A 288,358-nucleotide genomic window follows, 5' to 3' on the forward strand; every position below is an offset into this window, starting at 1 on the left:
CCCAAAGTGCTGGGATTACAGGCATGAGCCACCACACCCGGCCATGTGCATTTATTTTATAAAATCTATTTAAAATTCTTACAATTTATAAAATCTGTTTATATTCTTATAATTTATAAAATCCATTCATAAAATAAGTTTATTTTTATTAAAATGGTGATTAACATGAAACCTGAAAAATTAAAGCTGTTTAATTACTTTAAATGGTAAACATAAAAACTGATATTATCCAAAAGATTGTTGGTTTCCAGTCTTGGTGGGGATAAGAGGGTATCTGTGCTTAGTTAAAGTCTCTCTAGGAGATTCTTAGGCCAGATTTGGAAACCGCTAGCCTGATGTGTTGTTGGTTCCAAGTGGTTAAATGGGATAAGTTTAATGGTACCCTTCAGAATGTATCATAAAATCCATATATACCAATGGAAGAATCTTATTCAGCTTGGGCTCAGTCTGAAAGTTGTACTTCTACTCTTCTTGCCTCTAGCAGGCCTTAGAACTCATCTAATCATCCAGCACAAACAGGACAGCAAGGCAGTAGCAGAGTCCTTGAGCATCAAGAGCTGTAGGGTTGAGCAAATATAGATACAACTCCAAGGTAAACAGCTCCCTGGTAGCAGACATTTTGCAGAAATTTCCTGGTAAAAACCAAAGTTTCCTTAGAAATCAATTGGTGGGGACTTTGTCTGAATTTGCTCAAAATTTACATTCAAAAATAAAAAACAACCAAAACCAGTAATTGAATAGTTTCTACAATTGACATTGGCCACTACAATTCAAGAAAGTAATCATTCCTGCAGAGATGAAATGAATCAGCAGAAACTATCCATTAATAAAGGAAAAGATAACTAGACAAGAACAGACACCATTCCCTAGCCAATATCTGCCAAAAGGATTTGTTAAATCCTTAGGATAAAAAATTGAAAGTTAACATGAGAATCCTAATAGTTATTTTTTTGTTAAAATTGACTATATTATAAACTGTATGTGGGTCTTATTTCTTAGTGTGGGCTAAATTCTCAAATAGTCCTATAGCTATTTTTAATAAAATTTCAAGTTAATTCTTGTAGATATGATCATAGGGAGCAGGATCACATATAATCTGAACTGACAACTGTGAGTATGATTTTGGTGCTCAGAGTGAACATTCTAGATCAACCATACACCTTCCAGACAGGTGTCTTTATAAGACATGCTCCTGTCTGAGGGCATTGCGTTTTCCATATGCTGCTACCTCTGGGGAGGTCTGATGGCAGTGTTAACTTCCAGCAATAGGCAGGTTGAAATTCGGTACCATGAAATTAATTTATTAGTGGTAGGTTCTGGGATATCCAGAAAGAGCTGCATTGTAGAGGAAAAAGCCAAGATATTATGATAATTGCAGAACAATCAGAAAGGCTTTTTTGACATTAAGCAACTGACCTGGTGTTCCTTAGTCTCCTGGGCTAACAACAGCACTGAAATTAGAGGCTGTGGAAGAAGGTCATTAGACAGCCCTAGTTGTAAATATTAGGGGACTGTAGGGACAGGAGTCCTATTGCAGTATGCCTAGTGTCTTATTTATTTTTGTATCATTTTATTCATTCATTTATTCAACAAACATTTACTGAATACCTCCTATGTGCCGTTTATGATGATATGGAGAATACAATGGGGAGCAAGGTGAACCTGGTCCTTGTTCTCATGAAACCTTCCTGCATACTGCTGTGTGCTTCATGAAGTCAGTCACGGCAGTTCCATTTCCGTTGCTACTGTTTGGTTCATGAATGGATATATGATTCAGTTCTGGCCACTGAGACTTGAGAACGCACAAACCAGGAGGCGTCTGAGATAGGTTTCCTTCTTTTTTTTTTTTTTTTTTTTTTTTTTTTTTGAGACGGAGTCTCGCTCTGTCGCCCAGGCTGGAGTGCAGTGGCGCGATCTCGCTCACTGCAAGCTCCGCCTCCCGGGTTCACGCCATTCTCCTGCCTCAGCCTCCCGAGTAGCTGGGACTACAGGCGCCCGCCACCACGCCCGGCTAATTTTTTTTTTTTTTTTTGTATTTTCAGTACAGACGGGGTTTCACTGTGTTAGCCAGGATGGTCTTAATCTCCTGACCTCGTGATCTGCCCGCCTCGGCCTCCCAAAGTGCTGGGATTACAGGCATGAGCCACCGCGCCTGGCCGGTTTCCTTCTTTTTAAAAAGAGACATGGAAAGACCAGCTGTAACTGTTTATAAATGGCAGCCATTTTGTGACCATGAGGGAGCTAGCCTGAAGATGAAATCTGCATGTGGAGGACGGCAGAGCAGAAAGCTGGGAAGCACCTGCATCCGTGGTCAACTGCAGAGTCACTGACCACAGCAGCCCTGGAGCTGCCTGTCTGTGAACTTATTTTGTGAGATAAGAAATGTCTATTGTTTAAGGCAGTCTAGCCAAGATGTTACTTGCAGTTAAAGGCCAACTATCTGATATGTTCTCCAGAAGATTCACTGCAATTCACCTGATAGTGACTTGATAGTAAATATGTGGTTCTAAGAAGGAGGTAAAGTTTTAAAGCCTGTCTCACAATGCTAAACAGTAGTGAAAAGGACACCCAGTGTTTGCTAGGGAAAACTTTAAGAGGTTTCTGTAACTTGGGAATTCTGAAGACAATTGTGTGTGTGCACGTGTGCGTGCACATGTGTGTTTGTGACATATTTGCGATTTTAAACTGAGTGGAGAATTCTTTGCACCTTTGCTTTACAAGGAAATGTGTGTTTTAAAGCCACTGTAGTTATGACTTCTTAGAAAAGGGCACTAGATGAAAGAAGGAAGATTGCTAACTCTTTTTTTTTTTTTTTGGAGACAGAGTCTCACTCTGTCACCCAGGCTGCAGTGCAGTGGTGCGATCTTGGCTCACTGCAGCCTCTGCCTCCTGGGTTCAAGCAATTCTCTTCCTCAGCCTCCTGAGTAGCTGGGATTACAGGTGCCCACCACCACATCCACCTAATTTTTTGTGTTTTTAGTAGAGATGGGGTTTCACCATCTTGGCCAGGCTGGTCTTGAACTCCCGACATTGTGATCCACCTGCCTTGGCCTCCCAAAGTGTTAGGATTACAGGCATGAGCCACGGCACCAGGCTGAAGATTGCTAACTCTTAATGAGTGCTTCCCAGGAGGCCTGGGCACATGCTAATGCTTTGCATACATTGTCTTAATTCTTCTTCAAAACAATAAATACTATTTCTCATTATACCAAAAAAGGCAATATGGCTGAGAAATAACTTGCCCAAAGTCACAGATAAATGGTAAAAACTGAAGCCTGGATCCAGGTCTGTGTGATTCCAAACCCCATGCACTTAAGCCTTATGGAGACAAGCCGTACCGGCCGCTTTCCAAAGTCTGCCTTTCGTAGTTTTCCCTCATGAACCGAGCAGCAATGTCTGGAGGTTCCCTTGTTAGTTATGCAAATAGCAAAGCTGGTTACACAATGGAGAGAAGGCCAATTCTGGCACTAATTTTAGGGCAAACCACAGATGTCTTTGATGTTTTCATTGTACATGAGAACAGAGCCAGTGATCCGACAGCTGCTGGCAGCCCTAATAAAATATGCAGAATATTAAGGCAGTTTTATCTCAGTGCCTAATTACAGCTGGCAAGGGGAAATTTATTTTGCAAAGGAGGAGATGTCAAATGGTATAAATGCAACGTATAACCAAATATGATTGCTTCATTCTATTTTCTCAGGGCTCTGCAATTATAGAGCACTTTTTGGAAAAGTGTTATTAATTGACAGTCCTCTCAAGCTATGTAACCAAAACTTTGTTTTAGATATTATTGGAACAGCTCAACTGCTTTATTGCCTTATACTTAAATTTATTTTCTTCTTTTGCCTTAGTTATAAAATATATCCAGCACTTAATTCCAAAAGTAAATGTAATTACAACATTCTTGTCTAGTCCAGGTTTTTACACCCACATAACCAATGTGATGGGACCATAATTCAATGTTTTCTTGCCTTGGAAAATTGTTTCATATATGTAATGACAGAGAAATAGCTTTATAATGCTGATACAGGAGCAAAGAACTAATAGTTGGCTACTTCAACAAGCAGTAATCATAGCTGGATGAGGCTCTGACATTTCAGCTTCATGTGGCTTACACCATATGTGGCCATGGCTGCAAGCTGCATGATGTTGAAATAGGATACACAGGCCAGATCTCCTTCAAAGGAGGACTTGCTGCCCAGCTGTGGGTGGGCACTCCAGCTGTTTGTTCTTTCAGGGTCTGTCTCAGCTATAGAGTCACCTCCTGATGTCATGCCCTTCCATAGTCATATAGTCCACATCCAGTGACTATGTGAGATGAAGTACAAAGGCCCAGACATTGAAGCATGGTATGGCACATTCTCATTCTACAGCCCTCCCTGTTTCCCCTTCCCTCCAGTGTTGATCTCTCATAAATATCTTACACCCCAGATTCTACCTAGGCATGTCTCGTCATCTGCTTCTAGAAAAACCAACTGGTGACACCATAAAAACAGAACCATTTATCAAACGGTTCTACCTTTTTCAGGGAATGATCTTTCAGCCATCATTTGAGAACATAATATATGTTGAATTAAAGCCCCATGATGACTTTCAGTACTAAATGACCACATTAAAAATTATCAGTTAGTTATATTCCAGAAACTTAATTTTTTTCAACATACGAAAATGCACTGCTAAAATAATAAGTTTTTATTTTTCCTAAATCTTTCTTGGCTTCAGTGCAGCATCTGACACTCACTGTAAACTCCTCTTTCTTGAAAATCTTTTCTCTGTTCGATTTCAAAGAAAAATTAAGTTCTATTTTTATTTCTATTTTTCTGGTTGCTCCTTTATAATCTGTGTCTGGTGCCTGCCTTATGATGGTGTATCCCAAGATTCTGTCCTTGACTTTGCTCATCTACCTTTACTCATTTTTCACAGATACACTCATCTTCAACCTCTGCTAATGTGTTGGTTATGCCTAGTTTTTGAGTTTTCAGTTCAGACCTTGCTGTGGAGCTTCAGAGCCATATAGTTTCTCAAAACAAGAACACCCCCAAATAGAATGTTTTATCTTCACATCCTTTCATCCAAAACACTCCAAAATGAAAACAACCAACAATGGCAACCTGTTCATCCTCCAATGGTCCTGTGGCCTTCAATGGCACCACTACTCATCCTGTGGTCTTAGCCTGAAATCAGGGAGGCATCCTAGATTTCTTCCTCTCACTAATGCTTCATATCCAAGCAGTCCCAAGAGCTTAGATGATTCTCTCTCTTTTTAAAAATTTTATTTTCGAAACAAGGTCTTGCTGTGTTGTCTAGACTGGAGTGCAGCGATGCAATCACAACTCACTGCAGCCTCAAACTCCTGGGCTCAAGGGATCCTCCCACCTCAGCCTCCAAAGTAACTGGGACTACAGGTGCATGCCACCATGCCCAGCTAATTTTGTTGTTGTTGTTGTTGAGGTGGGATCTCATTGTGTTTTCCAGGCTGAGATTCTCCCTTTTAAACAGCTTGAGTCATTCCACCTCTTTCTTTCCACTGTCTCTTATCCCTTCTTCCATTAGTGGCTTGAAGTTTTTGATATCATCATATTACCTTCCTCCTTAAACACATCCTTTTCTACCATCTGATCATGCTATGTCACTGCTTAAAATCTTTCCGTGGTTTCCAACTTGGCATGCAAAGTCCCTAATGATATGAGGCCTTGTCTATCTAGTCTCATTGTCAATGGTTCTTCAGTGTCTACTTTACCAGTGCCTTGGACATAAACACATTAGGCAGAGCTATGTTTCTGTGCCTGAGAAAGATGCAGTTCCCTCTGCCCTTAGCATGAAGCTCCTTCCCCTTCCTACTCATCCTCCCTTCATCTAGCTCGTATTCATCCTTCAAAACTCAGCTCCTGCTGAGACCATCTTTGGAAAAGTCCTCCTAGATGCCTCCACTACCCTGTCACCTAAGAACATATCTATCAAGATATTATCCTATTGTGAAGGGACTTGTCTCAAACTGATCTACAAAGTTCCTTGAAAACTCCTGGTTGGAGTTTACACTGGGATATGCCTACTAAATAGTAGGCTTCATAATGTATTTGTGCAATTAATGAAAATGAAGTTGTATAAACATATAATTACCTGTCAGTGAACCATTGTAATAGTAGATTACCAAAATGCACACAAACATTGACATATTACCAGGTAGAACCTTTGCAAAACCTTTTAGAAAAGGCTTTTGGCTGGGCACAGAGGCCCATGCCTGTAATCCCAGCACCCTGGGAGGCTGAGGCAGGAGGATTGCTTGAGCCCAGGAGTTCGAGACCAGCCTGGGCAACATAGTGAGACTGTCTGTATAAAAAGTAAATTTTAAAAAATTAACTGGGCACAGAGGCGTCCACTTATAGTCCCAGCTATTCCGGAGGCTGGGATGGGAGGATCACCTGAACCCAGGAGATCGAGGCTGCAGTGAGCCATGTTTGTGCCACTATACTCTGGCCTGGGTGACAGAGTGAGACCCTGTCTCAAAAAAAAAAAAAAGGAAAAGGGTTTTTTTAAATCAATACTATATATTACACACACACACACACACTCACACACACACATTAATAACATCTATATTGGCTTTTACTTTAAAAAGTTAATATACATAACAAAATTATTTATAAATAAATTATATATAATATAAAATTAATTTCACATTTTATAATATTATTATATAAAATTTTATATTTAGACAAGAAAAGTATATATACTTCAATTTTTTATATAATTTAATAATACTTATGTATTTTAATATAAATCCATGCTATGTAAATGATAGGTATTATAAATTCTCTATATAAATTATAGATATAACACTTTACATGTAACATAAGTTATTTTAATATAATTTTTGAAAGGAAATGCCATTGTAGATGTTGCCAATGAGGACTTTTGAGTAGGTGTAGTATTTTTCATGAAGTAGCTCACAGACAGTTTTTGCCTCTTTAAACTGATTGTCAACATATGGGTAAATAACAATCTGCTGACTTTGAAAAATTAGTTATAATCCATTTCACATAATGCATGCAAAACACAGCAGGCAATGGCCCATAATTGAAGGATTAGTTTGGGGCCTTAGGGTGGTTTTTAAAATTCACAGGCTGGTAGAATGTTACACCCCATATGGACCCAGAATATTCTCATCAGGGAGTCTCCAGTACTCTCTTTCCTCCTACAGAATACCACGTGTTCCATGTTCAGGAGAGCACTTCCTCCATCCATCAGTACAGCAGCTGGAGATCTTCCCTGGTGATAAAGTAGGCAGGAGGCTGAAAGCACCTTATAGGAATCTGAATCCTGCCTGAATAGATTTGTTAAACCACTTAGGTCATTTCTAATTTTTTCTGCTGTCCAAGGCACACTGCAGCTTTTCCTTGTCTTGTGCCTGAACCTTACATCCTGCTACAATTGCTCTATGTGCACCATTCCTTTTGGATTTTAGTGGCTTACCAGTGTAGAATTAGAGGCTGCTCTGTTATCTTTTACTTTTCCTCACTGTGGTTTTTACTCTCGCTTTACTCCCACCTATCTGCGTTGATTTGTGCTATTTCCTGTGTATGATTTGCATGTCTGCAGTTGCTTTTTGTCTCTAGTTACTGCTTTCTTTTCCTGTTTGTCATGTTCTTGTAGGACCCTTTCTGACTCTCTCAAGAGAGACCTTTTCAACCCCAACTCCTTCTGGTCTAATCCTAACCAGCACCAGCTGGTTGGGAAGTAGAGCAGGAACTCTGGCTGCCCTAATCTACACGGTGCTCTCTGCTCCTGGGCAGAGGTGTGGGTGTTTTTATATACTATTCTCTTGAGTATGAAATGCCTGAACAAAGCAGTGATTTGGCAAGCCTGAAGCCACACACTGGGGCTCATAGTAACTTGCTTTTACTAGCAACGTGAGCATTAGAAACATTTCCTGGCCAAGTAGGCTTGAATTCGCTAGGAGTAGGGGTGCAATGAGTCTGGGTTCACTTTGCTCAGGGTGACAAGGCTTTAGAGTATTGGTTAATTGTCAAACTCTTTTGTTTAAGAGACAAGGTAAACATACATACATACATAGAGAAGCTTTCTAGGGTTACTTAGGCTTTATGTGATTACTAGCAGAAATGTTTTATTTGCAAGCAAAGCTTATAAACCACCTCTTAGATATCTTTGCAAAATGAAGCTAAAACATGGTTTAAAGAATCAAAAATATAAGATATTTACAATGATTTATAATTGAATCAGGAATGCATTTGGTATTTTTTAAAAGGAATAATTGGCTAAGATTTAAATTAATTTGCTTTCCTTAAAAACCCAGAGCCTAAACAATGGAAAGAAATAGAAACAGTTACACTGGGTGTGTGAGGGGTGGAGGCGGGGGACCCAACTGGGACTGAAATTTCTTGAAGAAAATCTACAACATCGGCCAAGCACACATGGATTGTGTGACTTCATTTAGTTGGAGGAGAACTGAGCAACCCACTGATCTCAAATGTCTTTCCCCAGGAGAAATAATCTCTCTTGTCTTGGAATGGCTGTAGCACTGAAAGTCTATTCCACCCTTGGCACTTACCTTAATCTATGCTGTAATATTATCTCTTTTAGAAATGTTTTTATCTCTTCATTATAACAATTATCTTTTTATGTGCCTGACTTACCTAGGATGCTCATTCATTCCGGTGGCCTGGAACAGTTCTGATTTGCGCCCGTTGCCATGGTTTAATTAATAGTGCCCCCTTTCACTCTCAGAAGTGTCTTGGTTTGGATGATAAATTATAAGGTTCCTATAGTCTTATCCCAACTAAACGGAAAGTTCCTGTGTTAGTCAAGATCCCAGCAAGAAACAGAATATTCTGTGGGGATTTTTGAAGAGATAAAAGTCCCTTTAATAAAGGGACTATTTATAGACGTGTGGGCAGAGTTAAGAGCATCAAAAAAGGATGTTGAGGCACCAGGCCTGAAAAGGTAAAGGGAAGAAATGATGCTATTGGAGCTTACCTGGGGGGCAGAGCCTTTGAAGAGGGGCCACCCTAGAGAAGCCATAGTCCTGGAAGGACTCAAACACTACAGAATGGGCCAAGCAAGGGAAGACATTCCCTACCACTCTGTCCTCCCACCCATCTATTACCTATCTGTGCCTTCTATTGGTTGAACCCAAATGCAAGCCAGAAGGCAAAGGAGCCCTGGTGATAAAGTTGGAAGGTGTTCGTTTCCTTGGGAAGAAGAGCAGGGAAAGGCAGAGAATGAATTGAGGGGGATCAGGGTATCTTGGGTCCTAGGGAAGTGGCAAACAGGAAATAAAGCTTCCTAAGGGGAGTCTCTTTGTCTTCAAGTCAATTAAAAACACATGTGTGCACACACATGCAAAACACTACAGGAAAGGCCATGATTGGCAAGACTTGGCAGCTATTTAAGGGAGATATTCTCTACAATGGGGAACAAGAAATAAACTTAAGGAAGTTAAATTTCAGACTGAAGGTAAATAGCAGACTACAACAATATTAAGCAGTATGTGGTGATTGTCAGATTAATGGTGAAGGCCCTAGATGTTAAAGGAGTTTGAAGGATGAAAGATCACAATGGGCTGGAGCAATCTCAAAAAATAATTTATGGAAGAGGAGAGGTTTTCAGCAACATTGAAATTAGAGCCAACTTATATGGGCAAGAAGGAGAGGTTGATCTTCTTTGGGGCAATGGCATCGACAAGATCACAGGTGTTAGCCTGAAACACATCTTCCCATGGGTGGAGGGCTGGTGTTGTTTCTGAGATTTTCAAAAATCTTACAAACATTCCAGGCAAATACCTATGGAAGGGGCTAAAGGGCGTAAGAGGTAATGGGCTGTAAGAGGTATAGGTTGTGGGTGGCCATTGATTCATTTCTTCAATAAACATTTATTGAATGCTTGGTATTGGTCAAGCCACTGTTCTGAGAGCAGCTGATGCCAAGTAAGATAAGACATGGTTCTTTCCCTTGAAGAAAGGGAATGGAAAAGGTAACCAAAGGAGAAAATAATTATTTTTGCCTTGTGTCCAGATGAGGTTTTTCACATTCTCGGCTGGTCTTTTCACTCACTGCTTAAACTCTTTGGAGAGCCTTTTACTCCCTTCAGGGGAAAGGATTGAGGCTCTTCCGATGTGGCCTTTTCTTGAGTCTCCAGGCCCATCTCTTACCACTCCTCTCGACACAGAGGTATGCACAGAAGATATGCAAGCACACAGGAGATCATCTAAATGAGACTTGAGCAGAGAGTGATTAAGGAAGACTTCCCGGAGGAGGTAATGCAATCTGAATTCTGAAGTGTGAGCAGGGGCTTTGTAACGGTGTTTCCATTTATTTGTGTCTATCCCGATGCATTCTAAAAAGGAAGTAGGATGGTTTGGCTTAAGAAATACACAGAGCAGGATAAAAAGAAAATTAGGTAAAACATAGGGTGAGCTTATTTGCCTTTTATGTACATTGCTGCATTTGATTTCAGAAAAGCTTTATAAAGTTGCAGTTTTATTTGCATTTTCCAGATGAGGAAGCCAAGACCCAGTGGTTGAAGTACCTTGCCCAGAGCACACAGTCTTGACAGGCAGTGGAAGCAGAACAGAACCAAGCTGGTTTGGTACCAGTCTGTGAGTTTTCAGCTGTGTGCACTAGTATAAAAGATGTGCTTGTGACTTCTGTGGCTTACCTCCCTGCATAGAGCTCAAGGCCTGAAGGTGCTGCACAGGGCAGTAAAGGATGGCTGTGCACTTTGAAGACTGAAACGTGAGTGAAGGGGGTGTATTAGTCCATTCTCACGCTGCTAATAAAGACATACCTGAGACTGGGTAATTTATAAAGGAAAGAAGTTAATTGACTCACAGTTCAGCATGGCTGAGGTGGCCTCAGGAAACTTACAATCATGGTGGAAGGGGAAGAAAATGTGTCCTTCACATGGCGGCAGCAAGGAGAAGTGCTGAGCAAAAGGGAGAGAAGCCCCTTATAAACCATAAGATCTTGTGAGAACTCACATTCACTACCATGAGAATGGCAGCATGAGGGTAATCACCCCCATGACTCAATTACCTCCTACCAGGTCCCTCCCACAACATGTGGGGATTATGGGAACTACAATTCAAGATGAGATTTGGGTGGGGACACAGCCAAACCATATCAGAAGGGAACTGGGAAAGGCATTTCAGGCAGAAGAGTCAGCGTGTTCAAAGCAAGAGGGGTGTGAAGGAGCATGGCGTGTTGGAAAGATAGTAATTAGCTCATGATGGTTGGGAGTGTTAAGAGCACTGCTGAGAGATGGGGCTGGAGACGCAAGCAAGAGCCACATCTGAAGGGCTTCATATAGCCCTTGGCCTGAAGGGAGTAAAAACTCTTGAAGGAGTTTAAGCAGTGAGTGACAAGACTGAGAATGTTAAAAACCTCACTTGTACAGCAATGTAAGCAAGTCTAGGTCAGGAGAAGTCTGGAGGCAGAGAGGCCAGTTACAGGGCTTGCTGCAGTCATAGAGCAACAAGATGGTAGAAATGATAAGGAGGGTGTTAGAGTTTGGGAGGTATTATGGAGAAACATTAGACAGAGGTGGGCCCCTGGATTGGGGATGGGTAAAGGTAACAAATTCTCACTTGGGCAGCCAGTGAGGTGATGCCATTCATAAGGCAGGGATGGTGGGGAAGAACCAGCTTGGTGCCTAAAGGTGATGAGTAGAGATGATGATGGTCATAAACAACTAATGAAGAAAATGAGCTTCACTTTTTTACCCTTCTGTTCTGTCTAGTTGTTTAGTTTATTGAGGCCTTAGAAAAAAATATGACAGCCCCAGAGAAAATATTGTCAATAAAAGTTAAATGTATTTATTTTGATAAGACATTGTTTTTACTGCAAAAGTAATATATACACAGACAATTTAGAAATTACAGACAAGCCAAAGAAAATGTCATTACACAAATGCAATGTTACGATGACTTGTAACACTTTGGTGTGTATCCTTTTTTTCTAAGCACATATGTGTAAATATATGCATTTTTAAAGGATTTCAGTAATGTTCTCATGATTAAATATATCATGCACATCCTTCTTTCTTTTCTTTCTTGCTTATTTTATTTTATTTTTTTTTTTGAGACATGGTCTAGCTCTGTCACCCAGGCTTGAATGTAGTGCAATTCTGGCTCACTTCAACCCCCATCTCTTGAGTTCAAGTGATCCTCCTGCCTCAGCCTCCCAAGTAGCTGGCACTGCAGGTGTGCGCCACCATGCCCAGCTAATTTTTGTATTTTTTGTTGGGACAGGGTTTTGCCATGTTGCCTAGGCTTGTCTCAAACTCCTAGGCTCAAGTGATCCACCCACCTTGGCCTCCCAAACTGTTGGGATTACAGGCATGAGCCACCATGCCTGGCACATACACATCTTTCAATAATATTGGTAATTCTGTAAGATCATTTTGGAGATTGCATGGTATTCCATTTATGAATGCACAGTCTTCTACTCAACTATGTTTCTGCTGAGACATTTAGGTTGTTTCCATTTTTGTTTTTACTATTACAAACAACTCTGCAATAAAGTAATGAAAATTTAAATTTTCCAATTAACCTTTGGTTTTTAGTAGTGCAATTTAGTTTATGAAATTAAGTTTGGGCATGGTTTGTTTTTTCAAGTGGTTGTAGAAAGAAACAGATTTTTTTTTTTTTTTGAGACGGAGTCTCACTCTGTCGCCCAGGCTGGAGTGCAGTGGTGTAATCTCGGCTCACTGCAACTTCTGCTTCCTGGGTTCAAGCAATTCTCTGCCTCAGTCTCCCGAGTAGCTGAGATTACAGGCACCTGCCACCACACCCAGTTAATTTTTGTATTTTTAGTAGAGACGGGGTTTCACCATCTTGGCCACACTGGTCTTGAACTCCTGACCTCGTTATCCAGCTGCCTCAGCCTCCAAAAGTGCTGGGATTACAGGCATGAGCCACTGCGCTCGGCGAAACAGTTGTTTTTAAATTGCTCTGAAAAAATATGTGGTCTCTAATTCTCATGTATGAGAGCAAACTGATATAAGGTATGGCTATTAAAAAGGAAGTATGGAAACTATCTGTGAGTTGAGTCATTCTTTAACTTTCAGTGAGGACAGAGACCACATTTGCTAATGAGATTCCTTTGCTTTAATGACTTTTTCAGTGTCTCCCCAAGGAGCATATAAAATGTTGTCAATTCTTCAAAATGATCTACAAATTGATAAACCTCATGAATAATTGCAATTGTAGTTAAATTCAACTTCCTTTTGATTGTGTACAATAAATTTTTTGCATACATCTTTAAAATTTTTTCCCTTAATTTAGAAGCAGGCTTTGAGGATAGGAAACATATTATAGCTGACCTTTTTTGACTGATCATTGCCCTTTTCCTCAGAGTTCCTACTGACTACACTCTGTGCTAAGTGTCTGCTCTCTCTGCCCTTGTCAAGCCTCTAATAGTCAAACATCTGAAATTCCTCTTTTCCAGTGAAGATGCTGCAGAGTACTTGGAAGAGAAAATGAGATGTTTCTGGCTTGTGTGGACAAGGTTAGACCCCCGATAGCAGCAGAAAAGGGATACAGGATGTTAGTGATAAATGGGTGGTCTCTGTTCAAACAATAGAATGCATGCATTCTCCCAAAGTGCTTGGAAAATCCCCAGTAGCTGTGTACTCCAAGCCATCCTCGTTGGATGTAGATACATTTCACCAGTCTCAATACCCTTTTTCTTTCATAAATATCTTCTATTCTAAAAGAAAGTGAATAGAAAGTGCAAGCAAATCTCACACATAACCTAAGCATAACATAAAGGAGAAATTTTAAAAATTTAATTTATAGTAAACATACATTATAGCCAGATGCTTATACTTATACCTAGACTCGTGAATGTGACACCTACAAATGCAGACTGATACTGCAGTGATACATTGATGACTCAAATACCACAGGGGGCATCACCACTGGTATTGTAATTTTCCAAAATGATGAACTACAATGGGTTAAGTTATGCGTGAAGCAACATCCAGTTTTCCTTGCCTTTATAAGGTGCATTCCTGAAAAATTCAGTGAGGCAACGTCCAATTTTCTTTGCATTTATAAATTGTATTCCTAGAAAATTCAGTGCATTTAAAACTACTCAAAAGTATTTTGTGTTTTATGTGTAAATTAAAGTTAGGTTTTAGGCTCACATCATTGTAAATAGGTTTTTCATCTACTTGAAAGACATTCAAAGCTCATGTCTGACATGAGACAGCTTTTTGTTTGCATGACTGACCCACATATTATTGGGCATCTCTAATCCCAGGACCCCAGCCAGTTGTACCCCATTCATTGTTAGAGCCAAAATACAAACTAGGCTGGGCGTGGTGACTTATGCCTGTAATCCCAGCACTTTGGGAAGCTGAGGCGGGCAGACCTGAGGTCGGGAATTTGAGACCAGCCTGGCCAACATAGTGAAACCCTGTCTCTACTAAAAATACAAAAATCAGCTGGGCGTGGTGGCATGTGCCTGTAATCCTAGCTACTTGGGAGGCTGAGGCATGAGAACTGCTTGAACTTGGGAGGCAGAGGGTGCAGTGAGCCGAGATAACGCCACTGCACTCGAGCCTGGGTGACAGAGTGAGACTCTGTCTCAAAAAAGAAAAAAAAAGTAAAACCCCAAAATACTGACAAACTTACAAATTGTCCCTTTAGGTGGGTATAATTCCCCTGCCTTCACCTCAATCACTGGTTAAGCAGCTCCTGACTGTTTTTCTTTTTTGGACCTGGGAGGATTTGCCTCTGAGGTACAGAGAATTAGGTCAACTTGAGTCTGATTTAAAAAAATTATTTACGTTAAAAATTGTGCATGTATACACAATTATATATAACACAATATATATTATGTTAAAAATATACATATAATAAAAGTTACCATTTAAACCATTTTAAATGTATAGTTCAGTGACATTAAACATTCACATTATTGTACAACCAATACCACTATCCATCTCCAGAACAGTTTTATCTTCTCCTCCTGGTTTTTTAAAGAAATTACGGACAGTAGTCTGTTTTGTCTCTCGTTTTCTTTTTTCTTTTTTTTTTTTGAGACGGAGTCTCGCTCTGTCTCCAGGCTAGAGTGCAGTGGTATGATCTCAGCTCACTGCAACCTCCACCTCCTGGGTTCAAGAGATTCTTGTGCCTCAGCCTCCCGAGTAGCTGAGATTAGAGGCGCCCGCCGCCACACCCAGCTAATTTTTGTATTTTTAGTAGAGACGGGGTTTCACCATGTTGGCCAGGATGGCCTCAGTCTCCCGACCTTATGATCCACCCGCCTCGGCCTCCCAAAGTGTTGGGTTTATAGGCGTGAGCCACTGCACCTGGCCTGTCTCTTGTTTTCTTAGGTCTTCTCATTGGCATTCATTCTGAGAATTGGTCTGTTTCTTTTTTCTTTTCTTTTTTTTTTTTTTTGAGATGGAGTCTAGCTCTCTCGCCCAGGCTGGAGTTCAGTGGCACGATCTCGGCTCACAGCAACCTCTGTCTCCCTAGTTCAAGTGATTCTCCTGCCTCAGCCTCCCAAGTAGCTGGGATTACAGGCACCCGCCACCACGCCCAGCTAATTTTTGTATTTTTAGTAGAGACAGGGTTTCATTGTGTTGCCAGGCTGGTCTCGAACTCCTGAGCTTGTGATCCACCCACCTCAGCCTCCCAAAGTACTGGGATTACAAGCATGAGCTACCGCTCCCCGCCTGGTCTGTTTCTTGATTCTGATTAGGCCAGGTTTGTGACTCAACTTTTTGTCTCTGGTGAGGCTGTCATGCTCTGAGCTCTGCCTGTGCTGCCAACCACACCTCTGCCCCCAGCCATATGGTAACCACACATGGCACCACCTCTCCGGCAGGTCTGGGCCTCCACAGCTCTGTGGCTGTGTCTAGGACTGAGTCGCCCTATGACTCCTCTTCACTCTCCCTTCTGGAAAATTCATCTTTTCCTTGGCAGGTTATATCATAATTTCATATTCATTTGATCACTTTAGACATCCTATATTCCACCGTACAGTCCTGGTTTGTCTACACTTGTCTATCTGAAATCCTATGTTATTAGGCTGTGTGTCTGTTAGAAGAGGCAACTTGGCAGTGTGGAAAGAGCATTAGAACTGGAATCAGAGGACAGTGAGTAAAAAGTGAGAGGGCTGATCACTAGATAATCTGCAGCTTCAAAGAAAAAGTTAATACATTAATTTCTATAAAATATCATATCTACCTACCTCATAGAACCTTCATAAGCATTGAATGCAAGTGAAAAATCGTAAAAGCATAAGGCATTATTATATAGCCTTTACTGTAATAAAAGATGCATAATACATGCTTTTTAAATGACAAAAGATATAATGACATACACTACTAATCGGTATTTTAAAGAACATAAGGCTGGATAATAGAATCTGCAAACCCAGATATAGGCTGTTTTATTTAGTAGGGATGTAGTCTTCAATAAATGTTAAATGAACATATGTGCTCCAGAAAAGTTATTCAAAACCTTCATTTGGGGGTATTTAAAAGACAGTAACTCTCAGATATTTAGTGCTTGGAAGTCCACATAGATGTTCTGGAGCATCAGCAGATGTGTGAGGTTGATTTCTGCCTGTTGTCATGAGAACACAGCTTGTCTTTATTGGCCTTTAGGAACATGACCTTAAAAGTCAGCCTGACAGTGATATTTTTCTATGAAAAGAGAGGCTACTACCCAAAGGAGCTGTGACAGGAGACCTGAGGAGTCAGATATGATCAGATGTTCTGTTTCCATTTACAGAGTCCTGAAAATCTTTGAGGCTGGTAGCCGCAAGTCATAGTTCCAGCCAGTGCTGTGCTGAGCCATGTTGCAAAAGGAAGGATGTGTACTACATACTATATAACTGGATACGTGATTTTACGTATTTTTAAAACCAGTTATTGGCAGCCAGGCACGGTGGCTCATATCTGTAATCCCAGCACTTTGGGAGGCCGAGGCAGGTGGATCACCTGAGGTCAGGAGTTCGTGACCAGCCTGGCTAACATGATGAAACCCCATCTCTACTAAAAATACAAAAAAATTAGCTGGGCGTGGTGGCAGGCACCTGTAATCCCAGCTACCCGGGAGGCTGAGGCTGGAGAATTGCTTGAACCCAGGAGGTGGAGGTTGCAGTGAGCCGAGATGGCGCCATCGCACTCCAGCCTGGGCAATAAGACTGAAACTCTGTCTCGGAAAAAAAAAGGTTATTGACTTAGATAAAAATACCACCTATGAGTTTGCTTCCATTAAAACCAGCAAAATAAATTTATAATAAATTCTGATTTTGGTATAAATCAAATACTTAATGTGAGTTTTAATATAGCTACTTTTCATTTTTTTCAATATTTTAAAACTAGTGTTCTGAAAAAAATTCATATCTGCTTAAGGTATTATTTTTATTTTATTTTATTTTTTTGAGACGGAGTCTTGCTCTGTCGCCCAGGCTGGAGTGCAGTGGCGCAAACTTGGCTCACTGCAAGCTCCGCCTCCCTGCAAGCTCCGCCTCCCGGGTTCACGCCATTTTCCTGCCTCAGCCTCTTGAGTAGCTGGGACTACGGGGGCCCGCCATTGCGCCCGGCTAATTTTTTTTGTATTTTTAGTAGAGACGGGGTTTCACCATGTTAGCCAGGATGTTCTCGGTCTCCTGACCTCATGATCCACCTGCCTCGGCCTCCCAAAGTGCTGGGATTACAGGAGTGAGCCACCGCGCCCGGCCAAGGTATTAATACATAGCATTTATCATAATTAAACATCAAAAATACATAAAAAACATGTGAATAGGGTTGTATGTTTTTCTGTTGTAGGCTCCAATATGGCTTAACACGGCACTATCAGTTCTTGTTTTCATTTAAAATGTTATTTTGTTCTTCATGGATTTTTGCATTAATTTAGATTTAAAAAATATTATATTAAAATATTATTTATCTTGACGACTGAGTTTTTGTGCCCCACCCCCGCCCCCCCGGCCCTTAAATTTTCTGCCTGAGGTTAGTGTTTCGCTTGCCTTAACCTATTTCTGGCCCTGGTCCTAACCCTCTATCCCAACAAACTATAATACAAAAACTGCTACAGGAATGAAAACTGTGCTCACTACGTTAGAGGAGACGTTCAAATCCAACTAATTTCTCCACAATCCAAGTGAGTCCAGGAAGCAACATGTCAAGTGGGGCAGGGAATGTGAGCTTTAGGGCTAGACAGATCTGGAATTAAATCCTGCCTTGCCTCCTTAGCAGTCTGAGTAATTACTTACCCAGTCCGAGCCTGTTTTCTTATTTTTAAAAGGATCAGTCATTTTTTAGTGAGAGTTAAACGAGATCGCTTGTGTAAAGCCTCTGTATTCAATGAATGTTCACCTGTCTCCTTCCCTATTTTAGAAATAGTAGTTTGACTCACAAACACTGAGTTACCCAAAGACTTGCTCCCAGAAGTGCTGGCATTGAAATTTGAACCCAGATATAGAGAAAGTCCTATGCTCTTCTCACTAAATTGCACTAATTCTAGCTGCTGCAGGGTTGCGTCTTTCTAGGGACATAATTCCTAGTTATACCAGCTATATCCCAGAGAACTTGGATAAGCAGCTCTGGAGCAGAGGTGGAATATGTAGCCCTTTGACACGACCATATACCACCAAAATATAAACATCAATGCAGAAATTAATGCCATCTCCTCTTTCTGACTCTACAAATATTTATTAGCAAGGGATAAGTTTTCCAAAAGATCTGAAGAGAGTTCAAGAAACTTTTTTCCCCCTCTTTTCTTTAGAGGCAGGATCTCACCACCTTTTCTGGGCTAGTCTCGAACTTCTGGCCCTGTTACCAGCGGCAAATCCCACAGGTCTGCAGCAACCTCAATTCTCGTTTCCTCAGAAGAAAGAATTCAACTGATGGGCAGAAGGCAGAAGGAGATACTGAGGCAAGTTTTAGAGCAGAAGTGAAAGTTTATTAAAAAGCTTTAGAGCAGGAATGAAAGGGAGGAAAATATACTTGGAAGAGGGCCAAGTGGGCGACCTGAAAGACAAGTGTGTGGTTTGACCTTTTGATTTGGGGTTTTATACATCGGCATACTTCCAGGATCTTGGGTTACTTCTCCCCACTCCTGAAAGCTTATCCAGAAGTTGATCAGTTTCAGGTGTTTTCTATTTATTGGGAGCCTGCCTTTCCCTAGCACCGGCTGGGACCAATTATTACTTTAGAGAGACAGTTAACAACCCCCTCGCCCGCCCAAGACTCCTGGGTTGGGGATGGGGGAACCCTCTCCTGCCCATTCCTTCTTTCTCCTGCCCACTCCTCCCCTCTCCTGCCCTGCCCTTCTCCGCCCATGTCTGACTAGCTACTTACTGTAACAGCCTCAAGCGATCCTCCCACGTTGGTCTCCCACAGTTCTGGCATTCTAGGTGTGAGCCACTGTGCCTGCCCTCAAGGAACTTGAACACTGTGCTTTTCTATATATGAGACAATTTGTAATTAGGAATTAGATATGTTTGTCAATTGTATGTATGCATTTTGGTATATTTCTTGTGATGATTGATATTTTATCTCATTTTAGAGGCAGATTGTATAGAATAAATTGAAATTTGCTTAGTGATGGCCGAAAGCTTTGCATCTCTTTTAGGGGTGATTAGCTATGCTTACAATAAAACTGTGCATATATATATTTGGAACATCCTTATAATAAAAAAATAAGCAACCTACATGTCCAACATAAAATAGTGTTTATATGAATTATGGCATACCATAGAATATTATGCTGTGATTAAACATGGTATTTCCAAAATATAAAATGAAAAAATGAGGACATAAGACTGTTTAATATGTATCTGGCTGGGTGCAGCGGCTCATGCCTGTAATCCCAGAAATTTGGGAGGCTAGGCAGGAGGATTGCTTGAGCCCAAAAGTTGGAGACCAGCCTGGGCAACATGGCAGAACCTTACCAAAATGATACAAAAATTAGCCGGGTGTGATGGCTCATGCCTGTGGTCCCAGTTACTGGAGAGGCTGAGGTGGAAGGATCCCTTGAGCCCAGGAGGCAGAGGTGCAGTGAGAGCCATGTTCATGCCACTGCACTCCAGCCTGGGTGACAGAGTGGGACCCTGTCTCAAACAAAAAACAAAAACCGTATAATATAAATCTAACTCTGTAAAGTTTTTAAAAATGTACTTATGTAAATAGAGAAAACAACTAAGATATTGAAATGTTAACGGTAATTAGTGATGGGATTATAGGTGACTTTTATTTTTTAAACAGTCTTTCATAGATTTTTCCAAAATGTCTATAAATTAACAAATTTTTTTTCTATAATTAAAAAATACTTTAAAACACAGTTTCTCTAATGGTGGAGTTTAAATGGTATCCAAAATAGACCTGCCCAGTTTTATTTTGGAGCAAATAAATTTGACAATTAGAACAATTGCAATGTATGTTTTTATTTTTATTTTATTTTTACTTTTATTTTTTCTAAAGACAAGGTCTTGCTCTGTCACTCAGGCTGCATAATCATAGCTCACTGCAGCCTCAAACTCCTGGGCTCAAGCGATCCTGCTGCCTTAACCTCCCAAGCAGCTAGGACTACAGGCGCATGCCACCAGGCCCAGCTAATTTTAAAAATTTTTGTAGAGACAGGATTTTGCTATGTTGCCCAGGCTGGTCATGAACTTTTGGCCTCAAGCAATCCTCCCTGCCCCACCTCCCAAAATGCTGGGATTACAGATGTGAGCCACCACACTTGGCTTCAATATATGTCTAAATAGTCATGCAAACCTTTAAGTAAAGGAAATTTTTTTAACTTTTTTTTTTTTTTTTTAAAGACAGGGCCTTGCTTTGTTGCCTAGGAGTGCAGTGGCTCTTCACAGGTGTGATCACAGTGCACTCTGGCCTAGAACTCCTGGCTTCAAGCCATCCTCTCCTCTTGCCTCAGCCTCCTGAGTAGCTGAGAATACAGGCAGGTGCTACCATACCCAGCTTAAGTTAAGGAAATTTTGAGTCACCTTTGTCCTGGTTTAGCCATAGTTCATAATGTTAAAAAAGAACTTTATTTCTGGTGCCAAAATGTCGCCACAGTTTTTACTGATTTGTTCTTATATGCTTTCACCTCCGGAATATAAAATAAGTTAGGAGCAAAATATATGTAATGGAATGCTGTACGTAGGGAGAAAATTGGGTTGACCATAACCCCTGAAAAAGAAAAATAATGCATCTCTCATTTGTAGCAGCAGTAAACTGAACAAATGCTTTGCTTTGTTTCCCACTTACAATATTAAAGAAGACATTTGATATGTCATGGCACACACTCCTTTCCTGATCTTTTTCCTAACACTCCTCTCCTTGTGAATGTTTACCTGTCACTCTGCTGAGTGTCTGTATCTTTTTTTTACCCTCTAACATTAACCCATCTTGTCACTAGAAGGGAAGCAGATGTGAGCATAGCTGTTCCATAGTACCACTTTCCCCATCTATATGACTACCACAGAAACAATCGTGTTCTTATAGAACTCTGCTGCCCCCATCTCTGTTGTTTGGCCCAGGGGTTGGGGACACCACACAAACCAGATCAAGGACTTCTAGACTTTTCCTCTGGTAGGGGAGACTTTAGATGCAAATATTGGAAACTGTTGTTATTCGTTGTTGTAGTTGAATTATGTCTCCTGCAAAAAGGTATGTTGAAGTCCTAGCCCCCAGTACCTCAGAATGTGACCTTATTTGGAAATAGGGTGTTTATACATGTAATCAAGTTACAATGAGGTCATTAGAGTAGGCCCTAATCAATAGGACTGATGTCCTTATATAATAAAAAAGGGAAATTTAGACTCAGAGACAGGCACACACAGAAGGAAGACCATGCGAAGAGATACAGGGAGGAGATGGTGATGTGACTGGAGTGACGCATCTAAAAGCCACTGGCTGTCAAGGATTGCCCGCAAACATGGGAAGCTGGGAGAGGCCAGAAAGGATTCTCCCGGAGAGTCCTCTGAGTGGGCGTGCCCTGCCAACTCCTTGAGCTTGGACTTCTAACCTCCAGAATTGTAAGACAATAGATTTCTGTTGTTTTAAGACAACTTGTTTTTAGTGTGTTGTTATAGCAGCCCTAGAAAATAATACTGTGTTGCATTTTTTTTTTCTCATCATATGGAGTGGAGAGAACTAGTGAGAGTATGCAGGTTTTTTTTTTTTTTTTTTTTTTTTTGAGAGAAGAGTCACAGTGAGTCTGATAGCTTTTGAATCTTGGTTTTGAGTCCTTTCTGAGACCTAAATGCATGACTGTCCTTTCTGTGTATTGGTTTTTCAATCTTTTCTTGGATTACATGAACCGATTATCATTTTTGTGAGGGTGGAGTGTCTAAGTTAATTGAGTTGGATTTCTGGCACTTGCAATGAGAAATAGCTAATGAATCCTGAGTATCTAAGCAGCCTAGGAATGCGACATTTTCTAATACAAATGACATAAAACTTTTTTAGGTGTTGTATTACCTGAAGGGCAAAGTTCTCCTTTTCTAACACTATGACACATTGATATATTTAATTCCTCACGTAAAACAGGAAAAAATTACTTGAAGAAAATACAACTTTTATTATAAGGATGCAGGCAGATCTCACGCATCTGAGCTTTTTATTTATTTGTTAATGTTCATTCATGTTGTCTTTTTTTCAATTGGAACCACCAAAACTTAAGAAAAAATTATGAGAGAAATAAATTTTAGTTTAATGATTGAACATCTGCTATGTGCAGGCACTGAGCTAGGTGTTATGTTACAACTGTGAGCAGGACTAAATCCTTGCCTTGGAGGAGTTTATAACCTAGTAGGGGAAAAAGAGAAGTAAACAGAGGGCCAGGTGTTGTGGTGTGAGCCTGTAGTCCTTGGAGCTGACGTGGGAGGATGGCTTTAGCCCAGGAATTTGAGGCCATGGTGCACTATGATCATAATTGAGAATAGCCACTGCACTTCAGCCTGGGTAACATAGCAAGACAGTGTCTCTGAAAAACAAACAAACAAACAAAAACCAAAATTAAAACAAAACAGGTAATCAAAATACAGTGACCAGGTTGTAGCATGATTAGATTATAGAGTGCAAGGGATGAGATTTTCGAGATAAAAGAGATAGATCAAGAAATGCCTTTCATGCCACATAAAGGAGTTTTGTTTAGACCAATGGCAGTGGGAGTAGGTTTTGAGCAGGAGGGTGAGAAAGGTAGGATTGAGCCTTTGAAAGTTCTAGTGCTTTAGAAGATGCTCAGCATTTCAGTTAGGAAGACTGTGTGTAACACAGGTTTGAGATGGTAGTGGTCTCCTCCCCCAGGATGATGGTGATAGAGATGGAGGGGAGTGGACTGGTTCAGGGGAAATTATTAATAGGAGGTGAAATTGACAGGCTTGGTCATGGGTGGTTGTGAGGGAGAGAAAGTCAGGTGTCTGGCTGAGGAGCTTTGCTGAATGGAAGTGCTATTTGCTGAGGCAGCAGACAGGAAGGGGAGTGGTTTGGGAAAAGGGGGGATAATGCGAGCATTGCTGAATGTGATGGGCTGTAGGACCAGCAGTGGGGATGTCCACAAGAGTTGGCTATATAGCGTTGGTGCTCATTGGAGGGGCCAGAGGATTTGAATATAGTTAATAATTAAAAATGCGGATGTGATTACCAAGGGAGTACATATTATGTAAGAAAATCAAACAATGAGGACGTATCTCTGAGAAACTCCAACCATTCTGAAAAACTCCAAAAGACCATTCTTGGTAACTGTGCCAAGTGAATGGCCTGGTCTCTGAAACTCTACGCTCAGACACAGGTCGTCCTGGAGAGTGGTGTCCTTCTGGATTGTCACATAACCTGTGAATGAAGCATGTGTTACAACAATAATGGAAAATATGCAAATGAGAAAAAAAGTTTCTCAGTGCCCCACCACCCTAAATTCTGGCTCCACCCCTATTTGTTTTCTCATATTTGTCTGAATTTCTCCAAGAAGCCCATAATCAATGCTGGGTCATTCCTGGAGTGTTGACAGTCACCAGGATTCACCTTTGGCTTTTGTTTCAGTCCAAAAGTAACAGTTAGTGTCACGTGTGAGGCAAACACATGCTGAGACTTGTTTGAGGGACCACTGAGATTTCAAGTTGAGGAAAAGCCTTCTGGTACATGAGGTCGATTGTAGAATGAATATGAATATTGAACATTCCTGCCAGCAGTCTGCAGACTTCTGATTTCAGGCCCCTGAAAACTGTTATTTCCTGGGCTTGTTTTTAAAAGCAGAGCCCAAACTTATTTCTGAGAAAGGACAGAATTAAAATTCAGCAGATAGTTGTTCATGCTGTATAAATAAATTCCTCTTCAGAGAGTGAAGGAATCCTTTTTCTCAGGGACCACAGGACTGCTTATAATGACTGTTTTCCTCACATCAAGAGCTCAGTCTTTGTGGCACCTTGACTTTTTTTGGAGGGGGCAACCAGTAGCTGTTGTCTAAATGTACGTCATATACATTAATTTTTACCATGAAATCTGAATGTTTTGGGATATACAAGTAAGTGTTTCTTGACATATGATTTCCCTAAAGTGAATGTAAAAATGCCCTGATCTTGAATTGGAAAACAGAACATGTGGTTAAACTAGCAAAGACAGGAAACACTATAGTAAATATTGTCATTCAATGATCAGCTAAACTAAAGCTGATTATTGAAGGTTTCTCCTTATTTTGTGCTTACTTCCTATCTCTCCCCATTTCTTATAGTTTTAGAATTCCAGATTCTCTTATGTGTTATCATGTTAGGGGTCTACTTTGATCAAGAATAGCATTTTTTAATATACTATTCCTCTGAACAATATAGGCAGCCACTATTTTGTATTGATCTATTACTCTGACACTACTTTAAACAGACAAATAAGCAAACATTCTGATTCCTTTATGGGCCTTTTATCAGATTTTGGTGGGACTCTTTCAATAAATAGCTGATGTAACTCAGTTAGTTTGGACCCTGCTAAACTTGTGGAAATATCTCTGAGGCTAGCAGGCTTCTGGCCACCATGTACTTTTAGAAACTCAGTTGTAACACTCAGTGACAGTGTTTATTCCCATGGAAATAATGTAATAATTAAAGATTGAATTCCTTGGACAGGGATATTTGGCCAGATACTTAATGATATCATTAAAGAAAAAACACAACAGCACAAGTTTCTAAACCAATAAAAAAATAGTAAAACTGTTTTCTAGCTTCTTTAAAATGGGCCTACTATATTGTTACTTTGATTTTAGCAGGGACCCTAATGATTGACAAAATATACTCATAGTACATGAAAATACAACTCCACTGTGGTGTAAATTTGCTCTGAAACTAATATGCTGGTGATAATAAACATTACGCATTTAACTAACAACAATTTTGCTTCGTTTGCAGAATTTAGAAAAGCTTTTTGGTAGCATTTTGGAAGGCTCAGATTTCTTTAAGACATCTGTCTAGGGAAATTTGAACTAATTTCTCTTTTATTTCCCTCTTGTAAAAATTCCCGTTAGAAAGCAAATGCATTCAAAACCATTCCATTGATCTTATAACTGTGCTTTATAACAATAGCCATGAGCTTTTCCTTTCTATCCTGTGGGCTGAAAGCACTGCAGTGGGGTGTCTGAATGGCACACAGGAACCAGGGGAACTGGGAAGTGAGGGGCAGCCAGCTTTGAGAGGGACCCCGGTCTGTTTTCTAGCACAGCAAATGTCAGGGGAAAGGGATTTGGCTTCACCCTTTTCGTTTTCTGACCCTGTTTCCAGGAAGACTTTGTAAAAGTTGAAGACTGCCAGGAGCTTATTTAAAACTATAATGGAAGTTTAAAAATGATCATAAAATGCCAGTTTCATGACAGCTTCATGACAAAATCACAGTTTGGCCCTCTTCTCCAAAAACCAAAGAATTCCTACGAAGCAAATCACCCACCCCAAATTCAGTCACATCCCATCTTTACATTTCTCCCAGTACCTTCTGGTCCTATGAGTTCAATGTCATGCTGAGGATATAAAGGCCAAGGGACAAATGTGGCAGGGGATGGGTTCAATTTATCTGATGCAACCCTGCTGAAATTGTCTTTTTCTACAGACATTTTATCAAGTCATAGGAGAGTTTAACTTTCTCTCTTTCCTAATTAGTTCTATGAACTTATCTATTTTCCTCATATTTTCTAACCCAGTCCTGGAGAGAAATTTGACCTTTATAATGACTACAATATATCAAGTACTTATGATATGCCAGGTAAAATGCTAAATATTACATGTATTATTATAATTATTTGAGACAGGGTCTCACTCCTGTCTCCCAGACGGGAGTGTAGTGGTACCATCTTGGCTCACAGCAGCCTCAAATTTCAAAGTTCAGGTGATCCTCCCACCTCAGGCCCCCGAGTAGCTGGGACTACAGGCAAGTGCCACCATGCCTGCCTGGTGTGTGTGTGTGTGTGTGTGTGTGTGTGTGTGTGTGTGTGTGTATTTTTGGTAGAGATGGGGTTTCACCATGTTGCTAGGGTGGTCAAACTCCTGGGCTCAAGCAATCCACTCACCTCAGCCTCCCAAAGTGCTGGGATTACAGGCGTGAGCCACTGTGCCTGGCCTGTGATACATATTATTGCATTGAATCCCCAAGTAAGTTAGAGATTCTTAGTCTCTCTACAGTTAAGGAAACCAAGGCTCAGCAGGATCATACAGCAAGATTTCCGCTGACTGCATGGCTAGTAAGTGTTGAGGCTGAGATTCTAACTGAGGGTCTATCTCATGGAAAACCCATGCTCACAGCCACTGTGCTGTGTGCTCTTCCTGTCTGGATATGGTCCTTGTCAGGGTACCTCAGTGTTCTCATGAGGCACCTCTGGCTTCTGAGATGTAGACAGAAACATCTAGGTATTAGGTTGGTGCAAAAGTAATTGCAGTTTTTGCCATTAAAAGTATGTTTAAGAATTAACATCCCGAATGAAAGGTACTTGAAGTTTAAGCCACTCTGATTACTAATAAGATACATAGTGTAGTAGTAACGTATGCCTGAGACCCAGCCTAATATTCTTCTTTGAATTCACACTTAACACTCACTCACACAACCAATTTTATTGAAGCTCTCTTTGTGCAAGAAAGTCCACTTTGAAACTAGAGTTCTCCAGGGAAACAAAAGCCTCCTTAGAAACAATGTTGGAATCTGGATTGCTGTGGAAGAAACTTAAAAAGCTTGAGTCCCTTCCACTTCTATTCTTGGATGGGTTTTGGCCCCTAGCTGGTTCAGAAATTCTTTATCCTCATTTAGATTCTCTAAGGGAGTGGCTCATTCCAGCCCAGCGCAGCCTCATTCTGCCCATAGCAGGTTTCCACCCTGGCTCTGCTCCCCCGCAGGGCGAGCACCAGGAGGGGACAGCTGCTGGGCCCACTTTGCATAGGGGCATGTATGACCCAGGCAGGGCTGACTCTCTGCGGAAAAACCTCAGGGCTGCTTTCTGGCTTTAGTCATATTCGTTAGATGAAACTTGTGGGTGTTACTAAGACATTCTGCGCCCTGAAATTGGGAGTGGTTTTGAAAACTGGTCTCAACTATTAGATTCCGAACCACTAAGCTTCCACATTTACTGACAGTTATATGCAGCAAAGAAGTTTTTCTCGTTGCCTGTTTTTCTATCCTTCTATGTGCAAACACTATGTATCTTATTAGTATTTAGAGTGGCTTAAACTTCAAGTACCTTTCATTAGGGATGTTAATTCTTAAATATACTTTTAATGGCAAAAACCGCAATTACTTTTGCACCAACCTAAAACCTAGATGTTTCTGTCTACATAGTCAGATAGTGAGTGGAGGCAGTGCAAGAGATGTCAGTTTTGCAGCTTGCTTTTCTTCAGTTCCTCACATCAGATTCTGTTCTCTGTTCTGATTCTCTTTTCAGACACCTGTTTCTCCTCGTTTTCTAGTTTCTGGTAGTATTACCTCGGAATCTAGAGCTAACCCCCGAGTGCTCCTTGGCTGAGAGCACTTCAATACCTAATGGATGATAACAGGATCTAACATGGAGTTGTGGGGAAATCATGGACACAGGATTTATTCATTTAATAAATATATTTATTGTCACTACATGGAGAGTACACCATACTCACCTCTGGATGAGTGGGGAAACTGCTGATATGAGGTCATTTCCCCAAAATGACTCTTTTGTTATCATGTCAGGGTGGCTTTACTTCCACCATTAGTTGCTTCTTTTTTTTGAGATGGAATCTCGCTCTGTTGCTCAGACTGGAGTGCAGTTGCGTGATCTTGGCTCACTGCAACCTCCGCCTCCTGGGTTCAAGTGATTCTTGCGCCTTAGCCTCCCAAATAGCTGGGACTACAGGCATGCACCACCACGCCTGGCTAATTTTTGTATTTTTAGTAGAGACAGGGTTTCACCATGTTGGCCAGGCTGGCTGGTACTCGTGACCTTAAGGGATCTGCCTATCCTGGCTTCCCAAAGTGCTGGGATTACAGGCGTGAGCCACCGTGTTCAGCCTGCTTCCTTTTTTAAAACCAATTTTTTCCTATGCTGGTATTCAAGGAAATGTTACTAAGCATTCAGTAAAAGGTGCTCAAAGTGCACATAAACCTGGGACATGTTGGAGTTAAACGAAACTAAATAGTTTTCTTAGCTGCAGGCTGCCCAGAGCCTGCAACGTGTGAATGTCACAATTGTTCACAAAGGGCTCCATCATGTTAAGCATTTCCTAGTTATTTGACCATAGAACTTCTTTTTTCATAGTTAAGTCTATTAATAGCTCCTAGAACAGAGTTCCAACGATCATTGTGTGATGAACACTGAAGGTCTTTTTCAAAAGCTTTGAAGGTTCTTGTCAAAAGTACATGCATTATCCAGGAGAGGAAATGCAATTGACCACCACTATCCCAGAATAAGTTGGCTGAAATTAGCTAGCTAATCTCACTTGGCAAGGCCTGAGCAACAGCTTCCTCTGTCTTGAGTTTGAATCCCTGTCTGTCATTTCTGTATGATCTATGCTAATTTTTGACCCCACTGGTCCTCTTTCTTGCCCTACAATTTATCCTCCCTAACTGACACGGATATGGTGGGCATCAGAGATAATGCTTTCCAGGCTCCAGCAAGAGCCACCCTTTCAGCCCCCAGTCCCAACAACGAAACACTGTAAGAAGCTTTGTCTATGTCAGGCATTCTCTGGCTTACAAGGAGAAAAGATTTTCCTTCCTAACCTAACTGAACTTAATCCTGAACTTAATCCTGAAATCTTCTCATCGCTTTTTCACCTCTGAAAAATGTGACCTTAATCAAACATGACTGCTAAATATTGGACAGGGTGAGAGCCACAGGGAATCAAAAGGAAACATGCTGAAAGGTAGTGTGTATGTGTATTAAACTTTCCTGAGCAATTTCAAAGAGGTAGTAGTTGTGTGAAGGGTAGAATATTTGTACCATGATTTGGATTTGGTAGAAATCTTTTCAGTCAGCAGTGAAGGCAAACTGGTCATAGAAGTCCTACCCACCCTTCTATCTCAACCAACTTTGAAGGCATGGAAACAGGTAATTAAGACATCACCTGGGGCTCTACTTGTCAGATCCCCAAACGAACTTTCACAATTAAGTTCTTTAAGATCATTTGGGTATTATGCCTTATGTTTATTTAGCTCTTTAGAGTTTGTCAAATACTTTCACATATCTTATCCAAACTGATTTAAAAAATTATTTGTATTTTACTTTTTAAATTAAATTAATTAATTCATTTTGGCCTGGTAATGTCACAAAAAATTATTTGTAGGATGGTTTTAGGTTTACATAAAAATTGGCCTGAAAGTGAAGAGGATTCCCACTTACCTATACTTTCTTCTCCCTGCAGTTTCTTTTACTATTAATATCTGGCATTACTGAGGTATATTTGTTACAATTGACCAATCAGTATGGATACATTATTATTAAATGAAGTCCACAGTTTACATCAGGGCTCATCTTTGTGTTGTGCAGTCTGTGGGCCTTGACAGATGTAAAATGTCATGTATCCACCATTAGAATATCATAGAGAATAGTTTCACTGCCCTAAAAATATGATGTGTTCCACCTGTTCATCCTCAAGTCCCTGGCAATCATTGGTCTATTTCCTGTCTGTATAGTTTGCCTTTTCCAAAATGTCATGTAGTTGGCCAAATTGACTTTAATCTTCATGACAACTCTGTAGCTAGGCAAGTTTTATTATCTCATCATAGATGAAAGAAGTTCAGTGAGATAAAGTGACTGAGGACTCACAGTTGAGGGTGCCCAAGCCAGGACTAGGACCAGCTAAAAGCATGAACACCAGCCAATCTCAGAAAGGGGTTAATTGCTGAAGACATAGACTATTAGCTTACAGGAGCCCTCTCAGCCCAAGCACTTTAATTTCTTAGTAGCTACAAGGAGGAAGATTGCACAGCTTCAAAGGAAACTAGATGCATGATATTGGTGAGATGAGACTTGGAGGTGACTTCACAGATGACGGGTTTAATGCCCCATAATTATGAAGGAAGGTCAGTCTCTGCCAGTCTGACTCAGAGGGCTTACTGAGTCATCCATTTTGTCCTCTCTGCTGCTATTTATGGGCTTCCCAGTTGCTGATATTTGTTGGTTAAATGCTCACACAACCAGTCTTGCCTAAAGCAGTATCATTTATAGGGTGTTGAGAATAAACAGGGTGACAGGTGTGGGATAGTCATTTTAAAGAATATTTAGTAGCTGATTCTTTTTTAAAGCTCTCCATGCTTAAAATATAAATATTCTGAAAGAAAACAAAAGCCAAGACCCTTTTTGTAGAGAGTTGGAGAATACTAGGACTTTCTGGGAGTGCTGGCTTTTGCACAGGCATGGGTAAACATTAGTAAAGTTGTTGCTGAGAACAGCTTGGGACGGGAGGGGAATGAGAAGAGAAGACAGTGTGGAGACAATGAGAGAAAAGGACTGAAATGTAGTCACCTGAGCAACTTAAGATCCGTTTGTCATTAGAAAGAGACTAGAACAGCAACATCACCCTCATAAAGTGTAGTCATCTGGGCTGGGCACTGTGGCTCATGTCTGTAATCCCAGCACTTTGTGGGGCCAAGGTGGGCAGATCATTAGGTCCGGAGTTCGAGACCAGCCTGGCCAACATGGTGAAACCCCGTCTCTACTAAAAATACAAAAATTAGCTGGGTGTGGTAGCACTCGCCTATAATTCCAGCTACTTGGGAGGCTAAGGCAGGAGAAGCACTTGAACCCAGGAGTCAGAGGCTGCAGTGAGCCGAGATCATGCCACTGCACTCCAGCCTGGGTGACAGAGCAAGACTCTGTCTCAAAAAATAAAAATAAAAATAGTGTAGTCATCTGAGTCCATGTAGTAGACTAATTGCTTACTCCAAAGGAGTGATTGAAGAAAGATTAATGAAGCGGCTATTTACAAAGGTGCAAGCAGGATTAGGGGGGCATTCTGGAGCCAGTAGCTGCAGAGCCATGACCATCCTCAGGCCTAACTAAGGAGGCAAGGGAAGGGAGCACTTACCGGAACCTAGAGAGACTTGTAGTTTAGCAGAGGCTGTCTGACTTAACTGGGCCCTTTGGTAGAGGAAAGCAGCCACTGCCAATCTACAGGGGGTGAGCTGGAGAATAAATAACACACTCTTTTCTTTCATCCTCTTAATTTCTGCTGATACTTTCCATTGGCCAAACCCTAAAATGAAACAGAGACCAAGGGAACCCATATGATGCAATAATCCACGAAGGTCAGCCTCCCAGGCCACTGGGTCAGCAGAGCAGAGGAGGGTGGAGAGGGCTCTGGAGGGCCACACAGCAAAAACCTTCAGCTCCAAGGAAGAGGATCATGTTAATGCCCTAGGGATAGACAGTACCAGAAGACTGTGTTGAAATCTGCTTTCCTAAGTCTTTATTCATATTAAAGGCACTATTAATTAATTAAAATATTATAATGACATATATTGAGTGTGCAGCTTCAACTTTATATATCCCTTGGTGCCTGAAAATTCTGAAATGCCTGTTTTGGAAGTGTCCATCTCCCTCAAGTCCCTATGGAAAATCACTCCTAAGAGGCAAGACAAGGGTAGCTGTGTTAAAGTTGAATGTGTGTGGAAGGCTTAGTTAAAAAGCCATTGCATAGTTATAATAATAAAGAGGGGGTCACAGTTTGCACCTACACATATTAATATTTTCCCACTTTGTACTTAGATTTAGCTTAAGTTTATCCATTTATTCATTCAACAAACACATACTATGCTCCTGCTTTGTGATTATAAAAGGATCTACAAAATCTGTCTCTGATAACCCTCCCTGACTCCTGGCCCCTGGCCCCAAGCCACCACTGGCAGGACTGATGGTAGGTGGTGAGGCAAAGGAAAAGCCTCTCTGAGGCGGTGACATTTGAGCAGAGGAGGAAGGAGTCAGCCCTGCAGATCTTGGGGACGGGCTGAGGAAATAGCCTGCTCAAGGATCTGAGCTTTGCGTGAAGGCGGAAGGTGCTAGGGGAGGCAATGATATGGCGGTCCGAGGCCTATTCATGGAGGGTCTTCCAGGCCACAGTAAGACATTTGGATTTTATTCCGAGGGTGATGTAAATAGAAGGTTCTGAGCAGGAAAGTGAGATGACAGAATTTATCTTTCTAAAAGATCACTCCAGCTACTATGTGGAGATTGATTCCAGGGAAATGGAAGCAAGGGAACTGATTAGGAAGCGATTTCAGTGGCTGTGACAAGGGATGATGGTGGTCAGTAGAGGTGCTGAAAAGTGGTTGGGCGTGGATACACTCTATGTAGATATTCTTATTGTCCTTTTAGTTAAAGATGACAATTTTCTAAAGGAAGATTTTCTTTTGTGGATGGGGTTGAGGGAACTCACACCAGTTAAAATGAATTGAATTGCTGTTGTCTAACTTAGCCTGCCTCAAATTCACTCAGGAGACTTATTTAAAAAGGAAGATTTCCCAGAGAGCTTTATTTAAGGGAAAGCAGAATTGGCATTCTTCTTTGGACCTAGAGAACCTTGACAAGCTGTTGCCAGGACACGCAAGTGGGATGGTGTCTCTTGTGCAACTGATAAGAGGAAGTGACCCTTGGATTGAAGGAAGTAGAAAGATTAAATCAGAAAGAATCAAGGTTCAGAGTCTGCAAAGCCACAAGCCCTCTGTATGGGCCAGCAAGCCCCTGGGCCTGAGAGGCATCAGTAATTGTCACCCGAGTTGGATTGAACTGAAATAAAGAAGTAAAGATCCTATATCATCTATTGAAATCTTTAAAATGGTTGCAAGATATGCATTACTAATCTATATATTATCTTAAAAACAAACAAGACTTGACTCTGAAGAGAGCAGCAGATCTCCCAGCACAATGTTTGAGCTCTGCCAATGGTCAGACTGCCTCCTCAAGTGTGTCCCTGACCTCCATGTCTCCAGACTGGGAGACACTTCCCAGCAGGCGCCAACAGACACCTCATACAGGAAAGCTCTGGCTGGCCTCTGGTGGGTGCCCCTCTGGGATGAAGCTTCCAGAGGAAGGAACAGGCAGCAATCTTTGCTGCTCTGTAGCCTCCACTGGTGATACCCAGGCAAACAGGGTCTGGAGTGGAACTCCAGCAAACTCCAGCAGACCTGCAGCACAGGGGCCTGACTGTTAGAAGGAAAACTAACAAACAGGAAGGAATAGTATCAACATCAACAAAAAGGATGTCAACTCAGAAACTCCATCTGAAGGTCACCAACATCAAACACCAAAGGGAGATAAATCCATGAGGACGGGGAGAAACCAGCGTAAAAAGGCTGAAAATTCCAAAAACTAGAATGCCTCTTCTCCTCCAAAGGATCACAACTCCTCACCAGCAAGGGAACAAAACTGTACAGAGAATGAGTTTGACAAATTGACAGAAGTAGGCTTCAGAAGGTGGGTAATAACAAACTCCTCTGAGCTAAAGGAGCATGTTCTAACCCAAGGCAAGGAAGCTAAGAACCTTGAAAAAATGTTAGATGAATTGCTAACTAGAATAACCACTTTAGAGAAGAACATAAATGACCTGTTGGAGCTGAAAAACACAGCACGAGAACTTTGTGAAGCATATACAAGTATCAATAGCCAAATCAATCAAGCGGAAAAAAGGATATCAGAGATTGAAGATCAAATTAATGAAATAAAGTGTAAAGACAAGATTAGAGAAAAAGAATGAAAAGGAATGAACGAAGACTCCAAGAAGTATGGGACTATGTGTAAAGACCAAACCTGTGTTTGATTGGTGTATCTGAAAGTGATGGGGAGAATGGAACCAAGTTGGAAAACACTCTGCAGGATATGATCCAGGAGAACTTCCCCAGCCTAGCAAGGCAGGCCAACATTCAAATTCAGGAAATACAGAGAACATCACAAAGATATTCATTGAGAAGAGTAACCCCAAGACACATAATCGTCAGATTCACCAAGGTTGAAATGAAGGAAAAAGTGTTAAGGGCAGCCAGAGAGAAAGGTCAAGTTACCCACAAAGGGAAGCCCATCAGACTAACAGCAGATCTCTCTGCAGAAACCCTATGAGCCAGAAGAGAATGGGGGCCAATATTCAACATTCTTAAAGAAAAGAATTTTGAACTCAGAATTTCATATCCAGCCAAACTAAGCTTCATAAGTGAAGGAGAAATAAAATCCTTTACAGACAAGCAAATGCTGAGAGGTTTTGTCACCACCAGGCCTGCCTTACAAGAGCTCCTGAAGGAAGCACTAAACATGGAAAGGAACAACCAGTATCAGCCACTGCAAAAACATGCCAAATTATGAAGACCATCGACGCTATGAAGAAACTGCATCAACTAACAGGCAAAATAACCAGTTAGCATCATAATGACAGGATCAAATTCACATATAACAATATTAACCTTAAATGTAAATGGGCTAAATGCCCCAATTGAAAGACACAGACTGGCAAATGGATAAAGAGTCAAGACCCATTGGTGTGCTGTATTCAGGAGACCCACCTCACTTGCAAAGATACACATAGGCTCAAAATAAAGGGATGGAGGAATATTCACCCAGCAAATGGAAAGCAAAAAAAGCAGAGGTTGCAATCCTAGTCTCTGATAAAACAGACTTTAAACCAGTAAAGATAAAAAGAGACACAGAAGGGCATTACATAATGGTAAAGAGATCAATGCAACAAGAAGAGCTGCCTATCCTAAATATATATGCACCCAATACAGGAGCACACAGACTCATAAAGCAAGTTCTTGGAGACCTACAAAGAGACTTAGACTCCCACACAATAATAGTGGGAGACTTTAACACCTCACTGTCAACATTAGACAGATCAATGAGACAGAAAATTAACAAGGATATTCAGGACTTGAACTCAGCTCTGGACCAAGCAGACCTAATAGACATCTACAGAACTCTCCACCCCAAATTGATAGAATATACATTCTTCTCAGCACCTCATCACACTTATTCTAAAATTGACCACATAATTGGAAGTAAAACACTCCTCAGCAAATGGAAAATAATGGAAATCATAACAAACAGTCTCTCAGACCACAGTGCAATCAAATTAGAACTCAGGATTACGAAACTCACTCAAAACTGCACAACTACATGGAAACTGAACAACCTGCTACTGAATGACTACTGGGTAAATAACGAAATGAAGGCAGAAATAAATAAGTTCTTTGAAACCAATGAGAACAAAGACACAGTGCACCAGAATCTCTGGGACACAGCTGAAACCATGTTTAGAGGGAAATTTATAGCACTAAATGCCCGCAAGAGAAAGGAGGAAAGATCTAAAATTGACACCTTAACATCACAATGGAGAGAACTAGCAGAACTGAAGGAGATAGAGACACAAAAAACCCTTCAAAAAATCAATGAATCCAGGAGCTGGTTTTTTTGAAAAGATCAACAAAATTGATGGACCGCTAGCCAGACTAATAAAGAAGAAAAGAGAGAAGAATCAAATAGATGCAATAAAAAATGATAAAGGGGATATCACCACTGATCCCACAGAAATACAAACTACCATCAGAGAATACTCTAAATACCTCTATGCAAAGAAACTAGAAAATCTAGAAGAAATGGATAAATTCCTGGATACGTACACCCTCCCAAGTCTAACCCAGGAAGAAGTCAAATCCCTGAATAGACCAATAACAAGTTCTGAAATTGAGGCAGTAATTAATAGTCTACCAACCAAAAAAAGTCCAGGACCAGACGGATTCACAGCTGAATTCTACCAGAGGTACAGGGAGGAGCTGGTACCATTCCTTCTGAAATTATCCCAAACAACAGAAAAAGAGGAAATCCTCCTTAACTCATCTATGAGGCCAGCATCATCCTGATACCAACACCTGGCAGAGACAAAACAACAGCAAAAAAATTTCAAACCAATATCCCTGATGAACATTGATATAAAAATCCTCAGTAAAATACTGGCAAACCAAATCCAACAGCACGTCAAAAAGCTTATCCACCACGATCAAGTTGGCTTCATCCCTGGGATGCAAGGCTAGTTCAACATATACAAATCAATAAACGTAATCCATCACATAAACAGAACCAATGAAAAAAACCACATGATTATCTCAATAGATGCAGAAAAGTCCTTCGATAAAATTCACCACCCCTTAAAAATCTCTTTAGGTATTGATGGAACGTATCTCAAAATAATAAGAGCTATTTATGACAAACTCATAGCCAATATCATACTGAATGGGCAAAAACTGGAAGCATTCCCTTTGAAAACTGGCACAAGAAAAGGATGCCCTCTCTCACCACTCCTATTCAACATAGTATTGGAAGTTCTGGCCAGGGCAATCAGGCAAGAGAAAGAAATAAAGGGTATTCAAATAGGAAGAAAGGAAGTCAAATTGTCTCTGTTTGCAGATGACATGATTGTATATTTAGAAAAGCCCATCGTCTCAGCCCAAAATCTCCTTAAGCTGATAAGCAACTTCAGCAAAGTCTCAGGATACAAAATCAATGTGCAAAAGTCACAAGCTTTCCTATACACCAATAATAGACAAACAGAGAGCCAAATCATGAGTAAACTCCCGTTCACAACTGCCACAAAGAGAATAAAATACCTAGAAATCCAACTCACAAGGGATGTGAAGGACTTCTTCAAGTAAAACTACAAATCACTGCTCAAGGAAATAAGAGAGGACACAAACAAATGGAAAAACATTCCATGCTCATGGATAGGAAGAATCAATATCATGAAAATGGCCATAGTGCCCAAAGTAATGTATAGATTCAATGCTATCTCCATCAAGCTACCATTGACTTTCTTCACAGAATTGGAAAAAAACTACTTTAAATTTCCTATGGAACCAAAAAAGAGTCCGCATAGCCAAGACAATCCTAAGCAAAAAGAACAAAGCTGGAGGCAGCATGCTACATGACTTCAAACTATACTACAAGGCTACGGTAACCAAAACAGCATGATACTGGTACCAAAACAGAGATATAGACCAATGGAACAGAACAGAGGCCTCAGAAATAACACCACACATCTACAACCATCGGATCTTTGACAAACCTGACAGAAACAAGAAACGGGGAAAGGATTCCCTATTTAATAAATGGTGTTGGGAAAACTGGCTAGCCATATGCAGAAAACTGAAACTGGACCCCTTCCTTACGTCTTATACAAAAATTAACTCAAGATGGATTAAAGACTTAAATGTAAGACCTAAAACCATAAAAACCCTGGAAGAAAACCTAGGCAATACCATTCAGGACATAGGCATGGGCAAAGACTTCATGACTAAAACACCAAAAGCAATGGCAACAAAAGCCAAAATTGACAAATGGGATCTAATTAAACTAAAGAGCTCCTGCACAGCCAAAGAAACTATCATCAGACTGATCAGGCAACCTACAGAGTGGGAGAAAACTTTTGTAATCTATCCATGTGACAAAGGGCTAAGATCCAGAATCTACAAAGAACTTAAACAAATTTACATGAAAAAAAAAACCCCATCAAAAAGTGGGCCAAGGATATGAACAGACACTTCTCAAAAGAAGACATTTATGCAGCCAACAAACATATGAAAAAAAACTCATCATCACTCGTCATTAGAGAAATATAAATCAAAACCACAATGAGATACCATCTCATGCCAGTTAGAATGGAAATCATTAAAAAGTCGGGAAACAACAGATGCTGGAGAGGTTGTGGAGAAATAGGAATGCTTTTACACTGTTGGTGGGAGTGTAAATTAGTTCAATCATTGTGGAAGACAGTGTGGTGATTCCTCAAGGATCTAGAACCAGAAATACCATTTGACCCAGCAATCCAATTCTGGGTATATACCCAAAGGATTATAAATCATTCTACTATAAAGACACATGCACACATATGTTAATTACAGCACTGTTCACAATAGCAAAGACTTGGAACCAACCCAAATGCCCATCAGTGATAGACTGGATAAAGAAAATGTGGCACATATACACCACGGAATACCATACAGCTATAAAAAAGGATGAGTTCATGTCCTTTGCAGGGACATGGATGAAGCTGGCAAACATCATTCTCAGCAAACTAACACAAGAACAGAAAATCAAACACCACATGTTCTCACTCATAAGTGGGAGTTGAACAATGAGAACACATGGACATAGGGAGGGGAACATCACACACTGGGGCCTGTTGGGGGGTGGGTGGCTAGGGGAGGGATAGCATTAGGAGAAACACCTAATGTAGATGACGGGTTGATGGGTGCAGCAAACCACCAAGGCATGTGTATACCTATGTAACAAGCCTGCACGTTCTGCACATGTACCCCAGAACTTAAAGTATAATAATAAAAAAGGGGAAGATTTCCTTATCTCTTACTCAGAAGATCCTGATTCTCCAAGACCTAGACATCTGCATTTTTGAACTCAGACTGAGAATTACCATTTAAGTATTTAGCACCACCCCCTAGTGGTGGTTACTTGAAATTGCAGATGTAACAAATTTAAAATACAATTCTTCGAATTCTTCCTGTGTATTTGTTGCACACAAAGTAACAATCGTTCGCATCTATTTTAGAGCTAGTTAAATATAGCTAGTTTTAGAGGAATAGCCACATGGGGGTAAAAACTCCTTATTCTCCAGTGATTATCTGGAAAGAACTCTCAGAAGTATTAAGATAAAAAAATAGAAAGTTCATAAGTAGCAATTAATTAGCTACTGCTTATTGTCAGAGAGCAGTTAAAGCTTCCAACTCATAGCCAGGCTGATTATTAAAGAGCTATACGATTAAAGTAATTGAAACTGTGCAGGTGAAATGGAAAGTTAGTGGCCTCCAAAAGTCATGAAAAACCAACACTGAACTTACACTAACTATGGAAGAATAGCAGTACGATCCCCAGGGGTGTGTATTTCTTTGAACCATTGTTTTAACTGGCTAGAGGAAGTTTGTGTTTATAATTTTATTAGCTTATCATTTTGGGTTGGAAATTTTTGTTCTATAGCCGCAATGCAGACTAGCCTGCAATGCCACCACCGTCTCTATCTTTGCTTGTCTGGTTTGGTACCTTTTTCCCTCGGACTTTCCAGAGGGTAGAACAGAGGGCAGCCCGGTGTTAGAGCCCTGATAATGGGAGGGAAAATGTTCCAAATATTCTAAATGGGGCAACTGTTTCTACACTTGGGTCAGCTGGAAGACTCTTCCAGCTTCATGGTGTATTTGTTGGCTTGCTTGCTTTCTGTTTGTCATTCTCAGATTCTCCACAAATATTCATCCTGCGTTTCTAACCCCCATGTTTTCTCTCACTCAGCACAGGCTCATATTTGAACCAGAAGATCATCTAGTACAAATTTCTCACATGCTTGATGAGGAGCCTGAGGTGTGAGTAGGGTAGCTGCTCTCAGGTTACAGAAAGGGGTGGCTGTCCAGTGGAGCTGTGTCCCAGCACTGCTCATGGTGGCCCAGTAATACTTGCAGGCCAGTGTTCTTTCTGTGGCCATCCAACTCCTCAACATCTGCTTTTCATTTCCTTCCTCCATCCCTATAAACATCCCCTACACCCAGAAACGCGCCCCGCTATGCGCTCTCTCTCTCTCTCTCTCTCTCTCTCTCTGTTTTCTTCTTTCTGCAAATCCCCTTCCCTTCCCATCTTGGCAAGCTAACCAAAGTGTGAAAAATTAGGCAAGTTGAACCTTTAAAAAATCCTTTATTTTAGAATAAACCCAAAGGAAACCTCAGCTGTCCAACTTTCACTAACTAAATTATGCAGTTTTTCCTTCTGTTTCTTCATCTTGATTTATTTTTGTGGGTTAAGCCTTTGACGGGGGGGAAAAAGGTTTATTTGTTACACTCCAGAGGAGAAAGAACTTGAAGGAGGAAATAGAAAACAAAAGGAAAGGTGAGCCGAAGGATTAAATAACGAATCAAGGGAACACGAAATACAAATCTGGACATGCCCACATGTACTTTTCCATTTAGAAACAGACCCAAGAAACAAGTGGTGCGTTTACCCATTTTTTCGAGACTAAAGCCCTTGCTTAGTAGTCCCCGAAGTTAGCGTTAGCCTGCCCTCTAGTGGTGCCTGAAAACGTGCTAGACTGTGGTGCCCAATGCAGAGCTTTGCTTGTCCCAGAGATAGACGCTTGAAAACCTCAAGATTAGAAGGAACGCTTCAGCAGCTTTCCAGTAAATACAGTAGGTGGAGACACACACTGGAAAACTGCAACCTAGGCAACATTGCTTTCGTTTGACTCTTAGAAGATTGCTAGGCACCCAGAGTTATTGAAACTCGGGTTGACCGTAATTTGTCATGCTTAATATTTCCTGCTTTTAAAAAATTGTTAAAAATGTTAATATATGGAGATTTTAAGCGCATACAGTTTATAAATCCGTTGGCGCTTCATGCCATTAATTATCTTAAATACCCACCAAAAGCAGAAATTTGGGGGGTGGTATGGAGGTGCAAAGGTTAATAAGACACAGACCCTGTCCTTAAAACTTACTCTCTGTTTAAGAGAAGATCTATTTGAATGTAATTACAATACATGGCAGTGGTATAACAAAGAGACAGTTTAAATATATATATGTTGAAATATATATATGTTTAAATATATATATGTTGAAATATATATATGTTTAAATATATATATGTATACACACGCACACATACACACACACACACAAAACTGTGCTAGGTATGTCCACATCTTACTTAATATTTACCACAACTATGTCTTTTTACTTAAGAAGAAAGGGAGGTTCAGAAAGGTTAAGTAACTTATCTTAGTTCAGATAGCAAAGAAATGGCAAAATTAGAACTAGAATTCAGGTATTTTGATTTTACTTTCATTTTAATTAACTTCAACAGAGCTTTATTGAGAATCTACCATGTACCAGGCACTATGCTACATGCTGAACATGCAAATATAGGAAATACCACTGGCCTCACGGTTATAGTCTTGTAGGGGACTGGGCTATGCAGAAACAAGCTGTATTGTGATATGTGCAATAATGCAAGTTTGTACATATTACCTTCTGAGCAAAGCAGCAAAGACTGTTCTTTTTCCATAAGTTGTTGACTTTCTGTCGTGTGACCCTGGTAAGTAACCATGATCGAACTGATCAAGAATCTGTAACTTGGCCAAAGGTAACCACAAAATTGTGCAAAGCTACAGGATACATAGAGTAAACATTTTTGGGGTTTCATTATTACAGATGATGTTGAGGAGAGAAAAGTTTTACATTTTTACAATCTTAGGTTTACCAATGGGCTCTGGGAGGCCTAATAGCAGAATTCTGCCCAATAGTGGAGGCAACTCACTGACCCAACCAGTGAGAGCACAGGTAGTTTCCACTGTGAGAAACTCAACTACAGAACCAGAGTAGAATTAGAAAGAAACAAAAGTGGAGGTTAACAGCTGAACTGGTGAGAAGCGGAAGCACAGAGAGGTGAAGGAGAGAAGTGGAATTGTGAGTATGGCACCGTCAGGAGTCAGGGGCCAAAGGTCCCTCTTCTCAAGGGGGCGCTACCATTACTGACTCAAAGGGGAGCCCTTACTGACATCCCAGGGCTCTGGGAGGCTGGACTGCAACCTGCCTAGTGTCATACCTGTGCTTCCTTATTGCCTTAAGTATCTTTCCAATCACCCACATCACCAGAGGTCACCTGAGACTACTTGATCTTTGCAACAGTAAGTGTAACTCCTGCAGCACCAAAGTGGTGCAGAGGAGAGTGAGGAGGTGTGGCTGGAAGGGTGGACGCAGCAGGGGCTTTACCAGGAGGCGATGCCAAAGCAGAGTTCTGAACTACAATGAGGGGTTCGCAAGGAAGACAGAGGGGTTTGCAAGGCAGGAGCTGCAACGAGGAGTTTGCAAAGAAGACAGAGGAAGATACCTCAATAATTCTGTGTTTATTCCAGTACTGGACATAACCCATGGCAAACCTTAATTTCCAGGATCTCCTTTGTGTAATAACACCAGAAATCCTTTCTTCAGGAACCCTGGCTTTGAGAGAGTGGCATGAGAAAGGAGAATTTTCTCTTTTATGGAGGCTGTAAGTCCTGAAGCTTGATGTGCTGACCCTATTGTGTGGCCTTAAATATTGGCATATTCTTCTCAACTGGGATATGGGGATGCAGCACTGGGGCCAGGGGATTGTGCAAAACTAAGGATACATAGAGAAAAATCTTTATGGGGTGTCATCATTACAGGTGATGTGAAGAGAGAAAAGTTTTAACTTTTTACAATCTTGAAAGGTGTTGTCCTGTATGATCAGTATAAACCTACTTTTTCGTATTGGGTTAATTTTTTTCCCACTCATTTGCATAAAATCCAGGGTTCTCTATGATCCCAGCATAAAATCACATTTAAAGAAACACACTCTTTTGTTTATGCATTCATCTGTTAATGAGCATTTGGGTTGGTTTCAGCTCTTAGCTATTGTGAATAGTGCTGCTATGAACACGCATGTACAAATATCTCTTCAAGATACTGCTTTCAATTCTTTTTTGGATATATGCCCAGAAGTGGGATTGCTGGATGTATTAGTCCATTCTCACATTCCTATAAAGAACTACCTGAGACTGGGTAATTTATGAAGAAAAGTGGTTTCATTGACTCACAGTTTCTGCAGGCTGTACAGGAAACACGACTGGGAGACCTCAGGAAACTTACAATCACAGCAGAAGGTGAAGGGGAAGCAGGCACATCTTCACATGGTGGCAGGAGAGAGAGACAGAGCGAAGGAGGACGTGCTACACACTTTTAAAAAGCAGATCTCATGAGAACTCTGTCATGAGACAATACTAGAGGGATGATGCGAAACCATTAGAAACCACCCCCGTGATCCAATCACCTCCTGCCAGGCCCCACCTTCAACATGTGGGGATTACAATTCCACATGAGATTTGGGTGGGGACACAGAGCCAAACCATATCACTAGATTATATGGTAATCCTAGCTTTAATTTTTTGAGGAACCTCCGTATTGTTTTCCATAATGGCAGGATCATTTTATATTCCACCAACAGTGCACAAGGGCTCTAATTTCTCCACATTGGTGCTAACGCTTGCTATTTTCTGTTTTCTTTTTAAATAGTGGCCATCATAATGGGTGTGAGGTGACATGTAGATTGATTTTAAAGTACAAACCCCCTTTGAAATGGTAAGGGGATCTCTGAACTTTCATGCCTTCTGGTAAACTTTGATTTTATCAACCAGCTGAAATCATTCACTGAAGTACATGTTATTTTGATCTAGGCAAGTTGTTAGGATCCTGGAAAGAGATCTTAGATTTCTTTAAACTTGGTAAGTGTAAAACTGGAAGGCCCAAGAGTGGGGGCTACCTGAGAAGTCCCACATCAGGTACTTCTCTCTCAGTTGTTTTGACCCTGAGGACATTTTTTATTGAATGAAAACAAACGTTTTCATCAGAATTATTCCAACATTTCTGGAAATATTATCAAGAAATTATTTTCTAGAAGCAACTGTCTTGAATTAATGTAATTCTTTGATCAAATTTCTTCCTGTGCCATTAAATAATTTTCAGTATTTTTATTTTACTGAAATAATTTAGACTTTATTCAGTGATCCCATTTTGTGTCCTATTAAATCTTTCCAACTTTTCCAATCAGCAATTTTGAGGTTTCTTTTGTAGTTATTTTCTACCAAACCTAATTTTCCTGGGCTAGATTTTGCAGGTATAATTTTTGACAAGAAGATTTGATTCTTTTGTCAATTTTTAAAGTCAATTACAAATTTTTCTGTGTAAAGCTTTCGCCTTTGTCAGTTTTATTTTGTGTTATTTCTATAAAGTGCAATTTTAAAAGGGTTCACTTTTGTAGTTTTGAGACTTACCAACACAATGAGATTCTTCAGTCGGTTTTTTGTCAATATCAAAGTTAACATATATAATTTTAGCTATTATCAGTTTGATCCTGTGTAGATTCTTTTTACTACATCTATTTTTTTTTCTAGTGACCAGTTGAAAATATACTTGATATAAAAATATCAAGGTCATAACATCATGTTTTCATCCAAAGCTATTCTGGTTTAAAAATATTAAAAAAGTAGAATCCACCTGTCTTTTTAGAGGCATGGGTTTCACAGGTAAATCCTTAATCTAGAAGTGAGAAGTTCTGGGTGTTTGTCTTTGTTCTGCACTCATCACCCCTGTGTCTACAGTCTGGTAGTCCTCATCTAAAAGTGAAATGATTGAAGTGTGTGATTTCTAAATCCCCTTGCAACTCTGACTTAAATTCCTATCTGTAGGAATCTATTTCTATCTGCAGACTGAGCTAATTGATTATTGCTTTGCTTCATATTTGATTCACTCCTCTCCCCTGTCAATCAGTGCCTCCTGACAACCAGCCTGTCTGTCTGCACTTGCTCAGACCTGGGCAGGAGCCTCTGATGTTCCCTACACAGATTTGCATGTTGTTCTTAGAGTCTTGGCTTCTGATCTGCTCCAGAGTGCCACTGCTCTCAGGCTTTCTGAGCTCAATCCATATCCTTTCTGATTGAGCACCGACCAGCTGGGCTCAGAGCAGCCTGCCTCCACCCTGTGCTTCATCTGCCTGGAAGCTACGAGGTTATCAGGGACCATGCTGAGCCTTGTCTTTCCCTATCCCCACTCCTCAGCCTAACTCCTATCACCTCTCTTTGTGGGTTAGGCATGAAGGGACAATCTTGGGGTTATGTGGATGTAGTTTAGGGTAGACCAATCTTAAAGGCAGCAGAGTTAGGACGGAGCCCAAGGCCATTGTAGGCAGGAAGGGGAGATAGGATAGACCACATCATTTAAGGAATCATTTCAGGATCCCAGGAGGAATGTGTTGGGCCATTTGCATTAGAACAATTGGAGGGAGGTTTAGTGAAGGGACTGTTTACAAAGGATGAGCAGTGTTTATGGAGTCCATAAAGGACAGTGTAGCACCACTGAGTTCAGTTACGACTCCTCACCAGAAATGATATGAGGAGTGATCAGTTACTGGAACCTGGGTGGAGAGAATCACATAGAGATGACTGCAAGACAGTACTTCAGGGATCAAGCCAGAGGCATAAATACCCCAGCCTCCACTCCTTCTCCCTCCCTCTTATCTCCTATTAAGGATCTCTAATTGGCAGAACCCAACTGGAGGTCAAAGGGCAAGGGAGTCCATTGATGAAACTCATACAGTTCAGTGTCCCCAGCAAGAGAGTAGGATGAGAAGGGTGGAGAGTGACTTCAGCAGTGGGGAGGAGAGGATAACAGGCACAGGCTGCTCCTCTAGCTTGTTCATGTACATCCCAGTAAAATCAAGTGGAGAAGATCATCCAGAGAAGACTGGGAGGAAAAGGGTTAGCATGCTTGCATCACCTTGGGTGAGGAATGAGTTAAATGCAATGACCTTTGTGAATTTCAGCTGATGTCATTGTATAAGTCATGTATTTCCCTGGCAGCTGCTGTCTAAGGCATGGCCTTCATCTTGAACTGGTTCTGGGTCAACAGAAGCCTAGGCTGGGTTGATTAGCTCACTTTGCTCTTCCCTGAGAGGCCTCTGAGGAGCTAGCTACAGTGGGAGCTTTGGGAGGGTAGGATCAACGCCTTTGGATATCTGGGTGGGGTAGAGGGAGTTTTAAGTATAGAGAAAAGGGGAGGGGAGAGAGTGTTGAAAGGGTGCTGATGGCACATCTGGGCAAGGGGCAGACCTGGGCCTACTTAAGATGGCATTGCATTGGGCTCAGGGTTTATAGAGCATAGAATATGCTTTACATGGAATGATGCCACCCCCACTGCCTAAGTTGCACTGTATAGACTGAGATGCTGCTGGAACTGTGGTGGGGGTGGGCAAGAGGGGTGGGTGGGGAGGCAGTGGGCACACTCTCCCTTCAGAGTCCTGTAGCACAGAGTTCTGCCACAGAACACCACTGTTCTGCTTTAAACACCATTGCAAATGGTTAGCATTCACCTTAGCTGAATTTGTAGAGAGGGAGAGGAAAGAGGGAAAAGAGGAGAAAAAGAAAGAATGTGTTTGTCCAACTCAATGCATATGGATGAGTTGGTTCTGGTGCTCACCTCCGATTTAATCAAACGATTCATATTTGTGGGTGGGTGGGTGGGATGCCCCTTGGGCAGCAGGAGCAGAGTAGGCTGTGGGCTGAGCAAATACTTAGAAGCATGTCTGTTACAATCATGCTTTGCTTCTGGTCAGTGGCACAATATATATTTAACACATTCTCTTGGGAATATTAAAATCCAATATAATATAAGCCAGTGGCAAGTAGTCTTTCTTTTATTATATCCATTGGGCAACGAGTTGGTCAGTAGAGGGAAGAGAGATCAGAAAGCAGAAAGCTGGATGGAGGAATGACCTCATCTCACTAGCTCCAAAGTGTTGCATCTACCTTGGCCAGAATCCATGGCTTCTAAAAGAATTCATTGGAAGAAAGAAACAGGGAGGTGAAGAGAAAGGAGAGAATGGAGATGAGAGAAATATAACCAAGAAAAGTGAGTTTTTCTAGAAGAATTTTATTGTCAAATAATTCTGCAAGGGAACAAAGTCTTCTGAGAAGCATGAAGCATAATCTTTCTCCTTTCTGTTTTTTTCTATTCCCTATGAAAAAAAAACCTGTTAATTTTGTATTAAAAACAAAATACATTTCTGTTTCTTGAGTGCTCTGTAATTGTATAGGAATGTGTATCACTTCTTCTCCATAATTTTGAGAATATTTCTGAAGACAGTGACATATTCTGACTCTTTAAGAACAAAACAATTCAATTTTAAAATCACTGAGTGACAGCAATCAAAGTTCTGAAGTGATGCAGTTCGCCTCAGCACTTGTTCGAAATGTCATTAGAAAACCAACATATAGCGGGTTGTTATGGCAACTGGAATACCAGAGTTTATAACATCACTGTAATTAATGTTATCCAAACGTTATTAATCTTTCAACATCACTCACATTCTCTGAAGGAACGGCAGTTCTGGTTCTCTTAGGATTTTTCAATAGTGTAATCCATTGCAGCTTTTCTTCACATTTTATTTTTAAATGGATCTTACTCTGACTTTGCTTTAGTGAAATTAGTTATTGTTTCTCCATCTTTACTTGTTCTATTTTGGCTGCTATTTTTTTTTGATAAAACTTGAAGTAAAATGGAAAAAAGGGATTACAGCTAAAAAACAGAATAAAGTCTAGAGATGGAAAGATTTATATAAGTATGGAGAACCTCAGAAAAATATTAAAATATTTTGCATACAGCTTTGTAGTATTAACTCACATTTGCATAGCACTTTATAATTTAAGAAGCAGTTTTACATATGTTATTAACATAACATTATTTAACATAACAACCCTAAGAAGACAAGTAATAATTTTTGAGTGCCTACTACGTGACAGGTAATATGATCTGCTTACATAAATCTTTTAGTTCTCACCACAATCTGCAAGATAGGTGTTGTGGTTTAAAAATATGTCTCCATGGTTCAACAACAAATCAACAAATTACCTGATTTAAAAACAGGTAAATGACTTGAATAGACATTTTCCCAAAGATGATGTACTGGTGGCCAACGAGCATATGAAAAGATGCTAAATATCACTAATTATTAGATAAATGCAAATCAAAAACCACAATGAGATATCACCTGAAATCAATTTAGTGGCTGCTATGAAGAAACAGAAAATAATAGTGACAAGGATGTAGAGAAATTAGAAACTTTGTGTAGTGTTGGTGAGAATGTAAAATGGTATAGCCACTGTGGACAACAGTGGTGGTTGCTCAAAAAATTAAAAATAGAACTACTGTATGATCCAGCAATCCTATGAATGGGTGTATACCCAAGAAAGAATCAAAAGCAGTATCTTGAGGAGATATTTGTACACCCATGTTCATAGTAGCGCTATTCACAGTAGCCAAGAGGTGGAAGCAACCCAAATGTCTATTGACAGATGAACGGATAGACAAAATGTGGTATATAAGTACAATGGAATATAAATCAGCCTTAAAAAGGAAGGAAATCCTGTCACATTGCTACAATATGTCCTATAGGACATTATGCTAAGTGAAATAAGCCAGTCACAAAAAGACAAATACCACATGATTCCACTTACATGAGGCAGGTAAAGTAGGCAAATTCGCAGAAACAGAAAGTATAATGATGGTTACCAGGGACTGGATGGAGGAGGAAATGGAGACTTTTAAAATGGGTATAGAATTTCAGTTTTGCAAGATGAAAATGTTCTGGAGATCTGTTGTACAACAGTGTGAATATACTTAGCATGACTGAACTGTACACTTGAAAATGGTAAGGTGGTGAATTTTATGTTAAGTGTTTTTATGCCACAATTTAAATAAGTGCCTCCAAATTGACACTCTTTGCTTTAAAAGGTAGAGCTAGTTCACCTCCCCTTGAAGGTGGGTTGGACTTAGTAATTTGCTTTTAATGAGTACTGTGGCAGAAGTGACAAAGTATGACTTCCAAGACTGGATCATAAAAGACATTGCTGCTTCTGCTTTATTCTCCTTTGGCTTTTTTTTTTTTTTTTTTTGGAGTGAGGGAGAAGTGGATCCAGCCCCAGTCAAGCCTTCAGATGGCTGTAGCCCTGGATGATATCTTGACTACAACCTCATGAGACACCCTGGACCAGAAACTACCCTGCTAAGATGACTCACAGACACTGAGTAAAATAAACATTTATTGTTGTTTTAAGCCACTAAGTTTTGGTATAATTCATCACACAACAATGAATCACTAATGCAATAAATATTTTCCCTTCATCTGAAGCAATGATGGTCTCTGGTGTGTTAGAAGGGCTCCTCCTACCTTTTTGTTGATTTGTGGTTTTGTTGATGTGTCTGTTGCCTCTTCTGAACACCGACTCCAGGTCAGAATTAGACAAGTACCTTCTGTGAATTATCTTCAGCCCCAGCCTTATGAACGACATCTGGGAACTGCTGTCCTGTAACCAGAGGGCTACTGGATTTCTTTGAGCTCCTTTATCCTCTCTCTTCTTGTGGCATCAAGAAGTATGAACGAATGTCCATGGGGTATTCTCATTCAAAGTTCAATCACATATGAACCAGTGAGTTTAGATACAGGAGGTCACATCCTAATATTATGCTATATTCAAAGAAAGTTTTCATTCACCTTTGTGAAAAACATGAAAGGGCATCACAGTAATACATTGGGGAAACATCCGAAAGGCCAAAAAGAAAGAAAAACTCAACATTTTCTCCTTTGGAAGGTGTGGGGATTCATCCAGGAATGTCATTTGAGAATAGTTTTTCCCCTGTTCTACATAAACTTTATCCTTCCCTCTTACGTTTAGAAATTAAGCTATACATTTTGGAGGGTGAGGCAACTTCACTAGCTCTCTGGCTGCCTGAAGATTGTATCACTCCTTTGAAATTGGAAAATGCCTATGGATATAATCTTTTACTGTTTTAAAATGTTCTCTTTAAATAAATGGACTTGCATCATTGCTTATAGTGGTGAATTCTTTAGGTGGAAAAAGGAGCTTCTCCAGACTTGTAATGAAGGCATTTAAAAAAAGTAAATTTTGTATCTCTTCAAAAAAAAAAAGGTAAATCGAAGCTCTCAGAATTTTAGTTTATTTGCTAAGATCACATATCAAGAATGAGGAAACCTAAGGCTTCAAACCTGTGTTTTTCTGCCCCTAAAACCCATGCTTACTTTCTTTTTTTTTTTTGAGATGGAGTCTTGCTCTGTTGCCCAGGCTGGAGTGCAGTGACACCATCTTGGCTCACTGCAACCTCTGCCTCCTGGGAGATGGGGTTTCACCATGTTGGTCAGACTGGTCTCGAACTCCAGACCTCAAATGATCTGCCGGCCTTGGCCTCCCAAAGTGCTGGGATTACAGGTGTGAGCCATCACGCCTGGCCCCCATGTTTACTTTCTACAACCCTGGGGAATTATTCCTTTCATTCTAGAGATGAAGAAGCTGAATCTGGGCGAGGGTAACTAACTCGTCCATGGCTCTAACTGCTGGTTAGTGCCAGAATCCAGGTTATAAGTCTCAGCCCAATACTCTTTTACATGACACTATGTTGCTTTCCTGTTTAGATAATGTATTTTGTGAAGCTCTAGAGATATAAATTTGAATAAGGTAATCATGTGGAAGACATCCCAGCTTTAAGCAAATGTGTCAGGAACATAAAATTAGATTCAGATTCTTGGGTTTTTAGTTGAGGATCTCACATTTTATTTTATTTTATTTTATTTTAAGATGGGGTCTTGCTCTGTTGCCCAGGCCGGAGTGCAGTGGTGCCATCTCAGTTCACCACAACCTCCACCTCCCAGGTTCAGGCAGTTCTCCCTCCTCAGCTTCCCAAGTAGCTGGGATTACAGGCACGTGCCACCACGCCTGGCTAATTTTTGTGTCTTTAGTAGAGATGAGGGTTCATTATGTTGGCCAGGCTGGTCTCGAACTCCTGACCTCAGGCAATCCACCCGCCTCGGCCTCCCAGAGTGCTGGGATTATAGGCATGAGCCACCATGCCTGGCCAAGGATCTCAAATTTTAAATGAGATGGTGATTCAAAAACCTTTTTTTCATTAAATTATTAAACTACTGAGGAAATAACTTTGTAAGAGCAAAAATATACAGTAATGCCTCATTTTTGTTTACTGTGCTACATTTTCTGAGCACTTTCACACAGAGCAGTCCATGTAGCCTCTTTTGTCCTGTAGCCACTCAGTATTTCTGTATTGGTTGTAAATGAAGCATGTTCACTTATCTGAAATCAGCATCAGCATTCTGCAGCCCACATGCCAAAGGTGACTGGAAAGATAACTGAGTGGCAAATGGAGGGGAGGAGGGGTTTCTACTCCAAGCCCTTGGCAGGTGATTGCAAAACAGATGGCTTATCCCAGTTTCCCTCCAACCTCCAGCATCCCTCTCTCATGGGTCTCCCCGGAACCCAGGCTGTCCTGTCATCCTAGGACATGCCTACCACTCCTAAGCTCTTGCAACAAAATGATTCCCCTTCTTCTCTAATCAAAACTTTCTTTTCTTTATTGTGAAAATAACTAATAATGCATTTTTCTTCTCTTTTTTGGGAAAAAGTTTAGTTTATTTACAGTTGATGAAGGAAAGCTTCTTTTTACAGAAGAATGCCAGCTAAAAAATATAAAATAAAAGATTGAATTAAAAAATGTCCATTTTGCACTTCCTAATGACAAATTAAATGCTAAAACCATTAACCGAAAGATGGTTGGGGAACAGTATATTCTCAAAGCGTCAAAATAACACCCCACAGATTGCTTGCTAATTGCAAAAGGAAGACCACGCCATTACAGTGGAGGTATCTGGCCATCACTACTTTAACTGAGATCAAGTTCCTTGACTTAATAATGGGAGCCAACACTCCCTCTGTCCCTGATGTGATACAATGTGAGGTGCACAGTGTAACTTACGAAGTATTCTTCTTAAACACATTTCACCTGGCTGTAGTCAAACCTTTGATTTGACTTCCAGTTTACAAGAAATTCAGGGGACAGAAAATTAACACCAGGAACAAACAGACAAATCTAGAATGAAACTCAATCAGTCAATTAATTTCTTCTAAAGATCAATGTCATGAAAACAGAAACGTTGGGAGGGACTGCTCTAAATCAAATGAGACTAAAAGGACTTGATTGGATCTTGGTTAAAAAACCCCATAAAACTATACAAGATGTGTTTGGCACAATTGGAGAAATTTGAATCTGGACTGAGAATAGCCATTGTCAGGGAATTATTAATTTTATTACGTGTGTGTGTCAACTATCAATTGCCTCAGCTCCAATTCACACTTCAGTACTGCTCTACAATAATGGACTGGACTCTCCAAGTATTTCTTCTTTATTAACATGATGTTAACTTTGTCAATAGAGGGCACAGGAGGGATACTGCGGGAGGAAGGGGGCTTTGTTTCTCCTTTTGGAGTGCTATGTTTTGCCTTTTTTGCTCCAGCTGTCCAATTGGTCAGTGGTGCATGTGTGTCTGGGTACATCTGGTGGTACACTGCCGCAGCTGCATGCCAGATCCTGACCTTGCAGCCTCAGTCCAGACCAGGTGAACTCCTTTGATGTGACTCACAACAACACTGTGTGCTCCAACCTTGTGCGTGTGGAGCCGTTCTGACTTTGTCTGCAAACCTGCCCTCCAGCCTTGGCTCTGGGTGTGTGTGTGTGTGTTTGTATGGGAGAGGGAGACGGGTTATTTTCTGCTTTCCTGGCGACTGTGGACTAGATCTGGCCCAGGAAACCCAGCAGACTTCTCCACTATCTATTGGCTGCAACCATGCCTTCTCCAATGAGGTCTGAACCCAGGCGTGTTTGCATCTGTCTTCCAAGCTGGTCCTTCCCTGGGTACTCTCACTCAGCTCTAGTGGATTCAGTAGAGTTATCTTGACATCTTTTTTTTTTTAAATTGAGATGGAGTTTCGCTCTATCACCCAGGCTGGAGTGCAATGGCATGATCTCAGCTCACTGCAACCTCCACCCCCAGGGTTCAAGCGATTCTCCTGCCTCAGCCTCCTGAGTAGCTAGGACTACAGGCCCCCACCACCATGCCCAGCTAATTTTTGTATTTTTTTTTTTTTAGCAGAGACGGGGTTTCACCATGTTGGTCAGGTTGGTCTCGAACTCCTGACCTTATGATCCACCCGCCTCGGGCTCCCAAAGTGCTGGGATTACAGGCGTGAGCCACCGTGCCTGGCCCGACATCTTTATAATTACTTTTCAATTATATCTATCTATGTCTGTCTGTCTGTCTATCTATCTATCTATCTATCTATCTATCTATCTATCTATCTATGTTTAAATGACAAGGTATCACTCTGTTGGCCAGGAGGCTGGAGTGCAGTGCACGATTGTAGCTCACTTCGGCCTCACGATCCTCCTGCCTCAACCTCCCAAGGTGCTGGGATTACAGCCTTGAATCATCATGCCTGGCCCCTTAATAATTCTTTTGTTTGTTTTGAGGCAGGCTCTTCAGCCCAGGATGGAGAGTGCAGTGGGTGATCATGGCTCATTGCAGCCTCAACCTCCGAGGCTCAAGCAATCCTCCTGTCCCAGCCTCCCGAATAGCTGGGACTACAGGCATGTGCCACCATGCCCAGCTAATTAAAAAAAATGTTTTGTAGAGATGGGGCCTCACAGTGTTCCCTAGGCTGGTCTCAAACTCCTGGGCTCAAGTAATTCTCCTGCCTTGGCCTCCCAAAGTGCTAGGACTACAGATGTGAGCCACCATGCCTAGCCTAATAATTATTTTAAACTTCCTCTTTCAAATAACTGTGTGTTTTCTGTCTCCTGATTGAACTCAGACAGATATACTATGATGCTGATATTGTGGTTATCAAGGAGAATGTTCTAGTTTTCAGAATACTCACTGAAAATATTCAGTGATAAAGGATCATGCTGTCTGCAACTTATTTCAAATGGCTCAGCAATATGTGTGTGCACATATTGATTTATCCATATGCATGCATGCATGAGCATGTGTATGTATGTATATGAATAAGGTAAATAAGTGACACACAAAATATTAGCAATTACTGAATCTAGCGGAAGGGCATATGTGTGTTTATAATACCCATTCTTCCAACATTTTTGTATAAATAAAAATTTTCATGACCAGGTGTGGTGGCTCATGTCTGTAATCCCAGCACTTTGGGAGACCAAGGCAGGAGGACCACTTGAGGCCAGGAGTTTGAAACTAGCTTGGGCAACATGGTGACACCTCATCTCTCTCCTGCCACGCACACACACAAAATTAGCTGGGTGTGGTGGCATTTGCTTATAGTCCCAGCTTCTTGGGAGGCTGAGGCGGGAGGATTGCTCAAGCCCAGGAGATCAAGGCTGCGGTGGCTATGATCACACCACTGCACTCCAGCCTGGGTGACAGAGTGAGACCCTGTCTCAAAAATTTTTTTTTCATAATTAAAAATTGAGGAGGAAATTCTTGCCTTCCTTCAGTATCTTTGCTTATGTGAAGGTAGAGAGATTCGGATTGTCTTACTGAAATAATGTGTTCCTAGTAGGAGTGATTGGAAGACTAAGCCCAACTTCTTAACCCTGGCTATGTACTCAGAAGAGTCTGGGCAGCTTTTAACATGACACACACAAAGTTTTTGAATCACACTGTCTAGGATCTGGTTATTTCACACGCATACTCAGGACTCACACAACAGTTTTTGAATCAGAGTCTCTAGGATCTGGTTATTTCAAGAAGAATTAAAATTCTAAAGGAGAAGCTTATTGATCATTAGGGTAAGGGTAGGGTGCCTAGCTAACTTCTGGGGGGACATTTCACAAATTACATTTGTTTGTTCCCCAATATTCTGATGTTTCTTAAGGGGCAAGGCAGAATTTGAGGAAAAGGTTGTAGTTAGCTCCTTCCCATTCAACTGACTTGTCCTTTTAGTTGAAATCCGCAGATCCAAATGGATCTTTAATTGATAATGTATGTGGCTGAGAATTTGAGCAGAGCCTTCTGGCATGCTCTGCTAGTTGTCCCATCATATGCTGTCCCCAGCAGAAATATCCAGTGGCCTAGTGTTAGTCCAACCTTGTTTTGAAGCAAAGATGCAGGGGGAAGCTTAGCCCAGTGTGGTCCCGCTGCTCAGGAAAGTACACACTGGCACTTGGGATCAAATTCATGCTTCTTACACCTGCCTTTCATTAGTCCAGCTGTCTCCACTATCAAACTTACAAATATTTAAACATATTCCTTCTTCATTCATTCATTTACACATTCACACATTCATTCAGTATTGTAGTGGACACCTTGAATCCCTTTCTCCAGCTTTCATAGTTTTGCTGCTACTGGCTGGTATTTGTTTCCTTCTTTAGAGGCTTTCTCTTGAGCTATTGGAGCTGAGAGGCAAGCTGAGAGTTTATACCTGCCAGGTGGCCAGTGACTGACTGCTGAGCGGGTATAATGCTCGGCTCCCTTGCCTCTGGGTGACAGGCTACAGCTCCACGTGGGATTGGGCTGAGGCTGGGCCTTCACTGCTTCCTCACTCCCTTCCCAGTTCCACGGTAAATCATTTGCACACTTACCCTTGCCTTGGGGTCTGTTTTAAAGAACTCAAACTACGACAAATATTTACTTTCATTCATTACAAATATTTACTGAGCGTCTGCTAAGTGCTAAGCCCCATGCTAGGTCCTGAGGGTGCATCCCTTGTCTTTGAAGAGCTTCCATTCTAGGAAGGACAGGAGGGACAGATCAACAAACACATGACAAGTGCATGGCTGTGGTGATAATAAATGCTACGGTGAAATGCAAAGCAGGGAGTAGGGGACCGAGTGATGGCAGAGACAGTGAGGCGCTGTTTGAAATAGGATACTCAGGGAAGGTCTTTGAGGAAGGGTGTTTGAGCAGAGATCCTAAATAGAGTGAGGGAGTGAGGCATTTGGATATTTGGGGCAGGAAAACGTTATGAAATATCCCAAGGCAGGAATGGGTTTGAGGGTTTGAGCAGAGGAGTAGGGTAATTTGATTTTTATTTTAAAGGGTCAAATTTATCTCCCTGTTTCCAGGGAGAAAACAGGGAGATAAATTAGAAAGCTGCAGTGAGAAATAAGCGAGCTTAGCACCTGGGTGGTAGTGCCTGGGTGGGGAAGTGGTCAGATTCTGCATATATGTCTTAAAGGCAGATCTGAAGGCTGGAGGTGTGTGGTGAAGGAAACAGATACCACTTTTGACTCTAGGGTTTTTTTTTCCGAGCAACTGCAAGAATGGACCATTTCCTGAAAAATGTAAAATGTGCAAAGTTGAGGGACAAGCTGATTTGTTTCCCTTTTCCCTGTGATTTAAGCCCCTAATTTTGTTTAAAAAATGTTAGCCTGCAAAAGATAATGCAAAAATCTAAAGGTAGACAACGTAAATAAAAATATTTGATTACATAAACATCTTAAACTTCTGTATGTGAGAAAAAACCAGCAAGATAAATGAAAGCTTAAAAAAAATTTTAAACCTACTTGACAAAGGATTTATATTCTTACTATACCAAGAAATCTTATAAATCAATAAAAAAGAAATGTATTCGCTTTTTTTTTTCTTTTTAGAAACAGTGTTGCTCTGTCACCCAGGCTGGAGTGTTGTGGTGCTATCATAGCTCACTGCAGCCTTGAACCCCTGGGCTCAAGAGATCCTCCTGCTTCAGCCTCCCAAATAGCTAGGACTACAGGTGCACATCGCTGTGCCTGGGTAATTTTTTAATTTGTAGAGATGGGGTCTCACCATGTCACCCAGGCCGGTCTCAAGTGATCTTCCTGCCTTGGCCTCCCAAAGTGCTAGGATTACAAATGTGAGCCATTGCACCCAGCCAGAAATGTATTTTCGAAAGGAGAAAGAGGAAAAGACATGACAATTTATATATGTATGTGGTAAAAGTCATAAAGCCTTACTTACGATCAAATAAATACAAAATAAAAATGGGATAATTTTTTACCTATGAAGAGTCAAAAAGTGATTATACATAGTATTAGTGAAATTTTAGAGAAATGAAATGTTCAAAAATATATCGTGAGAAATGCATACTATTTTTGCAGTAAGGAGACAATATGTGTCAATATTTAGACTCCTTTTAACCTACTTATTTTACTTCTAAAAATTTAAGGAAAAATATGTGATATGACAAAAATGATGGTGCAGCCAGATAATGGAATTTTAAGTAGTCATAAAAATCATAATTTGTGAAAAAACACAAGGAAAATATTATGTAGATTATGACCTGTATAGTCACAGAAAAATATGTAGAAAATAGTTAAAATGGTAACGCAATAAGATGAGGTTGGCGGATTATGGATCACTTTCATTTGCTTTTTTGAACTTTTTAGCACTTTTATTTATAAATGAACATTTATTTTCTTTAATCAGAAAACGCTTTTTAAATAAAGGTTAGAAAAAATTATTCCCTTCTTATCTCTCTCTCTCCACATTCAGCTCACCTCCTTACCTATCCTAGGGCTCAGGATCTGACTTTACTGTACCTTTTCACTCAATCTTACGGGACTCCTCTGCCAATGTCAACCAACTCTGATACTTTCAACCCGTCCACACATTCTTTTTGACCTCTGGTGTGGATGTTTTTTACCTTTGGCCCACTGTCTACTGTAGAAGCTAAAAACGCTGGATGGTATCTTCCCAGTGTCCCTTGGATCTAGGGTATGGGCTCATGTTGCAAGTTCCCCCAGCTAGATGCATCTGCACCAGACTTTGCATCGGAAGCTAGAGCTGCACGGAAGCAGAGCCACCAGGAACCCATTAGGTGGAGCTAGTGCTGACAGCAGCAAATGTAGTTTCCAGAGGCAGCAGCAGTGGGTTGAGGGGCCGGAAGTGTCCTTGGAGATTGGCCCTCATGGCATCCAGGATGGTTCAGCAGTGGTGTCTGGTGTGTTTGGTGTTGGCAGGGAGAGCCAGGTAAAATATACGGCACTGGGGCACTGGAGTCTTCCCAGAACCAATTGTATGCAGTGAGATTGAGAACATTGTTTCTGGAAGTGTGGCTTCACGTCAGATTCTCCAACTTTGTGGGAGATTATGTGAATTACCAATTATCTTTTAATAAATTCCTTTTCTATGCAAATTACCCCAGAGTTGATTAATGTATATTGAAACTAAAAACTTTGATGAATATACTTTGTTTTTACTTTTTGATATCACCTCCTCAAAACTGTATCATTTGAGGTCATTTCCTTTCCTCACCCAGTGATGGAGGAGGCGTTGTTTCTCTGCCACATTAAGACCAGTGTCTCTTTATCGCAATTTCTTAGCAACATCTCTTTTGACCTTAAGCTCATCACTGCTGTCAGCTGACTTCCAGAATCACTTTTGTATTCAGCCTCTTGCTTCTATTCTCTAAAACCTCTACATTCACGTTGGTGACCAACTGTACTTTTCTTACCTTCAATGACGTTTCTTAGGAAATGACTTTGAATTAAGAAGACAGTGAGATGGGAGGGACAGGTCTGAAGCTTGCTCTGAAACTTAATGAGTCTGTATATAAGCCAATTCTCCCCATTGGTGTTAATGTTGTAACTCAAACCAGAAGGGCTGAGGCTAGAGAAAAGATGGCTTGAAGGGGAAGTTAGAAACTGGACCAGCAATAGAAAGATGGATAGGTTGGCTTTTAGCAGCTGACTTCATAATCAAAGTCTAAGAGAGATGTGTTAATATGAGCAAAAACACTACCAAAAAGGTGAGGCAGGCTTATTCTACTGACAAACAACAGATCAGTAGCATATATTATCTTGTTATCCTCTGAAATCTTTAGCAAAAGTCTCTTAGAAACCCTCAAATGAAGCTATATGTTGTTTGGGGGCAGAGGTCAGAGGACAAATTTCAAGAACATACGGTCTTGCCACAAAGGAGAAACTCAGGTAGAAAAGCAGATAGAAATAGAATGGACTCTGGTGGGGTAAATGGGGAACTAGCCTCATGTTAAAAACAGGCTGTGGTGCACATCTGAGGGAGGATTTTGACACTGTTACTCTGTTCGCTCCATGAACCACAAGCGTGTTCCCTCTTCGGACTTTTTCATTGTTCACATTTGTTCCAGTTCCAGGGAATTAGGCTCAGAACTTCCTTTCTTCTCTTCCAATACGATTTCCTTGTCTTCCTTGGCTGCAGGATCCCCCAGCCTGACACATCTGCACCAGACTTGGCATCGGAAGTTAGAAATGCAAGGAAGCAGAGGCCACCGGGAACCCACTGGTGGAGCTGGCACTGGCCACAGGGAATGAAGCTTCCAGAGGCAGCAGCAGTGGGTTCAGGGGCCATAAATTCAGATTACATTTTCTGAACCTGTTTTTATCTTGATAATGACTTTAAGTCTTAATTCGTCTCTTTCCTTCCTCTTTATAATACTTTGGCATTCACTTGCTTCCCCTACCAAAACTTTGGAAGCTCGATTGTTTTGGAGCTACTTTAAATCTGCAATTTTATATCCCCTGGTCACCAGTGATGAACCTCAGCCTTGAGTTATTCCTATTGTTTGCTTTTGGTTAATATTGTCACATCAATAATAGTTGTTAGAAAAAGCAAGTTAGAAAACATACTGTGTCCATTTCATCTGTTTGGCTTCTCTCTTTCAGACTTTTTATGTGCATATATATACCAACAACCATATGTAGCATTTAATTTTTTTGAAATGGAGTCTTTCTCTGTTGCCAAGACTGGAGTGCAGTGGTGCTATCTCGGCTCACTGCAGCCTCTGCCTACTGGGCTCAAGTGATTCTCCTGCCTCAGCCTCCTGAGTAGCAGGGACTACAGGCACCCGCCACCACGGCTGGCTAATTTTTTTTTTGTAGTTTTAGTAGAGACAGGGTTTCACCATGTTGGTCAGGCTGGTCTTGAACTCCAGACCTCAAATGATCTGCCCACCTTGGCCTCCCAAAGTGCTGAGATTACAGGCCACCAAGTCTGGCCAGCATTTTTAAGTTTAAGAAAAATTGCTCTTTTTTTCCCCCCTAAGAGTATCTCTGGACATCTTTCCGTGTCATTACATGCATACTATATTATTCTTTCTTGAACAGCTGCATAGTATTTCCTTTTATGAATATACATACTTTAATTTATTTTTCTAATTTTATCTTTAGGTTGCTTCTAATTTTTTACTACTTCAAACAATGCTGCAATAAATAACCCCTGTGTGTATCTTTTTGCACCTGTGTTTTTCTGTAGGATAATTTCCCAGTAATGGGTTTGCTAGTTTAAAGGATCTGTCCTTTGTACTATAATCCCAGTACTTTGGGAGGCTGAGGCAGGTGGATCACTTGAGCTTAGGGGTTTGAGACCAGCCTGGGCAACAGAGCAAGAACTTGTCTCTACAAAAAATACAAATATTAGCTGAGTGTGGTTTTGCATGCCTGTAGTCCCAGCTACTCGGTAAGCTGAGATGGGAAGATTGCCTGGGCCCAGGAGTTGGAGGCCAAGATCACATCACTGCACTCCAGCCTGGGCAACAGAGAGAGACCCTGTCTCAAAAAAAAAAAGAAAAAAAAAAAAGATCTGTGCTTTTAAAATGCTGATAGACAATGCTAAATTTCTCTCCAAAAAATTATGGCAACTTATACCATTACCATATTTGTATGAGAGCGTGGTTCTGCTCTAAATAAGTATTAGCCTCATCTAGGGTCTCAAAACACTTGGGGATTCCTAGTATTCATTTTTTATCAGTTCTCTATTTCACTGCCTACAGAACACTGACAGGCCCTTCATACTCCTGAGACTTACTAATTTAATCCTGCGCTTCTGAGCTCAGAAACGGATCTCACCTTCCCTTCTGCCATCTTCAATGTGATGGCCTTTCATTCTCTTGCTTGTGGCTTCATTATCTCCAGATTTCTGCTGCAGCTTCACACATTACATCTGCATTAAGGAAGAGAGAGGGAAGGATGGTGCTAGCTGCATCTGTCCTTTTTATTAGGAAAGTAAAGCCTTCTTAGAAGTTCCCCAGTAAACTTCCCCTTACATCTTCTTGGCCATAACTGGGTCCTTGGCCATTTCTAGCTGCAAATGGAGATTGGGATATTTAGTGTCTAGCAAAGTGGAACAAGATGGTCACGAATATGTGTAACAATATTGACTTATTGGTTGAGCCGAGGCATGTTGCCACCCAGAATAAAATAAAGGTTCTGCTAGTATGGAAGAAGGGAAGAATGGATATTGAGTAGGAACTCACAGTATCTACCAACAATATATATTTGCTTAATACATATTATTGAATGCATAATGTAAGAGTGGGATCAGCAACCTGCCACCACACCGTCCAATTAATGTAACTCCGGATTAATGAATTATTCAAAGTCATAATTGGTTTCTAAGTTACAAAAGCTGGATATCTGAATCCAGAATTGTATTGTGTCCTGATGGGGGCCACAGAATACATATACCATGGTTGAGTGAAAGTTTGTTCTCATTTGGATTCAAATTGATTTTGTCATCTCTGAGGGGCAGATGTTATGCATCAAGCAAGTGACAGATTGCAGCTTTAATTTAAACAGTAAGTAAGATTTAGTTATAATACGCTTATAGTTATTGTAGAAAAAAATCCAGCGATGTCACCCAAGTCCTTTCTGGATTTGAAGAAATTTTTTTTTAATTGATAAGGAAAGCAGAGGACAGTAAGATACTAACAGGCCGCCTGTACAAATGGTGAAGACAGTAGTGAGGAGTGTCTACGGATTGAGATTTGGAATGAACGGCACCAGTGACAGTGACAGGATTAAGGTAGTGGAAGCCGCGGAGGATAAAGTTGAAAGAAGAAAATAGTCATGATGAGTAGGAGGACAAGGACAAAGGGAGGTGTGTGGTGGTGCAGCTGGGAGCACCCCTCTTGTCTCCCGGTTGGTTTGTCTCTGCAATCTGGTTAAGTCCTATGTCAGATGAACAGGTATGTGTGTTTGCATTTGAGAGAGTTATGTCATGAAGCAGGAAAATTTAAGCAGCCATGTCCTTTGATTTCTTCTTTTCCTTCTTTTTGAGGTTAAGTCTCATCTAGTAAAGTGCATGAAGTACTTTAATCCTAAATGCACATTTGGTGAGTTTTTACTTATGTGTACAGTTTTGAGAACTACTTCCTGGATTGAGATATAGAACACTCCTTCAAGTCCTGGAGTCATGAAGAAGTTCAGCAGGACTAAGGTCTGCTAACCAGTGGGTTTAAAAACAACACGTATATCACCTTTATCACTATCATAGGACTCACAAACTTGAAGGCCTATAGGGGTGGGCAGTTGAAGTAAACGAGTGAAATGGATGAAGTACAAACTGCCATGATTAACTGGAAGTGATGTTTAGCTTGTGATTTTTTGCTATTATAAATACTTTTAATGAACAGCTTTGTAACTCAAGTTATTTTTCCCATTTTAGGGTATTTCCTTAGGATAGATTTCAAGAGGTAGACTTCTAGATTAAATAAAGTGGGCCAGGTGCAGTGGCTCATGCCTGTAATCTCAGCACTTTGGGAGGCCGAGGCGGGCGGATCACGTGGTCAGGAGATCGAGACCATCCTGGCTAACATGGTGAAACCCCGTCTCTACTAAAAATACAAAAAAAAATTAGCCGGGCGTGGTGGCGGGCACCTGTAGTCTCAGCTACTCGTGAGGCTGAGGCAGGAGAATGGCGTGAACCCAGGAGGCGGAGCATGCAGTGAGCCGAGATCACACCACTGCACTCCAGCCTGGGTGACAGAGTGAGAGTCCGCCTCAAAAAAAAAAAAAAAAAGTAAAATTATTTTTAAACCTTTTAATATACCTTGCTAAATTTGTTTACCAAAAAGTCACTGTGGTGGCCATGGGAATGAACCTCGAAGTCCTCCAAACACAAGAGTGTAATTGACTAAGGGCCTATCCAAGGCCACTCTTCCCACAGGCTGCTGTCAGCCAGTGCCCTAGCATGGAAGGGATACTAAGGCAGACCTGTACCTGGGACTCTGCTGGTGGCTGCCATTGGCTGAAGGGCTTCCCCATTGCCCTGCTGAGCCTTCCTGAGATTGCAGGCAATCGAAGACGCTTACATTCAACCTTCCTCCCTTCCCTTGAAGTCAGACTACATTGTGGTCTGATGGTTCTCTCAGCCTTCCTTGGCTCCCTCTCCATTTTTTCTCACATGGGCATTTCCTCTGATAAAATTCTTGTGTGAAGCTTAATCTAGTCTTAGCATCTGCTTCTCTAAAAGCCCAGACAAATAATTATATTTGCTTCACCCTATTCCTGCAAGTAATCCATGAGAGTCAGTGTTCTGCTTCATCTCTGCTAGCACTTAATAGTTTTGAAGTCTTTGCTACTTTGAAAAACAAAGAGAAGTGTCTCCTTTAATTTGCATTTTTTAATAGCAAGGTTTTACATTTTTGTCTCATACTTTTTACCCATTTGGATATCCCTATCTGTAAACTGTCCTTGTGGAGTCCATGGAAACACAGACTTACCTGGAAAAAGGTGCTTTTTGGGAGATGTGGTCTCCATTGTCTTTTCTCCGTTGTAGTTGCCAACACTCAGCAGTTGACAGGTTTCAACTGGGAGATGCAGCCAGCTGCTACACTCCAGAGGAGGGATGTATGGCTGCAGTGTGAGCTCTATGCTGAGTGTCACTAACATGAACTAGTTAGTTCCTCTTTGTTAAGTATAAAGAGCCAACCATGTGTTCCAGCACGTGGTCCCATGGTATGTAGAGGAGACCAACATTTATACAGCATCTACTATGTGCTAGGCACATTCTTCTCTCTTTTAATCTTAAGTAATTTTCAATATTTTATTGATGAGGAAATTATGTTCAGAGAATTACCCAGTGGCACTTAAAGATGAAAATCAGACTTAAGTTTGAAGTTGGAAGTCTTTTGTTAAGTCAGACTTCTGAGGCACCTCTGACCTCAAGCCTTCTTCATCACTCCTGTGGTTTTTCTCCATTCTGCATTGTGTTGCATAGCTATTTGCTTACCTAGGTTATAAATTCGTTTCCTCTCAATACATAGTCAGTAGTAAGTGATGCTGATGATGACTTAGCCTGATTTCCTGGAATTTGTGTCAGCCTGACGAATTGACTGTAGCTTCCTCAGATACTCACGCACTTCTTTAAAGTGGGGATATGCAGCATTCATTTACCAACCCCATCCAAGGACATCTCTTGAAGTGAGATTTAAAAACAACCCCCTGCCTCCCGAAAACAATAACCAGTGAGCAAGAAAGCAAAAACGAAGCTTTGAAAATCCTTACACAAAAGATGATCATTTTTAAAAAGTAAAATATTACACTATTCAACTATAAAACCAAAGGATTTTGAGTGTAAGGGAATCAAGTTTTTCTTTGTAGAACCTGAATTATGTTCAGGGTCATATAAAGACCTAGTTACTTGGCTTTGTGTCTTTCCAATTTGGATATCTAAGTGTTCTAAATCTCCATTCCCCACTTTGCTATTGCGTGATGAGTTAATAAGGAGAAAATATGACTGCATTCTCAGTTTTCACATCTCTAATAAAGCCCATATTTTAAAGCAGTTATGAAACTTTGCACGGAATCCAGGTTTAAAGGCAAATTAAATACATGAAAAACTAAGCCAGACAGCAAAGTTTAGTTACCTGAGAAACAACTACTAAATTTATCTCTTCAGTCAGGAACATAAGATAAATACTTCAACAAACTCACTATGCTTTTGCTTTCAATTTAACTTTAGTCCTTATTAAATAACATACTCGGCAAGAAATGTACACGTATAGATTTAAAGCTATCCTGATCAGAATGTGCTGTAATAACTCGGCTATGTAAAAAATTTGTCTTTTTGCTACTGTAATGAAGCTTATCTTTCTGTCAGTTTCAGTAGAGTGATTTAGGTTGCAGGGCATTGCTGTTTTACTCTATCTTGAGTACAGGTAATCAAAGTTAAGCATGGTAGACACTACAAGCTACAAGCAGCCTTGACTTGTACAACCTATGTAGGTCCCTCCTGTACACAGCGGTTTTCCCTCACCAGCAGCTGCCTGAAGCTAAGTGACAGGTGGCCGGGGGATTGCTTTGCTTGGCCATCACCTTTTTTTGAGATTTGTCTCACTTCTTCTTCCTTTTCCCCTCCCTAATGCATCATTGCTGGGATAGGTCTAATCTCCTTCATGCTATCTTCAACTTCTATCTCTTCTTTGAAGTTCCAAACCTCATTGGTTCTCACTGTTTCATTACAGAAGCTGTAATGAAACACTGAGGATAAGGATAACAGAAATCTGGTGTCCTTTTGGAACTAGATGGATCTTACTTTCTCTTCCATGTAAAAAGTCATGTATCATTTATGACATTAGTGTGACACTGTGATGGTTTAAGTTAGCAAAGACTGAAAGGAGGTATAAAAAGCTGTGAGTCCTAGAGGTTCCTACCTCTGCTAGTAGACCAGGTCCTGTTGTTAGTATTTGACCAAGTTTCTTCTCTCCAAAACACATGGGTGGCATTTTCCTCTTTGGGGATTTTTCCAAAAGCAAAAGCAATCATCTCAATCACTTGTCATTCAAACAGGATGAGATCTAAGGACGGTTGTTACAAGAGTTACACCAGCTGGGCCAAGCAAATGTAGCTGGCATGCTGCACAAGCGTGATGTGTGATTGTGATCATAACACAACTTATTTTTTTTCCCTCCTACTGCTTCTTTAAACTTTGTTCAGTGGGGAATTATCTTTCCATAATCTTGGTTGAAGCTACCCACCCCATGATTTTTCTATTCACTCTTAAGTAGTAGATAATCTTGGAACTTCTTTAAGTCATAACTAGAGATTTACTTTACAGTGGGAATGTCCAGGTTAGTGTTATCAAAACTCTAAGCCTGCCTGATGCTTTTCCCTCCCCCCTTTTTTCATCAGATAAGCTTGTTTCTTCCTAGAAGTCCTCAGTGGGAAAGGGGTGTGGTTGTTCAGCTTTCTACCTTCTCCCTGGTCCCCACTTTGTACTTCAGGCAATGGAAACTCAGGAAAGGTGGGAAGACGCAGGCATAGCAAAGTTCTTATCTGGCTGGGTGGCTCTTGGCTCTGGGCCCAGTGGGTATCTGAAGCTGGCATCCCCATTTAGGCCTGATAGATGATCACTGCTGATTCTTTTCTCTCCTTTGTGGGCTTCTCAGAGGTGTGCTACTGGGCGTCTCTCTCCTCCAGTTCTCTTTACCTAGGAAGAAGCATTTTTCTTTCAAATGATTTCTAGTGACCCTTTCCCTTGGTGTCTGGACATGAGGTGCTAAGTCTCCAGCCTTTTCCTGAGGTCTCTTCACCCCTACAGGTGGCTCTGTTGGACAAGAAACAGGTCTATAGTCCATTTTAGCTGTACAAAGTTAGGCACTGGGCCAACTCAGAGAACACATTTCAGAGCCTCTGAGAGGTTCCCTTGATACCTTTCTCACTTTACCTGGGATGCAGGGTAGTACTTCTCACCCCTCCCCTAAAGGGGGAGCTGGGACTCACAACCAGGTAACTTCTCTCTTTAAAGAAATCTCTTTTTTTTCTCTTCTTGAGACAGAGTCTCACTCTGTCACCCAGGCTGGAGTGCAGTGGCACAGTCTCGGCTCACTGCAACCTCTGCCTGCCGGGTTCAAGCAATTCTCCTTTCTCAGACTCCCAGAGTAGCTGGGACTACAGGCGTGCACCACCGTACCTGGCTAATTTTTGTATTTTTAATAGAGATGGGGTTTCACCATGTTGGCCAAGCTGGTCTTGAACTCCTGACCTCAAGTGATCCTCCCGCCTTGGCTTCCCAAGGTGCTGGGATTATAGGCATAAGCCACTGCACCTGGCCTCAAACAAGTCCTTTTGTGAAACTCTCTTCTCTTCCCCTCTGTATCTGTGATTTCATTGATGAGTCTTTTCTCTTCCCCTCTGTATCTGTGATTTTATTGATGAGTCTTGTATTAGCAAGGGTTTTCCAGAGAAACAGAACACACACACACACACACACACACACACACACACACACACACACACACAGAAAGAGAGAGAGAGAGAATTTAAAGAATTGGCTCACATATTTGTGGAGACTTGGTGAGTTCAAAATCTGATCGGATAGGAATAGGCTGGTAGGCTAGAGGCTGATGGAAAAATTGCAGTTCAAGTCCAAAGGTGGTCTGCTGGCAGAATTCTTCTTGCTCAGGGAAGGTCAATCTTTTTTATTTTTATTTTTTTTAATTAAAGCCTTCAACTGATTGGATGAGGCCAACCCACATAATTAAGGGTGTGGAAGGAAAATAAATCCCGGGACCCCAAAATCACTAAGCCAAAGGGAAAAACCAAGCTGGGAACTGCTTAGGGCAAACGTGCCTCCCATTCTATTCCAAAAAAAGAAGCTACTAAGATAAAAAAGCTACATATCTCCCTCACAAGGAATTTCCTTGTGGACAAAGGACAGACAGAACTCAAAGTCATTCCTTTGCTCACTGAGATAAATGCATATCTCAGTGCCTCCTTTGGAAAGGCTAATCAGAAACGAAAAAGAATGCAACTGTTTGTCTCTTAGCTACCTATGACCTGGAGGCCCTGTTCATGCTTCGAGTTCTCCTGCCTTTTAGGACAGAACCAATGTACTTCTTACGTATGTTGATTGATGTCTCATGTCTCCCTAAAATGCATAAAACAAAGCTGGGCCCCGATCACCTTGGGCACATGTTGCCAGGACCACCTTGGGCACATGTTGCCAGGACCTCCTGAGGCTGTGTCACAGGTGCATGTCCTTAACTTTGGCAAAATAACTTCCTCAATTGACTGAGAACTGTCTCAGATATTTGGGGTTCACAAGGGTAATCTGTTGTCCTCAAAGTCTAGTGATTTAAATGTCAATCTCAGCTGGGTGCGGTGACACACACCTTTAATCCCAGCACTTTGGGAGGCTGAGGTGGGAGGATCATTTGAGCCCAGGAGTTTGAGACCAGCCTGAGCAACATGGTAAGACCCCATCTCTACAAAAAATACAAAAATTAGCTGGGTGTGGTGGCACATACCTGTAGTCCCAGCTACTCTGGGGGGCTGAGGTAGGAGGATCACTTGAGCCCAAGAGGTCGAGGCTCCAGTGAGCAGTGATTGTGCCGCTGCACTCCAGCCTATACAACAGAGCGAGACTCTGCCTCCAAAAAAAAAAAAAAAAAAAAAGTTAATCTCATCTAAAAAATAATTTCACTGAAACATCTAGAGTACTGTTTGACCAACTATCTGGGTACTGTAGCCTATCCAAGCTGACAAAAAATTAACTGTTGCACATTTAATAAGGTCCTCCTTCATTCTGCATTTGGGGATGAGGGAACTTGACCACATTTGATATCCTGATATCTGTCATACTGGTGCTTAAGTAGACTCAGAGGCAAGGATAGCCTCATTCTAACATCCTGTTATGCAAGAGTAACATTCCAGTCACTGTTGGCTATGCAGACTCAGAGGTTGTCACCAAGTTCCAGGCTCTTCTTGGCTCTAGTGCAGTTATTGAGGGTTTGGGCTTTGGAATCTGGACTTGGTCTAGAGTGATGCCTGGAAGGGGAAATCAAATTGCCCCCCCCCGAATTACCATCTGAACCTGGTTAGTTGGGTCAGTTTCTTCAGAGTTGAAGGGTTGTCATTCAGAATGGCCTGATACCATTTCTTTGTCAGTCAGTCCAAAAGTGTGATATAATTGCTTCTTGAGTCACCAACAAGCAAGAAGAAGGGTGAGGAATCAGCTTTATATGGACTTTTTCTGACCTAATGAGGAACCTGAATTTAGCTACTACCAGTGAAATACAGGTGGTGGCCTCAAGTGAAGTTCGGAGAGAAGGAATTAAGATTAAAGTATTAGTCAAAGTACAGAAGGGGCCCAGGGCACTACTGTATCTCTGCTCTCTCTCTCTCTCTCTCTCTTTCTCTGTCTCTCTCTGGCTCTCTCTCTCCCTCTCTCTCAGACATTTTCCCAGAATCTCTGAGTCCAGAGAACTAGGAACCGAGTAAAGGGCAAGTGGATTTTAAGTGGCAAAAGCCAAGTTTGTGTGTCTGCCAGTGGGTTTATTAATCATCCAAAAGGACCCTGTGGCCTAGTACAGTGTGTGAGGACATAAATACTCTGCCCACTTCCTTCTCATTACTGCCTGTTATGGGCTGAATTGTGTCCCTCACCACATTTCTATGCTAAAGCCCTCACCCCCAGTACCTCAGAATGTGACTGTTTTGGGGGATAAGGCTATTCAAGATGTGGTTAAGTTAAAATGAGGCTTCCAGGTGGGTCCTAAGCCAATCTGACTGATGTTCTTATAGGAAGAGAACATCTGGATGCATGAGAGACACAAGGGGTGTGCATGCACAGAAGAAAGACCACATGAAGAAGCCACAAGAGGAAGGCCATCTGCCAGTCAAGGAGAGAGGCCTCAGAGGAAACTAAAGCTGCAGGCACCTTGATCTTGGACTTCCAGCCTCCATTTCTATTGTTTAACCCATCCATCTGTGGCATTTTGTTATGGCAGCCATAGCCAACTAGTATACTAGTAGTCAAAACCCTCAGAAGGGGAAGTGGGTAGGCCCATTTCTGGGGCTGATAGGAAAAAAGAAAAGGAGTTAATTCCATCGTGGGTTAAACTAGAAGAAGGCAAACACATGCATATATGTTCAACTAATCTTTGACAAAGGTGCCAAGAATCCATAATGGGAAAAGATAATCTTTTTATGAATGGATACATGAATTATTGATAAATGTGTATTAGGCTATTCTTGCATTGTTACAAAGAAATAACTGAGACTAGGTCGTTTATAAGAAAAGAGGTTTAACTGGCTCACAGTTCTGCAGACTGTAAAGGAAGCATAGTGCCAGCATCTGCTCCTGGGGAGCCCTCAGGAAGCTTACAATCATGGCAGAAGGCAAAGGGTGAACAGGCATATCACATGGCAAAAGCAGGAGCAAGAGAGAGAGAGAGTGGGTGGGTGGGAGGTGCCACACACTTTTAAATGGCCAGATCTCTGTGAACTTGGAGCAAGAACTCACTTATTACCAAGGGGATGGCCAAAGCCATTCATGAGGGATCCACCAACCCCATGATCCAGTTACCTTCGACCAGGTCCCACCTCCAACATTGAGGATTACATTTCAACATGAGATTTACAGGGGACACGTATTCAAACTATATCATTCTGACCTTGGTTCCTCAAATCTCATGTTCTCCTCACATTTCAAAATACAATTATTCCTTCTCAATAGACCCCCAAAAGTCTCAACTTGTTTTAGCATCACTCAAAAGTTCAAAGTCCAATGTCCCAAGTCTTGTCTAGGAAATGAGTTCCTTCCACCTATAAGCCTGTAAAATCAAACTAAGTTAGTTACTTCCAAGATACAATGAGGGGTATAGGCATTGGGTAAACATGTCCATTTCAAAAAGAGAAATTGGGCAGTCCTTAAATCTTAAGGCTCCAAAATAATCTCCTTTGACTCCATGGTGTGCATCCAGGGCACACTGGTGTGAAGGATGGGCTCCCAAGGCCTTAGGCAGCTCTGCTTCTGTGGCTTTGCAGGGTTCAGCCCCCATGTCTTCTTCTACAGGTTGCTGAGCACTGTGGCTTTTCCAGGCACAGGGTGAAAGCTTCCTGTGGCTCTACAGTTCTGGGGTCTAAAGGCTGGTAGTTCCCTTCTCAGAGTTCCACTAGGCAGTGCCCCAGTGAGGACTCTGTGTGGAAGTTCCAACCCCACATTTCTCTTCTGCACTTCTCTAGTTTAGGTTCCTCTGTGGGGGCTCTGTAGCAGGCTTCTGCCTGAACACCCAGGTTTTCTCGTATAGCCTCTGAAACTAGCAGGAGGCTGACAAGCATTATTCACTCTTGTACTCTGTGTGACTACAGGCTTACCTATGCATGGAAGTCAGCAAGGCTTCCATTCTCCCCAGGGACAGCCTGAGCTGTACCTGGGCTCCTTTGAGACACAGATGGTGCTGTAACAGCTTGGATTCAGGGAGTAATGTCCTGAGGCTATGCAGAGTAGTAGGGCCCAGGGCCTGACCATGAAAACATTCTTTCCCCCTAGGCCTCTGGGCCTGTGATGGAAGGGACTGCCACAAATGTCTCTGAAATGTCTTTGAGACCTTTTCTCTATTGTCTTGGCTATGAGCACTCGGTCCCTTTTTAATTATGCAAATATCTCTAGCAAGTAGTTGCTCCACAGCCTGCTTGAATTCCTTTCCCCAAAAAACGTTTTCTTTCTCTGCCACGTGGCCAGGCTGCAGACTTTCCAAACCTTTACCCTCTGCTTCCCTTTTAAATATAAATTCCAACTTACAGTCATTTCTTTGCTCCTGCATCTGAGCAGAGGTTGTTAAAAGAATCTAGGCCACATCTTGAAGCTTTGCTGTTTAGAAATTTCTTCCCTAAGTCATCACTCTTTAGTTCAAACTTCCACAGATCCCTAGGGCATGGACACAATACAGCCAAGTTTTTTGCTAAGGAATAACAGAGGTGATCTTTGCTTTGCTGCAGTTTCCAATAAGTTTCTCATTTCCATCTGAGACCTCATCAGCCTGGACTTCACTGTTCATATCACTACCAGCATTTTGGCCACAACCATGTAACCAGTCTCTAAGAAGTTGCAAAACTTCCTTCATCTTCCTGTCTTCTTCTGAGCCCTTCAAACTCTTTCAACCTCTAGCTGTTACCCAGTTCCAAAGTTGCTTCCACATTTTTAGGTGTCTTTGTAGCAATACCTCACTCCTGGTACCTATTTTCTGTATTAGACCATTCTTCCTTGCTATAAAGAAATACCTGAGACTGGGTCATTTGTGAGAAAAGAGGTTTAATTGGTTCACAGTTCTGCAGGCTGTACAGAAAGCATAGTGTTGGCATCTGCTTTTGGGGAGGCCTCAGGAAGCTTACAATCATAGTGGAAGGCCAAGGGGGAACAAGTATGTCACATGGCAAAAGCAGGTGCAAGAAAGAGAATGGGTTGGGGGAGGTGCCACATACTTTTAAACGACCATATCTCATGTAAACTCAGAGCGAGAGCTCACTTATCACCATGATCGAATCACCTCCCAGAAGGTTCTACTTTCAATGTAATCAAGGGATTACATTTCAACATGAGATTTAGAGGAGACACATATCCAAACTATACTATAAATGGTATTCGGAAAACTGGATATCCACATGCAAAAGAATGAAATTGGACACTTATCTTATACCATACACAAAAATCAACTCAAAATACACTAAAGACTTAAATGTAAGACCTGAAACCATAAAGATTCTAGAAGACAATATATGGAACAAGGCTCCTTGATCTTGGTTTTGGCAATGATTTTTTTTTTGTATGACACCAAAACCACATGCAACAAAAGCAAAATTAAACAAGTGGGACCATTTAAAACTAAAAAGCATCTGTACAGCAAAAAAACCCCATAATAATAAAATGAGAAAGCAACCTATGGAATGGGAAAAATATTTGTAAACTATGTATATTAGTCAGGATTCTCCAGAGGGGCAGAACCAATAGGATACAGATAGATAGATAGAGGAGAGGGGAATTATTAGAGGAATTAGCTCCCGTGATTATGGAGGCTAAGTTCTGTGATAAGCTGTCTGCAAGCTGAGGAATCAGGGAGGCTGGTTGTTCAACTCAGTCCAAGTCTGAAGGCCTCAGAACCATGGAAGCTGATGGTGTAACTCTCAGATCAAGGCTGAAGGCCTGAGTGGGGGACCACTGGTGCAAGTAGTGAAGCTCAAAGGCTGAAAAGCCTGAAGTTCTGATGTCCAAGGACAGGAGAAGATGGGTGTCTCAGCTCCAGGAGAGAGAGGGCAAATTAACATTTCCTCTGTTTTTTTTTTTTTTTTTGGTTCTATCCAGGTCTTCAGCTAATTGGGTGGTGTCTGCCCACACTGAGGGTGGATCTTACCCACTGAGTCCACTGGATCACATGTCAATCTCTTCTGGAAACACCCTCACAGACACACCCATAAATAATGCTTTATCAGCAATCTAGGTATCATTTAATTTAGTCAAGTTGACAACTAAAATTAATCATCACATCATATTTTTGAGAAAGGATAATATCCAAAATATAAGGAACCCATACAACTCAAGAGCAAAAAACCACTAACCCAAATAGAAAATAGTCAAAAGACCTCAATATACACTTTTTCTAAAGAAGACATACAAATGAACAACAGTTACATGGAAGGGTGCTCAACAGCAGGGAAATACAAATTAAAACCACAATAAAATATCACCTCATACCTGTTAGGTTAGCTATTATCAAAAGGCCAAGAGATAACAAGCGTTGGTGAGGATGTGGGGAAAAGGGAATCTTTGCACACTGTTGGTCGGAATGTAAATTGGTACAGCCATTATGGAAAACAGTATAGAGGTTCTTCAAAAAATTAAAAGCAGAATTGCCATATATCCAGATAATCCCACTTCTGGGTATATATACGAGGGAAATGAAATCAGTATCTTGAAGAGATATCTGTCCTTCCACATTCATTGCAGCATTATTATAGTACCCAAGATATGGAAACAACGTAAGTGTCTGTATTAGTCCATTTTCACACTGCTATAAAGAACTACCTGAGACTGGGTAATTGATGAAGACAAGAGGTTTAATTGACTCAAAATTCCACAGGCTTAACAGGAAGCATGACTGGGAGGCCTCAGGAAACTTACAGTCCTGGTAGAAGGCAAAGGGGAAGCAAGCACTTCTTATCATGGCAGAGCAGGAGAGAGGGAATGAGAAAACGGAGAAGTGCCACACACTTTTAAACCATCAGATCTTGTGAGAACTTACTCACCATCATGAGAACAGCAAGGGGGAAATCCACCACCATGATCCAATCACCCCCTGCCCAGGCTTCTCCTCCAACATGTGGGGATTAGAATTCACTATGAGATTTGGGTGGGGACACTGAGCCAAACCATGTCAGTGTCCATTGAAGGATGAATGGATGAAGAAATTGTGATCTCTTTCTGTCTAGTCCCCTATAAGAATGGCATATTATTCAGCTTTAAAAAAGAAGAAAACCCTGCCCTTTGGGATAATGTGGATGAACTTGAAAGACATCATGCTAAGTGAAATAAGTCAGACACAATAGATACAGATATTGCATAATATCACTTATATGTGGAATCTAAAAAAGTTAGAGTAACAGAAAGCGGAATGGTGGTTGCCAGGGGCTAGCAGAATGGTGGGGGAAAGGGTGAGATGTTGGTCAAAGGGTGCAAACTTTCAAGTATAAGACGAATATTTTCTAGAGATCTCATGTACAGCATGTTAACTATAGTTAATAATAATCTATTATATATTCGAGATTTGCTAAGAGAGCAGATCTTAAGTGTTCTTACCACACACACACACAAATTGTTAACTATGTCAAATGATGGATATGTCAATTAGCTTAATTATAGAAATCATTACATAAGCATACAGCTATGTTAAAACCCCACATTGTACATCTTAAACATATACAATTTTTTATTTGTCAACATACCTCAATAAAACTGGAAAAAAACCAAGAGAAGCAAACCGCCCTAAAAAAAATCCCAAATAAAAAACCCATCAAGGGCCAGATACAGTGGCTCATGCCTGTAATCTTAGCACTTTGGGAGGCTGAGGTGGGCAAATCACTTGAGCCCAAGAGTTCAAGACCAGCCTGAGCAACAGCAAAACCCCATCTCTAACAAAAAACCAAAAATAAAAGATAAAAATTAGCCAGGCTTGGTAGAGTGTGCCTGTGGTCCCAGCTACTCAGGAGGCTGAGGTGGGATGATCACCTGAGCTCAGGGAGATCAAGGCTGCAATGAGCAGTGATTGTGCCACTGCCCTCCAGCCTGGGCAACAAAGTAAGATGCTGTCTCAAAAAAGAAAAAGAAAACTCTTTTTCAACCTTCCCTCATTTATCTTCATTGGGCCCAGCCCTGCCCCTCCACAGAGAATAGAAAATGTTAACCTCATTTTTCTAAAGTGAACACCAGCAGTAGCTCATAAATGGCAAAGACACTCTCTTTCCTTCCCTGGAATGTAGTTATGGTGTGAGGAAGGGGAGTCTCAGATCTTACTGTAAGGAGATAAGATGTATTTCCTGCATTTCAGATGGGAACAGGAATACATTTTTCTGTTGAAATTTTGTTATAAGTGGTGCCTAGTTTCTAATTTAGTTATTGTTAGCATAGAATCTTATTTCAGGTACATTATAGTTAAGCGGGATTGTGTAGGCTGGTCTGAGGTTCTAACTACCTTGATATTATTTTGGGAAAAAGTATTTGAAATTCCAAACATAGCTACATATGTGCACCCACTCTAAGCTGGAGTGGGCTGTATTTATATGTAGTCTATAAATGTGGTAGAGTAACTTGACATCATAAGAAACTGTAGGAAAAAATGAGCTGCAGTCATTGAGACAATTCTTAGTAGCAACTTCACGTGCCAGAAGCAGAGATGGAGGCTGGAGCCCCATGTACGCAGTCCACTCCATCTGCAGAGCAGACACTGGGGAAAGCTCCATGGAAGCTCTGGGTCTATGGGACACAGTTTGAAACCACCATGATACATCATTCTCTGCCTTGGACTGCTAAGAAACCCAGCAATCATGCTCAGACTTCTCCTGGATGTTATGGGAGCACAGTGGACACTACCCAGAAATAGTAATGTTGTCAATGTATCAAAATTAATCTGTGAATTCTCCCTAAATCACATGCTGTAGTTGTGGTCCTTGGTCTCTCTGCTTTCAGATCTATTTATTGCCCCTTCCTGCTCTGTGCTCAGGAGGTGGATCCCTGCAGGCTCTGGTTTCCCAGGTTCCTGCTGAGTTCGACCAATGGGAGGCCAAGGCAGGAGATGGCAGGCAGAGTGGGAGGGAGAAGGCAGGGTATTTCTCCTCCCTCTACCTGCACCCCTAGTCCTCCCATAACCTTCACACACATCCCCCCTCCCACTCACTCCCTCTCCACCCAGAATGGAGTGACATTTCTGACAGGGACCATGTCTCCTCTGTGGCTCCAACTCCCGTAGAACAGTCTGCCATGGATCTAGCCTTCATTGACAAGAGTTACCAAAAATCTGAGAAACACTGAGGAGGAAAAAAAGTCTTAAAACTGGGAAAATTCGGTCCATTCACTTAATGACTTTTATTCCCCTGTGAATTGGGAAGGGGAGAAACACCCTTTTTCTATTTTCTTTCTTTCTTTCTTTTTCTTTCTTTCTTTTTCTCTTTCTTTCTTTCTTTCTTTCCTTCCTTCCTTCCTTCCTTCCTCCCTCCCTCCCTCCCTCCCTTCCTTTCTTTTTTTCTTCCTTTCTTTTTTTCTTTTTGAGATGGAGTCTCGCTGTGTCACCCAGACTGGAGTGCAATGGCGTGATCTTGGCTCACCGCAACCTCTGCCTCCCGGGATCAAGCAATTCTCCTGCCTCAGCCTCCCGAGTAGCTGAGATTACAGGTGCATGCCACCATGCATGGCTAATTTTTGTATTTTTAGGAGAGGCAGGGTTTCACTATGTTGGCCAAGCTGGTCTCGAACTCCTGACCTCAAGTGATTCACCCGCCTTGGCCTCCCAAAGTGCTGGGATTATAGGCGTGAGCCACTGTGCCTGGCCCCATTTTACTTTTCCAAAGTCACTGCTTGAAATGCCTATCTTGAAAATCAGGGCGTCACTGAAACAAATGTAATATTTGGAAATTAAGAACCTTTAAATGAAACAAGGCTGCATTGATAATAATTTTCACTGGAATTGGGTCTATTTTGAACTCCTGCCTTTAGCAGCAATGCTCTGGAGAGGAGTCCCAAAATGAGTGACCCTTCAGCACTGCTAAGGCTATCCCTGCAGCATCCAGCATTTCCCTACCCAGGAAATACAGTTTCATACAGACTCTTTGAAGTGCTTCTAGTCTTAGAATATTCTACCTTTCCTTTTTCCCTGGTTTATGTATGGGATCTATATTTTTGATCTAATTCAAAACATTTTTTAGTTTATTTGACAAATAGTAATTGTACATACTCATGGCATAAATAGTGATGCTTTGATACATACCATGTATAGTGAACAGATTAGGATAATTAGCATATACATCACTGCAAATTTTTATCATTTCTTTGTGTTGGGAACATTCAATATCCTCTTTCTAGCTATTTGAATCTATGTATTTCTGTTAACTCTAGTCATCCTACAGTGCTGTAGAACACTAGAACGTATTCCTCCTAGCTAGCTGGAATTTTGTATCCTTTAACAAATCTCTTTGATCTCTTGATTCTGGAAAGGATAGAGACTAAAATGCCAGTCCATTTAGCTTGATGTCTGAAGACACTGAAAATTTTTAGGGGAAAGGTAGGAAGGAGCTGGACATCCTGAGCAACCACTAGATCACAGCCACTAGATGAGGACGGATCGTTTTTCTCTTTCTTTTCTCTTTTCTTTTCTTTTTTTTTTTTGAGACAGAGTCTTGCTTTGCCACCCAGGCTGGAGTGCAGTGTCACAAATATGGCTCATTGCAGCCTCAAGCTTCTGGGCTCAATTGATCCTCCTGCCTTAACCTCTCGAGTAGCTGGGATCACAGGCATGCACCATCATGTCCAACTAATTTTTGTATTTTTTTTAGAGATGGAGTCTTGCCATGTTGCCTAGGCTGGTCTCAAACTCCTGGCCTCAAGCAATCCTCCTGCCTTGGCCTCCCAAGGTGCTGGGATTCCAGGTGTAAGCCACTGCACCCGGACAGTTTCCCTCTTTCATATAGAGTCCTTATTCTGAATGTTTTTTGTGAAGCTGATTGGAAAGTTCATATGCCAGTTGCTTTGATTTCCAGATGGATATCAGGGTATCAATAAAATCTTCTAAGATTTAGTAAACCAGACTTCTTTTTGTCTTCTTTTATGTTAACTCAGGACCTCAAAGGCTCACAGCTACTGAACAGGCAATCCAGGCTTCGGTACTCAGATATTATGTAAGTTTTCAGAAAACCTACTTTTGGGACTAGACTTATCTATATTTTAACTGGTGAGTATTAGAGGAAACATTATCTTAATTTTGTGAGAAACGTTATCTTAACTGCTGGTACTGATTGTGCCTGGTCAGTGGTACCCTAATTTAGATACTAAAAACTTTTAGCTTATAGCTCAGCCCCTGAACCACTGAGAGTCATGCTGGGGGCTAAAAAAGGCACCCATTTTCTAACTAGTAACAGAACATAGAATTTGGAATGATCCTGTGGGCCTTGGAGTAAGGCGTGCCTACCTAACTGCAGCCTCTTTGTTTCTCCCTGCACCACCTATCACTATGCCTGGCTAGGATTCTGCTCTGGTTCCTGGTTGTTACTCCAATTCTCTGTTGACATCAGAGACCTGCCCTGAGATCGGCTTTTTGTCCAAGGGTGGTCATGCTGCCAACCCTTGCCTTCCTTCTCTCCCCAGGTGGCTGAGGTCCTATTTCACCCAGATGAACACCTCTCCTTTTCATTCCCACAACAAGATGCTCCTATACATCTAGAAACCAGTGTACGCTATTGTCCCAAGACTGCGACTGCCAAATTCTAGGCCACAAATAAGATCCTGTGGGTATTGGTTCTCCCTTATCATTATAATGTGGACTGCTGGTCACCCTCTGGAGACACATCCTATAACCAGATTAGTTTTCTTTTAGCCCCAGTCTTAGTTGATTGCTTCTACTTTCCTGAATGAGATTAGGTTCCCAACATAGATTCCCGGGCTAATGTCAGTTCATTCTTGACAACAATCACTATATCCTGCCAGTCAGAAGGAGATGGAAAATTCAGCTTGATTTGCACTGGTATAAATTTATGTATCTATGTATAGTCTAGATGTATGTATATATTTGCTAAATGGAAATACCTTTTTCTGATAAGACAAGATTATTGCAAAAATACAGAGAAATGAAAGTTCCCCCTACCACAAGTCATCTCTCTGATTAATAATGTTAACGGTTTATATTGATATAATTCTCCCAGTATAATGGAAATATAAATGTAAACACACACACACACACACCCTCAAGCAGAAATTGAATTATACTTTTCAGTAACCTGCTTTTCATTTTAGCTTTATGATTTATTGTTGGACATCATCCTGCCATCATTTTATTTTTTTCTTTTTATTTATTTTTATTTTTTGAGACGGAGTTTCGCTCTTGTTGCCCAGGCTGGAGTACTGGGATAACAAGCGTGAGCCACTGCGCCCGGCGCCTGCCCTCATTTTAAACCTGGGCTCCCTTTGGCTCAACTTCAGAGTGGTCTATGATTTAAGTACAAAATAATTCTTTTTGTAGTGCTTTTTTTTGGTGGGGGGTATGTTTGTTAAATTATTTATAGTGATAGGTTCTACAGAAATAGATGTTTTTTATTGAGACCATCAAAACCCTCAGTGCTTTAATGATTCTGCTGATTAAGTGGAAAACACATGAAGGCGTGTCAACCTGTCAACCCAAAGAAAATGCTATCTCTCCCTAATGTAAATGGATTACATAAAGGCCTGCTCTCCCACTGCATCAAGTTATGGGGTTTCATGCTCTAAAGACCAGGTAGGTATTACTTCACACAGTTCTTGCGGAATGTTGAACTTTTAAGATGAAGAACCAAATTTTAAAACTGTCATAAATCTGAGTCTGGCTTTCAGAAGGCAAGAATGCTATTTTTAGTGTGTCTGGATTGCAGTCTTTCCCTTTGGTAGTTGATGATGACTGCACAGTAAGAATGAAAAATGAAACTTCTGGAGATTGGATAGCTAAGGAGATTGAAAATAACACCCAGACAGTGAAGCTTTTGGGTCACTAATTTGAATTCAGCTCAGATCAGTGATGACTACAAATTGTTCTGTCTGATGGCAGTGAGGCTTGTAGAAAATGCATTCTTCATCCTTATCTATGTTAATTATGTCTATATGCTTGTTGGAGCCAGGTTTGACGATTTAGATTGTAATCCCTTGGAGGGCAGGGACGATATCTGCATAATGCACTGTTTACACCCTCACTTAGATGAGTGTTGATTAGATGATTTTGATCAGGGAGATGAAGAAGTGCTCTTTCTGAGGTATGAAACTGTGACTATCAAACATTCCTGTGAAATATGAGAGTCACATCCCTTTCAGTTTGTTTTGAGTGGCTTTGGAAATAGTTTGGTCCCACACAATGACAAAGAGTCTCTTTTCAGTCCTGTCAGCACACACTGCCACTCCTCCCTGACATGTAAAGATGGATTTCTTATTTCTTTTCTTTTTTTTCTGATCTGCCTACATCTATTGGGTTTTAGCTCAATACCCACATCTTCCATTGTTTTCCTTAATCGCTTCAGCCCACCTTAACCATAGCATGTTATAAATTCCATCTATTTTGCCTGTGTTCAATGTTATCCTCTGCTGATATCTGTCTTTTTATGAATGTGTCCTGTCTCTCTTTGTAGAGACAACCTTTTTGAGGTTCAAGACCATGTCTTATACATCTTCTTGTCACCACCCCACCTACTGATACGTTTGTAAACTTTGGTGCTAATGTTCGTGGATTTTATTAATAGCATTGTTGAACAACTAAATAAAAGTCTTACTTAATAGTTTGGATAGTCCTTTATGCTAACTGCTATTATGTGAGTTTTGCTTTTCTGGCTCTTTTGATATCATGTTACGAGTGCCATGGAGGTGGTGCCTATAGGATGCAGGTTGTACATTACACAAGTCTAGAGGCTGATGCACATAGATAGACGATGGCTATGGCGAGTGCCTCTGATGGTGCTGGAAAATGGAGGTCAAAGAATAATAGCACTGATGCTCAAAAGTAAAACCTGTATTAGTAGCTGCAATGGCTAGGCAGGGAAGAATAAGTCACTAAAGCGTGAATCCTGACACACTTGTTTTTGGGACAAAACCAAATATGTTGGGGACAGCATTTTTCAGCAAATGAGTGTTTCCATTTCTTTCACCCTGCTTTGCCTGTCCCAAAGGGATGTTTTTCCCTCTTGAAAGCTCAGTTTATTCTTATCCTCAGCCCACTAAACAGTTTGACTTTTGTCAACCCAGCTCTTGGGCTTTTGTGATGTAGAATCAGGAGACAGACTGGATTAGAGAGCAGGGACTGGATTAGAGAGCAGGGAGGCAAGAGGCGAAAATAGTCGAGTCCTGACTGCTGGGCTTGGTGGGAAGGCTGAAAGAGGGAGAGGCTCTGAAGCAGGTAGGCTGGGAGAATATTTAGAGGGGGGCAAATAGAGGGTTCTGGAAGTGCTGCAGAGAGTAAGAATTGCATTTCTTCTAATGCTTGCAAGTCAAGATAGGGTAGGTTCTGCCCCTTGCAAGTAGCGAACCACTCCTAAATCTCTGAGACTTAGCACAACCCAATTTCATTTCTTGCTCAGAGTCTGGAGTGACTTTCCAGTGCAGGTGTCCTCCATGTAGTGACTTGGTGGCCCCAGCTGCTTTGATCTCATGATTCTACTGTCATAAGAATGGCAGGGGAGGAGAGGGCATGGAGACCTCACAACCATTGCTCCAGGCTTCTGCCAGGAAGAGACTTTTACTTGCAGCCCATTGCCTGCACTGGGGCTCATGATGGGCCTGCCCATGGGGGCCTGGGAGGCATAGGCTTCCATGAGCTTGGAAGGTGAGAGCTGTGGTTGGGTGAGCTCTGCTAATACTGGACACAGGCTCTTCAGAGGCATGCAGAGGCTGGAGTGCCTTTTGCTTTCGGTGGTTGGGCAGTGTCTCTTTTAGGTGACACCTCTCTGAGATCAGGCCACAGAGGGCTCTGACATTTACTTGGCTTATGCAGAGAAAGAGGAAAAGGCAACTGTATGTAGTGAAGCTTCATTAAGAGTTTCTGAAAAACACAATAATGTAGCTGTTATTTTGTTAAATATTGTAAATATTAAATATTATCTTGTTAAATATTATAAGAGTTTTTCCAGTTTTTTGCCTCCTTGTGTTCTCTCTCTCTCTTTTTCTCTTCAGTGAGAAAATATTCACAAATGCTATTATTCCCATGACTCATTCAGAGGAAGTTTTAAATTTGGTTTTATTTCCTTTGCTTCCTTGATAGTCACTTTATTAGGCATCTTAAGATGGAGAAAAGGTTACACATTCCCTTTAGTATCATTAAAAAGAAGCCTGTCTAGGATGACATAAATGTGACGGTCATTCATGATTCCTTTGAGCTTTATGACTTTTCCAAGAAAATAAAGTCTGTATTGCAAATCTATAGGAGAAACGAAGCTGGCAGGATATGCCTAATGTGATTTCTTAGCAAGTGTATTTCAGTAGAGGACAAAAGAAAAGAGAAGTGCATACATTTTTTTTTTGAAAAATAAGTTAGGAGACAATTTTAGATCTTTCTGCAGTTTTCTCAAGAGAAACAACTACATTATAGGAGAAATCACATGATTATTTCCATCTTGACAACATTTCAACAATTTCAATAAGTGACACATACCATTAACAACAACAACAACAACAACAACAACAACAAGAAACCACAACCCTTGCCTGGTGCAAATAAGAGTGAGAGAAGGCACGATTGAATACTTCAGCATGCAATTACATTTTCTGCATAATTAGTCATAAATTGAGCATCCAAACATAGATGCATGCGTAATTAATTATGACTTATTTAAAAGCACTCAGGTTGTGACACTTTGTTCTTCATTTCCTGCAAATCAAATTACTAAAGTTTTCATTTCATTTCAAAATAATTTTCTCTGCATTATTTAAAAATTTTCTACTGAGATATGAGGTTGATTATAACATACATAACTGATGCAGTGAGATAGATACCAGTTAGAGAAGGTTAGGTAGGGGTGGCGTATGAAAGGATAAGATTGCAGAACTCATTCTGAAACTGGAAGGAGAAGGTGGGGCTAGGGCTCGCTGGGCTAAGGAATGGATAATCTTTCCATGATGTTTTTTGACTGGGTTGTCTCAGGCAGGGAAAGATACCACATCAAGAGAAATAACACAGATAAGGAAAACATAATGACTAAGTGATTAAGGATCTAGAGATGAGGCTAATATTGCCATCTTCTAAAACATGTTCAGTTGGCCGGGCGCGGTGGCTCACAATTGTAATCCCAGCATTTTGGGAGTCCTAGGTGGGTGGGTCATTTGAGGTTAGGAGTTCAAGACTAGCCTGGCCAACATGGTAAAACCTCATCTTTCCTAAAAATAGAAAAATTGACTGGGTGATAGTGATACGTGCCTGTAATCCCAGCGATTTGGGAAGCTGAGGCAGGAGAACTGTTTGAACCCGGGAGGCGGAGGTTGCAGTGAGCCGAGATTGAGCCACTGCACTCCAGTCCAGGTGACAGAGTGAGACCTTGTCTCAAAAAAAAAAAAAAAAAAAAGAAGAAAGAAAAAAACAACTGTGAACCATGTTCAGTTAAAATATCCTCTTGACTAATTATTTTGTTTTTAGCAGATTTAGATAGCATGAATTCCAGACTACATTTTTTTTTTTTCTAACAGGGTCCATTCGTTGTTTGACAAAAGTTGAGATATATTGCATGGACATGTGTGTTGTCCACATTACTGTCTTTTCTAAAATGCTATGTGATGCCGCTTCAGTAACTATGTCTATTGCAAGGGCTTCTAATTGTTGCATTGCTTTTGCCGCCATGAACAGTTATGAAAACTGAGTGTTTTATACCTACTAGGCTTCTCCGTATGTGGACTCCAGGCTAGTGCATCTTCTTCTTCTTCTTTTTTTTTTTAATTTTAGATTCAGGGGGTACATATGCAGGTTTGTTACAGGATCTATTGTGTAATGGTGAGGATTGGGCTTCCAGTGAACCCAAAACCCAAATAGTGAACATTGTGCTCAATAGGTAATTTTTCAATCCTCACCCCTCCTCTCACCCTCCCCCCTTTTGGAGTCCCAGGTGTCTACTATTTCTATCTTTGTGTCCACGTGTACCCATTGTTTAGTTCCCACTTGTGAGAACATGCAGTATTTGTTTTTCTGTTGCTGAGTTATTTCACTTATGATAAGGAGGTGCTTCTCAATTTTCCCCGTTAAGTGTCCCTAGTAGTGTAGACATTGAATTGATATCTCTGGAAGTATGGGGCCATATTCCAGCCTCATCCCCAGAGAAAATTGGAACAGTTCTTATATTTTTATGTCAGAAATTCATGTGAATTTAAAATTCTATAATAAATCTGTCTGTTTTAACATAAAAATTTTAAATTATAAACTGTGGAGAAAAATAAAAATGATTTCTACCTGATTCTTGGCTAATGAGTGAGTCTTTCACAATCAGTCTCTCAACTGTGGAGGATCAAGGTGAGTGGTAGGAACGTAGCATGGTATATCAGTTTTGGTGTCCAAGCAATTTCTCTTAATATTTCAAAAACTCAAGCTCATAAATATCTGGATATATATATCTGCAGACTTTTCAGTTGTATGAGCTATGTCAGTGCTGCCCAAGAGGATGTTCAGGGCATTTTCATGCAACTCTTGGTGAAATATCAATAATTATATATTCTCAGTGAGAGCTGCTTAAGTCACTCCTGGGATATTGGTTGGTTGAAAGTATCTGCTTCATTTTTACCGGCTCATTGCACATAGCAAGAATATCAAGAGCCAGATGCTTTGTCAAGGCATTCTTGGTGAACACAATGTCTACTACTCTAGTCAGATTGTGCAATGGTTTTGATGCATTTTGCTGCTCCCACAGTATTGTTTGTCACAGATTTGCTGCTCTTCTCACATGCCCATGCATTGCTCTTCAGTCAATAGCAGGTTCTATTAAGAAACATATCTCATTTCATTGGAAGTTTATTCATCAGATAGAATATGAATATCATTAAGCATGTTGAAAGTCAGCATAGGATTTCATTGTAAGTATAGGAAATAAACAGTAATTACAGAGAAAATTTCTTCATCTGCGTGTGTTCTTTGAACTGTAAGGTTAAAAAGAATTGGGTTAATTCCTCAATCAGTTATCTAAATGTGTGTTTTTACCTCTGGCTCATTCTGCCATTTCTTTAGTGCAGCACAGGGATCTCCAATGCATTCTTCTAAGGTGGGCTTAGCTGGAAGGGGGGCGACATGTACACCTCTACTTTGGCTCAGAGGAGACTTTACAAACGCTTCTGTTCTATTCTGTTGCCACCTTGGTCGGGGGCAAGTTTTCCCTTCTAATTTTCAATCACACCTTTGTGATTGAGACTTGGTAGAACACGTGATGTCCAAGCACTCCTCCTTCAATTCTGGAAGATGATTGTCCTCAATTACTGGAGCAACTTGCCTTGAGGTGCCTCCACTCCTCTCTCCAGTCTTCAGACAGACAGTCCTTTTTTCTCTTTCTCACTTTGAGGACTTCTGGGAGTCCTCCTCCTTCTTTCTTTTGAGGTTTTGAGGCAGGGTCTCACTCTTGTCTCCCACGCTGGAGTGCAGTGGCATGATCACAGCTCACTGCAGCTGTGACTTCTTGGGCTCAGGTGATCCTCCCACCTCAGCCTCCTGTGTAGCTGGGACTACAAGCAGGTGCCACCATGCCCAGCTAATTTTGTTTTCAGTAGAGACGGGGTTTCGCCATATTTCCCAGGCTTGTCTCAAACTCTTTGGCTCAAGTGATCTGCTTGCCTCAGCCTCCCAAAGAGCTGGGATCACAGGCATGAGTCACCGTGCCGCGCCTGGCTCCTCCTTCTTTTTTAACTTAAATGTATCCACTGCACACTGCTCTCCCTTCCACCCTTCCCCTTATTCCATCCAGTCTTTACATGGTAAAGGTTTATGCATAGGGTTTTTAAAGTACCATTCTCAGGCTAGCACTGTTTTGGCTAGAAGAGAGAACAGTGGCCTTGAGTATTGTTGAGAAAGCAGGAAGGAATACAGAACCTACACACAGATTAAGATTCCAAGATATAATCCTGCTACACTACAGAGTTTTGTCAGATTTTCTTCTGTTAATTTTAAGGTGTCATTGAAGAAAGCCTCAAGTAATTCTTTGTTTAAAAAGGCTTTCCATTGTCTCTCCATGAAGCCACCCTTTTCTTCATTTGTAGCCTCTCTCAGTACTTTGACACTTGGCTGAACAAAGTTTGGAAACCACTGGAGAAGATCTTTAGGGCCCCTTGGGGCTCTGGAAAGATGGTTTTTGGTTCCTTCTTTGGGGTAGGAAGAACACTGCTCTCTCTTGCCCCTGGGTAGTTTTCTGGAAAGAATGGCTGTATAGCTATTCCATATGACAATGTTCCAGTTTCACTGGATTTAGTCTGTAAATATAGGCCACCTCTCTTCTTGAAATCAGATGCGCTATATTGCAAAGGACTTTTAACATTGCTAATGGGGAGGAAAATTTTTCAGGAGAAGAATGACAAGAGGAAGGCTATTGAGCATTAGTCAGCCAAAAAGTGCTGGCCCGAAAACTGCTTTCAAGACTCCTGATGGGTTATAGCTTAGCCCTGGGTTTTGGCACTTCGAGAGCTAGGACCATGGATGTCTGGATCTGGACAAGGGTGAGCTGGCACCAAGGTTTTTCTTTAATAATAAGAGTCCTTCACACCCTGTTGATTCAAATCAAAGGGATCCACATCAGTTTTCACATCTCACTGATTATTTTGTATATGACACTGCATGTTCATTTGGACTCAAAATTGCATCCACATATTCCTGGCTTTCCATGATCTCTTTTGCTTCATTTGCTTTTCTGAAATATTTCCAATTATTTGGGTGCCCAATTGTTCATGAAGTGGTCGCTCAGTTTGTGCCAAAAAGGCATTTTTTGAAAAAAAGATTTATCATTGTCATGATGTTAGATGTTGATTTCAAAAAGACCTGACCATTGAAGCCCATTGAGATATTAAATGATTTCTCCCGTTACAAATTTTGAAATAATCCTTCTTTAAAATCTTTTAGTCATTTTTATTTTGTGGCTGACTAGGTCTTAGTCAATGAGTTGTAACAAGAGAGCTTTGTGTGAGATCAGCCTGTACCTGGGGAGCTTGAATGGAGCACTTACACTCAAGGATAACTAAACCTTTAGTTCATAGACCAAGTGATTTGATTCAACTCGTACAGTAAGTACTGTTTGTTGATGGTATCAGTCAGAATGGAGGATGCCATTCTGGGCTTAGGGTCTGGAAACAAATCTTTTTCAGCCTCCTATTGCAGTCTTCTGACATCCTGCATTTCCTTCAGCAAACAGAGCTGCCTGAAAATAACTTTCATTTCCTCATCGTCTTAGGGAAAACTGGTCAGATACACCCTAGTTGGTATATAGGATTCCTGTTATTCCATTATTTGTCAGATCAGTTGATGGTGGACAAGAGGGGAGGACCCAGTGGAAAGCACTGGCCTAAAAATGTCTAGCTTAGATTTGGCAGTGCTCAAGGCTACTGCTGGTATATAGGTGCCTTTATGCAAACTGCAAAAGAAATGACTTCTCTTGGCAGATGAATTACAATAGATACCCCTTCTTCATGATTGCAGCCCCTCCCAGGGGCTGGGTTGGATTTTAGCCCCCTCAAATTCCTTCCACCAGGTATCTTTGAATAGTGTTCTAATGCACCCTTGATGGAGGCCCTGTCAATGCTCCTGGCAAGAGTGTTGCAAGAATCCCAAGATACCACAAACGGATTGGAGGCCAGAAGCCAGATAGGTGCAAAACGAAGGGAGAAGAGAGTAATGGCTTACTCCTCCTGGTAATACTACTGAGTGTTGACAGGTGGGAGGAGGTTGAAATTGGCAGAGTGTTGTGAACCATGACAGTAGGCAAAGGTTTTTTTCTTCCTCCTATAACACTTGTTTGGCATGCCAGTTTTGGAGCCTGAAAGGAGACATCCATTCCTCGTTCCCTGTGTTGTTCATGTCTGTCCTCTTAACTAACCCCAGGCCTAAAGGATCATGGCTACTGGACACAATTACATTTTTTTATATTGGACACTATTTAGGCTTAAAATAATAGATTCATGCAAGTAGAAATCTACGTGAGATTTGAGAAATGTTTTCTTTCTCTGTGTTCTTTATCTTGTACGTAGTACTCTATCCCTTTATTTTCTTCTAAATTCTCCCTACCCTTCATACTCAACTCAGGTATTACCACCTCCTAAATCTTCCTCTGATTACTCTAGTTCCATGTAGACTTCTTACTTCTCTGAACATCAGTTACACTTTGATTCGTACCTTGTATTTATTGTTCTAAATTTGTTTTATGTATTTAAATCTTTTCCTTTCACATATTGTCAGTTTTCTGAGAGCAAGGACTGTATATCTTCACAGTTACATCTCCAATGTGTCTTGCAAATATAAAGTGCTCACTAAAGCTTTAAGCTCCAGGTTTGACCAGTGCTGGAATTAAAAACCTGAATATAGAATTTCTAATTACCCATAATAATTGCAAATGTAATACATTTTGGAAAACAAAACCAACATGTAACACTAAAAATCTTTTGGGCAATTATTTCCACTTTGCAACCCTTTGAAGCCTTCCATCAGAGCTTTGGCTATGCAGCAAACTCAACCTGTTTGTGTATCACGGTATCCTCCTTTGCCAGCAGTCTGAGTGGAATGATAATGAATATTGAAAGAGTGAAAAGAAAAGTAGCATGAAGGTAAAGGAGGAAACATTAGAGGCCTGGATAATTCACCCAGGAGGAAGCTGCCAAATGACAAGACTGGTGTGCCTATGAGCATTTCAGAATTTGTATGGTAAAACTGTGGTTGTGTAGAAGTTTAAGAAATTCTTTATTCTGGACAGCTAAGCTTTCTATATGGCCAGGGGATTTGCTTTTAAAGTATAAAACTTTTTTTTTTAGTGATTTGGGGTAGAGATATTTGAAAATGTGTTACAGACTTTTAGTAGACATACTTTAGAGTGTCCACCTAGCTCACTAATAACTCACCTTTCTTTGGAGAAACTTACTTTGCATAACAAATTATTTTAAATCTTCAAAGCTTAAAATAACAAACATTTATTATCTCTTAGTTTTTGTGAATCAGGATCTAGGGATGGCTTAGCTGGTTGTCTCTGGCTCAAGGACTCTCATAAAGTTGCAGTCAAGTTTTTGGCTGGGGCTGTGGTCTCATCTAAAGGTTCAACTGGGGTAAGGTGGAGTGAAGAGCCACTGCCAAGCTTGCTCACGTGGTTGTTGGCAGCCCTTGATCCCTTGTCACATGGGCCTTTGCACAGGGCTGTGTCATGATAAGGTGCGGAGTGCCCCCAGAGCAAGTGATTCAACAGAGTGCATGTGCCTCAGAGGAAAGCCATAGGCTTTTAATAATCTAATCTTAGAAGTAACATCTTATCATTTCTCTCTATTTTATTAATTACAAGGGAGTCAGTAAGTCCAGCCCACACTCATGGTGGGGGTTGTCACAAAAGGGTGTGAAAACCAGGAGGCAGGAGCCATCTTAGAGTCTGTCTACCACAGGCTCTTGGTAGCTATGTTTTTTTGCTTGCCTGTTGGTTCATTTATTGGAACAGGGGTGGAGAAAATTCTCTCTGCTGGGAATTGGAGGGAAACCTGGAGAGAGTTAGCTAGTCTCTGCATATGTCATGTCCCAAAATATAAAGTTACTGGAGATGTGAGGTTTATGTCTTGCACCCTCCCTGTTGCTTGGGCTAAGAATCAGGTAGATGTGAATAGTGAGGCAGAGGCACGACGTGGGCAGAGCATCCTCTGGCTCCCCACCCGCTCTTCTGCCTTTGGGTTTCAGAAAACATCTCTGTAGCCTTTCTATAAATACTCCCGGCTGGGCGCGGTGGCTCAGGCCTGTAATCCCAACACTTTGGGAGGCCAAGGTGGGTGGATCACTTGAGGTCAGGAGTTCGAGACCAGCCTGACCAACATGTGAAACTCCGTCTCTACTAAAAATACAAAAATTAGCTGGGCGTGGTGGCATGTGCCTGTCATCCCAGCTGCTCTGGAGGCTGAGGCAGGAGGATCTCTTGAACCTGGGAGGCGGAGGCTGCAGTGGGCGGAGATTGTGCCACTGCATTCCAACCTGGGCAACAGAGTGAGACTCTGTCTCAAAAATACAAAAAACAAAAATCAAACAATAAATACTTCCCTGACTTCCTCATTCTCAGCTTAGCTCATGTTGATTCACATACTCGCACACAGAGTCCTTTTCTGCCATCTGAAATAGAATTTAATAAACAATAAAAATTTCAACTTTTTAAATGTTAATTCTACATATATTTAGTAAATGCATACTCTGTGCAAAGCACTGTCCCAGACAATGGGAAAACAGTGGCGAACAAGGTGGGCAAGATTCCCTGACCCCATGCATTCCACTCTTTAGCTCAATTATTCTTAGATTGTGATGTAATTAGTGAGAACCTTAAGATGTATTGAGCTATGTGGAACTGATTATTTATCCCTATAGCAAATAATAATTGCATTCTTTTGTGTGTGTGTTTTAAGCAAAGATTAAGTCTCTATAATATATGTTTTCCTTGTTGGTATCTGTTAGGGGTGTGTGTGTGTGTTTGTGTGTGTATGTGTTTGTATGTGTGTGTATGTGTGATTTTATTGTGAACTTAGAGATGAAGCAGTCAACATTGTTGGAATTGCGTGTAAAATAAGAGTAAATAGTTTATAGATGTAGGTCAGCTCTAAAGAGTTCTTTTATGAGTTATCTACATACCTTAGTTTAGCTACTTAGATGATGCTCAGTAACCTTTCTTGCCTACTTCCTGGTTTTTATCTATGTCCTAGATAAGTGAGAATTCTGGAGACATTCCAATGTATGTTGCCTTTAAAAAGTCACAATGAGAGGTTTTGCACTTATTTCAGTGACCTATCAAAGGGCGAAACATTTGGAAGGTATATAATCAGTGAGAAGCTCCAAGCTGGCTACTATTACACCTAAGGAATAGGAAATTGAATTCCTCTTCAGCAAATATTCACCCTCTTACCTCTCTCCCTTGCGGTGAAGTCTACTTCCCTACTTCACTGACTTTTGGTTTGGCCATGTGATTTGACCAGTGGAATTTGAGTAAATGGAATGCAAGCAGAGGCTTTAAATGTGCACACGAGACTTGGCTTGTCCTCTTGCATGCTTAACATTGTGCAGAAAAAATCATGCCCCTGATATTCTCTGCTGCCTCATTCTGGACCCCCAGTTGAAATATGTGGAACATACATAAATCCAATCTTAACCCTACAGCCCAGCCATCCCACTCTCAGCCTGAAGCAGAGCCATCCCAGCTAACCTGTGACCCACAAGTGAGAAAAATATATGCTTGCTGCCATAAGCCACTGAGTTTTGGAGTAGTTTGTTACACGACATTATTGCAGCAATAGCTGTCTAATGCACTGAATTCAGAAGGGAAAAATAAGAGTATTGTGGTAGACAAAACAGTGGCCTTCCCAAAGATGTCAATATATTAATTTCTGTGAATATGTTATCTTACATGGCAAAAGGAACTTTGCAGAGGTGATTAAGCTAAGGATCTTAAGATAGGGACCCTGGTTAATCACAAAGGTCCTTATCTGAGGGATGTAGGAGACCAGAGTAATAGAAGAGATGACAATGGAAGCAGAGATCAGAGTGATGTTGCCATGAGCCAAGGTATATGGACAGTGTCTAGATGCTGTGGAAAGAGAGCTTCTGTAAGGAAAGCAGCATCACGGACACCTTGGTTTTAGCCTTGTAAAATCCATTTCAGAGTTCTGACTACTAGAAGCGTAAGACAAGAAGTTTCTATTGTTTTAAACCACTAAGTTGTCATAGCAGCAACAGGAAACTAATACAAGTATATTAAGATTAAGTGGATAATTATCATTTATCTCCCTGCTCCAGGAAAATATATTTAGAGCAATATATTATGAAGTCATCCTACTAATGTATCCAGAAAGTATCCTTTCCTGAAGTCAATCATCTCTGTGTATTTCTATTAACTTTTCATTTGATATGATAGAAAAATCAACATGGCATTATTTTTTAAGTAGACTGTGAAATATCATCCCAAGGAAGAATAAACATGTAATACACAATAAATCCTTTTAAATTAGTATCAACAGGGTATGAATGAAAGTGGGGTAAAACTTGTCCAAGTTAATTAAATATTAAAATTATAAAATCTTTTTACAAGAAACATAGATGTATTGCATTTAAATAGTATCAGTAACTAAAATTACACTAACAAAGATCTAGTAGAGGTGCCTAGCTCTTGATGCTTTAAAAATATACCTGCCTATACCTGTAGAGATTTGGGTCTAGAAAGGTCAAGAAGGGTTAAGGGTTGGGGAATTTGTATCTTCTTTATTTTTAAAACATTAGAGAAATGCAAATCAAAACCACAATGAGATATCATTTCACACCAGTTAGAATGGCAATCATAAAGTCAGGAAACAACAGATGCTGGCGAGGATGTGGAGAAATAGGAATGCTTTTACACTGTTGGTGGGAATGAAAATTAGTTCAACCATTGTGGAAGACAGTGTGGTGATTCCTCAGGGATCTAGAACCAGAAATACCATTTGACTCAGCAATCCCATTGTTGGGTATATACCCAAAGGAATATAAATCATTCTACTATAAAGACACATGCACATGTATGTTTATTGCAGCACTATTTACAATAGCAAAGACTTGGAACCTACCCAAATGTCCATCAGTGATAGACTGGATAAAGAAAATGTGGCACATATACACCATGGAATACTATGCAGCCATAAAAAAGAATGAGTTCATGTCCTTTGCAGGGACATGGATGAAGCCGGAAACCATCATTCTCAGCAAACTAACACAGGAACAGAAAACCAAATACCACATGTTCTCACTCATAAGTGGGAGTTGAACAATGAGAACACATGGACACAGGGAAGGGAACATCACATACGGGGTCCTGTCGGGGGCTGGGGGGCAAGGGGAGGGACAAACAACTAATGCATGTGGGGCTTAAAACCTAGATGACGGGTCAATAGGTGCAGCAAGCCACCATGGCACAAGTATGTCTATTTAACAAACATACACATTCTTCACATGTATACCAGAACTTAAAGTAAAATTTTTAAAAAAGCAAAAAAAAATTATCTATAATTTTCAAACATACATTAAAGTATGGAATAGTTTCTTAACTTTGGGAGATTACAAAATCTCACCTAGATTTAATAATTATTAATACTTTGCTATATTTACTTCATGTATTATAAATACTTTTTACCATGAAAAATTTCAAAGCTAACTAAAGAATATAGTACAATGAACCACTATGTTTCATTGCCCAGTTTTAAAAATCACCAACTCATCTAAGCTTGTTTCACCAGTACTGTCTCTCACTCTATTCACCCCCAGGGATTATTTAAAAGCAAACTGCAGATATAGTTTTTAAAAGAAATGTTTCAACCTCCATTGTGAAATGATAAAGGAGTCTTTTAAAAAACATAAGTATGCTGATAGCATCACACCTAATAAAACTAACAATAATTTTTAATATGTTCACAGAACCAGTTAACCAGTTCAGATTTTGTATCATTTCTATTTTTAATAAACTCCACAGAGATTTTCTGCTCTCCCATGGTTGTGAATCACTACATTAAGAACCATTTTATAATGTGATATTATAGAGGAACAAGAGAAGTACATGAAGGCTTGAAGATGCTCAAACTCAGCTTTTCCACTGAATGGTTTCATATATGCATATTGAATGTTTATTAACATTTAATGGATCAATTACTTATTTAATTCTTACTATGTCTTATGAGAGGTTAGAAAAAAGGTGAAAGGTATGGTTTCTGACCTGCAGGAGAGGTGAAACAAAGCAAAGAGAATTGAACCTCCAGGAGAGGTGAAATAAAGCAAAGAGAATTAGATAGAAAGAGGGCACAGTTTTTTAAAAAATTAAATTCAATTTTATTCTAAGTTCTGGGATACATGTGCAGGACGTGCAGGTTTGTTACATAGGTAAACATGTGCCATGGTAGTTTGCTGCACCTATTGACCAATCACCTATGTATTAAATCACCTAGGTATTAAGCCCGCAAGCATTACCTATTTATCCTGATGCTCTCACTTGCTGCCCCTATGACCCCACCAGGCCCCAGTGTGTGTTGTTCCCCTCCCTGTATCCATGTGTTCTTATTGTTCAGCTCCTACTTATAAGTGAGAACATGCAGTGTTTGGTTTTTCTGTTCCTATGTTAGTTTGTTGAGGATAATGGCTTCCAGCTCCATCCATGTCCCTGCAAAAAAGATGATCTCATTCCTTTTTATGGCTTCCTAGTATTCCATGGTGCTTATATACCACATCTTCTTTATCCAGTTTATCATTGATGGGTATTTCAGTTGATTTCATGTCTTTGCTATTGTGAATAGTGCTGCAGTGAACATACGCATATATGTATCTTTATAATAGAGTGATTTATATTCCTTTGGGTATATACCCAGCAATGGGATTGCTGGGTCAAATGGTATTTCTGGTTCTATGTCTTTGAGGAATTAGAAGGCACAGTTTAAGATGGGCAGGTGACTATGAGAGTTCCTGGGGTGGGGGTCAGGAGTCAGAACATACATAACTGCCAGAGGTGGGCAGCCGCTCTGCATCCTACATAGGTAAGTTCTGCTAGTAGGATCTGGAAGCCAGGTCAAGGCCAGGTAGTAGGTGAGGAATTCAGCCTGTAAGGAAGCAGGGTTGTGAAATTCCTATGGAGAAACTTGAAACCGGCAGAGACTGGCTCAGAGCTGTGGCTCTGGTGTCATGCCCTACCAAAGGCGGTCTGAGCTCTCGGCATTGTGTGGACATTCATACTAAATGCAGGTATAGTATATGTATGCATTACCTATACCAGATGTACAAATCCTGCCATGGCAGGAAGTGATCTCAGAGTGGCCAGAAGTGGGATCCCTGCAGGGTCTCTGACCGGAGGTGGCACTGTGTGGCTGAGGAAAAGTTCCTTCATCTAGTCATGATCAGAACAGCTTGCAGGAACACCTCCTGCTCACGAGGCACTTCTGACCTGCTATCTGGATGATTCTGCTGTTTGTGGGAGTGGGGGGCACAGAAGGCAGCTACAGTGGAGAGCACCTGCTTCGTCTTTCCTCCTTCAGTCCCCACCCCTTATATGGGAGAAGTGCACCCTGGGAAAGGAAGGGGTGGGGCAGGGACACCGCTGAGGGGCTTCTTTACTGAGCCTCAGTTTCTGGTCAAGCTCCTGGCTACAGAATTCAGGTCACCAGGCAACAACAGGGACAGGCAGGATAGGAACCCAGAGCCTCCAAATCCAAGACCTCATGGGACCCTGGTCCATTCCTTTCTAAATATAAAATTGAAGTAATTACTGATCAAACGTGCCACTGAGATGAATAATGAAAAGCTAATAATTGTTTTCCTTCCCTTTTAAAGAAACACACCACACTCAGACGCCCATTTACAGATATTTTCAGTTAAAATGTCACATAATATTTGTTATATCAGCAGGAGAATGGAAATTGAGTTGGCAGTGAAGCATTGCAGTGACAACTGTTACCTTGGAAACTGTAGTAAGCAATCATAATTACAATTAGCAAGACTCCCACAAAGTATACATAAATATTCTCGTGCCAGAGACAAGTGCCACAGACACCAGACAGCAAACTGTGGGACCCTCTTTTCTTTCTCTTTGACACGTCCTTGTGGATACTAAAGTTCTATTAAGAGATATTGCAGCTTCTTTGAATTTAGGTGAATATATTTTCTGATGTGCTGGCTTGGGGGCTTCTAACATAATGACATTTGACATATAGCAGATTACATGGAAGCTTCAACTGACCCTTACTTGCAGTACAACCAGCCTTGAATGGACTTTTAAACAAAGCCTGACCTCAGAAGAAAATAAGACAATTGTAAATAATAAATGGTGCTGTAGCACAATTATAAGGGTGCTCTAGGGAAAAGTGTTGTGGCACAGGAGGAATGGTTAAAACGTGTGATTTAATCATTCACTGCTACTTGACTCTTGGTTTTTTCTTTATTGCCATGGAAGTGTTCCCTTTGATTCAGACTTTACTGTCAAATTGAAAGAAGTCAGGGGAAGAGTGAGTGATAGATTTGTTCTCATTCGGGCGCACTAGGAGTGTCCCGTCCTTTGAGAATTCTGTCATGAACAAGGGAGAAAAGGCAGTTAAGTCAGGAGTGTGAGCAAATCTGTATTTCTGTACACTTGAGGGACAAAGCTTTCAAGGTAAATATATCTTCATAGCAGGACCATTGTTATTTTCAGGGCCACAGGGCATGCCCCAAACTCCATTCTCCTGAACACAGTAGAGTGTTCTGTTCAGCTTGTCTGAGCATGTTGGTTGCCTGGGCTTTTCAGATAAACGCATGTTGTGAGTGGTTGCCACGATGTGAAGGGTAACAAGGGGAAGAAATGTTGACATGCTTCCTTTGAGAGCAGAGATCTTGACCTAAGCTTTAAAGAAGTTTGCTAAAATGAGTAATAGAAAGTGACCTTGGCATAGATACTAAAATAATTGGAAGAACTCATATTTCAGGCAGCGGCATCTGTCTAGAGAGTATGGGGGAAGAATGGTCGAAGCATGGACAGTGGGGGATGGCAAACTGTCCTCCTCTGTCTAGGGAATGTTCAGTCAAGTCCTGTATGTGTACTTCCCACAGGATCCCTGTTCTTTTAGCGACAGAGGCTATGTTGTGTAGACTGCCCGCCTCTGACCTGTGCATTATGAATTTGCACCTGCCATCTGGATGCATCTGCTCTTCAGGAGGGGTAGTATCTGCTGGAACAAGAGGCAGCCAGGACACTGCTTTTTCTCCCTCAGACCTCCAACCCTCATCACTCCAGACTGCCTGCCTCTGAGAATAAAGGGTGACTGGCATTGTGTGGGGTTCCATCAGTCACTACTGTGTTACAAACCAGACAAATGAAGTGTGCTAGGTTCCTCGCATCACAATTTGCTCCAAGGTAGGGAAGCTTGTTTCAGCTAAAATGAGAACTTCATGCCTTACTTTGTGCTACAACTGGAAGTGTAATTGCTTATTTGAAGTCCAACACCATGCTCAGTTCTCTAGGAGACACAAAAGTCAGATGTCAGAGCATCTTCCTTTAAAAAAAGTTCATGATCTAGTTGGGGAGAAGGGATTAGGACCCTCAGACATCTAGTAAAGCACATGGTACCAACTGGGGTCAAGTGTGGAAATGTTGAGCCCGATGAAGTACAGCAAAGGGGTGATGGGTAAGGACTGGGATTGCTAAAAAGGCTTCAAGCAGCTGGGACTTGGGAAGGCCTTGCACATTGGTAGGGCTTTTAGAGACAGGTGATATCTGTGTGTGTGGAGGGGGGTGGGCAGGGCTACAGAGCACCAGGAGGAAGTGTCTTTGGGGAAAGAGTCAAAGGGGACTAGAGCAGAGCTTGTGGCTGCCATCACTTTAAGAGTTTCCTGTCTATGTGAATGAGGCCCCAAACCATTACCTCTGGGCTTTGACTGCCCAAATCTCTACCACCTGTTGGAATCTCCACCTAGACAACTCACCAGCTCCACTCTAACTCTGACCTCAGCAACTTGATTCTCTCAATACCTTTTCTATCTTGACTCCCCTGTCATTTTTTCCCATCCACCTCCTCTTTCTTTCCTATGCCTTCTTTATTAACTGTGATTAACTACAGAGTCTATGCATATAATAGCCTATTACTATGATCAGTCCTTAAATAATGATCCTAAAGTTATGTAAGACACAGAATCATCTGGAGTATAACTCTAGACTGCCAATAATGAAAGATCTATGTGCTTAATACTTTATCATTTTGAAAACTTATGTTTATTAGAGAAATATATGCATTTGGTAAAAAAGAAAATCACAGAGAACAGAAGAATTTATAATGAAAAGAAACAATCTTTCAATCCTTCTTTCTCCATTGCAGTCCCATTCTCCAGAAGCAACCTCTTTTATGTTCAATCCTTCTAATGATTATGTCCAAACTTCTCAATAATGACTTCCATTTCTTGATTTTTAAAAAACTTTTGACAATATATGTTGACTCTCGGTCATGAAAGATGAGGACTTAACTCATTTATATTACACCCCACCTTTCCATCTTTGCAGTATTTGACCTTTACATTGTTATTTTTGAGTGATTTTATTGGATAACATTGCATTATTAGGCACCACATTTATATTTCTATTTTTTCCTCTTTACTGAATACCTCTATGCCACGCCTCCCCTGCAGATTCCCACCTCATCTCAGCCTTGTCTAACTTTTACATTGTCAAGATGGTTAACATTTACATTTGTCCTGAAACCATAATTAACTCTCATGAGTTTTTGCTATGGATTGAAAACCAAAAATCAGCATTTACATTATCATACCTACGTGAATATTGTTCACTGCAGAGCCAAGTTGTATGTTAGGATTGTGTTTTCTTCTGTAATAGCCTAATGAAATGTCCTCTGGGTTACTCAAGATAGAATTGTTGTAGCATCAAGGTCAAAAGGTTTCTCTTGCCTTACTTTGCAACAGTTGATTAAAGTCATAGAATGTTTCACGACTGAACCGCACATTTCTCAAACATCTTTTGATTATTGTTTCTGTTGCCTTCCTCCCTCGGTTTTAATGGACTTATATTGCTCATTTATATTTAAAAGTAAAAGATTAAGAAGCTAATATGGATTTCCTCTGCCCTCTGGAGAAAGATCTTGCGCCTGATGGCCATGCATAGATATACTGGGGTACATCACTGTCAGGCTTAGTTCTGGGATGAACAGGCTGGGAGCCCCTCCTCAGGTCACAGTGAGAGAGACGCTTCTGAGCAAAACATCCAACACAGAACCATTGCTTCTTCCAGTCAATAGTTTGTTCAATTTCCTTAAATAGGAGCTTTCCTGAATTTTTTTGGAGATAAAAGCTGGGCTGCCTGTAGCAAGATGGGAAAGGAAAGGGATATGGCATTCCCTAATACAAATGTTTTGTGTATAGACATTCTAAGAAGCCTTCTGATAGCCTCTGACTTCCAACATTCCCCCTGTCTTACATGACTGCTCTAAGCTTGGAGCCCTAACAAAGGCTACTTGAGCAGATCAGGTTCCACCTTCTCTGCAACCCCCTCAATCAGATGTTTTGGGCTGTTGGTTTCATGTTTCTGTTTCATCTATCAGCAGGCTCCCATACTTTCTATTTTCCAGAAATTTGTTGAAATCTCTCATCTGTCAATGCAATAGATTGAATGTTTGTGTCCCCCTCCAAATTTCATATGTTGAAATCCTAACCCTCAAAGTGATAGTATTAGAAAATGAAGCCTTTGGGAGGGACATAGGCCATGAGGGTGGAGCCCTCATCTATGGGATTGGTGCTCTTATAAAAGAGACTTCAGAGAGCTTTCTTCTTCTCTTTCTGCCATGTAAGGATACAATGAGAAACAGGTGATCTGCAACCCAGAAGAGAGCCTTTATCAGAACCCAGTCTTGATGGTACTCTGATCTCAGACTTCCATCCTCCAGAGCTGTGACATTCTCCAGAACAGGAAATAAATTTGTGTTGTTTATAAGTCACTCAGTCTATGGCACTTTGTTGTAGCATCCTTAAGTGACTAAGACAATTACCCACTTTCCTGTTCTTTTCCAGGGTTTGGAAAATGAATGGAACAAAACTTACCCTCATGAATAAGAAAAGTCACACTTCTCTTCAGTTTTGAACCCCACTTTTTCCTCTTCATCTCTAAAACATTTAAGTCTGTATTAGTTTTCTATTGCTGTGGCAACAAATTACTGTACACTTAGTGACTTTAAACAACACAAATTTATTTTCTGCTCTAGAGGCCAAAAGTCAGAAATGAGTTTTACAGGACTACAATTAAGGTGTAAAGTCAAGGGCTAGTTTCTTCTAAAGCCTCCAAGAGAGAATCTGTGTCTGGCTTCTTCCAGTTTCTGGCAGGTGCCAGTATTCTTTGGCTCATGGTTGCATCATTCCAGCCTCTTGCACATCTCCTACTTCCTCTTCTGTGGTCAGAATTTCCCTCTGCCTTCCTTTTATAAGGACACTACCTGGATAATCAGGGATAATCTCCCCATCTCAAGGATCCTTAACTATCGCAGCTGCGAAGTCCCTTTAGTCGTGGAGTAGCATTCACAGGCTCCAGGGAGAAGGACCTGGATATCTTTGAGGGCCATTTTCTAGCCTTCCACAGTCTTCCTTGGTGTCTTCCTTTCTGGGCCACACACATTCAATCAGTAACTAAGTCCCATCGACTGACTAGTCCAGTGGCTCTCAACTTGTTGCATATTACAATCACCTGTAGAGCTTTAAAAAATACCATAGATCTTGGCTCCATTTTGAGGCTGAGAATTAGAATTTCCGGGAAGTTAGATCTGGGCTTTTTTTTTTTTTTTTTTTAAACCTTTTTGTTTTGATAAAAATTCAAACTTACTGAAAAGTTGCAAGCAAGGTACAAATAACTCACACAGACCCTTGATTCACCAATTGTTTACATTTTGCATCATTTACTGTATCATTCTCAATAACTCTCAATTTTTTCTAAACACCTTGAGAATCTATCACTACTAAATATTCTTCAGTTTGTACTTCCTAAGAATAAGAACATCCTCTTTCATAACTACAATACCATGGCAAAAATCAGGAATTTAACATAGATACAATACAGTTTGCTTTCCCACCAGGGATATATGGGATGGTGTCAGGATTGCAATCCATGCTTTTTTATTGCTTCCATTTGTCTGGAAAAATCTTTGCCTATTCCTTTGCTTTTAGTCTTTCTAAATTACTTTGTATTAATTGTGTTTCTGGTTTAAAGCATATAGTTGAGTCTTGTTTGTGAGCCAAATAGAAAATCTTTTAGCAAGTGAGTTAAGTCTATGCATATTTATTGACAAAGATGATGTGTCAGTTTTAACTCTGTCACATTATTTTATGTTATTATTGATGGCAGTGGCAGCCCATCTGGAATGGCTGCTGCGAAGACGCCAGCTGCAGCAGAGGAGGCATGGCCAGGACTGTTTGCTCTATGGAGCCAGTGGGGGCTAGGAACAGGTGGGATCCCTGTCCCCTACCAAGTTGGCAGGGCGGAAACCCTGTGCTCCTGGGTGCAGCAGAGCTGCCCAGCTGTGGCTCTGAACTCGGGCATCCCTGTGCTTTCAGGGGTGTGGGAAGCACCCTCTGCCCCTGCAGGCTCAGAAGTGCATGCTCCTGCTCCCTGGCCTCTCCCCACTCCCAGTGCCAACTCTAATTTTGGAGCAAAGCTGTGGCTGAGGCTGGGTGCTGTCACAACCTGGCCGGGTGTGCGCATGCTCAGGGCAGCACTGACACACAATCCAGCCCCCACCGCCTTGGCCCCCTCCAGACTTTGGACACCAACAAGCATGGGGTCAGGGGTGCTGAGGGCAGCTCAGTGTGGGCCTGCAGCCACCCCTTGGTGCAAATAGCCTTGGTGCTGTGGATGGCATGTTGATGGTGGGTGCAGACAGGTTCCTGGGTGGAAAGGGGTGGGTACCCGGTGAAACCCCACCTTCAAGCCAGGGCTGACCTGAAGCCTCGGGGCTGGGCTGCCAGTTCCTGGTAGAGTCTGTACCTGGAATGAGAACTTATGGTGCTTTTTCTGGGCCCGCATATGGCCACTGATGGACCAATAAGCATGCACTTTCTCCCTTCTGAGCCCATAAAAACCCCAAAACCCCAGACTCAGCCAGACTCACACAAACATTGGACTACCAGCTGTGGGAAGGAGATACCCACTTCTCATCTCCTCGACTCTTCAGGATGACCTGCCTGCAGAAAGTAGCTATCCACTGCGGGTCTCCTCTCTGCTGAGAGCTGGACACTTGTCAGGGTGATCTGCCTGTGGAAAGGAGCTATCCTCTTTGGGTCTCCTGAGAGCTGTTCTGTCACTCAGTGAAGCTTCTCTCTGCTTTGCTCACCCTCCAATTGTACCTCATTCTTCCTGGATGTGGGATAAGAACTTGTGACCTGCTGAATGGCGGGACTGAAAGCTGTAATGGAAACAGGGCTGAAACATGCCCCCTGCTCACCATGTTGTGGATGACAAGAAGAGAAGAGCTATGGCCCTTTGGGAAGCCCGGACCTAGGGCATCCCTGAGCCAGAGCTGGGACACCCTCTTTGGGGCTCTGTGGTTCCTGGCATCTCCAGGCTTCCAGGCGCCACTGAGTTCCCCTTTTCCAGACGTGGGTGCCCACAGCAGAAGCCATGTGTGGTACATCTGGTCCAGCTGCAGCCTCGCACAGAGCCAGCACCTGTGCTGGTGCCTGAAGCTGTCCACCCCATCACAGCAACCAGCATGCCTGGCTGTGCGCAGTGGTCAGATCCCGTGCTTGCTCACTCGCTCCCACACCCTTTGCTGCTTCTCAACTGGCTCACCCTTGGCAGATGTGGCATCTGGGTTGGTAGTAGGAGCCAAGCACAGCCTGCCAGGTTGAGTTGGGGGAATGAGCCCAGTGGGCACAAGCAAAACCCAAGTAGAGGCACCACCAGCCACAGAGGTTTCTGGCTGGCAAAGTGATACCCTAAGGAGCTTGTGACATTATTCTTATGTTTGTTATGTTATGTTAGCTGTGTTTCCCTACACAATTTGTTTTCATTCATTTTAGATTTTTAAATTACTTTAATATTCAGGATGATGTATATTTTTGTTTTAGAGATTATCTTTGTACTTAGATCTTTAAAAAATGTCCTTAGTCACACTCATTAGAGTGGCTACATAAAAAAAAAAAAAAAAACAAGTGGTGAGAATGTGGAGAAGTTGCAACCCTTGTGCATTGTTGATCAGATTGTAAAATGATGCAACTGCTATGGAAAACAGTATGGTAGTTCCTCAAAAAATTGAAAATAGAACTACTAGCAATCCTAACTCTGGGTGTATACCCAGAAGGATTGAAAGCAGGGTCTTAAAGACATATTTGTACATTCATGTTCATAGAAGCACTTTTGAAAATAGCCAAGAGGTGGAAACAACCCAAATATCCATCAGTGTATGAATCAATAAACAAAATGTGGTATATATATATATATATATATATATATATATATATATACACACACAATGGAATTCTCTGCAGCCTTAAAAAAAGCTACAACATGATGAACTTTGAGGACACTATGTGAAGTGAAATAAACCAGCTATAAATAGACAAATACTATATAATTCCACTTATATGAGGTATCTAAAGTAGTCAAATTCATAGATATAAAAAGTAAAATGGGTTGGGCACAATGGTTCACACCTGTAATCCCAGCACTTTGGGATGCCAAGGTGGGAGGACCACTTGATCCCAAAGGCTTTGAGACCAGTCTGGGCAACATAGTAAGATCCCATCTCTACAAAAAATAAAAAGTTTACCAGGCTTGGTGATGCATGCCTGTAATCCCAGCCACTTCAGTGGCTGAAGTGAGAGAATCACTTGAGTCCAGAAGATCAAGGCTGCAGTGAACTATGATTGTCTCATTGCACTCCAGCCTGAGCAACAGAGTGAGACCTAGTTTCTAAAAAAAAAAAGTTGTTAGTCCCCCTTTTTTTATTATTATACTTTAAGTTCTGGTATACATGTGCAGAAAGTCCCCTGGTTTTCATTTGACTTTTTCTATTTAGTTTTTTTTTTTTAGTTAAGTTTTAAATCGTACTTTACCTCCCACCTCTGGTATATACAATAGTCAATGAGCTTAAGCATTAGTGGTTTTTCAAATATCTCCAGGTGATTCTATTATACAGCTAGAGCTGAGAATCACTGAGCAGCCCCCCCACCCATTCTTTCCCTTCCTGTCTTATATCGTGATTCTATTATAGCTTTCATCTCTCTTACATACTGTAAACTGCCTTATCTGCCTTTTCCCAGACTGTTTATTCAATTCTGTCTAAATACTATGCCCAGAGTAATCTTCCAAAAGTTCCACTTTGTGTCACTTTCTCCCCTCATAAAAAATTGTCAATGTTGCTGGGTGTGGTGGCTCATGCCTGTAATCCCAGCACTTCGAGAGGCTGAGGTGGGTGGATTGCCTGAGTTCAGGAATCCGAGGATAACCTGGGCAACATGGCGAAACCCTGTCTCTACTAAAATACAAAAAACTTAGCTGGGCATGGTGGTGTGTGCCTGTAGTCCCAGCTACTTGGGAGGCTGAGGCAGGAAAATTGCTTGAACCCGGGAAGCAGAGGTTGCAATGAGCTGAGATCGTGCCACTGCACTCCACGCTGGGCGACAGAGCGAGACTCCGTCTCCAAAAAAAAAAAAAAAAAGTCAGTGTTTTTTTCTGTGGCCTCAAAGATTGAATAGGTGAATCGATTTGAGTCCTAGCTGAGCCACTGGATTAGTCCATTTTCATGTTGCTGATAAAGACATACCCAAGACTAGGCAATTTACAAAAGGAAGAGCTTTAATAGACTCACAGTTCCACGTGGCTGGGGAGGCCTCAAAATCATGGTGGAAGGTGAAAGGCACATCTCACATGGCAGCAGACAAGAGAAGAGAACTTGTGTGGGGAAGCTCCCCTTTATAAAACCATCAGATCCTGTGAGACTTACTATCATGAGATTAGCATGGGAAAGACCCACCCCCATGATTCAATTATCTCCCACCGGTTTGCTCCCACAACACTTGGAAATTGTGGGAGCTACAATTCAAGATGAGATTTGGGTGGGGACACAGCCAAACCATATCATTCCACCCCTAGCCCCTCCCACATCCCATGTCCTCACATTTCAAAACAAATCATGACTTCCCAACAGTCCCCCAAAGTCTTAACTGATTTCAGCATTAACTCAAAAGTCCACAGTCCAAAGTCTCATTTGAGACAAGGCACGTCCCTTCCACCTACGAGCCAGTAAAATAAAAAACAAGTTAGCTACTTCCTAGATAAAATGAGGATACAGGCATTGGATGAATACACCCATTCCAAGTGGGAGAAACTGGCCAAAACAAAGGGGCTAAAGGCCCCATGCAAGTCCAAAATCCAGTGGGGCAGTCAAATCTTAAAGCTCCAAAATGATCTCCTTTGACTCCAGGTCTCACATCCAGGTCACACTGATGCAAGAGATGGGTTTCCATGGTCTTGGGCAGCTCTGCCCCTGTGGCTTTGCAGGGTACAGCCTCCCTCCCGGCTGCTTTCACAGGCTGGCATTGAGTGTCTGCAGCTTTTCCAGGCGTCTGGTGAAAGCTGTTGGTGCATCTACCATTCTGGGGTCTGGAGGATGGTGGCCCTCTTCTCACAGCTCCACTAGGTGGTGCCCCAGCAGGGACTCTGTCTGGATGCTTCCAACCCCACATTTCCCTTCTGCATTGCCCTGGCAGAGGTTCTCTATGAGGGCCCTGCTCCTACAGCAAACTTCTGCCTGGGCATCCAGGTGTTTCCATACATCCTCTGAAATCTAGGCAGAGGTTCCCAAACTTCAATTCTTGACTTCTGTGTACCCACAGGCTCAACACCAGATGGAAGTTGCCAAGGCTTGGGACTTGCACCTTCTGAAGCAATGGCCTGAGCTGTACCTTGGCCCCTTTTAGCCATGGCAAGAGTGGCTGGGATGCAGGGCACCAAGTCCCTAGGCTGCACACAGCAGGGGGACCCTGGACCTGGCCCACGAAACCATTTTTTCCTCCTAGGCTTCTGGGCCTGTGATGGGAGGGGCTGCCACAAAGGTCTCTGTCATGCCCTGGAGACATTTTCCCTATTGTCTTGGTGATTAACATTTGGCTCCACATTACTTAAGCAAATTTTCTGCAGCTGGCTTTAATTTCTCCTCAGAAAAATGGGATTTTCTTTTCTATAGCATTGTCAGGCTGCAAATTTTCTGAACTTTTATGCTCTGTTTCCCTTTTAAAATGGAATGACTTTAACAGCACCCAAGTCACCTCTTGAATACTTTGCTGCTTAGAAATTTCTCCCACCAGATCCCCTAAATCATCTCTCTCAAGTTCAAAGTTCCACAAATCTTTAGGGTGGGGGCAAAATGCCGCCAGTTCTTTGCTAAAACATAACAAGAGTCACCTTTGCTCCAGTTCTTAACAGGTTTCTCATCTCCATCTGAGACAACCTTAGCCTGGATTTCATTGTTTATATATCATTATGAGCATTTTGGTCAAAGCCATTCAACAGTCTCTAGGGAATTCCAAACTTTCCCACATTTTCCTGTCTCCTTCTGAGCCCTCCAAACTGTTTCAATCTCTGCCTTTTACCCAGTTCCAAAGTCGCTTCCACATTTTCGGGTATCTTTTCAGCAGTGCCCCACTCTACTGGTACCCATTTACTGTAATAGTCTGTTTTCACATTGCTGATAAAGACATACCCAAGATTGGGCAATTTACAAGAGCAAAAGGTTTAATGGACTCACAGTTCCATGTGGTTGGGGAGGCCTCACAATCATGGCAGAAGGTGAAAGCCACATCTCATGTGGCGGCAGACAAGAGAAGATAATTTGTGTGGGGATACTTCCCTTTATAAAACCATCAGATTTTGTGAAATTTATTCATTATTATGAGAATAACATGGGAAAGACCCACCCACATGATTCAATTACCTCCCACTGGTTCCCTCCCACAACATGTGGGAATTGAGGGAGCTACAATTCAAGATGAATTGGGTTGGGACACAGCCAAACCATATCAGCCACTTACCAGTTATGTGACCTTTGTTAGGTAATTTAAGGGGCTAACATGTTGCTGGATCATAGTAGCTGTTCAATAAACATCTTTCCATTCTTCCTTCTTCAAACTCTGGTATCCCATCATTTCTGTCCACCCATCCACTCCCTACACTCACCCTCTCACAGCTGTCTTGGGGTTTTAAAATCAGACTTATCTTTTAAGATGAAATTCAAGCACCATCTCTTGCCTAAACACTTCATCCAGAAATTACTGCTTCCCTCTGAGCACCTGTGATACTCTCTAGCAGGTGGAATCTTTTAGTGACTATTATGTTCTTTCTCTTTACAAAAATGTAAATAAAATTGATTAAATGGAAACAGAAACCAAGGGACAGGTGAAGGCAGGAGCACACTAAATTCACACTATCAGAGAATCGAGGAGTCACATAATCTGCCTTGGAAACTTGTGGTCTTGTTTTAACACTCACAGTCCCATGTCACTCATCCCCCTTATATGCTGTAGCAAGTTATACATTTCACAAACCTATTGTACTGAAAGCTCTTTGAGGACAGGGATTATGTCTTAAGCATCTCTGTACTTGATACATTGTTGGAAAGCAATCAGTATTTCTCTACCTATCTAATAATAGCTGACACTTATTGCATGCTTATTATCTACTTGGCTGTGCTCTAAGTGCTTTACATTAAATCTTCCCATAGCATATAAGGATGATCCTGTTATTAGCTTCATTTTACCATTATTAGGATCTGAAACAGGTTCAGAGAAGTGAAATAACTTGCCCAAGTTTGCACAGCAAGTATGTGGCAGAGGCTGGCTGGGATATGAATATGAAGTATGTCTTCAGAATTCATGCTACCCTGCCTACTACTGCCTCTCACCAGTGGACTTAACTATACGGCTACAAATTATAATTGTTCATATTTTTTTCCCAGATGTAGACCATATTAATATTTTCTGTTTGAATGAATTTCTAAGCAAATGAATGTCAATGATCCCCTCTGTGTTGACCAGGTGGACTTGAGTGACCTTTGGGGTCAGCACTTCTGCATTTTAAAGTCAACCCTGCCACCTACTTGATGTGTGGCCTTGAACAAGTCACTTAACCTTTCCTGTTTCTCATCTCCACCTTCTATCATTAGGCATTTACATAGGATTTGTTGCCATAGAAATAGAAAATAATACTGACCTATCTTGCAGGAGTGAGTGTCATGGGGATTAACTAATTTACAGCTGTGAAGAGCTTTCAACATATGAACTGCTAAACAAGTGTGAGATCGTAAAGAGAATGTAAAACACCATCAGCTTGTGGAGCGTGCCCATTTGATGCCTATCATTATACGTTTAACTGTTAGTATTACTACTCATAATAAACTTTTATGAGGTACTTTAGGTGGTTGAAGTGTTTTTATGAGAGCTAATTAGTTGTTCCAACCAGCTCTATGAGGTAGGTCAGTATTTTTGTCATCCTTGTTTTGGAAATTACATTAAATCGGTACATGCATCATTAAAAAAAATCTTAAACTTCTTGATATTTGGAAGCATTTTGTGATTGAAGACAATTCTCACACGGTGATCACACCTAACACAAAGCTCCAGTGGTAGGGCAATGGGAGAGTGAATTATAGTTTTGGTTCTCAATACAACATGGCAAAACCTTTTATTTGGAATTATTTAGATGTTTACACACTAACTCTGTGGCAGTTCTTGTTTTAGCTTCTTCTGTGTATTTGTCAGGGTGCATCTAGAAAAACTGAGCTGACTCTAGATATTTCACACTGAAGAAGTTTAATGCAAGAAATTGGTTACACATGTTTTGGATGGGCTATAAGAGCAAGTGGAAGGATTAGGTGCTGGGAGAGCAATTAAAAAGAAGAGGTCACACCCAGAAAATTAGTTACTTCAGGAATCAGTCTCACTTCCAGGGTTGGGGAAGAGAAGGGAGGAGGTAAATTTACTAGAATCCAGGGACATTACTTGCTGCTGGGCTGGATCCATGGAGAGGAGCCCACTGCAGTAGTCAGAATCACAGAAGGGAGGCAGTCACCTCCAGACCTGCAGCCAGGGCAAGAAAGATGGAAATCTTCTCCCCTGCTCCCTCCCTCTAATATTGCAGACTAATAGAAAGTAAGAGGCCAGGGAGCCTGGGAAATAAGGGATGTAGGTTTCTAGCTCCAGGCCCATACAGCAACAGAATAGATAAGGGTGGATGCAGGGCTGAGAGACAGCAGGTACGCAACTGGCCCCATTTGTAAGTCCACTAATTTTTCCTTGGAGGCTCAGAGAGAATCAGAAATTTCCTCCAAGACCTTTACACCAGCAAGCGGTGGGCCTGCTAGTTGCCCACCCAGGTTTGCCAACCAAAAGAGTAATGTGTGTTCCAAGTGCCATACTTATCTCCCTTAGCCTTAGTGTGCTCACTTTTCCAATAGGGCTCTAGTGGCAGGTAGTAAGAATGTTCATCTCTAACTATCTTCAAGGTAGGATAAGGATCAAGTTAAATCATGTACATTAAAGCAAATTTACAAGAAAAAAACAAACAACTCCATTAAAAAATGGGCAAAAGACATGAACAGGCACTTTTCAAAAGAAGACATACATGTGGCCAACAAGCATGTGATAAAAAGCTCGGTATCACTGATCAATAGAGAAATACAAATCAAAACTACAATGAGATGCCATCTCACACCAGTCAGAATGGCTATTAATACAAAGTCAAAAAATAACAGATGCTGGTGAGATTTCAGAGAAAATGGAATGCTTATACACTGTTGGTGGGAGTGTAAATGAGTTCAGCTATTGTGGAAAGCAGTGTGGCAATTCCTCAAAGAGCTAAAAACATTCCACCCAGCAATTCCATTACTGGATATATACCCAAAAGAATATAAACTGTTCTGTCATAAAGACACATGCATGCACATGTTCATTGCAGCACTATTCACAATAGCCAAGATATGGAATCAACCTAAATGCCCATCAATGGTAGACTGAATAGAGATAATGTGTGATATGGTTTGGCTCTGTGTCCCCACCCGAATTTCATCTTGTAGCTCCCATAATTCCCATGTGTTGCGGGAGGGACCTGGTGGGAGATGATTGAATTATGGGGTGGGTCTTTTGCATGCTGTTCTCGTGATAGTGAATACGTTGCATGAGATCTGATGGTATTATAAAAGGAGTTTCCCTGCACAAGCTCTCTTTGCCTGCTGCCCTCCATGTAAGATATGACTTGCTCCTCCTTGCCTTCTGCCATGATTGTGAGGTCTCCCCAGCCACATGGAACTGTGAGTCCAATTAAACCTCTTTCTTTTGTAAATTGCCCAGTCTCGGGTAAGTCTTTATCAGCAGCATGGAAACAGACTAATACAATGTGGTACATATACATCATGGAATACTATGCATCCATAAGAAGAATGAGATCATGTTCTTTGCAGGAACACAGATGGAGCTGGAGGCCATTATCTTTAGCAAACTAACACAGGAACAGAAAACAAAATATCGCATGTTCTCATTTATAAGTGGGAGCTAAATGATGAGAACACATGGACACAAAAGGTGGAACAACAGACACTGAGACCTACCTGTGGGTGGAGAGTGGGAAGAGGGAGAGGATCAGAAAAATTAACTATTGGGTACTAGGCTTAGTACTTGGGTGATGAAATTATCTGTACAATAAACCCCCATGATATGAGTTTACCCGTACGACAAACCTGCACATTTGCCCCTCAACCTGAAATAAAAGTTTTAAAAAATAAAAAATAAAAGCACATGATTAATGCTAATGCAATCCACAAATGTAAGTTAGTATTGCTATTTGGAAATAATTTTTACCAAGGTTTACAAAAATGTTTACAAAGATAAATCCAGGATTATTAAGATGAGACTTCTCTTCCCTTAAAATGAAGTTGAAGCTCTTCAAATTAAGACTGTGGCTGAAAATTGAGTGTCTATGTGTGTGTGTGTGTGTGGGGGGGGGGTCAATTTTCAGTTGGTGATTGCTGTTCTTGTTGGATTCATGTGAGTCTTTACAAAACAGGCTAAAGCATTACCTACAGCTTCTAATGTATCCTGACAGGCTTTACAAAATGTTGCCAGGTTTCAGTCATGCAACCCTTACTTTTAAACAATAACTTGTTGTTGCATTATTATTAATAATCCCATTGTATAGAAAAGGAAACTAAGGTATAACGTGCTCATTAAATAGTCAGTTAAAAATAAATAAATGGACATTCGTCCTGCCTTCCATTCTATGAGTGGGCATGGTGTGTATTGGAAGTAACATTCCTGGCTGGGTAAACTGGGGCAAGTCCTTTACTTTTCTATACTTCTTATTATCATTAGTAAAATAGAAGTACTTGCCCTCCTATCTAGTGTGTAAGTTTGGGGCACACTTGTGATAATGTGTGTTGAAGTGTTTGGTAACATTTAAAATACTCTGTCAATGTCAGGGACTACTGCTAAGTTGCTTTGATGCCTCCTAGGCTGTATGAAGACACAGCTTCTACAAACATTGAGAAATCCTTGTGAGGAAACAAGACTGTAACATTCTATCATCAGTCATTCCCCAATGTCATGAACTGTGCTTAATGTTTATGCCCACCCTTCCCCATCAGAGACAGTGAAATCACTCTTGTGGCCTGTTGTTTCCCCAAGTAACAGCCTTGTCATTTGTATTGCTCTGAGAAAAGATATGTCAGAATCACTTGCCCCAAACTCCTGCTTTTCATTAATCTCTTTTTGGCTGCAGAACCCCATGGAGGGAGACAATATCCAAATTGTTTTCAGTCCAATAACTCACCCCAGACAACAAAAAAAACAATGACAGCAAATCTAAAACAACGATACTGGATGTTAAGTGACTCAAGCATTGGCAGGCGAGCAGCTGTTTGCAGGGATCCATGTACCACTTGGATCTGTTTGTTTAAGATGCCAGGTTATAGCTGTCATCTGTGCGAGATTTTTCTTTTCTTGGAAGTAATCCAACACTTCCCTCCTCTGTAGGCTACAGATCCTCCCTTTGACTGAGCTGAGTTGCCAGGGACTCAGGCTCTGCTATCCCTCCCTTCCCATGTGGCTCTAGGGACTGAGGCTGCTCAGGGTCAGAGGCACATCTTTGATGAAGTCATGCTGAATATTCCTCCTTTTGGACAGCACTCAGAGTCCGGAGTCCATTCTTCTGCCCAGACCAATAGCCTGGTCAGCAGCTGATCTTGATACATTTCCTTCTGTCTGGTGGTCCTAATATGAACTGGAAGGGGGACCCACAGAACCACCTGTTTCTGATTCCTGGGCATCCCCTTTTATGTCAATAAAAATTAATAAAAATTACATAAGAATGCTTTATTATGCAGCAGTAAATGAATATGAATGCATATCAACTAGAGCAAATGATGAACAATAATGGCCCCATTAAATTTTGCCCTCAATAATTCATGGCCTGGGAAGGAACTATAGGAGAGAACAGCTGACTTCAACCTCTCAATACCACAGATAACTTCAAAAACAATTTGTAAGTAAATAATGCAAGTCTCCAAAATTAGTGTGCTTACCAAAAGGCAACTATACCCAAAGGAAGCATTTTTGTTTGAATTTAATTGATTTAAGATTAGCATTCCTTTCTTTTGATGGCTGCATTATTGTTTACTGGGAAAACATTTGCAGCAAAACACATACTGCGTGTGTACCTGGGCATTGATATTCTCACTGGCAAATACTCTCCACCACAGGCCTAGATACGTATTTGTCTCAGAGACCTGAACCACTGTGAAGGAACTGTTCGAGTCTCCCAAGGAAAGGCTATCTTTACTTGACAAGAACAATGCTGATTTTTAAAATCACCGTTCAGAACAGTCCCAAGGATGTTCCTCGGTCTCCGAAGTTTGTAAACTTATGGAAAACAGTAGAAAATATTGTTAGGCAAGTGTTACTGTTAAGCTGTATTGTTGGTTCTTTCTTTCCTTATTTTTGGTAGGGAGGGGGGTGGAGAGTCAGGGAAGGCAGAGTGGATTGGTTGTTTAACAAAAGACTCTTTGTCTAGAAACAGATTTTTATTGTCGTAGTAATCTCTTTGTTGCTTTCTCATCTGAAAGAAGGAAAAGATTCTTCAGGGAATTCATATAATGCAGAGGATTCTAAGAAATGGGTGATGGATGCATCTGATCACTTTAGATTAAGGTTCTAATTTCCCTTACAGCTTTGATTTCTCCTGCGGTTTAAAGATACACACACTCACATGCACGTGCACACATACACACGCACACACATGAAAACACACACACATGCACACATATACACTTTTTACAAACGTGATGCTTGTTCATTGTGGAAAATAAAAGTAAAGAGAAAAATAAAATAAATATCAACCTTAATCTTACCACCTAGAGGTAATTTTAAAAAATGTTTCTTCTGTTTATAACTTAACAATATTTTAGTAAAAACAAGGTCATATGGGCTATATTTTACATAATTTTTATTCATTTACTATATTAAATATGTTTCCATGTTCCACATTCTACATTAATATTTTTATAGAATCTTATCATGTGATGTACCAGTACCTTTGTCGTTAAACATTTAGAGTACTTCCAATGTTTAAATTATTTATTATTTATTTATTTTTGAGACAGAGTCTTCCTCTGTCGCTCAGGCTGGAGTTCAATGGCAGCGATCACAGCTCACTGCAGCCTTGACCTCCCGGGCTCAAAGGATCCTCCCACCTCAGCCTCTGAGTAGCTGGGACTACAGGTATGTGCCACTATGCCTGGCTAATTTTTGTATTGTAGAGACTGGGTTTTGGCATGTTGCTCAGGCTGGTCTCAAACTCCTGGGCTCAAGTGATCTGCCGTGGCCACCCAAAATGTTGGGATTACAGGTGTGAGTCACCATGCCTGGTTGAGTACTTCCAATTTTTCAAAATTTGATGTTATGGCAAATATTCTGGAAATTACAATTTGGAGTTTCTTGAGGATAAATGGGGTGTTTGAGTTAAGGGATATGCAAAATTGCAAGGCTTTTGATATGTATTATTAAGTTTCCATCTATAAGGGTTATGCCAATTTTGGTTTATTCTATCACCAGATGTGTAAGAGAAAGTGACCATTTCCCCATGTATTTAGCAACACTGGGCATTTAAAAAATATCTTTGCAACCCGAAGGGAAAAACAGGGTGAGGGATAGACCACTTAAAACCTATGCAACACTAACAAGAACACTGACAAAAACATAATTGATAATGTTATGGAATGAATTGTCCTCCCCACCCCCATTCATATGTTGAAGTCCTAATGGTCAATGTGACTGTATTTGGAGATGGAGCATTTAAGGAGGTAATTAAAGTTAAATAAGGTCGTAATGGTGGGGCCTTAGGCCTTAATATAATAGGACTCATATTCTTACAAAAAAGAGGAAGAAACACTCAACAGGTTGGCAGAGAGAAAAAGTCATGTGAGGACACAGGGAGAAGGGGGCCATCTGTGAGCCAGGAAGGGAGGCCTCACCAGACAGCAAACCTACTGGCACCTTGATCTTGCACTTCCAGCTGCCAGAACTGTGAGAAAATAAATTTCAGTTGGTTAAACCCCCCAGTCTGTGGTATTTTGTTATGGTGACCTGAGCTGACTAATACAGTACCTTTGAAGATTCTTGGCAAAACTCAGGAATTCAGCATGTTTAGAGATTGCATTGGGGATATTTTATTTTATGTATTATCTTTTTGGAGACAGGGTCTCACTCTGTCACCCAGGCTGGAGTACAGTGGTGCCATCCCAGTTTACTGCAGCCTCTGCATCCTGGGCTCAAAAGATCCTCCCATCTCATCCTCCCGAGTAGCCTCCTGACTACAGGCATGCGCCACCACACCCAGCTAATTTTTGTATTTTTAGTGGAGACAGGGTTTTGGCATGTTGCCCAGGCTGGTCTTGAACTCCTGGGCTCAAGTGATCTGCCTGCCTCAGCCTGCCAAAGTGCTGGGATTACAGGTGCGAGCCATAGCGCCAGGCTTAGGGGATATTTTTAAAAGCACAGAAACAATAGAGTGGAAATGCTGATTGGGGCACTGAGATGATACAGATGGAAGTGGAGCTCTGAGCTGGTGGGGCTGCTATTAAGATGGGCATAGGAGAAAGTACATCCTACTACAAGCTGAGAACCATGCAGGTACTTATTTTCATGTATTCATTTTTAACAGCTAACAGGGTTTCTCCCTGTACAGCAGCTGAGCTGAGGGCTTTTTCTTTTATTTCCTCCTGATAGTCTGGCTCTCCTTGTCCAAGCAAAACCATGTATAAATTAACATGACTTGTATATTTTACTGACATAATTCCCCTATATATCAATCATGTATAATAAGCTCATTGGTGGTTTAGAAACCTATTTCATAGTAGAGGTGATTGTAACCACTCTGTGACCTCAGTTTCCTCAACTGTAATTTAAGGAGGTTGTAATAGATCAGTGAGTTTTAAATTTTGTGCACTGAATAGTACTTAAGCTACATCTTCCCCTCTCCCAGTGGTAGAAGTGGGCTGTGGGGATGGGGCCCATTGTGTTATATCGAGCTGGGGTGTGGTACTTCCTCCTTCCTTGCTTTAACAGAACAGCTCTGGCTTTAATTTGTTGTATGTGATTTCATTTGGAGAAAAGGTCTGTTATGGATGAAATGTTTGTGTCCCTCCCAAATTTATATGTTGAAATCCTAACCTCCCATGTGATGATATTTTGAGGAAGGGCTTTGGGAGGTATAGAGGTCATGAGGATGGTGTCATCATGAATAGGATTAGTGCCCTATAAAAGGAACCCCCGAGAGCTCTCTAACTCTCTTTCTGCTACTTAAAGATACAATGAGAAGACAGCAATTTGCAAACTGAATGGGGGCCCTCACCAGAATCTGAGCATGCTGACAGCTTAATCTCAGATGTCCAGGCTCCAGAACTGTGAGAAATAAATTTCTGTTGTTTATAATCCACCCAGTCTATGCTATTTTGTTGTAGCAGCTGAACTAAGACAAGATCTTCATCTTAAAATGTTTAAAAACTTTAGGACAGGATAATATTAAGCTTCCTTCTAATTGTAATTCTGTAGTCTTTAAAATTGGCTTAGTACCTGTGTGGGCCTTTGCATACTCTATACTCTTTAAAATACATATTCTTAGCTATTATACACATTCCCTCCTTGACGTATTAAGTATGGAATGTATCATCACTCCCATTTCATATACCTTGAAGCATTATGTGACTTTCCAAAGTCACACACAATTAGATACAGCTAGAACTTAAACTCAGATCTTCTCACTCCAAACACCATCATTTTCCCACTACTACTTTGAGAGCGAGCTAAGGGCTTTATCCTTATATGCCATAAGGAAATTAAGGAAAAGAGTAGTGATCTTAATATTTAAAACCTAATTAAAAAGTATAGTAAATTAGGAGTTTTTATTTCTCAAAAGCGAATTCTATAAGATTGCTTTTCTACTTATTTGTCATCCCTGTTTATCTTAAGAAGAGTTATATTTTTTGGATGTAAGGTCTAAAATGCCCATGACTATGAATCTAGTGATCTTGAATGGAAGGCCATCATTTTAGGATAAACACAAAATTCTATCGATAAGCATAGCCTAATTATAAGCACAAAATCGAAGGGAAAAGATCTCTTGAGCTTTGAACTTGCAAATTTACACTTAGGAACTGGCAAACATGTGGAATGCTGATCACCTTTCATTTTTCTAGTCTTTATATCCCCTTTATATGCAGTAACAAATTATGTTTTCCTCTATTCATTTCCATCATCTTTTATTTCATGAAAGATAAATTTTGTGGGTTGTCAAAGGATTTACCTTACTACACAAATTACAGCAAATTCTTCCACTTTGAACCTTTACCCCACGTGAATTGACTGGAAGAGGCTCCATGTCCTGTACTGTAGTCCTCCAATTTGAATTTCAGTCTTTTTGCTACAAAAAGATGGCTATCTTTGACCTAGAATCTCAGGTTGTACTGCTACCTGAATGTGGTTCTTAGGTGCTGCTTATTTATTTATTTTTGAATATAATATAATTGTACTTCAGCACCCCTAGTCATACTCAGCTGCAGGAATGGCTGTTGTTCCTTTATTTACTCTCTGTTGAGTAGCTAAGATGGCCTGTTGAAAACAGAACAGTCCCTGCCTCTTTCTGTATCTCTGTCTGTCCTTATCTTTCTGTATCTCTTTCTATTTCTCTCACCTCCTCAACAATTCCATTCCCCATCATGGATGCAAAGAATCTCAAAGAAGAAACCAGAAGCCAGCTCTGATTTGACATTTCTCTCGAACAGTTGGTAGATAGCATGGTGTGTGTCCCAGAGATGGACATATGTTTTCCCTTTCAAGGATTTGGGATAAGAAATAATCAAAGAAGACATTCCTTCATTAAGCTGAGAAAGCAGTAGCCTGGAGCCAAATATATCTTCTGATTTTATAGATGCACAAACCTGCAAAAGCTTAATGAAAAGGAACTTAAAAGGAGAAGATTATCAAATTGCTTTTAGGCTCCCTGCTTGATTACTTTTAGGTACTGAGTACATGTGCCAATTTGTGTGACTGATTTAATGGTTTCCTTTTATGACATTGTTAATCATAATAATTATAATAACTTACATTTGTGTAGTGAGTTCAGTTTTTAAAGCATTTTTATATCCATTACCTTATTATATCTTCACAACAAACTTGGGCAGACATGCTTGCCAGAAGAACAGTCATTTTGCTGGGAAGGTCATCTTCTTTGAGGGTGCAATGTCAAGAAGGGATGCATGAGGAAGATTGAGGGAGGAAGGGGACACCAAGCCAGCAGGTCAGCTGAATTTCCAGGGGCTGGGCAGATGCCACCCTGCCCCTGCCCCTCCACATCCATTGGTGGGTGGTGGGGAGTACTCAGCCTTGACTTAATTTAGTAAAACATCACTTAAGCCCCACTGAATCACTCTGCTGAACAAAGGGTCATGCCCAACAAGCCAGTCCTGGATCTGCCACGTTTCTGACCCAGTGAACAACAGTGGGTGCTTCCTTATTTCACTCACTGAGAATATTCTCTGCATCATTTTTATTATTAATTGTAAGTGCTTCCTCAGCAAGTGTTCTAGCTCTGTCAGATTTTAGCTAAGAATTTACAGCTGAATTCCTCCAGAGTCCTGCAGGTAAGGCTGATGGTGATTGGTGCAATTCCATTGTTTTTCTTTCTTGCATCCAGGAGTAATATAACCCTGAATCTCTATGTGACCTGTAATTATTAGCCATGGAACACCAAAACTCTGCTTCATCCCCATGCCTCTGTAGGTACTGCAGTACAGTACATCCCCTCTTACAAAATAGCCCTATGACATACACAGGGCAACTACTGTTATTTCTTATTTGTAAATGAGAAAACTATGGTAAGAGGTTATATAACTTGTTCACATAGCCAGTTTGGTGGAACCAGGAGCAATTGTCAGATCTTCTAGCTTCCAAATTAGTTATCTTTTCTACTATACATAAAATATGATTTGGTACCCTTTTCTCTCCCCCTACCTTTGAAAGTCTTCAGAAACAGAAAATGTTCTAAGAATTTTTTTTTCCAAAAATTTTCTCCTTATTTTGCCATTTCATAAAACCATTTCAGCTGTGCTTCAAGATCATTGAGAGTCAATGTGAGTGTGTGTTTTTATTATTGAACCTTCTTCCCAGTCCATAACACCTTCTCTGAGAACTGTCTCCCATGCATAGGGATGAATCCCCATTGCCATGCCATAGCACATGAGTTTACCTTATCATGGTGTATGAGTGTTCTCACGCTGCTAATAAAGACATACCAGAGACTGGGTAATTTATAAAGGAAATAGGTTGAGTTGACTCACAGTTCCACATGAGGAGGCCTCACAATCATGATGGAAGGCAAGGAGGAGCAAAGTCACATCTAACATGGCAGCAGGCAAGAGAGCATGTGCAGGGCAACTCCCCTTTACAAAACCATCAGAGCTCATGAGATGTATTCACTCTCATGAGAACAGCACGGGAAAGACCCACTCCCATGATTCAGTTATCTCCCACTGTGTCCCTCCCACGACATGTGGGAATTACGGGAGCTACAATTCAAGATGAGATTTGGGTGGGGGCACAGCCAAATTATATCACATGGTTGCTTAGAAAACAGAGGAACCTAAATAGTGTGGAGCAAATGGTCTCTCTTGGAAATTTGGAATTGGAATGAATAGTTTATTCAGTTTTATGGCATATTTGAACTGAGGACAATTAAACTCTGGGGCTGTGGCCACCATGTTTGATCATATAAACATTAAGCAGATGCTAGAGTGAGGACACAAAAGTGAAACAGTGCAAGGAGAGAGTCGAGAAACCATGTGGCGCTGGAGGGTGGGGGTGAAGCAGGCAGTAAGGGCTGGTTTCTTAACTGCTTTTTAGTTCCTGACTCCAGATACACAAGCAGCCCAGCCCCTGCATAATTCCTGTCCTTTGGTTCTATGAGGCACTTCAGGATTCTTTCTGATAAATTCCTGTTTTTGCTCAAGTTAAAGAGAGTTTCTGATACTTGTCACTCAAAGACCTTCAACTTGGGTGTTCTGGAAATGACTTTCTTGAATTATTCACTCCAAACATTCCCACCATGGGCTAGGTAGAGGAAATATCCTGTGCCAGCCATGACCACAGCTGTGCACGCCCTCAGCTGCACACATCCCTGGATGAATGTGTCCCAAGCCTCCCCAAGTATACCCATCTCGAGGCTCCTCCCTAGCCAGCCGCAGACTGTATTCCTCAGCTGTGCCCCACCTCCCTTTTTCCCCCATCCTGAAGCTCCCCATGAAGAGGGCAGCCTCCAGCCTGATACTTGGATACTTTATCCTCCAGACACTCAGCAGTCATTACCTTGTGCTGCTGCATGCCTATTTCCTTTTTCTTTTGTAGTCACTGGGTTGCTCATTGTTTGCTAATGACTAGTTGGCAGGCGGAGAGAAGTGGCAGCCAGCCTGGCCTTCAGACTGGAAAGAAGCATGTTTTCTAGAGAGTGAAAACATTATTTGGTAAGAAGCATGTTCCAGCACTGAATATTTTTCTTTCAAAGTCCTGCTGGGCTCCTTCTGTCTCCAAATGCCTGCGCTTTCCTTTGTCACTTCCTCCCACCTGCTTCCCAGATGGAGACTGGCAGGGCCACCTTATTTGGGGATAGGGCTCCTCAAAGGCAGATGTAGGTTCCAGGGTAGACTCTAATATGATCTCGGGAAAGCAAAATAATTAGGGTGGTTACATTCATAAGAAAATAATAGGCTTGCATTTGGAAACCTTTGATACCCTTTCTGATTTTTCTAGAGAAAGCCAGTAATTAGCAAGGAATATAGGCTTTCTCTGACATCTACTCAAAAACAAATCTCCTAAGCCTTTAGAATGAACTTACCCTTGTCTTGGATTGAATGTTTGTTCCAGAGAGGGACGGGACTCTTGATACCGTTTCTTATCACCTTTCTGCTTAGCTGGGGAATGGTCCACTCACTTAATTCCTCCAGAGCTCCTAAAAGCTGGGCAGCTGGGACTGGCCCTCTGAGGCCAGACCTTGTCCTGTCCCAAGGGGGAATAATGTTGCAAACTTTGACAATAATGCCGATTATTCATTTATCACTCACTATATACCAAGCAGTCTTTAAAAACTTGGTCAAAATGCCGCTCAGGTCTGCATAGTTATCTAAATGCTTCTCAGCCAGAAGAGGGCGTTGCATTCCGATTTTTTTTTTTTTCCTTTTAAACTAAATAGAAAGCTCTAGGAGAACAAATGACTTTTAGATCCACGCTGTTTTCTATGCATAAATAACAACACGACAACAAAAAGTTCATCAGTTGAAGACAAGTATTCGAAAGGAATATTAGTAAATGCAAACCAGGCAGCTGGTATAGAACACGGCTCAGGGTACGAGGGTCCAGTGGCTTTTGGTGATCATATTTCTTATGCTGCTTGCACAGGTTCGAAATGAAGTGACAAAAAAAAAAAAAAAAAAAAAAAAAAATCCAGCAAGGGCCTCTTGCTAGTGAGGAGCAATGGGTAATATATTTGTTTGTACTATGGGATTGCAGTTCTACTAGAAGGAACACTTGACATTTTGATGAGTGCCTCCAGGGAGAAAAGGTAGTAACTTCAGAACTTAGTTTTAATTATACTAAGGAGATTACATTATTCAAAAGCATCCCACTGGTAAGGTGCAACATTTCCTGAAACAGTTTAGTGGAAAATGCCACATTAATCAGTTCAAAATTTCACTCAGAAGGCTTAATGATGGGAAAAGTTTAAAGTACCGTGGCACAATAATGCAGAAGGAAAGAAAAAAAAGAATGTTCACTTTGAGGAAAAGGCTGAAATAGTTGTGAGTCCCTCTTGTGTCTTTCCCCATTAAAAACTGGCTGGCTGTGCTAGCAACCAAGTAGGGATCAACACGCGGGACTCCACCATTCCTGAAATACAAGGACCCCGGAAGGGCAACCCACACAAGGTGAGAAAGGAAGTACATTATGTTCGGCCCAGCTGTTCTCATCTGCCCAGCAGTTTACTTCTGTGCTACTCTTAATTGGTCCAGGTTGGTAATGTATAGCTGCTCTTTCCCTCCTCATCCAGACAGACAGAAGAGGTTTGTAAATGTATAGTATTTGACACTAAAGGGAGATGGGCAAAATGCGAATCCTGAGCAGCCTGCCTTCTTCCCATTCTTTCCCCTAACTCATATTTTAATTACCATTTTCAGCCTGCAAAAAACTTGAACGAGAATCTGGCTTGAAAGTCAGAAAGGTTTGTACTAACAGATAGGCTCTCACCTGAAAGGTGGCCAGCACACGTGGGCATATTGAAATGCTGAAAGACTGAGTGAGGATGGAGGTGGAAATTCAATCCAGATCTTAATGTTGGTAAATATACGAATCAGCCTTATGGCTAGCCAAAATACAGAAACAAACAACTGAAAAACAACTAATCAAAACCCATTGTCTTTGTGGGGCAGTAGTCCAGCAACTCTTTGCAAACAACTGTAGAGCCATAGTGGCCTCATGGCTGAAGCCAGTATGGAGCACTGGTTAGGGGACAGAAACCATCTCTGTGTGCATGTTTGTTACAATTTTTTTGATCCAAATGTCAGTTTAATTTCTCTTCAGGTCTCACCACAATGAAGCTGAAGTCCCTTGAATTAAAAATGAAAAATCGAGACAAAAATAGCGTAGCTAAATTGTCTAGAATGTATGCCATGTGACATTTCCCTGCCTTGTTTTCTTTTCTCTGTTTCTTAGTAAATGTTCTAACAGACTTTTACTACATGTGTGCTATGGGCTCCCTCCTGCTTTTATGCATCAGAATCACCTTTGTTTTTACCTTTAAAGCTCTCTGCTTCTTCCATGATACTTTTCTTCCTCCTGCAAGTCACCTTGTTTCTTTCCCTAAAGCAGGTCCCTGTGTAGCTTTACTCTCCGCATTTCTTTCTATGTACATCCTTCTAGGCAGCTTTCTCCGTTGAAGAAGTCTAACCTTCGTGCTCTCTGAAATGATAGCTTACTGTTCCGAATTCAGGAATTCTCAGCCTTTTTGTGGTAGGATTATCACATTCTTGCCCTATTCTTATTTTGCTTCCGAGATAATAGCAAAGTGATTTAATATATATTTATTAAAAAAACAATGAATCTGAATTTTGTTTTACGATGGGTACAGAAGCCCATGAGATTTTAAAAACACCCCAGGGAAACCAGTAAGTATGATTTCACCATTGAAATTACTATGTTGACATCCTGATGTCAAGGCCAATACACAACACATGTGCTTGAAGGAAATTTAAGCAGGAGTGTTCTATCTCCTAGTCAGGGGCTTCTGCCACTGTCTAGGTGGTCTTGGAAAGTCATAGCTGGAGGTTGAATGCTACTTTTTCTTTTGTTTTTGTCTCGCTCTGTCACCCAGGCTGGAGTGCAGTGGTGTGATCTTGGCTCACTGCAACCTCTGACCCCCGGGGTACAAGAGATTCTCCTGCTTCAGCCTCTTAAGGAGCTGGGGCTACAGGTTCACACCACCATGCCTGGTTAATTTTTGTATTTTTTTTTTTTTCAGTAGAGACAGAGTTTTGCCCTCTTGGCCAGGCTGGTCTCAAACTCCTCGCCTCAAAAGATCTGCCCACCTCAGCCTCCCAAAGTGCTGGGATTACACACGTGAGTCACTGCACCTGGTCAGATGTTACTATTTTATGTTATTTTATTTACTATCACACAAAATCCTTTGTCAGGTTATGGGCTAATTCTTCAAATTCAATTGAATGGCTTTGATAAGCTCCTCATTTGTCCCTTCTTGTAGCCCTGGGACCTGGACCTGATGCAGCAGCAGGGATTCTGAAACCCAGGGGGTTATCATCTACTTTCTTGTCTTGAATGTTGTTTTCTAGTTTTAGGATTCCAAGTGCTGTTCCACTCTTTAAATGTGATGGACTTCACCTCTGGATTTTTAATGGAACGAGTTTTCCAAGCATCATACCCATACTCTAGTCTTAACAAAAGGGGTGGAAGTTTAGAACATAGTATTGTAAGAAAATTAGAAAACAGAGTGCTAAACATTGAATCACCTAGGAATTGTGAGAGACAGTGGCAGGCTATCGTCAAACTGACTTGAAATATTGAGTGTTCATTAGCTGTTATAAAATTACATAATTATACTGCACACTTTGACATAAAGTCTTCTTTGTGGGTGTAAAGTAGTTGACTTTCATTTGACACAAAGATTCTAGTGGCAGAAAAAGGTAAAGGACACCTCATCCATCCGTACCCTATGCAGGAGAGGGCCTGGGTTTTAATTCTGTAATTGTCTTTCCCAAGTCCCTATTCCACAATTACCTTTTATGACTTTATGAATTGTTGCTGGCTTTGACATGAACTGGTGCTGGCTGCAGGTCTGACCTCCTCCTGTGCTGATAATCTCTTCTTTTATTATTTTTTCATCGCTTATGATGTGGTTTCACTATCACCATAATAATAATAATTTACTGAGGCTTGTTATCTGCCTTTTATTGGGCAGTGCCGATGTATTCCTAAAAACTGAAGCTAGGAAAGCTCTGGCCTTCTAAAGACTTTTTCCATGACTTTGGGCTTCAAAAACTTCTACTTCATTAACACTATATGTATTAACCCTGCCTGGTTCCATCTGTTGTCCTTTTATCCCTTCTTCCATATTCCAGCTTATCCTATTATTTGGTTTCTCTAGAGCCATACATCTGCCTTTTGCAAATACTCCTAGTCGTGAGCAACTGTTTCACATGATGATTAATTCAACAAAATAAAAAAATATTAGAAATGCATTTCTTTTTGTAAATTTAATCAATTTAAAATTCAGAAAATTCTACACTTATAACTTCCTTTTAAGTGTTCATTTATTATTGCAATGCCACTGAATGGCTGCATTACTTTTTTTGCTAAAAATTCAGAAATTATAAAATTAGCAAGCTCTGTAGCTGTGGTTCTCAGCATCATTGTACTTTAGAATCACCTGGGAACATTCTAAACTCAGTTGCCCAAGCCACAGGCCCAGAAAATCTGATTCAAGTCTGTTGGGTGCTTAAACAGCCTTTTAGAGTAACTAAAAACCACCGCAGAGAAATATGAGGCTGACAATGCTAACGTTTGAACAGACACCAATATTGAGCAACAGACGTTGGAACTGGTTCCTTTTGTCTTTCTTTGACTGATCTCCTAAGCTTTCATTTACAAAATGTGGTTTGCCTCATGGTATATCTTAATAGTATATGCCTTATGAATTTAAAAAGATTTTATTTAAAATAAGAAAACCATCATCTTTAAAACAAAGAGATTTTCATCAATGTTCTGTCTTTGAAATGTAAAATTTTTGTCAGTCATCTTTTTCATTTTGACAGCAATTCTAACAAGAGTTTACATTTTATTTAGGAAATGGTTCTTCTCAATTTGGAGCAGCTATGAAAATATTTTTTTAAAAGTACATACATGTATGGCCTGGCAATTGTATTTCTAGGAATGATTCTTGTAGAAATACTTGTACATATATATGAAGATTTTCACAGGAGCACTGAGTGCGATGGATAATACAAAACCAAACTACGGCAATAACAACAAAAACCAAAAGGACTATTATGAGGGCAATGGTTAAGTAAAATTAGGAATTCAGTGCAATGGAAGAGTATGCAGTTTGTAAAAATGAGTTGTGTATTCTGTCTTGGAAAGGCTTCTGTGGTAGATATTAAGTTAAAAGAAAAAACAAGGGGCAAAAATCTGTAAAACCGTATGATCCCTCCGTTTACTTTTTTGTGTAAGAAGAGGACATTGTGTGTGTGTGTGTGTATGTGTGTAAGCAAAGGCATACAAAAGTCTGGAATGATAAGGAATTCTCCATAATGCTAACTGGGTTTTTTGGAAAGTGTGATAAAGGAGAGGGGTAAGGAAGGGCTTGCTTTCACTGTATTACTGCATCTTTTCCACTGTTACTGCATCTATTTCCTCAACAAGAATACATCATCTATGTAATTAAAAAGCAAAAGGAAATGATAAGCAGGCAACCAAAAGTGGAAACAGCAATTCTCAGAGCCTCAGAGTCAAGCTGGGTTTTGTCACCAGCTCCCCAGAGGGGCAGACACACCACAGGTGCAGTCCCTGGGCAGGACTAGTGCAACTCCTCCCAGATACCCGGGTCCCACTGGCTGATTCCTGCCCATACTCTGTTCCCTCCCACTTTTCCAGACCAAGCCAACAGCCCCTCACAGTTGCCATACTGGCAGCCTAAGTAGCAGATCGGCCTCTGGCGCCCTGCGGTGAGTGTAGCCCCGTGCTGAGCCTGTACAATGCACAGGGAGGGGTGCAGGGGTTGGGCTTGGCTGAGCTTGGCCCTCTGGGGTCAGGGGCGAGGATTTCAGAAATGAAACTGCAGGTAATATCTCAAAGCTGAGCGGGCTCTGCTGCTACCCTCATAGATATAGGAGCCACATACAGGTTTGCCCAGAGAACTAACAGAAAGGAGAGACTGGCTCTATGAGTTTTAAGTCTTCTATTTACTTCTCATTATATTCTACTGCCAAATTTCCCAATGTAATGGTCGGTTTTACAGAGTACTCATTCTACGCCAGGCTCTCTAAGTATTTTGCACATATTATCTAAGCTAATTCTCACAACAACCTACGAGGTAGGTGACATTATCACACCTATTTTACAGACCAGGAAATTGAGGCACAAAAAAATTAAGAATTTTGCTCAAAGCCATACAAATGAGTGGCAAAGCCAGGATTTGAACCCAAGTTCTCATTACCCTCCTGTGTAGACCAAACTCTTCTTTTCCCCGAGATCTCCAATACTTTGAAGCCAGAAAGCATTTGTGAAGACAAAAATGAAGCACTGCTTATGAATGCATGACTCCTTCCTTTAGGAGGAAAGAATCTAGAATTTAAGGTTAATAAGGTAATGCTTTATTATACAAGATTTTGATGGAAGCAATCTATAAAAATATATGTAGGCACATCCATTTACTTAAATTGTAGGTTCTCATTGCCTTTTGTTTTGGTAATATTTTCTTGGTATTTTACTGAAAACTGCCCCTCATAAATTGCAAGCATAATTTGCCATATATAAGAAGGGCAGCATTGCACGGTGGTAAAAACATGGAGACAAGTCAGATTCCCTGAATTTGAATCTTGGCTTCAGCATTCATTAGCTGTGTGACCTTAAGCAAATTACTTAACTTCTCTGTGCCTCAGTTACCTCATCTGTAAAAGAGTAGTCCCTATCTCTCCGGGTTGTTATGACAATTAAATGAGTGATATTGCTAAGCACTTAGAACAGTGTCTGGCATGTGGTAAGTGGAATAAAAATACTTATTAAATAATTAAAATAATTAGGAATAAAGTACAGCACTACTGTGTGGAATCTAACCCATTGATTTTTTTTTTTTAAGGTGGAGAAAAGAATAAAGAAACCCATATTTCTTGAACTTCTCCTCTGAACCAAATACAGCCTTTAGAATTTCCAGGTAAGTAAAAACCTTCTTCTAATTCAAGCAGATGATCATGATTCTCAAGAAATGGATTCTGGCTCCACAGAGAGAGCCAGGCTTAATAACAAATGAGAAGCAGGCCCCAAAGACTGCATGCTCTCAGCAAGGTTCTTGGGCTTCTGGGGCTTGGGGCTTGGGGGCTTTGGAATTTGATGCTCGCTCAGTGTTGTTAATGTGGCTATTAGCCTTGAGACTTTTCTGCTTCCACAGCACACACATCCGTGTTTTTCTATTTCAACCTTCTCTTCATCTCTTCCAAATTTCATACTTTAGACCTTACCCTCTGTTTCTGTTGTGTTTCACATTCTTAGAGTTGGCATTATGGTTTTAGTGTCTTTAGGGCATTAAAATCCATATTTCACTGTAACAAACAGGAGCAAATCTTAAGATCTAGCTGGAATTCTTTTCAGCCTTACCCCTATTGATGTTTGCGGTTTCATTTTGCTCTAATTGTCCCCGGTGGTGCAAATAGGCAGGAACTCAGCCTTCACCAATGGATGCTGAGCCAACGTCACCACCTTTTTCTGCCTAGAAAATAGAATGGATCCTGGGGCAAAGATTAGCTCCTTTCTAACGCTAAGCAGAGTAGGGGGAAATTATAATGCCTACATTTTACCTTTTTCTGTTGGCTATTGCTAACATCACTGCTTCTGCTGTTGTTAGTAAGAGGCTTCTTGAGAGGGAAGAGAGAGCAATGACCATGTGAAGACAGTGAAACTACGCACATGTAGTTTGCAAAACCCTTTGGGATCATTCAAGTTGAAAAGGAGCTATAAAATGTAAAACAGCATCATTAATAATAATACTTTTATGATTGTAAATAGAAGCAAGTAAAATCAAGTTGCTTGGCTCTCTGAGCTTTTCACTGGACCCTAAACAGTTAGGCTATACCCTTCCTCTCTTTCCTCTTTATTGCTCATCTTGTATTCTGTAACACGTTCCTCTGCAATTGCCATAAGCAAATCATTTAACCCATAGGAATAATCCTGGGAAGGTGATGTCAGTGCAAACATATCTGTGGCTGTAAAGACCAGCCATGCACAAAGACCCAAAGGACAGGACTTACAGATATGAAGTGCTATATCAATAGCAAATACTGCCACTAATTGATAATAACAATATACATGCAGGGCCCAAAGCATGTCAGGAACTACATTTCAGAGAGCTAGGCAAAATGAATCAGGCCAGGAGAAACTGGAAAGCTGGAGTTCTGAGCTCTGTCTACACAGCAGGACTACACACCAAAAGCACTGATTTCATCTTCCGTGTGATATCATGACAAGTTCTAGTGAGGGTGTTGACAGGTGGTTTATGGTCCTTGGCTTGGTTTGGTGCTAAAAACAGACTTTATCCTCACTTGGTAGGATTATTTAGTTAGTAATTAAATGATAATGGAAGATACAGAGAAAGCAGGTCCCTGAGATAATTGTTAAAGAGCATTAGCTATAGACGGTTCTCCCTCACCTTCTTGTCCATTGAAAGCTTCCTTAGTGATATGCCCTCTAAAACAGGGGTCCCCAACCTCCAGGCCACGGACCTATACCGGTCTATGGCCTGTTAGGAACCGGGCCACAGAGCAGGAGGTGAGCGGTAGGGGAGTGAGCATTACCGCCTGAGCTCCGCCTTTTGTCAGATCAGGGGAGATTCTGATTCTCATGGGAGCCCAAACTTTATTGTGAACTGCACATGCAAGGGATGTAGTTTGCATGCTCCTTATGAGACTAATGCCTGATGATGTGAGGTGGAACAATTTCATCCCAAAACCATCCTCTTCTCCCCCGTCTATGGAAAAGTTGTCTTCCACGAAACCAGTCCCTGGTGCCAAAAAGGTTGGGGACCTCTGCTCTAAAATTCAGTGGGGCAAAGCAGCAACCTTTGGGATGTCAAGAGAGAGGAAACATGGATTAGTATTTCAGGGCATGGTTGGGTCTGAATTCTGGCTTCACTGCTAAGTAGTTGGTAACCTGGAGAAAGTTATGTTACTTTTTTGTGCCTCAGCTTTCTTTCTGTAAAATACATATCTCATAATTATTTGTGAGAATTAAATGAATAATATAGTTGAAAACCTAGAACAGTGCTTGGCACATAGAAACATTCACTAAATATCACCTATGTCTTATGCCCAACTTAGATATTCTGAGAGATGTTTTGAAGTGCCCCAAATGGACACAATCTGCTTTACCTGCTTGATATGCAATCAGACCACATCTGTTTTTAGGATTCCTATTAAATGTCTTAAGCTGCCTCATCCATCAGAATGTCCTGCTTCCCTGGCTCCACCCTTCTATGATAATCTTTAGGAGCCTTGATTTTCTAAGGCTGGATCTTTGCTGTTATATCTAGAGCTCAGATGTGATCCTAGGGGTGAGAGCGTGTTATAACTGCCACTGGAAATTTGCTTCTGCTTGGGTTAATGCATCACAAAAATGCAGGCACAGAGAAACCAGAGTAGTCAAAGGGCCCCTTGACTCATCATTCCTGAGATCTCAGTGTGGCAATGTCTAAGGAAAGTGGCTGATGCCTGGGGCTCCAGTGGAGTCCCTCTCCCAGCTTAGTCCTTCAAGGTCTGAGGAAAGATCGTTCTCCACCTCTCATCCATGACTGGTCAGGGGAATTTCAGATCAAATTTGAGCAGGCACTTCAACTTCATGGATTGAAAAAAAAATTCACCCACCCGGTCGCTTTCTCAGAGCACAATATAGGTGTCCAGAGCCACTCTTCCTCTGACTGACTGACTTCATACAGGGGATGGCCCCTGACTCAGTCTCTTTCTATTCCCATGTTGATTTTAGTTGAGTAGTCTCATTGTGTTTGCCACTGATCCTTGATCAGGTATATCCTGACGGGTTTTAATAACTTTGAATCTCCTAGAGGGAGGTTGGGGGTCTCATCCTGCTATGGTCTGGATGTTTATGTCTCCTGCTAGCATTAATATGTTGACATTTTAACCCACAAAGTGAAGGTCTTAGGAGGCGGGGCCCTTTGGGAGGTGATGAGGTCATGAGGGTAAAACCCTCATGGATGGGATTCGTCCCCTTATAAAAGAGGCCCCAGAGAGCTGCCTTGCCCCTTTCACCAGATATAGGCCGTCGCCAGATACCAAATCTGCCAATGCCTTGATCTTGGACTTCCCAGCCGCCATAACTGTGAGAAATAAATTCCTATTGTTTATAAGTCACCCAGGCTTTGGTGTTTTGTTTTAGCAGCCCCAAAGTACCAAGACGCCTCCCTTTTATTTAAGAAAGCCCATAGTATCAAACACATTTGCCTACTTCTCCCTAGCTCTGAATGTCAACAATTTCTTTTTCAGGAAAAAGCAAAATTCTGCCTTACCAGATACTCTGTTACACTCTTATTTTAAAGTCTTTGCTTTGCTTGATAATTGCGTTTGTGGATTATCAGTAGTGAGGGAATGTTCTGAGAGCTGTCAACAAAGTGTCAAGTAGAATGACTGAATAGCACATATTATTTCCTCGTGACCTTTATTTGATTGTGCATTTGAACAACTCTACTTTCTCAAGAGAAGGTAAAGAGGAAAAATATTTTTCAGGAAGAGGAAACATCTTTATCTTCTACAAATATTTATTGAACACTACTACAGAATTTTGAGTCTATTTAAAGATAGTTAAAATATTTTAAATGTTTCTCGGTATAGGAAAATTAACACAGAGAAAAACAGACTTTATTCAGTATTCCTTGGAAAGTTCATTTTTTTGCAAAAGTCGAAAACCATTTAAGTCATTTAAGTGTTTCAGTTAGTTATTGCTGCACAATAAACCACCCCAGATGTAGTGCTTTTAAACAGTTATTTTATTACCTTTCATTACCTATTGGCTGACTAGGCTCAGTTGGGAGGTTCTTCTACTCCACATGGTGTCAGCTGGGGCTGCTGTCATCTAAAGGCTCGCCTGGTTTACAATGTCTAAAATCCTTACTCATATGACTCTCAGTTGGTGCTGGCAGTAGGTTGGGAGCTTAGCTGGGGCTGTTCACAAGAATGCCTTGGTTCTCCTCCCTTTGGCCTTCCCATGAGGCTTGGCCTTCTCACAGAATGGCACCTGGGGCAGGGAGTGCTCCACAGGAACAAGCCCTAGTGTGCAAGTACTTTTTAAGCCTCTACTTTATCTTGCTTGGTAAAGTCCTGTTAGCTAAATCCATTCACATGGTAAAGCCCAGAATGTTTGTGGGGACTGAACAAGGATGTGAATACTGGAGGCTTTATTCACTGAGTTTCCCCAAAGTGACAGTTAACCACATTCAGGAACTTCTGAATTCCAAGACAAAAAAATGGCAGTCTTAGAATTTTGAAATTGGAAGGGACCTCAGAGGCTTCACAGTTCAGCTTCTTTGTTTTACCAACAAAGAGACATAGACCCAGAGAAGGTGATTTACTTGCCCAAAGTGGCAACTCAAACCTGGGCTGTTCATTGTAAAAACTATTTTGAGCCATGCTGTGTGCAGGCATTGTCCCTACCCTGGTCTGCCCTCACAGAGCTCACTAGTCTAGAAGGCAAACCTGCAGTTTTGATCTCCTGGTACCCAAGGCTGCATTTTAACCATGGTACTGCACTGCCTTCCCATTATTAATTAAGTGTGTAATGTCTATATTAAAGTTAGTTCCAGGTTCTAATTTATGACACAATAGTTGTATTTTAATGTACACTTTATGGTACATTGGAGTCCCTCAATAATCAACGCATGCCCCTCTAATTCTGCCTGGTTTATAATACTTGGAGAAAATTGTATTATTTTAAACAATTATATGGATTTATAGCTACTGAATCTTTGCTTTTGTGAAACATTTTTGTTCATATCTACTATTTATATGAAGCCAAGCCCTTTTTCAGGAATACAACCTCTAATTATAACATTGTTCCTATGGGAAAATGTAATTTGCTTTTCAATGATCCACTTTATGACATGGTCTCCAGGAATGTGCTGTTCTTCAATAAAAACCAAGTAGAGGCTCCATTCTCTGTAGCTTCTTGCCAATTGCCTGGCATGATAGGAACAGTGCTTATAAAGTAGCTCTTATCTTCTGATTGACATGAAATCTGAGTTAGGCAATAATGACAGATTTCCCTGAAATAGTGTGGGGGATCGAAAAGGAAACAAAATAGGAAATGGGAAGGTTCAACAATTCTCTCTACAGTCATCCCATTCGTCATCAAGTCCTGTCTGTTGTTTAGTGTCTGTCACTGGTTCTTCTTTCCTAGGAATCAAATGTCATTACAAAAATGAGTGGTCAGTGCAGTAAGGGGATGCACATGTGTGCTGCTTGATGACAAGACAGACTCTGGGTGGTGTTGGAAGGCTTCCTGGTGGAAGTGATGTTTTAGCTGGCATCTGAGGAATGAGGAGGAGAGTTAGCCGGGTGAACAGATGCTTTGCCTGGGATCTTCCAGGAAGAAGAAACAGGATATGTAAAAAGCTAGAGGGAGAGAGAACATGAACATGATAAGATAAGTTCAGTTTGATTGGAGTGAAATGTATGTGTGTGTGGTGGAGAAGGGTGTAGGGAGCAGGAGAAGGGGGATGGCAAAGCCTTAGAGTGGAGGTGCATGCAGGGATCAGGTCACAGAGGTTCACATAGGCCTTTTAAAGGCATGTGGACTTCACCTTCTAGGAAATGGGACAGTATTGAAGGGGACAGTAACCTGATGCACTTTCTACTTTATGAACAACTCCTCCATTGTTTGGAAGATGAATTGGAAAAGATCAAATTTGGAACTGATAATCTTGTAGAGAGAAATGGCGACCTGGCTAGCAGAGGGAAGTGGGGGTAGAGAGAAGTGGAGTGGGTGTGAGAGAGATTTAGGCAGCAGAATCAATAGGAGCATTGAGGTATTAATGGAACTTCCAAGTCAAGAGACTAAAAGAGCAATGCAGCTCTGGAGAGAGGTTCAAAGCTGGAGAATTGAGTCACCATCATGTTGATGGAACTGGAAGCTATGAGAGGATGAGATTGCCCAGGAGAGTGGGAGGATAGGGGGCTAAGAGCAAACCCTGGGAATAGCCTTTCTCAAGGCCCAGCCCTGCCTTCCCTGGGAGGGGTGTCCTCATTCCTCTGCTTAGGGATAATGTATACTGACTTCGATTTAACATGTGTTTGCAAAGGACATGTGCTAACCAAAGTACAGTATTTTTAATGTAAAGCTTCCTAACCAAGGGTTATAGCACTGGGGCCAGACCCAGTAAACTATTCTCTTCCTAATGAATACTGTCATCTTCTTGACCTTGGTTTTCCTAGGTGACTGCTCTGTTCCCTTCCTCATCCCCTTTTCTGCTTGGCCCAAAATATAGTCTAGAAAATACCTCATGATTAAAAACAAATACTGCACTGAAAAGTAAAGGATCTCAGAAGAAATTAAAATACAGTTCTCCTCTTCCCTCTTAACTTTGGATACTAGATATGAATCTTTCTGGAACCCAGAGGCCAAGGTCTCCTACAGAATCCTGATTCAGTCTCTCTCCTTGGCTCCTAGTCTGCAGCCTTTTTGCAGGGGCCTGGTACCTACGCTCCTGAAGACAGAAGTTTAGTGTCTCTTCCCTATCTGGAGTTCAGGTCACAGCCCACGAGCTCCCAAAAGATGGGGTCAAGGAAAGCTTCTTCTATTACTCTCATGCCTAGTTTCCCTGGCCCCTCTCCCTCCATAAATGTAATATGCTCGGATAAATTCTACCCACAATAAAAACTATCTTTGTACAGTGGAGCCAGATCTTTCCTGGGGATTAGGTGCTAGGTGTAAGGCAAAATCTGTGCAAGAAATTAACCTTGGAAACCACCTGGAGGAGAGCTACATTGCAGATGGATGTAGCTTTCTCAGCAAGTCTACCCGAACCTGCTGACCCTTCAAGTCTGGAGTAGATTCCCATTTCCTTAGCAGAACATCAGATGAAGTAGCTGTCCTGGGTCTAAAGTTTATTTTCACTTCAGAATTCCAGTGGCCACCGAGAGATGCTCATGCTGTTTAAGGCATGGAGACCGGAAGCTGAGGAGAGAGGAGCAGAATCTCAGTTCCTAGCCTCTCCTGAGGCACAAGTGCCCACACTTTTTGACTACAGTAGTTTCTCACTCTGTCGCTGCCTCCCTTTCTCCCTCCCTTCCTCTCTAGTTGTCTATAGGTAGAGTCCTGTGCATTTCATGCAAGCCTGACTGGATGGTCTCAGCATTATTGCACAAGGCAGCTTAGCTGCTAATTGTCAAGGACTTTGTAATTTCAGTAATAATATATTCAGACATCTTTGTAGGACCCAAAAGCTCATTAAGTGTTTTTTTTTTCCCTCCAAAAAAGGCAATATGCTTTCAAAGGTAAATTCATACCTCATTCTCTAGAGAAACAGAAAATCTGCAGGCAGCTTTGAAATATGGCCTCTTTGCCCACTCCAGTTTTTGGCCATGAAGAGGTACACAGAGACAAGCTCCTACCCCATCTAGAGAAACTGGTTACAGTTCCCCCACTTTCTAACCTTCAAATCCTACATCAGGAATCCTGAGCCACTCTTGACCTTTAGTGCTCTCTTTCCCTCTCAGTTATTGTACCTCAAGGTGTCTTCTATATTTTCAGCTAACATTAAGTATGTCCTATGTATGTGCCAGGCATTGTTTGTTCTAAGAATGACAGAACAAAGTATATTAACACATTTACTCCCCACAACAAGCTTATTAGATAAATACTATTATTATCCCCATTTTACAGATGAGGAAACTGAAGCATAAATAGGTGAAGTAACTTGCTCATGTTCACATTGCTATTCATGTCATCCTAGCATGACTGAACTAGGATTTAGACCCAGAAAGTATGATATTAAGGCCTGTGCCTTAAATCACTATGTTATTCTGCCTCCCATTTGTTATTTAGGTGTGGAGTCTATTTCTAGCTGGTTTTTTTCTGTGGGTGTTCCTTCTCTCTCTGTTTATAGCCTCCTTCAGACATCATGATATATACATATTTCAACAGAACTGAGGCTTATACCTTGGATCAAACAGGAACTCAATGAATATTTGTTGGATGATAAAATGACAAAAACCAAAATATAGATCATTAGAAATGATATGATTCTCTGGATGATTTTGGGTTTACTAAAAGATTTCTTTTCTCTCATGAGCATAGTAATAACAGATGAAAAAACACTTGAATATGATTCGATTCTTGAGACCACCTCTATGATGTGATTCTCAAGACACTTCCATGGATGGAGCAGATATTACGCCTATTTTACAGCTGGGAAAACTAAGACATACACAAAGAAATTTATGACCTACCATCACAGACAGTGATGGGTTGGACCCAGGGCCTAAGGCTCCTGACTTCTAGCTCTGTTAATTTTCCACTTCAGATTTTTCGCAAGTGTAGTTCAATCTAATGCAGGCCACAGTTTGGCTCTGGGTTTGTGCATCAGTGAAACCAGGATGTTGTATTTGAATAGATATAGATGGTGACATTGAAAGGCCCAGGGTGGGACTGGGTGGGAGTGAGACACATGCTAGTCACACAGTGGACTCTCAGTCTGAGAAGACGACAAGTTGCTCATGATAATCATGGAAACAGGTTTAAATTAATGGCATGTTTATTCAGTGGTGTCTTCATCTATTGTTGAAAATCAAATGGTGGACAAAGGGTAAATATCAGAAAATATAGGCAATCATTTAAGAGAGAGAAGAAAACATAGAGGACTTGGTTATGGGGAAGTTTCCAGAATGTAAATCAGAGAATTTTTTATTTTGGATGGAAAAGGTAAAAAGAGGAAGTTTGTTCTAAACGAAGTGAAAATTCAAATTCAAGCCAGAATTTCAGGAGGCAGGGCTCATTTGGAAACTCCTTTTGTTTATAACGTAGGTTTTTCTCCCCTTTATGAAGCAGATGCTTATACAAGCATTACTAGTGTTGTCAATAACACTGTAACATTTGCCTTCAATCCCTTTGTTGCTCAGGGAACATGTTGGGTTTCGGCACATTTAGCTTTGCCATTTACTTCACAAATTGCAGCTGGGTAGTGCTACAACTAAGTTGATTTTACTGAGAATAAAAATTGAAGAAAAAAAATTCTCCTAACAACCTTTCCAGTAATCACAGGGCTGAAATGCTTTGGAGTGTGTGTGTGTGTGTGTGTTTTCCAAACAACTTGGTTTCAGTACAATGATGCTTCAATAAGAATCTTTCTGCAAATCTAATTCAAAAGGGAAGGCTTTGTTGTTATTAAACACAATGGCAGTTTGTACATCTCCACATCATTATGTTGCTTCTCATTATGGTAATTCATTTGCTTCTGCTTTGTATGGATATCAAATAAAAATCACTCTAGCTCCTGGCAAGTGATTGCATTATGGAGACACTCTGGGAGCCCAGCTAAGCGGTGCTTGGTGTCATAGCAAACACAATTAGCAAAATGGCATCCAGAGTGGCTGTATGGAGTTGCCCTGTGGTGAATCTCTGCATTTTCTGTTTAGTAGGGCTGGAGGTTACTAGGCTTTGCCATGTGCTTTCTCTATTCTCATCTCTGTATCATTTTCTATTCAAGTGGAACAGCATGAGGACTTTGTGTGGATTTTATTTATTTTTTCTGATCGGCTCTTCCTCAGCACTCAGTAGGCTCAGGGAGCCCTGGGTTATTTTGCCCTCCGAGGAGCTCACGTTTCTCTAAAGAAGGGTCAAAGACAGCATCACCAAATGTTCACTCTGATATCATTGTGGGTTTTTTGGCCTTTTTATTCTTCTTTATTGCCTTTTTTCAACAATTAGAGTATTGAATTTTGTATAAGGTTAAAAAAACCCTTATAGGTCATTATTAATAGCTCTATGTTAAAAAGAAAACAATTTAACACCACTCTCTGTAGAAGAATTTGAGGTGGGGCCATTGCTGCAAGCTGCAGAAGGCTACTCAGTCAATGATGGATTAAGGCTACTCAGTCAATGATGGATTGGCCTAGATGGGATTGACAGCACCAGCTGCTTCTTTGAGATAAGAGACATAGATATAGTTCTTCACTGAGCCATGAAAAAAAAGAGGGCCTGGATTTAGTTGGACTGGTTCTTTTATGTGGAGGCACAGGGTTGTGCCTATGTTTGTCATTGATACTTGGCTTATAGTGTTCATTTTCATTATTCTGGGAAGCTTTTTCTGATGCCTCCAGGGAGAAATGGTTACTCTGTCCTCTAGGCCACTTGTGGTATATACCTGTTGAGTGTCTTCCCAAAAGCCGTTCTAATTTCTGCTTCTTGCTCCTCCTCCTCCTCCTTTTTCTTTTCTACTTCCTTCCTGATAAAATCTGTAGCTTTGTGCCCCGGGAATGATCCCGTCTTAGTTCTAAGAGGTGATGCTTCATCATTGGTTTAAGTTTATCAGGGAATCAAAGTTCCTCCTCCAAGTAGTTCAGTTAGGCATGGGCTTGAGATACAGTTCTGGCCAATGAACCTTGAGGGGAAGTTTGCTGGGGGACTCTGGAAGAGTTTTTCTCTCTTGTTAAAAGAAAGGCATGTTAAGAGAAACCATTCTTTTTCTGCTGCTGCATGAGGCTGTGACGTCCAGAGCTGTGGCAGTAATCTTGTGACAATTAGAGTCAACCATGAAGATAATATTCAACATGCTTGACAATGGTCTAGTGGAAAAATAGAACTAATCTAGATTTTTTTTTTTTTTTTTTTGAGACGGAGTCTTGCTCTGTCGCCAGGCTGGAGAGCAGTGGTGCAATCTCGGCTCACTGCAACCTCTGCCTCCCGGATTCAAGCGATTCTCCTGCCTCAGCCTCCTGAATAGCTGGGACTACAGGCACACACCACCACGCCCAGCTAATTTTTGTATTTTTAGTAGAGACAGGGTTTCACCATGTTGGCCAGGATGGTCTTGACCTCTTGACCTCATGATCAGCCTGCCTTGGCCTCCCAAAGTGCTGGGATTACAGGCATAAGCCACCATGCCCAGCCAATAATCTAGATTTTTGATGTGTTGTTGAGTCAATGAATTAGCCTACCTTAAAATCTTTCTACCTTTGGGCTGCCTCTTTTTCTTCTTCTTTTTTTTTTTTTTTTGAGACAGGGTCTTGCTCTGTTGCCCAGGCTAGACTGTAGGTGCAATCATAGCTCACTGCAGCCTCCAACTCCTGGACTCAAGCAATCCTCCCATCTCTGCCTCTTGAGTAGCCAGGACTACAGGCATGCATCCAGCTAATTGTTTTCATTTCTTGTAGAGTTGGGGGTCTCACTATGTTGCCCTGGTTGGTCTCAAAACTCCTGGCATCAAGCCATCCTCTTGCCTCAGCCTCACAAAACGCTTGGATTACAGGCATAAACCACCTTACCTAGCCAACCTCTGGACTTCTTTTAGATAAAATAATAAATTTTTATCATTTAAGGCATTCTCAGTCAGGTTTTCTCCTGTTTGTAGCCCAAAACATGACAACTCATACAGTACTGGTCTACTTTGTACCTTTAGAAATGATCTTACTGAGAGGCTCTGTAATTATTATTATTTTTAAAAGGCTGACTCCTTGATTAGATGGTAGTTTCTTGAGGGTGGGTCTTATTTGCTTTGTAATCTGTCACCTTGCACAGATCCTGTTATATACAAGTGTGGTACAAATTGTCAGATAAACACTATGAGGAATGCTCATCGTCAGGTAATCCAGACTCACACAATGAGCTTCTCCACATTTTGGCCCAGACTTGTCAAAAAAAAAAAAAGTCAAGTGAAAGTTCTCTGTCATCTAAACACAGAAGTCAGATGCGATCTTCCCTCTGTGCTGTCTCGGGAAGTGATCAATGTTCCTCCAGATGAGCTACACCCAGGAACGCTTGGCTTTTGTAACTTGCTCAGAAAGTACATTCCTGAAAAATTATTTATAAATATTAAATTTTATAAATATATTTTAGCTATGTTTCAGCTAATAGCTAAAGGAATCCCATTTTCCCCTTGAAAAGCAAAAAAAAAAAAAAAAAGAGCTTAGTCATTTTCTAACTTATCAGCATTCTTAAAATTTGCATATGTAGAGGAAACTCATCTTTACACGGAACTCTACTAGTTTAAGTTACTGCCCTTCTTTTTGGCTTGTTTTTACTTCTATGGAGGAGAGAAAAATGACGAGTTGATGAGTACTCATGAAATTGATTTTTAAAACTTCCCAGGTAATGCCACAGGCTGTGTGCACATTCAGCTCAATCCTCTCCTCTAAGCTTTTACAACTGCAGTAGGAATCAACTTTGAGGTTAGTGATTTTTTTTTTAATAGAAAGAGTGTTTAGAATGGTGGTTGTTCACCAGCTGATTCCTAAAAGTCCACCTAACCCCAACATGTCTAGAGAAAAGGGAGGAATGTGTGATGGGGACCTGCAGACTCAGGCTCTGGAGTATTCCTACCGCTCTGTGTCTCAGCCAGCTTGAGGGCCCTGGGAAGCTCTTTCCCTTTCTGCTCCCACGTCTTGGGATTTCTTTAAAAATGAAAAAATATATATTTTGTTAATTAAACATTATCATTTTTGTCTTTATCCACCCCTTGGGATTTTACTTGCTTTTCCACAGTAGCCCAGGCCTCTCCCTTGTTTCCCACCTCACCCCTGTGCTGAGATGAGAGCAGGTTTTGGGAAGGGCACAAGCAGAGCAGAGTGAGGTGAAGGTGAACCCTGATGTGCCACCCCTTGGTCCCCACATGGGACTCCTTTCCACAGGCGTCTATGCTCCCTGCTCCATCCTCCCTCATGAGTTCACTTCCTCTACATGTCCTGCCTTCTCGGGTCCACTCTCCATTTTCTCCAGCTCACACTTAAACTTCTCCAGTGGTGTGCCTGGTACTTGTGCTTGTTTCTCTGAAAGGCAGGTGAGGCTCAAAGGTGTACTCAAATGTGTACCCTTTGAGTACAATCCGGAACATCAGTCAGGGCCCTGAGCAATGGTGATGCTGCGGGCTGGTCCTTCTCTGTCTCCTCAGGCTCCCTTTTTCTCTCCTCTTGTGCTTGAGTGTAGGATGGGGATGCTGTGGTAACCTGAATCCCTCCGTTGCTCAGGGCCCCCACGCTGTGCTATCTGTGCTTTGCATAAAGGCCCTGGACAAAGGGAGCAAGTAGAAGCTAACATCTAGCCTGTAATGTGCTCCCCAAGCTGTGTGCCTTGGCACGTGTCTGGTAGAACAAGGAGGGTGCCTTATTTACCCAATAAAGACACCTGTTTTTGTTGGCTCAGCTGTCCATAAAAATCAAGGTGCTGCTTTTTAGTTTGCACCAAGGCTCTAGAATGGCTAGTGGAGGCCCTGCCACTGCTGCTGCGAACTGGAGATCTGGCTTAGGAATGCACGAGAGGGGCTGATGCCCTCCAGCACTGTCGCCACCAGAGCATCTGCCAGGCCTTTCCAGACCAACACAATTCAAGCTGTGATAGAGGCATAGAATGGCCCTTTCTCGAAGAGCAGTGCAGATCTCCAAAGCCCAGCACAATTGTGGGAGGAAGAGAGGTAGTAACTTAATCCGTCTTTTGTACCATGTAATGGAAGGGCCCGTAGATGGCCTTTGGATGCTGTTTCTCTCCCCTAAGTCATTCTTCCTTTCCAGAGAGATTTCTCTTTGGAATTCCCAAGGCCGGTGCCCCCAACAACCCCATCTGGGCAATTTTATCCCACCCCACACAGCAGAAGAGCTTTCAGCTGTATCCCCCTCAGTTGCCTTTGTGTCTGGCACAGTTGAGAGCCTCAGGCTTTGGCTGGATGCAAATGGCATCTCTTCTTCATTTGGTCGTTAACTGCTCAGGGTTGGGGTGTTGGCTCCTGTCCTCTGCATTGAGGGTACCCCAGTTTCAGGTTAGCTTTCTCATGAGCAAGAGCTTCCTTACTAGTTTTCCTAAGAATCCAGCTCAACTTACCAAGCCTAGCATTGATTTTTTTGATATCCACACAGTTTAGTCTCATATGAATAAATCATATTTTTCTTGTTGGCATGACTTTGACCTTTTCCATTTCAAAACCAATAACCCCTGGCATTATTGTGCTAAGGAACATTTGATGTTTTCATGGGTCACTAGACTATCTCTAAATGGCTTTTTCTTTCCCACCCAATGGTACCAATTCTGACTATATTATTTATTATTTCAAATCTCCCCTTACCTCCAACATAAGGTCAACGTTGGTTCTAGTTTATCAAATCATACTGGCATTGACTTTGTTTTTGACCCTAGTATGTAAATGAAAATGAAAAGTTAAACCAACACAGGAGGGAGCCGATTGATCCTTGACATTCCCCTGTCTTCACTGGTAGGAAAAATCTTTGAAACATGTGCATTTTCAGGGGAGAGGAGGCTGGTCAGAAAAGCACAGGGGATGACAGGATCTGAAGTGCTGAGGGGCACAAAAGTTCTCATAGCTGCTGACTCCCCTTGTCCCCTCCATCCTGATCTTCTCCACTTTTTTCCCTTTTCTTTCTCTTTCCTCCTCTTGCTTTCCTCTCTACCCTGCCCCCAGTCTTTTTCCTTTCCCTTCTCTCTTCCCTTGGTATCACCAGAACTTCTCAGAAGCCAAGTAAAGAGCTGGATACAGAACTTTTAAGATGGTCCTTGAATTTCTGCAATGGCAATTGGGAAGGCGAGGATGGAGGGTATGGAGACCTCTAGCAGTACCTAGAAGGTAAACAGTCTTACGTTCTTTAGCACCCTGCCTGGGGCTGGTCAGCCTTTATACATGAGGAGTGCAGAATAGCTGAGCATAGGTGATTAGGAACTGCCTATACTGTAGGATGATAATCGATATGGATGATGGGGCACTGCATTTTGTTCTTCCTTTCCCACACCTTTCCCCTTCCAAGCCAATCACTCACTAAACCCTGTGGATTATACCTCCTAAAATCACCACTTCCTCTGTTAGTGACCTTAATTCTTAAAAACAAGTCAACTGTATTAATTTGGGTTCCCTGGAAAAACAGAACCTGAGTGAAGGACTTGAGTGAAGGAATAGTTGTCAGAAACAGCAGCAAGGGAGTAGAGGGAGTGATAGAGGGAAGGATGAAAAGCCAATATGAGTATGCGTTACTGAGATTTCCCACACAATACCCCCGGGGCCTCTGAGAAGCTTATGCCTCCTGGAACTGTCCACTTGCAGGATGGGTGGCTGAGGAATGTATCCAGCAGCTCCTGTCTCTTACGGGTTGCAGGTTGTCTCTAGAGACATTCACCCAAGGCTCACATGGGTTGTGAGGCTGAACGGTTCCCAAGGCATTGCACAAGGCCCTGAAGCAAAAAGATGAAAGATACACACATGGTGTGTTGAGATGGGATGCTACCAGGGTGAGGTGAGTCTGGTATCTGGCAGAAACCATTCACCATGGTGAAAACCACCCATCACAGCAGGGACCATCCACCACAGTAAGCACCGTCCATCACAGCAGGGCCTGCCCACCACAGTGGGAACTGACCATCATAGCAGGAACTGTCCACCACAGTGGTGACTGACCATCACTGTGGGGACTGACTACCTCAGGGGGAACTGACCACCACACTGGGGACATGCCATTATAGTATGGACTGACCACCACAGTGGGGACTGACCATCATAGTGGGGACTGATCATGATAGTGGGAACTGACCACCAAAGTGGGGACTGACCACCACAGTGGGGACTGACCATCATAGTGGGGACTATCCACCAGATTGGGAACTGACCACCACAGTGGAGACTGACCATCATAGTGTGGACTGACCACCAGAGTGGGAACTGTGCACCACATTGGGGACTGACCACCACTGTGGGGACTGGCCACCACAGTGGGGACTGACCACCACATTGGGGACTGGCCACCATAGTGGGGACTGACCATCATAGTGTGGACTGACCACCAGAGTGGGAACTGTCCACCACAGTGGGGACTGTCCACCGCAGTGGGGATTCACCATCACAATGGGGACTGACCACCAGAGTGGGAACTCTCTATCATCGTGGGAACTGTCCACCACAGTAGGGACGGTCCACCACAGCTGGGGCTGAAATCAGAGATGGGCCACAGAAATGCAGCATGGACAAATACGGAAGTAGAAACAATGAGCCTTAAGCTTGTCCTGAACTCTGGCCTAAAATACACTCTCTCTGACTATGACTATGAGGTTATGAAGAACATGTGTGGTTTGTTAGTGTTCTGTTCTACTTTGGTGCTTTTCTAAAAATTTCCTAATCAATTCCTAACTGTTAAACCATAGGTCATTTCTATCTTTAATGTCAAAATTAAAAAGTAATTAAGGAATAAAATATCGCAAAGTAAACCTTAAAGGTAACTGTATATTTTACTTTCTATGATCCTATTTTATATACTATTTAGAAAAGAGAAAGAAAACAAAGTAACATTTCAAAAACAAGTTAATTCAGAAACATACTTAAATACAGTTACTGTGTAATGAGAAAGACCGAGGTGTGCTGGTGTGATAAGAGGCAGGAGATGGGGAGACTCAGCTATCCTGAGACCGTGAGGACAAGGTGAGGGAACTACAGGTGAGAAGTGGATCCTGAACCTCCTCCGTATCACAGGCATTGAGGTCTGAGTCTGACTCCTCCCATGAGGCCAAAGGAAACCTATTACATGGATATTTTGGAGAAGGATAACGGGCTAAGGTGGAGAGCTGTGGTTGGTTTGCTAGAAGAGATAAAGGACTTTGGGTTTGATACAACAGACATGGGGAAAGGAAGAGAATTGATAGTTTTTTCTCTTTTAAGATAATCACAATCCTTGATAGCGCAGCATGCCGTTCTTCACATCTTCACACCGTTTTGAGTTTTTAGGTTTTCTCATGTCAGAGGCAGGGATTTCCCTACCTTGTGAAGAAGGAAGTATGTGGCAGGTGACACTGCACACACAATGCCGTCCTCACTGGGGCCACATGCTGCCAGAGCGCCAGGGTACCAATTAAGAGTAAAGGCTATTTTTAGGTAATTTTGAAATTTTTTGTAAATTGTAAAAATTGGTACAAATTTCTATAAATCAGTCTTCCAAAAAATATTTAACGAAATTAAAATGTTCCTGTGTGTGGGGATGGTACTTATCGCACCCATCTGTTTCTGTTCACTCCCAGAGCGACACCGATCTGCATTCATTTCACGGCCACCACAGTACAGGCCATCACCAGCTCTGCCCTGGGTCACTACCTCTAGTCTTTCTCTCTTGCCTGTATTTCTCACATGTCTTTTACAGAGATCTTTCCAAGAAGAATATTGGATCATGGTATATTTGTGAGAGTTAATTTTATGTGTCCACTTAACTGGATCGCAATGTGTCCGGAATTGGTTCCTTCTGGTGGGTTCTTGGTCTCGCTGACTTCAAGAATGAAGCCGCGGACCCTCGAGGTGAATGTTACAGTTCTTAAAGATGGTGTGTCCGGAGTTTGTTCCTCTGATATTCATATGTATCCGGAGTTTCTTCCTTCTGGTGGGATCGTGGTCTTGCTGACTTAAGGAGTGAAGCCGCAGACCTTTGCAGTGAGTGTTACAGCTCATAAAGGTAGTGTGGACCCAGAGAGTGAGCAGCAGCAAGATTTACTGTGAAGAGCGAAAGAACAAAGCTTCCACAGTGTGGAAGGGGACCCGAGCGGGTTGCCGCTGCTGGCTCGGGTGGCCAACTTTTATTCCCTTATTTAGCCTGGTCCATGTCCTGCTGATTGGTCCATTTTACAGAGTGCTGATTGGTCTGTTTTTACAGAGTGCTGATTGGTGTGTTTACAAACCTTTAGCTAGACATGGAGCACTGATTGGTGTGTTTACAATCCTTTAGCTAGACAGAAAAGTTCTCCAAGTCCCCACCCGACTCAGAAGCCCAGCCAGCTTCACCTCTCAACAAGATGTCCACATATCTAGTTAAACTTTATTTTGGGGTGTGTCTGTAAGGTGTTTCTGGAAGAGATTAGCATTTGAATCAGTAGATTGAGTAAAGCTGATTTCCCTCCCCAAAGTGGGTGGGCATCATCCAATCCCTTGAGGGCCTGAAGAGAAAGAAAGGATGGAAGAAGGGAGAATTCACTTTCTCTCTCTCTCTCTTTCTGCTTGACTGTTTGAATAGAACCCTGATCTCCCATGCTTGGCCTTCCTGCTTCTCAGGCCTGTAGACTCAGGCTGAAATCTACACCATTGGCTTTCAGGTTCTCAGATCTTTGAACTACACCTTAGGCTTTCTTTGGAGAACCCCAACTAATAAAACATCCTTGCTTAAAATCCTTCAAGCTCTCATGGTTGTTCTTAAGACAAATTGCAAACTCCTTGCATCCAACAACATTCTGAAGATCATGAGGGCAGAATGCATGTCTGTCTTTGCACCCCATGTCTTCATACCCAGCACACTGACCACTGACTATTAAATAGTAAGACTCAGTGAATTTTTATTTTTAGCCCCTGTCATATCCAAGGTGACTTTAGCTCTCTAAGGTGGCTCCCTCACAGAAAGTGACTTCAGCATCCAGACCATTTACATTTGGAAAATGTAATTTCTCTGATCACTGTGGCAGAGGAAAAGAGCTGGAGGGTTGCACAAGGTTGGTTTACTATTTCAGCCAAGAAGACCACACTTTTAAGCCATCAAACAGACTGAAGAAATAGTGCTGACCTGACTGTAAGGAAGTCTGGGAAATGCTGTCTTCTTGCATGCCCAGTAATAGGAAATGGAACTATCGATTATAGCATTTTGTCTGCTGTAAGAGTTAATTAAGAATGAACAACCTAGACTTTGGGAAATGCATTGTTTGTATTGTAATAGCCCTGTTTATGCCATGAAAGTTGAATTTCAACCTGTGAGTGGTGTGAATGATTCCTCTGAAGGTCCTGGCTCTTTCTGCTCTCAGTCATGCTTGGGGAAAAAGGTGGGTCTTGAATTTGGGGAAGAAAACTGCCATTTTTCACCATCTGGACCAGAGGATTTAGGATCTCATGACTATGGGATAAAGTGGTCAAGCGAGTCTGATCAATGGTAGTGGAAAGAAAAGTACAAGATGAATCGATCATGTTGTTACATGGAGTTATTTGAGAGCAAGGTAGGGACTCTAAAATTGGCTGTAGGGTTTGTGAACTCTAAGAGGGCCAACAGCAGAGGAAGAGTAACTCATTTTTAGCACTGAGTTCTCTAAATGCCAAACTTTCTCTTTATCTTTGGCTAACGCCACTGACTTAACTGTGTTTTTATGAAAATCAGGGAGCAATCAGAGTCTATGTTTGGATGAAATCTGCACAGCGTGAGCAGCCCACAGGAGTAAGTTCCAAGATGGGAGCATTAGGCATAGAGGTCTGGTATGCCAGGATTAGGAAGCCAGAGTGGGTAAAAGGGTCACGTTAGCAGATTGATTAGCAGAACATGTAGTAGACTGCTCCAGAGTCCCAGAAATCACTTGGGTTGGAGAAAACCTACAGAAAGTTTTGACTTCCTTTCCTTGTGGGGATTTGGGAGCCTAAAGGTGCTATGGCTAGGATATGCAAAGAAATATGACCTTATTTTGTGACTTAGCTGGTGAAGTGGGACATTTAAGCTACAAATATAATGAATATTAGAAGAGTACTTTACAGCCTGTGGTGACATACATTAGCCCTGACTTTTCTCCTCTCATAATAGAAATTACACTTACCAAAAGAGATAGAAAAGCACTTTGCAAGAAAAGTTAAATAATGTTATTCATCATTGTTAATGATAAACAGTAACCACAACAATAACAACGACAGCAAGCTTACCCCGACAATAACAAACACTGCAAACTTATTTGTTCTTGATATTTTCTGGACACCCACATCTCTTATTTTAATCTTTGTTTTGCTTTTAAAATTACCCAACTCATTTTAGTGTCAACTTTAGTTGCTGCATTCATCAACTTGGAAAGCCCGTTGCCTTGGACAGAAGTGTCATTCGATGTTTGATATATTCAGCTCTGCATCAGTAATCTATTTGCAAAATTGTCCAATTTGAAAGTGACACATTTGATTCAGTTGACTTTCCTTTCTCTAGCACAGTAGAATTTGAAGGAATTCAAGAGGTGCTGGATACTAGTCACCAAGGAGAAAGGACAATAAAGCGATGTGTAAAGTACTCAAGAGAAAATTGTTGTGCACCATTAGTAGTTGAACTGAATGAAGAGCCCTGTGAAGTTGAACTTCCCCAAACAAAAGGCAATGACATCGGGAGGGCAATAGAATCTTTTTAAGTTTTTGAAATCTTTTTAGTTGACTTAGGTTTTTAAATATTTTAATGTTATTTATTCCAATTATAAGTAGTGCCTAGTTATTGTAGAAAAATTTAAAGTATAGCTATATAAAATATAGAAAAACAAACAAACAAAATAAACAAATTACCCACAATTCTGTCACCAGAGAGAATGATTATTCATAGTTTGGTATAATTTCTTCCATTCATTTTGCAGTGTATACAAATTATCATTGTTATTATTTTAATTAAAAGGAATTAATTTGAACATACAATGGAAATCCTTATCTTAAGAAGCTAGGTTGAGCCTCCACTGTAAGTTTGTGATTTAACTTTTGCTGGACACTCATTGAATCTCTGCAGTGTAAAGCATTAGTAAACATAAAGGAGACCCATTCCTAGCCTTAAAGAGCTTATTGTGATCCAAGGAAGGTGTCAAGGAAAATAAATGTTCAACTTAAAGCAAGGAGTACTTATTGAGAAATTATGATGTGACCAGTCCTGTGTCAAATAACAGAGCTGTGGATGCAAAGGAGTACCTGGATTCTGTCTTCAAGGCCCTTACAGTGCCATGGAAGACAAGGGACATGACTTACACACAATACAGTAAGAAGGAAACCACAGTCACAAATAATTAATATTTTAGGAAGTCAGAGGAGGGAACAATTATGAGTTGAGGCCATAAGGAGCACTTGACTGAAGCGGTGGTTTTCAAGGTGGGTCCTTTAGGGTGGAAGGGATCTGGAAGGCAAGCAGTGAGTGAGATGACAGAGCACCTCAGCCAAAGGCCCCTGGACCCTAAAACTTAAAGTATATATATAAAAAAAAAGTTGCTGAGGACCAGGACCATGGAAGGTGAACAGGGGATAGCACAGGTGTGGGGAGATTAGGGTGGAACAGAAAGTTCATCCAGAGGAGTCCAAGGCCAGCACTTCTTCTGTATTGTGCATTCCTAGGTTACAAAGGATTAAGTTTCTCTTTTAAACCTGGATGCCAGCAGTTTTAATGAGTGAGCCTTTGTTTGTAACACGGTCTTATTTTCTAAAAGGAGTAAGAGTGATTTTCACCCATGGACTTATTGAAATCCACAATCTATGACAAGGATCACTGTAACCTAGTCACACAATTTAATTTTGAACTTGCAGTGGTTTTTTTTGCCTTCAAAATGTTTTTTATTTATATATTTTAAAATTTATTTTTTAAATGGACAAATAAAACTATATATTTTTGGTGTATAGCAGGATGGTTACACATTGTAGAATGGCTACTTTGAGCTAATTAACATTTTTTGTGATGAGAACAGTTAATATCTACTCTCAGTGATTTTCAAGTATGCAATGTATTATTATAAACTATAGTCACCATGTCATACAATAGATCTCCTGAGTTTTTTCTTCTTGTCTAGCTGAAATTTTGTGTCTTTTGACCAAGATCTCACAACTCATCCCCCACACCAAACCCCTGGACCAGGTAAACACCATTCTACTCAGCTTTTATGAGTTTGACTTTTCAAAATGTGTATATAAGTGAGATCTCTTTTCTTAAGTTATTCCAGTAAAGGGAACACCTAGTAGTAATGTTCAGAAACTTTCTTTTTTTTGGTGATCCATGAGAGTCAGTGTAAACATGTAATCAGAACACATTACTGGAAGTCTTAGAGAGCAGTGATTAAGAGAATAGATGTCAAATTCTGCCACTGTCCAGCTGTGTGACCTTGGGTAAGTTACTTGATGTCTTTGAGCTTCAGTTTTCTCATCTGCACCATAGTCAAAATGATTCCCATGGCACAGAGTTATTGTAAGGATTAAATGAGATACGTATGTAATATAATTTCTGGCATAAGAAATGTGCTTAGACAATCATAGCAGCTACTGTTATAGGCAGAGAATAAGTGAGGTGACTTCCTCATAGCTTGCTATTGGATTACTTAAGAGCCAGAACTGGCTGGAAAGTGTGGCAATTTGAATTTGCTGCAAACTCTACCAGAGCAGTGTTTAAAATCGTGGTTGGGCTGATATCAACAGAAGAATGATGCTAAGCTCTTAATGAGTAAGCATTAAGTACTTGAACATAAACACCCTGAATCCATAACCTATTAGACAGTCAAGGAAGCTCAGCCTCCCTCAGAGCATTTTTGTTATCTTTTAACTTGAGAAGATTTTATTTCTAAACTTTAGTCTTAAAATAAGAAGACAATTTGAGGTTACACTCTAATGAGATTTTACAGCATTTATTATGTTGCAGATGAAGGTAAGACAGAAGATGTATCTACTGGGTACTAGATGAGCTATTTGGAAATTTAGAAGCTCAACCAATGTTATTGCCCGGATGAAAGACTATTGCACCAATGCAGAGGTGGACTGCAGAATCTGGAATATTTTCTTGACTCCATGCCTTTGTACATGCTCTTCTCTGCCTGGATACAACCTATATCACTACCACTATCTGCTAAAAAATCCGGCCAACCCCTGTTTATCCTTCAAGTGGGTTTCTCTGGTCCCTCAAACCTTGGTTTAGGAGGCTCTCCTATGTATCTTCACAACATTTTATTCTTTAGTTCATGCTACCCTTTCCTAATTTGTGGAGGCTAAACAGAAGGAATGTGGCGGAACAGTATAAACTGTTTATACATTTATACCATAAACATTGGAATAAAAGTGCTGTTAGCTAAAAAAAGATTCTCCTCTCCCAAAGTCCCAGGTGCCTCTCAGTTTTTAGTAAAATGTAACTTCTGCAGCTCAAAAATAGATAAGATCAAAATGTTCCAGGCAGTTTCATCAAGCCTGATTCCCACTTTTTCAGAAGTCGGCCTTTGAGTCCAACGGCAGTGCAGGTTCCAGATGGTCTGTATAATCAGACTAAGTCGGGCATGTCATATAACAAAACCTAAAAAGTGTATCTGAAAATGTGTTTTATGTACCTTACCTAGAAACTCTTTGGTCAGACGAAGGCTGATGATTTGGATTTCTCTTACTCTACTGATGATTAAATGACACTCACTTACTGCCTCCTGCAATGAGAGTAGCAGGTAGTTCCGTGGTGCTCTGGAATGAAATTGCTTGTTTGTGTATCTGCCTTCCCTATGGGTATGTGAGTTCCTTGAAAGCAAGGGCCACACCTTGCTGTCTCATAGCCTCTGAACCCAGTACAGCACCTATCACATGGTAGATGCTCACAAACATTTGTTGAATAAAAGAATGAAGAATTCATCAGTTAGGGTCTGGATGATACTTTAAACCTGAGCCCAAGTTAGGGGACATCGAGAGCTGGCTTCCTTATCTTTAAGGTTAGGGAAGGCTCAGCCTTTAGGACATTATCGTTGCTCAATCCCCTTCAGGGAGCAGGGGGTGTCTGCTTGTCCTGCCCAGAATAGTGGGCCAAAAATCACCTTCTAATGTTGCAGAGAAACAAAAGAAAACTTTCTGTATCAGAACTACATTTTGGATTTGAGATCTTCTGAAACTCTATATAAAATGGCTTTTTTCCCCACACCCCCAGAGAAAAAGTGCTTAATTTTACTCAGATTCTCAAGGTTGTCTCTGATTCCTCAGAGAAGAAGGATCATTGCTCCAGAGCCTTTTTAAATATGGGCCAGCCTTTCTTAAGATGAGAGACCCTTTTGACACTGTCACCAGGTAAAAAGCACTGAAGATGCCCCACCATGGGAATGTTTCCTTTCCCTTTAGGCATCGGTGCCATTTCTGTGCCTGATGATGTTGCCTTTGCCAGAGAGGACTCTAGAGGGTATAAATCAACTTTTTCCCTCCATTTACAATACAGATCAATGGCTTGCTTATCTGTCCTACCCCACCTATGCCCTACTATCAACTTGCCTATCTAAAAGTAGAATGTAAAATCCTGCTTTTACACATAGAAGCTTTGTACTTTCACAGCCTGCCTAGTCTTTCTAAGGCTTGTTTTCTTCATATCTAAATATAATGTTCCTCACCTCTTGGTATAATGTTCTTGGCTTAGAATGTTGCTCATGCATTCATTTATTCACTCAGCACATATTTATGGAAGGCCTATTATGCACTGGGTACTGGGCTAATGGTGAATAGGACAGACGGATCTCTATTCTCACAGAACAAATATCCTAGGGGAAGGAGTCAGACAATGAGCAAATAGAAAAACAGAATACAGTATCAGATGCTGATGAGTGGTACGTAGAGAATTCAATAGAAATGATGTCATTGAAAGTGACTGGGGACTAGATAAGACTGGGTCATCATGGAGTGCTCCTTTGCAGTAACATTTCAGATGTGAAGATCAGGGCAGAGGAGGTAGTTAGTGCCACAGCCAGGGTGGTGATGAATTCCATGTGTCTGAGGAATGCCAGTGTGGGTGGGCAGATATGGCTTTGAAAGTCATGGTAAGTAGGTTTGGAATGGGTTTTAAGTACAGTGAGAGGCCTTTAAAAGCATTTTAAGCAGGAGACGGATGTGCTGTAAAATACTTTATAAAAGATCATTGCAGATTCGTGTTGTGTGGGCATGAATTGTAAAGAGTGAAGAATGAGGGCCAGGCATGAGGTGGCTCATGCCTGTAATCTTAGTACTTTGGAATGCTGAGGTGGGTGGATTGCTTGAGCCCAGGAGTTTTAGATCAGCCTGGGCAACATGGTAAGACCCCATTTCTACAAACAATACAAAAATTAGCCGGGTGTGGTGGCTTGTGCCTGTATTCCCAGCTACTCTGAAGGCTAAGGTGGGAGGATCACCTGGGCCTGGGGAAGTCAAGGCTGCAGTAAGCTGTGACTGAACCACTGCAGTTCAGCCTGGGCAACAGCATGAGACCCTGTCTCAAAAAAAAAAAAAAAAAAAAAAAAAAAGAGCAAAGAATGAAAGCAAGGGAACTAATTAGGAAGTTACTCCAGTAGTCGGAGCTATAGACAGTGGTGGCTTGGACTGAGGTGTGCGGATGAAGAGAAGTGGCTGATTGCAGATATATATGCAAACTACTTGGTCCCAGGCCTGACACATGATAAATATTCAATAAACTCTAGCTGCTATCATCATAATCATTACTACTATTGGCTGATAAAATGAAACTGGACCAAGTAATAGACCAACATAACAGTGGTTTTAAGAATATTACTGAGTTCAGGGCCGGGCGCGGTGGCTCACGCCTGTAATCCCAGCACTTTGGGAGGCTGAGGCGGGTGGATCACGAGGTCAGGAGATCGAGACCATCCTGGCTAACACGGTGAAACCCCGTCTCTACTAAAAATACAAAAAATTAGCCGGGCGTGGTAGCGGGCGCCTGTAGTCCCAGCTACTCGGGAGGCTGAGGCAGGAGAATGGCGTGAACCCGGGAGGCGGAGCTTGCAGTGAGCCGAGATCGCGCCACTGCACTCCAGCCTGGGCGACAGAGCGAGACTCCGTCTCAAAAAAAAAAAAAAAAAAAAAAAAAAAAAAGAATATTACTGAGTTCAGAGCAAATTTGGTAGGATGAGCCAACTATTATCTGTACATAGATATTTAATTACTGTTACTTTTCAAGCACTGTTTTAAATGTTGAGTTTTCAACACTTTTCTCTTTGCATCTTGAGAAGAAATCTATCATTTACTTGTTTCAGGATACACTGTTTAGTCATTTTGTAGTGAAAGATCCTGATTATCTTAAATGACAGACACGAAACAGTGAATTCTAAGTTGTGTGGAAGATGTAATATATTGCACTGCTCTGGAATTTATTATGAGCAAGGAGTAGGAAAAAATTAGGGAGTTAACATCTAGGAAGAAAGCAAAACTGAAAAATGACACAGATAGATGAATATATTTATGGATACATGTCATACAGTTTGATGCCAGAAAAGCCAAATGAAGAAGTAATGTTCTGAAAACAATTCACAATTACTAAACCACTAAGCTCTGAGTCAGAGCAATATGAAGACTAGTGACAGTCATACATATATTGTTGCTATGGAGGTTTTTAAAGTTGAGAGAGAAAGAGAGACTGCACTATCCTTTTTCTTTTATTGCCCCCTTTTCAGAAGTCTTTGGCTCTATACTTGAACAAATGCGTATATCTTTTCAATCTACCTTTATGAAGCAAGCTTGTATTTACAAGCTAAAGCTAAATTATTCTAAGACATAGAAGTCTTAAGTGAAAGACAGACATCCTTGCAATCCCTTTAGTCATGGTGATCTCTTCAACTGTTAGAATTTACATAGAAGTCTTAAGTGAAAGACAGACATCCTTGCAATCCCTTTAGTCATGGTGATCTCTTCAACTGTTAGAATTTACCGGAGAAAACTAGGCTTTTCAGCTAAGTGGTCCCATCACTGTAGAGTAATCCCTGTAATGAGTAAAAATATAGCAACACTTTCTAAGAAAACACTAGGTTCTAAATGATAATATTCTACTAGGCCAGAGCGAGTTTGTTTTCAAAATGTGGACACTAATATTTTGCCAGCAATGTGGCTTCTAGATATACTGATGCAGTTATTCAAGTTTACTGAGTGCTCACAGTGGGACAATAATTTTGGCAGTGAATTTTTGCTATTTTCAAAATTTTTCTCTTTGCTCTCTCCTTTCTTCTATTTTTGAAAATTCTGACAATAAAAATGAAAGGGTCTGCCTATGGTTAGCTTAAAGATACATCTTTTAATAAAACAAAATCATCTAAAATTCTAGTAAAAAATAGCATTTCCCAAAGTACATTCTGTGGATCACCGGTTCTTCAAGGCACTACTTGAAAGAAATTTCAGACATCCTGACTGTTGTATTCCCCTCTCATATCTGCTTGAGCCCTACTTAAAGCCCATTAATTCTACCACCATGTCTTCAAGATCATGGATGGCCACAATCTCATTAAGACACTATCAGAAAATTAGCAGAACAAGCCATGGTACCTACAGCTCCAAGCTGGTCCCCAGGCTATAGTTGATATTTATCATCTTGCTCCTCCACCCATTTTAGATTTCCTCTACCCTTGGCCATCACTTTTGCTGCTTTAGATTGCTTGTGTGATATAGTAACCGAGACACTTATCCCTGCAGGTCTCACTCCCTGCTTACCATGCCCTTGTGAGGCCATGATTGCTGCAATTTCTGGTTCACCATTATCATTAGCAATGGAAACACCAAGAGACACCTCAGTGAATTTCCTGAGTTCCAGGCATGCTCCTCCCTGCCCCTATTAGGGAGCAGCAACCCTAGTTCCTCCTGATGATCAAGGAAGATTTCCCCCACCAGCATGAGTCCTTCTTTTGGCTGCTGGTCCTCAAGCATGAAGCCCAGAGTGATCAGGTGGCAGTTTTGGTTTTCGGTTCACTGGAATCCTTATCAGGTTCCCCAGTGCGAGGGTAGCCCCACTGGCAGCCAGGACCTCTAGTCCAGTAGAACCTAAGTTGTAGGACTGGGAAGCACAAATATTAAGTGAATTAAGTGAATTACTGTGAGCAATGGTGAGAAGGGCCAATTTTACTTCCATCTCTTCATCCCTGAGCCTGTGTATATTAGGCTTCTCTAGAGGAGAACTAATAGGAGATATTAATAAACTCCCATATATATATATAAAAATATATAAATTTTACAACAAACTCCCATATATATATACATATGTGTATATATATGTATATATATGTGTGTGTGTATATATATATGTATGTATATATATGAGTTTATAAAGGAGTATTGACTCACATGATCACAAGGTAAAGTCCCACAATAGGCCAGCTGAGGAGCAAGGAAGCCAGTCTGAGTCCCAAAACCTCAAAAGTAAGGAAGCTGATGGTGCAGCCTTGAGTCTGTGGTCAAAGGTTCGAGAGCCCCTGGCAAACCTCTGGTGTGGATCCACAAGTCCAAAAGCTGAAAAACCTGATGTCCGATGTTTGAGGGCAGGAAGCATCCAGCACGGGAGAAAGATGGAGGCCAGAAGACTTAACTAGTCTAGTCCTTCCATGTTCCTCTGCCTGCTTTTATTCTAGCCATGCTGGCAGCTGATTAGGTGGTGACCACCCAGATTGAGGGTGGGTCTGCCTCTCCCAGTCCACTGACTCAAATGTTAATCTCCTTTAGCAACACCCTCACAGACACACCCAGGAACAATACTTTGCATCCTTCAATCCAATCAAGTTGACACTCAATATTAACCATCACACTGTGTATTTTAGCGATGGTAGATGCAGCACCGTGTATCAGTGGTTGGTTCAGTGCATCCGAGAGAGCTCTCCAACCTAGAGGGTTTTGTCTCTGGACAGACATCTTATCCGAATGTTTTAATAGTCTGTTCAAACATTCTATCAGATCTGCTGCTTCTGGGTGAGGTGGTTTATGGTAGGATACACGGATGTTACAGTCACATACCCTTCTCACTGACACACATCCTTTGCTAGAAAATGTGTCCTTTCATCAAAGACAATGGTGTGAGGAGGTAAATCGGGAATTCTAAAAGCCCTTGATAGTGGGTAGGGAAGGCAAACACATATAGAGTAGGTTTTATTTCTGCTAAGAGCAAATGTCTTCTCCTTCCAGGGTGGAATGTCTCAAGACATTGAGGGTGGCACTAACTTCTGTGCCTCACCCTAAGGTGTGGGATTGCTTCTAATTTACTATTTTCATTTGGAGGGCAATATCAGGGGCATCCTTCTGGCCTTTCCTGCCATAATTACTCTTATTCCACAAGTCATGAAGCCAATATAAGGTTCTGTAGCTGCTAAGATATCTATACTAATTATGTACTCAGGATCTGGGGAAGAGCCATGGGCTGGGTCCTTGGACTCGTGGGACGCAGTATAAAATTCACTTAGGTTAGGACTCCATTTACCACCTGACCTCTGAGAGTCCACACTTCGTTAATGTTCCCTGGTGCCACTGCCAGCTCAGACTCTATATTTATCATCCCTTTATTCATCATTCCTCAAAGTGAAATGTTTGGGTATGCCACTATATTAGTCTGGGTTCTCTAATAGAATATCTATGCATATATATGAATTTATTAAGTTTTAACTTACACGATCACAAGGTCCCACAGTAGGCTGTCTGCAAGCTTGAGGAGCAAGGAGAGCCAGTCCGAGTCTCAAAACTGAAGAACCTGGAGCCTGATGTTTGAGGGCAGGAAGCATCCAGCATGGGAGAAAGATGTAGGCTGGGAGGCTAGGCCAGTCTCACCTCTTCAAGTTTTTCTGCCTGCTTTATATTCGCTGGCAGCCGATTAGATTGTGCCCACCAGATTAAGGGTGGGTCTGCCTTCCCCAGTCCACTGACTCAAATGTTAATATCCTTTGGCAACACCCTCACAGACACAGCCAGGATCAGTATTTTGCATCCTTCAATCCAATCAAGTTGACAGTATTAACCATCACAAGTCCACCCCTTGTCAACTTGAACCCATGCATATCTCCTGAGATCACAATCTTCAAATAAAGACAATAATAAGGTCATAATTATGCCTAACATGATACAACTATCCTTCATACATCCAGAAATGCACCAATCCCCAACCTAAATACTGTTATATAAAGTTACCAATACTTAAATGCTGATGTGAAGTAAATAAATCTTACGCCACATGATAAAGGAAAATGAAATAAAATGAAGATATTTTCTTAGTGCAAAGGTATATATGCACAAACATGTTTTTAACAAAAGAAGGAGGAAATACTCATGACAGTTACAGTCCTCGTTTCTGCAGCTGGTCACGTGGTCATAGCTGGTATTGATGACTACCTTCTTCTACTACCCATTCTGTATTCCCTTTGCCTTCAGCAAACACCTCAGCAGGTCGTGGTTTTTTTCCTGCTGGAGTGACCCAAACCTTCATTCCTGAGGGGTCTGGGCGATTTGTAGTCCTGCCTGGATTGGGCTGTTGTAGTTTCCCATTGACCTCAATCACAGGACATGGTAATATTAAGAGATGCCCCAATGAGTCTCCTGTATTCCATGCATGCTCTTCCTTACATCTGTCATGAGTAGTAGACTGATTTCATCTTGATAGTTGGGTCAGTCACCCCAGCCAACACTGTAACACCCTTCTTAGCCTGTTGACTTAAAGGTAAGAGGAGCCCAAAGTGTTCAGGTGGCAATCTTAACTTCCAGTTTAATGGAATCATTGTTGTGTCTCCTGGGGGCAGTGTTCCTCCCTCTGGAACTAAGACCTCTAGGCCAGGAGAACGTAATGTCGTGGAAACAGGAAGCAAAATTTTGCTAGTGGATCACTAGGGTTGACGGTGAGTGATGCCACTTTTACTTCTACCCCTTGATTCCTGGACCCATGAATCCTGGCTATGGGAGAAACAGTACCATACATTGGACGCTGATTCAGAGCATACACAGCCTTCTGGAGAATTCTAGCCCAGCCCTGCAAAGTATTGTCACCTAATTGGCATTATAATCGTGACTCCAAAAGGCCATTCCACCATTCTATCAATCCAGCTGCTTCAGGATGATGAGGAACAAGGTAACACCAGTGAATTCCATGAGCATGAGCCCACTGCCACACTTCTTTAGCCATAAAGTGAGTGCCTTGGTCAGAGGCAATGCTGTGTGGAATACCATGACGGTGGATAAGGCATTCTGTGAGTCCATTGATGGTAGTTTCGGCAGAAGCATTGTGTGCTGGATAGGCAAACCCACATCCAGAGTAAGCGTCTATTCCAGTGAGGACAAACCTCTGCCCTTTCCATGATGGAAGAGGTCCAACATAATCAACCCGCCACCAGGTAGCTGATCACCCCAAGGAATGCTGCCATATTGAGTGCTTAGTATTGGTCTCTGCTGCTGGCAAATTGGTGGCTGTAGCCAGGTCAGCCTTGGTAAGTGAAGTCCATGTTGCTGAGCCCAGGCATAACCTCCGCCCCTGCCACCATGGCCACTTTGTTCATGGGCCCATTGTACGATGACAGGGGTGGCTGGGGAAAAAGGCTGAGTGGCGTCCACAGTACGGGTCATCCTATCGACTTGATTATTAAAATCTTCCTCTGCTGAGGTCAACCATTGGTGAGCACTCACATGGGATACAAATATCTTCATAGTTTTTAGCCACTCAGAGAAGTCCAGCCACATACCTCTTCCCCAAATTTCTGTGTAACCAATTTTCCAATCATGCTTCTTCCAAGTCCCTGACCATCCAGCCAAACCATTGGCTACACCCCATGAATCAGTTTATAATCACACATCTGGCCATTTCTCCTTCCTTGCAAAGTGCACAGCCAGTTGCACTGCTTGAAATTCTGCCCACTGGGAAGATTTCCTTTCACCACTGTCCTTCAGGGATGTACTAGAAAGGGGCTGTAGTACTGCAGCCAACCACTTTCGGGTGGTGCTTGCATATCATGCAGAATCACCTGTGAACCAGGCCCTAGTCTTCTCTTCCTCTGTCAGCTGATCATAAGGAACTCCCCACAAGGCCGTTGGTGCAGGCTGGGGGAGAGAAGGAAGGGTGGCAGAAGTGGAGACCTTGGGCATTTGAGCCCTTTCCTCATGTAACTTACTTGTACCTTCAGGATCTGCTCAAGCCCGATCACGTATATACCACTTCCATTTGGTGATAGAATGCTGCTGTGCATGACCCACTTTATGGCTAGATGGGTCAGAAATCACCCAGTTCATGATAGGCAGTTCAGACTGCATGGTGACTTGATGACCCATAGTTAAATGTTCAGTTTCCACCAAAGCCCAGTAACAGGCCAAGAGCTGTCTCTCAAAAGAAGAGTAGTTATCTGCAGAAAATGGCAGGGCCTTGCTCCAAAATCCCAGAAGCCTCTGCTGTGATTCACCTATGGGGGACCCGCCAAAGGCTCCAAACAGCATCCCTATCTGCCACTGAAACCTCAAGCACCATTGGATCTGCTGGGTCATATGGCCCAAGTGGCAGGGCGGCTTGCACAGTAGCCTGGACCTGTTGCAGAGCCTTCTCCTGTTCTGGACCCCACTCAAAACAGGCAGCCTTTCAGGTCACTCAATAAATAGGCAGAGTAACATGGCCCAGTGAGGAATGTTGCCTCCAAAGTCTAAATAGGCCCACTAGGTGTTGTGCCTCTTTCTTGGTTGTAGGAGGGGTCAAATGCAGCAACATACTCTTCACCTTAGAAGGAATATCTTAACAGGCCCCACATCACTGGACCCCTAGAAATTTTACTGAGGTAGAAGGTCCCTGAATTTTAGTCAGATTTATTTCCCATCCTCTGCCACTCCAATGTGTCACTAATAAGTCCAGTGTGTTTGCTACTTCTTGCTCACCAGATCCAATCAGCATAATGTCATCAATGTAATAGATCAGTGTGATATCTTACAGAAGCAAAAAGCAACCAAGGTCTCTCCGAATAAGATTATGACACAAAGCTGGAGAGCTGATATACCCCTGAGGTAGGACAGTAAAGGTGTATTGTTGGCCTTGCCAGCTGAAGGCAAATTGCTTCTGGTGGGCCTTATGGACAGGAATGGAGAAAAAGACATTTGCCAAGTCAATGCTGCATACCAGGTACCATGAGATATGTTAATTTGCTCAAGCAATAAAACTACATCTGGTACAGCAGCTGCAATTGGAGTCACCACTTGGTTAAGCTTACAGTAATCCACTGTCATCCTCCAAGATCCATTTTTCTTCTGCACAGGCCAGATGGGAGAGTTGAATGGGGATGTGGTGGGAATCACCACCTCTGAGTCTTTCAGGCCCTTGATGGGCACTAATCTCTGCAGTCCTTCCAGGGATGCGATATTGTTTTTCATTTACTATTTTTGTAGGTAGAGGCAGCCTTAATGGCTTTCATTTGACCTTTCCCACTATAGTAGCCCTCAACCAACCAGTCAGGGAGCCAATGTGGCAGTTCTGCCAGCTGCTAAGTATGTCTATGCCGATTATGCATTCTGGCACTGGGGAAATTACCACAGGATGAGACCAGAGACCTGCTGGACCCACTGTAAGTCAGACCTGAGCTAAAACTCCATCAATTACCTGAGCTCCATAAGCCCCTACTTTAACTGAAGGACTACCATGACATTTTGGATTTCCTGGAATTAACATCAGCTCAGAGCCAGTGTCCAGTAGTCCCTGAAATGTCTGATCATTTCTTTCTCCAGTGCACAGTTACCTTGGTAAAAGGCTGGAGGTTTCCTTGGGGAAAGATGGGAGAAAGATTCACAGCACAAATTGTCAGTAATGTAGTAGGGTCCTTCCTCAAGGGGACCCGCTTCCCCTTTATTCAAGGGCTTCTGGGTCTGTAAACTGGCTCAAGTCTGGAAACTGATTGAGGGACTGTGGTTCTCTGGTTTTATAATTCAAATTATTCTTTTGTCCATTTGACCTATAAGTTTTCTGTTTGTATAAATTAAGTCGGAATGCAGTAGGCTGTCTATCAATTTCACTTCTAGGAACACTGTGATTAATTAGCCAATGCCACAGCTCTACACAGTGCCACAGCTCTACACGAGTCAGACTATTCTGATTGCTGCTTTGCCTCTGCTGTCCATTACAGTAGGTATGCCCACCTTGCCTTTGACTGTTGAGTGCTGCCACCTGGCCCCTGCCACCTCGCAACTCAATTATTCCCACTGTATTTAAGTTGTGTAGTTGAGTGACTGTGGTTTCCACTGTTAGATCTGACATACAGAGAAGAGCAATCACAGGGCTCTTCAAAGATGCAGGTGCTGCCCTCACAAATCTACTTCACAAGGCATTGGTCAAGGATATAGCTTCTGGACCCTCCCAGCTGGGATGAATAGGCCTAAAGTGACTAATCCACTCTACCACCCCAATCTCCCTAAGCCTTTGGATCTCTTCCTCTACATTAAACCAAGGGAGATCAGGCATTTCCAGCTTGCTCACAATGGGCCATCTTTTAATCCATGTTTCAGCTAACCAAGTAAATAAACTATTAGAACCTTTTTTAACTCCCCAAGCTGCAACATTAAAAGCAGAGTCCCTACTTAGCGGGCCCAAATAAATTCAGCCTGATCCAACTCTATATTCCTTCCACCATTATCCCATACCTTTAATATCTGTTCCCATGCCTGTTCTCCAGATTGCTGTTTATATAGAGAACTCAAACAGTTCTTTTCGAGTGTGGCAGATCCCCTCATGGGTCACACTCAACCTCACCTCTAGGGGCCCACCAGGACTTTAGTCTAGTTATAGGTCTAGAAGCAAATGAGGGTGTTGGTGGTGGCTCCTGAGGAGAATCAACATTATTTTGCCTGGCAACTACCTCAGGGGAGGCCATCACTGTTGCCTCAGGCAGCACAGGTTTATTTCCTGAAAGTTGGAAAGGCTGATGGCAGCATGGGTCGGGGAGGGGATGTTGCCACTACTGGGGATAGGGAAGCTGTTCCTTCTGGCAAAAAGGCTCATCAGAGTTGACATACTCAGTGTCCCCAGCTTCATCATGATCCTCCCACATGTCTCCATTCCAGTTGCAGGATCCCATTCTTTTCTAATCAGTGCCCTTAACAAGTAGACAGCTGGTGAGGCTGTGCATGCACCTTTTGTTGCAGGTCAGCCACTCACATAAGAGCTTGTATCTGTTTTTCCACAATTCCAGCTTTTTCTCTACAGGAGATAAGACTCTCACTCAAGGCAATCTTAGCAGATTTGAGGCTCAGTATCTGCTTCTGAAGCCAGGAGACAGAATCCCTGAGTTCATCATTTTCTTTCGTCACTTTGTCCACTGAACTTAGGAGCAACCAACCATCTTCATTATGTTCTTTGGTTCTCCACATATGGTCAAAGGTATTATGTATAGAGTCACTAAACTCCTTGCCTCTCACAAGTGGGGAATCAGGAATGTCAAATGCATTTATTTTGCATAACTTTCTAGACAGTTTATGCCAACTATTAGAAGTAGAGTCCTGGGCCGGGCACAGTGGCTCACACCTGTAATCCCAGCACTTTGCGAGGCTGAGGCGGGCGGATAACGAGGTCAGGAGTTTGAGACCAGCCTGGCCAACATGGTGAAATCCTATCTCTATTAAAAATACAAAAATTAACTGGGCATGGTGGCAGGTGCCTGTTATCCCAGCTACCCGGGAGGCTGAGGCAGGAGAATTGTTTGAACCCAGGAGGCAGGGGTTACAGTGAGCCACGGTCACGCCATTACACTCCAGCCTGGGCGACAGGGCGAGACTCCATCTCAAAAACAAACAAACAAACAAAAAAGTAGTAGAGTTCTTAGCATTTTTGGGTCTAATCATATTAAGCAGCCAACTCCAGAAACTCCAAAACCAATGAAAGAACTCCATCCTTAATATTCTGTTCTTCTAGAACCACTCCTGGTACCAGAATCTGTATTAGTCAGGGTTCTTTAGAGGGACAGAACTAACACCTTCCTCAATACTCTGAAAGGCAGTTTTGGCATTTCATTTTACTTACAGGTCATATCATCTCTAAGCTTTAAGGGCCAACTCAGTGGTATATTAAGATCAAAGGCATGACCGGGCATGATGGCTCACACCTATAATCCCAGCACTTTGGGAGGCTGAGGTGGGTAGACTGCTTGAGCTCAGGAGTTGGAGACCAGCCTGGGCAACATGGCGAAACCCCACTTCTACAAAAATTTAAAAATTAGCTGGGCATGGTGATGCATGCCTGTAGTCCCAGCTACTTGGGAGACTGAGGTGGGAGAATGGCAGGAGCCCAGGGAGGTTGAGGCTGCAGGGAGCCAAGATCACACCACAGCACTCCAACCTGAGTGATAGAGCCAGACTGTTTAAAAAAAAAAAAATCTCATTGCTCCCCACCTCTAAAAAAAAATAAAGGCATAGTAAGAGTGCTCCTGTGTCTATAACCTCTCTTTCAGTTTTATATTCAGACCCCTCTCCTTTTCTTCACTGCCCCTCCCTGAAAATCTTAAGTTCCCTTCTCACACGTGTGCCCCTGGCTCCAGGTGGTCTTGCAGTTCTCTTGATGAGCAAGCTGTTTCTTTCCACAGCTGAGACTATTTCTCTGCTGGGGCTGTGTGACCAGTTATTGGTCCAGAAGCAGTGAGGGGAGGCATGGGCTCATCTTAAGGAGGACAAACATAATTTTGCAAAGCATTCATCCCAGGCAAAGCTTTGCATATTCTCCAGGCAAGGTGCAATTGCTTTCCTCTAGCAAGGGGCAGAGACGCTTGATTTCAGGGGAATCTGGTGGGGAGGTGCCATGTTTTTCAGGTGCTCCAATGTCCCCATCCAAGGTCCCAGAGTCCCACTTCTCTCTCAGGACCCTGACATTAGCATGGAAGACCTGTCAATGCTGAACCCATATGATTAAAACCTGAACCTGATTTTAGCTTAATGAACCATCCAGTTGCAGCAGATGAACCCTTAAAGTGCTGCCATGGAGGCCTTCTGACTTTTTTCAGCAAGCCCTAAGTTAGTAATTGGCTTCTCAAATCTGTCATTATCTTTCTTTAAGGCTTCCAAGGCAGGTAACAAAACCCAGCCAACTCCACAATCCTTGTTATTACCACTGCCCCCACACCATTTAAATGTAGGGCTTCTGCATCACCAAATACTTTCCCTTCCACCTGGTTCTTATTCCAATACACAAAAGGTGAGACTTTTCATAATTGGCAGGTTACACTCTGCTACAGCTTATTTCTACCCCACTTACCACTAGCATTGGGTCCTGTGGCTATACACCTGTGAACGATCCAGTTCAAGAATTCCAGTCCTAAAACTCTGCCTCTCTGGGGCCAATTTCAGTAGCAATTTATTTCCTGTTCCCTCAGAAACAGAGCCTGAGAAAAGAACTTCGAGTTCAGGTAGTTTATTTGGGAGGTAATCCCAGAAGCAAATGTGAGCAAATAGAGTGAGGCAGAAAGGGAGGAAAAGCCAATATCAGGGTGCATTTATTGAGGTCAATGCTGTAACTAATGGGATTAGGTTCTACCAGGATCCCCAAGACACATACAGAATTCCCCCTAAAATTGCCAGTCCGCTTGCTTCTCTTTGACTGTTGGTTGCTCCTGGGGGCTTTACCTCCCTGCACATAGTGCATGCATGAAGACTAAGAAGTTCCTCTCAGAGTTGGAGAAAGGCCTGAGGCAGAAACTAAAAAGCCATGTGGCTTATTTTTGAAACGAGATTCTGTCATGAGCTCACATGAAACTGTCCACTACAACTGTGGCTGAAATTACAGATATGGGACACCAAAATCGTCTGCTACAAGAAGGTTGGAGCAGAATGTTGGGTGAAATCAGGGTGATGATTGCAGCACTGCAACCCTGTACAAGTCTTGCCTTGCCTGTGTCGACTGCCCCAGGGCTTCTTGTTCATTGAGACAATAGCTGGGTGTGGTGACATGCATCTGTAATCCCAGTGCCTTGGGAGGCCAAGGTGGGAAGATGACTTGAGCCCAGGAGTTCGAGGCTGCAGTGAGTTATACTCACACCACGGCACTCCAGCCTGGGTGACCTTGTCTCTAAAAAAAAAAGAAAAATAAATTTAAAAAATATTGAGACAATAAATTCCTTATTCATTTAAGCCACTGTAGTGGGGTTTTCTATCTCTAAAAGTTGAAATTCTGATATATATTAGCATTATTTAAAATACTGTAGAGGATTATTTGAGAAATCCTCCTTTAGATGAAAAAATGAAAAATGATAGGGAAAAGATGGTTTTCTCTTTCTCTATAATCTAATGACTTTCTTCCATATTTTGCCCTTCCATTAAGGTTCTTGATTCTGACTGCCATCACTTTTAAGCATGAAATGTTTATAATTTACTCTGAGAGATTGTGTATTTATTATAAGGAATGGGAACCTTTGAATAGGAGATGAGTAAAGTTAGATTAGGGCTGGGCTACTTGAGGTCAATTAGAAATTTGAGGTAATTGAGAAACTTTATTATTTGCAGGCTGTGTGGTGAGAGATAAAGGTGGAAAGGAAGGGACAAGGAGGGATCTATAAGGGGCTTCCAACCCAGAAATGCTGTATGATGGTTTTCCCCATTAAGAAGGGTGGAGATTTAGCTGGGTGTGGTGGCACACACCTTGTAGTCCCAGTTACTCGGGAGGCTGAGGTGGGAGAATCACCTGAGCCTGGGGAGGTTGAGACTGCGGTGAGCTGAGGTTGTACCACTGCACTCCAGCTTGGGTGATAGAGTGAGAACACGTCTCAAAAAAAAAAAAAAAGATAGTCTTAATTTAACAGGACTATCATTTTATGGATAAACAGGAAATTCAGGCATCAAACCCTTGAAGATGAGACTAAACATTACTTAGGTTTATAGAGATTTATTCAGGCCTGGTCTGAGAAATTGATGAATTGTTTTCAATTTCCAATTTTTTAGCTGTCTACGATTATCTGCAATTGCAATCGTGGACATTATTTCCATGTTAAGTTCAGGAGCACCATTTTTTTTGTTGTTGTTACCTGAAAATATACTCGTCTACATGCATGAGTCTACAGCAGGGTATTTGTACAGGGGCAGGTGTGTTTGGTTATTTTGTGTGTGTGTGTGTGTGTGTGTGTGAGAGAGAGAGAGAGAGAGTGAGAGAGAGAGAGAGAGAATATGAGCAAGTGTGGATACTTATTTATTGCTACCATAAGTTGTAAGATGCCAGGGAAAGAGATGGGTCAAGTTAAGGTTGAGATCGCTACTAGTCAATCAGCCTCCTTTTCCTAAAAGACCAAGTTTGAGGGTAAAAGAGGAAAAGGAGGTTGGGTCTCATGGTTGATATTCCTTTCTGGCTGATCTTTCTGGATATTTGGTGGCTTTCTGCATAATTTATCAACTTACTTGTTTTTTAATTATGATTGAATGCACATGATGTTAAACTTTTAAATTTTATGAAAAAATGTTTACATTACACATGGGTTTCTGTTCCTAACATTCAGGCTCAGACAAGTGCATTTATGTTATTTTGTATTTTTCAAGATGGCTGTTTTTACATAAAGTCATCCTAGGACATTGAAGATCTGATGAGTATACAATAAAGCATTTGTTTTGTTGCCTGGTGGAACTAATTAAATACACGGACAGACAAACAAGTGAAATCAGGATGCTCCTCTAATTCATCCAAGAAATCTCAAGAGAATGATATCTGTCTCTCTTGATATCTTAATTGCTGTAAATCACTCTGGCTCTTCAAGATCTAAATAATCCACAACAATACACACTTTTAAATGTATTGTTCCTAGGCTAGTAACTTCGAAATTTTTTTTTTCCTATTGGGGAAGGAATTCACAGTCCTATATCTAAACTTAGTATGAAGTGGATCCATTCTACAGGTATAAAAATAACATTGAGATAGCATTTGAGGTTCAGCCTGTGTAAGTCAAGATGCCTTGTGTATTGCCTCACATGTAGGCAGGTGTGTACATATTCATTTTCATATAGGAAGGGAAATGGGGGCTGATGTAAAGATATAAAAGACCATCTAGGTAGTTCCATCCTGCATTAATTTTAGGGGGTTGTGTGGGTGAAAATTGTTCTCTAAGTCAGGAAGCTCTAGGTTTCAGTGTGTAATAGTCTGTTTTCATGGTGCTATGAAGAAATACCCAAGACTGGGTAATTGATAAAGAAAAGAGGTTTAATTGACTCAGTTCTGCATGGCTGGGGAGGTCTGAGGAAACTTACAATCATGGTGGACACTACCTCTTCACAGGACAGCAGGAGAGAAAATGTGTGCTGAGCTAAGGGGGGAAGCCCCTTATAAAACCATCAGATCTCGTGAGAACTCACTCACTATCATGAGAACAGCATGCGTGAAACTGCCCCCCATGATTCAGTTGTCTCCACGTGGTCCCACCCTTGACAAGTGGAGATTATTACAATCCAAGGTGAGATTTGGGTGGGGATACAGAGCCAAACCGTATCACAGTGTGATCATATTGAGGTCTTCAGAGTAGGAGGCTATACTTATAGAGATGCTGTAGTGGAATTTCTGCGGGCTGACCTGCTTCATCTAACCTCTCTGTGCTTCACTTTCCTCATCTGTAAAATGGGGAAAATAATAGGAAACTTCCTCATGGGTGGTCATAAGGAATAAATGAATTAATACAGGTAAAGAATTTAGAATACCACCTGGCTCATAATGAGCACTCAGTAAGCGTTAGCTGCCACCGTGATTACCATCCTCACCATCCCCATCATCATCATCACCATCATCATCGTCATGTCATGGGTAGACTCCTGGATGTAAGACTAAATTAAGCTTTAATAAACATGACTCTATTAACTTGTACCCCAACAAACTGAAGGAATTCAGGTGACCAAAAGTAATTAAGATACCCAATAGCTGACTTTTATAATTGTTCGCTAATTTTTCTGTATAACTCTCCTGATAATCTTTATGAGATAAGGTATTATGGCATGAATTGTGCCCCCCTAAAAGATATACTGAAGTCCAATCACCTGTACCTCAGAATTTGATCTTATTTGGAAATAGGGTGGTTACTGATGTGGTTAGTGAAGCTAAGATCATGTTGGAGTAGGATGGGCTTTTTACAATTTTTTATATATTATATATATTTATTATACTTTAAGTTCTAGGGTACATGTGCACAGCGTGCAGGTTAGTTACATATGTATACATGTGCCATGTTGGTGTGCTGCACCCATTAACTCGTCATTTAGCATTAGGTATATCTAGTAATGCTATCCCTGCCCCCTCCCCCCACCCCATAACAGGCCCCAGTGAGTGATGTTCCCCTTCCTGTGTCCAAGTGTTCTCATTGTTCAATTCCCACCTATGAGTGAGAACATGCAGTGTTTGGTTTTTTCACCTTGCGATAGTTTGCTGAGAATGATGGTTTCCAGCTTCACCCATGTCCCTACAAAGGACATGAACTCATCATTTTTTATGGCTGCATAGTATTCCATGGTGTATATGTGCCACATTTTCTTAATCCAGTCTATCATTGTTGGACATTTGGGTTGGTTCCAAGTCTTTGCTATTGTGAATAGTGCCGCAATAAACATACGTGTGCATGTGTCTTTATAGCAGCATGATTTATAATCCTTTGGGTATATACCCAGTAATGGGATGGCTGGGTCAAATGGTATTTCTAGTTTTAGATCCTTGAGGAATCGCCATACTGTCTTCCACAATGGTTGAACTAGTTTACAGTCCCATCAACAGTGTAAAAGTGTTCCTATTTCTCCACATCCTCTCCAGCACCTGTTTCCTGACTTTTTAATGATCACCACTCTAACTGGTGAGAGGGTATCTCCTTGTGGTTTTGATTTGCATTTCTCTGATGGCCAGTGATGGTGAGCATTTTCTCATGTGTCTGTTGGCTGCATAAATGTCTTCTTTTGAAAAGTGCCTGTTCATATCCTTCACCCACTTGTTGATGGGGTTGTTTGTTTTTTTCTTGTAAATTTGTTTGAGTTTTTTGTAGAAGGATGGGCTTTTAATCCCATGTGACTGGTGTATTTTTTGGTAGAAGGAAATTTGGACACAAGAATACACAGAGGGAAGCAGATGTGGAGAAACACAAGAGAAGTCAGCCATGCGATAATGGGGGCAGATATTGGAGTGATACATCTCCATGCCAAGCAATGCCATTGGCTGCTGGCAATATCATCAACTAAAGGAGCAAGGAAGGATTCTCTCCTACAGGTTTCAGAGGCAGCACGGCCCTGTGCATATCTGGATTTCAGACTTCTAACTTCCAGAACTGTGAACCAATAAATTTCTGTTGTTGTAAGACACCCTGTTTGTGGTACTTTGTCACAGCAATCCTAGAACTAATCCAAAACGGAGTGGAAACATACCATTGAGGGGATGACAGAGCACTCAGGCTTAACCAATCAGGCTGCTGATTGATGATAGTATGATGTTCAAATGCTAAAAGCTTCCACTTTACATTTTTTTGATGGTTTTAAACCAATCTGATTTTTTTTTCCTCTCATTTTAATCTATCTCCATGATCTGTTATTCTGGGAAAGCTTTCCTAACCTTTGTATAAGTGGTGAGCTTATGGACATACATTCTTTCCTATCAGACATTTGAACAAATCTCCTAAAATTTCCTCCTTTCCTCCCTTCCTTCCTTCTTTCCCTCTCTCCTTCCCTTCTCTGTTTCTCCCTCCCTTTCTTTCTTTCTTCCTTCCTTCCTGTCCTCCCTCCCTCCTTTCTTCCCTTCTCTCTCCTTCCCTCCCTTTCTTCCTTCCAGCAGGGCAGAGGGCCAAAGCAATAGGCAACCTTGTGTAGATTGCTCAAAGTCATGATCACTCCTCTTCTGTGGCTTTTTATTTTATTTTATTTTGAAGCAGAGTCTCGCTCTGCCACCCAGGCTGGAGTGCAATGGTGCCATCTCGGCTCACTGCAACCTCCACCTGCTAGGTTCAAGCAATTCTCCTGTCTCAGCCTCCAGAGTAGCTAGGATTACAGGCGCCTGCCACCATGCCTAGCTAATTTTTGTATTTTTAGTAGAGACAGTGTTTCACCATGTTGGCCGGTCTGCTCTCGATCTCCTGGCCTCAAGTGATCCATGCCTCAGCCTCCCAAAGTGCTGGGATTACAGGCATGAGCCACTGCACCTGGCCTTCTATGGCTCTTTAGAAAGGTAGGGATACTCCTGGTCTTTTGTGTTGATTTCCCCACCAAGATTTTTCCCTCTTCTTCACCCAACATCAATACCATTTGATTATTTTCAGAGCAAAATCAGCCTCTTTTTGTGCTGCAGGCATCAACTAGATCCTTCCCCCACATGCCCCATATATTGATACCACTTAAATATTCCTATTTTCCAAAATCAGCTATTGGGCATCTGTCATGTTTCGGAACCAGTCTAATCTTTCCAGTGATACTCTCAGATTCAGGGTGGGCCAGCCAAGATTTGTTTTAAATACTCTTTCTGGTGACTTGGAAAATTCTTCTAGAATTACCAGTAAGTCCTACTTTCATTTTGCACGAATTACCATACAGTCAAATTTAAAATTTCATAGATGCCTAACCTGTAATAGAAGAAAAATGCAAAGTTTATAAAAGTATCTTTAACTCATTAACTAATTTTCTCTTGACTCATGTTTACTGCTCCTCAAGTTCCATAGGATGATAAGGTTTCATTTAAGTCAGCAGGGCGATTTTTTGGGGGTAGTTTTCATGACTGTTCCTAAAAACACATTCTTCAGAAAATTTGTAGTAAGCATTACATTCTTTTCATCAGTAAAAATGTGTGGTCACTTGTTCTGATTCCATTGTGCTGTTTTGCAATATCTATGAAACACAAATGTAGCTTTAAAAATACATAGTATGTTTTCTCAGAGGTCTCAAACAAGGGAATGAACAAGGGCACCTGTCTGCGTATCAAGAAGGATCCTGCTTTATATATTTTTAAAAGAGCTGTTAGAGTAGCTTTAGTTCTCTCTGCTCCCTGATTAAATCTTGATTAAAATCAGTGCTGCAGTTGTAGAATGGGAAGCAGTCTTCTCCTTCCTTTCCCTGCTGTAGGTAACATCACTTGATTGCTTGAGACAGTTAAAGGTGCTTTGGTAGTAAAAGGACAGCAAGATTAATGGGCAGTCATTTCCATAGTAACAGCAAAGCACTCTGGGAAACAGAGCCACTCGGGAGCTGGAGCTGCACATGCCAGGATTTCTGCTCCCATGGCAACAGGAGAGTGTGGGGTGGGGACTAACATGCTAGGAAACTTAGCAAAGGTCCGTTTAGTGAAGACAATGTATAATCAGAGTTGTCAATCTATTTTAAAATTCGAAGTTAAAATAAATCAAATTTGAGACCACGAGCTGATGCAAAACATTTAAAATATACTGTACATCCACTGAAAATTTCTGAAGCATAAGCACAAAATAGTTTAAGAACTATCCAATTGTGACAACTTGTTAGTTAAAAAAATCCAATTACCAAGATTTTTGTCCCAGAGTAGTTGCAGAAAATTACACAATTAGAGCAATTTTTCTCAGCTGCTCCACTACAGAAAACGAAAGTAATTATACAAAAATAGTGTAAAATACTTTTCACAACTGCAAGTTGGAGTTTTGCTTTCTTTAGAAGAAATTCTGTTTTTCACTTAGATAACCATCTCAACAAAAAGTTGAAGAGAGCTAGCAGTGAAAAAGAGAAAGCAATAGTTAAAAGAGAATCAAGAACAAAGCAAAAGGTGAGTGAAATGCTAAGAGAAGCAGAAAAGAATTCAGAAAGATCTAAGAACCCAGCATTCCAATTACAATGAGTAAAAGAAGTGTGACACAAAATCGTATTCCTTCTGCTTTTATTAATGTTGGAGTTAAAGTTTTTGAAGGTCTCTGTTGTCCTGCATGAAATTATAACATATTCAGGGAGCTCAGTGTCCACTAAGGAATAGACATTCTTTTCTATCTGGGCCTTTTGAGTCAACTCTACACAGCCAGTGAAACAGAAGTTTGGGGGGAAATTATCTGTGGATTTGGGTATTGGTTAGTTACTAATCAAGTCCATTAAGGTAAATCTGTATGTTTGTATCTAGTCTTTACTAAGTAGGGCACTTACTATCACAAATATAATATTTACTGAGTTTTCAATATGAATTTGGAAAACAGATATTAGTGATTTAACCTAGTTCCTGGCCTGGGGTGTCTATTCTCTATGCATTGTGTCCAGTAGGATCTGGATGCCAAAATATCATTTAGTCACATGGAGGATTTGGCCACAGTATCTCAGAGAAGCGTGATACTTCTTCAGTAAGCATCATCTCAACATCTATATCCTACATCTTGAAAAGAAGGTTTATTATAAGAAACATCTATGGGATTGCCTGCTGAGCACCAGCACCTGTAATTAGGGAGCTGTCCTCCTTCCCTACTATCTACATGTTGGCATTATTGTGCTGTGACCCTAATTCCCTGTCTGTAGTCAATTGATCTAAAACTGGGCACCTAAGTTGTGCTTTGCTAGTCAAAGTCATTAGTTGTAGAACTCTGGAGTTATTAGTGACCATATTTTTTTGTTATGTAGATAAAACTTCAAGAGAAAATAATAAAGATATCAGAGAAAATCAGAGACAGGAGGTAGATACTTGATTTAGATGATGTTCAGCCCCTGGTCTAGTTGTTTCTAAAGCCCAACAAAATCTGTATTTCCTGTGGCTTGATTATATATCCTCCTAGTAAATTCCTCCCTCTCTGTTTTTTGGCTCAAGCTAGCTCAAGCTGGATTTCTACCTCTTACAACTGAGTCCTAACTAATGTAACATCCTCTCCCCAAATTCCCTAAAAAACATGATAAAAGGAAGAAAATGGAACAATCACTTGGACAGAAAACACATTGTGGGAAATAAAAGCAGGAGTGAAAAGTAATTGCAAAGTTTTTCTTTCCTTGCAATTCAATGATTTGTGAGGAAGGAAAGGGGGCTTAGAAGCTACTACAACCAGGAAATGATCAAAAGAAACAAGACTAGTAAAAATGCAGTAAAAATCAGAAGTTGGTATATTCCTAAATACCTGTAGAGGGTGGCAAAAATCTGTGCTGAAATTCTAATTTACGCTATTTGCTCTATGTTGCCTATTGTAGGATGTGCTAGGTAGGCTCTTCCAGATTGCAAGGAACATATTACTGGGAAATTCAGTGCACTGAGGGTAAGGAGAGAATCTTAAATATCTCCAGAGAAGAGGAAAACAAATAGGTCATGTACAAAGTATCAGGAATCAGAATTTCTTCTGATGTCTCAGAAGCAACCCTGTTGGGATAATGCCTTCAAAATGATTTCCAATCTAGAATTCTATATCCAGCCCAACTACCAATCACATAAAAATATAGAATAAATACATTTCATATATGTAAGATCTAAAAAAATGTAATTTCCACACGTATTTTCTAAGAAAACTATTGAGGAACATGGGCCACTAAGAGAGGGGAGTAAACCAAGAAAGAAGAATACATGGGGAAAGAGAATAAGAAGGCAAAGGGATCTAGGGACTATGGGGAATCCCAGGAGGACAGCTGTGCCCTGGTTCAGAAGGACGCTGGTTTACATGAAGCAGGTACACACATCCTTTCACTGAGCATTATGTCTGTAAGAATCACCATTGATTCTGTTGGGTACAGAATCCTTTTATATTGCTGTATAGTATTCTATTGTATGGATATATCACATTTATCTGTCCATTCTACTGTTGATGAGTCCTCAGTTTGCTTCTAGTTTTTGGTTCTAAAGAATACTGATGTGCTGAACAGTTCTGTGACTGTGTTGTGGTACAACTATATAATTAATCTGATGATAAGGTATCTACAAAGTATCTACAGTAAATATAATATTTAATGGTGAAGTATTGAAAGCTTTTCCTGTGAGATCAGGAATGAGATAACGATGCATAATATCATCACTTCTTTTCAATATTTTACTAGAGAGTCTAGTCAATAAAAATACCTAAAAGTAGGTGTAAAATGCATAAGGATGAGAGAGGAAATAATGAAATTGTCATTATTTGTAGATTACACAATTTGCATATAGGAAACAAAAGAGTACAGATAAACTATGGCAATTAATAAGAGAATTTACTAAAGTCAATATATAGAGGTCAGTTGTATTTATGCTGACAACAGATAATTAACTATTTTAATTAGGAATTATTTAATTTATAATAAAATAAAAATATCAAATCATTAGAAATTAGTCAAATAAAAGATATGTTAGACTGCTACAAAAAACTACAAAATATACTGAGATAAATAAGCCTAAATAAATTCAGGGTTATACTATGTTTGTGGGTTTGACAATTCAATATTGTTAGCATGTCAGTTTTTACTATATTAATTTATAGATCCAGTACAATCCCTATCAAAATTTCAGAAGGTTTGGTTGAGGAACTTGAAAAACTGATTCTAAAGTTTATAGGAAACTCAGAGTCAAGAATAGCAAAGACATACTTGACAAAGAACAAAGTTGAAGGATATATATACTACCAGATTTCAAGACGTGTTAATAAACGACAGTAATTAAGACAGTGTGGTATGATACAAGAATGGACAAATAGACCAAAAGAAGAGCACACAGAGTGCAGAATAGACCCATACATATACAGTCAGTTGATTAGGACAAAGGTGCCACTGCAATTCTGTGGGAGAAAAGAATGTGTTTATAATAAAGGATGTTGAGAAAATTAGATGTTTATATGGGAAAAAAAGAAAATTGACCCACTACCACACATTGTGCACAAAATTAATTCCAAGTCAATCATAGACTTGAAAGTGAAAGCTAAAAAATTAAGCTTTTAAAGGAAAACATAGGAGAAAATCTTCATGGTCTTAGTGGATAGTAAAATATTTCTTAGGACAATATGCAGTAACCATGAAAGAAAAAATTTGACAAATTGCTCTTCATTAAAATCAAGAACCTCTGTTCATCAAAAGGCATCACTAAGGACATAAAAATGCAAGCCACAGAATAGAAGATAATTGCAATACATATATACTGCAAAGGACTCATTTCTAGAATATCAAAAGAACTCCTAAAATAAAAGAGGAAAAGATATGTGATCTAATAGGAAAATGGAAAAAGATTGAACATTGAAAAAGATTGAACAGGTATTAAGGAGATACCTTAATGCTGAATGAGCATAAGAAAAAGGTGTTTTACATCATTACACACTAAAAAAGTGTGTAACATAATCACAAATTAAAACTATGAGACCACAACATGTTCACCAGAAGTACTAAAACAAAGCAAAACAAGCGAACAAAAAAATCAGTGACCATCCCAATTATTGATGAGGCTATAGAGCAACTAAAAATTTATTACTGTTGCTGTGGGAATGTAAACTGGTATAAATACTTGGAAACCTGTTATTAGTATCTAATATTTAATGTATGCATATCTGATAGCCCAGAAATTTCACACATAGGAATAAACTCAACAAAAGTGTGTATATATGCTAACCAAAGTATTTTGAATTAAATTAAATTAATTGAGGATTTGGTTTTTAATTCATTAAATGGATAATCCATAGATCTAACCAATGATCTTTATTGGAGTGTTGACCATACTCACTTAGCCAAATATTCCTCTCAGGAATAGACTTGTTTTTCAGCTACAAAGTATAAATTCTACTTGGGTGTTATTTTTGGCTTCCAGTGTGAGAAGGGCGGAAATATGTACCTGGGTTGTTTTGTGCCTAATGGTTATTTTACTAGACGTCTAATAGCTGGAACCTAACTCAGAATCAGCATCAAAAAAAAAAAAAAAAAAGAAAAAAAAAAAAAAGGGCCGGGCGCGGCGGCTCATGCCTGTAATCCCAGCAGTTTGGGAGGCCGAGACAGGCGGATCACGAGGTCAGGAGATGGAGACCATGTTGGCTAACACGGTGAAGCCCCGTCTCTACTAAAAATACAAAAAAATTAGCCGGGCATAGTGGGGGGCACCTGTAGTCCCAGCTACTTGGGAGGCGGAGGCAGGAGAATGGTGTCAACCCGGGAGGCGGAGCTTGCAGTGAGCGGAGATTGCGCCACTGCACTCCAGCCTGGGCGACAGAGCGAGACTCTGTCTCAAAAAAAAAAAAAAAAAAAAAAAAAAAAAAAAAAAGGTAAGGCATCGATTGATCAGAGGAAATGACCTTGGATGTAGATTAAAGGAAGTTTACCTTAAAAAAATTGCCCCCTCACTACTTTTTTTTCTTTTTTGAGGCTGGGTTTCACTCTGGCACCAGGACTGAAATGCACCATCTGGTGCAATTATAGCTCACTGTAACCTCAAATTCTTGGACTTAAGTGATCCTCCTGCCTCGGCCTCCCGAGTAGGTGGGACTAAAGTCATGTGCCACAATCCTGGGCTAATTTATTATTATTATTTTTTGTAGAAACAGGATTTTGCTATGTTGCCGAGACTGGTTTCAAACTCCTGGGCTCAAGTGATCCTCCTGCCTTGGCCTCCCAAAGTGTTGGGATTCCAGATGTGCCACTACAGCCAGCCAAAAATGTGCTTTTGAGAGGATTATGGTGATGATATTAAATGGCCACGTAACTTCAGGTCAAATGCCGCAAGAAATCACCAAGAGTTTGAGGATTCTGGCCAAATGGCCAAATAAAACTCTGTTTTGAATAATTTGATAATAAGAACAGCCAACTAAAAAATACAAGGATGAAAGGTTTTAAAATAATAGGATATAGAAAGGTTCTATTATTGACTAAGGAAGATTTCTTGGAGACTGAAAACCCTTTCCTGTCTCCTTGAAAAAGGGTTGGCAGAAGCAGTATAGATGGGTTGGAGGAATTCGTGTCATTTTGCCTAGAAGGCTTACTCCTCTTAATTTCCCTTAATTTTTTTTGAGACAGTGTCTCCTTCTGTCACCCAAGTGTGAATGCAGTGGCATGATCTTGGCTCACTGCAACCTCTACATCCTGGGTTCAAGCGATTCTCATGCCTCAGCCTCCTAAGTAGCTGCGATTACAGGCGAGTGCCACCACACCTGGCTAATTTTGTATTTTTAGTAGAGACAGAGTTTTGCCATGTTGTCCAGGCTGGTCTCGAACTCCTGACTTCAAGTGATCCACCCGCCTCGGCCTCCCAAAGTGCTGGGATTACAGGTATGAGCCACTGCACCCGGCCTATCTTTAATGTATATTTGCATGGCTATTTTTTGCTTCCTTGAGGGTATATTCATGTTCTGTAATTTTATGTTTACCTTGCTTTTTTTATTCTAATAATATTCTGCCTTAATTTGAGTATTTACCAAGGATGTGAAGGGGGTAGAGTTTACCCATTGCATTTACTGCCTAGTTCCTTTCTCCTTCCAACCTTTACTTTGGATATTTTCTTCTTAAAGGAAAAGATTTGATAAATTTACTCACTGAAGGGTGAAACTTGCTTCTGGTAATGCTTTATGTATGCATCTCATAAATTGCATTCAGTTACTACTAATAAAAGAGACGTAACTAAGAGGACTTCACAGTATATGAGGGTTTATTTTTCTCATGTAATGAGAGGTTTGGGAACTAATAGCTGATGGCTGTGGTACAGTGGCTCAAGGTCTCTAATGACCTTGACCTTTCCCTTGTGGCCAAAAGGGAAAGGTCCCTGCTCCTACCATTATATCTATATTTCATGCATGAGAAAGCAGGAAGGTTGGAAAGGGAGGAGGTCAGCTAAGTCGGCCCACCCTAAAGAGTTTTTCTAGAAGCCCTTCTTAAGAATTCTTTCTACATGGGTCAGAACTGTGTCATGTGACATCCATGGCTGTAAAGGAGGCTGGTTTCCTAGTTTTGTTATGTGGGCACCTTGCCATCCAGAATAAAACTGGGAGTTTGTTATGTGAAGATGGAAAAGAATGGATATTGGGTAGGCTATCAGTTGTCTCTGCCATACATATTCTCTTGTTTGCATTCTACTAGGGGATCAAGCTTAAGGCCAAATGAATGATTCTTTTGCAGTCGAATTTTAGGCATTTGTAAAGGGGAAGGAAGCGTTGTGAGTGGTGCTTTTACTGGGGTCTCTAAATTCTCATAATGTGGGCAAGAGCTTATTATATTTTCTCTTAGGTCAGTCCTCTATAAAGGTATGAATAAGAATGAACATGTGACCTGAAATGGTTTATCTTTTGAGTAGATACATATGCTGCTTCACCTCTGGGGTTGAGAGATGCATGGAGGAGGTGGGGGAAAGAGGGCTGCGGGAGGGGAAGGGGTGACTCTTTGTGGTTCTGGTTTCTGCTTTATAGACCATGTGAGTCAAACATGGGGGTGGCGCAGGTGGGCCACTCTTAGCAAAGATGGAATAAAATGTATAAGGGAGAAAAATATCAGTAGAGAAGGAATCATTAAATTGGATCTAAATAGATACCAGTGAATTTCCTATAAACTGTTACGAAAGGCTAAGGTTGTGCCACTGGGCTGGTTCCAAGGAATACAAGAACTGGGACAGGAAGTGCTGTCCTCCCAGGTTCTTCTGGGACTCCCCAGGGAGGCTCTCATATCTCCACAGATGACCTCTGGCTGTTGCATGATGCAGTCTAGGTGGGCTGCAACTCCATAACTTCAGGAGTCACTCTTCCACAGAGTGCTTCTCTGGGCTAAATACACCTCTGCCCGTCACTTTGGATAGTGCCAGTCTACCATGTAGATATCAATGGAACTGGAAATCTCTGTGTCTGTGAAAGTGGATCATACTTACTGTGCCTCAAGGCTGGAGATTCTTATTATTCTATTTGCAAATTGAGATGAAAAAATGCTTCCTATGTGCTATGCTCAGCTGTAGGAAGCTCCAGATCAAGGTATCTTAAGCTCCCCCTTCCCAAACTACAGAAATTAATATATTCTTTAAAGTTGCACACATAGCCCCTCTCTGCTAATGTGAATCTAAGCCTCCAGGCAGGCTATTTCTAGAAGTGTTCCAATATCAGCCACTGTACGTTTTGGAAGAACAGCACTCACCATCCGCAATCAGGATCGATTGCTGGCTCTAACTTCTCTTCTTCCGTCATGATATATTCTCTCAGGAAGTTGTTTTTACCTGATCTACATTGGATAAACCCACACATGTCTATATGTAAGTCTGATCTGTGATGGTGGTCTGGGGTGGAGTCTTTTTTTTCAGTAGAGGCTCATTAGAGACCCTATAGATCAGATGTAAATGGGTATAACTCTTATACTTAGAACTGAAAAAACACCCCAAAGCTAAGAGTAGATAATTTTGCTTTAGAACTGTCTTAACTTGTTCAGGCTGCTAAAGCAAAACCCCTTAGAATGGGAAATTGTTAAACAACATAAATTTATTTCTTATAGTTCTAGAGGAAGTTCAAGATCAAGGTAACCAGCAGATTTGGTGTCTGGTGAGGGCTCACTTTCTGCCAGATGGCACCTTCTTGCTGTGTCCTCATGTGGTAGAAGGAGGAAATAAGCTCCCTTAGACATCTTTTATAAGGACACTAATTCTATCTATGACGGCTCTGCCCTCATGACCTAATCACCTCCCAAAGACATCCACTTTGGGCTTAAGATTTCAACAATATATTTTAGGTGGGGGGACACAAATATTCAGATTGTAACAAGAACATGCCACGTTTTCACTAAGATGTAACCTTTGAATAACTGAGTTCTGACCACAAAACATGCACCATTAGCAGGACTAAGGCCCTGGAAAGAAATAATCCACCTTGGTTACTCCATTTGGGTGTGTGTGTTGGTAGTGGTGGAAAAATCCACTTAGTCTCACCTGTTACCCACCAATGATTCTGAATAGTTTGAAGAAGAAAAAATAGAAAAGGAATAACAATCATTTGAGGAATAGGAGAGGCAGATCTGGAACCAAAATATTACCTCTATCAGATGGTAGGATGCGACTTTATGGCTATGAGACAAGACTGATAGGTAGACTTACCCACCCAAGTCACCATACTGCTGGGCTGGGGCAGGCCAGGTGGAGGAATGGTGTTGCTGAGCTAAGCATGCCAGTTTTCCTCCCAAATACAGCAACCTGATAAATCACCCCAACTCACTAGGGGTGGTGTGAGTAAAGGGCCATGAACAGCCAGGCACATGTTCAGGGAAAACCCTTCCTTGTGGCACCCAGGAGTGGGCAGTGGCCTTTCCTTCTCTCACTCACCCGCTGGTTTAAAGCTGATGGGATGGCGATAATACCCTCCCACACACAGTTGTGTATTCACATGCTTGCTTTTCCTACCTTATTTGCAGTGTCCTAGATTCAGTTCCCCCTTCAGGGCCTGAGCAGTTCATTCTCATGCTCCCTTCATAATCACGAAGTGCTCGGTTTTCCTAAGTGTGACTTTGATGCTGGTAGACACCATCTTTCCCTCAAAATATTTTCTCCCTCCTTGACTCTGAGGACAAAACCTCCTATTCCAAATGGAGCTCCGTAGTGGAGGATGTAGTAAAGTGGATTAGCAAGAACCTGCAGGGGCCCTAAGTAACTGCACTCCACTTCAAAGACCTTTTGCCCACCAAGCCCTCCTTTCACTCATGGCCTTGCATCTAAAGATTAGGCTCCCCTAGAATATTCTGAAGTGGCTACTGAAGAATCTTGTGAAGTCAAGACACAAAGAGCCATTTTGTTCTCAGAAATGCCTCCATTTATACTACTGAGAGTCTCGCACTTGTATATTATATCTCCTGCTCTCTATCCTGCTGACTTCAATCTGGCGGGACTGCCACATGTCTTTGTACTCTGTAACGCACATGTGCATATGGTGCATGCTAAATATAAATGCTGTTTGGCAGGATCCTTTTTTCTCTTCCTTTGTTTCTGAAAAATATAGTGAAGAAAATGTGTAATGTATGCCCGCTCCAAAATGAGAGAGACTTTCAGGAAGTGGAATTATCTTGACAGCAAGCCACACATTTTGCATATTATTTCGACGTGTGGCAATAGTGGTAGCAGTGACTGTCCGCTGCTTTGTCTGGTCAGATTAGGGTTGCTGAGCTCATTTGTACCCCCTCTTCAATGGAGGTCAGGTAAATTCCTGCAATGCTGGACCATCTGCCTGAGTTGATGGGCGCTGGTTTTCAGATCCTGTTGGTCCCTCCTCCACCCAGGTAGTAGTCAGGTTAGGTCAGTTTATGCTGCAATAACTAACAGCTCAAAGCTCTTAGTGGCATAACACAATATGTGTGTCTTTCCTATTCATGGGATGTGTCCATTGTCAGTGGGCAGAGGCTCTGCTCCTCATAGTCACCCAGGCCCAGGCTGATAAAGTATTGTCTGGCTGTGAGACTTTCCCTTGGAAATGACACACATCACTTCTGCTGTCTCTTTATTGAACCAAGTAGGTCCATGCTATGCCTAACATCAGAGCAAACAGTTAAGTATGCCACACCATGTACCTGAAAGGCAGATAGCTAGAAGGCTTTTGCTATTGACACTAGTGATTACCACATCTCCTGCCAGAAATCTGATGAGTGGGCAATTGCTCATGCTATTGTTAAGGCACCCAGGTACATTTTAGGTGCACCAATGGTGCTGTAGAGGGAAGAGAGCAAGACATATAAGGTTAAAGCTCTTCTGTAAAGGCATCTCATAGAGTAGCACCGTCTTGAAACAATGCTTAGATTTTTAAAGCATTGTCACAGCTTAAAGAAACTTGGATTAGGGATAGTAAGATGGAAAACACAAAAACACATAGATGTGTGCTCCACTTTAAGTCTCTGGAGCTGGGCCACGGTCACACACACAGTGTAATGTCCAGAATGGAACAAATGTGAATGCCAGTAGAATGCTGCTCCAGCCTTTCAGGAGCTGCCCTGCTTCCTGCTCTCTCTGCTAGGCTTCCCAGCAGCCCAGTGGGCTCTGCTCCTACCAGGCGAGCCTGTTCTGACTTCTTTTGCTGGTGGCGGGACTTCAGCAAAGCTGTGATTGCAGAGTGCGGTTTGTTAGATCTTGAGGACTGGAAAAAGTCCCAGAGCCACTTAGTAGGTGAAAAATCATGACTGTGTCTATGCCAACTTCGAGGGCCTAACATCTCTGGACTGATTGCACTGAGCACAGGAAAAACCCAAAGGAGGGTTTCAGATTCAGAGGGCAGTTGAGAGGGCTTTGCCTGGTAACACTGATCACAGCTGGCAGGGGCCGCTTGAGGAGAGGCAGCCGGCATGATGCTTCTCATCACCTGCCCCAGACAGATGACCCCTCCATCAGTGAGGGAGAGCTAAAGAGAAAGCAGTGGGACTCTCTGGAGCAACCGAGGAGAGGGAAGAAGACTGATGTGACCATCCACGACTGCTCGGCACAATGGGAAGCTCAGCAACTTTTAGCAGGCGTCTGCTAATGAATGTGGAACCAAGGGACTGGCAGCTCCATTTCCTCTGATATTAACATTTTTTTACTTTATTTTAATGAGGAAAATGAGATTCTTCTCAGTTTCCTATCACTGGACCGGGTTTGGGAGGGGATGACATTTAACAACAGTGCTTTGAAAAATATTAAGCATTATACAAATACGAGGAATTGTTGCTGTTATTATTCTGATGAAGCACACATGCAGCTCTGGATCAGCCTTAATATTGAGGGGATATTTAAGGGATTAGGAGGAACTCTGTGACTATTGGGGAGTGACTCTGGATGGCCTTCGCAGAAAGGGCCAACTAATCTGGCCATATTAAATCCATTTTTAGAAGCAAAATACCCAAACTCTGAGTCAATAAACCACAAATGCAGTCATAGATCATAAAACTTGATTACTTCACATCAGATGTAACACTCTCATAAATTATAAAATATGTCAGGCGATTAACTCTAATTTGAGGCCGTAACTTGATTAGCTTCTGGGTGAAAGGAGGAAATGGCTTTGGGTAGGAGCAGTGGTACCAAATTTCTTAATATGTAACTGCAGCCTGAGTGAAGTGGGGGCAGGGAAGAGGACTGTAGTTATACGGTGGACTTGGGGATGAATCCAGATAATTCAGGAGAAAATGATGTGGATACACTGAAGTAAGATCCCAAAGGCTTTGAGAAACTATGGTTAAGCCTTACTAATTTGGATGAATTGGGGATTAAAGTCAGAGTGCACTAGTGAAAATCTGAATTATAGACTGTTTTAAAGATATCCACTTGTGTATTTTTTCAAATATACAGAAATGCAAAACAAATGGATGGGAAAGTGGGGCCAAATACAGGTCCATCCCAGCTTGCTTAATTCTCTAATTATTGTTTGCATGCAAATGATTAGCATCATTTAGAGTAATTGCTAAAGCAGTTCATTTAAAAAAATAGGTCTACTATTTAGCTTTTACTAAAAAAAAAATTCATGTAGCAAGCCATTTTTTTATTGTTCAGAAGAAAATTTCACCATATTGAGGAGGGGATACCCCAAATTTCTGATGTGCCTGTACAGCTAGAAGACATCTGGAAGCCAAAATGTCTGTCCCCACATTCCTTCTGGCCTCGCTGTTCCATGTGCTGCAGGCAGAGGCTGCACAGCTTGTTGACGAATTCAAAACCATCCACAATTCTGGACAATAAAGCCAGATATTAGTTTGCTTTAAAATACCTTATAATTCATCTAAATCTTTTTTATACATTGTTTTCTCACCTTCTAAGTCAGCCAGGGCAGTTTCTAGGCCACATGGTAGATTAGACAGGGCCCTCGCGGGAATCCTTCAGCCCCTCCTTTCAGCAGTTTAGTTGCCTTGCTGGGCCTTTCATTCCCCTTCGTCTTCTCTACTTTCTCTCAAGCAAGTGCACAGTGAGACTTCCACCAACCAAGAGAAAGGCTTATGAGCATTTTATTCATCTCCCTCTTGTCCTGCAGAGGATCTGGGACATAGTAATGCCTTAGTACATGGCTACAAGAGTGAATCAAGGGCCAGGTGTGGTGGCTCATGCCTGTAATCCCAGCACTTTGGGAGCCCGAGGCGGGCGGGTCACCTGAGATCAGGCATTCGAGACCAGCCTGGCCAACATTGGCGAAAACCTGTCTCTACTAAAAATACAAAAATTAGCTGGGCATGGTGGTGGATGCCTATAATCCCAGCTACTTGGGAGGCTGAGGCAGAAGAATCTCTTGAACCTGGGAGGCGGAGGCTGCAGTGAGCCAAGAGGGAGTCACTGAGCTCCAGCCTGGGCAACAGAGCAAGACTCCATCTCAAAAAAAAAAAAAAAAAAAGAGTGAATCAAGGTTAGCTCTCAGGGTGATAAATTCCTACGAAGCAGTAAACACTGACAGTAGATAGTAGATTAAAGTGTTGGACATTTTAATAGGGAATAATCCTTAAACCCATGGGAATGAATTCTGGTTTGGAATTTAAACACTGGAATAGGCAGGTGAATAACTTCACTTTGGATAGGTGATTGTCCACTCTACTCACCTGGGTGCAAGCTTTCTCTGCAAATGTTAGCAACTGCTACTACTACCAGTTATTAAGCTCTTACTATATGTCAAATATGTAATGAACCAACACTTTATTTTATGTAATCACCACAGTAACTGCTTGAGGTCATTATTATCTTTGTTTTATAAATAGAGAAATTGATGCTGAGGAAAGTAAAGTACTTGTTCAAGGCCACACGAGTAAGTGGAGGTTTTAAAGAATCAAGTTCTGATTCCAAATCAGTGCTCTTTCCATGTCACAATTCTGTCAATACTTTCTATGACTGGAACTTAATAAATAGTGTTCTAATGAGCATACCTTTAGCAGGTTCCATTTGCGATCCCACAGGGAATCCCAACTATTCCAATTCTATAATAATCATTATCATCAACTTCCATCTACTCAGCACTTATTACAAAGAAGGCATGAAATTCTTCTAAAACAGGTGTTCATATAAACTTCATAACCCACTGAGGACCCGGAAATCTGGATTCCATGTTAATTTCTTCCTTCTCTGTGAATGCTATGCATTAAGTGTATATTATTTTTCATATGGATACATTTGAAAACTAGAAACAAATATCTTTTCAGATGTTGTTCAGGTGATGTAGTTGCTGTAGACATATACCATGGTCCCTGCTATAAAAGTGTCTATGTTAATGTGGAGACACGGCATTTATGTCTATAAGTAAACAACAATGTAAAGGCATTTATAACGTGCCCAAATCAGGGGTGTAAACAATAAACACCACCAGAGTTCCGAAAAGGAAGAGCTTAATGGACCAGAGCAGTTGGAGAGGGTTTCACAGTGGAAATGCCACCTGAGTTGGGTCTGTAAAATGGGCCTCTGTAGGGCCCAAGGGAAAAATTCCCCTTTGCCCTCTGAAAGTTTGCTGAAAAATCAAGTCACAAAAGGCAGATTAATAGGAGAAAAGGTATACATATTTATCAACATGCATGAAGGGAAAATCAGAGTGATTACTCCACCATGCAATAGGGGTACAGATGGTTATATACTCTTTTTCTTAGGGAAAAGGGAAATAAGGAAATGTGAATGATTTTAAGGAGATTGTAAATTATCTTTAGGAGAATTCAATGGGCTTGAAGAACATACAGTGGCCTGGAACAAAGTCTCTTGGGCCTGCAAAGCAGACAATGGTTTGTGACAAAAGTCTATCCAGGTGTGTTGACAGACTTTGGTCTTTCTTCTGAAACACAAATTCGGTTAATGAACTCTCAGGGAAAGGACCAGAGGTGATTATTTTCTTCTTTGGCAGTTCTGCACTTTAGGCAGATAAGGGAATTTCAGAAATAACTTCATTCTGGGATCTGGGAGAGACAGAGGATTGAGATACAGGATTTGAGAGGAGGTCAGAGAGACCTTGAAGGTTCGTCTTCAGTTTAGCATGTCAAAATGCCGTATTGTTGGGTTATTGATTTCTGAGCCCCAACGCCTTGAATGAATGTGGAAGAAGGAGAGAGTTATGATAAGAATGCAGGTATGAGAGAGGACAATGAGTAGTCCTCTTCCCAATGTCCACATTCACTGAACTGTTTCTTATACTTCCTACTTAATTTTGGCTCTGGACCTGGCAACAAAGGGCTCTGTATAATGATCCTTTGTGCCTCAAGTTGCTTTTGATGTTAAACATGTAAACCTTTGTGTGTTTGACTTACAAAAAGGAGAATGGCATTTTCTCAGCCTGTGAAACTCATAATTATAGGAGATTGGATGATTAATGCTATGGTTAACTTGATAAGAGGACTGGATAGAATTCTCATAATAAGAAGTTAGCAATAATAAATTAATATAAAGAAAATTAAATATTAATCCTTAAGTTGAAACTGTTATCAGAGTGTAGCACTATACTTTAAGATCAAATTTTTAGCTTTCTATCTGGAATATTCACTAAAATGTTGGCACTTTCTTTTTAAAAGAATTGCCTCTATTCTCCACTTTGCTATGTCTGCAGAGACCTAGCCTGGAATGAATGTATCATAGTGGGTCCACCAGGTTTTTCTGTCTGTTTTACAGGAAGTACCTTCTATTTTATAGGATAACGTAAGATATCGTGTGTTTTCCTAATGGTAATAGGCAAGTTTTTCTGGAAGTTTTTCGAGGACCTATTACTTGAGTCCAGCATTTCTGACCGTTGCTCTGTGAAACATTAATCTCATAACATATTTCACACTAAATGGATTCCTTGCTTAATTAAGTTTGAGAAATGTTCCTCATTGGAAATTTACAATGCCCAGTAGCATATGCACAGGCCCTGGTGAGACTTGTTGCAGAGAAACCTTTGTAAACTTTGCTTAACTCAGTGCTTCCTAAAGTTATTTGATCACAAGCAATCTTTATGGCCTCCTCGTCTTTGTTCCCCCTAGCAGACACCTATTACATTCAAGGGTCAGTCAAAAAGATGACCCTTTTTTAGTAGAAACCACACTAGCTATTTTAGGGGAGAAAATGTAATATAAGAAAGTGGTTAACAGGTGTTACAGTATTGAAAAAACATGAAAGAGGACACTGATGTATTCAGAGATAATGATCGCAAGAAGGGAGATGTTTGCGGTTATCAGAACCTAGAACTTTGAGGAGAGGCCCTGCAGAGTTGAGACTTCACCTCTGAGGAGGGGGCTGCTGCTTTAGTTCAGGGCCTCAGAGGTGAAGCTGTCTGGCAGCTGTCTACATCTCAAGGGCTCAGAGAAGGGGGCACTAGGTAGCTGGGGTGCAGATCTCTGAAGCAGTGGCTCTGCCCTGTTGCTGCTGGCACCACTGAGTGGGGTGTGATGAGGCTGATTCTGGAAGTATGGGAAGAAGCAAAAAACTGAAAACGACTGCAGCTGGAGCGAACCTCTGCTGCCTGGGGTGCAGGGTGACAGACAGAGCAATGCTGGCAGGAACAGCCAGTGGGCAAGCAGGGATGAGCAAGTGCCTTCTCGGTCCTCCTGCCTTCCGATTCCTCCCTAATGTTAGCAGCGGAATGTACCTGAGTCACGTGGCACTAAAGTATGTTAGCGCTTAGGGGGAATATCTGAGCAACGTGGCATCAAAGTATGTTACTGATGGTGAATCCATATGGGTTTGCAGCAACCTCAGTTCTTGTCTCAGAAGAAAGAATTTGACCAAGGAGCATAAGGCAAAATGAAAGATGGAGAAAAGTTTTACAGCAGGAGTGAAAGTTTATTAAAAAGCTTTAGAGCAGGAAGGAAAGGAAATAAAGTACACTTGGAAGAGTGCCAAGTGGGTGACTTGAGAGATCAAGTGCACTATTTGACCTTTGACTTGGGGTTTTATATGTTGGCATATTTCTGGGGTCTTGCATCCCTTCTCCCCTGGTTGCTCTCATGGGGTGGGCCGTCTGCATGCACAGTGGCCTGCTAGCACCTGGGAGGGGAGCATGCGCAGTGTGTTTACTGGAGTTGTATGGATGCTTACTTGAGGCGTTCTTTCCTTACCAGCTGCATGTACCTAGAAGGTGATGTACCAGTTAAACTTTGCCATTTTGCCTCTTAGTGTGCATGCCTGAGCCCACTTGCCCAACTCCTGAGATCTTACTAGGAAGCTGCTAATCACCAGTTTCAGGTTTTTTCTATATTGGGAGACTGCTTTTCCCTGGTGCTGGGAAATAGTGTAACAACCGCCTGATCATCACCTGATGGCCACCTGACATCTCTGGTGGGGGTTGCTCATGCCTGGCTAGATACCTGCTGTAACACTAGTACTGCTATTGGCAGGATCAAACATGGAGCTCTGATGAAGGAGAAATGTAGCTTGCAGTCTCCACCTCAGTACAGAAATGTGGATGTGGAGCTCAAATAATAATAATAGTAATAATAATAACAGTAGTGGTAACAACAACAACACTAATACATATATATTATATGCAATAATATAATAGCTGGATTTTTGTCACAGCTACTCCTTTAGCTGCTTAACATCCGTATATACCCTTTAGAACAACAATAACAACTCTATGCTTTTGCCTAACAAGATGCAAATATTCTTCCACTAATAAAGATGTTTCCATTTTATCTTTCAGAAGGGGTGCCACAAAGTCCTTTGAATCATCTCTGGGGAATGTTAATTATTCCTCAAATTCAGTCATGGACCCATCTGAATATTTTGTAACAAAAGACTAAATTACAAAGGTATTCACCACCAAAAATATTTATATGAAATAATAAAGAGAAAAAAGTAGAAAGGGAAAATAAATTTGTTTAGAAACACTTGAGAGTTTGTTAGGAAATGTAATATTTCTACTACAGCTGTTTAACTTTCCTTAAGGTTAACTTAGACATCAATGTAACCATCCAACGGGTTCACCTTGCCTGCTGCCTAGACAGAGCCTATTTATTAGGACAGGGGAATTTTAAAAGAGAAAGGGTAATTCACGCAGAGCCAGCTGTGCAGGAGACCAGAGTTCTATCATTACTAAAATCAGTCTCCCCAAGAGTTTGGGGATTGAAGTTTTTAAGGATAATTTGGTGGGTAGAGGGGGGCCAGTGAATCAGGAGTCCTAATTGGTCAGGTTGGAGATGAAATTAAGGAGTCGAAGCTGTCCTCTTGGGCTGAGTCAGTTCCTGGTTGGGGGCCACAAGAGCAGATGAGCCAGTTTACTGATCTGGGTGCCAGCTGATCCATCGAGTGTAGGGTCTGCAAAATATCTCAAACACTGATCTTAGGTTTTGCAATAGTGATGTTATCGCCAGGAGCAATTTGGGGAGGGTCAGAATCTTGTAGCTTCTAGCTGTATGACTCCTAAACCATAACTTCTAATCTTCTAGCCAATTTGTCAGTCCAACAAAGGCAGTCTAGTCCCCAGGCAGGAAGGGGTTTTGTTTTGGGAAAGGGCTGTTATCATCTTTGTTTCAAAGCTAAACTATAAACTAAATTCCTCCCAAAGTTAGTTCAGCCCTACACCCAGGAATGAACAAAGACAGCTTGGAGGTTAGAAGCAAGATGGAGTTGGTTAGGTCAGATCTCTTTCACTGTCTCAGTTATAATTTTGCAATGGTGTTTTCATCAAACTTCTAGATCTTATTTGAGCCCAGTTATTCATAAGATGGAGTAAATGGACAGTTGCTAATTCACCAGTGAATTTAAGCTGTGTAAATAATCAGTATACAAAGTTTGTTTAGGCCACAGATTTTTGCCCCATTATTGATTAAATACCTATTACTGATCAAATTTAAATCTAAAATGGAAATTACCTATTATTGGTCAAATAATATTTAATTGATTTATTTTATGTTATTGACTAAATGCAATTAAAATCTAGTATTTGCCTGAATACCTCATAATTGCAAGCTTTCTCATTGATGGTGGGTCCTGAGTTCCAAGGCAGAGATTTCTACTAGGAACTTTATTGATATGGAAAATTCTAGCAACAGAGTTTGCAGAATGGAGACTGCTGCTCTCTTGCTAAAGGACTGTTCTGAATAATGTGTTGTACAAATCTGGGTGTCATAAGGTAAAGTTTTAGACATTGGCAGCAGCAGCAGCTTTTAAAAAAGTATGACCTTCTTAAGCACACCCTAGGTTCCCACAGCATTCTAACTTTCCATGGGGTAATAACAGATGCCCCAATGTGTTTAGCTAGAGGTCCTGCAACCAAGGCAGTAAGAAACAAAGGTGTAATGAGATCATAAGAACTTGGTTTCAGCTATAGCTAGTAGCACTGTACCCCCTGTAGAGAGTAATCTGCATCTTAATGCACCTCACCTGAGACTGTGGCTGTGCCTTTTAAAATGGATCTCAGTGATTGTTATCATTATTGTGCTGCCTTCCTCTGCATACACACACACACACACACACACACACACACACACACACACGATAAGTAGTACACTGCTCTCTGCATTGGCAGTTTTTAGTGTCATATCCCCATCTTTGGGACCAGGATAATATATCTGGAGATGTAGTAAAGTTTTAGTGACAGTCAGGTTATCCCATTTATTATATGAATTTTCTGTTGCGGCTCTAGGTTATGTAAACCAAAAATAAAATCCTAAGCTCTGCCTTCCCCTCCCCCAACAACTGACTGAACGGACCCCCTCTGGGCCAAGGGGACCCAAGAGAAACCAGGAAAACTGAATCACCCATCATGACAGGAAGGGAGGTCAGACACCCCTCCTTATCCCCCCTCCCTTTTGGAGTTTAGGCACAACTGACCAACATTAACATTAAAATAGAGATCTTAAGACTGACAAAACACACATTGTGGCAATAAGATATCAAATTCCAACATGACTCTGGTATATCATCATATGACAGATAGCAGACCTTGAAGGAAATAAAAATATTTTACCCCCAAATGTATTTCTTTGACATATTCTGAAATGACCCCACAGTTGTCTTTTATGGGGGAAATTTACATCTGCAGAGAATCCCCATTGATACAGCCAGGACTTTTTGGGATCTAGGAGAGATAAACCAAGAGTCTGACACCTTTTAAGGTTTAAAAGAAACATTTACCATTTATTCTCTCTCAGGGTTGCTACCTGGAGGCTTCATCTACATAATAAGAACCTTGGCTTCCACAGCACACCTTAACTCAAGCATTTTTTTTTTCTACTGACTTCAAGTCTTTGGACAAAGCTTAACTCTCTCAACCAGTTGCCAATCAAAAAATCTTTCAATCCACCTATGACTTATAAGCGTCCACTTTGAGATGTCCTGCCTTCCTGGGTTGAAGCAATGTATTCCTTACATGTACTGGTTTATGTCTTTGCCTGTAACTTCACTCTCCCTAAAATGTATAAAACCAAAATGTAACCGGACCACCTCAGGCACACTTTCTCAGGGCCTCTTCAGACTGTTCCCTGGGCCATGGTCACTTATATTGTCTTAGAATAAACCTTTTTAAATATTTTATGGAGTTTGATTTTTTTTTTTGTCAACAGTTCTAAAGCAACAATGGTTTTTAGGCCTTTTGGATAGAAGTGTAAGTGTGCTGTATAAAACAAAAAAAAATTAGGGTAGTGAAGCCTCCAAAACAAGCACTTATCCAAAAGCTTGTCTGAGTATTGTGAACCCACATAACATACAAAATGAGATTTTAGGAAGGGGAACAAGAGGACATAGGTCCTTAAACAGAGATCATGGAGAGGTTGGATCTTGATGTAGTTCTTTGTCCTCCTGCACCCCTGTTGGTTATGAATTTTTGGATCTGGATTTGTAATTGCCTTCCCCTGGCTTGGGAAGTCCTAATCTGAGTTTAGAGGCCTCATATCCTGAGGGAGCCCTCTCCCTCTACTGTAACCTCAGATCAGCTGATCATCCCATTGAGACCCGACTGGAGTGACCACTGCTTGGGGTAGCCCGTTTCCATCTAGGTTAGTGTGTCCAGAACCTGAAGTAACCTGTCTCATAACTCCCTGCTCAAGTCTTCCAGAGTTGAGCGGATACTTGTTTAATAAAGGGCCTTTATATTGTATATTATAGCCTCTAGTCCCAGGATTCTATCACTTTAAACTCTAGTCTCAGGATTGTAGGTATCAGTTCTAACAATCCATGTGCAAAATCTAGAATGGAATTGTAAAGGACAGTAAAAAAAATCCCAGGACCCCTAGACTCCTTATGCAAAAGGGGAGGTTGATCCTGGAGGCTGAGTTATGCAATATCCTCTTCCAAATGAATAGCTGTTACTAGCATTATTCATTAGCCAGATCCCCACAGAAAGGTAAAAGGCCTCAGTCATCTACAAAGGACTGCCCCCACAAATCATTCATAAGTATATTTGTTGTTGGCCCCACCGCCCCGCCCCTAAACAAGGATATGCCAATTGTAACTTTAGGTTTAAATCTAAGTCTAGCTCCTAAAACTAAAGTCCATTTGTTTCCACACTGATAGTGTGCATTACAAGCTTGTTTCCCCAGGTGCAGAACAAAAACAAGATGAGATCAGTCATTCCTTCCCCTACCCAGAGATGTTGGCATAATTGATTCTTCCTTTACTCCCTTTTTTCTCTTCAAACATTCACCTTATTTTATGTAAATTCTGGGCAATAACTAGTCTCACAAGAATGTAACTGTTTGCCTTACTGGCTACCTATCCCTCTTCCTACATGTCTTCCCCTCTTTAAGGAAATGTATAAATACTAAACCTCCTGAAAACCTTTTCAGAAAAACAGCCACAGATGTGTCTGTGGCTAGTGTCTTTCCTGGACTCGGCCTAAAGCTAGCTTAATAAACCTTGATTGATTGAGACTTTGCTTCAGTCACTCATTATGGTTATCAGAATTAAAATTGAGTTAGGGTTAGAGTGTTTAGCATCATGTCTGCCACATAGCAGGTGTTGATTTGAGTATCTGGAGTTGGGCAGAAGTTCTGTATTATGAGTTCAACTTTTCCACCACAGATTGTCCATCATGAGTTCTTATTGACAATTGACTGAGCCTCTTAGGCACCAGGGCAAAGTGTTTTTGATCCTCTCTCAACTCTTTTGTGTGTGTGTGTGTGCATGGAGATTTCACATTAGTTGAACAAATTGGAGAGAGAATGAGTAAGTTGAAACTGTGCCCTCTCATTTTGAGAATTATTTTGGAATTCATTCTCGAATCATAAGTCCCTTTAAAATTTCCAACAGTTTGAAAAGTTTCCAACAGTTTGAAAAGTTTCCAACAGTATGAAAAAAACTTATTGAAAGAAATGACGTACCTGACTCTTCATCCACCCATCTGGGGGATCTCTGTTTTCCTCTGCTTTTCTCTTTTTTCATGGCTGTTGAATTAACAAGGTATCAAGCACCCACTATGTGCCTGGCCCTGTGCTGGGCTGAAATACAGTGATGAATGGGACAAATAAACACAACAGACAGTAAACCGCCATGCATGGTGGTAAGTTATAAAGCTGGACTGACAGGGTGAGGTGACAGGGTGATTGTCGGGGATGGGCACAACTTCCCATATGGCGATAGAAAAGACTCTTTCATGGAGGTGCAATCTGAGGTGAGTTCTGGAGCATGAGAAGGAGCCAGCCCTGTGAAAACCAGGGAGATGAATGCTTTCACCAGAGGGGAACAAATACAGAGGTTTGAGGTAGAAAGTGTGTTCCTCATAGCTGCCAGGCTCCACACTCCTATAAAATCTCTTCTACAAGCCCATGTGAGAGAATGGATGAGAGAAGGCCAGGAACTATCCTTTGGTCACCCGCAAATGCCTGCAGCTGTAATTGGCGGTTCTTACTGATAGATGTGCTTTAAGTGCTGTATATACAGGCTGGGGACTGGGTGATTTTCTTGAAATTTCCCCCCATAGTCAAATTTTTCAAGAACTAAAAATAACAAATTGGCAATCTACCCATGTGTGTTCCTTTGTAGCATCCAAGGACACTACCATAGCATGATGGATAATATTATGAGCTGTCTCAGTTCCTTGATGGGTTGTGTTATAAAAGTGAAGCAAGTTTCATCTTGGTGAAATGCCTAGTGGAGGGAGCAGTATTTCCAGTCCAACTATCGAATTACATTTTTTCTGTTTTTCAGTTCTGTTTATTTCCTTCATGCCCAGCTAAGTACAAACAACATACCCTCTTAGTAAGAATGAAGACCTCTGTTGGTTTGTTGCTGCCACATAAGAGGGAGGGTTGGAGAGGAAGGGGTATTGACATCCATTTTCCCAGTCTTGGCACACAGGCTAGTATGGGAAGTAGATATTTATGGGATGCTATGTGGCTAATGGAAAGAGATGGAGAGCTTTTCGTGCAACACACAACTTCCCCTTGGCCCCCACCCCTACCCCATGAGCTTTCAAAGACATAGACGAAAAGGCCAGGCCAATGCATAATCTTTATTACCATAAGATGTTCAACCAAAAACTGATATGGTCCCCTGGAGAGCCAGACTGGGCCATATGGTAGCCTTTTACTTGCTTCTCATTGCATTTTATTTCTATTCAGCCTGTAATGAGACTGTACTTTTTCTAGTCTATTTGCTAAGTCTGGAGGCAGGCTTTCATGACTTAACAACACTAGAGTTAGGCTGAGTAGTCTTCTTGGCGTTTTCTTCCCCAGGCCCAAACCCAAACCTCTATAGTTTTTACTCTCTTGGTGAGAAAGTTCCAAGCAATAGAGAAAGAGAAGGAGCATTTCCATTTAAAGGCCCAGCGTAGAGCTAGTCACATTTGCTCAGCCCGTGCTCCTTCCAGGTGGACAGCTCCTAAGACAGTGGAGTTGGCCCATCTCACCATTTCAGCAGACACAGATTTATTGTGCTACAAATGCAGTTTGAGTTTCAGTGTCCTTCAGTTGTTTGAGCCCCTTCTAAATAAATATTCACTTTCATAGCCAATTTTGAATTTGCAATTTTATATTCTTTTTCTTAAGGTATTCCCCAAACTGTGTAAGATTTAGGTCCCACAAAGCAGGGGCCTGCTCCTGCATACCAGTGTGGCTGCCACATGAAGTCACTGAAGCTCAGCCCCTTGAAGACATGTAGGCACCTGGAGAAAGAGTAAGCTGTGGGTATAACAACAGAATATCTGTAATGCCAGGATTAGGAGTCTGGCAATTTTACTATAGAATCCTTTAAAAATTATAACATAGAGAAGGATGAATAGTTGCAAAAGTGGTATAGAGAACTTCTGTGTATCTTTCATCCAGATTCCCCAGTTGTTAACATTCTACACATTTGTCTTATCATTCATTCTCTTTCTCTCTTTTTCTTTACACACATACACACATGCATGTACTTCTATTTTTTTTCCCCTTAACCACTTGAGATTGGGTAGCAGACAAATGATCCATTACCCCTAAACACTTCAGTATGTATTTATTAAACAAAAGACATCCTCTGATGAAGCCACAGTATACCCATCAAAATCAGGAGATCAACACTGATTTTATACCACCATATAATTCAGAGATCCCATTAAAATTCTACCCATTTTTACAACAATATTCTTTACAGGTTGAGAATCCAAACTAGAATCTTGTGTTGCATCTAGTCATCATTTCTTTTAATTTATTTCAACTTGAGACAGTTCTTCAGTCTTCCCTTGCCCTTCAAGGCCTTGATATTTTTGAATTATCCAAGCCCGTTACTTTGTAGAATGTCCCTAAATTTGGGTTTGTCTGATGTTTCCTCAGGATTAGATTAGCATAATGAATTTTTTCCAGAAATACCACAGAAGTGACAGGATACACATGATGATGATTTGTTCTATTGCTGGTGATGTTAACTTTCTTTCACTTGGTTAAAGATACTATCTGCTAGATTTTCTGTTGTAAAATTAACAAGTGTTTTGTGGGGTGCTCTGAGACTAAGTAAATAGCCTGTTCCTCTTCAAATTTTCACACACTTCTTTAAGCATTCATTGATGAATTTTGCCTAAACCAATTATTACTATACTAGTTACCAAATAACAATTTTCTAATTCCATCATTTCTTCTACATTTACTAGTTGACAATCTACTAAAAGGCAGACTTTTTTCTTTACCCCATTTGCTAATGTATATATGTATTTATACTTGTATGGATCCATAGATTGTTATTTTATTCAATGTGGTATAGTCCACTACTATCATTATTTATTTTAATGCCCAATTTGTTCCAGATTTGGCCAGTGATAGCACCTTTAGTTTGACTACTATATCCTTTTAATATGTCCCTATCATGCTTTGAAAACTTCATTATATTCTAGCACAAGGTGTCTGAGGCTTATCTTGTACTTTGCTTGTCCCAGTCCTGGAATTAGCCATTTTTTCCAAGACCCCTGGTTCCTTTTAGTGGATAATAGTATTTAAAAACCAAGACCAGAGGGCTAGTTGCACTCATTGTTATGAAGTGTTGCTTCTAGGCCTTCTCAACAGACAGGGAGCTAGAAATAAATGCATGTATATACGCACACACACACACACACACACATACACACACATCTGTAGTTATTTCTACAGTTTTCTATCTCTCTATATAGCTACTTCTAATTTCAATCCCTCATCACATGGTTTGTTCTGGCTTTTCCCTTTTCCATATTTGAAGATAGTGAGAATCCTGTCTCCCACTATCCTTAGTATGTTCGTTTGCTTAGTCCCTTGTATGTGATCAATCTCCTGATTACATATGCCATCTCCTCACCCCTGTGCTGCCAACTCAGCTTGTCTACACCAGTTGAGAATTATCATTCTCACCATATACATATAAAAAGTTCCCCTGCTGTGGCCCCAGGGGTACTTAGGCCAAGAGCTACCCCTCTCCTGGGCCTGGGTTTTCACAGATCTACAGTTCCCCACTGTTCCAGCATGTGACTCGCACCAGCCTCCCAGGTGGACAGTTCTCCGCCCCTCTGGTTGCACACAGGACTGAGGTTCCCTTCAGCTCCAGTGGTGCATCCAACAAGAAGTGGGATCTCACCTGCCTAAATTCCCCATGGTCTCAGTGGCTCCCAACTGGCCGAGCCAAACTCAGCCCCAGCAGTGTACTAATTCTGCTAACTCTGCCCAGGCACTGGACAGAGGTTTAAAAACTGAAACTGATCAGTAAGTTAAGGGAATCTGCCCAAGATGTTGTTAAGGAATCCTTTGTTTATCGGGGAAAGGAAATTCAACAGATTATGGTTGAAGGTAATTATGACAGAGAAATACAATCATTTATATTTAAATCTTTGTTTGGTCACTTGCCTTCTCGCTCTCAGATCTATTGCCTGCTCTACGTTATAGGCAAGTATATATCCTGGGCTGCCTTGCCAGCTGGCTTCCAGCTAGGCTTGTCCAATGGGAGGCAGTCAGAAGAGACTGGTAGTTTCCCCGTTCTCTTCTATCTGCAGCAGTGTCTCCATCAGTGGCTATTTCCCCTTTATGATTAGCTTCTGTGTAACAGACTTGTCATGGTTCTAGATTCTTCTGGGTTCCAATCATACCACCTTCTCCTTTTGTTTCCAGCTCCAAGAGTGATAGTGGCTTCCTATACTATGTCTAATTTCTCTATTCCTTCCTTTTTCATTTTCAGTTTCTCTATCACCTGTATAACCAATTTTCTGAATTAAATTCCCTCTGCGTTAAGCACCTAGACTGTTTAATGTTTTCCTAACCTGACCCAGAAAAATGGCCCAACAAGCTGACTCGCCTTACTTGTTATATGAGCCTGGAGCTGTTGTAGCCAACTCTCTCCCATTTGAGGAAACCTGTCTGAGAATGAAACAACACAAAGTTAAATGGAGCCAAAAGATAAAGAACTAGATCTTGGTAACTTCGAATGAGCCGTTGATCAGCCATTACCTAAGGCTAGGATGACCCTTGAACTTTTCAGTTACTTGAATCAATAAAACCACTTTTAAAAAAAGTCCTGGCCAGGCGCGGTGGCTCACGCCTGTAATCCCAGCACTTTGGGAGGCCGAGGCAGGCGGATCACGAGGCCAGGAGATCGAGACCATCCTAGCTAACATGGTGAAATCCCGTCTCTACTAAAAATACGAAAAACTAGCCAGGTGTGGTGGCAGGCACCTGTAGTCCCAGCTACTCGGGAGGCTGAGGCAGGAGAATGGTGTGAACCTGGGAGGCGGAGCTTGCAGTGAGCCGAGATCATACCACTGCACTCCAGCCTGGGCAGCAGAGCGAGACTCCATCTCATATTTTAAAAAAAAAGGTCCTAATTGTTACATCTGTACATCTGTGTTTCAGTATCATGACTGTTGAACTACGTACAAATTATAGATCATTAACTTCTTGATCCATGAAGGTGACTTAAGTTCTATTTGAAAGTCACATTTCCCAACAGGGCTTATCTCCTTGGTGTGATTTACTTATGTGTATTCTTAAAAGAGGAGATTTTCTTACAGCTTCTGCCTTTTATTGGTCTTTCTGTCTTCTAATGTGTGACTCCTCTTTTCTAAGCTGCCACATTCTGACAGGGTCTCATATATCCACTATATCAGTGGAAGGGACAAAATAAAAAATTTATGTCATCTACATGACAGACCTGAAAAACTAGCCTCTCATTTAAATATTGCAAAGAATTGAGTTATATGCTACATAAGTGACAGGAGAATGGGGCTCTTAATCTATGTGAAAGGAAATTGGATTCAAGTTGTTTTATCTCTTGCAGATGTTCAACATTATTTTTGTCAGCTAGTAGTTAAGTTGAAGAGAGACATCTTTCTCAGAATAGAAACATGAAATAATAATGTCCTCCAGCATCATCTCATCATGTTAAGCTATGAGATGGATGATATCCTGATGTGAAAAGATGCAAATGATACTGAGTTTTGAAGTATTTGTTGGGAGTGGGAGAGAGGCTAAAGTTTTGTTCTATAATATACTGCTTCTGCATGAAAAAAATGAAGAATCCATAGACACTTTGTTTAAAAAATGGGATTCTAAGCCACAGTTTCCTAAGAGGTTTATTTTGGACAAGAATTCAGTAAGATTTGGGTTTAACATGTCCCTGTGGAAAGTTGGCACTAGCATGGGTTAGGACCCAATGCCCTTGGAGGCTCAGCTCAGGGTCCTTGCTTAGGGTTGCTCTATCTTATGCATGACCTGAGGGATGTAGGCATCCTAGGTTAGTTGATCATGGATATACTGAGGCCTCTGGCTTTCCTCATCCCCTTCAGCAGGTGTGTGGCTTCTGTCACCTGCCATGGGTCTGTTTGTTGCCCTCTGTGGCTCTTGGATGTCTTACCTGAATCATTATATACCTTCTGTCTGCAAACTAACCCCTACTCTGAGTTAATCCAGACAAGTAGGGAATGTATCTTACCAGCCTCAGACCACTGAGCTCTGTGGTTAGATGTGCTGCTTGAGACCTGGTAGGTGGTGGCTGGAGGGACATTACAGAGCACCATGAGCTCAGGAATGGTGGCTTCCTGTTAAAGAGTGGGTTACTGTCTCAGTTCCCGTCTCCGGTACTGTACTATATAAACTGAGACTGGAATCCCGTTCAACTTGGCTGGGGTTTTGATGTCCTAGGGGAGAGAGGTAGATTCTGCTCCCTCTACCAGCCTCCACAGATGTTTTCAGAGCACCAGGCATAGATCTGGATCGATTTCCTCAGGCCCCAGGTGGCCTTGCCCAGCCTGCCCTTGTTGCCCTGCTTTTCCAGCCTTCCTGTGTGTTGTGTGTCAGCATGCCATACATCCACTCCATGACAGTTCTCATGAGTGCCTCAGGACTTGTGGTCATCCCTGGACCACACACAAGCTTTAGTCTATAACCTATGAATGAGTTAGTCCACTTCCACTCTAATTCCCACTCTTCATTAGCACATGCGAAAATGTTAGAGGATCTTTACATAAGTAAAATTGTTATTATAATCATAAAAATGCCATTTATAATATATATTCCAAATAAAGCTATAGTAACACTTAAAAATGTGTTAATGAAAAGCAGGAGTTACTTTGTTTAAATCTTATTGTACAGGGGCATTTATAAAGCTTCCCCCAAAATACAACAGGACTAGCTCATGTATTATCTAGAACCTGTGTGTGCACACACACCCTTCTCCTATGTTTATACATATGTTTACTATTCTGAGCACTTATATGCTGAGCACTTTATATAAATTATCTTCTGTCTTAGATCAGGTTTCCCAGAAAGCTAAGCAGAACCTGAGGCAATAAATAAAGCCCTGATGATTTATTTGGAAAGTACAAAGCCAAGGCAGCAAAAGTATAAAAAAATAAAAAACAAACTTAAAGTGAGGGAGAGAAGATGAGAAGCAATGCAGAGTTCTGCACTGATGAGTGCTTTGTAATCGCCATAGAGAACTGGGGCAGGACACACCACAGGGGTGATGCAAGATTGTGTGGGCTTTTCCAGGAAGAGTCTACAGACTTATGTCTCAGAGTAGTTGATTAGAGTGTGGAAGGTCGGGACATTGCTGTATCCTTCCCATCTCCTTTTTCCTATGGGTCAAAGTTTGTCTGACTGAAGGTTAATTCTCTTGCACTTTTGCAGCTGCTGGAACATGAGATCCCAGGCCCTGTAGTGGTGTGTTTCATTCAAATCTGAAAATGGCAGCACAATTGAGCAATTCCTGGCATGTGGCTACTTGGCCCAGTTGTGCAGCTGTAGCCCAGGGGGAGGCTTTCCAAGGGCAAGTAACTGCTGGGTCCCCATTGAAGCAGTGTGGCTTGGGAGGCTACCAGGCAGAGGGTATCTAAGGAGGTGCATAACATCTGTGGTGGTTGTATCTACTTGGGATGCACAACAACCCTGAGAGGTGAGTCTTATGTTTCCCACTTTATAGCTGAGGAAACAGGCTGTTTGCCCAAGATCTCATAGCAGTGAGCAGCTAAGCCAGAGTTTGAACTCAAATCGGTTTGCTTTCAAACTGATTTGAGTTTTCTGTCCAGCATGCTACATAGATTCTCCTGTAGGCTTTAATTCAAACAAACAAACAAACAAATAACAAAAAAAAGTCAGTGAAAGTAACACATAGTTCTTGCAGAAAATATAAAAAACAAAATAATCATCCACAATCTGTAGACCCAGAAATAATCATTACAATTTTTCTAGCATATAATCTTTCAGTTTTTCTGTAATACTTTTTCATAGTTAAGATAATGCAAATACTATAGCTTATTATGCTCTTGTCATTGATTACTATTTCAAGAGTATTATCCTATGTCATATAAACTTTTATGCCTCTATACCCGGATATAGTTTTATATACTTTGGAAGCAGCAGGTATGTGATCCATTTGTTTCCTTTGCTGGGGTGGCAGTATGTTCCGAGGTAAGAAAGAAGGCAAGTAAACTGGTTTAATCTTGTAAAGACACTGATGACAGACCTCCTGGCCAACTACATGTTTTTTGCTAGCAGGAAAGTCCTTATCCATGGAATGCTTTTAACAGAATGTGCTTTGGTGTATAGGATTTCTTAGGTAGACAAGCCTAGAATCTACAAATTTATGGGGCATGGCTCTCAGGAAAATGTGATGTAAATTATGTAAATATCTGAGTATAAAATAGAGATGTTTCAGATGTTCCTGAACTAAGCAGCCCCTTCTGGGTAAGTAAGGTGGCTGATACCATTCTTAGAGGCCTCATCAATTGTCTTGGGCCAGAGTACCTCAGATGCAGGAAGAAGAGACCCAGGGAGTGCCACCAGGGCTTCTAGACCTCTCCCTGCTGTAACCTATGTCTCCTTATTATACGCATCCTTGAAATTACTAGTAAAGCTTGGTACTGAGTAAGATCTCTGATGTGTGTGAGTCTTATTTGACAATCTGATCTTCGTTGTGTTGTGTGCTACCTCAATTCATTGTCATTTCCTCATTGATTATGTTTTAATTATATATAAATATTTCATAACTTTAAATACATCTGTGATACACAACTCTGACCAAATCATTGTCTATGCTTTATGTCATTTCTTTTGAATTATTCCAAGAGAAGGACTTGCTATACTTTTTCAGGGCTACAAGAGGGAAACCTCTGTAAGAATCTTTTGCCCTACCTCCTGTTCTTGCTACTGCAAGGAGAAACAGAGGGATCAAAAGAAAAACAGGAAAAAAAGGAGAAAGAAATGTGAGCAATAGGAAAAAATCCCTTTACCATCATCATCACCAGACTTTTTTGCCAGCCTAGGTTCATTCTTCATTCTCAGTTCATTTTTCCCTTTTGCACTCGGCTATTCCTAGCTCTTGCCCTCGAAACCCCATTCTTGCTTCAGACTCCAGCCTCCTGGAAGCCCAACCAAGCTTTGTCTGCTTCTTCCTACAATGAGAAACTTCTGCCTAGCTGCTGGGGACACCTCCCCTCCAGCAGATTGATGTTTCAGCAGGAAGATACATTCCCGGCATTCTGAATTGGGACTGGTGGTTTTGTAGCACACCCAGGGTTCTTAATCCAAGGCTCATGGAGAGAATTCAGGGAGGTGGGTCAATGAACTTGGAGGGGAAAAATGACATGTCTATATTCACTAGTCTCTAACCAAAATTTATCAGATCTTTCAGTTATAAATGTAAGCAAAGAAAAAAAAACCCACGGTAGTATTAGCAGTACCTGTAATCTTGTCAACGATAGAAATCAATTCTTTTCATATACATTATTATTGTTGCAAATATCTTGAAAAATTATTTACATTCCATGCTTCTTAGAAATCATGTTATTAGGGAGGGATAGCATTAGGAGATATACCTAATGTAAATGACGAGTTAATGGGTGCAGCACACCAACATGGTACATGTATACATATGTAACAAACCTGCAGGTTGTGCCCATGTACCCTAGAACTTAAAGTATAATAATAATAAAAAAGAAATTATGTTATTAAACCTGTTGCTAGGTTTATGTAACATGTTAATGTGTAAACATGTTATTTAACATGTTGCTAAAGAAAACACATTGCTGAATCACAAATAAAAAATATTTTGATAACTGTATTTTTAAAAATTAGTTTACTCTGTTGTCCTATGTTTTTATTTTGTTGATTTAAACACATCATTATGAGAAGGGGTTCATAGCTTCATCAGACTGCCAAATGTGTCCATGGCAAAGAAAGGGTCAAGAAGTCTTAGAAGTGGAATACAGTCTAGCACTTCACTAGTGTGCATTATGTGATATGTTAAATAGCCATTGAAAAACTGGCCTGACTCTTGCCTTTCAATGATTAACATAATCATGTCACTAGATGCATAAATAGTGCTTAGGCAAGCACTGACATAGGCTGCTGTACAGGTGTAAACAACAGGCTACTTGGTTTCAGGGACACAGAATTAATCACAGCTTGGTGCATCTGAGAAGATTCCTAGAAGGAGTAACATTTGAGGTGGGCCCAGCTCAGCTTAAAGCAGCTGAGGAGGTGAACTGGGCTGCCCACACCTCTGCATGAGAAGATCACAGTCACTCTGCCAAGCTCTACTCCTCTGAAAAATACCTGATTGAAGCAAGTTGCAATAGCCATGGGCTTTCCTTTCCTGAAAATTCAGGAAGGGCTCCTCTGCTAATGTGTTTTTCCTATCCTTTAATAAGGATAGTAGCTTGTTCTTTCATGTATTCATATTTTCCTGTAGGCAAGGAATAGCATCTGATGTAGTAGAACATAAGCCTAGGGATCCTAGTTGGTCTGGGTTCTTACCTTTCCTTGGGTTATTGATAAACTGAATTATTGGACATGATGATCTTCATCATCTTATCATTGTCCTAGCGACTTTGACTTTTAGGAATTTTTGAATCTTGGATAAGAAATGGCATTCAATAAGTGAAATGTTTCATTTCCATTGAGGAAGTTATAATGTCCCTCCATCCTCCTAATTCCAATGTATTGATGAAATGGAAAACTGGCCATGAGAAGCATGGCATATAATTCTTCCTCCTCTGCCTGACCCCAACCTTTCTAAGTGTGCTTCTAGGAAGTATAAACTGGCATGGAAAATTCCACCCATTCGATTTCTTATAAGTTGAAGAAAAGTCAGAGGTACAAATTGGGGAGGGAGATCTGGGGAATGCTTTGAACTGCATTAGCCAATATTAAGCAATAGGATGCCTCTGATGTCATCTGCAGAGGGGCCTAGTTTGGTTGGCTTTCTTCTAAGCCTGCTACATGTATACGGCTTCTACTCCTCCAATCTTTGATGCAGTGACTGAGCTGTGCTATGGGCAGACAGAGAGCATCGTCTATATGTACGAATTCCTCAGTGTAATGCTTTCATTTCACTCTTTTTTATTCCTAAAAAAAGGCTAAAACTTTGTATGAGAATGCAGTTTTATGTGTTGCTGAGATATGTTAGGGATGGGGATGGCACACTAAAACTGATAGTCACTAAAGTCATTATTTTCCCTGCCTTCATTCCTCTTCTACATTCTGTACCTTGCCTCTTAGGTCACTCATTTCCAGATACAGTTGTCAGTATTCTTCTCTTTAAAAAGCTTCAATGGACGCTCTAAACTTTAGGTTGAGGGAAATCCCCAGAGGTGAAGTAAAGAGAGCAATGACCAATAGAAGTTTCTGCCGGTGTAAAACTTAGGGGAGCAGTGCCCAAGGCACAGGATAGGAAGATTTAGCATGTCACCCACACCACATTTTCTTCAGCAAAATCACGCATGAACCAGCAAGCCATGCAAAGAATGGAGCCCTATGGAGAGACTCTGCTAAATAATAATTATTATTGTTATGATAATTATAATTATACCAAGGAGAAGAAAAAAGAATGGAATGGGAAGGAGATAAACAAATTTTAAAAGGCTGGTTGTAAAGCATGCCACATGAGGAATTGCCTATAGAATTAAAGAAAAGGTACAGATAAGTTTTTCTATAGAGTCTCAAAGAAATTGTCCATAACAAAAATTATAGCCAGAGAAAAATATTTCAATGAAGAAATAGAAAGATTCAGAGAAAAATGGAAAGGCAAGAGAAAAAGATGGGCAATGAACTAAGACAAATAGAAGGAAAAACAATACAGAAAGAATAAATTTGACTGATAATACAGTTATGTATATAGCAGCAGGTTTGACAACACCCAAAATGAAATGGAAAAAAAACAAAGACATACAAAGATTATAGACAAAGTACTGGATATGGAAGAAACACAAAGGAAATCCAACATGAATGAGTTGACATTTCTGAGAAAGAGAATGAAACAGATGGAACAGAAATGATTTCAATTATATAAAAGATGACATTTCTTGCAATAAAAAGTTGAATCAGCACAATGAAGGGTAACAGCATGAGCCAGTAAAGATCGATAGAACACAATGAACACCAAGTCATATCCTGAAAAGTTACTGAATACAAGATAAAGATTTATGTGGTATGAAGAAAAGAAATTATACCACAAATAAGGGGAAAGTCTGGCTGACGTCAGGCTTCTTCACAGCGGTGTTCAATGCCAAAAGATGGTGAAGAAATGCCAGCAATGTTCTGAAGAAAACAAAGTGTGATGAATTAATTTATTAACCATGCAAGTTCAAACGTGAAGGCAACAGATATCTCAGCAATGCAAGTACTTAGGCAATGGAGTACATAGAAGTCCTCAGAAAAAAGAAATCCAGTGGATCAAGAGATGATACAAAATAAATATAACCAGATTATTGACTAGTTTGAGCTTGCAATTTCCAAGGACAAAATCTTTCCTCACATTCTTCAAAACTGTCTTCAACTGTCCCAGTCAAATCTTTCTTTCTTGTTCTTTTAAGAATATCTTGGTCTGATCCTACCACTTTTCCAATAACTTCAATTATCCAAAATCCAGTGGAGTTTCCTCAATCTCATATATTCAATTTAACTCTCATTTTCTTTCTTCTTACTCTAAGGTTTGGCACTCATGGCAAAGGTTCTTTTTCCTTCTTTCCTTTTCCTTCTTGTGTCTTCCTTCCCTTGTACATTCTTTTTTTCTGAGTCTCTTTCTCCTCTAGTGTGTTGTGGTGAGAAGGAAAGATGGAGGAAATGGGGTGAACATCACTTAGGCAGTGGCTTTGGATGTCTTTTAGGTTGCTATTGCCTTTGATTCACTCTGTGTGACTGAGGTCCACATGCTGGCATTCTGGAGAGGTGCATGTGTGAATTTTTGGGGAAGGTCCTTTAAGGACCTCCTCCTGCACAGACAAATGATGCTCTGGCAAGACCTCTTCTGATTTCAGCTGAGCTACTACCTCTGGTGGTCTACTCCACAGCCTCTTGCTTCTGGAATTCTTTTGCCTGGCAGGCTGTCCCTTTAGACAGGGTACTACTGAGATGGCACAAACTGACTACTTCATGGGCTGACTCCTAGAAAACTCATGAATCTTGCTACTTAAATCTCTGGAGTACAAGTTGCTGCAGCACCACCTGAGCTTTCTGCCTTGCTTTCTTTTTCCAGATCTCTTTTTCTCAACCTCAGTTAGACCCAGAGCAGAAGATCAGCAAGTGCACAGTAGAAGTAGATGCTCAAAAGGGAATAAGAGGCTTGTTTCAGATTTTTTCAGGCATCACAAATATCTATCTATGATTCTTGCATCACCCCCTACTTTGGCTTCCTGCTTATGTGTGTATCTGGGGCTGAGTGTTGAGGAGAAAGAGCACAATACAATCCTCCTAGCTGATCCCACAATCTTCCTTGAGTTCTTTATCTTTGGCATATGTAGACTGGAGCAAGAGACTGGGGCAGGGCTGGAACTGCCATCTCTCTTGTCAGTGCTAGAGGGAGTATCTGGGTTCCTTGGTACAGTAATTCTCTTTAGAATGTGGGAGTATTTCATATTGTTGTACAATTTGGAGGCTTTTCTAACTCTGAGATAGCAGGACACATCCCATTGAACATTGGCTTCATGAACACAGCAATAAATAGAGAAGTGTGGTAAAGGACATGCAGTGATATAGTTTGGATCTGTGACCCCACTCAAATCTCATATTGAAATGTAATCCCTAATGTTGGTGGTGGGGACTAGTGGGAGGTGATTGGATCATGGGGATGGATTTCTCATGAATGGCTTAACGTCATCCCTCATAGTGCTGTCCTTGTGATAGTGAGTGAGTGCTCATGAGATCTGGTCTTTTAAAAATGTGTAGCACCTCCCCCTTTGCTCTCTTGTGCCTTCTTTCACCATGTGATTTCACGGCTCCCCCTTTGCCTTCTGCTACAATTGGAAGCTTCCTGAGGCTTCCCCAGAAGCAGATGTTGCTATGCTTCCTGTACAGCTGGCAGAACCAAAAGCCAATTAAACCTCTTTTTAAAAAATAAATTATCCAGTCTTAGGTATTTCTTTATAGCAATGCGAGAGCATACTAATACACGGGGTGAACCTGAATTTATTTTATTAGGTTACTAATTGTTGGAATTAGAGTTACAGAATAAAATGTAAGGGTTTAAAATCTTGAAAATATAAAAATAATGGGTAACCAGTTTTGGGAGTTGGAGGTAAGGAATGTGGAAGGGATCAAAAGCATCAGTTTTTTTCATTTTTCGTGGCATGGAGTCAAGAGATAATTGTTCAGAATTAAATTATATGATTGAGAATTATGGTTTCAATCTATCAGTGTTTTCTCTCCTTAATTCTACTTTTAAAAATCTCAGAGTAGTGGTTCTTAATCAGAGACAATTTTGCTCCACCTTCCCCAGGGAACATTTGGCCTTGCTGGAGACATTTTAGTTGTTACACTGAGGGAAGATGGTGTTTCTACTAGTGTCTAGTGGGTAGAGGCCAGAGATGCAGCTAAAAATCCTATGAAGGGATTAACAGCCCCACCAAAGTGGCATGATAATCATGTTACATGAAAACATCTGAACATTCAGTAGCTACAGAAACATGAAGCAGAGCCTCCTGAAAATATAACTGCCATTGGCCCCTCTCAGAGGAAGTTGCCTGTTTGTGAGAGAACTTATCCTTAGCACTGAAAGTGAAAACTCAGCTGCGATTAGCATCAGAAAGCCCAACAGAGTTTAAAATAATGGGTTATAAGATGTTATTTGCAAACCTCTTGGTAGCCTCAAATCTAAAAACCTACAACAGATAACAAATAAATAAAAAATGAGAAATTAAAACATACCATTGGAGAAAACCACCTTGACAAAGGAAGACAGAAAAGAAGAAGAAAGGAAGAGACCAAAAAACAATTAGGAAATAAATAACAAAATGGCAGCAGTAAGTTCTTACTTATAAGCAGTAACATTGAATATAAATAGACCAAATTCCCCAATCAAAAGACACAGAGTGCCTGAATAGATTAAAAAATAAGACCCATTGATCTGTCATCTACAAGAAACACACTTCACCTATAAAGACACACGTAGACTAAAAGAAAAAGATACTTTATGCAAATGGAAACAGAAAAAAGCAGGAGTAGCTATACTTATATCAGACAAAATAGGTTTTAAGACAAAAAGTATAAAAAGAGACAAAGAAGGTCGTTATATAATGATGAAGGGGTCAGTTCAGCAAGATAATATAACAATTATAAATATATATGCACCCAATACTGGAACACCCAGATATATAAGGCAAATATTATTAGAGCTAAAGACAGAGATAGACTCCAATACAATAATAGCTGGAGACTTCTACACCCCACTTTCAGCAATGGACAGATCAGCCAGGCAGAAAATCAACAAAGGAACATTGAACGTAATCTGCACTATAGACCAAATGGATCTAATAGATATTTACAGAACATTTTATCCAACAGCTACAGAATGTACGTCTTCTCGGGACATGGATTATTCTCAAGAATATATCGTATGTTAGGCCACAAAACAAGTCTTAAAAAATTCAAAAGAACTGTAATTATATCAAGTATCTTCTCTGACTACAATGGAATGAAACCAGAAATTAATTATAAGAGAAATTTTGGAAACTGTACAAACACATGGAAATTAAACAATATGCTCCAGAATGAATAGCAGGTCAATGAAGAAATTAAGAAGAAAATTTAAAAGTCTCAAAAAAAAATGAAACCCCAAATACAATATACCAAAACCTATGAGACACAGCAAAAGCAATACTAAGAGGAAAGTTTGTGGCAATAAGCACCTACAAGAAAAACCAAACCAAACCAAAAAAACAAAAAAACAAAAAACCTAAAAATACTTCAAATAAACAGCCCAATGATGCTTCTTAAAGAATTAGGAAAGCAAGAGCAAACCGAAACTGAAATTAGCAGAAGAAAAGAAATAATAAATATCAGATGAAAACTAAATAAAATTGAAACAAAAAATAATACAAAACATCAATGAAACAAAAAGTTGGTTATTTGGAAACATAAAATTGACAACTTTTAGCCAGACTACCTAAAAAAAAAAGAAAGAAGCCTCAGATAAATAAAATCAGAGCTAAAAAAGGAGACATTACAGCTGATACCACAGAAATTCAAAGGACCATTGGCAACTACCATGAGCAACTGTATGTCGGTAAATTGGAAAATCTTGAAGAAATGGATAAATTTCTGGAAACATACAATTACCAAGATTGAACCATGAAGAAATCCAATATCTGAATGGATCAATATCTGAATAGATATAAAAGCTGTAATAAAAAGTCTCCCAGCAAAGTAAAGCCTGTGACCTAATGGCTTCACTGCTGAATTTTGCCAGACATTTAAAGAAGAGCTAATAGTAATTCTACCCAAATTATCCCAAAACATAGAGGGGTAGGGAACACCTTCAAATTCATTCTATGAGGCCAGTACTACTCTGATACCAAAACCAGACAAAGAAACATTAAAAAAAAAAAAAGCTATAGGCCAACTTCTCTAATGAATATTGATGCAAAAATCCTCAACAAAATACTAGCAAACTGAACTTGACAACACATTAAAAAGATCATTAGTCATGACTAAGTGGGATTTATCCAAGGGGTGCAAGGATGGTTCAATATATGCAAATCAATCAATTTGACACATCATATCAATAAATGAAAGACAAAAATGATATGATCATTTCAATTGATGCTGACAAAGCATTTGGTAAAATTCAACATCCCTTCATGATAAAAACACTAAAAATCTGGGTATAGAGGGAACATACCTCAACACAAGAAAAGCCATGTACAACAGACCCCCAGCTAGTATCATACTGAATGGGGAAAAACTAAAAGCCTTTCCTCCAAGATCTGGAACACAGCAAAGATGCTTACTGTCACCACTGTTATTCAACACAGTACTGTAAGTCCCAGCTAGAGCAATCAGATGAGAAAAAGAAAGGGTATCTGAATTGGAAAGGAAGAAGTCAAATTATCCTTGTTTACAGATGATATGACATTATATTAGGAAAAATCTAAAGACTCCACCAAAAAACTATTAGAGCTAATAAACAAATTCAGTAAAGTTGCAGGATGCGAAATCAGTATTCAAAAAGCAGCAGCATTTCTGTATGCCAACATTGAACAATCTGGAAAAAAATAAAGAAACGAATCCCATTTACAATAGGTACAAATAAAATATGATAACTAGGAATAAACTTAACCAAAGAAGTGAAAGATCTCTGCAATGAAAATATTGATGCAAGAAATTGAAGAGGACACAAAAAATGCAATGATATTCCATGTTCATGGATGGGAAGAACCAATATTATTAAAATGCCCATACTACTTGTAGCAATCTACAGATTTAAGGCAATCCCTATCAAAATACCAATAACATTCTTCACAGAAATAGAAAAAAAATCCTAAAATTTACATCAAACCACAAAAGACCCAGAATAGTGAAACCTATGCTGAGCTAAAAGCATAAGGCTAGAGGAATCATATTACCTGACTTCCAATTGTGCTACAGAGCTATAGTAACCAAAACAGCATGGTACTGGCATAGAAACAGATACATAAACCAATAGAACAGAATAGAGAACCCAAAAATAAATCCATACATCTACAGTGAACTCATTTTTGACAAAGGTGCCAAGAACATACATTGTAGAAAGGATAGTCTCTTAAATAAGTAGTACTGGGAAAACTGGATATCCATATGCAGAAGAATGAAATTATGTGGCCCTATCTCTAATCATATACAAAATTAAATAAAAAATGGATTAAAGACTTAAATCTAAGACTTGAAGACTATGAAACAACATAAAGAAAAAATTGGGAAACTCTCTAGCACATTGGTTTGGGCAAAGATTTTTTGAGTAATACCCCAAAAGCACAGGCAACCAAAACAAAAATGGACAAATAAGATTACATAAAGTTTAAAACCTTCTGCACAGCAAAGGAAACAATTAACAAAGTGAACTGACAACCACATAATAGGAAAAAAATTTGCAAACTCTCCATCTGACAAAGGATTAATAACCAGAGTATATAAGGAGCTCAGACAACTCAGTAGGAAAAAATCTAATAATCTGATTAACACATTTGCAAAAGATCTGAATAGACACTTCTTAGAAGAAGACATACAAATGGCAAACAGACATATAAAAGGTACACAACATCACTGATCCTCAGAGAAATGCAAACCAAAACTGCAGTGAGATATTATCTCAACTCACTAACAATGGCTTTTTTCCCCCACAGAAGATAGGCAATAACAAATGCTGGCAAGGATGTGGAGTAAAGGGAATGCTCGTACACTGTTGGTAGGAATGTAAATTAGTACAGCTTCTATGGAGAACAGTATGGAAGTTCCTCAAGAAACTAAACATAGAATGGCCATATGATCCAGCAGCTCCACTACTGGGTATTTATCCAAAGGAAAGGAAATCAGTATATCAAAGAGATATCTGCTGTCCCATGTTTATTGCCACACTGTTTACATAGCTAAGATTTGGAAGTAACCTAAGTGTCCATCAACAGATGAATCGATAAAGAAAATGTGGTACATATACACAATGGAGTACTATTCAGCCATACAAAGGAATGAGATCCTGTCATTTGCAACAACATGGATGGAACTATTAAGTGAAATAATGTTAAGTGAATTAAGCCTGGCACAGAATGACAAACTTTGCATGTTCTCATTCATTTGTGGGATGCAAAATTTAAACAATCGAACTCATAGAGATAGAGAGTAGAAATATGGCTACCAGAGGCTGGTAAGGGTAGTAGGGAGCAAGGGGAGCAGAGATGATTAATGAGTATAAAATACAGTTAGATAGAATGAATAAGATCAAGTATGTGATGCCACAACAGGGTGACTACAGTCAACAATAATTATTGTACATTTTAAAATAACTAAAAAGGTATAATTGGAATGTTTGCAACACAAAGAAATGATAAATTCTTGAGGTGATGGATACTCCATTTACCCTGATGTAATTATTACATATTGTCTGCCTGTATCAAAATATCATATGTAACCCATAAATATATACACATGTTATGTACCCATAAGAATTAAAAATTAAAAAAAATTTAAAAGCCCAATAGAACCTTCCATACTTCACTGTGGAAGCTCCCCTCCCTTTTTGTTAAGCTGGTATATAAGCTTTTACTTCTGGCTATGCAGTGAATTACTGTTTATTGAGTGCTCCTGGGTGCATCTATAAATAAACCTAGTTTTCTCTTGTGAGTCTATCTATTGTCACTGAATATGCAGACTCCTGAATAGTTGAACCTAAGTAGGTAGAGGAAAAGTTTTCCTCCCAATGCCTACAATGCACAGGAAAGCCCCTTCCACAACAAATAGGCAAGTCTTAAATATTAAAATAATTTGTTGATCTGTCAAGGCAAGATGGCTGACTAGATATAGCTATGCGGAACATCTGCCACTGAGGGACTGGGACATTGGGAAGACTAGTACCCTCTGAACAGGTCTCAGAAGGAAGGCATTGATAGTGGACAAAGGGAAGACACAGATGCTGGGCTGAAGAAGGGGAAGATGGCAACCCTACATGGGGCTATTGTGCACCAGGATTCATTCCTGGCCCCCAATGACTCCTAGGGAAGGAGTGAATTGAGCAGGCATGGAGCAGCCCACTCTCACCATGGACCTCTGGAATCCTGGCAGCAAGAGACCCCATAACCCCCATGGACTCTTGAGCTGGCAGAGAGAGCTGCTTAGAGAGGTAGTAGGGGCAGGACTCCAGCCTGTGTGGAGCCCATCAGGAATGTCTGTAGGGGTGCATGGCCAGTGATGCCCATCCCCCAAGGCTCACTTTGCTCCCCTAGAAGACTCTAGCCTTAGGGGAACTGTTGGACTTGAATAGAGCAGGTTGATCTTGCCTGTGAGATGGGGCCAGTCTGACATGAGTGCTCTTCTGTCTGCTGGCCTCTCCTGGGACTCCGGCTTGGCCTGCTTGCAGTGCAGTCTCAGACACCCAACTGGGGTACCTCCCAGGGCCCCCCTCATAGGTCCTGCACTGGTGGAAAATGCCTGACCATCAGAGAGCTCCAGCAGAGTGGCCCTCACTGACACACATCAGCCCACCCACACCCACCCCTCATTGTAGCCTCCCTCGTGCCAATTTGCTGGCACTTACTGCCCATGGCCACACCCCATTGCTTTGCCAGTGTTCACATGCACAGATGGACCTCATGCCCCCTCCCCACTGGTACATGGGTAAATGTGCACTTTATCATGCCATTACTGCCAGTGTGAGTACACCCACCTCCCCCTACTCATTGTCACACTTCTGTTCCCCCATTGCCAGTGTGAACACACGCATGGACACCAGCAGTCCCACAGCCCCCTCCTCCTGTGCTGCCACCACCACTGGTGTGAACATGTGCAGGGACACCAGTGGGCTCACTCCCTGCCTTGTTCCCCCACCAATACAGTGAACATGTGCATAGAGGTTGCCAGCCCTGGGCCCCCCAGTGACCTGCCTCAGCTGACAAGCATGTACCCCGCTGTGCTGTTTCTGCTGCTGGCATGAGCTGATGAGCATGGCTCCTGCTGCTACTGCCCAATGAAGCATTTTGGTTGGTACTACCCTTTGGAGTGTTGTGGCCAGTGGTTCAGGAACACCTCAGCCCCTCCAGTGCAGCAGGTTCCCAACCTCGAGGGGCCAGAGAACAAAGCCAGGGGCCTGATACCAGCCCTTGAGTGTTAGAACATACCGCTCAGGAGTGCTGAGCTGAGCCTTCACCTTCTAAAAACCTGCCAGAAATGAAGCAGTCGACAGAAGCTATCTTATATCACAATCAAGACCCCAAGGACATCAAAGAAGATAAAAGATTTAAAAAGATCTAAAGAAGAGCAACTTCAATGACTGAAGGAACATCAGCCCACACAGATGAGAAAGAATCAGCACAAGAACTCTGGCAACTCCAAAAGTTCTCTTCCTACCTCCAAATGACCACACTAGTTCCTAAGCAATAACTGTTAACTGGGCTGAAATGGCTAAAACGACAGAAATAGATTTCACAACATGGATAGGAAAGAAGATCATCCACATTTAGGAGAAAGTTGAAATCCAATCCAAGGATTCTTAGGAACACAATAAAATGATACAGGAGATGAAAGAAGAAATGGCTATTTTAGGAAAGAACCAAACTGAGCTGATAAAACCTTAAAACTCACTTCAAGAATTTCAGAATACAATTGCACGTATTAACAGCAGAGTCAACAAAGCTGAGGAAAGAATCTCAAAGCCTAAAGACCAGCTGCCTGAAATAACTCAGTCAGACAAACATAAAGAGAAAACAATAAAGAAGAATGAACAAAACCTCTGAGAAATATGGGATTATGTAAAGAGACCAAATCTATGACTCGTTGGCATCCCTGAAAGACAGGGAAAGAAAGCATGAACCTTAGAAAACATATTTGAGGATACTGTTTATGAAAATTTCTCCACCCTTGCTAGAGAGGCTAACATTCAAATTCAGGAAATATAGAGAACCTCTGTGAGACACCGTATAAGACAACCATCCCCAAGACACATAGTCACCAGAGTCTACAAGGTCAAAATGAAAGAAAAAGTGTTAAAGGCAACTAGAGAGAAGGGCAGGTCACCTACAAGGGAACCTCATCAGGTTCACAGTGGACCTTTCAGCAGAAACACTACAAGCCAGAAGAGATTGAAGGCCTATATTCAGCATTTGTCAGGAAAATAATTTCTAACCAACAATATCATATCCAGCCAAACTAAGCATCATAAACAAAGAAATAAGATCCTTTTCAGACAAGCAAATGCTAAGGGATTTTGTTACCAGCAGACCTACCTTACAAGAAGTCTTGAAGGGAGTGCTAAACATGGAAAGGAAAGACCATTAGTAGCCACTACAGAAACACACTTAAGTACTAATCAGTGACATTATAAAACAACCACCTAAACAAGTCTGCATAATAACCAGCTAACAACAGGATGACAAGAACTAATTTGCACATTTCAATACTAACTTTGAATGTAAATGGGTAAATGCCCCAATTAAAAGGCACAGAGCAACAAGTTGGATGAAGAAGAAAGACCCAATGGTATGCTGTCTTGAAAGACTCATCTCACATGCAATGACACCCATAGGTTCAAAATAAAGGGATGGAGAAAAATCTTCCAAGCAAATGGAAAACAGATAAAAGCAGGGGTTGTTATTCTAATTTCAGACAAAACAGACTTTAAACCAACAAAGATTAAGAAAGACAAAGAAGGGCATAACATAATGGTAAAGGGCTTGATTCAACAAGAAGATTTAACTATCCTAAATATATGAATCCTAAATTGTACCCATAATGCAAATTCTTAGAGACCTACAAAGAGACAGATAACCACACAATAATAATGGGAGACCTCAACATCCCAATGACAGTATTAGACAGACCAATGAGACAGAAAAGTAACAAAGATACTCAGGACCTGAACTTGACATTTGACCAAATAAACCTAATAGACATCTACAGAACACTCCACCCCAAAACAGTAGAATATACACTGTTTTGTTGTTGTTGTTGTTGTTGTTTTCTTTCTATTTTTCTTTTTTTCTTTTTCTTTTTTTTTTTTTTTTGAGGCAGAGTCTCACTCTGTCGCCCAGGCTGGAGTGCAGTGGCATGATTTTGGTCACTGCAACCTCTGCCTCCCAGGTTCAAGTGATTCTCATGCCCTAGCCACCCAAGTAGCTGGGATTACAGGCTTGTGCCATCACACCCAGCTAATTCTTGTATTTTTTAGTGGAGACAGAGTTTTGCCATGTTTGCCAGGCTGGTCTTAAACTCCTGACCTCAAGTGGTCTGCCTGCTTCAGCCTCCCAAAGTGCTGGGATTTCAGGTGTGAGCCACTGCACTCCACCCAGAATATATATTCTTCTTACCTGCACATGGCATATACTCTATAACTGACCACACAATTGGATCTAAAACAATATTCAGCAAATTCAAAAAAAAAACAAAACAAAATTATATCAACCATGCTCTTGTAACACAGCACAACAAAAATAAAAATCAATACTAAGAAAATTGCTCAAAACCATATAATTACATGGAAATTAAACAACCTGCTTCTGAATGACTGAAATTCAGAGAACATTCAAGAAATTCTTTAAAATTAGTGAGAACAAAGATACAACATACCAGCATCTCTGAGACATGATTAAGGCAGTGTTAAGAGGGAAGTTTATAGCATGAAAAGCACATACCAAAAAGCTAAAAAGGCTTCAAATTAGCAACCTAACATCACAACTAGAGGAACTAGAGAACCAACAGCAATCCAACCCCAAAGCTAGCAGAAGACAAGAAATAACCAAAATCAAAGCTGAATGAGATCCAAAAACCATACCAAAAAAATCAACAAATCCAGGAGCTGATTTTTTGAAAAAATAAGCTAGATAGATCACAAGTTTGACTAATAAAGAAAAAAGAGAATATCCAAATGAACACAATCAGAAATGACAAAGAAGATGCTTCCACTCACCCCACAGAAATACAAAAAACCTCAGAGACTATTCTGAACACCTCTATGCACACAAGCTACAGAACCTAGAAGAAATGAATGAATCTCTAGACACATAACAACCTCTGAAGACTGAACCAGGAAGAAATTTTGGAATGTGTTAACAGACCAATAACGAGTTTCAAAATTGAATCAGTAATACAAAGCATGCCAACCAAAAAGAGTCTGAGACCAGATGGAGTCACAGCTGAATTTTACCAGATGTGTAAAGAAGAGCTGGTACCATTCCTACTAAAACTATTTCGAACAATTGAGGAGGAGGGACTCCTCTATGACTTATTCTATAAGGCCAACATCATCCTGATACCAAAACCTGTCAGAGATGCAACAAAAAAGGAAAGCTTTAGGCCGGTATCCTTGATGAACATAAATGCAAACATCCTCAAGAAAATACCAGCAAACTAAATCTAGCAGCACATCAAAAAGCTAATCTACCATGATCAAGTAGGTTTTATTCCTGGGACGTGAGGTTGGTTCAACATATGCAAATCAATCAATGCGATTCACCACATAAAGAGAACTGAAAACAAAAACCACATGATTGTCTCAGTAGATGTAGAAAAGGCTTTTGATAACATTCAACATCCCTTCATGTTAAAAACTCCTAACAAACTAGGCATTGAAGAAACATACTTCAAAATAGTAAGAGCTATCTATGACAAACGCACAGCCAGCATCATACCGAATGGGGAAAAGCTAAAAGGATTCCCCTGAAAACTGGAACAAGACTCACCACTACTATTCAACATAGTACTGGAAGTCCTTGCCAGAGCAATCAGGCAAGAGAAAGAAATAGAGGGCATCCAAATCAGAAGAGAGGAAGTCAAACTATCCCTGCTTGCAGATGATATAATTCTATACCTGGAAAACCCCATAATGTCTGCCTAAAAGCTCCTTTACCTGATAAACAACTTCAGCCAAGTTTCAGGACACAAAATCCATGTTCAATAATGAGTAGCATTCCTATACACCAACAACATCCAAGCTGAGTGCAAGATCAAGAATGCAATTCTATTCACAATTGCCACAAATAGACTAAAATACCTGGAAATACAGCTGACCAGGGAGGTGATGGATTTCTGCAAGAATTACAAAACACTGCTCAAAGAAATCAGAGATGACACAAGCAAATGGAAAAACAGTCCATGCTCATGAATAGGTAGGGTCAATATTGTTAAAATGGCCATACTTCCCAAAGCAATTTATACATTTAATGCTATTCTAATTAAACTACCACTGAGATTCTTCACAGAACTTGAAAAAAGTATTTTAAAATTTATATGGAACCAAAAAAGAGACTGGACAGTCAAGGCAATCCTAAGCAAAAAGAACAAAGCTGGAGGCATTACATTACCCAACTTCAAACTATACTCTGAGGTTACAGTAACCAGAACAGCATGTTACTGGTACAAAAACAGACACATAGACCAATGGAACAGAATAGAGAGCCCAGAAATAATGCCTCACACCTACAGCCATCTGATGTTCAACAAAGTCAACAAAAACATGCAATGGGGAAGAGACTCCCTACTCAATAATTGGTGCTGGGGTAAGTGCTTAGCCATATGCAGAAGATTGAAATTGGACATCTTCCTTACATGATAAAAAAAAAATCAACTCAAGATGGATTAAAGACTTAAATGTAAAACCAAAAGTGATAAAATCCCTGGAAGATAACCTAGGCAATACTATTCTGGACATAGGATCATGCAAAGATTTCATGACAAAGACACCAAAACCAATTGCAACAAAACCAAAAATTGACAAATGGGATCTAATGAAACTATAGAGCTTCTGCACAGCAAAAGAAACTATCAATAGAGGGAACAGACAGGATACAGAATGAGAGAATATATTTGCAAACTATGCATCCAATAATGGTCTGATATCCACAATCTATAAGGAACTGAAACAAATTTATAAGAAAAAAAACAACCCCATCAAAAAGTTGGCACAGGGCATAAACAGACATGTTTTAGAAGAACAACAGCCAAGAAGCATATGAAAAAAGTGCTCAATATCACTAATTATTAGAGCAATGGAAATTAAAACTACCAGACACCATCTCACACTAGTCAGAATGACAATTATTAGAAAGTCTAAAAATAACAGATGCTGGCAAGGCTGTGGAGAAAAGGTAACACTTACATACTGCTAGTGGGAATGAATATTAGTTCAGCTACTGTGGAAAGAAGTTTGGTGATCTCTGAAAGAACTTGAAACAAAATTTCCATTCCACTCTGCAATCCCATTATTGGGTATATGCCCAAAGGAATATACATTCTAACGTAAAGATTCATGCACATACATGTTTATTGCAGCACTACTATCAATAGCAAAGACATAAAATCAACCTAGATGCCAATTAATACTAGACTAGATAAAGCAAATGTGGTAGATACAAACCGTGGAATACTATACTGCCATGAAAAAGAATGAGATCATGTCCTTTGAAGGAACATGGATGGAGCTGGAGGCCATTATCCTAAGCAAACCAATGCAGAAACAGAAAAGCATATACTGCCTGTTTTCACTTATAAGTGGGAGCTGATCATTGAGTACACATAGACACAAAGATGAAAACAACAGACACTGGGTCCTACTTGAGGGTGGAGGGTGGTAGAAGAGTGAGGATTGAAAACCTATGTATTGGGTACTATGCTTATTATCTGGATGATGAAATATTCTGTACACCAAACCCCTGCAACATGCGATTTACCTGTATAACAAACCTGCACATGAAGTACCCCTGAACCTAAAATAAAAGTTAAAAAATTTTTCATCTGTCATTGCTATGCATGTGTTCAGAGAAGAAAGGTGAACTCACTGCCTTTTGATCATTATAAAAGTCTGAATTAATTCACTTGAAAATGGTAAATAAACAATGTTCCTTTTAGAATAATTTGTTGGGGAGAAAAATTATTCTGAAGTTCAGCAGTTTATCAGTATTATTATAGGGTTGAAACCACCTTTGCAAAAATTATAACAATGAGAGAAACCTAACCTAACTCACTCCATCTTGCTTCTAACCTCCAAGCTGCCCTTATTCATCCCTGGGTGTAGGTCAAGCTAACTATAGGAAGAATTTATTTTATAGTTTAAACTTTAAAACAAAGATGAAAACAGCCCCTTCCTGAAACTAAATTCCTCCTTGCTCAGGGACAAAAACTGCCTTTGTAAAATTAACAAATTAATCACAAGGTTGGAATTATGGTTCAGGAGTCATGTAGCTAGAGGTCACAAGATTTATAACCTCTCCAATTGCTCCTATAGATAACATCACTGTTGTAAAACCTAAGATTGGTGTTTGAGGTATTTTCCAAACCCTACATTTTGTTGGAACAGCTGGTGCCACTTGGACTGGTAACCCATACCAAGAAACTGGCTGATCTGCTATTGTGACTCCCACCCAGGAATTGACTCAGCACAAGAAGACAGCTTCAACCCCCTATGATTTCACCTCAACCAAAGAAATCAACATTCCCCATTCCTGAGCCCCTGCCCACCAAACTGTCCTTGAAAAACCCTAGCCTCTAAACCTTTGGAGAGAGCTGATTTGAGTAATAACTCCTGCCCTTAGACTTGGCTGGCCCTGTGATTATTAAACTCTTTCTCTACTGCACTACCACTATCTCATTTAATTGGCTTTATCTGTGCTGTTGGCAAGAATAACCTGCTGAATGATTACCGGGTTTTCTTTGTGTTAAAATGAAGCAAAATAAAACTGAACACTTAAAAAATATGTAGCTTTTATACAGTGATTCTGGTTTTGATGAAATATCCCTATTTCTTCTATTTATATATGTACATACAGAGATGTTTGAGATGGTGTTCACAGAATGATAAATGATGGATCTTTTGGGGTAGATGACTTTGTAATATTTTTTTCTTTTCTTCTTTGTTTTTTTCCCCTTGTTCACTTAAGGTTTTTATTTTTTGTTTTGTTTTTTTTTTAATAATGATGAATATAACATTTACAAAAGCAATTAATCTGCTTTTCTTTTCTACACGAAAAGCAACAGCAACAATGAATTTTTTTTTTTTTTTTTTTTTTTGAGATGGAGTCTCGCTCTGTCGCCCAGGCTGGAGTGCAGTGGCACAATCTTGGCTCACTGCAACCTCTGCCTCCTGGGTTCCAGCAGTTCTCCTGCATCAGTCTCCTGAGTAGCTGGAATTACAGGAGGCCACCACCACCACCTGGCTAATTTAGTAGAGATGGGGCTTCACCATGTTGGTCAGGCTGGCCTTGAACTCCTGACCTCAAGTGATCTGCTCACCTGGGCCTCCCAAAGTGTTGGGATTACAGGTGTGAGCCACTGTGCCCGGCCAACAATGAAATCTTTTCAATGGTTCTTCATGTAACTCAGGAGAAAATTCAAACTTATCTCCTTTGTCCCCTTGTCCATACAATAATAGAAACAATACAAATATCAGTAGCCGAGGCCAGCAATTCATGTGTCTGTGCGGTAGAAGAATGTCTTGGGGAGTGCTAGCAATTACCTTTCTGTGCTGAAAGGGACAGGTCAGTCCTATTTTAATCTATTTATTTTTGTTCTCCATTTTCAAGAGGGAAATGTCTTGAAAAGATAATGTCTCTGAATATTTTTAAATAGAACTTCTCTTCCCCAGTTACATACCATTCAGGTGACGGCTTGTTGATGTCCAGGGAATTGTGTCATTTTCTGCTTCATTTTGCTGGTACTGATCTGTCCTTTGCATGCCTGATAGAGACACACAGTGGATTGGAGGGAGGGAAGAAGCCTTTCTTGCACAGTTGCTGCCCTGTTTTACAGAGGAACAAAGCTTCCATCTCTGCTTCTCTGATTTGCACAAAAGTTGCAAAAATTATATATGTCTAAAAAATTTCCTTGAATAATTTCCACGTTGTGCATGAAACAATGGCCCTTTTCACTTTTAAAAGCACTAAAAAAATAAGTAAATCTCCTTTCTTTATGGGCACCAAAGCAAAGCATATGTGCTCTATTTGGAGAATGCAAATGCCTCAAGCTGCAGCATTTCTTTCACCAGCTCTCAGCAAGTGGCCATTTAGGCTTAATTGCTCCTCACAGCATAGTCCAATTAAGAACGGGCATCAGCAGGGTAAGGGCTATTTGTTAATCCCTAAAAGGTATGAGAGACAGTACTTGTTTTGCCTGCGGTTTTTATTCACATGTTTGGGTGAAAATCTAAACAGCTGGAACTCTCAGCAAGTGATATGTGTGTGTATTTAATCTATGGGTTGTGGGCAAGACAAGTGTATGAATGCATTTCACAAAAAAACAAACTTTTTCTTCCAATGCAAAGGAGAACTTGGCCAAGATATTGCTGAAACTTAGCAAGGCATGATGTTTGAAACTGTGGGGGGCAGAGGTTGCCTAGAGGAGAAAACCTCTGAACCCAGGGTGTTTTTCTACAACATAAAAATGGTTTAGTCCCTGGGAGAGCAATTTCCTTATTTTCTTATTAAAGTGTGAAATTCTATCAGAGCCAATCTTTTTTTTTTTCATTCTTTTTCAAATAGAGTTTTGGTTATTTTGTGAATTTGCTTTCTGTTTTTCATTTTGATGAGGTACATGGAAAATGTCATTCTATGCTGCGGACAGAATAAACTGACAAGAAGTGGGCAGTGTGAGTGTGTAGCTGTGGCTCTTGTGATCCAATGAAAATAGGCAAACGTAGGAGAAAAAAATATATATGTAGCTGTTAAATAGTTTCAGCTAGCTGAAAGGTTTCCACACTTTCTTCTGCATGAAAAAGAATCTGAAGAGTGCTAGCTGTGCCAAGAGGGTGCACTTACAATTTTTTTTTTTTTTGGACAGGTAAGCAACCTCTTGCAAGTATAAATGAGGGATTTCTTATAAGTCTAGAAGCTTTGCTTTTCAGAGACGTTTCTTGTAAGTCTAGAAGCTTTGCTTTTCAGAGAAGTTTCATGAATACCTGTTCAGGCTATTCATGAAATCTCTGCAAGATACATTGTCTAAAAAAGTTAGACCCAAGTAGTGGTGGGAATTTGGGAAGGTAGGAAGAAAGAGATTTGGCTCTCTTGGCCACTAAGAATTTTACTCATGGCCATGGATACCTTTGCCTTCCCAGAGTAGAGTGAGATTGGATGCCAAATATGTTCCATGATTTACATATTTGTTGGGCTTTGAAGACAGGCAGAACCATCAATCCATTTCCTTGTTCCTTCTTGCCCAATTTCTCCCTTTTCTAACCCCCAAATCCCTGGGGGATTCTGTTCCATTTATAACAAGTCTGGCTTCCTTGACCTTCCCTAGACAAGCACAGAGAAGGGCAGAAAAGCCTGGGCAATTATTCATGCATCTGGGCTGTTCAGTAGTCAATCAACCTGACTTAACTAGGAATAGAGATTTTCTTGTTCCTTAGCTAAATGAAAACCTTTTCTCCTGCACCCCCAACTTGGATTTTGTTTTTACCGTTGTCAATTGTTAAGCAACACAACTCTGAAGAGTGAAATCTTTGCTGGTTTCAGGACTGTACCTACCATCAAATTCATGATCCTCTTCTGGAAAATGTACTCACCCAGCTACCTCTTGGTCTGCATCCTTGCTGCTGCTGGCTTCAGGTAATGATATTTACCCAGCTCATTGAAATGTCACACTTAGGACTGAGGCCTATAAATTATTATTGTACTCGTGTTATATTGTAAAGATAAAGGTCAGATCAGAGCTCAGATTTATTCACACACAAGATGCATTTCTGAGAGTTAGAAGAAAAATAAACGATTGGGTTTTTCAGTTAAAAGTACACACAAGTGATATTGTGCTTTTTTTTTTTTTAACAAAGGAAAAGAAATAACCACAGAACCAGTAGTTCTTGGAGTAAATAAAAGTAAAGATTGGCTCATCTGAGGTCTAGAAGTACTACCTCCAATTTTCTGCTCATTTTCTAACTGTCCTTTAAAAGTGACTGGATAAGGTAAAAGGTCAGGGCCAAGTTCAGGAAGATTAGGGAACAACTGAGAATTGATCATTGCACAGTGACTTAGCAGGTAACCTTCTCCTTCGCAGGACCAAGATAGCCCCTGGGTTCCCTGCAGAAAGTTGTTTGGTGGCTGGAAAGCCTGTGTCATTTTGGATTAGCACCTTTGTGCACAGGTAGCTGCAAAGCGCGTGTCTTTTTACCTTGAACTACAGATTTTCAAAAGCAAGATAGCTGACTAATCCTAGCCCCTGCTAGCCCTACAGCCAAGGAGGCAGCTCAGTGAGGAGGAAATGATAAACGATGATATTAGCGCTGGAGGTAGTCCTCCAGTGTGGACTGAGAGTCTGTGTTGGGCAGCCTGGAGTGCATGTTGCTGGTGTCTCTGCTGCACCAGCTCTTTGAATAAATCATGGACTGAGTGTTGTTAGCTGTAAGGGCAACAGCTCTTGTCAGCACTTAATAAAAAGTCCCAGTCCATCTACATCAAATGATTTTTCTTCCATAAAATTTGGCTTTTGAGCTTTGAAAGAATTTTCTACGCTCACCCCATTTTTCTTGCTCACTTAGCATCCTTTCAAGGATTATCTCCACATAGAGAGTGATGTTTGAAGGATTTAGTCTTTCGAACTATTTGAACAAGAACTGCTGGATAATCTTTTATTTGCCTCTCACTTCTGTAATTCACCCTACTTCTTCCCCTTCTTCTTGTTTTCCTTTGCATTTCCCAGTTGAATCTCAGTGCATTTACTTAACATTCTCCTTTTTTCTATGTTCTCCTACAGTTTTTTATTCTTTATTAACTCATTCATAGTAATTACAACTACAAACTCTAAGTGCTTACTTGTGGTTGGCACTGTACTGGACATGGCAAGGAAGGGGTAGTTTGTATTTGACATTATTTGAGGCATTTGCTAATCTTTGTTATTTTAATAGAAAGAAGAAAAAAACACATAATCGTGTTTTTATTTTTCTTATTATTTTTTGAAACAAGGTCTCACTCTGTCACCCAGGCTGGAGTGCAGTGGCATGATCATGGCTCACTGCAGCATTGACCTCCTTGGGGTCAAGTGATCCTCCCACCTCAGCTCCCTGAATAGCTAGGCTACAGGCATGTGCCACTGTGCCCTGATAATTTTTGTATTTTCTGTAGAGATGTGGTCTTGCCATGTTGCCCTGGCTGGTCTGGAACTCCTGGGCTCAAGTGATCCACCTGCCTGTGCCTCACAAAGTTTTGGGATTACAGGTGTGAGCCACTGCGCCTGGCCTGATCATGTTTCTAAAACCCTATAAATGATACACAAATTGAGGAATCATAAATGCCTATTCAGGTCTACCACATATTACTACACCCATAAGAGAATGTTACCTTATTCACTTTCATATTTATTTTAATATTTCTTGCTTATCCTTCTCCACATTTACAGAAAAATATTGGAAAAAAATGTCTACCTGCCTTTAAGCCCCCACCATCACTTTTTCTTTGGTTCTACTATTTTTTTAAATTATTTTTTAAAATAGTGATTGTTGCTACTAACAGGTTTCTCAAAAGAGAACATTCTTTATCTTAAGGGAAAACAACCAAGTAATAGGAAGTACAGATAGCTCACCCCTGGCAGGAATAAGGAGTAGGAGAGCTAGATTTGACTCTCTTCTCCCTCTCTGCCTGGCTACTTCCTTCCTCACTTTTTCTGTGTACCTTCCACTTTCCCCTCGGTTGAGTGATTTTAACCCATCAAAGAGTTTACAGTTTTTTTCAAGAGATGCAAGCAGTGAGTTAGAGTGGCAGCAGTATTATCTTTTCTTTACCCTGGACCATGGTGCTTGGTTTCAAACCAGAAGCTAGAAGATAAGAACTGCTAAATGTAAGTCATTTGCAAATCATCTTCCATTTATTCTGTCACCAAGCCTTTACTGGGGGCCGATATTTCCAGGTACTGTTCCAGACACTCAGGATATATGTGTAGAGAAAGCAGACTAAGATCCCTGTTCTTGTGGGTCTTAGATTCTAGTGGGAGAGGCAAACAGTAAATAATAAACCAAATAAATGAGTGAATTATCCAGCTTAATAGAAGATAAGTGCTATGGAAAGCAAGAGAAAGAACAGCAAAATATAGGATGTTAGATGTATTGGGGCATTAGATGTAAGTGTTGTGAAGTTGGCCTCATTGAGAAGATGGCAGTGGACAAAGATTCCCTCCTAATCTAGGTCCCACAAATGTTCACAAAAACACTAGGAGAGCTGGGCTACAACTAGCTTTTCCACAAATTATCTTCACATAATGGGGGAGGAGCCCCTGTTTTGTAAAATGAACTGCTAAGAGACAAGACTACAGTTTTTCTCTGTTTCCTTCTGGAATGCAGAAAATATCAGTGCAGGGAAGAGTTACTCAGGTAAAGACAGATTTGATAATACTGCAAATGGTGTATTCTCTATTTCTTAGTACCACTTAGATTATACAACTTGTTCTCTATTTCTTAGTATAACTCTTTTGGTGGATGCCTTATTTCTGGGCCACTAGGTGGTATCTATATAAAACCATAGTTTCAATTTAGAGGTGTCTCTGCAAAAGTATGTTGAAGAGTTTCTATAAGGAGTTTTTGTTCAATCCGCTTGAGATTTGTAAGTGTTTGGGTCTGTGTGTGTGCACCTTTGTGTGAAAGTGAATAGAAATGATCTTTTCTTATTACTAAAAGATGCTGTCTATGTGCAAGGAATAGCACAACTTTTGTTTTATACAGATAATAATTGATTTGTAATCATTGTCTTATTTATGTATTCAGTTATGTTAATAATTAGAGTTTGTAAGTTTCTAAACTGTGAAGCAATGATTCTATAGCGTATTTTTTTGTGATATCTAGAGAAAGGCTCTTAAAATTGTTTGGTCGTTCATAGCATTTCTAATAGAGACTGACTATTTAATTCCCTTCTTTGAGGGAACTTGGAGTCTGATAAGTAATATGTCAGAAATGATTATGGAAAAGCAAACCATGAATGTGTCCCCAAAGAATAAGTATATCTTTGGGAAATGAAAAGAATCTCCTGAATTTTCATCTTGTCACATGTTAAATTGAGAGCTATTTAGATGAGATCACACCATCACACCTTATGCAGTGCCCAGGTTTGATGTTTTAAAACATACTGTTCCCCTCTTTCTCCTGAATGTGGAGGCAATAGCAGCTACTGTTTTGCAGCAATCTTTTTGTGTGGTTTGGCTTGGGGGACCTGGGGGTCAGCTTTCAATAGAATTTGGAATGGGCTGATATAACTTTTTTAGAATAATAATACATCTTTGGGGGATCAGACTGTGGGACAAAAACATCTATTGGATGGTAACGTAGAGCCACACTTTTGGTGATAGGGAGCTAATGTGGGGGTAATGGGTGTGGAAAGATGACCTGAAGCTAAAAGATTTGAGCTCATTGCAAGTTATCCAAGCATTAGAATGAAGGAGAAATGATCAGAAGCTACAAAGAGGAGAAGCAGAAATCATGTAGGTCCAATTATTTCCCCAAGACACAACTTTTGCTATCCAAAATGAACACTGCCTTTATTGAGTTTTTATCTGTGCTAGCTGGGTTAGCCAGCCAGCCTATCTCTGCCCACACCTTGGGTTCTGAACTCAGATGGAATTCCTCCTTTCTCTCTCCCTCACTCACTGTATGGCTCTGCTCCAGGCACTTAACTAGCTAATTATCTCCTCATCTGAAAAGTAAAGATAATACTGTATGCCTCTAGCAAGAGAGAGTATGTGGGGGATTGCTGGCAAGATGGCCCAATAGGAACAGCTCTGGTCTGAGGCTCCCAGTGAGATTGATGCAGAAGGCAGTGATTTCTGCATTTCCAACTGAGGTACCAGGTTCATCTCATTGGGACTGGTTGGACTGTGGGTGCAGCCCACAGAGGGTGAGCCAAAGCAGGGTGGTGTGTCACCTCAGCCAGGAAGCACAAAGGGAGGAAGAATTTTCTCCCCTACCCAAGGGAAGCCGTGAGAGACTGAGCCTGAGGAACCGTGCACACTCCGGCCCAGATACTGCACTTTTCCTATGGTCTTTGCAACCCGCAGACCAGGAGATTCCCTCTGGTGCTTACCCCACCAGGGCCCTGGCTTTCAAGCACAAAGCTGGGCAGCCATTTGGGCAGACACCAAACTAGGTGCAGGAGGGTTTGTTTTTTTTTTCCACACCCCAGTGGCACCTGGAACACCAGCAAGACAGAACTGTTCACTCTCCTGGAAAGGGGTGCTGAAGCCAGGGAGCCAAGTAGTCTGGTTCGGTGGGTCCTACCCCCATGGAGTCCAGCAAACTAAGATTCACTGGCTTGAAATTCTCACTGCCAGCACAAAAATAGTCTGAGATCTACCTGGGATGCTCAAGCCTGGTGGGGGGAGGGGCATCCGCCATTGCTGAGGCTTGAGTAGGTGGTTTTATGCTCACAGTATAAACAAAGCAGTCAGGAAGTTGGAACTGGGCAGAGCCCACTGCAGCTCAGCAAGACTGCTGTGGCCAGACTGCCAGATTTCTCCTCTATGGGCAGGGCATTTCTGAAAAAAAGGCAGCAGCCACAGTCAGGGACTTATAGATAAAACCCCCATCTCCCTGGGACAGAGCACCTGGGGGAAGGGGCAGCTGTGGGCACAGCATCAGCGGACCTAAACGTCCCTGCCATATGGCTCTGAAGAGAGCAGTGGTTCTCCTAGCACAGCGTTCAAGCTCTGATAATGGACAGACTGCCTCCTCAAGTAGGTCCCTGACCCCCGTGTATCTTGACTGGGAGACACCTCCCAGTAGGGGCTTACAGATACCTCATACAGGAGACCTCTGGCTGGCATCTGGCAGGTGCCCCTCTGGGACGAAGCTTCCAGAGGAAGGAACAGGCAGCAATCTTTGCTGTTCTGCAGCCTCCACTGGTGATACCCAGGCAAACAGGGTCAAGAGTGGACCTCCAGTAAACTCCAGCAGACCTGGGGCAGAGGGGCCTGAATATTAGAAGGAAAACTAACGAACAGAAAGAATACCACGTTCACTCAAAGACCCCATCTCAAGGTCACCAACATCAAAGACCAAAGGTAGATAAATCCACAAAGATGGGGAGAAACCAGCACAAAAACGCTGAAAATTCCAAAAACCAGAACACCTTTTCTCCTCCAAATGATCACAATTACTTGCCAGCAAGGGAACAAAACTGGATGGAGAATGAGTTTGATTAATTGAATTGACAGAAGTAGGCTTCAGAAGGTGGGTAATAACAAACTCCTCTGAGGTAAAGGAGCGTGTTCTAACCCAATGCAAGGAAGCTAAGAACCTGGAAAAAAGGTTAGACGAATTGCTAACTAGAATAACCAGTTTAGAGAAGACCATAAATGACCTGATGGAGCTGAAAAATACAGCACAAGAACTTCATGAAGCGTACACAATTATCAATAGCCAAATCCATCAAGCAGAAGAAACGATGTCAAGTGATTGAAGATCAATTTAATGAAATAAAGCGGAAAGACAAGATTAGAGAAAAAAGAATAAAGAGGGATGAACAAAGCCCCGAGAAATATGAGACTATGCAAAAAGACCAAATCTGCATTTGACTGGTGTACCTGAAAGTGACAGGGAAAATGGAACCAAGTTGGAAAACACTCTTCAGGATATTATCCAGAACTTCCCCAACCTGGCAAGACAGGCCAACATTCAAATTCAGGAAATACAGAGAATGCCACAAAGATACTCCTCTAGAAGAGCAACCCCAAGACACATAATCATTAGATTCACGAAGGTTGAAATGAAGGAAAAAATGTTAAGGGCAGCCAGAGAGAAATGTCAGGTTACCCACAAAGAGAAGCCCATCAGACTAATAGCAGATCTCTCTGCAGAAACCCTGCAAGCCAGAAGAGAGTGGGGGCCAATATTCAACATCCTTAAAGAAAAGAATTTTCAACCCAGAATTTTTTATCCAGCCATATTAAGCTTCATAAGTGAAGGAGAAATAAAATCCTTTATAGATGAGCAAACACTGAGAGATTTTGTCACCACCAGGCCTGCCTTCAGGCCTGTGCTCCTGAAGGAAGCCCTAAATATGGAACGAAACAACCAGATCCAGCCACCACAAAAACATACCAAATTGTAAAGACTATCGACGCTATGAAGAAACTGCATCAACTAATGGGCAAAACAACCAGCTAGCATCATAATGACAGGATGAAATTCACACATAACAATATTAACTTTAAATGTAAATGGGCTAAATGCCCCAGTTAAAACACACAGACTGGCAAATTGGATAAAGAGTCAAGACCCATGGTGTACTGTATTCAGGAGACCCATCTAACATGCAAAGACACACATAGGCTCAAAATAAAGGGATGGAGGAATACTCACCAAGCAAATGGAAAGCAAAAAAAATCAGGAGTTGCAATCCTAATCTCTGATAAAACAGACTTTAAACCAACAAAGACCAAAAGAGACAAGGGCATTACATAATGGTAAAGAGATCAATGCAGCAAGAAGAGCTAACTATCCTAAATATATATGCACTCAATATAGGAACACCAAGATTCATAAAGTGAGTTCTTAGAGACCTACAAAGAGATTTAGACTACCACACAGTAATAGTTGGAGATTTAACACCCCACTGTCAATACTAGACAGATCAACGAGACAGAAAATTAACAAGGATATTCAGGACTTGAACTCACCTCTGGACCAAGCAGACCTAATAGACATCCACAGAACTCTCTACCCCAAATCAACAGAATATACATTCTTCTTAGCACCTCATCACACTTTTCCTAAAATTGGCCACATAATTGGAAGTAAAACACTCCTCAGCAAATGCAAAAGAACAGAAATCATAACAAACAGTCTCTCAGACCACAGTGCAATCAAATTAGAACCCAGGATTAGGAAACTCACTCAAAACCGCACAACTACATGGAAACAGGACAACCTGCTCCTGAATGACTACTGCGTAAATAACGAAATGAAGGCAGAAATAAAGATGTTCTTTGAAACCAATGAGAACGAAGACACAGTGTACCAGAATCTCTAGGACATATTTAAAGCAGTGTGTAGAGAGACATTTATAGCACTAAATGCCCACAAGAGAAAGCAGGAAAGATCTAAAATTGACACCTTAACATAACAATGAAAAGAACTAGAGAAGCAAGAGCAAACAAATTCAAAAGCTAGCAGAAGACAAGAAATAACTAAGATCAGAGCAGAATTGAAGGAGATAGAGACATGAAAAACCCTTCAAAAAATCAATGAATCTAGGAGCCGGTTTTTGAAAAGATCAACAAAATGGATAGAGTGTTAGCCAGACTGATAAATAAGAAATGAGAGAAGAATCAAATAGACACAACAAAAAATGATAAAGGGGATATCACCACTGATCCCACAGAAATACAAACTATCATCAGAGAATACTATACACACCTCTATGTAAAGAGACTAGAAAATCTAGAAGAAATGGATACATTCCTGGATACATACACACTGCCAAGTCTAAATCAGGAACAAGTTGAATCCCTGAATAGACCAATAACAAGATCTGGAATTGAAGCAATAATTAATAGCCTACCAACCAAAAAAAGTCCAGGACCAGATGGATTCACAGCCAAATTCTACCAGAGGTACAAAGAGGAGCTGGTACCATTCCTTCTGAAACTATTCCAAACAATAGAAAAAGAGGGAATCCTCCCTAACTCACTTTATGAGGCCAGCATCATCCTGATACCAAAACCTGGCAGAGACACAGCAACAACAAAAAAATTTCAGGCCAATATCCCTGATGAATATCGATGAGAAAATCCTCAATAAAATACTGGCAAACCAAATCCAGCAGCACATCAAAGAGCTTATCCACCACAATCAAGTTGGCTTCATTTCTGAGGTGCAAGGCTGGTTCAACACATGCAAATCAATAAATGCAATCTATCACATAAACAGAACCAATGACAAAAACCACATGATTATTTCAATAGATGCAGAAGAGGCCTTCAATAAAATTCAACACTCCTTCATGCTCAAAACTGTCAATAAACTAGGTATCAATGGAATGGATCTCAAAATAATAAGAGCTATTTATGACAAACTCACAGCCAATATTATACTCAATGGGCAAAAACTGGAAGCATTCCCTTTGAAAACCGGCACAAGACAAGGACGCCCTCTCTCACCCTCCTATTCAGCATAGTATTGGAAGTTCTGGCCAGGGCAATCAGGCAAGAGAAAGAAATAAAGGGTATTCAAATAGGAAGAGAGGAAGTCAAATTGTCTCTGTTTGCAGATGACATGATTGCATGTTTAGAAAACCCCACTGTCGCAGCTTAAAATCTCCTTAAGCTGATAAGCAACTTCAGCAAAGTCTCAGGATACAAAATCAATGTGCAAAAATCACAAGCATTCCTATACACCAATAATAGACAAACAGAGAGCCAAATCATGAGTGAACTCCCATTCACAATTGCTACTAAGAGAATAAAATATACAACTTACAAGGGATTTGAAGGACCTCTTCAAGGAGAACTACAAACCACTGCTCAAGGAAATAAGAGAGGACACAAACAAATGGAAAAACATTCCACACTCATGGATAGGAAGAATCAATATCATGAAAATGGCCATACTGCCCAAAGTAATTTATAGATTCGATGCTATCCCCATCAAGCTGCCAGTGACTTTCTTCACAGAATTGCAAAAACTACTTTAAACTTCATATGGAACCAAAAAAGAGCCCACATAGCCAAGTCAGTCCTAAGCAAAAAGAACAAAGTTGGAGGCATCATGCTACCTGACTTCAAACTATACTACAAGGCTATAGTAACCAAAACAGAATGGTACTGGTACCAAAACAGATATATAGACCAATGGAACAGAACAGAGGCTTCAGAAATAACACCACACATCTACAACCATCTGATCTTTGACAAACCTGACACAAAAAAGCAGTGGGGAAAATATTCCCTATTTAATAAATGGTGTTGGGAAAAGTGGCTAGTCATATGCAGAAAATTGACACTGGACCCCTTCCTTACACCTTATATAAAAATCTGGTCAAGATGGATTAAAGAATTAAATGTAAGACCTAGGACCATAAAAATCCTAGAAGAAAACCTGAGCCATACCATTCAGGACATAGGCATGGGCAAAGACTTCATGACTAAAACACCAAAAGCAATGGCAACAAAAGTCAGAATTGACAAATGGGATCTAATTAAACTAAAGAGCTTCTGCACAGCAAAACAAACTATCATCAGAGTGAATAGGCAACCTACACAATGGGAGAAAATTTTTGCAATCTATCCATCTGACAAAGGGCTAATATCCAGAATCTACAAGGAACTTAAGCAAATTTACAAGAAAAAAAACCAACCCCATCAAAAAGTGGGCCAAGGACATGAACAGACACTTCTCAAAAGAAGACATTTGAGCGGCCAACAAACATATGAAAAAATGCTCTTCATCACTGGTCATTAGAGAAATGCAAATCGAAACCACAATGAGATACCATGTCATGCCAGTTACAATGATGATCATTGAAGTCAGGAAACAACAGATGCTGGAGAGGATGTGGAGAAATAGGAATGCTTTTACACTGTTGGTGGAAGTGTAAATTAGTTCAACCATTGTGGAAGACAGTGTGGCGATTCCTCAAGGATCTAGAACTAGAAATACCATTTGACCCAGCAATTCTGTTACTGAGTGTATACCCAAAGGATTATAAATCATTCTACTATAAAGACACATGCACATGTATGTTTATTGTGGCACTATTCACAATGGCAAAGACTTGGAACCAACCCAAATGTCCATCAGTGGTAGACTGGATAAAGACTATGTGGCACATATACACCAAGGAATAGTATGCAGCCATAAAAAAGATGAGTTCATGTCCTTTGTAGAGACATGGATGAAGCTGGAAACCATCATTCTCAGCAAACTATCACAAGAACAGAAAACCAAACACTGCATGTTCTCACTCGTAAGTGGGAGTTGAACAATGAGAACACATGGACACAGGGAGGGGAACATCACACACTGGGACCTGTCAGGGGGTGGGGGACTAGGGGAGGGATAGCATTAGGAGAAATACCTAATGTAGATGACGGGTTGATGGGTGCAGCAAACCACCACGGCACATGTATACCTATGTAACAAACCTGCACGTTCTGCACATGTACCCCAGAACTTAAAGTATAATAATAAAAATAAAAAAGAGAGTATGTGAACATTTTGTGACTTCTAGGGGAAAGGGATTAACAAACACCCTAATTCCAGTCTTGTTATAACACATGTAGAGAAAAATAAAGACTTTAGAAGATTATGTCATTTACACAGAGAAGTTTAAAAATTATATGGGTTGAAGTACAAATATGATATATTTTAAATTTTTGCTACTCCCATCTGAGGCATGGCTTTTGTTATCTAAAGAAAAACTTTTGATTAAAATTATTAAAGTATCAGAAACAACATCAACAACTTATTTTTCTGATGGGTGTGTTACCTTGAATGATAAAAACTTAGAGGAAGTCCTGAATTACAACATATTATTTTTGGCTAGAATGAAGATTGATCCGAAGTTTTAATTTTGACTTTCAAAATTTAACAGTCTGTGCCACTAGTAGCTAGGTATGTATGTGATAAAGGACTTGATGATGATGAAAATCACCAATTTGTTATTTATTTGTTTTCTTTCTCACAGTATTGTTTCTTTGGGCAGGGCTGAGATGGTCTGGTTGGCTCTCAGTCATTTCTTTGAAGGGTTAATATGTATTGCAGTCAATGTAGACTATTTAAGGGTTGATGATCAAGGCAATAGATTATTCAGCCCTTATTTTCTACTTTCTTTGACTTGTTAATTTTAGAGTGATTTTGCTGCTTATTAGTACCTTTTACCAGAGATAGGATAGGGATAATGGAAGAACAAAGACTTCCCCACATTATTACCTGTTAGTCAATGAGGGGTAGGGCTCTTCCATAAGGGAAGAGTAGAAATTGTATTGAATAAAGGAGGCTTGTGGATTTTCTCTAAAATAGGTTTCCTCACAGAAGATTGAGAATTGCTCACACCTGGGATCTCTGTACCTCTAGCATCCTATCATGAGTAGGTGAGTACTGAGTAAATCAAATGTGTATGGTAGACCAACTTCCAAGATGGTGGCCAATGACTCCCGCCTCCTGGTATTTATGTTCTGTGTAATCCTTTCCCCCTGAGTGATTTGATTTTAACCAGTGAATGTTACTTTCATGATTAAGTTGTAAAAATGGTGACTTCCACACAGGCAGAATCTCTTTCTTGTCTTCATCTTGCATGATTTAATGAAGCAAGCTGCCTTGTTGGAGAGGAACTGAATGTGTCTCTGGCCAACAGCCAGAGAGGAACTGACACTGTCAGCCCAATAACCTGGAGAAACTGAATCCAGCCAACAACTACGTGAGCTTGGAAGTGGATCCTTCCCTAATTGAGCCTTGAGAAAACTGTATCTTAGCCAAGACCTTGATTGTAGCATACAAGAAAACCTAAAGGACAATTAAGCCACACACAGCTCCTAACCCACAGAAACTGAGATAAGTATAGCTATTTTGGTTGCTAAGATGTGGGATAATTCATTATGCAGCAATAGATAGTTAATAGACAACAAATACTGTCTGTTATTGTACTTTGAAACCATCTGATCACTTGTCCAAAAAAAAAAAAAAAAAAAAGGATTGATAAACTCACTCATACTAATGCATTTGGGAACCTAGTATGCAACTCCTGTTAAAGTACAGTGCCCTCAGAGAGAAGGAAATGCTAACACAATAGAGTGCATGAATAATGGCAGAATTTTAGGATTTAGGACAACAGTGTGGAAAATGTTCTTTTTGAGAGTGGAGAAGCTTTCTGTTTTCCCTCAAAATGATAACATATGTGCAGCAGTTCCCCCTTACCTGAGGGGGATATGTTCCAAGACCCCCATTGTATGCTTGGAACCTCAGATAGTACGAAACCCAATATTTACTATGTTTTTTCCTATACATACCTATCATAAAGTTTAATTTATAAATTAGGCACAGTAAGAGATTAATAACAATAACTAATAATAACAGAACAAGTGTAACAATGTACTGGAATAAAAGTTATGTGAATGTGGTCTCTCTTTCTTTCTCTCAGAAGTATCACTGTACTGTACTCTCCCTTCTTGTGATGATGTGAGATGATGAAAAGATTACATGGTGAGATGAAGTGAGGTGAATGATGTAGCCATTGTGACATAGTGTTAAGCTACTACTGACCTTCTGACCATATGTCAGAAGGAGGATCAACTTCCTTCGGTGATCCCGTATCATTGACCATGATTATGTCAATGGTTGGATGTCAGGAGCAGGCAATGAAGATGACTAATGGTAGCACAGACAGTGTGGATCTGATGGACAAATGGATGACTCACATCCCAGGCAGGATAGAGCAGGATGTCTCAAGAGTTCATTATGTTACTTAGAACAGCATGCAGTTTAAAATTTATGAATTGTGTATTTCTGGAATTTTCCATTTAATATTTTCAGACTCCTGTTGACCCTAGGGTAACAGAAATTGTGGAAAGCAAACCACCAATAAGTGGGGACTACTGTAATTAACTCTAGCACATATGTATAAGTCAGACTTTGTTACCTTAAGTCTATCTTAAAACCTAGTTATATTTTGATTATGTTTTAAAAGTTTGTCTGGGAAAAAGGAGACATAATCCCAAGGCATCTTTCTGGAAGGAAGAAGGGAGACCATGATGAGCTTAAAAGCAATTATTCTTGGGGATGGGGATGGACTTGTCTTGGGAGAATCCACAGGTACATGAAAAGTTGCTAATCACTGTAGTCTTTCTCTTGCTCTGGCAGATGCAGGAAACTTGGGTTCTTGGAGACAGGGCAAAGGCAATCTAAGCCCTTTTCTAGGATTAGCAGGAGTAGACAGATATGAGATATTGGGGGCTGTGAAGGAAGCTGCAGGAGTTAAAAATTCTAAGACAAAACGATTTGAGTTATTAATAAACTTGAAGATTTTAATACCAGCAAAGAAAGGAAGAGCCAGGAAACTAGCAGAGATGGGAGGTAAATGGAAGAGACCCACATAGAGGTCTCCTCCGCTGTATGGCAAAGGATCTGCTCCATGGGCTGGTTCAAAAAAAGCCAGCCAAGGTTGAAGATGACACACCAGAGTGTCCTTTCTCAAGCTCAAAGGTAGAACCTGGAAAGATGAAGCCATGGCTGAAAACTGGAACATTCAGGAGAAAGATTCCCAGTTCAATTTGATTTATACGAGTTTCTAAACTGTAATTGAAGCTGAGGATCTCATTTAACTATACTTTTATTTTTAAAAATTGATGTCTCAAACAGTTTTTTATAATATATTTTCAAAATTCAAAAGGTATAAATTCTCCCTTTCACCCTTATCCTAAGCCACCCAGAGATAACTCCCCAAACAACCAAAATTAACAGTTTCTTGTGCATCATTCTAGAGGTATAATAAATATATTCAAATAAATACATAAAAACATCTTTTACAATGGCTTTTAAACATTCAAACAATATCTTCCCATATACACTAGTAAGTACCTTTTAAAAAACAATATATCTTAGCAATACATCTTTGTGGAATTACATATTTTACTTAACCATTTATCTATTGATAGGTAATTACCAATCTTTTGGCTTTTACAAGCAATTCTACAATTAGTTCTCTTGTATATACATCATTTTGCATGTGTCATATATCTGTGGAATAAATTATTGGAGGTAGTATACTAAAGCAAGGGTATGTGAGTGTATTCTTTTGACATATTCTGCCAATGTATACTCTGTAGAGTTTGTACCAATTTACACTCCAATAAAAAACGTATGGGAATGCCTGTTTTTCACACTCTCACCAACATTGTACACCATTAAGTGATTTGTTCTTTACCTGACTGATAAATAAAAAATGATCTTGAGAGCACCTGGGGGAAGAGGCAACTGTGGGTGCAGCTTCAGCAGACTTAAAAGTTCCTGCCTAGTTCTAGATCCCTGAGGAATTGCCACACTGACTTCCACAGTGGTTGAACTAGTTTACACTCCCACCAACAGTGTAAAAGTGTTCCTTTTTCCTCCACATCCTCTCCAGCACCTGTTGTTTCCTGACTTTTTAATGATCGCCATTCTAACTGGTGTGAGATGGTATCTCATTGTGGTTTTGATTTGCATTTCTCTGATGGCCAGTGATGATGAGCATTTTTTCATGTGATTTTTGGCTGCATATGTGTCTTCTTTTGAGAAGTGTCTGTTCATATCCTTTGCCCACTTTTTGATGGGTTTGTTTTTTTCTTGTAAATTTGTTTGAGTTCATTGTAGATTCTGGATATTAGCCCTTTGTCAGATGAGTAGGTTGCAAAAATTTTCTCCCATTCTGTAGGTTGCCTGTTCACTCTGATGGTAGTTTCTTTTGCTGTACAGAAGCTCTTTAGTTTAATTAGATCCCATTTGTCAATTTTGGCTTTTGAAATACCATTTGACCCAGCCATCCCATTACTGGGTATATACCCAAAGGATTATAAATCATGGTGCTATAAAGACACATGCACACGTATGTTTATTGCGGCACTATTCACAATAGCAAAGACTTGGAACCAACCCAAATGTCCAACAACGATAGACTGGATTAAGAAAATGTGGCACATATACACCATGGAATACTATGCAGCCATAAAAAATGATGAGTTTATGTCCTTTGTAGGGACATGGATGAAACTGGAAACCATCATTCTCAGCAAACTGTTGCAAGGACAAAAAACCAAACACCGCATGTTCTCACTCATAGGTGGGAATTGAACAATGAGAACGCATGGACACAGGAAGGGGAACATCACACACTGGGGACTGTTGTGGGGTGGGGGGAAGGGGGAGGGATAGCATTACTAGATATACCTATTGCTAAATGATGAGTTAATGGGTGCAGCACACCAACATGGCACATGTATACATATGTAACAAACCTGCACGTTGTGCACGTGTACCCTAAAACTTAAAGTATAATAATAATAAAATTTAAAAAAAAGTTCCTGCCTGCTGGTTCTGAAGAGAGCAGTGGATCTCCCAGTACAGTGCTCAAGCTCTGTTAAGGGACAGACTGCCTCCTCAAGTGGGTCCCTGACCCCCATGCCTCCTGACTGGGAGACACCTCCCAGCAGGGGTTGACAGACACCTCATACAGGAGAGCTCCGGCTGTCATCTGGTGGGTGCCCCTCTGGGAAGAAGCTTCCAGAGGAAGGAACAGGCAGCAATCTTTGCTGTTCTGCAGCATCTGCTAGTGATACCCAGGCAAACAGGGTCTGGAGTGGACCTCCAGCAAACTCCAGCAGAACTGCAGCTGAGGGGCCTGTTAGAAGGAAAACTAACAAACAGAAAGGAATAACATCAACATCAACAAAAAGGACAACCACACAGAAACCCCACCCGAAGGTCACCAACATCAAAGACCAAAGGTAGATAAATCCACGAAGATGAGGAAAAACCAGTGCAAAAAGGATGAAAATTCCAAAAACCGGAACACCTCTTCTCCTCCAAAAAATCACAACTCCTCGCCAGCAAGTGAAATAAACTGGAGGGAGAATGAGTTTGACGGACTGTCAGAAGTAGGCTTCAGAAGGTGGGTAATAACAAACTCCTCTGAGGTCAAGGAGCATGTTCTAACCCAATGCAAGGAAGCTAAGAACCTTGAAAAAAGGTTAGACAAATCGCTAACTGGAATAACCAGTTTAGAGAAGAACATAAATCACCTGATGAGCTGAAAAACATAGCATGAGAACTTCATGAAGCATACACAAGTATCAATAGCCAAATCCTTCAAGCAGAAGAAAGGGTATCAATGATTGAAGATTAACAATGAAATAAAGCGAGACGACAAGATTAGAGAAAAAAGAATAAAGAGGGATGAACAAAGCCTCCAAGAAATATGGGACTATGTGAAAAGGCCAAACCTACATTTGATTGGTGTATCTGAAAGTGACAGGGAAAATGGAACCAAGTTGGAAAACACTCTTCAGGATATTATCCAGGAGAACTTCCCCAACCTAGCAAGACAGGCCAACATTCAAATACAGGAAATACAGAGAATGCCACAAAGATACTCCTCTAGAAGAGCAACCCCAAGACACATAATCATCAGATTCATGAAGGTTGAAATCAAGGAAACAATGTTAAGGGCAGCCAGTGAGAAATGTCGGGTTTCCCACAAAGGGAAGCCCATGAGACTAACGGTGGATCTCTCTGCAGAAACCCTACAAGCCACAAGAGAGTGGGGACCAATATTTAACATTCTTAAAGAAAAGAATTTTCAACCCAGAATTTCATGTCCAGCCAAATTAAGCTTCATAAGCAAAGGAGAAATAAAATCCTTTACAGACAAGCAAATGCTGAGAGATTTTGTCACCACCAGGCCTGCCTTCAGGCCTGTGCTCCTGAAGGAAGCACTAAATATGGAAATGGAAACTGGTACCAGTCACTGCAAAAACACATCAAATTGTAAAGACCATCGACACTATGAAGAAACTGCATCAACTAACGGTCAAAACAACCAGCTAGCATCATAATGACAAGATGAAATTCACACATAACAACATTAACCTTAAATGTAAACGGGCTAAATGCCCCAACTGAAAGACACAGACTGGCAAATTGGATAGAGTCAAGACCCCTGGTGTGCTGTATTCAGGAGACCCATCTAACATGCAAAGACACACATAGGCTCAAAATAAAGGGATGGAGGAATATTTACCAAGCAACTGGAAAGCAAAAAAAAAAAAAAAAAAAAAAAAAAAGAAACAGAGATTCCAATGCTAGTCTCTGATAAAACAGACTTTAAACCAACAAAGCTAAAAAAAGACAAAGAGGGCATTACATAATGGTAAAGGGATCAATGCAACAAGAAGAGCTAACTATCCTAAATATATATGCAGCCAATACAGGAGCATCCAGATTCATAAAGCAAGTTCTTAGAGACCTACAAAGAGACTTGGACTCCCACACAACAATAGTGGGAGACTTTAACACCCCACTGTCCATATTAGATCAACAAAACAGAAAATTAGCAAGGATATTCAGGACTTGAACTCAGCTCTGGACCAAGCGAACCTAATAGGCATCTACAGAACTCTCTACCCCAAATCCACAGAATATACATTCTTCTCAGCACTACATCACAGTTATTCTAAAATTGACCACATAGGTGGAAGTAAAACACTCCTCAGCAAATGCAAAAGAACAGAAATCATAACAAACAGTCTGTCAGACCACAGTGCAATCAAATTAGAACTCAGGATTAGGAAACTCACTGAAAACCTCACAATTACACGGAAACTGAACAACCTGCTCCTGAATGACTACTGGGTAAATAACAAAATTAAGACAGAAATAAATAAGTTCTTTGAAACCAATGAGAACAAAGGCACAACGTACCAGAATCTCTGGGACATATTTACAGCAGTGTATACAGGAAAATTTATAGCACTAAATGCCCACAGGGGAAAGCAGGAAAGATCTAAAATCAACACCCTAACATCACAATGAAAAGAACCAGAGAAGCAAGAGCAAACAAATTCAGAAGCTAGCAGAAGACAAGAAATAACTAAGATCAGAGCAGAACTTATGGAGCTAGAGACACGAAAAACCCTTCAAAAAAATCAATGAGTCCAGGAGCTGGTTTTTTTGAAAACAGTAACAAGATAGACTGCTAGCCAGACTAATAAAGAAGAAAAGAGAGAAGAATCAAATAGATGCAATAAAAATGATAAAGGGGATATCACCACTGATCCCACAGAAATACAAACTACCATCAGAGAATACTATACACACCTCTATGTAAATAGACTAGAAAATCTAGAAGAAATGGATACATTCCTGGATACATACACACTGCCAAGTCTAAACGAGGAACAAGTCGAATCCCTGAACAGACCAATAACAAGTTCTGAAATTGAGGCAGTAATTAATAGCTTACCAACCAAAAAAAGTCCAGGACCAGATGGATTCACAGCCAAATTCTACCAGAGGTACAAAGAGGAGCTGGTACCATTCTTTCTGAAACTATTCCAAGCAGTAGAAAAAGAGGGAATCCTCTCTAACTCATTTTATAAGACCAGCGTCATCCTGATACCAAAACCTGGCAAAGACTCAACAAAAAAAGAAAATTTCAGGCCAATATCCCTGATGAACATCGATGAGAAAATCCTCAATAAAATACTGGCAAACTGAATCCAGCAGCACATCAAAGAGCTTATCTACCACGATCAAGTTGGCTTCATCCCTGGGATGCAAGGCTGGTTCAACATATGCAAATCAATAAACGTAATTCATCACATAATCAGAACCAATGGAAAAAAAACACATGATTATTTCGATAGATGCAGAAAAGGTCTTTGATAAAATTCAACACCCCTTCATGCTCAAAACTCTCAATAAACTAGGTATCAATGGAATGGATCTCAAAATAATACGAGCTATTTATGACAAACCCACAGCCAATATTATACTCAATGGGCAAAAACTGGAAGCATTCCCTTTGAAAACCGGCACAAGACAAGGATGCCCTCTCTCACCCTCCTATTCAACATAGTATTGAAAGTTCTGGCCAGGGCAATCAGGCAAGAGAAAGAAATAAAGGGTATTCAAATAAAGGGTATTCAAGAGAGGAAGTCAAATTGTCTGTGTTTGTAGATGACATGATTGCATATTTAGAAAACCCCATTGTCTCAACCCAAAATCTCCTTAAGCTGATAAGCAACTTCAGCAAAGTCTCAGGATACAAAATCAATGTGTAAAAATCACAAGCATTCCTATACACCAACAATAGACAAACAGAGAGCCAAATCATGAGTGAACTCCCATTCACAATTGCTACTAAGAGAATAAAATACCTAGGAATACAACTTATAAGGGATTTGAAGGACCTCTTCAAGGAGAACTGCCACACAATTTTAAAGAATGAGATCTCACAAGAGCTCACTCGCTACCATGAAGACAGCATCAAGGTGTTGGTGCTAAACCATTAATGAGAAATCCACCCCTATGATCCAGTCACCTCCTACCAGGCTCCACCAACACTGGGGATTACAATTCAACATGAGATTTGGGTGGGGACACAGATCTAAACTACATCAGTCCTCTTATTATTGTAGCTTTATAAACTGTTTAAGGAAACCAATAATTTAAAACATGTCTTTGAGTATTCTTATTTGTTTGCTTTTCCATTTGAACTTTAACACCACCTTGTCTAGCTTGCAAAAACCACCCTGTCAGTAATTTTACTGAGACTGCATTATATTTATTGGATACCTTCTGGAAATTTGACATCATTATGATGTGAAATCTTCCTTTCCAGGAACATGGCTTGTCTTTTTATTTTTCAATTTTTCTTTTGTGCCTCTTAGGAGCACATGAAGTGTTTTTATACAGATCATAGTCATTTCTTGTTTGTTGCTATTCTAATAAGGCCTTTTTTCCTTTATTTCTTCTAATTGATATTGTTTGTACATATAAAGTCTACTTATTTCTCTACATTAGTTTTGTACCTCTCAACATTTTTCATTTTCTCAAATAATTTTCCAGTTGCTTCTCTTGGGTTTTCCTGGTGGAGAATCATATACTTATAATAATACTTTTTCCTCTTCTTTTCCAATTTTTAGTATTTAAGCCTTTTCTTTCGTCTATGTTCACCAGTCCCTCCCAAACAATATTAAGGTGTATTAGGTATAATGGTGGTCAAACAAGCTATTCCTGACATTTGGGAATGGAAATGTCCTTGGCTTTCCCATTAAAGATGACACTGGCCTTTGGGCTAACAGTGATAAAACATAATAAGGATAACATATGTCTAACCCATTGTGTTAATCACTTTTAAAAATCAAGAATGGATGTTGAAATTTATTCCATGCTTTTTTCAATGTCTATGCAGATAAAGGAATTTTTTTCTCCTTAGACTTATTAATGTGGTAAATTATATTAATAATGTTAATATTTGTGGCAAGCTGAATAATGTCTCCTAAAGTTATCCACATCCTAATTCTTGGAACCTGTGAATGTTACTTCATATGAAACTTTGCATATGTGATTAAGTTCAGAATATAAAGATAGGTGGATTATTTTGGATAATTTACCAGGCCCTAGATGGGCGCTAGATGTAATTATGTGTCCTTATAAAAGAGAGGCAGAGAAAGATGAAGAAGAAAAAAGGAAAGAAGGGGAAGGAAGAGGAGGAGGAGAAGGAGGAATAAGAAGAAGGAAGAGGAGCCACTATACCACAGTGGCTCATACCATAGCGTAGAGAAGGAGAAGGAGGCAATATGACAACTTAAGCAAGATACTATGATCCTGGCTTTGAAGATGAAGGAAGGGGCTGTGAACCAAGGAATGCAGTTTTAGAGGCTGAAAAAGCAAGAGCCTCCAGAGGGTGCAGCCCTGCTAACACATTGATTTTGGCCCAGTGAAACATATTCCAGGCTTCAGGTCTCCCAAACTATAAAAGAAAAAAAATATGTGTTGTTTTAAGCCACCATATTTGTGCTAGTTTCTGACAGCAGCCATAGAAAATGAATACAATGTATATAATTCAATTATTTAGCCTAGAATAAACCCTATTTGTTTATGATGTTTTTCTTCTTTTAATGTGCAGCTGGATTTTGCATTGAAATTTGAAAATTTTATCCTGTGTTATTTAAGTAAATTAGTCATGTTTATTAAACACTTAGGTCCTTATGAGAGACAACATTATTTTGTAGTTGTGAGTATAGTTTTTGGAACTGGAAAGTCTATCCTACCACATACTGATTGTGTCTTTTAGTCTCTAAAGATTAAAAATCATTTAATCTCCCCATGCCTCAGCTTTCTAATCTGTAAAATGGAAATGATAATAGAGCTTTTCCTACGGGGTTGCTTGTGAATTAAGAGAGAAAATACATGTAAAGAGTTCAGAGCAGTGCCTGGTGTATAATAAATGCTGTAGAAGTATTTGTTGTCACTACCATTATGCTGTTATTTTAACATAATGCTCAGATATCACTATAGTTCTGGTGGCAGAACATGTACCTCTTAGGAAACTGACACTCTCATGAATATCAGTTACACAGTATGTCCTACAGGGTCTTCCCTTTGTCTAGTCCCATAGAAGGGGAGATATGACTTGGGCTCTTTTCCTGTTGCTGTTGGACTCTTGATAGTGATTGTTTCACTTATCTATTGCTGTGAAACAAAGCAACCAAAACTTAATGGCATAAAACCATCCTGCATCTGCCTGGGTTGGTACCCTCGGGAACTTGGCCAGCCAGTGGCCAAGCCAGAGTGAGGGGTCAAGTCTCTAGACTCCTATTCCTGCATCCTTTTCTCAATATGAAATGCCTTCTCCTTTGTAAAGAAACCAGCAAGATGATGCTTCTTCAAAGGACATACACCAGGAACTTGTCTTCACACTGTTTCATTTTCTTATTCAAATAAATCAAGAAAAACCAACGATTTATTATTTCTCCCAATTCTGTGGGTTAATTGGGCTTGGGTAGTGTTTCTGCTGGTGCAGGGTGATGTCACTCAGGCAGCTGTATTCTGCTGGGAGCCTGGCTGAGGGCAAACATGCAAAATGGCCTCTCATCCTCCAGATTCTCTCCATGTGGCCCCTCATTCTTTAGCAGTACAGCCTGAGCTTTTGTGTAGTGTGGTAACTTGCTTCCAAGACAGCAAAAACGGGAGCTACCAGGTTTCTTAAGGACAAAGCCTAGGTCTGAAACAGCATCATCTCTAACACATTCTATGATTGGTCAGAGAAAGTCACAAGGCCAGTTCAGATTCAAGGAGAGGGGAAAGAGACTTCATCTCTTGACTGGAAGTACTCACAGAGATGGGAGTAATTATTGATGGCAGTATTGGAAACCACGGTGGCTCAGTCTGTAGCGTCTTGCTTATAGGGTCCTTTTGAGGGATACCGATTGTCTTAGTTCATTCCTGCTGCTATAACAAAACACCTTAGAGTGGGTAATTTATAAACACCAGAAATTTATTTCTTACAGGTCTGGAGGCTGGAAGTCCAAGATCAAGGTGCCAGTAGATTTGGTGTCTGGTGAGGGCCTATTTTACACAGATAATGTCTTCTAAGTGTCTTCACATTGCGGAAGGGCAAAAAGGGACAAACAAGCTCTCTGAAACTCTTTTATAAGGGCACTGTGTTAGGCTGTTCTTTCACTGCTATAAAGAAGTATGCGAGCCTGGGTAATTTATAAAGAAAAGAGGTTTAATTGGCTCATGATGCTGCAGGCCGTACAGGAAGCTAGGCATCAGCATCTGCTTCTGGTTCTCAGGAAACTTACAATCTGCTTCCTGCTTCTCAGGAAACTTAAAATCATGGTGGAAGGAAAAGGGGAGCCAGTGTATCACATGGGGAGAGTAGGAGAAAGTGGGGGTGGGGGAGCGGGGGAGGTGCCACACAGTTTTAAACAACCAGACCTCATGTGAACTCACTCATCACCAAGAAGATGGCACTAAGCCATTCATGAAGGATCTGCCCCTGTGACCCAAACACCTCTGGCCAGGCCCCACCTCCAACACTGAGGATTACATTTCAGCATGAGATTTGGAGGGGACAAATATTCAAACCATATCACGCACTAATCCCATTCATGAGAGAAGAGCCCTCCAGACCTAATCACTTCCTAAAGGCCTACCTTTTACTACCATTGCATTGGGGATTAAGTTTCCACATAGGAATTTTAGGGACGTGCACATTCAGGCCACAGCACCAATAAAATGGCCCAAGCCCAGGCACCTTCCACAGTGTCTACACTGTGCGGGGGAAACACATGTATCCTTGCCATGATGGGTCATGAGAGTGCTGCCATTCATCCTCTGGCCTTTTCATTTTCTACCCTAGCAGCTTAGAGTGTTCTGCAGCCCCACAGGTTTCAGGTGGAGATGAACAGTCCTAATGTAGAGCGGGTCAAGCCCAGGCTCTCAGATGGTCTGAGTAATTTTCTTTCTGTTTTTCCTGTTCCCTTGGCTTTGAGGAGGGGCATCACCCACTTCTCGCCCCTCCCTGCCAGAGGATGACTCCAGGCAATCACCAACCAAGACAGACTAAAGATTGGGGAAGTATTACCCACTAGGTAGCTTTCCACTTATTTCCTGTCTTCCTTCTGTCCACCGTGAGTTCCTTAACATACTCAAGCAGAATTCTAAAATGTGAGAGCTGGATTCACGTAGAGATAGTTTAGTTTGGTGGTTTCCAACTTTCCTTGCAGACCATGGGAGACTGTACTGCCCTCGTATCCCAGTGTAGGGAATCATGCTGGCCAGAACTCTGCATGGTTGCGTGAAGGAATGTGAAGATGAGTTTGGGGTGTGATAACCTCCAGAGGCACATGTGAGGTAAAGCAGAGGGTAACAAAACCACCTTCTGGGAGGATGGAACCAGGAAACTGTACAATCTTGATATGATCACTAGAGTATGTGCATTTTTCTCCTACCTTTTCCCATACCTAGTGCTCATTCTTTTGGACAATAATTTAAAGGGTCTAGGTTTGAAGGGGCATCACCTTTTTTCACCTGTCCACAGCACTTACATGAATCTGTCTGGCTTGGTACCCGTTGGAACTTGGCCAGCCAGTGGCCAAGCCAGAATGAGGGGTCAAGTCTCTAGACTCCTATTACTGAATCCTTTTCTCACTATGAAATGCCTCCTCCTTTGTAAAGAAACCAGCAAGATGATGCTTATTCAAAGACATATACCAGGAACTTGTCTTCACACTGTCTCATTTTCTTTATTCAAATAAATCAAGAATATAGTTTCTCTTTCTTCCAGCCATTATGAGACTTGCTGATCTAGTGTGTATGACCCTTTGGATAAAGGCATAATGTAAAAGAAAATTGTATTAATAAGATATTACTAATATTAATCAATATGAAATGCAATAGTGTGCCAGGGTGAGAAAGTCAGGAAAGAACACTGTAAACTCCTCTGGGATCTGCAAGACCAGACACTTCCAAATGCTTCTTACTAAATACTCAGCCTAGAAACGGTCCCCCAAAGTGCAGTAAAACATGCAACTCTAATGTTTGTGTTAGCTTGAAATTATGGCTTGGAAAATTCTAGCACCCTCTTCAATCATGAAAACAGTGAGAGATGTTAAATTTCATGTAATTATACAGTCAGAATATAAGCTATATCACATTCTGTGCTCTATGTGTAGCTGCTTAAAAAGGTCAGAGTTCTTATACTCCTAGTGTATAGACCATATTCTAATTGAACTTCCTAATGTGTCTGACAGATGGGAAATAGCTCACTCTGACCCTGAATATCCAGTCTTTGGCTCACATAACCTAATAACATGGGATTATTACTTTTGTATTTTATACAGATCTGTAATAAAGACCCCAGTTCCAAGGATAGCGATCATAAAACTTTGTTGTTATATTTTTTCCATTTGGCTGTAAGGAACTCATATTTGTGGACATTATCTCATTAAACCAAGAGAACATAGTTCTATTATTTTCATTTTGCAAAGTGAGGCACTGAGTTACACAAAAGTTGAGCAACTCTTCTGAGTTCACATAAGCCATGGATAAAACTGGGAGTCAAGCCAATCCTGCTGATTTGTTGGCCTTTCCAATCTTTCAAAAAGTATGAAACCCTTTCAAAGTTTAATTCTGCCCCTACAGAGCCCCAGAGCCACATACCTTCTCTAAGTGTCATTTTTCTTGTCTATTAGTTGGTATTCATCAGAAACAGCCAGCACCAACTTGTGCCATGGGGATAAAATTTATTTTCTGGGTTGGGGTGGGGGGAACCAATAAACTAACTGAACTGAAATAAAAATTGAAACCCAAAGCAAAGCCAAACGAAGCTAAACAAACCACCACATGGTCATTGAGCCATATATCAACATTAGGTTTAAAAATATAGCTCAGAAGACCTAAAGCACAGCCTCATGAGAATATCCAGTCCCATACACCATAACCACTTACTGTAAGAAGACACGTCATATCCCATCCTGAACACTTGTTAAAAATCTCAAGAAAAGGGGATGTAACCATGCTCTTTGTTGCTCTGCCTACTCTTTGATTTCTACTCCTTTTTCTCCTCCTGTGATCACTCCCCTTTGTCTCCTTCATGTTCATTTTTTTCCTTCACCAATCCTTTATATTCTGCTAGTCCTCGGGGTTATGTCCTGGTTCCTCTTCTCATTTCCAGTGACGCTGTCTCCCTGGGTGACTTTATCCACTCCCCTGCTTTGGTTACCTTAAAAGTGTTGACAATGCCAAAATGTCAGTATCACCAGCCCAAGCCTCTTGCCTTCACATCTTCATGTGGCTGTACGTTTGGTCCCTCAAATTTGACATGTCTCAAACTGAACACATCATTTTCTTCATCCTCACCTGCTCTGCCCACCCTCCACTCCCACTCTAGACTTCTATTACCTATCAAAGTAAAAGGCATCACCACCCACTTAGCCCAATACTGGGGCCAACCTTTACCCTTTCCTGTCCATCACTTGTCACATTGCAAAGTCCTGCCATTTTTATCTCCTACATCTCTCTCACATCTGTGTGCCTTGATTCATCTCCACTGAAACCACCCTAGTCTAAGCTACTGGTTTTGCACTTTGCTTGCTCCAGCTGTCCTTATAACCCTGTGTACATCCACTGCCTATCACCCAAGGGTGCCAAACCACCAGATAGAAGACAGTGAACATCCAGGAGATGAGTTCTGGTCTTGGCTCTGCCACTTACTGGCTGTGAGCTTAGACAGGGCACACGACCTCCCACAGATGCACTCGCCTCCCTTGTTGCTATAGGAATAAATAACAATTTGCCTTCTAGAAGTTGGGTGCTCAGACAGCTGGAAGGTCCTCGCAGTTTTAAGATCTGTGATTCTGTGTGAGACCTCAAATATACTGACACAATGAAATAACAACCAGCCACACATTGATCAAATCCAAGCAGTATACAAAACCAGGGATGGTAGCATTTTGAGATTGACATTTTTCATGCATTTGGGACACTAAGCACCTTTCAACATTCTGTGTTTTGGAGTTTCCCATCTTATGATTTCTATAATTCAAAACAGATGGAGGACAAACTCAATTTCTTGGCCTCCAGTGAAACTAGGGCATACTCACGGTAAGTCAAATCTGACAAGAAAAGCACCTTGTCTGGCATTTACATTTGCAAGAAGATAACGTGAAGAAAAAAAGGCCATTCTGGCCAGGGGGGCATCATCTTTTAGAAGCAGCATTGGCAACAGCCTAGCGTGAGAAGTGCCACAGCCCTGCTCAGTATTCGTGTAGAGAGCCTGGGCCAGCAGCAGCCACTGCAGCGGAAGGTCCTTACTGGAGTGGTCTGATGGTTTAATTTGGGCATTATTTATGGCTTCATAGCCTTCAGCCTGGTTCTCTGACCTTCCTGCATATTGTGTAGGCTACTTAATATTCTTTAATAAATTTTATCTTTGTTTAAACAAACTGTGGTGCCTGTTGTTTGCAGCCACGAATGATGTGCAGTTCCTCATCCCTCGAGTCTCGGTAGGAACCGCATTTTCTTTGAGCAGTCTTCTTTGACCTAGAGATGACGTTACATCTCATTGCTGTACGCTCTTAGGATAGACAGTACTTCTCCTCTTCTAGCATGTGTCACATATGTTTAAGTGTTTTAGACGACTCGGTTACCTCCCTTGCTGCACTGTAAGTTCTCTGAGTGCTGGGGTGTCTGTCTCTGTCTTGTTCTTTCCTTTCCCTCTTGCATCTGGCATATTGTATAGCACATGGTCATCACTCAATAAATGTTGCCTTGAATCAAATTGTTGACAACTAAATGGCTCATTCCATAGGGAAACACCAGTTTTCTTCTTAATTTGTTTCTCATTAGGGACAAGAAATAGCTATAGTTTTCAATTTTTTGCTTAAGAATAAGATTAAAATGTAATCTGGACCAACATGGAGATTATTAGAATTTTTGTTAGGCCTGATTCTATTATTAAGCCTTCTTGGGTTCTTAAAGTTGCTTGATTTCTTTGAAATGCCCACTTTTAAAGACAGAGATAGGGCTTTTGGTTAAAGATGATAGATTAGCTACATGTACTCCACTTGCCCCTCTCAAGGCAATAAAAAGTATATAAACACACAAGGGCAAAGAAAAAGGGAACATGAGCCCCCAGCACACAGAGGAGGGGGCCAAATATGGTAGGGCAAGGAAAGTCAGAGTCTGAAGCATGTTTTGGATCACAAGGGAGTCACAGGCCAGAGATATTCATTCTCCCTCCTGACAGTGTGGTCATATTAGGCACAGTAGAGAGGGGAGTGTGAGGTGTAGGCAGTGGTGTGCTGGTAACTATTTAATTTTTTTTTGAGACAAAGTCTTGCTCTGTCACCCAGGCTGGAGTGCAATGGCAAGATCTTGGCTCACTACAACCTTCGCCTACCTGGTTCAAGTGATTCTCCTGCCCCAGCCTCCCGAGTAGCTGAGATTACAGGCACACACCACCATGCCTGGCTAATTTTTGTATTTTGAGTAGAGATGGGGTTTCACCATGTTGACCAGGCTGGTCTCGAACTCCTGACCTAAGGTGAATCACCTTCCTTGGCCTTTCAAAGTGTGCTGGGATTACAGGTGTGAGCCACTGTGCCTAGCCACTGGTAAATGTTTTATAACCAGCTCGGAGGAGGGAAGGAAGGAAGGAAAGACGGAAGGAAGGAAGGAAGGAAGGTAGGAAGGAAGGAAGGAAAGGAGGGAGGGAGGCTTTATGAATGGTATTTACTGATTTCCGTGGTGGTAGCACAACCACCATGTCCTGTTTTGAGCTACCAACGTGGTATCACTGAATGAGGGACTGGGAAGAAATGTAGAGGATTGGTTCACGTGGGCTGGCGAGCACTGGCTTCAGCACATCATCAGGTATAGGGCCAAAAATAGGGAGATAGGTTCAAATTTAGTTTATAGAGGGTCAGTCCTCACAATCTCTTCCCCAGTTCATGCAAAGAATACCACAGTGAGGTGTTTATCATCAATCCCCACCGCACACATACAAGACTAGGAAAATACAGTGGTCTCAGAGAGGGAACCCCAAACCTCTAGGAATGAATGAAGATCACTGAAAGGAACTATTTAGGATATTCATAAAGGCTTTTTTTTTTTTTTAAAGAACTTTGTGTGTCTGTGTGTGTTTGCATAAAATTGTAAATTGCTTTAAAAGACTTTTGATTGCTTAAAGCAAAAATAAGTAATATGCTTTGTGGAGGGCCATACTGTTGTTAAGTTCTACACTGTTCACGAAGCAGGACAATACTGTTTGAAGGTAGACTTTAATGACTTAACGATACATATTGTAATTTCTGGATCATCCACTATAAAATTAGGAAAAGCTCTATAAAAGAAATCAATAGAAAAAATATAATGGATACTAAAACATAATCAATTCACCTAGAAGAAGTCAGCAAAGAAAAAATAGAGAAGCAAAGAACAAATGGGATAAATAGAAAACAAATACCAAGAGGAAATACTTTAACTCAAACATTTAAAAAATTAAATCAAATGTAAATGAATTAAATGTTCCAATGAAAGTTTAAAAAAAACGAAAAATCCAATGGCTACTTGTAGTTGTTACATTTCAAGTGCTTGATAGCTACACATGGTTAGTGGCTATCACACCAGACAGTACAGATACAGAAATTTCCATCATCTCAGAAAATTCGACTGGAAAGCACCCGTCTAAAGAGCAACTAACTCAAAATGAACGGGGATGACAGAGCACTCCAGGATTAGAATTCCATAATGAGAATGTAAATGCCAGGTAGTGCAGTGAACAAATAGGGCAATTAGAATTTTCAGGAAGAACAAAAAGATGATCAAGAAAGTAAATACGGTCATAGCATACTTGACTCTGTAGTGAAAAATATATACATAGGCAAAATTCCGGCAACACTAATGCTTGATTTATTCTAAATTGGTAGATAATTGTTTTGGGAAAATGGGAGAGAGGCAAGGTGGTGACCGGAGAGAGAGCGTGTATGCTAAACCTCCTCTACTGTAACGGGAGATGAAAAATAACAACTAACCTTTATAAAAGTGGTAAATATACATTTTGGAAATGTAGAGGTTCCTGACATAGGATGAAATTGAAGGAGTTTTCTCTGGGGGATGGATGGAAAGTAAGATAGGGTAGGGCAGAGGACTGCTGTTTTTCATAAACCTTTTGGAGGTATTTGATTTTTAAAAACACATACATACATATAATCAGCTGGGTAAAAGAAAATAATTGTACAAAGAATCCAGAGAGAAGCCAATTGTTATCTATTCCTTTAATATTTGGTCATGACATTCAAGTAACTAATGGGACCATTGATAATTTGTGGAGCTTCTGTGTTATAATGAAATCTGTTTAATGTACTATAAAACATTATAAATAAATATAGCAAAAATATAAATATATGAAATATATTGTAAAGAATGAAGAGACACCTTCTGAAGGTACAAGGAAGGATTTACCTGTAGACAATGCACACAGAGTTTTATGTGCATTGGGAGAAAAGAAAGCAGAAAAACATAGTATGTGGCCCAGGAAACTAAGGCAGGAAACTTAGCAAATGGCAGAACGCATGTTTTGTTCAGATTTCACATCTTCCCACCATACCATGGCTAGATCCTAAAGGCACAGTCCAGAAAAAAACAGATTTCCCCTCTAGAGAGAATGAACCAAGAGTCCAGGGGATCTCAACTCCAGGCACTGTGCAGCAAGAGAAACGGTCTATCCCTTTTTACATGTGGGATTGCTGAGAAAAACAAACAAACACACAAACAAAAACAATAACACTGGTTAAGAGTGAGACAGACATAGCTGAAATGGCATTTCTGCTACTTAAGGGCTGTGTGACTGGGGGCAAGTACTTCCTACAGTGATGCCCCATCTCTTTGTTGAAGGTACACTTACAAATATTGGAATCTGGGGCAATGAACTGAAGAGATGAAAGACTCAAAATGAAATGGAAAAAGTTGGTAATATTTAAAATGCAGTAGTTGCTAATGTATAACAGTATTTCCCAAAGTCTGTAAGATACCCAGAGGTGTTTCTTTTTTTTTTTTTGGCACCCAGAATTTTGTGGCCTTAATTTGAAAGTTTTCTCCTGAGCAGAATGTTACTCTTTGAGTAGAAGCGCCCTAATGATTATATATACCTCTCCATTCACGGAGCCATGCTTTTACATCTTCCAGGACATCACCTTCCTTTTGGTGCTGACTTGCCTTCCCTCATACCTAGTCTAATGTGCAGCAAAATTGTTCCCAGTTCTACATCTTGCATCACAACCCACTCAGCAAAATGCCCCATCAGGTAGTTAGCTGCCTGAATGTCTGCTCAGATAGTGAGTTGCAGCAAAAGGCAATTTTATACCCGGATTAAGAGTTGGCAGAGCACCAGGGAAGATTTAAAGCTTGCAGATATGACACAGCACACTGGTTGGGAACCACTGGCTTACCTTCTCTGGCAAATGTCATCCCTGACCCTGGAACAGAGCGCATACCGAATGGTTCTCCACTGTGCTGTTCTCTCTCACAACTCCCTGTGGGGAAAGGATTAAGACTCCTGTTTTACTGAAGAGGAAACTCCTGTTTAGAAAGGTTAAGCCAATTGTTCCAGTTGATGGGAGCAGGACAAAGAAGATTATTTCCATTCCCACATCCCTGCTCCTGCCTGCTTCACTGTGTATACTCCTGTTGTCCACCTCCTTTGGTCATCTAGAAATGTCGGAGACAGTCTGGCTTCATAGGAGGGAGGGAGAGCCACCTCATCGTTACAGTGATCTGAAGCTGACTTCCCCAGTAGCTGGGTAATGGGAAACACTCATTACAGAGCAAAAATGTGACAAAAATACATTGGAGATTGCAAAAAGTGAAACCATTGTCAATAGTCATGAGTGACTAAGCAATGCAAGTGCAGACTTCAAGTGGTAAGTCACTGGCATCTTAAAAGCTATCTTTTTAAAAAATTGTGGTTGTATTTATTAAGATACCTGAAAGCCTTTGGGAATTAGAGCTTATACTTCCTTTCTTGCCTAATGACACTACCATCCACTCTGCGATCTAAATCGTGAATCTGGGAATCACTGCAGCCTCTCCTCTCTTCTTCCATTACTATCTTTCTTCATCACCCTTATTTAATTCTTCACCCAGTCCTATTAACCTGAATTCCCAAGTATCTTGCAGATCTTTCCATCCTACTGTAGTTGTGAGTGTGGGCTTTTAGGTCAGACTGCCTGGGTTGAAACCTGGCTCTGCTTCTTGGTGTCTGAGTCTTTCTCCAGTGGTGTGCTGGAGTGCTCCTGTTGCCCAACCTGCATCAGCAGTGACTGTGGTCATCTTTAAACCATGCCCAAATAAATGTGTTCTACCAATACACCACAAAGTGTATTGCTAGCCTCTTGCTTTAGTTTTCAGGTTTTCTTTTCTAGTACGATTAAATATTTTCTTCTTGTTTAGGCATGCTATTTATTTCTCCCGCTCTGTTCATGTCTCTTTCAAAACTTGGAGGATTAGTGCTTTTTATATTTTATTTAATAATATCTTATATTTCAAGTTCTTTTTAGAAGCAATTTATTTAGTACTTCTTTTTATATGTCAAGTTATTTTAAGAAGCAATAAAATGTGAGTGAAAATTGTGAAATAACACTGCCAAACCATTAAATGTCACCCCTGGGTGGAGTTTCTCTAGAAATTATCTGCATAAGGTGAGTAAACCTTGTCTTTAGGATATTAATGCTTAATCATATTAGCATGAATATGAATTATTATTGTTTTAAAATAACACTGAAAATGACCAAAAGGCAGGTACTTACAAAGGAAAGTAGAAAAATTTTTTAGTTGGCTTCATTCCTCCTGTCTTTTTTGTTCCATTCAGATCCTGTTATTTCCCAGAGAGTGCCAGTCTGTGCAATGTTTCTTTTACATTTCCTTAATTGTTAGCAGTAGAATAAAACTGATACTTCATTATTATTATCACTCAAAATATATCGCCTACTATATGAAAGCGCTGTGTATCTACTTTTATGTTGGTGGGGAAGGGAAATTTCTTGGGACTTTATAATATTTTAAAATTATATTAGAAAATCATTAAGGAATTTATTTTGGTTTATTGTGGAATTGTTTTTTAACCATTTGTAGTCTCTCCCACCTGTTTTAAATACAAAGTTATAAAAGTTGCACTCCCTTCCCTTTTCAAGCCCATTTCTTTAGGGTAAATAAAAATTAGAGTAAATTGAACATCAGCCACCTGGAAATACTCCTGATTCTTAGCTCTGACTTTCCCCCTGTTGCTTATCAGTTGCTTGTCAGGCTGGTAGACCTTTGCTGTTCGAATGTGGGTCCGTGTATTTCGCTCAATAGCCTGTCTGTCCTCTAAGGTTAAAGCTAATCTGCATCACTTTCCATTTTCAGCCACCAACTATATCTGTAGCTGCAGTGACATTTTTACACAAGGAAAGATGTATGCTGCCCATCTGTCATGTAAGGACATAATGTAGCTAAACCATCTACCCTGTCTCTTACTACATGGTGAGTGATGAGAACACAAAGCGCTGGATTCAGTTTCTCCTTGGAGAATAAGTAGCAAGAGATACTAATTTGTATGTTATGCTGCCAAGAAAATGAACATCAGGTGGGCCATGATCAATGGATTGCAGAAGCATTTCCACAAGGGGATGTGGTTCTGGGCTTTTGCAATGCCTTTAGCCTCTTTTTTGAAAGTGTAAGCACACAAATGTGTCATTTTTTTATGCCTGGCTCAGTGGATCAAAAGAGACTTTCCTAGGACACTGGGCAGCGTGGTGGATGTGCAGCCAGGAGGTCTGGACAAGGACACTAGTCAGGACGGCCTAGGAACCAAAGGCAAATCTCTTCACTTTATCAACCTTGGTTTAATCGTCTCCCAAAAGGCAGAACTGGGATTAATCGCCATTTCTAACATTCTATTGCTATGTCGTTTACTTAGGCTTCCTGAACACCAAAATGACAGAGACCATGGACCTGTTATAGGCTAGAATATGGCTGTTGGGTGGGCTTTCAGCTGCACAGAAGGGTGTAGGCATGACTGTGCTAGGCATGGGGAAGGAAGACTGTCAGGATGTGTTAATGGGGATGGAGTGGGTTGGGAATAGGAGCCTTTAGATGCCAGAGGCAAGATTGACCAACTTCCCAGCTTGGTCCAAGACTCCTTTGGGCCCAAGAGGCTGCGTGTGAGGACTGAGCGTCCTTCCAATGTGGACACTTTTCAGAGTTGTGTCCTGATTCTCTTCTTTTCTCACCCTGCAGCCACCCTCCCTGGGCTGTTTCATCCATTGGTGTGATCTCGGCTCACTGCAACCTCCGCCTCCCAGGTTCAAGCGATTCTCCTGCCTCAGCCTCCCGAGTAGTTGGGATTACAGGTGCCCACCGCCACCCCCAGCTATTTCTTTTTTGTATTTTTAGTAGAGACGGGTTTCACCATGTTGGCCATGCTGGTCTTGAACTCCTGACCTCAAGTGATCCATCTGCTTCAGCCTCCCAAAATGCTGGGATTACAGGCGTGTGCCACTGCACCCCACCCACATGCTTTTTATATGCTGTATCTACGGGCATACTTTGCTCTGAAGCAACAACCTGTGTATCTGGGGATCTCCAATTCGATGGCCTGAGTCCCTCTCATGAGCTTAACTTCGTCTCCTCTGCCCATCCCCTGCTGTTGCTCCTTCTCCTACCGTCATCATCTCAACAGATAACCCCTTGTCCACGGTATTACTCACGTAAAAACTAAGGTGTCCTACTTGACTTCTCCCTCTCTCACCCCTGACAACCAATCAAACTCTCCTTCATCCTCTTCACTTACAACTCTTCATTGGCGCCCACTGCTGTCAAGATAAAGTCAAAGTCCATAGCAGGACAGGGCTCCCCAACCTTCCAGCTCCATTTTTGCTTCTCCTCCCTGGCGAGTGTCTTCCAGTTCTATAGTCTCACCATGTCATCTTTGCTTCTGGGTTTTGTGTATGCTCTTGTCTCTGTTTGACATGCCTCCCTAACCGTCCTCTCCATAACCTAATTTTCATAGATAACTCCAGTTTCCTCTTTTCCTCTTTAGTCTTGGTCTAGATCAGTGTTTCTCAACTGGGGCTGATGTCATCCCTCAGAGGACATTTGGCCGTGCCCAGAGACATTTTGTGTGGTCACAGCTGAGTAAGGGTGGGGTGGTTGCTACTGGCATGTAGTCGGTAGAGGCCAGGGATGTTGCTAAACATCTTATAATGCCCCTCACATCAAAGACTCCTACCACAAAGAATTATCTTTCCCTGAGTAGCAATGGGGTTGAGATTGAGAAACCTTGGTCTAGATTTCACTTTCTCTGGGAAGCCTTTCCTGGCTTTCCCATGCCCCTCCTCCATGGTCTCATGTCCCTCTTCTTAGACTTTTCATCACTCTTCTCCTGTTGCACTATTTTCTGTTCACTTGTCTGTCTCCTCTTCTAGAACGTGGGCTTCTGGAAGTCAGGCACTGTTTCTTGTTTCCCTTTTAATTCCCAGTTCCTAGTGTAGTTCCTGGTAATAGTGGGCATGCAATAACTATTTGTAAATGAGTAAAAAAATGAATACACACAAATCACTCTATAAGCAGTGTCTCCCATACCACATTTTTTCCCTCTAGAAAGCATATCATTTGCAATAATACCCCACTCTAATCTCTGTCCCTGCAGCACCGCTGGGGAAAGCATTCTTTTGGAGTTCTCTTGTATATGTGGGCCATAGCAAACTGCCAGCCTGCCTGGGGAAATAAATATTTGAATACTTATTTTGTTTTCTAGTGGCTTCTCTTGCCAATGATACTCCAGTCATGGAAATATCCTTACCCACAATGTGATGTGTGCTGTGGGATTATTATTATTATTTATATTTCCATGACCTGATTTTTTTTACATTAAATAATAGTTGAAACAGTTTGTGTCTTGACTTTCTTTTATAGTTGAAAATGCCACAGAATGCAAGTTAAGGCCATGGGAGCCAATATATTTCATTGCCCAGCACCATAATCTATTAAGCCTGAGATATTTTCAGGGAATTGCCTTAAATCCTTTGGCGGTTTAAAGTAGCTTCAGAGGGATTAGTGGCTTAGAGGTAATTGTTATTGCTAATATTTTATTTGAAATGTCCTGTTCAGCAAAGGTAATGTGACATTTTGCTCACTGGAAATGCTGTCTTTCTAGGAAAAGGGATGAGCCCAAAGGTCAGTGCCCAGGAGAGGGAGGGGAGGGAGTGTGTGAGACAACGGACAAGATCCTGAGCTGAGGTGACCAGTACAAGTTACCCGACACAGAGATGACTGTTGTGGGGACTTCAGGGAGATGGAGTTTTAATTTTATGTGAATTGTGAGATTAATCTAGACAGTTAATCAGCTCTAAAGAGAAACCCATGTTTTACTTTTAAAAAGAAAAATAAGTAAGGAGGATAAAACCCAGTGAATACTTCTTCGCAGGGGCATCCTCTTTTACTGAGCCAGTAAATGTTGGAGCTCCTCAGGGTCCATTTCTGTTCCTGGCCAGTGGATCTTAAATATAGAGTATTTGAGAAATCACTTTGGGGCACTTGTCAAAAAATAAAGATTTCTTGGGCTCTACTTCCACCACCAACAATTCCATAATTCTGAGATATTCTCCGAAATCTGCATTTAAACCAGAGAGCACCAGGAGATTCTGATGCAGGTATTTCTTATGCCTGGAGAAACATTGAATTAACCAATCTCTTCCTTGCTCATGATGGCATGTTTCTCAGATTTCTATCTATGTCCCAAATGTATCTGAGTTCTGGACTCATCTATCAAAATGTCAATCAAAACCAAGGAATGTCTTAAAGATACTTCGAACTCAGCCCATCCAAAAGCAAATGTTGTCTTTTTGCGTTTCCTACCTCAGGAATGGGAATGGCACCCATTTGGTTCTCCAACACAATAACACAGATGCCGCCTCCCTTTCGCCCTCTTCATTGGCTCTATCCTTGCCATTGGGCTTCCCCCAGCTCCTATTATCACTTAGCATTTTTCTTTGGAGTACAGCAGTAGCTCACTAACCAACCTCTTTGCATTCACTCTTCAATCTTGTCTCAGCAAGCCAGAGGAATCTCTGCAAAATGTATGCTTTAAGCTTGCACCACTACCTGCAAAAACTCTTCAATGACTTCCTGTTGTCTTTAGGATAGGACCCAAATCCTTTCTTTGACTCAGAAAGTCCTGCTTGGTGACCACCTGACCACGACTAGATTCCTGTCTCATAGGACTTTCTTTCTGATTCTGTGTTATAGCTACACTGTTCTTTCTTTGGTTCTTTGAAACTGCCAAGCTTGCCTCCAGCACAGCATGGTATTTGGCTCTGAACTAGTTTTTCCTTCAGTCCCCTCTCCTTCCCTTAGCCTAGTGAACACCTATATCTCCTTAGATGACATCCCCAATTCTGCCTTTATGATCTTCTTCTAACCTAAGTCAGGTTCCTTTATGATACACCCTTGAGCACCTACATACTTTTTGTAATGATATGTTTTGTTTTGTGAGTGTTTGACTAAAGCTTATCTTTCCCTAGACTGGATAGCTCATAAAGACAGCAATTTTGGTTCTTCCTTTTTTGCTCACTGTTGGAGCTATAGTGTCTGTCACAGTGCTTGGCCTGTGGAGGCACTCAATAACTGTTTGTTGAATGTATGTTTATTGGATGACAATGTACATTGTGTGAAACATACTGTTGAAAGAACAATTTCGTTTGAACTTCTTCAAACAGAGAAATCAGAGTAGGTTTAACAGAGACAGACACTGGGGATGTCAGGCAAAGTAAATTGGGTTGTAAGGTCACTAGCTAGATATTTAAGACTGGTAGAACAGCATAATTATAACTTTTCAGCACAACTATTAAGTGTACACAAATTTTGTACCCAGGTATATAATTTTAAGCTTGAGTTGACTTCTCAGTGACAGGTGAATGGGAGACTTAAAAAAGAATGATAATCTTGATTAAGAAATCTTTAGATTTCACACAGCATTAGAATATTTAGGATAATGATGCCCTTTGGTTTATAGAGTCTGATGTTGAATTTTATTTTGTTGGGCAATTTCTCTCAAAATAATATCAATCCAGTTAGTATAAAGGCTTTACAGGGCTGGCTGGATTCCCCAGATAATCCTTTTTTTTCTTTTTTTTTTTTTTTTTTACAACAGAGTCTCCCTCTGTCGCCCAGGCTGGAGGGCAGTGGCACGATCTCGGCTCGCTGCAACCTCCGCCTCCTAGGTTCAAGCAATTCTTCTGCATCAGCCTCCTGAGTAGCTGGGACTACAGGCACATGCCACACCATGCCCGGCTAATTTTTATATTTTTAGTAGAGACAGGGTTTCACTGTATTGGCCAGGCTGGTCTTGAACTCCTGACCTCATGATCTGCCCACCTCAGCCTCCCAAAATGCTGGGATTACAGGCGTGAGCCACCGCACCCAGCCCCCAGATAATCCTTTACTCCAACTTTCACACTTGCTCTGAAAAGTAAGATTAGCCCCAGAAACCTTGACACTGTTGAAATCTTCTGGATGTATAATAGCTGAATGCATCTGTTAAATGGATTGACACTTTAGATCAGACAGACATTGTCAGTGGGACCTATCATTTACTACTTACAACTCTATTTTTATGGTGTTCTCCCCAAAGAAGGCTAGAGAGTTTTTCAAATGGAAATCACAAACTCAAGAGATGGAAGAAGAAGGCAAATACCAAAAGACGATCACAGTAAAGGCCAAAAGTGGAAGAGATTGTTAAAAATTAGTATGTGGAGAGGATGGTATAAGATATGGATCATGTTTGTAAAATAAAAAACCTGATATTACAGAATTCAACTCAAAAAGGGAGAATAATTCCTTCAACATTCCTGCTCCATAGAGAAGAAATCTCACTCTGCAAGGGTCTGGAAGAGTCCCTGTTTCTGGTTGTTGCCTCTCTGTACCTGGTGGAACTGTCCCATCTTCAAAACAGTGCTAAGGTAGTGAGGGAAAAGACTGGTCTAACATGTTTGGTTGTGTGTTTGCTTTGTGCCTGACACTGTGCTACAGACTTTTATACAGACTAGAGATTGCAAACTGACAACACTGAATTTATATGCTGGAACATTATTCTCTGGGAAATCCAGCCAGTCCAGGGAAAAGAGACTGACATGAGGGCTCACCAAAAAATGCAGAGCCAGAACAGCCTACACATAAGAAGGCCTACCACCAACAGTCGCCCTTGCATGTGCTGTGCCTTTAAATCGCTCTTTTGTGCTCAACCCTTAAATGTAAGGACACACAAGGAGCATAAGAAGGACTGTCTGTAATGTGAATGATAGAGGCCAAAAATCACTAGAGAAAAGAAACTTGTAGGATAGAGACCATGCATAGTTTTGGAAACCTGAAACAATATCTAATCTCTTCAGAAAGTTAAAAGAAGATATTGTATCTATGAAACTAGAAAAACAAGGTAAAAAATGAAAAATTAAAGAACAAAAATGAATTCTTAAAAATAAAAAATATGACAGTAGGAATAAAAACTCAATAGAAGGATAACAGATAAAATTAGGTCTCCTAGAAAGTTTTCAAAAATAGAAAAGATTGAAGAGAAATTGAAAGACATTCAGAATATTATTTCAGGATGTCCAGATCCCAATAACAGGAATTCTAGAAAGAAAGAAATAAAATAAAGGGAAGTTTTTTTAAATTTTAGAATATTTCCAAGAATTGAGGACATAATTTTCCAAATCAAAAGAATACATCTAGTGCCCAACACGAGACCCGTAGTAAAGTATGTTTTTGCAAAATTTCAGAACACTGAGGATAAAAACAGATAAAAGCTTTCAGGAAAGGAAAATAATTTATTTACAAAAGATTAAGAATTAGATTGGCTTCAGAATTCTCAATAGTCACACTGGAAACTAGCAGAAAATGGAGAAATACCTTTACAATTCGGAGGGGAAAGAATTCCAGATAGAAAATTACATATCCAGACAAACCATTGATCAAGGATGAAGGTAGGATAAAGATATTTTTGGATGTGCAAGGCCTCGATTTTCCTCACATGCATCAATTTTCTAAGAGGGTACTAGAGAAGGCATAACACTAAAATGAGGGAGCAAGTTGAGATAGAAGAGATAGTCTCCAAGAAACAGAAGACCAACATGAAAGAGAGACAAAGGAAATCTTCACAATTGCCATGGAGAGAAATTCCAAGGAAAACTGCCCGAGGAATAAGAGGACAACAAGTCAGGGTAGCAGCAAGTCAGGAGGTGCTGGGAGAGACCTTTTCAAGATGAAATTGGTTGATGATCTGCTGCATTTGAACATTCTGGGAGAGGCTCAGATTCCTGGAGAGAGTTTGGGGTTGATTTAGTGGTAAATACATAGAAAACTTGAGTGAGCACACATACACACACACAAAGATAGTTACTGATTTCCTGGAGGTTAGAAAGTTATGCAGAATAAAGAAATCAAGGCTCAGAAGTTTTATAGTTATAATAATGTGAATGTTTTAATAATGTGATTGTTAAACTGTTTCAACCAAAATAGTGGTACAGCTCTGTAGCACTGATGGGAGGGTTGAGGCATGAAAAGGCACATGGGTGAGAGGGGAGGAGGAGGGGGGTGGTGAGAAACAGGGGAAGTGAATAGATAATGTCTAAAATGGAAAAATTAAGAAATGATAGTATAATATAAGCACGTTCTTTGGTAATGAGGGTGAAAAATCCCGGAAGAGTGATCATAGTGATTGTCTTGTAGAAACGTGTATCTTTAAATTCTGTGTGCATGTGCTTCACGAAAAATGAGAACTAAGTTGAAAATAAAAGGAAAGTATTTTGGAAAGCAAATCAATAAGAGAGTGAAAGGATTTGTTTAATGGGGAAGTAATGCCGATTCCAAAGAGGTCAAGGCTGGGTAAGTGTGTACCTGGCTGGATCTCACTGCCTCTGTGAAACATCTGGTTAGACAACTCTTCCTAGGCTCATTTCTAAATCATCTTTGTGACTCAGGGTGGTTTAATAATTCTACAGTCTTAATCATGGCAGAGGCATTTCATCACCAGCAAATAGATGCCTAGAGCTTTCATGATAAGAAAGTAATAGATATGCTCATTGCTCAGGACCTCCTTCCTCCATCCACCAAGAAATAGTACTCAAAGCCAGATACGTGTTAAATTCTTTGCAAATTTTTAAAAAGCAATAATAGGCCTCTGTATCATGTTGAAGTTGCCTTTGGCTAAAACTGTCCTTTCAGCCATTTATCATTATGCACCCCAAGCCCTGGACTCAGGTAGGAAGCAGATTGAGCCATTTGTAAACTCCATTAATTACAGATACACAAGACATATCTTCTCTTACCTTCCTTTTTCCAAAAGGCCAATTGATTTGTTCTTTTTTCTATGACCTACACAAAGTAACCTTCCCAAGTAATATTAACATTTAGAATATACAGTTCCTCAAACGATCACTGACTCATTGCTTACCCATCTCAAGCACCAGATATTAACAACTTTTAAAAAACTTGCATGCCTAGCTTCCTGAGGTTTCTCTAAGGATTCCAGGACAATACACTGGAAGTATAGAAAACTTACTTTGTTGTTGAGGAGACTTTGTAAGAGCAAATTTTAAAAGACTGAATAATTCTTGAGTATTTCTACTATATACATTTGTGGGCCTACTGAACTGTGTAGTCATTTTCATTAGCTGCCTGGTTCTACCTGCTTTATACGACCACATTTCTGTGAAAAGCATTCCCCCAAATGCCCAAGTACATCGTAGAAAAATAAACTGCAGTGACAAAGATGTACCCATAAACTGACTGATAGAGGGGGATATGCTCAGTCTTTTATTCTACCATTCTCTCTAGTCTGGGCTCCAATTCTACTCACATCCCATGTATTCCAGGCAATTGTGTGCCAATGCAAAGAAACAAAAGCAATGAGCAGAGTTGACCATAGATAGAAGGGTCAAGTATGGCCCTTGGCCTTCTGACTTTCATTATCTGATTGTTTTAGGTTATTTAATGGTCATTATGGCTGCACAATGGCATGGTTTATGGGTTTATGGGAACTGGCAGAACCTAGAGGGTTGTTATCAAGAGACAGGCTTCCTGGACTTGAAATACGACCTCTTTGTATATAGATTCATAGAATTTACTGGGAGCAAAAAGACAGAACCTACTAAATTTTTAAGAAAGCCATATTGCCAAAGAAATCTCAAACTTGGGTAACAACAGCTAGTGACTATTTTTACTTTTTCCTTGGGCCCCAGAAATGTAACCAATAAGAAATAAGCTGCTAAAATGGTATAACTTCCAAAATAGGTACTCTCTTTGATGTGGCCATGAAAGATGAGAGTCAAGGGAGTTCATCTTAGCAGATCTGAGTGTCAAGATTAGGTGACCTTGTAAAATCCATTAATTACAGATATTCAAGACATATATTGGGTTCTCACTTTACTGTCCAAGCAAGGAGTCTCAGCAGGATTTGATATGTGCTATGAATTAATGGCCACGTGAATTGCTTCCCAATATCTTCCCCCCCTCCAAATGTGAGTTTTTATTGCTGTTATTCTTCTCCACCACTTTATATTGCATGTGTTGAGGGTGGACAACTTTTTCAATCCACATTGAAGTCACATCTGGATTGACAGAATAGATGGCACATCATCCATAGGTGTGGGACATGGGAACTGAATGTAATAACTGTATTAGATTTTTGGATTGTCTTCTTTTAGACAAGGAGTGACAGTGTTTCAACTATGCACCAGCACTTTAAAAAGTTTTTGCATGAGAAGGAGTGTCTTTATGCATGTTGGATAGCAAAGGTGTACTATGGTAGATACTGTGAGAGTTCCTCAACAATTATTTTATCCCTTCACCATGATGAATAATCTTGTATTAGGAGAAATGGACCCCTCCCCCAGCATCAGAAAAGGGCTCTGATTAATCTAAACCAGTAAAGACCATCCTGTCTTTCTTGCCACGAGGATTGTTTCAGAGATAGCTTCAGGCCATTCTAAACCAAATAATTTTTGTGTGTGTGATGATTGTAGGTCCAACACTCTTTCCTGGCATACAAATGGAGACACCAATAATTTTAGTTGCAGCAGACAGGAATTTTGTTACCATGAGGAATAGGTAAATTCAGCCATCTTTTCCATTCATGCTCAGAAATTAAATCCTCTAGCAGAATATCTGCTTGGTCATGTTGAAAGTCAACCAGCCCAGTTTCTGGCTGCCTGGCAGGATCTGGCCTCTATAGATTCCAAGTGGGGGATAGCATCATCATTTACCAACTCACCAACCCCTTGCACAATACCAGAGAAGCAATTCTACAAATGGAAATCTGGATGAGGTTAGCAAGGGGGAAATATATTTTGAAAGACCAATAAATGACACACTCACAACCACACCCATTTCCTCTCAATGTCAGACATCTATATAAGTACAAATTAACAAATTCTTAAAAAGTGTTAGTTGACAAAGGCTTAAAAAAGCTAACCTTAAAAGTACATAACAAATATATATTGTCAATTTTTCCAATTTCCAAAAATTAACTCAATTTTTCCAATAATCAAATAAAGTAGAAATTACAACCCCATTTTAAGGTGAGAAGTCTGAGACTTACACAAAGATCATTTTCCTATGGTCATTCAACTAATGAATGGAGAAATTGGAATTCAAGCTTGATTCTACTTGACTCCAAACTGATGTCCATGCTATGATTCTTGGGAAGTCCAAGATACAGGTGGGGCACATGTCATTGATATGATGTTTTTAGGGAAAAAAATGACCACATTAGCTAGCATATGGTAATTCTATGGGTCTACATAAGAAATTTAGACTACACTTGGAAGCACTAGATCTAGTTGCCACTGACCATGGGACACATGTAATAGATGGGAAAACATCTAACCAGTTTTTATTCAAGACTGAAGAGAAGGAAGGTTTCCCTAGCACCTTCCATGAAGAGAATAAGGAGAATGTGGGCAGGGAACTTTTAAGTTTGCTACATGGCATAGACCAAGAAGTGATCAAACTTTTAATATTTTTCAGGGTCAAGTGTCTAATCACTGACAGTTTATGGGATGTGTGGAAATAGAAGGCAAGTGTAGAGGCTTATGTTGCTGGTGTAGACATAGGACCCACAAAATGAGTTTATACATAATCAACTTATTGATAAAAAAAATCACATCACTACACATATATAAATATACCTTTCTGATTGTATGGACCACCATTTTGAAAGTGTCTTTTTGCCACACCATTCTTATTTAGTTATCCTTAAGATTTATGGGAACTGGCAGAACATAGAGGGTTGTTCTCAAAAGACAGGCTTCCTTAAGATTAGATCTGCTAACAGCAAATAGCTATACAAGTTTTCACAATGTTAATAGATATTCTTGAAACCATAATTACTTTTAAGATGACGAGTTAGTGGGTGCAGCGCACCAGCATGGCACATGTATACATATGTAACTAACCTGCACAATGTGCACATGTACCCTAAAACTTAAAGTATAATAAAAAAAAGAAAAAAAAAAAAGAAAAAAAAAAGAAAATGTGGCACATAAAAAAAAAAAAGATTCTAAACCATGAATTTTTACAGTGAGTTTTCAGGCTTTGGGTTGCTGAAAATATTTTAGGGGAGCAATATCACCATATGGCAGTTGGATGAAAACGACGTGGTGATGGTCGCACAACATTATGAATGTAGTAAAAGCCACCGAATTATACACTTTAAAATGGTGAATTTTATGTTATGTAAGTTTTACCTCAATTTAAAAATTAAATGCAAAAAGACATTCGATATTTTATATATATGTAAATATATATGCTGGGCAAAGCTATTTGGAAGATGAAGAAATAGAAATTGTTTTTAAAACAAAGGTTGAAAGACCTTTATTGGAGGGGCTGGGAATTTATATATATATTAAAAACAGACTTATTGAATAAGTGGCTATTCAACCTAGGCTCTGTCTTCATTCATTAATCATAGTGATGGCAAACAGCGGTGTCTATTAAATAAATAGTTGGATCTGCTCAGCTGCTCTGGATTAAGACTGCACCTTGGGCAGTTAATGTGCGACCTTTGGCAAGATAGCTAGACTGTGTATCTCAGTTTTCTTATCTGAAGAACGAGTATAATAATAGTATACCTGTACTGAGATGGTGTATATCAGCATTTCTCAACCATTGGCTACACATTAGGGTGCCCTTTTGTTGCTGTTAAGCTAAGTTCCCAGGTGATTCTAATGTGTAGCCAGGATGGAGAAGCACTGGTATATAATGAGCATGTTAGCAGCATGCCTGCTACATGGTACACAGTAAATAAGTGGTCATTTTATAATGTTGTTGAGGACTTCATCACTTATATCCTTTTACAAGATTAAAGTACATCTGTTATAGCACAAAATGGGAGGCTGTGAGAAAGAATGTTGGGGGAGAAAATATTTTTCCAAGATATGCATATTTTGTTCAACAAACAGCATTACATCTTCTATGGTCAATAGGTAGACCGTTCTATTTTAGAAGAAGCCCTCTGCTTTTTGTTTAATGAAATTTCCCTCTATGGCTAAGTCACCTAATGTTCTTGAAATATCTTATTTATTAGCAGTTTGTAGATTCTCAAGAACCATTCTGCTTGGTGTCCTTCATTGGTGTGAAGGTATCATGTTTTAGATAATGAGGATACCACTGTTTAAAAACACAAACACAAAATTTCATTTCAATAATTATGTGCAAATAAAATATAGTATCCTTGGTTCAATGGATTCATCATTAATTGTATTGCTAAGATGAGATCTGGTGAACTGGAAGACTTGCACTTCTTATCTACTCTCACTGGGGCTCCGTTTCTTTGTGGATAAAACAAAGGGGTTAAACCAAATGATCTGCAGATTTCCTTTTATATCTAACATTTTGTGAGTCAGTGAGTACACACTGAATTTGGAGGTGTTAGGTTTGATGACAGCTTATGCTATAAGCATCCCAGGCAGCAAGAAAACTTAGGAGCTAACCTCCTGGTCACGGGGCTACGATAACTTTCCCTGCTTCAATGTTCCATGCTGTAATCCTCCCATGGGATCTTATTTTTTTTTCTGATGTTATTTGCTTGTTCTGATGTCCTTCCTTTCACCTTGTTTAGCTCTTATTTTTTATGACTCTTTGCCATCTAGGGATACACCGGCATAGTGGAATAGTACAGGGGATGTTATATAAAATATCTTTCATAAGAAGGGTCTGGTGTGGGTGAGGATCACTATTATAAATATACCCCTGGGGTCAGCTTGCACTACAGTGGGGGAGAAAGCAAGCTAGGGAAGAGAATGCTTTGCCTTTGCCAAATAAAAGTCAACCAGGCACTGTGCTTTTTTCTGTATGGTTATCTCACTTAATTCTTGCCTCCTCCATCTAAGGTAGCTGGTATTATTTTTCTTCCTTTCACAGATGAAGATACTGAGGCCTAGGGAGGTTTATTAACTTCATTCATTCAACAAAGATTTTAGTGCCTGCTATGCGCATTATAGGTGCCTGGAATAAAGCTGGGAACAAAAATGACACACATTTTAGTAAAAGAGAGAGGTAATAAAGCAAATTAACCAATAAATAAGACAACGTCAGGTTGCAGAAGATTTCATGAAGCAAGTGAGTCACAACGACTTGCCCAAAGTCCCATTGCTAGTGAATGGTAGAGGTTCCATGTGAACACAGACATCATTTTTTGGCTGCACTACTGAAGTATTAGAATTGCAAAGTAGTTACCTCTTCTAAGGCTGTCTAGAAAGATGCCAGAATGTGGGAATGAAAAGCTCAGGAGAAACAGCTGTTCAAAGCAACCATTACTAAATGCCTTTTTTTCTTTGCATTCCTGTGAGATGAAATTTTTTTTCTCTTTGCCCACATGACACTGGTAATTACAACAGTTCCTGATTCTGTGCTGTGCAGTATTTTAGTATGTAATATCACTAACATTTATTAGAATGTGTTTCTAAGTAAATAATGTTAAATGCTTTTCTGATTTCTTAAGTGTGGTTTTCAGAAACATCCTCAAATTTTTCCCCCTGTGGCGATGTATCTGTCATACCCAATTTCTGATAAATGTATCCACTCTATGAAATTAGAAAAATGTGTGCTGAAAACAGATGTAGATATTGTTAAATATGAAATAGCCGGGACTTTGGGCCAGACATTTGGAAGCGTGATTATAGTCATTCTGTGGATAAATGGTAGAGAAGTAGGTAAAGGCTTCTATTAAAAAAGAAAGAAAGAGCAGTAAAAAAAGTGGCCTACAAGCCTAGAGTCTAGTCTGTGGACATGCACAGTAATAGCTTTTAGATACTAAAAAACTCGGAAAGTCATGTTCTGCCCTCAAGAAAAAAAATCAGGGTTAGGAAACCTAGTGATTGCTACCATTAGATAAAGATTAGAAAGGCCCGAATACTTTTTATGTCTAAAAACTTTGTTCAAGTTATATATTCTTTTAGTAAACATAGTGATTAGTAAATATTATGCTTGATTGTTTTTATTCATCATTTCAACTCTCTAGAAAAAAAATAGAATGAAATATAAGGGAGAGTGCTTCTTTATAGGTCTTGGTTGTTGGTGCCAAGGAAGGTTTCCCCAGACAAACTCAGTGGTACAGATGCTCTATTTTCCTCGGAGAAAACAACTTCCAAGAAGAAATAAAAAGCTTCAGAAGGACAAACCTTGGAAAATTCAACTTATAATGACAATGATCATATCTCCACTTATGCATCATGCAGAGCTCATGTAACCACTTAGTTTTTAATTGAAAACATGTTAAGAACCTGGTTCTTAATATGTTTCATTATTCATTCTTGAGCTTTTGTGAGATGTTCTTCAAGATCCCCTGAAGATAAGTAACCCCTTGTTTCCTATTTAAAATGGATACAGCAAATAAAAGGAGACTTTACATATGTATATTTCATAGAATGTTCCCTAGTCTTATTCTTGACTATGTTTTTTAAACAGATGCTCAATATTTTGACAAAAGCCAATCTAACATTCCTACGTTATGTATATTGCTTTGAAAGCACACTTTTCCCTAATAGCAATTAGTAGTCTTACAATGAACAGCACAGTTAATTTCTCAAGCAGCATAACTTGCATTGATTTCATAAATTTGAGGGTTAACTTTAAATTGTTTCTATAATAATTTTTTTAGTATTCACCACCAAGTCTGCACTGGTCAGCTCAGGCTCCAGGGAATTCCGTATCTATCTTGTACACTCAGTTCATCTTTTGCAACTATATTGGCCAACTTGCAAATTTATGTGTAGTATGCCTGGATGGTTATGCAGAGAAAGCAGCTACTCTCTGGGGGCTAATGTCTCTTCTCCACCAATCAGAATGCAGTTCATGATTCATTAGGTTTGTTGGCTAGATTATTTAACTTAATTCAATATAAATTATTTAATTCCTAAAGCCTTCCTGGTATTCAATATGAATGAAACAATTATTCCTGGACACAATCATCCAAATAACACCACACAGTTTTACCAAGCCCCAAGATAGTCGTTAAATCCCAGCTTTCCACTGCTTTACATAAACTACTTATGCTGAGTTTTTGAGGGTATAATGTTACTGAAATTGTTTGGATTCAATAAGGGACTATATGTTATTCTATATTTAATGAGAGAACATCCCAATTACATAGCAATGTGGGAAATCATAAAATATTTCTAGGTAGCAACTTTGCCCTTGTTTTGATAGCTTATTTTCTTTTGTTATCTATTCTTGCCCATGGGGAAAGGAACGAGTCTATTTTTTCCAAGTGTAAGACTGCTGCTGAGAAGCATTCCAAGAGATGGCTAACCGTCTCTTGACATCATTCCTAGCCAGTCAGTGGCTGGTGGAAGAAACACATATGGTCAGTATATTTTCCCCCTTGAATGTAATTTATATGACATGTGTCCCCAAACAGGGTGTGCTTTGTCTTAGACTGGGTTTCCTTGGAACAGACTCAGAGGCAGAGAATTGTACACTTCCTGTAGGGATTTGAGGAAGTCAGGATTGGTAGAGGGACAAGCTCAAGTGCAATTGCAATGCCATTGCCACTGAGTCTCAGCCAGTTGTCTGGTGCATGCTGGAGATGGGACAGCATCCACAGATGTCTTGAATTGAAACAAGAGGGTGGGGCCTATGTATCCTCGCATCATCTAGTCATTGGCTGTGGGTGGCTCCCTGGAGTGGAGCATGGCCCTGTGGCAAAGGCAGTTTCCAGCAAACTCTCCGCAGTCGGTATTCCCAGCAGCTGGAGAAGTGAGTAGCTCAGTGCTAAGGGGAGATCTTGGAGCACCGCCTATCCACTACCCTATTCTAAAAAATATCCGGTGAGGGATACTGACAGACTAGATGAGGAGGAACAGCAATGTTTCTTGTATACACAGTCTCGGTTCTTCTCCCTCAACAAAGCTCAACTTAAATCTGTAAAAACATACGTATTACCCTTCTTTTCCCTTTCCCTTCTTTCCTTCCTTTGTCCTAAACAAACCCAGGAATGCAATCAGGTAAACTCCCGAAGAATTTTGGCCCTGGAGAATATCAAACTGTGGCGTGTGCTTCCTGTGAGACCAGGCTGGAAGCATCAGAGGTGGAGTTACCAAAGTCTGCTTAGAGTCGCATGAATGAAAAAGCACTTGAAAAAGAGAAGAAGAAAAGGAGGCAGAAAGGAGCTGTTTGGTTTAAGAGGGGTTGTAGGTCATAAGCTGCAGTCCATTTCTTCTGCTCATTACTCCTTACTGAAGCAAGCAAGGTGCACCTGTGTGTGCTCACACTGGCATTTAGCTAGCCACACTAGATTACCCTCTCTAGTCTCAAAGAAGGCTCCTTGCAGCTCTCAGATAGACGAACAAGTTTTTGCTTTCAAGGTCTTCTCTGCTCACCACACCCCTCTACCCTTATACCTGTCCTACTGCTTGCTTTTCCATGAGTCTTTTTCTTATTCATTTATTCGTGGTCATTAATTTATTGTTTATTGAACTCCTACTATACACCAGCCCTATTCTGAACATCCTGATTCTTGACTGACTGCCTGGAACTTTTTAAAAAAGGATTATCTTATTTATTTATTTATTTATTTATTTATTTATTTATTTATTTAAAGAGATGGAAGTATCACCATGTTGCCTACGCAGGTCTCGAACTCCTGGGCTCAAGCAATCCTCCTGCCTCAGCCTCCTGAATAGCCAGGACCACAGGTATGCACTATCGTTCCAGGATTGCCTGAAATTTTTGGCACCTGTTTTGCTTCCCTTCTGGCTGTTGTCTGTTTGTCTGACATCTGACTCAGCTGTCTCTGATCTTTGTTGTCTGTGTGGGTGTTAGATTTGGTTAATCCTCTTGCTTCTGATCAGAAACCTCTGGTTTTGCTTGACAAGCCTGGCCTGACATCTTCATCCCCAGTAAGTGGTTTATGAAAACTGCTTTGGCCTTCAAGTCCCATCTCCTCTGATCACAAATTTTCTGCTGTCACCTATGAGCCATTGTCATCCAAGGTGAGCAAAGGGTAAAAATAGCCCTAGTGAGAATGGCTATGGCAGATGCTGAATGGAAAAGCCAAAATGTGGAGGCTGAGAACAACACTTAGGAATGTGAAAAGTGGAGACACTGAAACGGGACTAGCAGTTTGTTATTCATAACAAATGAATCATTTGACTTTGCTCCTTTCTCCATCTCATTTCTCTCCCAGGGACTGATCCTAATGAAACAATTGTGCTACATTAGTTTGGAAAACATTTTGAAGTTTCTGGTTTTATTCTGATCTAATAGATTTAGATCAATTGAATCATGGCTTAAAGTGGTTCATTTAGTTGTTTTTGTTTTTTGTTGTTTCTTGGAAGATCTTTTTATGTCTTTGTTTAACAGTATTGAATTTTTGTTTTGTGACTTGGTTCAATCCAAAGGTTGTAGTGTAACCACATCTCCCTAAGTGTGTTGGGTGCATTAACTCCTTTAACTCCACAACAGCCCCGTGATGTAGGTGCTGTTATGTTCAATTTACAGATAAGGATACAGAGGAACAAAGGGTAACTTGTCCTCTGTCGCCGGGAAACCCCACTCCAAAGGCTATGCTCTTATCCATTAAGTCATACCACCTGGATAGAAATATGCACTCAAAGATAATTGCAAAATTCAATGATACATGCCTATTTTGTTTTGAATGCCCTCCTGCTACTCCCTCATGTTTATGTTTCTTACATAATCTCTGTTCTGTTTATTCAAGCTGGTAGGCCATGGTGGTGAAAATTCACTTGCTATGCTGCTTAAACTCAGAAACCTCCTTTTCTGTCTCACTTCTTTATTGACTTTTCATCTGTTTTCTATTTTCACTTGAAGATGTATCTGCAGTCCCTTGACTATCCCTATTAATTTTTTCCCCTTGCCATGGTTTGTTTTTCATTTAAATTTTGTAATAGCGTTATTTGAGTTAGTAAAGATAGAACTTTTATGAAAGCCTCAATACCAAAATTAAGTTGCATTGCAAGGTACTATGGGTAAAATTGGAAGGACGGGCATTTAAAATCTCTATTGAGGTTCTCTAACTGAGTCTATTTGAGGCTAATGCAATAGTTTGTGCTTGATTTATGATGATGTATTCTGACGTATAAAATGCTGTTTGTAAATAGTTAAATAAAAGGCTATTGCTCCAAATTCCAAATTAGCAGTGAAGGTGATTTCTATTAGAGAAGACATTTGTGGAGGATTTTGTTCTTGATGCTTAATAAAGTGAGTTCTTTTTCTCAATACAATACACACTGCTGAATTGTAGCACAGCTCTGGGGACCTGCTGTTGTATGCAAGAATAAAAACATATCTCTGCTCATTGTTTATTTACTACATTTTGGGGTACATATGGCAAAATAATTTTCCTTACAGTTCCCAGTTCAGTTTTTTCTCTTGATTATGTGTTAAAAATTTGGGCATAAGTTTCTGCAGTATCTCAGTTTAACCGTGTGAACCTCCAAGCCTCCTTTATTAAATGACATTTCTAGTATTTTAATGAGGGTTTGACATTTTCAAGTTACAGTTTTGTTTTATTTTTATATTCCTTGAAGTGACTTTCATGCTGCCATTGTGTGCTGCTGATTTACAATTTCTAAAGGTGCTTGGAGACACCTTTTCAGAAGGAAGAAGTACATCAGGAAATCATTCAGGATTCTCAGTGTTAGTGTTCAGAGGAGTGTATTTTTTTAATGACTTGCAAAGTTTTACATGTAGGATTTCTGTTCTGAGCAACATCAAGTGCTAGATTCTTTTAAAATGGCAAAGGCCAAACATGATTTAGACCAGGGCTTGCAAAATTCAAACACCTGGAGGGCTCAGTGGGAGACATGAGTCACAGAGGCAGGCCCAGAGGACTGTGGAGGCTGTGGAAGGCATGCCCATCCATAGATGATAGCTGTACATTTGCCCTTTCTGATGGTCACTATGAGGCAAAGTCCAGCGTCATTCAGTTTTTTAGTATTTCAAGGGAATATGGGAATAGGGATGTTTGAATGAAATATTCTGACTTTTAACTCAAGCTTATTTCTGGTCCAGCATACAACTGGACACATGTACTATGTTCACAGTGAATGGGTGATGCTTCCAAACATTCAAGAAGGAAAGGCATGGTTGGAGATTGTCTTTCAAATGACCCAGACAAAATGAACCTTTTTCTAGGAATCTTCAATTGCCCACTTAGGGCAAAGCATTGTGTGACATCACTCTGAAGTGGTAAAAGTGATCAAGCTTCACCCTCATTTTTCAAATAACTCACAGTCTAGAGGGAAGTCTAAGACATGACAAACATAACTAAAATGTAGGTTGAAGTCATATAACTTCCAAAAGGGATATTCAAGTGAAGTTCAAAGGAAGGAGAAGTCACGTCTGATTGGTGAGACCAGGGAAGGATTAATGGCATTGAGATGAGCCTTGACAATTAATATAGAATTGTGGTAGATGTGGGCAGGAGGACTTTCCAGGAAGAAACTTTCCAGGAGAGTGGAGGTATGAGGTAGAAAAACGCAGGTGTGCAGGGATGCTCAGAGTGCAGGAACTAGACAAGTGTAAGGCAGGAGAGCTGTTGGCAAGAAGGCAAGAAAGGGAGATTGAGTGCACTTTATGAGGACATTGAATGCTAGAAAGAGAAGAGTTTATACAATTATTTTGGTAGACAGAGGCTATCAGTGCTTTCTGACTTGGAGAATAGGATGCCTAATATTTTCTTAGGTGAAAAGTTAAAAGAACAGATAGCAAAATAAGAGAGGCAGTGCTGTCTGTCACTTACTCAGAGGTTAAGTTCACTTTTAGTCACTTGTTTTGTCCTCTTGATTGCAGCTTACTTTTTCATTCCCAGGTGAAACATCCAGGAGCCTCTGAGAGATGAAGTTTATGCCCAGGTCACTTTGCTTATGGTCTTCCAGCTGAGGTGTCAGCCTGGGGTGTTCAGCCCTGATGGTCTCCTTGCAGCAGAATTGTGGATTCCCAAGGACCTCTCCTCCTTCTTCCTGGCTGCTAGAAGAATATTCCAGCCAGAGGAAACACTCATTTGCAAGTACCTTGAGGTGGGAGCACACCTAACAGGAGCTCTTGAGTGAGGCTGCAGTGAAGTGAGTGGGGACAGAGTCACCAGATGAGATCAGAGAGTGATGGGCACCAAATCATGTGTGACATTGTGAGTGCAAGAGTTTGGCTTTTACATTAGTAAGATGGGAAACCATTGGAGGGTTTGGGGCAAGAGAGTAACATGGAGAATTTTGGACTTGAATTGATTTAATTTTCTTATCTTGTCACTTATTTTCCAAGTCTTGCTTTTTTTTATACTATTTTTTTGGAGATTTTCTCAACTTTGTTTTTCAGTCCATCTACCGATTTTTAATTTCTTCTGTAACATTTTTTAACTTCCCAAAACTCTTTCTTATTCTCAGAATTTTGAGTATCCCATTTCATGAATGTGTTATCTTCTCATTGTCTCAAATATATCGATCGCAGTTTCTGCAAGCTTTCCTTTTCTGCCCACCTTGACTTTTTTGTGAAAGTCACAAGGCTATTCTGGTTGTTTCAGGTTCTATCTTTCATATTAGAAGCTTTCCTTAAATACTGAAAGGTCCTTGGATATTTGTATGCATTTAACAACAAGGAACTTAAAAGCTGATTAGAAGTTTTCATTGTGAATGTGGGACTTATAAAGTGATGGCTTCTCCAGGATGATAGGAAAGAGACCCAGCCATTTTATTGGAGGCACCAAATGCCAGTAAATATACATCTTTCTTTTAGGGCTCATCAGTTTCCCCAGAGAGGAGAAATCATCTCATTTCATGCATGGGGTAGAAGAGGAGGAAGTGGAAAAGCTGTATGTTATCCTGAAATTCAGATTTCTGACATTTTGGTGGGGAGAGAGGACGAGGGGACCTCAGGGGCAGTATGAAGATATTCTGATTTCAACACAAGATCCTTCGTTTTGTTACACCTCCTTCTTTTCCCAAGGCTTGTCAGAGAACTCCTAGGAAGGTTTGTGCCCACCTTCTGGTCAGCTGTTAAGTTCTTCATGTCCCTGAAGCAGATTCAGATGCACCTTATGGAGGAGGGAAGAGGCCATAATTGTGATTGTTGTCTGTTCCTCATAATTCCTTTGCAGTGCTCTCCTGAAGTGGAGGCATAATGTCATTGCAGAAATGCCGTATCTGCTCTGCTGCTATGTGGGATCATGGTATCCTGGGTATGTCCTCAGACCCTGAATCCTTCATGCTATCTCCATGGCCTTAGTGGCAAGTCTCTGCTGACTTGCCCAGGCCTTGGAGGCTCCTTCCTCCTGTCAGGCTCATGATGAGGTAGAAGGTCCTTACCCAAACTATCTTGGCCTTAAATATTTAAGCTGAAATAACAAGTTGAGTAAGAACCCAATCTATACTCTAGTAAAGTATATTATGCTGATAGTATTAATGTCCTGGATTTATTCATATGCCACAGTTGTGTAATATCCTACTATTGGGGGAAGCTGGGTGATGGGACCTCTCTGTACTGTAATAAGTACAAAATAAAAATTTATCCGAACCTTCCAAAGTAAGGTGATGACCCACTCAAGGAGGACTTTCAGAGAAGGTGGACAAGAACCCCCTTGTGACTTAGCTGACTACTCACATTCAGCCTGTAAGAGAAGTAGGAGAGGGCAGGAAAGAAGTTCAGAGCTAGATATCAGGAAGAGAATTTCAGTGGAGAGATTGGTAATGTGAGTCTATGTGTCACCTCTCTTCTGTAGGGAAACTGACTAGTCCACAGACCATCCAGTTGGTTCTTTTCAAACAAAGCATCATTTGTCCAAAGACAAATTTCAATTTCTACCCTCAAATCCTACTTATAACCCTCAAGTGCCTGTTTCCGGCATCAATAATTTAAGATCCAATCTCCCTCAATCCCCACAGTACATGAGATTTTGGAAGACCCTCAATTTAGTGATAGCTTAGTCAGCTCAGGTTGCTGTAACAAAATACCATAGACTGGGTAGCTTAAGCAACACACATGTATTTCTAACAGTTCTGGAGGCTGAGAAGTTTAAGATAAAAGTGTTGACAGATTCATTTCCTGGTGAGGACCCTCTTCCTGGCTTGCAGACAACCATCTTCTCACTATGTCTTCACATGACAGAGAGAGAGAACAAACATCAGTATACTTAAGTGTCTCCCTCTGCTCATAAGGGCACTAATCCCATCATGGGAGCCCCACCCTCATGACCTCAGTTAAACCTAATTGCCTCCCAAAGGCCCCATCTCCAAATAACATCACATGGAGGTTAGGGCTTCAAAATATGCATTTTGGAAGAACACATTCAGTTCATACAAATGAGCATGTGAAGAATGCAAGAGTTTTTTCTTTTTTTCTAAAGCTATTTCAACACTAGAGTTACTTGAGATGGCACTTACAATACCATAGAGCAAAGTTCATGTTCTTCAGTAATATCTTCCATAGTTTTAATGTACTTAAGACTAAAATGAATTTAATTGCCTGATGAAGAGTATTGTGAGAAAAATGCTAATGTAGCCTGCAGCACCCCATTATTTGAGATAGCGAAAGAAGTACTTTGTACTTCCTTCTATGATGAAACTTACTAAGTCTTTCAGAAGGTCACAGCTTTCCATCTAGTTGCTAGCAGAGAATCTGGCTCTTAAATAGACTGCTAAAAGAATGCTAGTAGAATAAATGAAGAATGGTGCTAGAATGGTATTCCTTCCGTCTTTCCATTTAAAAACCCATATATCCTGAACCCTGGCCAACCCTTCACCAACTGTCACTTTCCTACCACCACACACACCTTGTAGCTTTGGACTTTGAGAGCAAAAAGTGAGAATTTATATGGAGGGATGAGAGAAGCAGGTTGGAGCTCTCCATGATCATTTAAACACAGAGTGAATTTAAGTTAGGTTTAAAGGCAGAATGCAAAACAAATGTCATATAGCACAAATTACCCTTGAAAATTTTTTCGAAAGGTACCATGTTGTGGATATGTAAAACGTAACTGGTGTTTCTTCCAGCATTGGAACAGCCTACTTCTGTTCAGCATCAGTGAAGTTGGCTTGAATTGAGGGGTTATATTGTATGAAAAAGATCTTTTTAAATGCTCAAATTAACTCCATATGGTGACATGCTGTCACTATGAAAAGCACCCCAGGACCAAGACTTCCTGAAGGATTGCAATTTGCTACCTTCCCTCTCAGTCCCACCAGTGAGTAGAATTATAGAAAGAAATCTCATTCTCTCTCTGTCTCTCCTTCCTTCCCTTCCTCATTCAAATTTTTGGTTTGGCCCAGCATGCGTAGTTGATTTCTCTCAAGTTAAAATGTGCCTATGATGAAATCTCTTTATACCCAGAAGTGTGGGAGGTAAATTGTATCTGGCAAAAGCCTTGCTGCTTGAATGGATCAGAGTAAGGCTCAGATCACCAGGGTGTACTCACCAGGATGTTGTAGGGAAGAGGGAGCCACAGATCACCACTCTGCCGCAGCCACTCTGGTCGGAGATGGGCACAACTGGTGTTCAGTTGTGGGAAACATAGAATTATGTCTACTGATTTTGATTTCAAGGGTTTTCAAGGAGCCCTGGGCATAACCACATGCCGATGTGGGACATACGTTTAGCATCGTGGAAGGAGCTTGGTATGGGGAGAAAGAACTAGGGTGGAATCCTGGCCTCACATCTTTCTGGCTGTGAGATATCTGGCAAAATGTGTGAGCAATGATTATGTACATAATAATATATTATAGGGATGCCATGAGGATTAACATTTATGCAAGGCATTTAGCTCAAGGCCTGGGACATGCTAAGCACTCAAGATATGGCAGTTTTCTCGCTGTCTCCAAACGTGTGACAAGCCCTTTTCATGAGGTACAGTGATGGATGGAGGCAGGAGTACAATAAAAACAACAACAAAAAAACCAGGCCAAGCATGGTAGCTCACGCCTGTAATTCTAGCACTTTGGGATGCCGAGGTGGGAGGATCACTTGAGTTCAAGAATTTGAGACCAGCCTGGGCAACACAGCATAAACCCCGTCTTTACAAAAAAATATAAAAATTAGCTGGGCATGGTAGCACGTCTGTGGTTCCAGCTACTTAGGAGGCTGAGGTGGGAGGATTGCTTCAGCCTGAGAGGTCGAGGCTGTAGTCAGCCGAGATTGTGTCACTGTACTTCAGCCTAGGTGAGAGAGGGAGACCTTGTCTCAAAAACAAACAAACAAACAAACAAACAAACAAACAAATAGAAAGTCATCCCAGCTAACACCACTTAGACACCACACAATCAGACATGATTAAAGGATTGGCAAAGAGGAGGTAGTTAGTATAGAGACCACTAGACTGTGATCAAGAGGCCTTGCCTCTAGTTCTGGGTGTGCCTTGGCTAAGGCTCCTCTCTTCTGTGTTTCCTCAACAGTAAAATGAGGGAGTTGGATCATCTCTAAGATGCCTTCTTGTTTTGAGATGATAACACTCTGTCCAGTCTCTCCTCTAAAACTTTCAGTGGTTCTCTAATCCCTTCCAAATTAAACCCATTTCTTTGGCTCATGTTGAAGTTTACTGAAAAATAGCTACAGGTTACTTTTGCAGTTCTTTTCCTCCTACTCTCAACTTGGAAAACCCAACACTACAGCAAATTGTCTCTTCCTTGTCCATTCCCTGCATTTTTACCTCTTTTCCTTTGTTCTTGCTGTTTCCTCTTTCTACAATCTCTGCCCCTCTTCATCTGTGAAATTCTTCCCACCCTTTGCTGCATGCCATGAGCTGTCCTTTGCATGAAGTTCTTTGTGTTTCCTCAAGAAATTTGTGCTACATTCTTCTGTTGGGCCCCATCACTGTCCTTTATGTATCATCTGGCTGTGGGGGCACTACGGGGTGGTAGGAACAGGAAGCTTTCTGTCACTTTGAAAGCACTCTTCTGACCATTCCTGGCTGTTCTACCATTACAGTGGCCTACCTAGTATCATATCTGCTGGGAAATGTGTGGACTTGGCTGGTAATTGAGGGAAAGACCCTTTAAACGATGCTTTTGCAGAGCTCTGAAATAAAAGTGCTGCTATTCACAGTCAGGTTCTGGAAACAGTGAGGCGTAGATGACATTTCTTTTAAGCAACATGCAAAGTTTCCCCAGAGGAAAGAGATTAGAAGACAACATTAATTATTCTCAAGACTGTGAGTCCTGATTTTCACTAATTGCTTAAATTTGCCACCTGCCTATTCTGACGGGTGACATTCCACTGGTAGGAATCCAGACCTGCAGAAAGAAAAATCTTTCCTTCTGAAAGGGCTTGCTGGACTTTTCCAGCATGTCCAGTGTGCAAGAAGGCAGGGCAATAGCTCAGCAACTCCAGTGGGGAAGTCTGAGTCTAGGACCCCCAACCACCATTTCTTATTGGTAGCAATAATTCAGGAAATCCATCCTACCATGTAACATAGCAGTTAGTAGCATGGACCCTGGAGCCACACTTTCTGGGTTCAAATCCCAGTCCTCACCCTCTTACCTTGCTAACTTCATGACCTTCTAGAAGTCACCTAACTTTTCTGTGCCTCAGGGCTTGGCTAGATTTGAAGCCTGTTTGTGAATGGCCACCTCTGCTGCTGCTCCCTGTCCCTGAGCCTCCAGAGGATGTTGTCAGTACAGCTTGACATGGCCAGGGGCTAGACATGTCCTTAAACATCTCTTCCAGAGGCTAAGTTTGTCTCCCACCTTTTCCCTGGAGTTTTCAACCCCCTTCTGAGCAGGCCCATGTCTTGGATGACCTTCAAGGACCCTCATCATCCTATGTTCTGTGGCCTCACAGTTTTTTGGATGAGGATGGGCAAAATGGGTCAGGTTAACAAATTATTGGTGAAGTGCGAGGCAGCTAGAATATGCTGCACTATCCTCCCACCTGCACCCCACCTCTGATAAAACATATTGCATTAACTTGTTTTTCATTCATTCAACTGGTATTTAGTAAGCATCTACAAGGATACAAGGGCTAGCCAGATTAACAAATGCCTGCTGAAACTTGAGGCAGTGCAAATCTAACATCTCCAAAACATGTATAACACATAATTCTCTCAACTTATATTTGTTAAGCATGAAACAAGCCTGGGTTTGCCCTTGTCCAGCCTATTGTCTACTGGGGTCTCAACTGCAGTATGGGATAAGCACTACCTGGGGGAAATTCAGGGAGAATTTTAGAAGAGCAGTGAATCCAGAGTTAGGGCTCTTGGACGGAGTAATCGCTACAGAAGAGCTGAAGGGTGAAAAATGAATAGGAGCTTATCATCCCAAGAATGAAGGGTTGAGGGGTAAGGGAGGGTAAGGAGTGTTCCAGACCGAAGAATGGCATTAAGAGGTCTAGATGGAAGAGCCAGCACTGCCCTGCTTGGGGACCCAAAATAATGACTCTGGGAAGAGGTGTAGGTCTGTGGAGGAATTTGAACTTGAACTTCAGGGCAAAGGGGGGCTGCTATGAGTGAGAATATTTCAAGGTGATATTTGGGTTTTAGAAAAATTGCCCTGCTCATAGCAGGAGAATGGGTGGAGGAGACCCAGAGTGCAACAGCTCTCAGCCCTGTCCCCATCAAGTCCATGACGGGGCCAAGGCCATGAGGGTGAGTGACAAGAGCTCAGGATTCACTGTCAGGAGACCTGAGTTCTAATGTTGGTGTTACAGCAAACAACTGATTATGACTTTGCGTAGTAATTTGGTCTTCAGTTTTCCCTCTTGTAAAATGGTGGTTTCTAAGGTCATAGAGCTCTGTTTCTCTGTCATCTTTAAGCCCTACTATTAACATGAATTTCTTTTTACAGATTTCTCTCTCTCTCTTAGTTTGCTAGGATTGCCCTAACAAAATACCACAGACTGGGTGACCTAAACAGCAGATATTTATTTTCTCAAAGTTCTTAAAGCTAGAAGCCTGAGATCAAGGCATCCACAGGGCTGGTTTCTCCTGAGGCCTCTCTCCTTGGCTGGGAGACGGCTGCCCTCTCACCATGTCCTCACGTGGTCTTCCCCATTCCCGGTGTCTCTTTACATGATCTACTCTCCTTTACTTAGAAGGACACCAGTAGTCGGATTAGAGCCCACCCTAACTTCCTCATTTTAACTCAGCCACCTGTTTAAAGGCCCTGTCTCTGAATACAGTCACATTCTGAGGTCTTGGGGTTAATGCTTCAACATATGAATTTGGGGGGATACCGTCAGTCCATAACTTTCTCTTTCCTTTTTTATATCTGCTTTGATATTAAACATGCTGAAACTAGAAATATCTGGGCTTGTTTGGAGCACAAACTTCCCTAAGTTTTGATTCTCTTTTCTATGCCCTTTTCCCCTGAGTTTGATCCTCATTTCACTTATTGATGGTGATTATATGGGCCATCCATTTCTGGGAAAAGCCAGAGTTAGCTTTTCTTCTACACTAGCCAAGACTTTTTTCCTGTAATAAAAGAGCATTTGAATTCTATGCTCTGCGTCCAACATGAAACCTTTCCCTTCTTTTGTTTGGTTCTAGTCTTTATGCCCCAGTGAGATTCTTACTTCCTGGCCAGGCTTGTTTTCTTTCACATTCCAAATGAATCTATATCCTCCCCTTTCTGTCCTCTTTCGAACTCATTACTAAACCCCACTAGGATCTGCAAAAGCTCATTACATTAATGTTCTCCCAATGTTTCTTGTCATCCACCAAACTGGACTGGCTCACACATTTCAGTTGTAGTCTTTTTAAGACCAGGATTTCATTTCATTTTCTTGCTTTTGTCCACTGTGTTTTAGCCGCTTGTAAGGGCCACGCATCCCTGGCACCCCATGAATAAATGAAATCACACACTGTAATAATGACAATAGGGCACGCACTCCTCTACCTGCCTATGGAGTGAACTGTTCTTTTGACTATTTTGCAAAATCATAACGACTCACTGGAGGTTTCTTCCCACTTACCTGATTCCAAGCCTAGTGAATTATAAACATACTTTATTTAACAAATTCATTTTTATGACCACAGTCAGCTCCTATCACAATAGTTAAGGTTCTGTTTGCAGGTTCATAACTTGGCCGTAAAATTTTGCTTCAGGCAGATACTTTAGTCTAATGACTCTTGGCACAAAATGTCATTATTGGAATCTTTTTCTTTCAACACCAAAGAAAGTAAAAAAAAAAAAAGCTTTTACTAAAAAAAAAACCCAACTTTTCAAATTCTATTATTTTGTATTAAAGGAATGCTTCTCCCTTACCCCAACAAAAAAGAAATGCCAAACCTCAGCCATCAAGGTGTGTAAAGGCAAAATAGTATCAAACTTCCTTCACCATGCTTCTCAGTGGGAGTGATATTGGCATTTTGGTGGGACAGTTTTCTCTGTGCAGGGTGCCCTGTGCCAAGCAGGGCATACATTTAGCGTTCCTGGTGCCCATGCACCTGCTACCTGCCCTCTCTCCTCTCCCTACAAACTGGGGTGAGGTCAGGCTCCACACTTTGTGTCTTTTTCCAAAGGCACACTTTCCAAAAAGACTATGGCCTCCAGACTTGTTGAAATTTTAATTGACCCGGAATGAAATGCTGGAGTAGGAAGCTATAAGTTGACCCCAGTTACCTTGTTAGCCATTGGTAAAACGATGAAATTGGAGGAGTCTATCCTCAGGAGTTTTTAGCATTCCTTTTTCACAATGTTTTCCTTTTCTGCAGGCTTTCCTACAAATCCTGAACTACGTGGTTGCTCTTTGGATGCCTCCCTCACTCCTAGAAGTCTCTGGCTGAGACCTGCTTTTTCTCCAGGCACTCATCAAAATGTATCTACTTTTTTTTTTTTTGGACACCTTGCTCTTTCACCTAGGCTGGAGTGTAGTGGTCCAATCTCGGCCCATTGCAACCTTCACCTCCCAGGTTCAAGCAATTCTCCTGCCTCAGCCTCCTGAGTACAGGCGCACGCGACTGGGACTACAGGCGCACGCGACTGGGACTACAGGCGCACGCGACTGGGACTACAGGCGCACGCGACTGGGACTACAGGCGCACGCGACCACGCCTGGCTAATTTTTTGTATTTTTAGTAGTGACAGGGTTTCACTGTGTTGCCCAGGCTGGTCTCGAACTCCTGAGCTCAGGCAATCCGCCCGCCTCGGCCTCCCAAAGTGCTAGGATTACAGGCGTGAGCCACCGCGCCCGGCCAAAATGTATCTACTTTTTACCTCTGCTCTCAGGGCCCTACCTTCTTTCCAACATGGCAGTTACTACATCAACCAAACCTTGATAGTGGCTCCATTTTGAATACCTCTTAGCAGAGATGATAGTCTAAAGATCTAACAATTGACTTGGCACAGGCATGAATGAATCAGAATGGACACTGGTGGAGGCTCTGTGTTTGGATGGCCCTTTTGTACCAGGTGTTACTCCTTTAGTTGCTGGCTCTTGGGCTATTCAGGGGGAGCTGGGGGAAGGACTGTTGTGGGTTAGATGGCATAGAGAAAGTGCTGGAAGGGTCTCGGAATAGGTTGCTCTTTGTCAGTTAGAAGTGCTTCAATACATTAACAACTGATACCGCCTCATGGTGTTGCTTCTGTAACTCTTGAAGGTTTTATGTTTTAACAGAACACTCCTGCGTTCTTGTTCTTATTCTAAAAATATGCCTTATTCTAAAATAAAGAATAGAACTTTAGGTACAGTAGCATGGTAATGAGGAGAGACTTAGACCTGTAAAATTTTAAAATTTGTATATAGTCAAAATAATAGGCTTGTTTATACTTTTTTTTTGCATTAGAAGTCCTCTATTTATCAGTCAAATGCTCATGTATATTTTATTTTTAATGTTTTTATAGGTGAAATTTATTCTGGTGTATGGTAAGATGTGAAGATAGAATTTGAATTTTTTAAAAAATAGCCAATTCTCACAACACCATTATTGAAAAGTTGTCTTACATTGACTTCGGTTTTAGGGCTGTCTATACAAGTCTACTCTCTCTGTCCCGTCTTGCGTTGGCCCCGCACAGTTTTGATTGTTGTGACTTCGTTAGCCCATTTGACACTGGATGAGACAGAATAGTTCACTTTCACATTTTCTCAGCTATTTCTCTGAATAAACTTTGGTATAGTTTTGTTAAACTCTGTCTCTCCTGTAAACCCCTACCCCATCGATCTGATTGCTATTTTTATTTTTTTACCACTTAATACTATCACATTATTGCTATTTTAATTAAAATTACATAAATGTAAATATGAAAGAGGAAAGAATTGACATTTTTGCTCTATTCAGTCTTACCACTTAGAAATACTATGTCCAATATTTACATTTAAGCCTTTGTTTATATTTCTCAGTAAACTTTGATAGTTTTCTTGATATATTTCTTTTTGAGTTATTCATCAGTACCTGTATTTTCCTTTTTCTGGTTCAGTTTTGTTACTGATATAATTTTCCCTTTGGTGCCAACTAACTGGTTATGGTGAAGGTGGGTGCTGGGATCCTTTGAACTTCATCGCCTGCTCTCTGCACTGGCAGGTGCTGACAGGTGGTCTCCATAATGTTCTCTGGACCACTTTCCCATAAACAGATTCTGACAGGAGTGCTCAAAGCCTGAAACTGACTATGGTGCTTACCAATGCATTTTGGCATAATGTCCAATTTGCTTCTGGTGAGCAAAGCTTAAGAGGAAATAAAAATAATTGCCTATTTTGACTAAAAATTACTTCTGCTTAAATACTCACAATGAGACTTATCTTCTGAGGAGAAGTTCTTATTAACAATTACAAAAGGGTTTCAAAGGCATGTTCAATAACGGTTTATTTTAAATGCCAGTTATTTACTAAAAGGGAGACTAGCTGTAGAGGGATTAAAAGACACATTTTTGGCCAGGCACAGTGGCTCACACCTGTAATCCCAGCACTTTGAGAGGCCAAGGTGGGCGGATCACCTGAGGTCAGGAGTTCGAGACCAGCCTGGCCAACATGGTGAAACTCTATCTCTACTAAAAATACAAAAAAAAATTAGCTGGGCATGGTGGTGCAAGCCTGTAATCCCAGCTACTTGGGAGGCTGAGGCAGGAGAATTGCTTGAACCCTGGAGGCAGAGGTTGCAGTGAGCCAAGATCACACCACTGCACTCCAGCCTGGGTGAAAGAGTCTCACTCCATCTAAAAATTAATAATAATAGCACATTTTCTTTTGAAATCTATGGCTTTTTTTAAAGTTCAGAGAGAAATGTGCACTTGCTTGTGCCTTACCCATATCTCTCTACACAACCAGCAAACCTGCTCCAGAAGAAATTCAATTACCCCCTGAAGAAGTGTAAGTGAAGAGAGGCTTACTCCAAGTCACATATGAATGGCCCTGTCAAGCTCTACAACAGGGAATGAAGCCAGGCAGGGATTGAAATCGCCCTAGGGAGCACCAGTCAGTGCCCAGTTAATTGTGTTAGCTGTACCCGAGCCACAAGGAGGAAAGAAATTATGGCTACGGGAGAGGTGCCCTTAAAAGACTCAGGATCATACATCATGGTAATTATACCATGCATAAATAATCCCAGAAGTCAAATAAAAAGATCTAATATTTGGTATTCTCTTTTCAGCTGGCTGGGGGAGAATGTAGGTGAGGTCCATTACTTTTTTGTTGCCAATTAAAGCTGAATGTCTATACTTTGGGTTAAAAAAATTATAAAACCAGAAGCAGAAGCATACCAGATTATTCTCAAACACATCCAAGGTTAAACACACCAGTGGCTGCAAGTTTTTACCAATACACTTTTTTTTTTTCAGTTGTTCTGAGCTAGAAGATTATCAAGGTATCTGGGATGCTGGGATATTAGGACGCTGGTTGACAGGTGATGGCACATGTTGTTTTGACATGGGCATTAGATGAAGTCACTCTAATGACCTCTGGGCAATATTGAGTAATCGGGGACAAAGAATTGTAACATTGGATATCTGTTCTTTTATTTGTTTTCTTTCTGCCCCTGAAAGACCGTGGCCCTCCATAAAAAGCAGTGGCATTTACTTTTTGGCTAAGGTCTCCTTGATGCCTGACCTAGGAACTAGCCTGACTCTCAAAACCCATGTCCTCCCCCATTTTACCAAGACCATCATCCACATCTCCAAGACTGCCCAGGTCAGCACTGGCAGCTATAAAAGCAGGTCAATTCATGGTAGAGGCAATGCAGCCTGGAATCAAGCAGATCCAGATTCATATCCTGGCTTTACCATTTACTAAATGTGTGAACTTGAGAAGCAACTCATAGATAATAACATTTGCCTCCAAGTGTTACTGTGGGGAGTAAATAAGGTACTCTATCAGAACCATGACACACTTTTTTATTGTACAAGGGAAGAAGGTGAGTTGAGATGTTGTCCTTTCAGCCTTCATGATGTGAAAATGATGAGAACCGTAATTTTACATAAGCACCTGTACAACTCGTTGCACCCAATAGGGCCTCAATAGATGGTGGAGTTGTTGCATCTCTGACTACAGATTAGGGCCTCCATGAAAAATAGTGTCAGGTGATGCAATGGCTGCTCTGAAGACCTTTATGGTAGGAAAACCCAGAACTGGGCTCAAGAAGGAACCCAGAGGGGCTCATAACCTCAGCTAGTCCACAAACTTGGGGTCAGTGTCAAAGGCTAGATTCATTACCATGCTATTGCTACACACAACTGTGGTTCCCTTCACCTCGACTTGGTAGTTCCTTAGGGAGCAGGAGTTTCCGAAACAAACGGGTCTCTTCCTCCTTTGCTGGCTGTATGGTATCCTAGTGAATGGCCTGGCCTACCCAAGTTTTTCTAGTATTGCTTGTAGATACTGAACCTCTTGTGGTCTCGACTAGTTCTGTGAAGTAGGAATATATGAATATATATATATATATATATATATACACACACACACACACACATACGTGTATATATGTATATGTGTGTGTGTGTATATATGTGTATATATATATTCCATGTAAGTTGTAGAACATTTTATTCTTAAACTGTCAATTGATTGGGATTTCTAGAATAAGTAAAGACAAGGCACATGATCAGTAAGAAGACCAGCATTTGCATTGGAAACTGATTCTTTTTAGCATGAAGTATACAAATTCCTCTTAAGTGATGACTGTCAGAGCACCTATTTTATGATATTAACTTTTTGTTTACATTCACAACTAAAATAAGTAAGATCTTTGATTTAATGCCAAAGATGGAAAACATTAGAACTCCTTTGGAATGTGCATGGAGATTAGGAGATAGGAAATAGTAAATAAATAAATGGGTCATTTGGTCTCATTTTATAGATGAAAAAACTGAGGCTCAGCGTTTTCAGTAACTGGTTTAAGGTCATGCAGCTAACAAACAGCAAAGCTGTGATTTGAACCTAGTGCTGTCTAACCTAAGTTTTATCCCAGTCCAATGCACATCTTCAACCTCTCTTCTGTGTTGCCTACCTAGAGATTAGGTAGAAGTGTTGTGAACGAGGAGGCCACAATGAGGAGTCAAATTGGGAGTAGGTATTCAAGTTAGAGGAAGTGACTTGAAGACTTCAGTAACATGCAGACAAAGCATGTGGGGAATTGAACATAGTAGTATCATTGGGGTGGCATTTCTGGGACAGGACATATAGGAAATAGAAGGAATT

The 288,358-nt window shown here is 40.8% G+C and overlaps 2 long non-coding RNA genes across 3 annotated transcripts; both read left to right on the forward strand.

Annotated features, from left to right (window-relative positions):
• Nucleotides 1-17,512: 17,512 nt before the first annotated feature.
• Nucleotides 17,513-223,306, forward strand: LOC134810075 (uncharacterized). Of its 2 annotated transcripts, XR_010157228.1 has the most exons (5): nt 17,513-17,723; nt 18,767-18,916; nt 126,262-126,336; nt 170,397-170,482; nt 221,763-223,147. It is a non-coding gene; the product is annotated as an uncharacterized LOC134810075 (long non-coding RNA). The 2 variants fall into 2 exon arrangements; XR_010157227.1 differs by lacking the exon at nt 170,397-170,482 and having other exon boundaries at nt 17,545-17,723; nt 221,763-223,306.
• A 48,090-nt stretch (nt 223,307-271,396) lies between these two features.
• LOC129143964 (uncharacterized) lies at nt 271,397-285,430 on the forward strand. Its single transcript, XR_008547978.1, has 3 exons — nt 271,397-271,485; nt 274,626-274,943; nt 283,446-285,430. It is a non-coding gene; the product is annotated as an uncharacterized LOC129143964 (long non-coding RNA).
• Nucleotides 285,431-288,358: the final 2,928 nt, after the last annotated feature.

The sequence above is a fragment of the Pan troglodytes genome, chromosome 4 (assembly GCF_028858775.2).
Source record: "Pan troglodytes isolate AG18354 chromosome 4, NHGRI_mPanTro3-v2.0_pri, whole genome shotgun sequence".
Taxonomy (NCBI): domain Eukaryota; kingdom Metazoa; phylum Chordata; class Mammalia; order Primates; family Hominidae; genus Pan; species Pan troglodytes.